Source organism: Camelus ferus, chromosome 7 (genome assembly GCF_009834535.1).
Source record: "Camelus ferus isolate YT-003-E chromosome 7, BCGSAC_Cfer_1.0, whole genome shotgun sequence".
Classification (NCBI taxonomy): domain Eukaryota; kingdom Metazoa; phylum Chordata; class Mammalia; order Artiodactyla; family Camelidae; genus Camelus; species Camelus ferus.
In genome coordinates, this window is record NC_045702.1 from 55,635,265 (window position 1) to 55,923,622 (window position 288,358).

At 34.9% G+C, this 288,358-nt stretch overlaps 2 protein-coding genes and 1 long non-coding RNA gene across 9 annotated transcripts; 2 read left to right on the forward strand and 1 right to left on the reverse strand.

Annotated features, from left to right (window-relative positions):
* The first annotated feature begins 1,840 nt into the window (after positions 1-1,840).
* On the forward strand, positions 1,841-106,194 carry LOC116664956. 4 transcript variants are annotated; one of them, XR_004321515.1, is made up of 5 exons: positions 1,841-2,189; positions 41,814-41,899; positions 49,079-49,136; positions 55,313-55,369; positions 105,948-106,194. It is a non-coding gene; the product is annotated as an uncharacterized LOC116664956 (long non-coding RNA). The 4 variants fall into 4 exon arrangements; XR_004321516.1 differs by lacking the exon at positions 105,948-106,194 and adding an exon at positions 85,087-86,874; XR_004321518.1 differs by lacking the exons at positions 55,313-55,369; positions 105,948-106,194 and adding an exon at positions 47,491-47,563 and having other exon boundaries at positions 49,079-49,546.
* PHF14 (PHD finger protein 14) lies at positions 42,702-182,051 on the reverse strand. 4 transcript variants are annotated; one of them, XM_032483935.1, is made up of 19 exons: positions 181,593-182,051; positions 180,978-181,088; positions 172,994-173,784; positions 166,472-166,616; positions 160,440-160,599; positions 155,558-155,669; positions 152,530-152,667; positions 150,740-150,886; positions 149,821-150,091; positions 149,406-149,512; positions 148,170-148,265; positions 146,208-146,311; positions 144,084-144,215; positions 137,080-137,248; positions 121,916-121,966; positions 121,667-121,788; positions 83,739-83,768; positions 82,893-83,010; positions 42,702-42,902 (listed from the first exon to the last, which is right to left on the reverse strand). In XM_032483935.1, coding segments are annotated over exons 1-19 (2,880 nt in total). In that variant the 5' UTR covers positions 181,594-182,051; the 3' UTR covers positions 42,702-42,827. The 4 variants fall into 4 exon arrangements, with proteins under 4 accessions (XP_032339826.1, XP_032339827.1, XP_032339828.1 ...); XM_032483937.1 differs by lacking the exon at positions 42,702-42,902 and adding an exon at positions 60,054-60,092; XM_032483936.1 differs by lacking the exon at positions 83,739-83,768 and having other exon boundaries at positions 181,593-182,048.
* A 16,897-nt stretch (positions 182,052-198,948) lies between these two features.
* Positions 198,949-205,663, forward strand: NDUFA4 (NDUFA4 mitochondrial complex associated). The gene is made up of 4 exons (XM_006187856.3): positions 198,949-199,116; positions 200,225-200,313; positions 201,014-201,074; positions 205,451-205,663. Exons 1-4 carry the CDS (start codon positions 199,075-199,077, stop codon positions 205,505-205,507), a joined length of 249 nt encoding a protein of 82 aa, XP_006187918.1. The 5' UTR covers positions 198,949-199,074; the 3' UTR covers positions 205,508-205,663.
* Positions 205,664-288,358: the final 82,695 nt, after the last annotated feature.

The window sequence follows — 288,358 nt, forward strand, 5'->3', positions numbered from 1 at the left end:
TGATGAGCCTTTTCATTTTATAATTTTCTTGTTTCTTGTGGCCTTTTCTTTTTCTGCTTAGAGAAGTTCCTGTACTATTTGCTGTAAAGCTGGTTTGGTGGTGCTGAATTTTCAGCTTTTGCTTGTCTGTAAAGCTTTGATCTCTCCATCAACTCTGAAGGAGAGCCTTGCTGGATAGAGTATTTTTGGCTGTAGGTTTTTCCCCATCATCAGTTTGAATATATAATGTCACTCCCTTCTGGCCTGCAGAATTTCTGCTTGAAAAATCAGCTGATAGCCTAATGGGAGTTTTCCTGTATGTCAACTGATGCTTTTCCTTTGCTGCTTTTTTTTTTTTTTATATAGTTTTATTTTTATTGAGTTATATTTCTTTGCTGCTTTTAATATTCTCTCTTTATCTTTAATTTTTGTCATTTTTAAAAATGGAGGTGCTGGGGATTGAACCCAGGACCTTATGTGTACTAAGCATGTGCTCTACCACTGAGCTATTAGCCCCACCCTAACTTTTGTCATTTTAATTGCAATGTGTCTTTGTGTGTTCCTCTTTGGGTTTGTCCTGTATGGGACTCTCTTCCCTTCCTGGACTGGGTGGCTGTTTCCTTTCCCAGGTTAAGGAATTTTTCAGCTATTATGTTTTCAAATATGTTCTCAGCCCCTTTCTCTCTTGTCCTTCTGGGACCCTATAATGTGAATGCTAGTGTGCCTGATGTTGTCCCAGAGGTCTCTTAAACTGTCTTAATTTCTTTTTATTACTTTTTTTTCTATTCAGCATCAGTGATTTAAACTCCTCTGTCTTCCAGCTCTCTGATTTGTTCCTCTGTATCATTTAGTCTACCATTGATTCCTTTCAATATATTTTCCTTCTCTGTTTGGTTGTTTTTTATATGTTCTACCTCTTTGTTGAAAACTTCTAACTTCTTGTTCTTGTGCATCCATTCTTCTCCTGAGTTATTCCATCATCTTTGCAATCTTTACTCCAAACTCTTTCTCTGGTAGATTGCCTATCTCCACTTCACTTAGTTCTTCTTTTGAGGTTTTATTTTGTTCCTTTGTCTGGAATATGTTACTTTGCAGCCTCATTTTGTCTAAATTGCTATTGGTATTTTTATGTATGTAGTAGGTTAGTTACCTTTCTCGACCTTGGAGAAGCGGCCCTCTGTAGGAGGTGTCCTGTGTGTCTCTGCCGAGCTCTCTCCTCTCGTCACCTAAGCTATATGCTCCAGGGATCCCCCCTAAGTGGGCTGTGTGGGTCCTTCTGCTGTGGAGGGTGAGCTCTGCAGGTGGTCCGGTGGGCTTGTTTGGCCCCGGGCTCAGTTGTTTGCCAGGCCCTGCCTTGTGCGAATGCTGCTGGCTGCTGGTTAGCAGGGCCTGGTCACAAGACAGTGGACTGCAGAACCCCAGGGGATCCCAGGACTAGTGCTGGCTGACTAGTAGGTGGAGTCAGGGTCCAGAAGACTCTGGGGCTGTTGACCTCCCCACTGGTGAGTGGAGCCAGGTCCTGGAGTTAATGCCCGACGGCTGGCAAGCAGAGCCCGGTCCTGGAGTCTGGCTGCAGGGCCCAGGGATCCCGGAGCTGACTCCTGACAGAGTTGGGTATGGGGTCCAGAGTCCCAAAGCTCATGTTGGCCTGCTAACAGTCAGGGCCAGGGCCCAGCTGGCCCCAGGTAAGGTCTGGCCTACTTAGCCTTTGGGACTGGGGTTTTCTTGCATCTGTTGTCTGTCCCCTGGTGTGAGGCTGGCCCAGAGGCTAGTGCAGGTTTCCTGGAGGGCAGGGCCGGTGCCTGCCCACTGGTGGACGTAGCTGGGTCTGGGGCCTCCGGTGGGCAGGGCCATATCTAGGGGCACGTCTAGAGGAGGCTGTGGGCGCAGAAAGACTTTAGGCAGCCTGCCTGCTGATGGGTGGGGCTGCGTCCTCACCTAGTTAGTCGTTTGGCCTGAGGCGTCCAGCACTGGTGCCACAGGCGGCTGGGTGGGGCCGGGTCTCGACGCTAATGAGCTCGAGGGCGGGTCCCACCTGGTGCCGCCGGCACAGCGTCCGGCTTTCAGCTTTTGGCTTCCGGCTTCTGGGTTCCGGCCTCTGGGTTCTGGCTTTCACAGTGAGTGAGCTCCCAAGTTTGCAGCTGCCAGTTTCTACGTCCCCAGGGTGAGCCGCAGCCCCGCCTCTCCGGGAGACTCTCCAAGACCAGCAGGTACGTCTGGCCCAGGCTCTTACCAAATCACTGCTTTTGCCCTGGGTCGAGGTGCATTTGAGGTTTTGCGTGCGCCTTTAAAAGTGGAGCCTCTATTTCCCCCAGTCCTGTGGGGCTCCTGCAGTTAAGCCCCACTGGCCTTCAAAGCCAAATGTTCTAGGGGTTCGTCTTCTCAGTGCAGGACCTCTGGGCTGGGGAGCCGGACGTGGGGCTTAGAACTCTCACTCCTGTGGGAGAACCTCTGCACGATAATTATTCAGTTTAATTATTCAGTTTGTGGGTCGCCCACCTGAGGATACGGAACTTGACTGTAGTGCGAGTTTGCCCCTCCTGACTGTCTTGTGGTTCCTCTTGCATGTCTTTAGTGGTCAAAGAGCTTTTCTGATAGGTTTCAGTTTTTCACGGATGGTTGTTCTGCAGATAGTTATGATTCTGGTGTACGCCGTGCTTAGCTGGCATGTTGTCAGTAAATAAAAGGAAATTCAGTGCTAGCATTTATGACAGAGCACGCAACATAATAAAGAGGAATTTGGACTGAAAAAAGGAGATAATCCTAAAATGCTTAAGACAATTTGCAACAGCACTTTAGGACTGAAGCAGACTTGCAGCATCTTTCTTTTCTAAGGACTGTTGGTTGTCAGCCCAATGAAATAAGAAACGAGCCCTACTGGTATTATTAAAAACTAAGTGAATGAAAGAAAAACAGGAAATCTCATTAAACGCTGCCAAAAGCTTCAGCTCATTATGAATATCCCCATGTAGCAGCCAATAATCCAATAACAATATTGTGTTTTAAATAATATACCTAAATATAGCTCATTACAAATAATTTTGGTTTGACACTCCATAAATGTGTTGCACAGTGATTTTTTTTAGTTCAACGATCTTCATTTTAGTAACATTTCATAAAATTTGACTATTAAGTAAGATAAACCTCAGTACTTTAAGAAATAGTACATGACAACATAAAATACCTAAAATGTTCATCTTTTCTTTCTTTAAATCTATAGACTGCCCTCCTATAGCTACTGTCAATGTTGATAAACTAAGCTTCACTTAATTGTCCTAACTCATCTGGATCTACTTTGCTATCTCTCAGAATTTTTTCATACAGATTTGTTTTCTTGGCCTCTTTCTTCTAAACACTTCAACATGCCAGTTTTTCAGTTTGGTGTTTTGCTTCTTAGGTCTGTTATAGCAAATAAACTTAGACTCTTGGGTCCCTTCTAATATTCCCCCACCATTCACTGCCCCAAATTTTTTTTTTCCATTTTTTTACTTCTTAATTTCTCAGAAGACTCCTCACAGGAAATTTTTAACTAAGTGAAAAATTTGTGAGAAGACTATGGTAAGTTCAGATGTTAGATTCATGTATAAAGAGATACAAATTTTAGAAAGATGCATTTAGGAAGAACATTTTAGAAAAAATTTAGGAAAGGATGGGCAGTACTATCAGGAAAATTTACCATATTAAAATGAGGGGCGTAGGGTCTAGTTCAGTGGTAGAGCATGTGCTTAGCATGCATAAAGTCCTGGGTTCAATCCCCAGGACCTTCATTAAAATAAATAAATAAGCCTAATTATCTCCCTCCCCCAGCAGAAAAATAAATAAATACAAATTTAAAAGATGAAATAAGGGAGAAATGTGGGATGAACAAATATACTGTAAGAGATTCTGCTCTGTGGTAAAACCAAAATAAATTAAATCAATAGAATTAGACAAATGTGATTCAGAAAGCAAAAGATGTTCCTAGACAGATGAATGAATAAAGAAAAGATGGAATATATATATATATATATATATATATACACACATATATATATATATATATATATATATATATACACGCACACATACATACATATAATGGAATATTATTCTGCCTTTAAAAAAATTTTGCAACATGCAACTACATGGATATACCTTGAGGACATTATGCCAAGTGAAATAAGCCAGTCACAGAAAGACAAACCCTGCATGATTCCACCTATATGAGGTATCTGTTCCTTTTCTTACTTGTGGGAAGGTGAATGTTGATTATTCTCTAAATGCCCTCTCGAAAGATTCCATTTGCTTGATGTTCTATTTGTGTTTTTATGTGTACCTGCAGGCTGAACCAATTTATGGCCTCCTTTTCATTCCAACAGAACATGTGAATTTTTAAAAATTTATTTTATACTCCCAGGAAAGAAAGAAATTGAATGCATCTTCTTTGCTTTGATTAGAAAAGTGTAAAAAGTCAGGGTAGGGTCCAGAGCTCAGTGAGAAGAAAATCTCCAAGCAGTTTCCACACAAACCAGGACATTTTGTCAGATAAGGTCTAAATCTGGAAGTTTTCTTTTTCTTTCTATCAGTCATGTTATTCATAGTTGCAGATATGGCCAAAGAAAAGTCACTAAAATCTGAGATGGAAGAGACAAGGCAGGAGTGGAAGGTTGCTCAGTAGCATACACTTCCCCACTGAAGGGCATATGACCAGGAGAGGATTTTACTGGTAGATTTGACACTTTAAAGTTAGTAGGATAGAGAAAGAGACATGTTAGCTGATGAAAGAGTGCAGTGTAACAGGTCAATGAACTCTTGGGCTGTTGTTCAAGAGATGTGAGCCTCCTCGGTTGAGAACATGCTGTCCTCTGCTCCTTTTCTTTCTTCCTTATAAAAGGATAACGTATTTATTGATTATGTTAACAGAAGGAAAGTGAAATGAACTAGGAATTAGATAAGTAAACCTGTGTCATCAGAGAGTCTGTAGGGAGATGAGAGGCCGCATGAAACATTTGGGAATGATTGGGTAGGAGGTGTTAGGAGAGGCAGAGAGAATGCAGCTGTGAAAGAATCAGACCAGTCGTTTAATCTCATGTAGTCATTCGGAAGATCAATTATATGTTTGAAAATGTAGATTTCAATTCAGTAAGTATATTTTTAGTGCCTAGCCTGCTCAGGCCATGTGTAATACTCGAGACATGTAAGAACCTTATAACTGCAATCAAAGTGCTTACAGCAATATTTTCCAAGTTTGTAATCAGTGTTGGTCAAAAGTTTTAAGATAAACATCACCTGTGGGTGTTGAAGCAGGCAAATGAGGCGCTGGTGTTAGGAGCTTTAATTGGCAAAATACTTCTGGAGACCAGATTGTTGCTATAAATCAAAAGCTTAAAATGTTGTGTATTGGATGCTCAACATCACTAATTATTAGGGAAATGCAAGTGCACGTCAACAACCACAATGAGATTGCTAGGGCTGCTGTAACAAGACTTCACAGATCCGGTGCTTACACAGCAGGCGTTTATATTCTCACAGTACTGGAGGCTGGAAATCCAAGATAGGGAGTTAGCAGGTTTAGTTTCCTCTTTGGCCTCTCTCTTCATTTGCAAATGGCCACTTTCTCACTGTGTCCTCACATGGTCTTCCCTCTGCATGCATGGAAAGAGAGACAGAGATCTCTGATATTTCTTCCTCTTCTTAAGCACACCAGTCCTACTGGATGAGGCACCCATCATCATGACCTGATTTAACTTGAATTCCATTCTTAAAGCCCCTGTTTTCAAATACAGTCCTACTGGGGGTTAGGACTTTCATATAGGAATTTGTTGCAGGGGGCGGGGAAGCATTTAATTTAATTCATAACAACCTCATTGTTTACAATAGGCAAAAATTAGAAATAATCCAAATACCCACCTATAGGAAATTAACTCAACACACGGCTGGACGTTCATACGATGGAATGCTATGCAGCCATTAAATAAGATGATTTACATGTATATTTATTAACATGTAAAGATGCCATGATATAGTGTGGTGAAAAAAGACATGTTTCAAAGCAGCATGTATAGTATGATCTCATTGTGTAAGTATAGAAAAATGCATACACAAATGCATTTTTGTATTTCTCTCTCTCTCACCTTCCCCTTTGTATATAGATAATTGTCTGAAAAGATATACATAATATAGTAAAGCTAGGAATAATTGTATTCATTGGTGGATTTTGGTTGATTTTTGCCTTCTATTTCAAAGTGATTTTAATGCCTGAATATTTGAATATATGCATATTTTATTCATATATTCCTCAATATAAAGTTGCTTTCATTTAAAAATTTATTACAATTGTGACTGTAACTTACAAAGAAATGAGAATCTTCAGGGCTTATAAGGTTATCTGAAATAAATAAACCAAGGAATCTATTGGTTATTTACCAATATCCCCCTAGGTTAGCACCAAAACCCAGAGGCTGCAAGTTTCACTCGAGTTCTGTGGACTGCATTTTCAACACATACTATATCTGTTTCCTGCACTTTTCCATTCGGGCAGTGTTCTTCAGAAAATCTCATTCTTAATGCTGAGAAATGATTACTCTTGTGCTCAGGGTCACATAGGAGTCATTATGGGAGCCCAGGTGAAACAGCCTCTCGTTTCTGTATCTCCCTGCCATGCTTGTATCTCTGTATAAACACCCATTGGATGCGTTTTTGTAAACTTTGTAACCGAAGATCTCTAAATAAGCATTTTTAATGGAAAATCCCACATAACTGTGTTGAGAATACTTTTTCATTGAGGAAGAGGGGAAAGAGCCCATTAAATATTGTTGTTATTTTGTATGTATAAATTAAGTATCTGCTGGTTATTAAAAGCCTTCTGTGATGTGTTCAGTTGAAATCAGTTCCCTTCCTTCTCCATGTTTCCCTTGAACTTTACCTGTTTTATCTCATTCAAGTTTGCATCATATAATGTTGAGAATAATGATGATAATAATGAACCCTTGGTGATTAGGAAATCAAAGTTTAGACAGATTAGCTGATTTGTTCAAGGTTGTGTTGCTTATAAATAAAGTACTAAGATTCAGTTTTGGGGAAAAAAAAAGCACAGCCATCTGAAAGTTCAAGGATTCCTTTATACCTAACTGGCAAGCATGGCATTTGGAGCTAATGGCAGAGCCACCATGTGGTGAGTGGAAAGTCAGAATTCCTCTTTGCCAGAGCAGCCGAAAATGGCCCTTGTGTTTCATTAGCATCTAGTGACCACTCAGTAATTTCCATGAGTGTAGGTCCATGTGTCCTTTCTATCCACAACTCCCTGTCACAAAACCTGTGTGCCAAATCATTTGTTGAATAAAAGACTAGTGCATAAAGGAAACATTTGAAATGACAGTTTTTAAGTGAATATCCATGCCAAATCTTCTATCAGCTCTAGAAGAGGAATTTCATATTGTATATGACTGATAAAATTCACTTTAAAAGATTCTCTTCTTGACTTTAAAAATTAATACCAGTAATTCACATCCTTAAAGAAAAATAAGAAATTACAGATAAGCAAAGTGAAAAAATTGAAACTACTCATAATCCCAATGCATAGAGGTAAGTTGTATCAGTGTCCAGGCATGCAGCTCCCTTGGCTGGAGGTAATGCTCAGCAGACTGGGGCTCCCTTTCGCAAAAAACCACTGGGCATGCAGGAGGATTTGAACCGGCACAGGGGTTACAGTCGTGGACCTGACACCCTGCACTGCAAGGGCTGATTTCAGAATCACCACAGGAGAGCGGCAGTGACAATAGCAGCTGGAAAATCTCTGTAAACGGGATGTTTCTTCCAGTTCTTTTCACCACGATGTTTTTAGAAGTTGTAAAAGCTCTTTTGAATTGACTGTGTATCTTGCACAATTCAGAAGAGGGACTCCCACCTCCTCACCATAGATTGACGCCACTTGTTGCCTGGCACGGAAGCGATCAAGTGAGACTGTATTTGAAAAATAAAAGCTCTGTTTTTATTTGTACTTCAGGTTGGACCCATTACATAAATTACGTGACAGTGACCAATCTAATACATAAATTTTTAACCTAGCAGGTTTAATTTATGTATTGATACGCCCCAGGTGTGTAGAAGTTCATAGCAAATGATTGAATTAATTCATTTTGGAAAAGTTTTTGAAAGGGGAGTCGCTGCCCCCAAAGGCCTATCTTTAATGCTTTTGATGCATATTGTCAGAATACCCACATTGAGACCTGCAGGTAATACTAAGGTCCTTACAGGCGAATGGCTCCAGGCTACCTCACTAATCCTCAGTTTTCCTTTTCTTTTTTTTTTTTCTTGCATTGGGTCCCTGATGTTCCATGTTCACCATTAACAGATAAACAACAATAAAGATACGTAGGAGATCTCCCAGCTAACTTTGTTTTCAAGGACGTCTATAGCTATTTCATTGTAATAGCTACTGTTTACTGTAACTCTGGGTCAAGTGCACCACACCCATTATCTATTCTGCCAATTGGCTGTTGTTAGTCTGCCTACCTTACAAACCAAGAACTGAGGCTCAGAGAAGGGAAATTACGTTCACATAGCTACTAAGGAGCAGAGGCTGGATTTAAGGGCTAGTGTACGTTATTTAAAAACCCATCCATTTAATCACTGCTTGTCACAGTTTACAAGGGATTAAGAAAACATGGACATCCTCAGGTGAAGGAAATAGGAATACAGATTTTTACTATGCTCTGATTTTTAGCAGGTATTAAATTGTGTCCCTTGATTACAGAGACTCTAAGAAGCAGAACTTGAAGCAGTAAATCTAAAGGGAAAAGGCTCCAGGGAAGATCTGCAGACAGAGCCAATCCCTTCTATCAGAGACGTGCAGGAGGTAGAGATGCTCTGAGAACTGTAGGCACCAAATCAGTTTCTGAGTTTAACATGGTGACTTTGGGAAAAATATGATTTTTCCTGCTAAAGTACCAAACTACTAAAATGATCGTAAACTCCAGCTTGAACCTTCGAGTGTCCATCTCCCAACCAGAGTGGGTAACTACACTTGTGAAACAAGAAGTTTCAAATACAGAGAAAATCAAGACTGGCTATCCTACCACTTTTTTGTGGAATGAATATTTTATTCAGTCATGTAATTGGTAATAACTAATATTCTGGCAGATTAAAAATACCATTCAATTTCAATGGTAGTTTTATCAACTGAGTAAAATGAAGTTACATTCTAGAATATGAACTAGATGCATTGTCTAAAAAGCAGCATAAGTAATTTAATTAATTAGTTAAGGCATAAATACTGGAAATATAGTATAAACGCCACACAATGGGGTTTTATATAAACCTTTAGTTCCTCACAGAAGTCAGCTTGCTTCTTCCTATGCTGTTCAGAGTTATGTTGCTCTCTCCTGGGAGACTCGGCTTTCTTGGGCTGGGTCAGCTGTAGTTTGGACTCTCTTGTTTGAGAATCCAGCTCTACGTATGAACTTGTTCGCCTTAAGGCTTTTTCCTTCCCTTCATGCTCTGCATGTCTGCCACTGACTTCATATTCCTCTAAACAGAAAAAAAATTATATTCTTGCAATAGTATGTGTTAGTTCCTTTTTTTAATTTAAGCCCTCAGTGGTATGATTTTCTATAAATTCTTCCTAGTTTAAGTAACTAGTTAGGTAAGTAATCAGTTACCACTATGGGGAATAGAGGCTTAGATCTTTTTGGTAGATTATTCCTTTTTATCAAAATGAACTATCCTGTTTTCTCCATTTAGTGCTTTTCATCTTGAATTTATTTTGTCTATTATTTTAATTATACACATTCTTTTTGTAACTGATCACTAATACTTCTTTAAATATCCCTTTATTCTGAAGCTTCTGGACATGGATTTTAAAACCTGGGAATCTGCTTTTGATGGTAGGCATCACACACTAATATTAATCGTGATTATCTGTATGTTTAGATTTATTCCTCCATTTCATTTTATACCTCCAGTTTTTCAAGATTTCTAGTCTTTTAAAAAAATTGTGTCTATCTTTTGCTAGGTTGAGCTAGTCTTTTAAATCTACCTATCTTTTGGGGGGTTAATTTAGTTTTCTTTGTGGTTTTTTTTTTTTCCCTTGTATTTATTTGGAAGTTATACATTTTGTTTTTAATCCTTGTGATTATCCTTACACTTTAACACACATATTGAAACATAATTTCAATAAAGTCTAAATTAATTAGTATTAAAATTTCCATCTAGACAAGATAAGAGCAAGAACTCCTTTCTACTGTCTTTCTATCCATGCACTCCTTTATATTTTGGTAAAATTTAAAATCTTATATCCCAATTTTTAAAAATTAATACACATTTAAAAACCACTTTAAACACTAATTTCTTAAATCACCACTTCTTGCAAACTTTTTTCATCTTGGATTCAAATTTTTCTTGGTCTAGAGTACATTCACTAGTAATTCTTTCAGAGATTGTTTGTTAATTATAAACTCTTTTGAGTCTTTGATTGTCAAACACTGTCATCTGTTTCACTCAACTCTCATTCAACCCTCTTCTGGCTTGCCTTCCTTTTCTTCAGAATCTGTCTTCCAGAAACTGTGGTTTCAATCCCTTAGAAACTGGATATGGCTTTGGGACCTCAGTCCTGCCAGGCAGGTGCACCCATATGAGGCTCAGAGGCAGCACTGTGCGCCTGCAAGTGAAGGCCACGTGCAGGGAGCTGATTTTGGGGGGAGCAGGATACCGAGGGCATTGGATTCCTCTGGGGTTGTAGCAGAGTTCCAAAGGGCCAGTTGTGAGCATCTCGGGTGCTGAGCGCAAAGCAGCCGCAGTTACCGACTCCATCTGGTGGTGTGGGTGAGTGCTCCTGCCTCCGGCTACCAGGCTCCTGTCAGTGAGGCCTGCTAGTCTCTGGTCCGCCCAGAGGTTCTGTGAGCTCCCGAAAAGCCTTTAATAATAAGTCCCTTCTGCTTAAACTTAATAGAGATGGTTCTGTGTCTGCCACGAAGAATCGTAACTGAATCAACTTTTATATTTGAAAATAAGTTGCTTTGCTTTGATCTTTGAATAAGAGATTCACTGGGTATGAAATGCTAGGTTCAAATATATTTCGCCTCAGAATTTTTGTATTATTTTCTTTTCTTCTTGCAACTGATACCTCTGCTTCTTGTTCCCTAGTGAATATGTTTCTTCTCCCTGGAAGTTTTAAGTTTATTCTAATTGTGTCCTCCATTAATCCAGGCATGAGTTTATGTTGTTGTTTTTTCCTTTATCCTATTTAGTCCTCAGTGGGCCCATTCTGCCTGACATTTAACACAGAGACATTCTTCTCTTTTACCCTTTGCACGTTGCCTTCCATCCATTCTCTTGGTCTCTTCTAGATCTGCCAAGTGACTGACTTCAGACTATATTTTGAAAGTTATTTTCATACCTGTCACACCTTTACTTAATAACTGCATATTATGTCCTGTCGCCGTGCTTCTCAAACTTGGACGTGCATACAGATCACCTGGGGATCTCAGTAAACATGGAGATTCTGATTCAGTATTGTGGGTGGCCCCTGAGATTCCATGTTGCTTACAAGTTCCCAGGAGATGCTGGGAATGCTGGTCTGCAGCCCGTACTTCATTTAGCAAGGTCTTAGGCACCATGTCCGGCATTGCAGGTACTGAAATGTGTACTGAAAGCACAGACTCCATGGTCAGCCAGAGCGGGACTCCTCCTCCTCCACTTACTAGCCATATGACCTTGGGAAAACTGACCCCATCTCTTTGAGAATCCCCTTTCTCCTCCACAAATAAAGATAATTGTCCCCATGTTTCAGATTTCCTGTAGTGGTTAAATGTGATTTTTAGCCTGCACATACCATAGGGGTCATGAAATGGGAAAAGAACAACCCTGGGCTTCTGCTGTTAGGGGCAGGCTTTAATGATGCTGGACAGAAAGTGCCCTGGTAGCCACATCCCTGCCCACTGGGGAGGGCTCTGTGCTCAGCTTGACCTCAGCCATGAAGTTGCTCTTTGAGTTGAAGGGATTGGAACAAATCACCCATTCCTGTTTCATCACCACGCAGATGCAACCTCCACCCATAGAATAGAAACAAGCATGTTCAATTTCAATAAAGAACAACCTACAGGGTCAGCCACACAAATAGAGAAAAAGTAAATCATTCCGTGATCAACAAAATATATTGAAAGAACAGACTTCTGTTAAAAACAAAGGCAAGAGTGGATATTGTGAAAAGTCATGAGCAGACAGTGGGGGTAAGAGACTGATGTTTGGGGGGAAATCTTGCCCTAATGCCATTTGACAGGTATGGTTGCTCTGAGCAGAGGGAATGAAAAAGGAAGGAAGGAAAGGCAGAGTAAATAAGGAAAGCAATCAACATTGATTGACTAGCTATTTCATCCCATGCATTTTGCAAATATTGTCATGTAGTGTGGGGTCCACCAAGGCTGAATTCAGCCCCCATCCCCACCAAGATTTTGTCCTGTGAAAAGAATAGGGTGAACCACAGAGAGGATAAGTAGCCTCAAGCAGCACAATGAGAAGAATTGGTCCAGGCAAATATTAAAAATATTTTTTATATTGGGAATTTAATTATAGGTATGTATTTGGTTATAATCTTGCATTTGCACATACAGGCCAACATTTGATTACAATTTTGCTGTTAGACCAACTTAATCAGCAGGCTACTTTAAAGATTTATTCTTAGTACTGACATTTTTAGAAACAGAAAAATGTGGGATAACCTTTGTTAGATCAAATACAAAAAGAAAAGAGCATAAGATCACTAGACTCTTGAAAGAATGGGTGATAGTTTTCCCAAGAACAAATTTTGGCTCCAGTTAATTCCCATAAAGTTTATCAGAAAATTGCTTAGTGTTTTATTAGCCATACTAATATCTTGCCAGATGGAAGTCATGAATTATACTGCATAAAAAGATTCTTTCCCAAATGTGGTTTGGGGAAATTTTTTCCTTGACTAAGGACTTTCATCAGTTTTCTTAGTGGAGAAAAACCTAGAAATTTAAAAGTGAATTCCACTCAATATAAGCTTGCTATAAAACAATTAAAAGACTTTCCCCAAGAATTGTAAGCATTTTCTCCCAGAGAGAAGGGTTGCAAGAGAGAGACCCTTATTTGACTATTTCAGCCGAGGCTCAACTTTTCAGAGTAGATTGTGATATTGTGATTTATAATAAGAAATACGTATTTGGTCTTCACCCACAGATGGTTTCAGATTTGAATTGAATTCTCAGATACCCTATTGGTATCTGAGAATTGCTTGGTATTATGTGGGAAGCCCCGCTGCAGCGCATGTTGGAACTGGGTCCAGGAACCCAAAAGAAAATGAGAGGGATATGTGGCACCTCATAACACATCTTTCAGGGAGGCGGTTTCTGTCCAGGTGGGCTACATGCTACGCCAGGAGCCATGTAACGTGTGTAGCACTCAGTGAGCTCACGTCTACATTTTGTTTTTTCTTTCCTTGAACCTACTGTCCACCCTTCCTCTCTTTCCCTCCTGCCCTTCAGAGCTAGACTGACTTAAGATAGTATTTCTTCCCTCCCTGAAGAGCCAGGGAGGGACCATTAAACCTGCATCCTTCACCAGTCTCATGTGTCCCAGGGGAAAGTGCCCTGAACGAGAGCTTGTCTGGTCATGGGTCAGGGGTGGGTAGGGGTGGACAGTTGCTGCTACTATTTCCACTTGGTCCCTTGCCACTTACCAAATTAGCCTCTATTCCTTTTTCACTTTTTTAAGTGCCTGGGAATGAGTGCTCAGTTCTGTTGTTACATCTGAGTGAGTTAGGGAAAAACCGTAATACACTTCCCAGCTAGCTCAAAGAAAGTATTCCTAACAATTACCTTAATGAAGGTGGAGTAAGTGTATTGTCAGCTGGTATAAATCCATGTTTTAAATCAGCTTTTCTGGTTGGTTATTTGTTTAAAGTCTCTCATTGCTTTCAAGTTAATTATCTTCTGACATCTTCCTTTAAATCTCTGCTCTGTATTCATTTCATCATAGATCTCTTTGAGAGAAACCTGCCAGGTATCTGAATAATTCTACATATTGTGGCAACAAGTCCTAAGTTGTCTGATGCATTAGCAGTTGGTTTTCTGTATTCCCACTGGTTACTTCTCAAGACTAGGGACTACAGCTTTCCCTCCTTTGATCATTCTGAAGCATTTTCTTGTTTAGTGGGGTTCTGCATCCAGTACCCAAACGAAAGGACCGAACTATCAAATGGGTTGTTCACGGCCATTCTTTTTTACACTCCAAACTATTCCAAATCCTACTGATTGTACTTCAGGAAAATGTCCTCTTTCCCTCTCTCATTGCCTCCACCCCAGGCTCTTTCGTACTTCCCTGACTTCACCTAACTCCCCTCATTAACTACAGTGGTATTGTCCTACTTCCTATGTCATTCACCTTCAGTGTTACGTTGTTGAAACACAGACACAGTTATGTTATTTCTTCATTTAAAAGCTTTTAATTTTTCCCATTTCTTCAACATGAAATAGAGGGTAGGGTACTTTGCATAATAGGCAAAGTTATTTATTACTTGGCTTTATCTTTCTGCCTTCATGCCCTTTTCTCTAGTCACCTGTAGTTACTCCCAGTTTCCAGAAACATAAGTTGCTTCTGTTCATTCTGTTCCTGAAATACCCTATGAGCACTCCAAGCACTCCCAGTCCCCAGCTGTGTATGCCGAGTTGATATGCACTCTTCCAGACCCTTTTGTAACATGATAGATGTTTCCCTAGGAAGCTTTCGCAGAAGTGCTTTGTGCTGTCTTTGTTCTGTGTTAGTATTTTGATACTAATTTTCAGTAAAACATATTCTAAATGTAAGAATGTTTTAATGCAACATAAAGTAGCTGTTCAGTCAAGTTTTGGATTCCCATTACTAGGTTAATGGCAATGACAATGGAGCCAAAGGATTTCTAAAGACCCCTTATGGACAAATATTTATTCAGTCAGTCTGTCATTTTATTGAGAATTTACATGTTTCATGCACTTCCATACTAGGCAGAAAATACTGAGATGAACAAGACAAAGTCTCTGTCCTCATGAGGTTTACATTCTCCAGAGGAGTACTGGGGTGGAGACAATTTAAAAAATAACCACATAACATAATATCAGGTATCAATGAGAGGAATTTTTTTAAAGGATAAAAGAGGGTGATAGAGTGATGGAGCATCCAGAGAAGGCCTCTTGTGTGGTAACATAGGAGCGAATAGCTAAATCAAGTGAAGATCCAGGGAAGTGCAAGTGCAAAAGCCCTGTGGCAGGAATGGACTCCAGTATTCAAGGGCAGATGGGCAGACCTGCACATGTACAGCAAAGAAAGTGAGGGGAGCGTGGTGAAAGAGGAGGCTAGAGATGCAGGCTGGAGGGGACATCTTGAAGGCCCACGTAAGGGGTGATGGGCAAACTGACTATATTAGGATTGTTCCTCACTTGTCTTCAGAAAGGAGAGCCCTGGAGACACTGAGCCAAGGTCCCACACAGCGGGCTGGATCGGTAGGGAACTAAATTCTGCTTCATGCCTGTACTTCTTGGCCTTTCCAAAGATGAGTTCCAGAGTATATATGGACTGCCAAGAGGAGCAGCTCCCAGTATTTTGTCTGCTTTCTGCTTCAGAGGTTCACAGATTGGGCAAACCCCTGACATGATCAGTGTTCACCTCTGGAGGGAGGGGTAGGGAAAGTAAAAGGAGGCTCTGCCATCTTCCCATGTGACCACAGCTGGCACTGGGTGAGCTTCCCTCTTTTGGAGCCTAAGTCTGTGCTCTAAAATGTCATAACACAGGGATCACCTGGGAAGCTTGTTAAAAATAGAGTTCCATGTTCCCCAGCATTCACAAATACAAAATATTTAAATAATGAAGGTCTACTTACATAATGAGTGGTGAAGAAAGGGACACGTTTCCATTTCCATCATCTGTTGGTACTAATGAAGAGCCCTCTAAGGTACCAGGACTGTATATTTAAAGTTGCCAGTGGCAGCTATTTTCCTAGTGATGATGAGATTTACTTGGTATACGTCTTTTGTTGTTACTCTCCTAAATAAGTCAGGGGCTCTTGCAATAATAAGTGTCTTTAGAGGTAGCCTCATTCAGGAGTTTTCACCCATAGTTATACATGCACGTATTTTCCATTTTCCTCAAGTCTCATGGGACTCAGTCTTTTCTGGATCAGCACGGCCCAGAGAGAAAGAGGTGCCTGGAAGTCTCCTGTAATGGGACCCAGCGCTGGGCTTAAATGAAAAGGGCAGTGACAGAGGTTTCCCCGAGTTGCAAGGCTCTCAGTTGTTACAGTTGCCTTCCTCTTGTCATCGGCATCTGTTAGAGCGGCCAACCCCAGTGACAGATGAGAAGTAAATGCAAGATGTATCAGAAGTGTTTTTGAGCAACAGATCTTGCATAACACGACAGCAGCAAGCTGTCAGTTCTGTACATCTCTCATCTCTAGACCTTTGCACCCTTCCCCGTGCTGCAAGCCAGCTGACCTTTTATCCTGCACATGAAAAAATAAAATGCTGGCTTACTCTCTGGCTCGGTGTTTTCCGTAAAACCCCACAGTTTGTAAGACAGGAACTCAGTGTTTCAAATGCCTTTCTTTTCCTACCTTGTTGAAATGGGGCTGGTTGGCTAGGTGGGGGCTATTACAGTTTATTAGGCTTAAAGTACAGTTGGAAACACAGGTCTAACACTCTGCCACAAGCACCATAATGTACACATAATGGCCAGAGGGTAGAGAAAGAAATGATGGGAAAATCTTTGCCACAAAAATAGTGGCTATATTTGTTTTCCAAGGGAATGCTCCAGTAATTTAAGAATCTAAAATACACCAAGTAGTTAACCCATGACCAATAAGATCTCCCATGTTCATCCAATGAGAAAATGTCCTTTGGGCATTTTCTATAGCTTTGCTTACTTGCTTTTGTTTATATGTAGTGATGAAATAGTCTTTGAATTCATCACACTCTATGATAGGTTTTCATAAGGTGTTTAGGCAATGATTTGATTTGAAAGTTAGTCTCATTATCTTAGAATAACAAAGAAATCATCCATCATGATTTCAAGTGATGATTTTTCCATAAACCTAATATCTTAAGTATTCATTATTTTATTAATTCCTTTTTTCTTGACCAAAACGTATCTCCCTCTTACAGAGTTCATTTGTCAGAATAAATCTAATGTAGACACCCTTATTTATAAGATATTTGATGGAATACACAAAAATAAAATAAGACTTTAGTAGATCAGCTTGTCCGACCACATTTTTGCCCCTTGCTTTAAGGCATAACCCCTCAAACTAGCATGGGACGGGGAGGATCAGGTCTTGGCCTTCACTCACTGTCCCTAAATCTCATGTTTGGCAAAGACCATATTTTATACACATCAGATTTGAAAAATAAATGGAATTTAACTGATATGTCCATCTTTCTGGGAGTGAAGATGAAAGATAAACATACTCACAGAGAAATGCTATAGACCAGAAGAGGGTACCCGGCCTTGATCAGGAGGAGCATTACATGAGAATCCGGATGTCTTTCCAGAGCCTTTCCCGGTGCACATGCAACCCTCACACCATCCAGCAGATGGCGCCAGGCTGACTGCAAAGTCTCCTGGAAAGCAAGCACGTTCTAGAGGGCCCCACATATCAAACTAGAGAACAAAGAAATGTTACACAACTCCTGGGGTCTTTATTTTTTATTCCATTATTTTAGTTGAACATAATCCTAGATGTACCTGTCGAATTCCTTTTGCTCTCCTTTTACACTACTGCTAAGGTAAATCTGGGCAGTGTTTGTTACAACAAAGAGCCAAACAAAAATGACTTAAGGTTATATACATGTTTATTCTGTTCAGTTTGATCTACTGGATCTATTTGTTTTTCAATACATAATTAGCATACACAGATCTATTGTCCTTCCATATGACTTATTCATGTGGTGTAATTAAAAGTATATGGAATTGACAAGTGTAAAAGACCATAGGATGGAAAGGAAAATTTTTTAACAGCTGTCGAGGATGTCAAGAGTTCTCTTGTTTATCCATTGATAGCTGCTCTGTTTTTCTTCAAAATTTCCTAATAAATTTTTGTGAGCAATCCACATCTAATTGTTTCTTGTAGAATATTTGGAAGGAAAATTTTTTCCTCAGTGAACAGATTTGGAAAACTCCTCAAGAGGACGTTGATTTTATTGTAGTGTTATCTGGAGAAAGAAGTAACCCCTCAGGAATGAAAACAGGTTGCCTTTCATAACTGAGCAATCACAAAATTCTATCATGGTTTATTTACTCCCAGGACCTTATCCCCACGATCAGTTTGTGATTTTACAACACTGCACAGTTTGTCCCAAGAAAAGCTTAGAATGATGTCTGTGTAGTAGATTCCTTCAGCCGAATTGAGAAGCTAAAGCAGGCATGTATTTCTCAGTTATCAGTGTGTGTGTGTGTGTTTCCTGGTGACTGTACCTTGAGCCTACTCACTTCATTGCAGTTAACATGCTATGTTGTAGTTCATGTGTCATGTGTTTTCTTCTCCAGCTAGATTATAAACTTCATAAGAATATGTGCTTTCATCCTTATATCCCCAGTGTCTAGCAGGGCTTGAGACATAGAAACTACTTACTGATGCCTGTGGTTAATTTAATAAAATGGTCATTTTATCAAAAAAGTTTGTTTAACCAGTGACGTATAGGCTTTGTGCACAGATTTTCTTTACAAGCAATACCAAACAGCAGGATGTGGTGGTCTCTTGGCTCAAATTCCTACCAACTGGAGATGCCTTCCCTCTGCAATAGGCTGGCTCCCCTCACCTGCAGCATTTACACAGGAAAAAAATTAAAGACTCCAATCCCAAGTCCTTGGGAATTTGATGTTGAAATAACCATGAGTTTGTTCAAAATAGCATCGTCAGGAGCCTCATACAGAAAGAGCCAGTCACAAAAGGCAGTGGGAAGCAGGTAGCACTTTCCTTTTGGTTGATGGCTGTCCACAGGGATTTTTTTCTACCATTTTTAGGTGTTTGCTCACAATTCCACACAACCACTTATATTCAGTTTAGCCCTCTTTCCTTGACATATTTTGCAGTTGCTAAAAATTATACTGAAAATGAGGAGGGACATGTAAACATTAAAATCACAAGACAGAAAATACCTACTTTTGTCATTTGGGCCCCCCCACCCATCTTGAGGCAACTGTGTTAAAAAAAATACTGAAATTATATTCCCTTTTGTTTTCCACTTTCAAGAGTGTTTAAAATTTACGTAAGATGCTAATAATATGGTATTTTTTGTACAACAGTGTCTAGCTTCTGCCTCTGCAAACACTCTTCAGTCACATTTTTCCAGAAGAATAATTGTTCAGAGTTCATTCCTTTCCAAAAATGTTCTAGGCATTTACAAGCATATACACATACTTTTCAAATGAAATCATATTCCACAAACTATTCTACAGCTGGCATTTTCATACATAATTCTCATCTTAGTGCTGGGTAATATTTCATCATGAGGTTGCATTGTGATTTGTTTACTCAAATCTCTTGCCAACATTTAGGTTGTTTCCTTTTTGGGGGGGGGGTAAAGGTAAATCTATTTAGAAATATATCAAAAGGCAAGAGAAAGGCCATGAGGTATGGGGGTTGGGTGCTCAGATTAGAGTAAAAGTAGGTACACACTCCATAGACAGAGTGCAGGCCGTTGGAAGGGGGGGCAGCCGTGAGGGGCAGTGTTGCCAGTTTTTTGGGGCTTTGTAGCTTCATATGCTAATTAAGTGGAAAGACCAGTCTAACTACCCTGGGCGAGGGGCTGGGATTCCAGGAATTTGGCCATTTCCCACTCTTTGACCTTTTGTGGCTAGCCTTGGGACTGTCGTGGCGCCTGTGGGCATGTTACTGACCATGCTAATATATTACAATAGGCATATAATGAAGCTCAAGGTCTACTAGAAGTCAAATCTACTGTCTTGAGCCTTAAGGCCTACCTGGGGTTGAATCCTTAGCCATTCTGATGTTAATTGTTGTGTTGTTCCTTGAATGGCTGTGCCCTGCCCCCTTCCTGTCTCATTCCCCCATCAGAGACTTTACTCCCATAGTTTTTTTTTTTTTTTTTTTACTTCTAAAGGGTGTTTCTCTGATCATCTTTCCATCTATCTTTGTACACTTGTGTATCTGTAGGGAAATTTTCTAGCAGTGAAACTGCAGGATCAAAGGAAATTCATATTCTAAATTCTGCTAGGTATTTAAACTGCCCCCTGAAACAGTGCACTAAGTGACTTTGCCACCGACGGTGGATGTGAACACACCCCACTCCCGTCTCATCAAGCTCCTTCCCTCTTTTTTTTAATTGAGGTATAACTGACATATAACATACTAGTTTCAGATACACAACATAATGATCTGATACTTGTATGTATTGCAAAATGATCACCAGAATAAGTCTACTTAACATCCATCACCACACAAAATTACACATTTTTTCTTTTTGTGATGAGAACTTCGAAGATTTACTCCGTTAGCAACTTTCAAACATATAATACAATATTGTTAACCACAGTCACCATGCTGTACCTTAGATGCCCAGGACTTACTCGCTTTATAACCGGAGGTTGGTACCTTTTGACCACCTTCACCTGTTTCACCCACCCACCCACCACACCCACCTCCTGCAACCACCTAGGAATTCCAGAGTTTGTTTGTTTGTTTGTTTGTTTGTTTGTTTGTTTTTAGATTCCACCTAGAAGTGAGGTAACACAGTACACATCTTTCTCCATCTCACTTACTGCACTTACCTTAATGCTCTCAAGTCCATCCAACTTGATACAGATGGCTCCCTCGCCCTCTTTTAATCCTCAAAAAAAGAAACCCAGGATGTATTTTATTATTTGCTCACAATTATTTTAAATGGTATAAATATTGGTAGATTATTTGTACAAATATAGGAATGGCAGAAGAGACAGATGATAAAGCTTAGTCATTATATGTGATGTAGTTTGTGTTATTGTTATTCCATTATTTTTGTAACAACAGAAGTCAAACATACTATTAACAAAATGTGGAAGGATAGGGACATAATCAGTGTATGTATAAATTCCAATTTGTTCTGTCTCTCAGCCTCCTGCTTGCTGAGATAAAGGAAGCAGTTTTTGGCTTCCATCAGAAAAAAAAAACCGAAAACCTATTACCCACGATTCCTTCCATCTTCTCTGCTCAATGATGCACCAGTGACAATACAATAAATCTGCTTGTTCACGAGAGCCCCACGTATCCTGGCTAGGAAGGTAGCACTCTGGCCTGTATCATCATACATCACCTGGATGTGCTGCTGCCTGTGCTCTGGAGAGTGACACGGCTCTGAGTTTCTCCTTTTTGTCACTGACTCCTCCAGACATCACTGTCTTGTCAAGTGTAGCTGATTCCTGGCCATATTTCCCCTCTTCCTGCCTCCTTTCATTACCTGTACTCAGATAAATCTCTTCACTTTGACAGAAGGGGTTGAATATACAGCCTCTTTCCCTTGCAGTGATCAATACTTGAACGAGATAAGCCAGCCAACAAAGGGTGGAAGGAGCAATAAGACGGCTCTTACCATGATTATGTCTCATGTTTGAGGTGCTTCTAACCTTCACAGTGTAATCTATAGTAATAATGCATTTTTTAGGAGGGCATGACCACAAGATGGACACTGTTACGATGGTGCCATAAACAGACCAGAGAGGCTCTTAGGTACAGGCTAAGGGCCCTCAATCATAACACCTAATCAGGTGTACGCCTGGTCTAGCATTATTTATTTGTAACCCAAATCTCCCAGGCCCCCACCCATATGTGGAAACAAATGGGACTCACAGTATCTCCCAATGACACTGACTCCATACACTTATGCAGTCCCCTGTAAAGTCTGATCTAATTTTTATGGGGAATTTCCACAGTCCTCACATACTAGGTTGTCAGTTCTGGACAGAGTTATGTTGCAGCATCTGCTCCAGCCTCCTCCTTTGTAGCTACTACCTGCAAAGGCACTTGGAGGTGCTGTCCTGCCAGCCATGTTTACTATGGGAACTTGAGTGTCTCTGCGAAGAGGGTAATTTCCTGATCTTCCCAGACTTCAAGGAGCTCGTGTGGTCCTGTGCTCCTGAGGAAATGGAGGAATGGTTTTCTCCCCAGCTGCATGCTGCCCTAGCACCTAGGTACCAAAGGAACTCTGCCCATGCCCCTTGCCTCACGATACCTCATGGAAACAGCTCTATCAGTCTTGGCCTTTAGTCCCTCTTTATGGTGCTCAGCGTAAGTTTCTAGAACTGGGCCACCAGAAGCAACAGACCTGGCCAGGACCCCTCCATTCCTCTTTCCCACTTCCCTAAAGTCTACTTCCTGTCATGCTGCTCGACTCTTGCAAACAGAGGCCTCAGGGGCCCATCAGTCCTCCTCCTAAGTTGCTTCTATTTCACATATGTAATGTCTAATGCAATTCCATGACCCAAAAGGAAGTTCCATGCATACGTGCATTTTGCAAATCAAGTAAAAGTTATGCTTATATCATTAGAGTCTTCATTAACTAAATTGTAATGACCCTCTGAAGTTGCCTTCTAGAAAAGTTTATTGGTCTTTTAAAAATCACAGCTTTGTATACTCCCAAATTCACAACTTTAAACATATTTGAGCACACTGTGTTCCTGCCAGGAAGGTTCCATGTAAAATCAGTAGTGAAAGCAGTACCCAGTCTAACAGTACCTAGGCCTCTCCCTTCTTCCAGCTCTGGCTTCACCCCTCTACACTCCCTCACCAGCCGTACTGAGTGACTTTCAGTTTCCCAAACACGTTTTCCTTTTTCATGCCTGTAACCCTTGCTCCCAGTGTAACAGCCTAAACTACATTCCTCCCCATCTAGTCATCTTTTAAAAATCCAAGTCAAGCACCACTGCTTTAACGAAGTCTTTCTCCATCTCCCTTTTCCCTCACTACCCTGAAAGAACTGATTATTTCCTCCTCTAACCCAACACTACTCTCTCTATAAAATTCCACCATAGCACCACAATATTTTGTTTTACAAAACTTGCTGAACTTAAGGGCAGGGCTATTTTATCAGCACCTCACTCAGTATCTTATGTTCAGTAGAAGTTTATTTGGTTGATTAATTTCTAAAAATAAAAGATATTAACACATCTTTTCATATGTAAATAAGAGAAAGCAAACCATTCTTTTCTGCAAAATGCTGAAGATTACTTTTTATTTATGGGAAATGCCCCTAAAGAATAACAAACTGAGTAATTCTGCATGGGGGGAAAATGAGGGAAAAAAGAGAAATCCATTTCCTGGTGCCCACATCACATCCCCTTGGCCCACCTCCAACCGCACCGCAGCTGGAGCGGACAGGTGCTAGGTGAGCCTCCCTGCGTTCTTGGCCAGCACCTTCTCTCGTGAGGTACCAGCTCCAGGCCTGAGCAAGCACAGCTGGAAGCAGAGGGGAGTCAGTGCCCTCCTTCCCAGGGGGAGCCGGCAGTCAAATAATTCTGACTCCTGTCTCTCAGGTGGACAGTTTCAGGAGCATCTTGGGTGCTTCTCAGCTGTCCTGGCAGAACCGGGCCTCCTTCCTTACAGTGTCCCCTCCCATGTTCATTTCCTCCTCCTTTTTGTCTTCTTGCTCCCTCACTTCTACTTTCTGAGGCCACGTTCAGAAACTGTTTGCACCTAAGTCTTTATTTCAGGCCCTGCTTTCAGGGAACCTAAACTAAGCCATGGAAAATTGACCTGAATAACTAGCCCACTCTCTCTAGCACATTAGTGCATAAAAAGATGTACCAGGCTAGACTGACCAAGACCTAGGAGACATAACAATTAAAGGCAATGTGTGGTTCTGGATTGGACCCTAGTTTGGGCAAACAGATAGAAAAGACCTTTTGAGATAATTATAAAAATATAAATATGGTCTTGTTCTTGATGAGATGAAAATATACTGGGAAAAATGCATGTTAACTAAGTATCAGATTATATACCTATATAATACAAAAAATTATATACATATATATTTCAAAAGACATAAAATTATCTGGAAAAATGTACACTAAGGTATTGGCTGTTCGATCTGTAGATATTTGCAGTATAATCCTTTATTTCCTTAGTTTTGCTTAACTGTATTCTCTAATATTTTATTATACACACGCAAACTGTTTCTGTATTTTATGAAAGCATTTTGAAAAAGCTAATGATATCTCCAACTTTCACCTGTTATTTTGTTATTCCAGGATAGTTTCTCTACAGTTCAGTGATGAATGAGTCTGAGAAACAAGGAAAAATGTAAACGGACTAAGGAGGGTCCCCTAATGCACTGCGGCAGGATAAGGCGATGCAGGCATGACCCCACTCCTGGGCAGACAGGGTCCCGTAAACATCAGCGTCCGAGTCTATGTGAGTTCCATTCGCTCCTCCCTGTAAACTCATTCACATGCACTCATTAAAACACTCAGAGAACACAGACACACTCCTCAGTCCAGATGGAAGAAGATGCTTGTTTTAACCAGCACTTCATAATTTATGATTGCAGGGATTAGGAGCCAGGCTTCCAGCTTCCTAACTGCACCTGATGTGACTTGGCAGGAAACTTGCGTCCCAACACACACATTCTCCGTAAGCTGGTGATCCTCCTATACACTTAATCTTTTCCCAACCAATCCCCCCAAAAGAAAATAAATATTTGTAGATTAAAGGAGAACTGCCTTCTCATACTTTACAGCTGCTAGTGTGCAAGCTGTTAAGCCCAGAGTACTTAATTAATGGAGAGATACCATTAGAGAGACAGCTGGACCTGCATTCAGATGAGGTTGGATTCAAGGTGCCTGGAGATAAAGATCTGAAAAGAGAAAAAAGCTGGACTGCGATTGGGTTCATTTATAAAAGAGGCTGTTAAAGGTCAACTGTGTTTTCTTGCTCTGGAGATAAAGAGGTGCTATTAAAAACAATTGGAAAGTTATTCATAAGGGAGCAGTAATTCACTCATGTTAAATTAATTTGTCTTTATGATAGCATGGCGCTCATGATGGGAAAGTAAATTTACTAAAATCAAGATCTTTCAAAGACAGTCATTGATCATGTCTTCCACGGACAGTCACTGGAACACGCTTCAGGCCAGGACCACTGATTCTGTCTGATCATAGCAGCCCCTTCCCAGTCTGAGAATTCACTGTTTTCCCCAAGGATAGTAAGTGCAGTGGCATTTCTGCGGACACGCTGCGATGCCCAAGCCTGCTCACATCTTCCTGTGCCCTTCGATGAACTGGCAGCCGAACGGCAGGATACCTGTTGTCACATGATCCCACTTTCCTGACATTCAGCAACATATTAGAACAAAGTAGCCCACAGCGCTCCACTTACAACCTCCCCTTCTCCCTGCCCTCACCCCCACACACCACCCATTCAAACATACGCAGACTGAGATGAAAATTGTTAATTTACCTGCAGAAGACACCTATAGTTGTGACTGGCAGTTTCTTTAACTCCACACAGACACACGATACGTTTTCTTTGTTCACCTCCCCCTCAGGTTGAGTCCCTTCATGCAGCTACTACAAACTTTCCTTCTCCCCAGTGTCTCCTGACACCTGCCAGGGGTGTGACAAAGGGCAATTGCTTTCGGTGCTCAGAACGGCCAGCCCACTGAGGCTCACCTTCATCTTCCCCTGGGCAAAGGGAGGTCACGTCTGTTTGCTGGCGGGCTTGGCGGTGAGAGGGGACAAATGCACTCCATCAGATTGTGATCCAGGGCAGGCAGCCTGGATCTGATTCCCTTCTCCCCTTCTTCTTGCCGGAGGGAAACGCTTGTTGCTCTTCTTTCTTTCTTGGGCTTGGGAATTATTTGGGACGTGTCTTTATGTCCTGAAGTCATAGGAATAATGAGCATTTCCCTTCAAAGGTCTGTTTGTGAACAACCTGCATGTCCAGGCATGTGCTAATTTCAGCCCAGCACAGCAAGCTGCTCACCTGTTCCTGGCATCAGTGAGGAGTGTAAGCCAAGGGGAGACATAGACAGTGAGAGGCAGTGAATATCACACACTTACCACTGCTGATCATTTGCAGGTTTTAAGAACAGCTTTGCAGTTCAGATTCTGCACTAGAAAGGGTTTCCAGATCAGGTATCATAAGGTTTCTTCTGAGTCCATCACTTCTGAAAAACTAGGGATGTGGACATGTTCATCATGAGCTGCACTAGAAAGAAGGCACCTTGCTCATGTCCAGACCTCATACATATGCTCTTAATAGGATGTGCTTTAGGCTGCAGTCAGTGGAGAGTGCCCCAGAAGGGAAGGCTCCCCTCCAGTCACGGGAGCTAAATGAAGCAGCACATCACGGAAGGAGCCAAAAGTAACAGCAGCCGCAACAGCTACTGCTTAAGGAATACCTGCTCTATGTCATGTATTCTGCCACGTGTTTTACATACATTATCTCATTTAGTTCTTAAAACCGTGCTGGGAGATGGGAATTTTTGTTTGCATTCTCCAATATTCAGAGAACTTATGTAAAGCTAAGTTAGTCATCCCTAAGCCACTCTCTTCTTACAGACCCTCAAGTCCTCTGTGCACAGTTGATTTGCCAGGATGGACACCTGTCTGAGCCAGCCAGTCCCTAGGACACCTCCCTGTCCCTGGCTACAACTGTTTGTGGATGGGCATGTGAAACAAACAATAATGCGAAATATATTAGTGGTTTTTATGTGCCAGGCATATTATACTTCAACTCATCTTATTCTTACAACAATTCTATCATATACACCTCGCCCGTGTGAGGGACATTGTGAACAAAGAATCACTGCCTTTCAGGTGTAGGACACTCAAAAATGGCTCCTGGACTTTGAGTCTGGGAGAAATAGGAAGAGTCTGAGTCAGCTTGCAGACCTCCAGGAGAACGTGCAGGAGGCAGAGCGGGAAGTGAGGATGGAGGCCAAGAGCTATGGGTTTTTTAATTGGAAAACAAAATTGATATCCTTTTAGTTCTTTGAGCGATGAGAAATAAACACTAAAAACTTGGCTTTGATTTGTAGATTAATCATGGCCCCCAGACTGGTGTTTCATGAAGAACCAGAGAGGGAGGCCCTATGAGGACAAATACAGCTCTTCCGCCCTGTAGACACAGGTGACGAGTGAAGGGCACTGAATGGGCTGTTGTGCCTTCCTGCCAGCTGGTGTGCGGAGGGCAGGTCTACTCAACGTCATCCTTGCTTCATTTTAGTTATCTGACTCTCCCTGGATGTGTTACATTGTTGTCTTAGAGAATAAAAGACAAACTTCTTCCAGATAACAGTCTTCCTAGAGAAAGTATGGCAGGACCTGTGGTCTGCAGTCAACTAGGACTGGCCTTTAATTCTAAACGGACACTGGTTTGTTCCAGTTATATTATCTGCCGTCAAGAAAATGGGCTGACAGGTGTCCATCAATAGATGCCTGGTTAATCGAGAGCAGCGGACCCAGTGAAATACTATGCAGCCATAAAGAGAGTGAGGCTCTTGCGTAGTTCAGTGGAAAGGTCATCAGGCTATTTTGTTGTCTGAAGGAAGCAAGGTGTAAGATGGTTTAAATAATACATGACCTTTGGGCTGGAGAGGGAAGAACATATTCACATATAATTATTTGTATGTGCTTTTTGTATTATATGTATAAAGAAACACTGAAAAGATATCCAAGAAATTATAAAGGAGTTTACCATAGGACAGAGGGACGGGGGCGTGGAACCGCAGGTACAGCAAAAAGGTGGGAGTGAGACCGACAGTTTGCACCCTTTACATCGTTTTGTTTGTTAAACAATGTGACTATATTGCCTATTTTCAAAATTTTAAATTCAAAAGAAATTTGGAATGTGTATTCAAGGTAATACTAGCTTACTAGCTGCTGCTGCAAATAAATCACAAAAGGCAAAGGCTTACTACAATATATGTTTATTGCTCACTCACACAAGGTCTAAAAGGTCATGGTCATTCAGGGGCCAAGGCTTGTTTCAAAACAGGTCTCCTTCCTCCTATGTATCTCAGGGACTTCTGTGTCTGGCTGATGGAGAGGAGCTATGGGCCTGGAAGGGGACAGTCATTGCCACCCTCATTGCTTCGGCCAAAATTCAGCCACACAGCTGCCCCCAACTGCAAAGGAAGCTGGAAACACGGTGTGGCCGTGCACCCTGGAGGAGGAGGTGATGCATTTGGCAAACAGAAGAGTGTCTTTTACCAGTGGAAAAACCTAGCGAAAGGAAACTTCTAATAAATTCGTTTTATTTGTTGAGTATTTAAAATTATAGTTATTACTAGAGCATTGTTTTGAAATTGTGGCATTACATAACTGTTCCTGCAAGACAGATTTGTTGACCCCATCTGCGGGTTCACTAATCTCACCCATTTATCGAGGCCTTAGCCTTCAGTTAAAAGGAGCCATGGAAAGATGTTATTAGGGCAGATCTTGAAGGTCCACACAACAGCAGGAGTCTGTTCAGGACCTTCTATTTTATTGACTTCCAGTAAGATTGAAGGCCGCTGTTCTGTTTATGAATACCAGGAAGTAAGATAAACAGCATCATATGCTTTCAAATGCCTGAAAGTTGGTCACCAGTAATCAAATGCCTGAAATCTGTACATCCTGGGGTGTCCAGGATGGAGGTCATATTCAGTTACCAGTGTAAGGAAATTCAGAATAGACAAATAAGATTGCTAGGTGTCTCCAATAGAAAACTGCATTGTTTAGAGGCACTTTTCCAGGGTTTATCTGATTCTAGCCTTGCATTGCCTTTAAGCTATTTCACAGTTGATGGCAGAGCAAATCATACCTCTCTGTGGACATGCAGATGAATTCTGTCTGGTGGAGGGATGCCCTCCTCTTCGTGGAAAAGCCACTTAGCATTCATTTGAAAATTCATTTCTGTATTCCTGATCTTTAAACATATCTGTTCTTTGGATTCTCCTTTGAATTGGTTGTAACATTATAATTTTATTCTCTTTTGAAATGTATCCTTTCACGCTAGAAATTGTTGTGAACTGAGGATTTGTGCTTCTGGCTCTTGTCAAGCTTTGTTTTTTTTTCTTCTTTCAAGGGGGCGGGGCTTATTTATTTGTTTTGTTTTCTCTTTATGTTAATGCCTATCATCTTTGCCAGGAAAGCTGTTATGTAGTGCAGCCTAAAAGTCAGGCAGTGCTGTAACTCAATGAAAAAATGTTTAACAAAAAAAAAAAAAATCTGGTAGTGAAACAATTTTACTATCTTCCTCTTGCACCCCCACCCCAACTGTTAGGACGTTATGCTGGCATAATATCATCAGAAAGCCTATTCTGCTGACATTTCAAGCTCCCAGAGAAAATGCTGTGAATCTTCTGAGAAAGCCTTATTTGCAAGATTTGTTCAACAAAGAGGTTGGATAAGCATCTTGGATTAAACCTTCAAAGCAGCAGGCCCTTGGTTACTTTTCCTGATTAACCTGGAAACACTTTGAAACTCTCTTTCTTATCATAATATATTTTTTGAAACCATCAGTTTTCATAATAAGAAACACTTTTGTAAACACCCGTCTTTATGCATCCTTTTAATTAGCAAAACCTTTATTTCCCACAAAGATTTCCATACTTAAACTTTATCTGCAAAGAATATTTAGTGTGAAGTATTAAAGAATTAGACGGCTAATGGAATATACATTTTTCCTACTGATAACATATTAAAATCTCTTAGTCTATTCATTAATTTCTAGCTCCAGGAAGCTCAACCCCAAATCTGTGACTCAACTTTCATAACTCAGTGGAAACTACCTGCCTGCATTCTACCTTCCTCCAGTCTTGACCTTAGTTCCTGATTTATATTTTACCTGTTCCTGATTTTACTTATTTATGTTTATTTTCGTATATTTTATTGCATACATTTTATACTTTTTTAGAGAATAGGCAAGATATAGAGAAAGAAATTGATACATGTAGATTACATGTGCCTCTGTGTTTCATCTTATAAGAGAAGTTCTCAGGAAAACTGATTTGCCTTGGCACTGTTTCCTGGTGTGTTTCATTCATAGACCGAGAAGTCCTAAGGAATTTCACTTAACCTGCTCATACGCTATGTAACTATGAAACACACTTCAGGAATGGATAAACAAAGTCAAACAAGACCAAATGGATATGTCTCAATTCCAGCAATGATTTACATCATGTCAGTGACATTGTATTTTCAGTTTCTAGAAGTATTTCTCAGCCACATCATTGTTTCTTAGAAACATACTGTCCGATCACCAGCATCTCAGTCTCTACAGACATTTCTTGAGATTGAAAGTGGCTGCCCTCATGCTTACGAGCTAAGAATGCAGCTTGAGTAGGTTTGTATCTCAGGGATTCGAGTTGGGTCTAAATCATGCCGAGGGACCCGGGTTCCACCAGATCCCTTTACAGAGGTGAAATCTCCATAAAGGAATTAAAGGGCTGCCTTAAAGGTGGAAAACAGAGGGGCCATTGGGCTGCCTTCCCTCTGTAATGAAGAAGGCCCACTTGACGGTGAGATATTAGAAGCACGCTGGACTTAAAGCCCCAATCCTGGGTTCAAGTCCCAGTTTTACAACTCACTGAAATGTGGTTTCCTGCACCTGGAAAATTGGGTAATAACTCCCCTTACCGTCCAGTGGTTGTGAGGACTCATTGTGAACAGGCTTCCTCCATCACCCGCTCCCTTCCTGCCTTGCACTAAGAATTGACTCATGCGTGTGTGAACCCAGGGCTTCTGAAGCCTCTTTCTTGCATGACTGGCTGCCAGTACTCAGGCAGACTCAGCAGAAGCTGCTCAGGGCTGTGGGTTACTTTGTCCCAGGAGATGCCCTAGTCCCATCCTTGGACATTGTTCATTTTTCTTTCATTGATGAATTTGTTGCCCCTTTGTGGCACACTGAGTTTTCCAAAGCTGGACATACAGTTTCTCCCATCTCATAAGCTCTCCTGCAGTGTGATACCCAAGCTTGTGGTCATTCACTCTCTCAACATGGACATCAGTGTTTCAAATTGTCCCTTTGTTTTTCATCTAGAGGTTTATGGGGATGATGGGAGGGATGTCTTTCTTTTGTAAAGTGAAGAAGGAAAACTTAAGACTTCTCCCCAGGAGTATTCTACAGCAGGTGAGTTTGAGAAAAAAATAAGAGGAAGCAAAAATCTGGACATTGATTCATTAATATTACCACATGCAGGTACCTGTTGCAGGTCTTAATGTCCCTCTGAGGAGATGTGTTCTCCGGCTTGTAGGCTGTTGCTCTTTGCAACGACTACTTTGTCGTGTGATAATTTGAAAACTAGTTTTATAAGATATTACTGAAGTTAAAAAATCAAAATGAGGCTGAGCACCGTAACAGAAAAAAAAAAATAATAAGGTAACTGATTTAACAAAGTTTCTTCATTGTATTCTTCAGAAGGCACTGTGACCTGTGAGGGGGTGGAGGATATAGAATGCAACATTCCCCAAGCTGATTTGTGTGTGAAACCTTTTTTCCCTTTTGTGGAGCCTTGATAATGAGAATAGTGTCTAGCTAAACATGCTTTTGAAAAAGCACTGACTATATTAACTCTCTCTTGGTTTGTAACAAATTACCACAAATTTACCTTTGAAAACACACACTTACCTTACAGTTTCTGTGGGTCAGGAGTCTGGGTGTACTTTGCTTCATTTTCTGCAAGGTGGCAATTAAGGTGTAATCCGGGGATGGGTCTCATCTGAATGTGTGACTGGGAAAGGGCTCATTCCAATCAGGTTGTAGCCAGAATTCATTTCCTTGTCCCTCTCAAGCCTGTACCTCCAGCCCAGCTCGTAAAAGGGTAAGCGTAACTCATGGATCATGATGCACTAAACCAGAAGGAAAAATACATTGAACAGGTGTTGAATGAGTACAGAGCAAGAGGGTTTTGTAGTGGTGGTGTTTTGTTTTTTAAGGTAAGCTTACAGCTTCTTCTACGTTTTATGATATGAACTATGGACACTAAGAGCTGAGATTTCCCTTTGACATTTTGTGTGTTTAGTGAACTGCAGAAAATGCAAACCTTTACAAGCCAGAGAACTCTGTCCTCCCTGAATGTGCTTAGAATATTTAAAGACCAATCTGTGTCTGATGTTTTTGTTCTCAAAGTTTTGGAAATAATGTTCCACTTGATTTTATTTAACTGTTTAAAAAAATTAACTGTTTCCAATTCTGTAAGACTATTTTAAATCAACTATGATTTCCGTAGTTTTGTGTTCTCTTTAGTACTCCAAACTGTGTCATTTCTGTCATCACAATACCATTATGCAGGATCCTTAAAAATGTGGTTCTTGGGAAAAGTAGTATTATTCCAAAGCTACAGTAGCTCTAAAATGAAATTAAATTCTATGCAGATTTTTGCTTTCTCTTTTATATTTCATCTTCCCCCTTCCGCCTGAGACTTAGACCTACTTTTCCTTCAAACTGTTTCTTCTTCTACAGAAAACTTCATTTATATTTTTAATCCATTCGTGATTCAGTTGTGGATTCTTCACATTAACTTTGTTCTGGCTGCTTTAGGAAGTTTCAGGTCTGGATCTGAGTGCTGGTCATCGAACTGTAGATTCTGGCCTAGGACCTTGCACCTCAACTGTCTTCTCATTCAGGGTGTCTAAAGTAGTTCTTCATGCTTTGAGTTTCCATCACCATGTGTAGCCTCTCTGAACCACCTGGATACTATAACAAGCTTTCATTTACTTTTCTTCCTATATGATAATACCTTTTAAGCTTATTCATGAGTAGAATATTTTAATGAAATTCTCAAGGATGAACTAGAGAATATATTCCTTAAATTTGGAACTATTTGAGAAAAAGGAGTTATTTAATATCTTTTATATCTAATACTTACTTGCCCTTCATGTAGTAGGTAAGTCTTAGTGAGCCTGGTCTAGGAGATTTGTCTCCTTCTACTGGCCCTGGTGCTCACTGTGTTTGCACCTTCCACTCCCTGCCCTCAGCTGATTGGATATAGGAAAACATGTGGCTTGAGAACCAGGTCAACAGGGATGAACTATTTTAAGTGAAGAAAGCTCCACTCAGAAAACTGCACATTGTATCATTTCATGTGTATGATATTATGAAAAAGGCAAAACGATAGGGACAGAAAACAGGAGAGAGGCTGCCAGAGGTTGGGTGTGGGAAGGCGACATGGGCGGTTGGCTATGAAGGGGCACAAGGGAATTTTGCAATGTGACAGAACTGTTCTCTGTCTTAATTGTGGTGGTGATTACATGACTGTATGATTTGTCACAACACTCAGGACTGTACATTAAAAGTGTGAATTTTTGTAGACACACATCATAACTTAAAAATGAGGGAAAAATGAAAGAGGTTTCTGGCTTGAGTGACAATCGGAGTGTGACATTGCTGAGGTTAATAGGAAAGATTGAGTCCCAGACAAGCCCCAAAGGAAATAAGGGCAGATTCTGCTTTGCAAACAGAGTTTGAGGCAGCATAAATGGAGTTAATATGGTCAAGATGGCAGAGGCTTTTTATCACTACTGGTATTCCACTGTATAAACCCACTAGAGCTTAGTTATCCATTTGCCAGTTGAGGGACATTTGAGTCGTTACCAGATTTGGGCTTGTATGAATAAAGTCCCTGTACGCATTCATGTTGTTGCTGAAAGATCTGAGCAGAAAAGACAGGAATCTGTGTTCCTCACATACAGATTTGACCATGTTATTCCCCTGATTAAAATTCTTCACTGGTTTCTCATTGCCTACAGCGGCCACGCTGCACCAGCCCTCGTTAGAATCACCTGGAGCGCTTTTCAAGCTTCTGGACGCTCGGCCCATCCTGAGAGAGTCTCATTTAATTGATCATTGGGTGGGGCTCAAGTGTCAGTTTTCTTAAAAGCTCTTTTATGATTTTATTATTTTTTAGGCTTAAATCTTTTAAAGAAATGGTATTATTGAGATGTAATGCACTTAGCATACAGTTGATCCATTTAAAGTGCACAATTCAATGGTTTTTGGTATATTCTATTCATTTTTTCAGTTGAAGTGAAAATATGCATATAACAGAAAATTTGCAATTTTAAAGAGTATAATTCAATGGCATTAGTTGCATTCACAATATTGTACAGCCATTACCACTAGTTCCTCATCCCCATTTGTTTTTAATAAATGCCCAGTTCTGCAGAACTAAATCCAAGTGCCTTAGCCAAGGCCCGGAGGCTTTCACAAGGAAACCTCATCCTATCTTCCCAGTCGTGGCTCCTCTCACTTCCTGCCCTGCGTTCTCCTGGATCCAGACACGCTGAGTTGTCTTTAACCTTTGAAAACGCTGTACCTCTGCATATCACTATTTCATCTCTGATATTCTTCCTCCTGAAACTGAAACTACTACTTCTGATAAAATCCTAGGTTTGCAAAGCCAGACTCAAGTATGATTTTTATGGAGTGCTTTTTCCGCCGCTGGGCCTATTTAGCTGTGATCTATGGCACCCTTTATCAGCCTCTATTAGAGCACTTAATCATGACAGTTTTCTGCGTCCCTTCTTGCCTCTCTGCCAGAACCAGAATCTCTCTCACCCCCTTTCCCTCTTGCTCATGGTGAACACTGAAATGGAGAATTTGCAAGTCCTTAGAAGAGAACCCACCTCATCCACATCCTACAATGATGTGATTTGTTAGTTGTTCTCTTGTGGTAAAACTAAATAGAGAATGTGGAACTCCATGAGAAAGAGATCCTGGATTTGAGGGGAGGCAGAAGGAGAGCTTGGATTTAGAGGAGTCTAGGAAAGATGCAGTTGTGAAGAAAGGGCCTCGAACACAAGTTGTTCCTCAGGGAAGACAGACCTGGGCTGGGGCAAAGGAAGAAGGAACTCACAAACTGAGTGTGTCTTAGGGCACAGGAGACAAACAAGTCTACTAGAATTTTTTGCATAAGATTATTCCTGTCTTCCAGAATTAGACATAATCCAATGTAAAACTTCAAATCCCAAATCAATACTTGCCAAAAAGATAGTCTAAAAAAAAAAAAAAAGTGAGAGAACCCTGAACCAATGTTCCATTGTTAATTTAATTTTTACTAACAAGATACATTTGTGAAGGCATTGCCGAATGCACCACTTTTGTCCCTTGTTAGTGTAATCAGAAAGGTGTCTTGGTTCAGCAGTGCTCTGGAGGTTGAAATGTGTTCTCCTTTATGGTTTGCAGCTCTGATTAGTTCTGTTTTTCTGCCTAAGGTGCAAAAATGCAAATGTGAACTGCGATGCTGTGTAATTTCTGCTTCTTACATCATCACCTGTATGAATTTTTAAAAATTCATACAAGTATCTTTTTATTAATTTCACTAAAATTGTGGCCTGAAATGCATGAGGCAAAATACACTATTGTCCAATCTCCCATTACCACATTAACTTTTTGTCTCTCATTGCTAAAAAACAAAACAAAATGTGTATCAGTTGCAGAAAAACATGTAAAAATTAAACATATCCAATCAGAAATGAACTGCTGAAAGGAGAGAGTTACATGCTAAAAAGCACTGCAGTCTGGGATCTGCTTTAAGACAATTTAGTGAGAGAAAGAGAAGAAAAAAGTGTATAGATAAAGCAGACGTGGCAAAATGTTAATAAATTGTTGAATCTCAGTTATGAGTATGTGGGGATCCATTGTCCTCTGCTCACCACTCTTACCTACATCTGAAACTGTTGATGATAAATGGTACGGGACATGTTAGCCATCTTGGTTGTGGTGGTTTCATGTGTGTGTACATCTATCATAATTCATCAAATTGTACATCTGAAATATGAGTAGTTTACTGTACAGGAACCATACCATAATAAAGGTTTTTTAAAAAGGAAGAAGAAAATGGTACAAGGATCATAAACTTACAGATAAAATACCTTCGAACATTTGCACAAATTTAAGGACACAGCCTGAAGCGTTAGGTTCCTTAATCACAGAATTTTGTGTAATGTCAAGAAATAATAATGATATTTTGCAAATAATAGGTTTTGATTCTTTCTTCAGAGCTGTTTCATATGTGTTATTTCATCACAGAACATAGAATGACAGATTTCTGCAGTGGTTATTACGTCTTTCTGACACTGTTGAATAAGTTGCCTTTCTCATTGGTTTGAAATCTGAATATCCTGAAAGAGTTCATCTCTCTTTAAAAGCAACAATAGTCTTGCATCACCTTTAGAATTAGACTCATTGCTGGAACTACATGCATCAGGGCAATCCACACTTTCTGTTCCTCTGTGTCAGCAAGGAGAAGGGTATCGTATTCAGACCCACGTACAACATCTGATTCAATTATCTATTGTTTTCTGGAAAACCCTATCTATCTATGGATAGTTTGTGGCTTGAAACATGGATATGAAAATAGTAATTTTTTTACTCCATTGACAGTATCAATAAAGGTAGAGTATACGTTAAATTCTAGAGTGAGATATTTAACATGCCACAGGTACAAAGGAAAGACATAAACTAAGAGACAAAAGTGAACCTTTCAGATGTTGATGTGATGCTGGCTGTGTTTATGAGCCTGATGATACCAAGTGCACACGAGAACACATAGGTGTCACGCTGGGAAACCAATGATCTAGCTCTCATCTTGACTGCAGGCAAAGAATATCTCATTAAAGCCATAAATTTCATGAGTCTGTTCCTAAATTTAAAACCCGTAAGGAAAATGGCTTTCATGGTTCAGCAGTTTTAAAGCGTTGCACTTACTTGGCTTTGTAACAAGGAAATTAATAGTTTATCTAAAACAAATCGGATTATGCCATAGTTGCATGTGTTTTCACGCTGTTGCTGTTAGCACTTAACTTCTTCTCTAGATAACAAAATCACGGACTGCACATTGAATTCACCATGGGGAGATGTTTATTACTTGCTATGATTGCTCAGGATAGTCGGGGATGGGGATGAAATGTGTTCATTCATGGCTATGTAAAAATTGTTTTCTTGAGGTAATGTGAAATAGAGTAGGTTTCTAATCAACCTTCACCATTCAGAGTAAATACTATTTAGCCTACTGTCAGGAGGGGTCAGTTGCTCCAGTCCCATGCAGTGCTAGCACCCAACCAACAGGAATGTGTGCAGGCCTCAGGGATCCAAGGCACTGGGAAAAAATTGTCAAAGCAATTAATTGAACTTATTTCTTCTTTCTCAATGGACTTTGGAAAAAATCTTACATAGTGTGAGACGCATTTGCAGGAAACATTTTCCTTTTTTCGTTTTGTACATATTCAACTTAAATAGCAACTCATTGTTGCATCTGGGAAAAACAAGACAAATTATAAGGATGTAGGAGGGTACTGATACTTCAGATGCCTCCAGACATTTAAGCTTAGAGACAGTCTCAGTGATTGTTTTACAGAAAGAATATACACATACAAAACGAGCAAAAAGAATATAATCATCGTTTCCCAAAAAATACTAGAGAAGCAAAAGTAGCTAGACTCACCTCATTTCATCTGGATGATCAAAAAGTTACAAACTATTATATCTTAGAAATAGCATGTCCTATTTGCTGTGTGGAAATAAAACTCAAAGCAGTTCATAGACACTTACAGTTGGAGCAACTGGTCATACATCTTGCTTTCCCCCTCACCCAAGCTTTCTAATCCCAAAGGAAGGGGATAGAATTTATCCAGAAGATAAGTAAGACTTAAGTTTTTAAAATTGTGCTTCAATGTATTTTCAAGTGCAAGGGCCATTCAAAAAGTCATTAAAACGGAATATGTAATCATTAAAAAGCTTTAACTACATTAGATATTTTCAAATAAGGCATCACGCTATTTTTTGAATGCTGATTTTTTCCAAATTTTTCTATGTTTAATTTCTTTTTAAACTTTCATTAGCATCTTTTCTAGGTAGAGGTTACTTCCAGCTTTTAAACTGTTATAAATACTAATGCAGAATACATCCAATTTCCTAGAAAGAAAATCAAGGATTAAACACTAATTTTGTGGACCATACTACACAGCTTAGAGTAACCAATGGTTTCTGAAAAGAATAACTATTATGAAGTACAACTTCTACTTACAAGAAAAAGAGTTGCCTCCAGTTTCTGCTATTATGAATGTCATGAATGAAATTGTTTGAAGTAGTCATGTACACATCTTTTGTGAACATATATGTTCATTTCTCTTGTGTAAAAATCTATAGTGGAGTAACTGGGTCATATACACTTCCTGTGAAACTTCCAAAGTGGTGTCCCATTTTACCCGGGGCCAGTTATCTGATGGAAAAGATGACAATCCCCTTTGCTGTCAGTCTGCCTCTTTCTATCATTGCTTTTTTAATAGGTTCATGAATAAAATGGTCATCCTACAGGGTTGAAGGCTGCATATAGAAAATAATGTTAGTGTTTACTCCTGAAGGCTGATTGCCTAACTTGCCAACAGCAGCAACCCATCCTCAACCTTTTATGTAGTATCTCCATTAGTTTTCTATTGCTGCATAAAAATTACCACAAAATTAGCAGCTTATAACAACACATTTATTATTTCAGAGTTTCTGTGGGCCATGAGGCTGGACATGGCTTAGCTTGGCTTAGCTGAGTCCTTTGTCTGAATTCCAGATGCTTCATAACCTCACCAACATTTCATTATTAGAGTTTAAATTATAGCCTAGGACTATCCAGTAGAATTACAATGGAAACCACATAAGTAATTTCAAATTTCCTAGGAACCACATTTAAAAAGTGAAAATAGTTGAAGTTTCTTTTAGTAATACATTTTATTTAATCAAATCTATCCAAATATTACCATTTAATCATGTAATAAAGTTTAAGATATATTACATTCTTTTTTCATAGTAAGTCATCAAAATCTGATTATGTATTTTTTTTTTTTACAGCACTTCTCAATTCAGACTAATCATATTTCAAGTGCTTAATAGCCACATGTGGCTAGTGGCTGCTGTAATGGGACCATACAGTACATACATTTCTGTGGGTACATAGTGGTAACTCATTTTGGTTTTGCTTTGCATTTTCCTGATACCTAAATGAGGCTGAGCATGTTTTCATGTACTTACTGGCCATTTGTAGATCTTCTTTTGTATAATGTCTGTTCAAATGTCCAGCAACAGGTAGTATATTTGCACAATGGTTACACAAATTAGAGTATATTCATACAAGGAAAAAATACTCAGTAATAAAAAGGAATAAACTCCTGACTCATGAAATAAACTGGATGAATCTCATAGTATTATGTTGAGTGAAGAAAGCCAGACCCAAAATAATACATATGAAGTGATTCCACTTGCATGAAACATTAGAACAGGGAAACTAATCAAGAAAAGAAAAAGCAAATCAACAGCTATAGTAGGGGTGTGTGAATGCTTGCAGGAGTGCACAAGGGAACTTTTTGGAGTGATGGAAATGCTTTGTATCATTAGAGTGGTGATTATGTAGATATGTACATTTATCAAACTTTATTGAACTGCAAATTTAAAATGGGTGCATGTTATTGTATGTAAATTATACTCAATAAAATTGATTTAAACAGTAAAAGCAATACATGTTAGTAGTACTTGCTATGTAATTTGCAGGCCAAGTGCAAAGTAAAATTGTGGGACCCTTTATTCAAAAAGTATTAAGAATTTCAAGGCAGTGGCAGCAAAGGGAGTTTGTCTGTTATGAATCCCCAATGACAGACAACACAGGTAAGTAAGAGTAAGTCCCAAAAAAGTTCTGTTGGATGAATTTAGGAACTTGGGTATCTTAGTGCCCAGCAACTTCCTTTTCTGCTGTTTGTTCCATACTCTTGAAGAAAGAGTAGAATTCTGAATACAAATATTTTTAAATGATGTTCATAAGTATGATAGAGACAAGTACTGATTAAAAGTTGTTTTATTTTTAAATTCTTTGCAAATGTGAAGAAATATAGCTCAATAACTAACATGAAGAAAATACAATTCAGTTGAGTGGGTGGAAATTATACAGGCATCATGAAGTATAAAGAACTTTTGTCCTTCAGGTATTGTATACTGTTAGTTACAGGCTGACTTAGAGTAGCAGTGTTACTCGCGGTATGCGTCAGGAAACAAGCGAACGAGGACGTAGAGATAAAACAAGTATATATAATTGTGCAATGGTTTATCTTCTTTAGAAATCAGTTTTTAGGTTATATTCCAACTATTAATATTTCTACAGACCCTAAATATATATAATCTATGTTGCCATGTACATTTCATTAGAACTTTGCTCAAGTGCTCCTTGACATACCTAGAAACAGAGGCATTTGGACTTATTCAAGTAATGTGTTATGGACTGAATGTGACCCCTCCTGCCCCTGCCGCCAATATTCATGTGTTGAAGCTTTTGCTCCCAAATACAGTATGGCTGTATTTGGAGGAAGGAAGTACTTACATTTTAATGAGGTCATAAAGTTGGGCGGTCCTGATCCGATAGGATTAGTGTTCTTATAAGAAGAGACCACAGAGTTCACCTGCCCTCTCCTGCGTGCACTCACCAAGGAAAGACCATCTGATGGTGAACGAGGCTGCCATCTGCAAGCCAAGAATAGAGCCCTTACCAGAAACCAAAACCCGCTGAACCCTGATCTGGGACTTGCAGTCTCCAGAACTGTGAAAAAACACATTTCTGTTGTTGAAGCCAACCAGCCTGAGATATTTTGTTATGGCAGGCTGACTTAACAGAATATGTGGGCAATCTTTTAGCATTATAACAATATTTATGTGTATATACTTGTGGCATAAGTGTATAAACCCTAAACATTTGATAAATTCACATGGCAAAATTTCCCTTAAGGAAATTTACAGTGATTTACTCTATTACTCCTTGTCCTAAACCAAGGGGTATGTAAATATTTGAAAATATTTTTAAAAAAGAAAACTGACATTTTAAATGGTTAAAGGTATCAGTTAAATATAAATATTTAAAATGCCTGTCAGGTGGCTGAGTGTCCCTGTGCTTCTCATACTCAACAACTTACTTTAGAAATGAAAGTATTAAGAGATGACAACACACTCATAACTGAATAAGCAGTCTACAGAAAAGTATGGCCAAAAAGTTACTAAAAAACTGTAGAGAAGCAGTAAGATGCTTTCATACTTGTTGTTCATACTCGTTGTTCCTTGTTCAGTGTGAAAAAGATAAAGCAGGATTTTCATGTTTTGGGGGAGGTGATTTGGTAGTTAATTCTTTCACTCTTATTTCACTTAAGCCAAAGTCTTCTAATTGAGTTAAGCCTGGCTAAGACGTCAGGGAAGAGAAACAACTAAAGGAGAGGTAGAGAGTGGTAAGTAAGGTGCTAGCAAGAAGGACCGTACAATTTAGGGGAAGATAGTGGACTGAGAAACGTATGACACTAACAGGTATTTCACCGCAATTAAATGCGATATTCTAGGGTGAGACTGCTTGGGTTTGGAGTCTTGCTCTTGCTCTGCCAATTACAAGCTACATAACCTTGGTTATTGCCCCTAAGCCTCAGACTGATACTGGTAAAGCGAAAAAAGTAATCATAATGGTCTTACCTGTTAACAGGGGTGATTAGTGGTATAACCCACATGGTACCTACAAGATCATAAATGTAATAGATGTTAGTGATGATATGAATTGTGTATTATTTCTCTTCAAAAGTGATTCTACTAATGTCATTCCAATCTAAATGAATATGGATATTCTGAAATAGACTAGTATCTACTCTAAAAAGAGAAAGAAATAGGAAAAAAGTCAAAATAATCTTTGTGTTTGCTTATTGCAAAGGCCCTCTTCAGACTCCGACATACCTTTTCAGGCTTTTCTTTGGCTCGAAGTTTGCTTCAGAATTCATCGAGGGAGTTCAGTCTGTGGGATATAGCTGTTCTCCTGATGTCCATGGTTACGTTATTGGAGGCTACACATCAACGGATTTTCTATCTTGCTTACTTGCAGTTTTTCTCATTTCAGCCCACTGTGTCGCAGCTGCCAGTCTGTCCCACTGTCACACCTTTATTGTGCTCGTCAAATGCTTGTGATAAAGCCGTGGCTCCAGGGTGAGTACACAGATTCTGTCCTCACAGGGAAGAAGTGTATGCTGGCATTCTCTCAGAAGCCTTCCAGCATTCTGCTTCTCACTGTAAGAAACTCTGCTTTAAATAATCAAACAAAGACATCTGCAAACAGCAAGTAGATTTGTTGCTCCTGCTAAAGTTGGCAAATGGTAGCTTAGGAATTAGAACCAGGGCAAGTAAAATGGCTGGTCACTGAGAACTCTGATAAAGATAGGGATGGAAGGAATTTTAGATAACTCCTAAGCCAAAGAAACACAGATGGGGAACTGTTCTTGAAATGTCCAGGAGAAGTGTGTAGAGCCCAGCACACACTACGTCCTTAGTAAATATGGTGAGTTCAGAGTCATGGTATTACTTCTGCCCCAGAGAATGTTAAATTATCATTCCTTTTTAGCCTTTACCTAAAGTCCTAGAGTATTATGTGGCGCATTAAGTTGAAGAAATCAGAAAACGGTGTTTCATCTTGTGGCACTGGTTGGTTTTTCAGTGTTTTCTCATGCACACATTCCCTGTTCATTTTTGAACTATGTTGGTTTTCCTTTATACGCATAATTGGAATTCTGTTAAGGTCCCTGAAGAAGGCAGCAGAGACTTGTAAGGGGGAAAAAGACTTTCAGAGTTTTTTTTACGTCATCCACCATGTGTTAACATTTGGCTTACAGATAAGAGAAAATTCTGTCTCTATTCTCAAATTTCAGTAAAGAATTAACAAAAATTTTAAAGGCCTAATTTTTGTATGAAAGTTTAATTTGCTCTAAAAACAAATTCCAAATGCAAGCTCCTATTTCATTTTCAACAACTTTATTGAGAACATTTTGCAAATTAGATTTTACAATTTAACACTTTACAATTAGAAATTGTATCTGCTATTATGAAGTTGCAAACTTTTCAAAACACTACAGAAAATCCTTTATTTCTTTGGATTTTTCTGTTCCATGCTGAGATCCTGAGATATGTTTTTTCTTTCTGCTTCATTTTCATCTTCCTGTGAAATAAAATTTAGAAAACATTAAAATATAAACCTTAGGGCATTTTATTATCTATACTAAATACATTTAAACTCCGTTTCTCTGAAGAATTAGCTATTGTGACTCTAGTAATCCTAGGGGAAAGGCTATAAAAACAAAATGGCAAAATTATGTAACATTTAAATATTTACAATGGGTGCTGTTTTATACTACCCGTAGACTAAAAACATAAAATGATATGTTTTTAAAAGCAAGTTACTTTATCAATGACCTAAAAATTACTTTTGTAAACACCTGCCACTAAAAAGTGTCATTTTTAGGAGGTCGATCAGATATTTTTACTTATTTGATTAAAAAACCCCCAGTAAATTTAACTTCTGGACACTATATGTGCTCCATCATGGCATTTTTGTCTCATACAGCATACTTTCTTGACAGGTCTGCCAATTTTCCAGTGACTTGTACTACCGTATGTTATCTGAAGATGAGTCAGCTCTAAAATAGGAAACTCTGAAATGGGCATGTCAGGTGATAGAATGCTTACATCTTTCTACAGTTTCGATTCTAAGTGGTGGCCTTATAATTCACAGCAGGTTCCTGTGTAATATGAGTAAATAAATTGACATCATAATGTCTGCTTCCATAGGAATGAAGTGCATCTCATATTCAATAGTAAACAGCAACCTTCAAAGTATTAAAAACGAGGGTCTGGAAGAATATTTCATCTTACATTTTGTAACCCATCTCATCATGTATGTTCCTTTAACAACACCGAAGTACAAAACTGTCTTGCTTTCCTAATATTTCTGATTTATCAAGTAAGACCTTTCATCTTTTTTTTAACTGAAGTAAAAAGCACTAACTCTTATTACTGAGTTAATGATAGTATGAGTAGCAATTTCTTAAGTATCTCTAGACAACAGTAAAATCAGTATCACCAAACACATCATTCTGTATCTCTGTATCTTATAAAAACAAATTCAATTCAATTAGATAATTGTTGAGCTTTGCTTAGTAAATTGACTTTATTAAGTAAATGCAAGTCAAGGTATATATATTTGTTTTCCATGAAGAGCCATACCCTTGCCCATAAACATTAAGATAGAGAAAGCTTCCTTTATATACATTGTCTCTCTCTCTCTCTAAATTTCACCAGCACCTGTGATTTAGACTTTCTCAACACCAGGAAAGTAGAGAAATTATCAATAATATCAACCAACCTGAATCATTACAGATAATGTGGGATACAAGGGATAGGGTTCTGAATATCAATTTTGGTGATGTAATTTTAGTATTTTTCTAAACATAATAGCTACTGCATGTTGCTTAATTTTTTCCAATGTGTCTCTACTAAATAGAGATATTATGTTCAATTGACTCTTGAAAATCTGTTAGTGAACAGGTAGTTTCCACATTAAGACAAGTTTCTTGAGATTATATTTTAATTACAACCTAATAAAAAGCAAATCCTACTCCATACTTTCCACTGTCTTCTTCAGGTGAAAAACTGACAGAGAATGTCAGCAGGTAAAGATGGGAAGAAGTTTTTGTTAGACAGCACTGAATTTGTCTGTATGTTCCTCAAGGCAGGGCTTTATCTTCTTTGTCTTATATTCCTACCATCTAAAAGGGCACATTTAGTATGTAGTTGGAGTTTAATAAATGTTTCTTGAACTATGTGTAATAGTGAAACAATCCTTCCTTATCCAGTAGTCACACTTCTGGCAATCTAAATTTACTAGTAGTGTACTGAAAACAGGAATAAACAAAAATGTTTAAGCAACATGAGCCAAAATTACCATTATCAAGCTCATATTCACTAATTTTTGGAAAAGAATGGAGTTTTTATTATGTGTACAGTCTACTGAGTTCCCATGGCAGTAAGACTTACTGGTTTAACAGGCTTGGCTATCTAGTTTTCCCTGATGACCTTGAGGACTAGAAAGTATCCATAGTATTTACTTTCATACTTAACATTCTTAATAGAATGCTAGTCTTTTTGTTGTTGAATTTTTCTTAGTAATAAAGTAGTTAATAAATACGTGTCTTTTCTAACACTGCCTCCAGTTCCGAACAGGTGCAAAAGTGTTCCATGCTTTTCTTTCTTTAAGAGAAAATGTCTTAAAATATCTTGCCTTTCTATGCCTTTAAACTATTTGTGTAAGTAAGAAGATACAATCTCTCTCTTCCTTTGTAAAAGAATAGCTGTGATCTGAATACAGAAAAGGATTATGGACGGGTGGAGAAAGGACTTAATCCCAATTGCTAGAGTCCACCGCATCATAATTGCTATTAATGTAATATCATCAAAATAATAAAAAAAAAAGTAATAGATTTTAATCACTGTAAATAAAAGCATTAGAATTAGATAATTAGATATAATAAAGCTCCAGAAAGGATTTTAGAGGTTGCTTTGTTTTTACTTTTCTTTTTTGTTGTTGTTTTTACTTTTGTTTTTGAAAGTGGTAATTTGTGTTTCTAGTATTACAGGTCAATTTTTATAAGAGCTATTTATAAGCAGTTCAAGATAAATACAATTAATTAAAATAGCCCAGGCAGCAAATCAAGTATCATTCACAAATGACTGCATAATGAATGAAACTGCAAAGAAAGGAAGCTTTTTTTACCGAAGTATTTCTTCACTACTGGATATTAAAGTCAGGCAAGTATTTCTTCTGATAGATAGCAGGTTTTTGTCACTCAGCTTTGCTGAGATAAGACATCTGTTTGTTTCCCAGTGAAAGAAGACCCTTGCTACATGGATCATTTTCTTACTGACAGCCCTGACAAGTTTGACATTTGTTTCATGAAGTGTTGTGAAGCAGCCAGTAAGAAAATGTGCCCTTTGGGGTTAGTGGAGAGTAGACAGGTTTACCTCTTAATGTTTAAGCTTGTTAATTCATACTCCAGAAAACACGAGGATTATAGCACCCTTGCACCTGCTAGTTACACAAGGAATTTCAAGAATACACACCCACATAACAGTAACACTGATAATGCCAAATAGCTGAAGGTGGTTCCTTGGCCTTCCTGCTCTTTTTACACTGATGGCATTGTTGTAGTGAGGAGAATGGTAATTTTGAGGCACACATGGACCATGTAATTATGGACTGATGCTCCAGGTGGCAACATGAGACTAAAAGAGTTATTCTAACAGAGAAATAAGTAAAAGCACTGCCATTTTAATCTAAACTAAATCCCTTTTACCACTAAATAAAGTCTGCAAGATTTTGTTTAAATGCTGTTCAGCTTGCAGTATCAATCTGGAAGAGAGGGCTATTTTCCCTTATTTACAAATTTGACTGACTTCTCATAATAGCTCAAAGAATTGATGTCAATTAATAAAACCTATGTATCTTGCTTTTCCTTTCTCTTGAGGAAACCAACTCCAAACAGAGACCAATTATTTTAACAGCAGGAATTTCTACTGCTCAGGTAATCTTTGGACTCAAATTACATGTAGTCTATGAGTACAGATGTCTCAGTATTTACCCTCTAGATTGCCAAGTTTTAAATGATTTCTTTTGAAGGCAGGATTATACAAAGGAACAAACTTTCCCCATTATTTCTTTGAATCTTTTAAGGTGAGTTTATGGATACCTTTATAGTGGAGAATTCTGTCAAACACTACTGTAACCAGTGATGAAGGTTAACATTACCAGTAATATATATTAGCATTAACCCTTTGATAAGGTGCACTAAAAAGGGCATATCAATTCTGGTCTGTGGCGTCCTTCCCAATAATGCATGGACCTCAATCTAATTATGAGAAAACATCAGATAAGCACTCTATAAAATAATTGAATAGTAGTCTTCAAAAGTGTCAAGATTGTGAAAGACAGGACAAAGCTTGGACCGTCACAGACTGGAGGAGACGAAGGGGACATGATGACTAAATGCAGTGTGCAATCCTGGACCACAAAAAGGACATTAGTGGGAAAACTTGCAAAATTTGAGTATTGTTTATGTAGTAGTTAGAAGTATTGTCTTGATGTTAATTTCCTGGTTTCAGTAATTTATTTTGATTATAGAAGATAACACCACTACAGGAAGCTGGATTAAGGGCAAATGGGAACTGTCTGTACTATTTTTACAATTTATCTGTCATTTTAAAATTATTTCAAAATAGAAAGATTGAGAAAACAAAATAGAAACAACTACTTAATGAAAGTTTTCTAAAATGACAGTGTGATGTATGCCCAAAGATTTTAAGTGGAAAAAAATGGAAGGTCGCTGTAGCCTCTATACTGGAAACACACATCTAAAATAAGTTATTCGCTTGCCATTGTTCTACTTTAAATTCTTTCTTAAGTACCTCAAGTGTTCATAAAGGTGATGTTATTTTTATTCTCTTTTCTGTGCTTCCATGTATTTTCCTGCATTTCTGTGAGCATGGATTCCTTTCACAATCAGAAAACATAAGCTTTATTTCCAGATAAGCAAGTATAATGGGACCTATGTTTTCTAAGAGAATGAGGTCAGTTGTTTTTACTTAGCTTGCTGTTCACAGCATACAAAGACACATGGTGGTGCAACAGTAAAATAAAGTGAAAAGGTACAGCTAAGCACAAACTTAAAATATTTCTATTATGATATTTTCTTTAGATTTTAAATATTCCTTTAGCTAGTCAGAGAAGGAAGAGTTAATGTGATTGGATTCACATCAGCAGTCAAAATGGTATGTATGCTTTAATAATAGTCCTTTTAACATGTAGTATATACATAGCTTCAGGTGAAAAATAAGAAGACACATTTAACCTGTTCTGTTAGTTACAGAACAAGTGTAGAAAAGCAACATAAAATATACTGTTTCAATGTGTGGTTAAAAATTACTCTTTTATTCATTTAAAACATATAATAGATACAACTCTCAACAGCATTTACGATTGTGCTTTCAATACTGAAAATATGCTAGTGTTGCACAATGAGGAAAAAATTTATCTTAATAACTGGAGAAATACTGACGATAATAAAAATGTTTTAGGCAAAATGAGCATGCTGCATGTGTCAGAATAAAATTAATTAGAGTTTTTAACGTTTTACAATTCCACTATAATTCTTTAAATGGTGCATTTACTTCATAGTAATAAACACTTGGATCATTAAGTAAAGTGCAAAATGTGTGTGATGTGCTACATTTAACAACCTTTGGCCCTTTCTTCTGTACTTCTGCATGCAGTTTTCCAATGCATTGAATAAGCAATTGAAGATCACAATTAAATTTCCTGACTTTGCATATTTGAAATTCTTATTTCATTTAATACAAAAAGCAATTAATATACCATTTTACAACTGAATTCCAACTTTAGTGGGCCATGATAGATACTGAAATGAATTTACAAGAAATGCTTAATTAAATTTACTGTAAAAAGCGTAAGAGGTTTTTTTCCTTATGACAGAAGTCGCATATTTAATTAGAAAGTCTAGGGCTATATTGTAAAGTTAAAGTAACGTAGGAGGTTCTTAGTAAACCTAACCCAAACGTATATGTCATTAAACAAAATGGAGTTATTTTATAAATTCCTACCTTTTTCTCTACTTAGTGATTCAAACAAAAGCTAGTGAATCAAAGTGATTCAAACAAAACCTCCCATTATTTAGTATTATAAAACTATGTCCTTTATTTTAATAGGAAGTAAGACAGATTTCTAATTTCATGTATGAGACTCTATGAATAACTCTGTTTCATTTATTGAGCAGTCATATTTATCTCTCTAGTTTGTGATTCTGGAGCAGATCAAGTGGAAAGTCTTTAATTCCTCCTGTTACTTTTTACTTCTTTGTGGTGGCTCTTGGCAGCACAGAAATGAGTCAGTTAACAATCATCCTGGATTTCCCATGTATGATTTGAGATCAAGAGGGAATCTCTCTGACCTGGAAAGAAAGGCCTTAAGGGTTGGTACCGCCATCTGCTAGGACATATTTATAGTAAAGGAAATAAAGATCAGTTAGTGGAAGGTGAGAATCGGGCAGAACAGGCAGGAAAAAAGAAAGAAAATGAATGATGGATGGTAAGTGTGAGTTAGGGTAAACTCTTAATCATAAACCTAATTCTATAAGCTTCTATCTTCCCACAAATATGAAAAAAGCACAACTTTTATAATGTACATTTTAGGTATTTAAAATATGTTTAAGACATGGTGCAAAACTGCTGGGGCTAAGAGTACCAACATACTCTTTTCCTCTCTGACAGATGAGTTCTTGTATGGTGCGTGTGTTTGATAACCCGTGCGGAGCTTATGTTCTTAAAGGTAAACAAAATTTCCTTCTCTAGTAGACTTCCAGTGTCTAGAAGACAAGACAAGCCTAGAAGTGTATGTTAGAAATTAACATTAGAGGCCCCTATCCTGATAACTTACCTTCATTTATAAAATTTTGGTTTAAAAGATATTATGTGCTTTCAATGAAATGGACAGTGTGGTGACCACAGTCAATAACTATGTATTATCTTTGTATGGTGACACATGCAACTAGGCTTACAATGGTGATTTGTTTGAAATATACAGAAATAGTGAAACACTGTGCTGTGTAACAGGAACTAACAATGTTGCAGGTCAATTATATTCCTAAAACAAACTCATAGAAAAAGATGAGATATGTGGTTACCAGAGGCAGGGAAGGGGTTGGGGAGGGAGTGAAGAGGGAATTGGATGAAGGCAGTCAAAAGGTACAAACTTCCAGCTATAAGATAAATAAATATTAGGGATGTAATGTACAACATGATGAAGGTAATTAGTACTGATTATATTATATATGAAAGTTATTGAGAATAAATCCTAAGAGTTCTCACCACAAGAAGAAAAATTTTTTCTATTTCTTTAATTTTTTGCCTATATGAGATGACAGATGTTCACTAAACCCATTCTGATAATCACTTCATGATGTATGTAAATCATATCATCATGCTATATACCTTAAATTTATACAGTGCTGTAAGTCACAATTATATCTCAATAAAATAAAGAAAAAAGATACTATCTGCTTTTGAAGTTAAGTGTATAGTCAGCACTGATCACAGAAAAAAACTAAAAAACCCTCAAATTCTATAATAGGCCAACATATTTTCAAATGAGAGAGAACAGCACATGTCCAATGTATATGAATTAAAAGTTTATACTGTTCTAAGATATAATATTTAAAGAGGCTTTTCAGAAAATAGTTTTGCATAAATCATCTACTATTCACTAAATGTAATGTTTCAAAAATCTCAAATGTGCTAATATTTATAGACAATATGTATAAACTACTTTTCCCACAGGTACTCAAGGAGAAGAGACATTTCTACATTTATTATTTTTGTGTGTGTGCTAAATATACACACACAGGTTTAAATTCCCAGGAGTTTAAAAAATTCTATCACATTAAAATGAAGCAAAAATGATGTCTAAAAATGTTTGAGATGTGTGAGCTTACCAGTCAAATTATAGTTCCACAGCCAAGAAATTGTGTTACATCAGAAGTTAACACAAGGAGAAGCTGGGAGTTTCATACTCTCCATACAACTTAACCAACTCTTTTAAAATCTGAAGTTATCTCAACCCAAAAAGTAAAAACAGACAAGCAAACAGACAAACCTCTTTGTTAGATGATGCAGAAATAAGTATACTCTGGTTTTAAACATTATAAAGTTTCCTGTCAACACAGTATGCAGAGGTAATTAGTTATAGCAAAGTTTTGACATTTCCGCGATGTGAACAGCTTATTACAGAGTCCATAGTATAAATTAGTATTTACTGCTTGGTAGTAAAATCATACAGTCATTCAGTAATACTGAGTTATGTTTCACACAAGAAATCTATTGTCATGTTTTGGGGATTCATAAAGTTTAAGAATCATTAGAACCAGATTCAACTGTTATGGTAAAATAGTCCCACTTTAGAAGAGTCTGAAATACATTTTGTCCCTTGACTCTTATTAAACGTTTTGTCTCATAAAGATAATCTTAACTCTTGAAGTAAATTCTATTCCCCAAATCCTTCCATTGTTCCTCCTGCAACAATTTATTGAACAACGATTGTATGTCAGACACTTGGGCAAAGTGTTGGAAATAACAAAGATGAATGAAATGTCTTGTGGCCTACAGGATCCCATGTTCCAATGTGCAGACAGGCAGGCATATAATTACAGTATGATGGAGAAAGTATAAAGTATATCAAGCATAAAAATGTGAAGAGAAGAAAACTAAACCATGACAATACATAAGTAGAATTGTTTTTTTAGTGATTAATATTCTAGAGTTGGGCTATGGTACCAAAACACCACACCCTCCTTCATGCTCAAAGATTAATACTGTGAATCTTTAAAATACATACTTTTCAACGTAACTTACATTGACAGCTCTTTTCTTAAGATAAACTCAGTATCAAAGGATTATATCTTTCAAAAATAAACTTATGTTTAGAAAATGAATTTTAAAAACCTTACTCCCAAGTGAACAGATGAAGTTGCTTCAAATATCTCTATTTCAAGTTGAATGCTGTTTTCCCCAGAGTGAACCCATTAATCTTAACAGTTTTATTGTAAATTAATAGCTCATTAGATGTCCAAGTTAACACATTTCCTACGGCATATTAATCTTTCATGGATGAAAGAAAAGTTGATTTTGCTTCAAGAAGAATTAAAAATTCTACTTTAGAAAATTTCACATAAAAATTTCTCTAATAGTGGTATTTCATTATAAGTGTCAAATATAATAGCCACATTTTTATATCTTTAATTACAGATTATCACTTATTTTGCTTTTTTAAGAATAAGATTCAGTATTTTAAATTGTTTGCTTTAAACTGTTACCACAATTAAAATCATGCATTGATATGGTCCTTCAATTATTCAAAAAGGTAAGCTGCTCTGCAAGTACCAAATCACTTACAAAGCTTGCCAGAAAATTTATTTAACCAACCTTTTCTGTGACCAATTAGTTATTCTATAAGTATAATGTATTTCCTAATAGTCCATGATCTAAGCTACTATGGAATATTAGAAAAAAATTTTCCTACAATGACATTTTAAAATATCCAATTTGGAAAAAACATTGAGAGAGCTATGCAAGCCACCTGTGTATCCCACCCTGGTTATCAACTGTGTGTCAGGTATTATAATAGGAACTGAAAAAGAGCTGTGATATATAACACAGACACAGTCCTAGCCGTACGGAACTTGTAATCTGTGACTAAAACAACTGATTACACAAGTATGTATCTGCAATTATGATACGGTTAATGAAAGAAAAGTATAGTGCTATGAAACTTTTAATAGAAGAATGAAGAAGTTTCATAGAAGCCCCCTCAACTTCTTGAAAATGACAAATACGCTGAGCCCTAAAGGATAAGAAGGGGCAGGTCAGGTAAGGAATGGAGGGATGGGCACTCCAGGCAGAGGGAACAGTGAGAAGGTTCAGTCAGTTGACACCCAATAAGAGCGGGGAAAAATAGGAGTGGGAAATGTCATGGAAAGGGAGACAGTACTGGGTCTAGCATTACATAATGCCTATGGATGGTTACTTTAGGTGTACTGAATATTTTCTTCTATGCAATTGTGTAGTGGAGGAAACTTGGGCTTTGTGGTGACTGACAAGCCTAGATTCAAATCCTAACTTTGATACACACACTACTCAAAGCTATGCAACCTTGAAAAAAAAAACACTTATCCTTTCTGGACCCCATTTTCTCCCTCTATAAAATGGTAGTAACTATTACTGATGGCTAAAGGTACTGAATGAAACAAAATGTGAGGAGCAGTACAGGTCCTGACCCATAGAGAGCCCTCAGAAAGCTTTATTCCAGGCTTCACTTTATGATAGATAACATATTTTGATGTAGTAGAAAAATAAAGGGAAAGAATACAGTGTGTGGGAGCACAGCTTTCGTCAGACAAAGTAGTCAGGGAAGTTCCTCTACTAAAAAGGTAACGTTCAGGCTGAGATGAATGATCATCTGTAGGAAGAAACTGTCCAGGCAGCAGGAACAAAGGCAAGGGCCCCACAGTACAGATGAGCTTGGCGGGATGAACACCAGCGTATCTGGCATGAGATGAAATGTTGCCTGTGTAGGCTGTACTGGTTACTCCGTTTGTAGTGAGAGGCCACTGGAGGGTTTACTATTAGTAATACGATTTGATTTTGAGCTTTAAGCTTATTATTACTGGCTGCACTAGAGAAAGAAGGGTAGAGGTTATAGGTAAGAATGAAAACAGGGAAATAAGGCAGAAGACAACTGCATGAGTATAAATGAGAAATGACGGTGGCCTGGAGGACTGTCATAGCAGTGGGGATGGAAAGAAGAACAATATGGTTCTGAGTCAGGATAGGCTGACAGGTACATAAGGGAAATAAACAAAAGACAGTAATTAGGAATGACTCCTGCTGGGCATTCAAAAATGGTAGAAGTGAGTTGGGAAAGACTAAGAGAACTAAGTTGTAATCGGGACGTACATAATATTTTACACTCTTTCACTTATTTTTTTATAAACAGTGCCAATTTTGGAGGAAAAAGGGAGTTCAATAAAATGTTGTTTTCATTAGGAAAAGGAAATATATCAAGTCAAAGTCAAGAATGTAAATCTGAATTCCCAAAGCATCTCAAGTATTTCCAACATAACTAAAACCTTCTAATTCCTAATTTTTAAGTAATACAGATCAAGGAATGTATAGATCATTCCTGTCCTAGACAAATATTTAACTACAAAAAATGTAACCAGTACTAAAGTACAGGGCTATGTGTATGAGCAGGAAAGAACAGTATAGAACAGAGCAGTATAGGATATGTGCCTAAAAACCTTACAGCTACTTTTTCCCTATCAAACATAACAGAATCTTCTTTAAGCTAGGTTTGTGATGATAGGTTAAACTTGTCATGCTATTTTTAATAAACAACTTTACTTTAATATATGGAAGATACATTTTCTTACTTTAATATATGGAAGATACATTTTCAAGAAGGAAAATGCCGTTGTTATCTTGGTTATAAGCTTGCTGCTGAAATGATTTAGATAGTTTCTCTTCCAGACAGTATCAATATCAGGCCTTCCTTTTCAAGCAATGAATTATAGTGGATACTTCAAACCTATTTTATCTATATCGCTTAGTTCAGAAAAATGAGAAAACATAAATATTTATTCTATATAAACAAAACAGACACAAGATGTAGATAAAAATGATCCATTATGGAGCAGTGAATAATTGCTATGCGTATCCCCATAGGAACAGAAAAGGGCATCTAGCATTTCTACTGGCTTTAAATTTGAGGATATGTAAGGTTACTGGAAAAATTTTAAAAACCTGTAATTCTATGTGTTTGGGAAAATATGTGTTTGAAGATCATTATTTTGCATTCATAATAAATTTAACATGTGGTCTGTAGCATACTTTGGAGAAAACTCAATAAAACTGCTTTAGTTGAGAAGCATCTGTAGTAACAAACCAACCTCCTCCCCACCACACACAGACACACAAAAAAAAGTTTAAGAAATCCTAATGTAAAAACAATAAAGTGAAGCTACTTGTTTAAGTAAATTGTTCCTTTACTTTGCCACTTCTTATTTCTAGATATTCAAAAGGCAGTCACCTGAAATTCTGCAGGCAGAGAATTCTTATAGTCTGATAATTTGAGGAAAATATGCTAGTATTTTTTTTTCTTTCATGAAAAAGTAGTTTTAAGTTTTGGGAGACTATGTGGTAAGGAGAAGGAAGTATCAAGTAGGAACAGTGATATCACTAATAAAGTGACATAAGTATAAAAGTTTATAGGTGCTAGAAACAATTTGAAACTAGTTTTAAAAAATGAAACACAGAAATACCTATAACCAGAGATTCACATGCTACACTGATGCAAAACGAAGCTGATAATTTCAAAGAATGAAATTTGTGTGTAGATTAAATTTCCTTGTGGGAACCATATATCCCATTATGCTCTTGATGAAATTCAGACTATTATATAACACAATGCAAGGAAGATTTTAAAGTAACTTATTTTATATCAAAATGACAAAGTATTTCTGTCTATATATGCCAAACAATAAGCCCAATTAGATAATCATGGAAATAATATTTGAGAATTATATAGGCCATGTAAGAGATTTAACTACACATGTACATAAATGAGCACTGGACATCAGTACTCCATAGGGGAAAGATCAATGGACTCGGAGACAAAGTCAAAGTCCTTATCTGGGCCCTACTATTTATCATGGGTCTTCCACAAATCATTCACAAATCTTCTGGAACTCCAGATTTCTTAACTAGAGATAACCCTGAGAAAAAAGAAGTCTAAAAGAATTTGACCAGTTGATCTATAACTTTATAAAGTCACTTCTAGATTTAAATTCTAAGAGTACACTATTTTAAATGAATGAGAAGTAAACCATTAGGAATAACACTCAAGGTAAAACTGGTATTTCTGTCAAATAACTGAGAAACCAATTCTCTCCTTAGGTAAATGCTTGATAATTCTAACAAACTGAATTTTTAAGGGAGACATAACTTGTTCAGGTAAGTCTGACCACATCTGCAGTATCTACTGACCTCTCATTAGCAATAATTTAATATCATATAAAATTCTATAATAAAAGCCTGAATTAAAAATTGAGATGCTTAGAATATACAGTATTCATATAATCCTCTGTTGAAAAAAGTGTGAAATAGTATTATTTCCATATATGATTCCATATTAACCTAGGAACCATAGGTTATAAGTCTATAATCAAATTTATACATGATCCTGTTTTTCTCAAGCAATCTTTTTCAACAATTATATAAAGAGCTTCTGTAAGTTTTTAGGCATCTTTTATCCCTTTGACTATGAAAAATCAAACATACATGTAACAAAATAGTTTGGTTTTGCTCACAAATCTAGATTAAAAATAACATGAGATATACTACTACTTCTACTACTACTTCTACTAATCCTGGTGGTGCGTGTTACCGTTTACAGAGAACTCAACAGGCCAGTCATTATGCTAGGCATTCTACATATGCTGTTCTCTGATATTCAGAATATGCCTTCACATAATTACCTTTACTTTATTGATGAGGAAATAGAAACCCAGAAGGGTTAAGGAATTCACACAGGGTGCCAAAGCTACCAAGTAGAGGAGTAGATGTTCAAATCCAGGTCTGTCTGACTGCAAACCTGATGCTCCTCAGACATATGTCACTTAATTTCAATTTTATAAAAACTGACATATTAAAGAAAGAGGTTAACACACAGATAGTAAACATAACAGAAAATAGTATTGGCTTCTTGACATTTATACAAGACTGAATGTATATCAAAGACGTTTCTCAGGAATTAAACTTTCTTCTTTGTCAGTAACCACATGGGAACAATTTCAGATAATGGCAAAATTTGCAACCATTTTACTGGCACAAAGCCCTTCATTTTATCATAAAGTATAGAAACATCAATCTTATTATATGAACCTCTTTCAAATTCTATTACTTAAAGCTCTTTGTTTGAATTTCTAGTTTCTTTAAATACTTTATGTAGAATTGTAGTTTGTCCATTGTATGGTTAAAAAATTTATAAATCTATAGCTCATCGCTGTTGAACAATGAACAATCACAAGAACTTGAAAAATCTCTACACAAAATTAAGAATGTAAGCAAAATATTACCTCCTCTTAGATTATTTATATTTGCTTCTGAATCTGTATTCATATGCTTAGACACCTAGCAAAAACATAGGCCTGTATATCAGTCAGGAGGTACTATAACAACATGCATGCTCTAGTCTAGATAGAATGTGGGTTCAGTGAGTTTAGCGAGTTGTTTTAGAAGTGAAATTTAATTGGAAAAAAAAGGTTACATCACACACAATAAGAATAAGAAAGTAAGTTTTGTTTTAGTGTTGAGTGTGTAGATATATGTATAGGCTGTGTGTATGGTGAGGTCTTGTAAAGGGCTATGTAGGGGGTGTGTGTAGAGCTGTGTGCAGGAACATCTGTAGAGATGTAAGTAGGGGTGTGTGGAGGAGTATGAGAAGGCTGGTGTACAAAAGTATGTGTTGAATCAAGTATATGCATGTGTATAGGGGCCTCAGAGGCCAGGTCATCCCCACATGCAGATAGGAATCTAGAAGTCAATGCCATTATTATATGGACTTGCTGATCACAATGATGAATTAGTACATTATTAGCAATAGTATGTTAAGTCATATCCTATGGAAATTTTTACTTTAATCAATTCTAGAAACATTTACTATACCTTTTGTACTTTAAAAGGTACCATGAGTTGTCATATTTTTCATTTTTTGTAATTTATTTTCCATTTCTTTTGGAAACAAAGCTAAATGCTTGTCTTTCTCAGACATTTGCCTTTTAACATTTAAAATTACCTATACTTTAGGGTTAGTTTAAAATAGATACATTCTTCATTTAAATATAATACAACTTCATAAAATCCTTTAAATTTGGTTTCAAACCAAAGGCTGATGATTTCTCTGTCTTTAATTTCTTCCCAAGACGAAGCTCATAAGAGTGTGACAATTAGTTACCTTAATTAGTAACCTCTTAGAAGAAAACACAGGCAAAACATTCTCTGACATAAATCTTAGCAATGTTCTCCTAGGGCAGTTTATCCAGGCAATAGAAATAAAAGCAAAAATAAGCAAATGGGACCTAATTAAACTTACAAGCTTCTGCATAGAAAGGGAATTATAAACAAAATAAAAAGACAACCTACAGAATGGGAGAAAATATTTGCAAATGATGCAGCTGACAAGGGCCTAATTTCCAGAATATACAAACAGCTCATATAATTCAATAACAAGAACAAAATAACAACCTAATCCAAATATAGGCAGAAGACCTAAACAAACATTTCTCCAATGAACACATACAAATGGCCAATAGGGACATGAAAAAATACTCAATATATGGAAGAGAATCTGAAAAAAAAATATATTTATGTATAACTGATTGCCTTGCAGAAACTAACATTGTAAATCAACTACACTTCAGTAAAAAATAAGAATTAAAAAAAAATTTTTTAAATGCTCAATATTGCTAATTATCAAAGAAATACAAATCAGAACTACAGTGAGGTGTCACCTTATACTGATCATAATGGCGAACATTAAAATGCCCACAAACGATAAATGCTGGAGAGAGTGTGGAGAAAAGGTGACCCTCTTACTCTGGTGGGAATGTAGTCTGGTGCAGCCATTATGAAAAACAGTATGGAGATTCCTTTAAAAAACTAAAAATAGACTTATCACATGATCCAGCAGTCCCTCTCTTGAGCATGTATCTGGAGGAAACTCTAATTCACAAAGATACATGCACCCCAATGTTCATAGCAACACTATTTACAATAGCTAACACATGGAAGCAACCTAAATATCCATCAACAGATGACTGCATAAAGAAGCTGTGGGGGTGTGTGTGTGTATAATGGAATACTACTCAGCCATAAAAAGAATAGAATAATGCCATTTGCAGCAATACGGATGGACCTGGAGAATGTCATCATAAGTGAAATAACTCAGAAAGAGAAAGAAAAATACCATATGATATCAGTTACACATGGAATCAAAAAATGACACAAAACAGAAACAGACTCAGACTTAGAAAACAAACATGGTTATGGGGCAGGGGGAAGGAGGGATAAACTGGGAGTTCAGGACTGCAGGTACTAACTACTATATATAAAATAGATAAACAACAAGATCCCACTGTACAGCACAGGGAACTATATTCAATATCTTATAATAGACTAAAATGAAAAAGAATATAAAAAACTTGAGATAACAATAGTAAAAATAAGATTTTATCAGAAAAGGTTAAGCTGTGGAGGGTCACAAACCAATCAATTTTGGTTTTTCATCCCTGCAAGAACCAGTATTTGCCCTCTTGGAGTGATATTGCCCCCAAATGAGAATGCACAGCATATGTCATATGGGAAGATTTTAAAAAATACACATAGAAAAATACAACAAAATGTTAGCAGTAGTTATTTCCTTGGTTTATTTTCATCTTTGTATATTATTCTACAATAAGCATATGTGCATATAACTTTCAAAAAAGTAATTAAAATTATGACCATTTACCATGAACATAATTAAACCACAATCTTTTCATCTTAATACCTAATCAGATATCTAGACAAATTTCACTGAAGAAACAACAGAATTTCTCAGTTTTATATATGTAACCTTATATTCATATATATTTATTGATTTTTTAGCTTAGACATCCAAAACATTTGCAGTGTACTAAGTGTGATACACATTGTTAAAAATGGTAAATGCACTTCTGAAAGTTTTCAAAACTTCCTAGGATCCTATAATAATAGAATATAGCAAAAGATATACCCATCCTCACTGCTTTTTTTCCCCTCAAGGAAAAAAGTAATAACCACACAAAAGATTCAAACATTAAAAAAGAAAATGTAATCCATTTTTTTACTTGTGAATGCTGACATGAAATTTCTGAAAATCTGGCTTCAGTAAAGTACAGAATACTTTACTATGGTAGTTGTTTTATATGTGGGTCAAAAATGAATAAATATGCTAGAATAAAGAGATTAAAAACAGCCCACAAAGGCAAAAAGCCTAATCCTGGTTTTTCACCCCAAATAAATATGAAGAGCTCTAACTCCATTCAGCCTGCACCTTGACAAAGATGATCTGTAATTAAAATGCCTACAGACAGCTATTTAGCAGCAGCACTGCACCCATGGCATACAATAGATCTGGCAACTGTGGAAGTCACAACAGCTGTTCACTGTACTCAGCCTCACACTGATCTTAATATGTGATGAGAAATGAAAATAGAACAGATTTTTACAAAGAAAGGACAAGAAACTAGGTTTGAAATAAGATGACAGGAAATTTAAACTGTAGTCAACAGTGTTACTTATGTGAAGCAAATGCTTACTGATTATTTCTTCTGCCGTTCCTCCCCAACCTGTTTTTTAATACCAGTTGACTGTAACAAGACAGGTCTGAATGTATCATAAGTTAATTCTTTATCAGTTTTCATATATCATCCTTTACCTTGGTCAGCCAGCTGAAAATTATGCAAGCTATAAATTAGCTTTAAACAAGCTCTGAATCAGGTTGGAACTGGTTTTCGAATTAAAGAGCCTTCAGTATATTACAAAGTGCTGTCATTTTATTACCTCAATCAATTCTGTGTGGCCTGAGGAGAAAGGAAATGAATGCTGTCTTCATTTGCAATGGGTTTATCTCTTACAGCAGGCTCTGGAAACGTAACTGCAGCAATGAATTGAAAGCTAAAGTTACATTTAACATTGCCAATGCAAGAAATTCTTGCTCCTTAAAAAAGTTGGAGTTTCAAAGGAAGAAAAGGCATTTCTATACTGTGAAAAATATACAAAAAATTAACACTTGATTAAACTTAAATTTTACAGAGTATTAAAGAAATATGGTTAAAGTCAATATTCTATTAAAATAATTTTAAGTGGTCCTCAAATAAAGAAAAAAAAACACAATGGATGTGTTATTTTCAGTGTTTCAGAAGTACTAGACATAATCATAAATTTCACCTTTAGTGAAAACCATTTCATTTCTTTTTCCTGTGCAACTAAATAGAAAAGTGAATTTCATACTAGTCAGGTGCACTGTCACTGTTACCAGACTCTAAACCACAGAAAAAAGAACAAAGAAAAAAAAGCCCTAAAAAGTAGGTATTATTTGTTACTCTCTCCATTTTAAAGTGAGGAAATGAGGCACAGAGACATTAAGTCACTTGCTCAAGTTTACACAGTTACCTAGACAATGTGATTCAACACCTATTCTTAAAGGAGAAAAGAGATTATTTGACTAAGAGTACAGGGGCACCGAGTATGGCTTAGAAGGGTATGTCAAGTGAAGGAAGAGTTCCAGTGACAATGAACAAATGAGCATGTTTATGTGCAAGTACTCACATAACACACATATAACACAAGAAAGCTTTCAGTCTTTTGACGAAGTTTGCTTACAAGACCGTGTTACTCGACCTAATCAATCACTGTGTACCCTTCTGCAGTTTGAATTTACTTGTGATTTTGCAAAATGATTTTAGACGTCTATATTTTAGCACTGAACTTGTTTTTAGTCACTGAGTAGATTTAATGATAATATAAAATGCTTTCTGAAGTGCTGAATGACAGATTAATAAATGACAGTAGAAAGAACACTAACTAGCACTAACCAGGTCATAGCTCTACCATTAACTAACTGTGGAACCCTGAGATTAACTGGAGGTTACTTTGAGTCTCACTTCCCCTTAACTGTGAAATAAAGCATCTTGACTAGATTATTTAAATTATTTAACCCTGTAAGTGATAGTGAAATCAATTTAGTGAAGACTGGTCAGCATTTTTTAATCTAAAAAGAACAATTACCAGCAAGCCTTTATTTCATGAAATCTTTTAGTTATATATAACAAACTATATAAAATAAATCTCTCAATAAAAAAGTTTGTGAATCACTGGTCTAAACGGTTTCTCCTCTTCTTCTGATCCCTAATGTCCTCCAAAGGGCACCAAATAGACCTTCAGTGGCTTCAAATTCAAGATATAATATGTACAACCCTTCATGATATGGTCTCAGTCTACCCTTATAACCATTTGGTTTGCATTAAAAACATATTAGCTGAAAAGAATACATTTTCTCCATTGAATTGCCTTTACTGCTTTGCCAACAATCAGTTGATTTATATATACGTGGGTCTATTTCTGGCCTGTCTATTCTGTTCCACTGATCTATGTCTAATATATTTTGCCAATACCACACTGTCTTGATTACTGTAGCTTTATAGAAAGTCTTGAAGCCAGATAGTTTCAGACCTCCAAATTTGTTCTTCTTCAACATTGTGTTAGCTATTCAGGGACTTATGTTTTTCCATGTAAACTTTAGATCAGTTTGTCAACATCAACAAAATAACTTGCTGGGATTTTGATTGGGATGGCAGTGAATTTATAGTTGATGTTGGAAAGAACTGTCATCTTGATGGTATTGAATCTTCCTATCTATGTACATGGAATATTTCTCCATTTGATTTTGATTTCTTTTACTATAATTCTGTAGTTTTCCTCATATGGATCTTGTACATATTTTGTTAGATTTATACATAAGCATTTGATTTTTTTTGTTTTTGGTGCTCGTGAAATTGGTATTGTGTTTTAAATTTCCAATTTCAATTTTCATGGCTGGTTGTAAGAAAGTAACTGACTTTTAAATATTAACAATGGCATTGGAACACTTAGACACCCATGTGAAAAAAAGAATCTATACACAGATCTTAAACTTTTCACAAAAATTAACTCAAAATTATTTAGAAACCTAAATGTGAAACGCAAAACTATAAAACTCCTAGAAGAAACAAGATCTAGATGACTATGGGTTTGACCATGACTTTTTAGATACAACACCAAAATCACTATCCGTAAGAGAAAATGATTAAGTTAAACTTCATTAAAATTAAAACTTCTGATATGCAAACAACTTAAGTGTCTAACAGTGGTTGAATGGATAAAGAAGATGTGGTATACACAATGGAGTACTACTTAACCATAAAAAAGAACAAAATCCTGCCATTTGTGACAACATTGATGGACGCTGAAAGTATTATGCTAAGTGAAATAAATCAGATGGAGAAAGACAAATGCTGTATGATTTCACTCACATGTGGAATCTTAAAAAAAAACAACAAATGAACAAACAAAATAAAAACAAACTGAAAGATACAGAAATCAGATTATTATCCGATCTGACAAAAGACAGGCATCCAAAATGTAAAAGAACTCTTAAAATTCAACAATAAGATGCAAACAACCAAATTAAGAAATAGGCAAAAGATCTGAAGAGAGAGCTCACCGAAGAAGATATATAGGTGGAAAACAAGCATATAAAAAGATGTTCAAGGGTGGAGGGTGGGAAGGGATAGACTGGGATTTAAAAATTGTAGAATAGATAAACAAGATTACACTGTATAGCACAAGGAAATATACACAAAATGTTATGATAACTCACAGAGAAAAAAATGTGACAATGAGTGTGTATATGTCCATGAATGACTGAAAAATTGTGCTGAACACTGGAATTTGACACAACATTGTAAAATAATTATAAATCAATAAAAAATGTAAAAAAAAATAAAGGCAGCTGACAAGGATATATTGTACAGCACAGGGAATATAGCCAATATTTTATAATAACTGTACATGGAGCATGGTCTTTAAAAATTGTGAATCACTATGTTGTACACTTGACACATGTAATATTGTATATCAACTATACCTCAATAAAAAAATAAAAAATAAAGGAGAAAAAAAAAAGATGTTCAACATCATATGCCATAAGGGAAAGGCAAATTAAAACAATAATGAGGTATTACTACACATCTATTAGAATTGCTAAAAGTCAAAACACCAACAACACTAAATGCTGGGAAGGATGTGGAGCAACAAAAACTCATTTATTACCAGTGGGAACGCAAAATGGTACAGTTAATTTTGGGAAGCAGTTTGGCAGCTTCTTACAAAACTAAACATATTTTTACCATATGATCCAGTAATCAAGTTCCTTGATTTTTCCCAAATGAGTTAAAATTCATTCATGTCCACATAGAAATTTGTACATGTATGTTTATAGCAGCTTTATTCATAGTTGCTGAAATTTGGAAAGATTGTTGTATACACAACAAACTAATTGTACACACACTTTCTCTCTCACCTTCAATAGATGAATGGATAAATCAACTGTACATCCAAACATACTGTATGATTCCAACTATATGACATTCTGAAAAAGGCAAAATTATGGAAACAGTGAAAGATCTGTGGTTGTCAGAGGTCTGGGGAAGGGAAGTGGGGGTAAACAAGTGGAATACATTGGCTTTTTAGGGCAATGAAACTATTCTGCATGATATTGTAATGATGGATGCAATTCACTGTATGTATGTCAAAACCCACAGAAAGACCACCACCAGAGTGAACCATAATGTAAACTACAGACTGGGGGTGATAGTGATGTGTCAGTGTAGGTTCATTGATGGTAGCAAATGTACCAGTTAGGTGAAGGATGTCCCAAGTTGGGGAGGTTGTGCATCTGTGGGGACAGAAGTTATATGGAAACTCTGTACTGTCTACTAAATTTTGCTGTGAACCTAAAATGTAAAAATAAATAAGTAAATTAAAAAGAAGAAAGAAATGAACTATCAGGCCATGAAAAAACATGGATAAAACATAAATGTATATTACTAAGTGAAAGAAGCCAATGTGAAGAGGCTATATACTATATAACTCCAACTGTATGACATTCTGGAAAAGGTAAAACTGGAGACAGCAAAAGGATCTGTGACTGCCAGGAATTCAGAGGCAGAGAGAGAGAGGGAGAGATAGGTGGAATACAGGGGATTTTTAGGGCAGTGAAACTATCCTATATGATACTGTAATGGTTATATGTCATCATTCATTTTTCAAAACCCATAGAACATACAACACACAAAAATGAATACTAGGGTAAACTATGGACTTTAGTTAGCAATAATGTATAAATATTGGCTCATTAATTATAACAAATTTACCACACTAATGCAAGATGTTAATAACAGAGGAAACTATATAGTTTTAAAGTTTTATATATTGTAAGAGTGGGGGTGAGAATGAGGAGGCATAAGGGAAACTGTCTACTTTCTACTCAATTTTTCTGTAAACCTAAAACTACTCTAAAAATAGTCTATTAAAAAAATCAAAAAGAAAAAAATAGCAACTATTATTAGTACAAATATTACTTTTCAAATTATTATGCAGTTTTCCTCCATACAAATTGTACACACACACTTTTCTCCATTTATGCTCTTCAAATATTAGAAAGGCCTTTGAAGTACAGTAGCACATGATAGCATTATACCTCCCTGACTTCTTCAAGTTAGGTTTTAACTGTGTAGTTTGTGGAATGTAAGCTGGAGTGAAATGTGTCCATGTCCAGATATGATTTTAAAAGCCATTCTGCAATTTGTCATATTTCCTGCTACAGTGCCTTGGGCCACATATGTTGAAGTAAGCCTGCCATCAGCTTGGGTTCCCATGTGACTATGATGAACACAGCTGCTCTTCCAATCTGTATTGACATGTTACTTATATGAGAAATCAACTTGTGCTAGTTCACTAAAAATTGGGGATTTTTTTTTTGTGTGTGTGTAGCATAACATAGTGTGTGTTAGCCTGTTCTAACTTACATTCCTGTCAAATCCAACTTAATTTTCCCAACTCCATTCAAATGACATTTTATCCACAATCTCTTTTTGACTCTTGGAGCTGAAAGCAATGTTTCTAGTCTTTCAGTTCCCAGTAGCTTATCTGCAACTTCCAATGGCACATAATACTTTAAATCTTATATTAACACTTTAAATCTTGTATTATAATTATATCCAGACATGTCTTATCTATCCTACTAGAATATACTTTTTTTTTAAGGGCCAGATTCGTATCTGATTATCTCAGTATATCTCAAGTACCTAAGCAGAGTATGAGGCATACCTTTTGAATACCATACAGATTTTTATTCAACAAAATGAAGTTCATAATGAAGATATATTGGTAGGTCCATCAAGACAAAGAAAATATCTGTATAAATAAAAGTTACTGATTCTTGTCAAATGTTATGTTTCTTACGAAATGTATACAAAAATACGAAATAGACATTTTCTTTCAGTTTAAACTCTTAGACAAACTCATTTGTTCTTCATTTTGGGGGAACCAGTTTATCTGTAATTTAAAACTGTATCTCTATTCCAAGGAAATTTACTATAATCAATAGGTACTTTTAAATGTTAACAGAAATGCTGAGTGAACTACACAGAAATAGAATCTATTCTAAGAAAGGGTATTATTTAAACTTGCTGAACAGGTATTTTCTTGTTTCTTACTCTTGGTCTTTTCTGCATATTTGGGTCATTGCTGGCAGAAATTTATGTTTCAGACATCCACTTGTTGTTCAACAAATAGCCTTGGGCATCAATGGCAAAAACTAGAATCTGTACCACTTCTGCTGCCATTCAGCAAAATAAGTTTAAAAAATAATTTCAGTAACAACAAATAGGAAACAGACTAGCAGTAAAGAAACCAGGAGCATTTAAATCTATCTTCAAAAAAATTATGTGTAACATTCAGGGTTCCTTGTCTTCAAGGAATTATGAAAAAATATTCTTGGCCATAATGGTTTGCAATTTAGCTGATAAAACGAGCCTGTACGTAAATAAATGAATAACCATACAGAGAAACATCTACGAATGTCAAATGAACAGTCCAGAAAAATGCAAAAGAAGTTTATCTTAGTCCTAAGGATTGTCAGGAAAACCAGGATTTAAGCTGAATATTTAATGAAACAAACAAGAATAGTATCTCACTGATATTTGTAAAAAAAGAGAGGGATGGAGAAGGAAGCAGGGAGAGGGAGACAGAGAGCTATCTGGAATATTGGCATGAGGCTAGATTATAGATGACCTTGAAAGTCAGGGATAAAACTGATGTTTGTCCTATGGTATGGACAATGGAGAGCTCATTCTTTGAGTTTTCTAACCTGGAAGGACATATGAAAAATGACATTTCAAAAAGACTGATTTGGAAAAAGTCTGAGGATGGCTTAATTAGAAGTAGAAACTTAAGATTCTGAAGAGAAAGACTTGCAATAAAGAACAAAAAGTAAGTGACTTTTTTTTCCTTCTGAGAAAGGAAATAAGAAATTGAGGTACTCTGAAAGCAACAAAGGCTGAAGCAGGAAAAGTAACAGACTATTTCTAAGGTTGAGAGGAGATAAGATAAGGATATGGCCCCTTTTTCCTCTGAAGTAAGAGACAGAGTGAATCATCTAGAAAAAAATGAGGGTGATGGAAATAAAACTGAGACTTGAGATATGTGGCAAATCTCTGAAACAACTGCTACAAGAAATCTGATAAGAAGCTCACAGAAGACAGCAATGAGGTTTGGTTTAACTTAGGCACGGATTTGTAGTGAACCTAAGTCCATAAATTATCCACTTATTTCTAGCCAGAACCCCCCCCCCCAAAACCAAAAACAAACAAACAAAAAACCCAAACCAGAAACAATTGAGATGAAACAATACAGTGGATGCAGAGAAAGCTAAGGAATATAATAGAGGGTCCTAATGTTTTTATAAATGTATATTAACATGCCAAATCACAGTTTAAAAGGGAGGAGGAGAATAAAATCAGAAAGAGGAAGATGCACTGGAGTTCTTGAGGAAGTTTGAGTCATGATGATAGGGCATTTGACATTCTTACATTAAAGGACTCTTGGGGTAGGTGGCATTTTATCTATCAGTCTCTCATAAACAGTCTAAAATTTCATTTTTAAAAGATATATACTGATAATACTTTCAGAAAAAACTTTCTTCAAAGTCTCACACCAAGATTAGTTTGGTAATTCATCAAAGGAGAAACCTGAAGAAAGAAAAAATGAGACTGGAGAGTAAGGATTTCTTTAAAAGAGGTACATTAAAAGGAAGTCCTTATGTAAGAGAATTTTTTTTTTTTTTTCCTGAAAAGTACTCAGGAGTCTGAGGGTCAGAGAGACTGGCTGGTGCTGCGTCTGTCTGGTTGTAACAGCAGAGCAGCAAAGATACAGGGCTGCCTGGGGAATGGCTGCTCATCTGAGCTTGCAGGGCAAGGGTTTGCATGTGCTTACCTGAGGACAAATGACGACCTGTGAAAGAAAGCAAGACTCTGGCTGTCTTTCTAGAAAGGGATCTAGCCAAAGAGAACAGCCTAGTGGAGTGGTGTGATGCCAATCAGAGAGGAGACAAAAGGGCCTTGAGTTCTGAAAAATGAATTATAAGTAACCCACAAGAGAACCCATCTGTCACTACAAGGGAACAGCAGGTAGGAAAGCCCTAGCAATGAGAAATCACTAAAAACCCATGAAAGGAAGGAGGGACAAGAGTCTAAAAGTCCTATACGGCCCCCTTCCAAACTAGATTTCCCAGTTTGAAGCAAGTCTGAGATGGGGAGAGGAAAAGCTCTGAATTGGTTGAGGAACTAAAGCCTTGACATTACATTGACTAGATTTTTGATATTAAAAAGACTATTAATACCTCAGGAGACTGGAAAAACCATGAGATATGCTGTAGAGTCGCTCAAAAAAAGAAAATGCAACAAAGCTAGTTTAAAGGCATTGGGATTAAAGAATTAAGTTGCTTTCTGTTTGCATCTTGTCTTGAATTCAGGAACAACATTTATTTAGATCAGAATAAAAATGGAAAATTAATCTTTTAAATAGAAATCTGGATAGTCTTTAAAGCACTTAATATAGAGAGCAGATAAGATCATTTCTGTTGTCTCATTTTATATGCTTTATTTAAAATTAATTTGAAGAGTTTTTATTTAAAGGTATCAGTTTAAGACTGAAGGACTCCCCTCCACTGCTAAATTGGTATGGTGAATGAAAAACAAAAAAACAGAAAACAAAAGGCCAACTAAGTATTTGACTCTTTAGGGAGGTTCTTATCTTAGGGAAGCATTTTACTGATGAAGAAACATAAATACACTTGATAAATATATAGCATATCGTGTTTCCAAATGCTGCTTTCATTGTCAGGGAAAACGAGGAGGGGTGAAAGTGTAGGAAAAAAGAAAATTTGGGGACTTGAGAACAACTAAATCATGAAGAAAGTTTATCTCACTGCAAAAGTTAGACTCATGAGTAGTAGTAGAACTCAAGAAGGAGCACTCAAAAAGAAATGAGGATAAGATGTAGTTAATACAGTATTTAGGCTGAAACAGGTTAAAGCTTCCACAGTCACTAAATATCACAGGGAAAGGGTAGAAAAATGTGTAAATTATATACCACTGTGCTTTTTTTTTTAAAAGAAAGAGAATATTTTCTAAAAACATCACTTCATTCACAATCCTAAGATGACCTGAAGTGGGGAAAAATTAATGATAATTAAACTAATGACTGGATACTGGAATGAAGTTTGAATGGAGTTATTAAGTAAAGATTTTTTTATTGGTGGTGTGTATGTTGAAACTGCTGCATTAAAATACGAAGATAATGCTGAAATAGCTTATGTTCAATGACTTACTTTAGGTTATCTGTGTATCTATGCTTTGGAAACTGATTCACAATTATCTGCTAATCTAAATTTAAAACTCTCTTTGGAAACAATTTACAGAATACTGTTTGTCTTTAGAAGCTGAGAAAATAGTCCAGTCCCTTAAAAGTGAACTGATAAAAATGCTTTGATGTGGCCTGAACTTTTCAAAGTGATTCTTAAAAATTTTAACCTCTATAAGCATACTTTAAAGAGTTTTCAAACCAGCGAAGCAGATAATCATTTGTAGCCATTATTGAAGGTACATTTAACAAAAAACCAACTTAACTTCAATACAACACTGTAACATAAACCTTTAAGAAACCTTCAGAGAAAACATTAAAATAGATTGCATCTTAGGTGACCAGAGTTTAAATTAGGAATATGAATTAGAATAGAGGAAAAAAGAGAACAATATATTAAAGCTAGATAAAATAACTTGTAGAAGTTAGAAGTCACAAAAGAACCTAGATGGCTGAGCTAGGGTCACAGGTGGAAATACAGTGGACTAAAAAGTTGCATATATGGATCTTTATCATCAAGGAAGAAGGAAACATTTTTTAACTTTTTATAGGTGAGGTAATAATTTCATATTCTTTGGTTAACAAACAGTTAACAAACGAATTAATCCAAATGAGTCTAGATTGCATTATAATTAGCATTTGATCCACAGACAAACAAGGTATTATTTTTGAATATGAGAATTTTTTACTGCAAAAGAATGCTAATATTGAAAAAAATACAAAATCTTCTAGTTTGTACACAGAGTGGGTGATACTGCACAAATCAGAATATCCTCAAACTATCTTTGCAATGAATATGGTTGTGCACTGAATGTGGTTGGTTTTAGTTTCTTTTTACAGTACAGGTTTTCAAACTCCACAACTCATGAGAAATATTAGGCAGTAATGTAAGAGTCAGCTAAAATACAGTGCTTAGTGCCTAATTAAAAAAAAAAAATTCACTTTTAGATCCCTTTCCCTTACCTCCCTCCAAGTACAACAGATTAGTTTCTGCTGGGTCTGCATAAATCATCTATGTTGTCAAGTGGCAGCTCCCTTAACACAGACACTCCTTTCACTGAATTTCATCAAGAAAGGGCCTTGAGGAGTCATAGCCTATCTGCAACACCTTCCAGTAGGAGCATCTTTATTAGTCGATTTGTTTTAAAAATTACCTCCAGGCTTTCTGCTCCAATTCATTAAAAAGATCAAAATAGATCCCACTGAACAAAGTACTTTTCCTTTTCCTACTACTAGTGGTGTTTGTTTATAACAGAAAAAATTATCTTGAGTTTCTACATTATGAAAATTTAAAATGGCTTCAGAACAAAATCTAATTTGAGAATCTCTTGCAACAAGGAAAAGAAAATACCTATTTCAATATATGATGACAAGTTTCTAAAATGCAGGCTGTAGAATCAGGCAGATCTGGGTTTGAATCACTCTTATACCACTTATTAACTGTGTGATCCTTACTTCTTTGAACTACATTTTTTTTTTTTAACCCACACTTAAGAGATGAAAAACATTACCTACCTTAAAGACTCTGTTGAGGATTAAACATGATTATACATTTTAAGTGCTTAGATAATGTTAGGCACATAGAGGTACTCAATAAATGTTCATTGCTATTATTATTGCTATTATAGTACTTTCTTATCTTTAAAATGCCCCATTTTTTGACCCAGCAATTATACTGAGAGTTATCTGAGCAAAGGAATATTGTACAGTACTTAAAAATCTAGTTAGAAGAGTATTTAACAATATGGAAAACTGTCATATATGCAGTTACATGAAAAATATATATAACATAATGTATAATATAACTGCAATTTTAGAAGAGTACGATATATTACTGAAACATGAGCAGAATGTAACAGCTTTGGTGCTATTATTACAGGTAATATTTAAATATTTTTCTTTATGCTTTTTGGATTTTTCAAATAGACTACAATAACCATGCTTTACATTTATAACAAATTAAAAAACACAGAGTGTATGCAATTTTTTTTTTTTTGCAATTTCTTTTTCTGACTTCAACTTTCTCCAGAAACACAGAGTCAGAGAAAATTAAAAAGTATGGGGGAAAAAAAAAGAGTAAGAAACACATATTTTTTAAAGCAAGATTTTTATATAAAGGATGCTAGTTTTATTATACTAGAAATTTGCCAATTTGAATTATTACTCTCCAGCTTTTAAGTTAACAAGTCAAATAAGAGTCTAACACTTCAATTGTAGCATATTTAATCATATCTCCAAAATAATATTTTACTTGGCGATCAAATGTATATGCATTCTCCTAGTTAAGCATAAACTATTTAAGCTTTATAGTAAAAGGAGGCTATTAGATAGTGAAAATGGCCAGCTAAAACTTATTGGTAAATTTGTCTTAATTATTTGACTAAAGGATAATATTTTAAAAGACAGAAAATCTCCTGATGAATATTAACTCAGAGAAAGTAGATGGATCATTAATTGCTAAATGCCAGGTTTTCCTGTAGCAAAATTGGTATGGTACTGAGCTCTGTGTATAGATGCTGTCACCTGCAGAGCGAGAACAGGAAGATTGAAAACAGGCCAAAGAAGCCTATCAAAAGACCCCCTCAAACCCCAAAAAAAGGTCTGCTAAGAAGGGGGAAAGCCAGGGGGGAACAGACTCACTGAAGGCAAGGAAGGAGTCTGTAAAAAGGAGGAAGTTACCAACTGCATCAACTGCCACAAAGAAGAAAAAAAAAAAAGATGAAGCTGAGTATTGAGGAAGATTGATGGGGACAAACTGAATCTACAGATCAGAGAAGATCCTTGCGATACTGCTGGACAACTTAACAACTCGGGAAGAAGAAAGGGAATATGGTATATTAGCAATCCAGAAATACTACTATACTGAACCTGAATCAGGTGTCAGCAATCTACCTTGAACCTGCCTGTGGGGTTGAAAGAAAGTCCTATTAGGGAAAAGTCTGAGAATGAGTGATATACCCTGTAGGTACTTTGGTTAGAGACAAAAACTTCATGTAAGGAAGCTAAGAGAGATTAGGGTCAATAGCAGTGGTTCTTAAACTTTAAAGAAGCATAATTATCACTTGTGGTGCTTATAATAATGCTGATTCCCAAGCACCGTTCCAGAGATAACTGATTTTGCAGGTCTTCATGGGCCCCCCAAGTTGTATGTTTAACAGTACTTCAGAAGATGCTAGTACAGGTGGTTTGTAGGAGAAATCACCAGAATTTGTGGTATATGGATTGACAAGTGATGAAAATCTCACAAATTATGATGTAAATCAGAAGATTAAAATTTTTTTTTTGAAAAATAAAGCACAAGAAGGAATAAAGTGGTGTTCACCTAACCTATTAAAGTTAAAGGTAATCCATAGGGCCCTGTCAAAATGAGAACTGAAGCAAATAATTTAATATGGAGCAGGACTGGACTATGCTGGCGCTATGGCACAGTGGGAGAATAGTGTCTTAAAATTTGTTTTACTTAAATTAACATTTTACCAATGGAAAAAAAATATTAAGAACAGCATATCTGATACTCTCAGAAAGAGAGATTAAATTTTTAAAGTAACATGAGGTTAAAAATAGAGAAATTTATATGCTTTGATTAAGGAAGTATATTACTTATGGTTTCTTTCACTAGGAATCAGGGGAGTAGTTGGCAGAGAGGGGGGCGGGTATGGGGTGTAAAGATAGGGCCATAAGTTACATGTACAAATCACTGCCCTTTGGCTCATACATACAAAGCACGTATTGAGATTCTACCTTCTTAAAAGAAAGGCATTAGTAGCATCTGAGAATGAGTACAAATATCCTTATTTACTTAAGAATGAGGCTTTCTCTTGGCACAAATGTTTGTGAGACATATTGAAGGCATGTGATCATTTCATGAAATTCTAAATGTACTTACATAGTATGTCCTAAAAGTTAGTTAACTAAATTTCCAAGGCTCTACAAGGAATGTAAAAGTGCTAGCCCAGAACTTCCCCCATTTCCATCCTTAAAAGTATTCAAATATTTATACAATAAAAGAATGTGTTGCTGATACATGCCCGTTCTCTAAAAGCCATTCATTAGGCTTGATGACTTTCATTGTCAAAAACTGCATACACCTTGACAAAGTGAATTCATAAGTTATCTTACAGCTGTCTTCGGTGGTTTGTTATTTTTAAATTTTATTTATTTTTTATTTTCATTTGAGTTTTAAGTTTGTAGTTTTCCTGACCTTGACATGGAAATAATACCTCTCCTGTCTATGGGAAATTTCTTTGATCTTTCTTCACCTATGAACAAAACATGTCTTCAGTTAAAAACAAGTTCCCCTGAAAGGATCACTTATGTCTTTTCCTAGTATTCAATACTTGGTAGAGCCAGTGGTTTAAATATAATAGTAAATCTTTACTTCCTAAATATCATGCTTTCTACTTATAAAATAAATACATTAGTATTTGATCTGTGCGATTCACAGAGTACCATAATTCTGTATTTAATGTGAAATAGTCATTGCCATCAATATAAAAATACTATTTGCTAATATTAAACAACAAATAGAAAAAAATACCTTATAAAATAGTATATAATCTTAAAAGTTTTAAGGGCTTACAAGAGCCTTAGTTTAAAAATAGATTAATTATAGCTTTCACTGTGTCTTTACTCTAGCAAGAAATTAAAACAGACACTTTTGTGAATGAAAAAGTCAGACATGGCCTTAATCTATTTACTGTGAAACTCTGAAAGAGACAAGAAAGATTTTTACTTGGTATGTGTGAAGATAAAAAAAATTAAACACAGAAAACTGCTCTTCAGAGATTACTTTTTAAAAACATTTCTTTCATTTGAAAATCAGAAAATTATCATGGATTTTGAACTTTTCTCTGTGTGGCTAAAATGCTTGCTTATTTTTAAGTATGAGAGGAGATGTCATTTACAGAGCACCTCTACTATTCTAAACATTGCCATTAAAACTTTCACAACTGAGCAGCAACCTGAAGCTCATTGAAGTGAAGCAACTTGCTGAAGGTCACAAGCATTGTAAATAGTTAATATCTAAACCCAGTTTGCTTCTTTCCAGAGCTCATAAAGCTTTTTCCTCTACATTATATTGTATACTTTGACTTTCTGTGTGTTTTAAATTACTCTATTTTCTCGCTCAACAATGGCTCATTTTATAAGAAACTCCATAAATTTAATGGCAAGTTTTTATAAAAAAAAATTATCACTTAAAGATATAAACTACTTATGGATACACATCCAAATTCCAAATTCAGAGATGTCAAAAAATGAGTGTGTTAAAATGTATGTAACATGGCATAACACATCTTCACTATGTTCCCCAACCCCTAATCTGTAGTTTCTTATCAATCTTGGTAAGTATTCTATCAGAAAGTTAAGATTAGAATGTTTAAATACATTTGATTTCAGAACTGAATTCCACTATCATGGTTCATACTTTGAATTTTCTTATCTTAGATTTGAAGAAGCCTGAGTTGTAGGCAAAAGAGTACTTAAATCACAATACGTAGGTTACAAAGGCAATTTTTTAACAGATAAGTAATTCTACAAAATGATGGAAAAGTTAAACTAAATGTTTAAATTAGAAGAAAGTAACAATCTAACTGTATCTACATCAGAATACACGAAATCTCTGTTTTTTGAAGCTAGGATTTAAGCCTTTCCTATTATTCAGGTGATACTTTCATAACTCTGAGAACGAGCTAGCTTAATTCATCTAGGACTATCTCTTTGCAATGAACAATGTCTCACAATTGCATTATACATAAATACTGGGATAATAAGTTTACATAATTAACATATTCTACATTCCTTCTGAATTTTCACATTGGTATGTTATATAATCCAATTTTAACATTTCAAATGCTGGGTTAATAATGTAAAAATATTCTTATTAACTTTTTAAAAGCTGTAATGAACTGTCCTTCAGCATCCTAGTTAATAACAGATTTATAGTAGGTGATTTTTTTCTCCAAAATAAAAATAAAAACGTAAAAAAATTTTAAACCAAAGGACAGCATGAAGTTGGTGAGCTCTGAAAGGCATTCCTGTGTATGGCATCCTATTGTACTTTGATGAATTATCTCAGTTATGCTTTAGTTTCTCATCACATACGGTGTTCCACAGCATGCTATGACCACATGCCATCTGAATTAGAAAATGACTTGTTTTCCCAGTTTGTAGGAAGTATAACTTAAAAGGTGACTCAGTTTTCAACTCTTGAAAATATTAACATAGAAAACATTTGTGTAATTTTAGAGGTTCCAATTATTTTCTCTCTGTAAATATGATGCTGAAATATATAAAAATGCATGTCATAAACACTGACAAATTTTGCCTGGAGGAAAGAAATTCTTTTTTTGAAAAGATTCTTAAGGAAAACCTGATCATGACTAATTGAAGTATACCTTAATGTGTATTACACAGTCCCCGTAAAAATTACCTTAGGTTACAGAACTAAGATCAATACAGATTCCAATTCTATTTTAAAGAATAACCATAAACAATCTTTCTTTTCCTGAAAATTGTTACTCGGTAAAAATATTACTTATGCATAGGTTTCAGAAACATGTCTAGGACAATCAAGTAAACAACTTTTTTGAGCAGGCAATAACGACAAATAAAGAGTTCAGTACTTAAATGTTCCATTTAAACAAATAACACACTCTACCTTTTTTTTTTAAAGCACAGTACCATCTATAATTATTAGAATTGTTATTGGCTATTACTTTTTTATTGAATTCACAAACCACTGTTACTAGTCTCAAAGTAAAGCACTCTGTTAGAAACTAAAGACTTAAAAGACATTTATACAAACAATTTTGCATGACAGGGAAAATGCTAGGGTAACCAGCAACATCCTGAACTTAGTCTAGGATAAGGTAGAAGATCACCTGGAAGTCTGTGGGCTTTATCCTGCATGCTAGCACAGAGAAAACCTAAAGTTTAAATATTTAACCATAGCCATCACCAACGATAACCACACCACAGTTTTAATTCTGAGGCTTTTAATAAGTCTACAGGATTCTAATTCAGAATATTGTATAAACAAATATTCTCCAGACTTTTACATAACTGTATCAGTAAAAAGCAAATCAAAACTTAGTAAAGCTTGGTAAAGCATATTGTTATAACCTCTACTGTCACACAAATCCTAGAAGAATACTGAAATAAGACTGTTAAGCAGTGTTAAGTTTTACCTGAAAATGACTTATCACTCAACCGTGCTAAATTTAGAAACTTAAAATGTAACCTAGTGCCAGATAAAATCCCAGAGGTCAAATGAATAGTTAAAATATTAAAAAGTCTTTTTTTTTATGGGTCGGTTATATGCTTCAAATTTAGAAGAACTTTAAAGGATAATTCATTTAAATTTTATATTTTTCATAAATCTTCATAATACATAAAACTCAGACATTCAATTTCCAACATCACCAGGTTCAATTAAATGTGCTTGTTTAATGTATTGTGGCAAGATACTCCTTGGAGAGATTGTTCTGTTCAGCTCTTAAAGAGGCAAAATTCTCAATGACTGTTTTATTTGAAAATAAATACTTATATATACATTTACATAAGCATATCAGTAATATAATTCTAGTAGCTCAATGCAGAAAATCTGGAAAGTAAAACAAAAAATTAAAAAAAAATTATACTTCCCTACTTAGGAATTTCTAACACAAATGATTATCAGAAAGTACCACTTGCCTGAGCTGGCATGTCATGCATTTATAGTTTCAGAAAATCTCCCATAGGGATTTAGATGAGATTCCTATGCATGTGAATTCAACTTATTACTACTCAAAAAGAGTAGTATACTAGAAAGATCAAATAAGAGTGAAACAGATGGAGGTCTCCAAGCTGATAGCTCATCTTACACTAGTCAGATAATGACCTGTCATGTACACTCTTTGGCTTTTCACAAAGCAGAGCTTATAAAGGATGAAAAGCTAGGATCATAACTGGCACAGTGACTGTAAAACATGATGTGTATCTAAATTCTCAGTGGCACTTGTGAATATGTATGACTTGGATGAAGCATCTTTAAAAGAAATATTTATACATGTTCATTTAACTATGTCAAAATAAGTTATCTTCATTTGAGGTGTTTAAGCACACAGAAGTTGTTGAGATTTATATCAAGTAAATCCTAGAAAAAAGACAATAATGACCTGTGCCCTATATTAAAAAAAAATACAATATTAAGTCTACCTTTTAACTTAATATGTAAGTATAGAACATAATTTTAAAGTGTCGGTTGAAGTTTGACTTTGGGTATATGCACTGTGTAGTTTAAAACTGTAAAAAAGTTAATTTTTAGTTTAAAAACCTTTTTTAGTAACTTAAGAATTTGTAAAATACATAAAACAATGGTTCTTATTCCTGACTGCTCATTAAAATAATTTTAGAAGCTTATACAAATTAAAAATGTCTGCCCTCTATCCCTCTCTCTCCCCTTCCTGAACCATTCAATCTAAAAGCCATCAGGTTATGGTAAGCAAAGTAGGTGTCAATGTAGATTGGGGTGGAAGATGACAGGAGATCAGTTTTATATCAGGGAATTAATCATATAATATATATCAAAGATAATGGGAGCGAGTTTTTGGTGAGGGAGTTACAAATATAAAAAAAGAGAAAACTAGAATGGTTTCCAATGCCTATAAAAAACATGTAAGTATAAATGTGAATGTCAATGAATGTAAATACATGTATCTGGTCCTTGGCTCTGTCTACTGAGAAGATCCAGGAGGAGCAACATCCCAGTAACATTGAGCATGTCTATACCAAGATCTTGGTTTCTAAATGCCATTCTCCACTAAAAAAGAACCAGAGCTCCTTGGAGAAATGGCTGATTCTAGGAGTAGGGGAAGGGAAAGCAAAATTTGAGCCTGGAAATCTTTTAGTAAGGAAGCACTCAAAGGTTGCTGGGTTCATATGAAAAGGACACAGGTGCCAGGTAGAAGTGGCAAAAGCCAGCCGTAAGTGGTTTCCATTAGCCAAATTTGGGACAATTTTAACATCAAGATAAATAATGCTAATAAACAATATAACCCACTGAAAACAGAAAGTAAAAGTTTGATGAGGAATAGGATATTTACATTCTCAAGATTCTTCCTCACAAGTTACTTATTAATTATTAAGAGGAAGAGAATGGAGAAGACTTGCAGACAACTCCTCAGTCAAGTGATTAAAGTTAACATCACATCTATGGTTCAAACTGAAATCATGTGTCACCTGACAGAATGCATACTGCATCACATCTGTGGTATTCTTATCAGAGATGCATAAAATGAATCTAACTGCAAGAAAAGATCAGAAAAATGCAAAGTGAAAGACATTCTATAAAATAACTGTTCTGTAATTTTAAAAAGTGGCATGGCAATGAAAGTCAGGGAAAGACTAAGGGACTGTCCAGATTAAAGACTAAAGAAACATGAAACTAAATGCAATGAATGATTCTGTACTGGATCCTTTTGCTATAAAGGACACTACTAGGACAAATAGCAAAACTCCAATGAAGTCTGAGGATTAGATGGTAATAATGTGTCAGTGTTAACTTCCTGATTTTGTTGGTTATATTCTGGATATGTAGGAGGATGAGAAAACACTGACAGATGTAAAGCAGAGGCATGTCAAATGTATTTTCAGGAAGATCACTCTAGTAAGAGTATAGGACTATGGTCTCCAAACTCTGCTACGGATGTACCCCAATACTAAAATATTTTAAATATGCACTTTACATATGTGTGAAGTTATGTATCTGTTCTATAGTATTAATGTTATTTACATTATAAAACACACTCAGACTTAAAATTAAAATAGAATGCTATTATACAGAATTAGATTACTTTAATTAGTCATTTTGTCTGTCTCCTGGGGTGCAAACACTTCATTCTGACTGATTCTAGTGAAGAGAATGGATAAAAGAAAAGATGAGTCTGGCAGACTTATTCATATAGCTTCTAAAATAGGAGGAACTGATAGAATGAGGAAAAAGTGAGGCACTGAATCAAGTAACAGTGAAGAAAAGGAGCAAAGAGCAGACTGGAGAAATATTTAAGGAAGAATACTTTAGAAGACTCAGCAAGTGATTTTCTATTTGGGACAGAATGATTAAGACTTAAAGATGGTTCCAGGTATTTGCCTTGGGAGAATGGATGTAAGTAGAGATGGAAGGAAAAATGAAAGATGGGTGAGATGCAGGAGGAAAATAAAATACACTGCTTTTCCAGGCATGTAGCATTCATTAGCAATAGTATCTTCACAACACAGTGAAGAACAAGGAGAAATACCTAACGCATGGTGATTGGTAGCAAGTGAACTAGCCCCAATGAATATGAACATAGCACACTGTCTAGATAGCTGCTGCCTTGGTCAGGTGTCTTTAAAGTACAGCCTATGGGAAAAGGTATGTTTTGTGCATGTGTGTTTGTATGTGTGTAGATTTGTATCTCCGTGTGTGAACATGTATACTGATATACCTGTGTCCATGTAGTTGGTCATTTTTGAAGAAACCTGAAGTGACCACCTAGGTTTTTGAAGGATTGATAAGGTATAGAAAGTCTTATCTTATCATACTTTGTGGGTCTGGGTAGAACAGAAGTCATTCTGTATACAAATACTGAATCATCATAATGTACATCTGAAACTAACATAATGTTGTAAATCAATTATACCTCAGTAAAAAATCATTTTACTGTTAAGTAAATTATTATTAAATCAATATTATTAATTTAATATACTTAGGTATATTTTATCTTTCATAGACTGAAGTTTAAAATTATGGATTGAGATATGATGAATCTTAAGACTTTTGTGGAAATCCTGTAATTCCATTTCTACAATTTCTATAATTATAAGCAATGGTCAGGATTAGTGACAGAATATTTTTGCCATCATAAAGCCCAGAGCAAAAAACTCATTACCTGAAAGACAAAGTCATCTATAAATATGTTATGCTGCTGACAGTATACATGGCATATTTTAGAGTTTCCCCTAGTATGCAAAATTTGGAGACAACATTAGCAGTTAAATAATGTTTAAAGTAAAATGCATTTTTGAGTACACTTTCAACTATATACCCTCACCTTGTATAATCTAAAATTCTAAGAAAAATAAATAATTTCTTGCTTAGGAGTCAAATTTTTATAATAAAAGTTAAGACTTCTTGGACTTAGTAATCCTGACTTCCATAGAGAAAGGAAGTTGGATATATAGTTTATGGCAATAACAACTTTATATTTACCTTCCCCTACCTAAATTTATTGGCAACTGATACACATCTTTTCTCTTGGCAATAACTAGTTCTACCTTAGCTTTTCATGTCATTAAAATATATGAGCATGGCAAATATACCCACTATTACCTAACAAATACCATTCCACCAAAACGGATAGAAGAAAATGAAGGATAAGCAAAATATATTAACTTTTATTCTGGGTTTCTTTTAGGCCCTAAAATGATACTAATTTTCTTGACTCAGATATTAATAATACAATACTTTCTTAATTTAAAAGCTTCTACAGCAATTTACTGATTTATAAAGCATGACATTATCTATCAATGTTTTCTTTTTTGGCACCCAATACTAGTAAACACCTTAAAAAGGAAAATGTAAATAAACAGAAATTTAATACCTGCTGGTTAGGAATAGAAATCTTCAAAGTGAGCAAAACAATTGATACAAAACAAGTATTCAAGGGAATGAATTAAGTTTCCTTAACTTTCAGTTTAACTATCACATTAAATTTAATTTTTCATTGGAAAAAAGTAGAAGTATGTAACATTCATGTTGGTATGATAAAAATACAAATCCATTTCACCACTGTAATCCTTATTATAAATTGCTGTGACATTCAGCAGTTAGATACAATATTTAGATGAAATTTTGAAAATGTTAGCTGTTTATATTCAGTATTCATTCAATCCCAGGTCAAAGAGAATACAGCAAATACAACGCAAGTTTTCTAACAACTGCCTTCCTAATGGATTTCCATTCAGAGTCCAAAGATCTTATTTTCTGGTAGAAAGGGAAAAACCAAGACAAGAACATCTTACCCTACTCAGTGATACTGGCACGTACTGCATTTACAAAATATTCATTTTGTATACTGCCAACATATGTGAAATATGCTCTCTTGCATTTTCAATATTCATTAATGAAATTACTATGTAACTTAACAAAGCCACTCTCTGTATTTAATACAATGCTACATATTTACAGTAGTACAGTCTTTTCAAAAGAATTTATACAAAAAGGCTTATTTATAAAATGCAGTAAATCCTTTTCAAAAGTTGCTTCCTTAATTGCTTTTTAAGGTTAGAAGAAAACCCCAAACAACAAACACAACTAGAAAAATTATATTATACCATAAAAAGTCCAATAAGACAACTATTTAAAAGCTATAGTATGCCACTAAGCTTTTTTCCTTTACATACAATTTCTGGAAAGCATTTTAAAATTATGCAGTAAGACTTTTTGATATTAAATATGCTCCCTCTTAAATCTGGGTCTTAATAAAATAACTGGAAAATAATTCTCGATACTGTATAGTTTAAAACCTTGGGGAAAAATCCTTGATTATTAAGTAAAATACATAGTATATCCTATTTTAATACTTATTATATAAACATGTAATATTTTAAATAAATTTGGTTATTTAAAAAAACTCTTCAAATAGTTTTTTTTTTACTATAGTCAAATGCTTTTCTGCCATTTTAAATAAACTTTTGCCGATGGCTTCTGTGGTAAGCCGGAATAAATCATTCTAACTGATATACTTTTGATTCCATGATCAGACAGGGCATACGTGAGATATGCTCCCTTGAATTTTCAATATTCTGTATCAATTTTAGTTCACTCTAAGAAAAACAAATGCACTTACAAGTGACATTTAGGAAAGATGGCTTGAGGTCCATATTACAATAGTTAATTACCATTGTCTTTTTAAGGAAGAACAATTCGATTAACCCAGAGCTGATCAGACTGTCTGAGTTCAAATATATTCAATATTTCTGTCAAATGAGTCAAAACAGCAGGAATCTAGCTACTTACTCACACATTAAAAAAAACAAACACAATAGGGACAGACTGGGAGTCTGAGATTTGTAGAAACTGACAGGTAAATGTAGAATAGATGAACAAGTTTATACTGTATAGCACAGGGAAATATATACAAGATCTGTTAGTAGCTCATGGTGAAAAAGAATATGAAAATGAAAATATGTATATTCATATATGACTGAAAAATTGTGCTGTACACCACAAATTGACACACTGTAAACTGACTATAACTCAATAAAAAAAAAACCCACAATAATCTTAAACTGTGGATCATCACAATTTAAGGTTATAATATTGATATTCAAAAGACATAATTTCAATAATTTATTTTTTGTGATAAACTATGAAAAAACCTATTAGAAATTTCAGCCTTTCCACTCATCTAAAATAAATACCAGAAAAAAAAATTTAGGTTATGAAAACTAGTCTTCTCCAAGAATAGACCTTATAAAACATTCACAATATACTTATTTTACCTTAAGATGAGTCATCTATAAAAATAAATTGGATTTTATTGGTTATTCTTTGGGTTAACTTTTTTTTTTATCAAAACAAATTTCCCTGGCATTCCCTAGGTGTGTTAAATTAACAGAGGGTGACTTTTTTTGGCTACTAGAGAACTATTTAATATACTACACAACATGAAGGGTACACAAAACAGCTAAAATATTTTAATGAGGAAATTTATATAACTTAGTAGAGCTCTTTACTCTTGAATTTAAGGGCAATAAAATCACATGGCAATATATTCTTAAAATGCATTAGATTAAAATATTGGTTTCTCATATTCCAATTTTCTTTACAGTTAGGAAGCTGATGGTGAGATACAGAAAAGCTATCAAAATAAAGAGAAGCAACACTTTTTCTTATTGGTTCCCCCCTTACCTTAGAAGATGAAGAATCACACTCCTGACATATCCATCCATAGCCTGTCTGTTTAGGAGACTTTTTCAAAGGAGGATCCAGACAACCAAAATGGTAGCATAGTCTGCATTCATCACACCTGCAGGGTGAACATATTTATGGTATATATTAATAATATTTTAAAAAATCTTTTTCAGAGAAAAAATAGCAAACTATTACATATTTCAACTATAACACTGTTAATTCTATCCTTAGCTGACAAGATTAGTTTATGACAATCTACACCTGAAATAAATGTTTTAGAAAAAAACCCAAAAACAATAAAATTGACAAACAAAACAAATATCATTCAGAGCACTTTGATAGTAGAAGTGTTAAGAGTATATGAATGTGTATAGCCATATATGTTCAAAACTAGCAAACATTAACAATTTCAATTCTGAACTTCAATAATAATCACTTGCCAATTAGTTTAAAAGTGTTTAATAAAATACATATAATTCAATATTATGAAGTATATCCAATACATTGTGATTATTTAAAAAATTTTAGAATAATGAATTCTACTAGGCTACTCTAAGCTTAATTTTATGTAAAATTCATGTACCTCATCACTCTCTAAGTTAAGATAGACTGTAAATAAACTTGCTAATGTTTATAGCATGCTAACACAAACTATAGCAAATGAAACCATTCTAAGAATTTGACATTATTTTCTAAAACATAAATTTTCTCAAAATTAACCTGTCACTGTAGGTGCATTTGGTTTTTCAGAGTACCTTCTAGTACATTCTAAAGCTTATTAACAAATGTTTTGATAGTATATCTGCCACCTATGATGTACAAAATCTAAGAAAACTATCATACCTATTCTTCGTTTCAGACAATCTCATCCTGCTGACAATGAAGAAAGATCTGTATTATTTCAGTGTTTTGTAAAAAGAAATTTGCGTCAGTTGGAATAGAAAGACCAAAATTTAACAACAAATAACAAAGATGTATACATCTTATAGAAAGGATTATACACCAGATTTTCTTTGTGCTTTAAAAAATACTTTCTCTAAACCTATCTATCAGATTCTCTTTATAAATACTTTCTCTTACTGATTTTAAACTTTAAAAGTTGAGAAAACCACAACTAAGGAATCAAGGAGGCAATTCTATAGGACACATATTACTTGAATAATGTACAAAGTTACTATTTAATAACCTTTATTAGAAAAAAAGGGGAAGGAGCTATTGTAAACAACACACAAAGAAAAACAATTGATTTTTTAAATACTATCACAATAAAGGAAACTATAAATCTACATTTATAGTAAAAATTTCATATCATGCTACAAAACCCAATCTCCCAAAGACTCATTTTGGGGATCAAAAATTTCAGAAAATTTAGCAACTTAGCTATAAGGTATAAAAAGTTTAAAACACAATTGCATGTCATAAATTTACCCACTTCTTCCTCTATAACTTTTTCCTTATGAACCAAATAAACTTATGTACTTTTCCAAAACTTTCGTTTAGACTCAACAGATGGATCTGAATAAAAGTGTTTACTATAAGAATTCTAGCTATAGTAAAAATCAAATCAAACAGGAGTAGCAGTACTTTATTTACTGTGCTGGTATTATAAATAAACTATGTAAAAGTGTTTTAAAAAACAGTTAAAATGTTCAAATACCTGTTCTGGCATTAAGAAAAAATGATAGAGTAGAATAGACTACACTGTATAGCACAGGGAAATATACACAAAATGTTATGATAACTCACAGAGAAAAAAATGTGACAATGAGTGTGTATATGTCCATGAATAACTAAAAAGTTGTGCTGAACACTGGAATTTGACACAACATTGTAAAATGATTATAAATCAATAAAAAATGTTAAAAAAAATGATAGATAACACCTAACATCAAATATAAAATAAGACTAAATGGCAAGCCCACACAATTTTATGTTTTTTCTTCTCAATTCAACTTACTTATCTTTCAGTAGTCAAAATTTCAATTAAATTAAACACATGGTTATAGGAACCTTCAGAGTATAAGCATTTATGAGTTATAAGAAGGCTGAGATTTCTAGATAGCTTAGGGCATAGTCTTTCGAGCATGGAAACTAGTATTTCAGTCATCTTTAATGCGAAATTTAAAAAGAATCACATTCTTCGTTTCATCAAGAAAATCAAATATAATTTACTCTATCTTTGTCATTTCAGGGTCACAAGTATGAGTAACAGATGCTGCTACGTCTAACAGTGTGCCAGCCTTTTGTGTCTGGAAATGAGTACCATCAGTCTACTGTTCTGTTTAAATTCTTGTATTCAACCTTTGGCTTGAAAAATATCAGCCACTACTTTCTGATATTGTCAGTGTATTTGTCTAAGCAGTACTTTCCCCAACAGTAATTTGTTGTGGATTCAGAAACCAAATCACTTAAGACAATGCAATTGACAGTCAAAATAAGCATGAAAATGAGAACTACTGAGTTAGGTACATGGACTCAATATTGGTTAACTATAGTCTTGTGCTTAACTTCAGGTTTTTAAGCAAGTTCAGATTGCCAATAATCTGGGCTTTTGATAGGTAGAGTTATGGTATTAATGTTTTCCTAGTTCATATCAAATTACAGCCTAGTTACTGCATGTTGACTTTGTAAGACTGTCCTGTAATAACTTGCAAATTATGATTTCTAGTGTATAACTAGAGTCAAACACCATGATGAATATAAAGGTGAATCATAATTCATTACTTTTCACCTTCATGTACTGAGGTAGTTCTTGCTCATATACATATATATTTCCAGCTAATAAATTAAGAACAAGTTTCCTACACTGGTATAATTTGAATTTGCAGCTGATTTCAGTTAACTGTAAACTCAAGTTATCTTTTAGCTCAAGAATAAATGCAAAAGGCAAAAAAAAGACAGTATATGCTAGATTTGTTAGAAGATAATGTTGATGTATATGCCATTTGGAAATGGCTTAATCCTCAGTGATTTCTTCATTAGTGATACCTTCTAAAATGATTAGTCTGCAGGTGGAACTCATCTATTTGTGACGGGTCCCAGAGGAAAGGCACAATTTGTTTGTTAGTATCAGGATGATATGGGAGTTCTCCCAAATTCACCTACTGGTAAATGAAATGGTAATTCCAAAGCTAAATAGCAAAAAAGGGGTAGTTAATTCCCTTAGGAACTGCCAAAATTCAGGAGAGGAAAAAATGAAAAGAAAAAGAAATAATGCAATCTTGAAATTAATAGCTCTGCTAATAAACAAATATACAAATATAAACCCTTTCTAAAAATGACTAAAATTATTTCCATGTGGAAAAATATGGTTGTTTCTACACTAGAATATTTAAGTGAAAAAAAAAAAAGCTATAGCTTTATTTGCTGGTAACAAAAATATGCTGAATGATACAAGTGAACTACAGCAGAATTTGTAAGAATTAATGTATCACAGACAAACGTAAGAGACATCATTAAGAATTCTAGAAATAAAGAACAATTTAGTTGGTAAAAATATTGGATTACTTATTTCATGCACACACACACCACTTTGTAAACTTTAGCAAAATTTTGTCACCCAACAAATTATGGCTAAGTTACAAATTTAGATCATTTTAAAAACTCAAAAATCAGAAACTCATAAGGATCTGCAGTCATTCTGCTACCTAAAAGCGGAAATAGAGTAGAAGTAATTATTGATCAAATTATTATTTCTGACCTTTACCTCTACTTTTTACATTTACTTGGAAACACATAATTGCAACACATAATATAGTACATATTTATCAAAATAGTGAATAAAATGTTTTAAAATCTTGTGCAAAAGCAGTCACTGACCCACAAAAGTATGGTGATATAACACAATATACTTTATTAAATAACACAAATGTCCATGTAGTAAAAACAGACTATCATAATATACCAATAATACATATATTATAGGAAGGCAATGTTTTAAAATATTAAATGATAATATAAAACTAACCTATAAAGAAACACTATGATTTTTTTATTAAAATGAAAACTGGATGCTTAAAGAAGTATCCTTTAAACATCTAATAAAATTGTATACATTAACATTTATGCATTCTAAAATTACAATTTTAACTGAGATAAAATAAACCCCATATATAAGAAAAGGAAACCTGATTGTTTAATTAGATTCATACAACTTCCTAGGCATCAGATTCATAATGGATACAGATGTAAGTAATAAAGCAGCTATATATATATATATATATATATATATATATATATATATATATATATGGTCTTTCACACACTGATTTAATAAAATGCAGGGACCAAGTAAATAGTTCTATTTGTATTTAAAATACTTACTTAGCATATGGTTAAGTATAGCACCCTAGACAAAGAACAGGAAGAAAATGATTTATGTTCATATGTCCTATGATCCACAGAAGCAATCAGTCATATTTACCTGATTACTCAGAATATGCATACAAGTAAAAAGAAACAACTGATTTATTTCTGTCTACGCCTAAGAGACAGACCAGTGTTCCAAAGGGTTTCTTAAACTCCCTTAATTTCCAATTGATAATTCTCCCTAGGAGAGCACATGAAATAACTACTTTTTTTAAACTAACAAAAAAAAAATTAAGTGTACCTCCTATAAAAATAATTTATATCCAGATGATAAGCTAAATTCCAGGAAGAAGAGAAGTCCATAAGATGGGACTGGAAAATGATGTACATATTATTTTATAATCAAGTTGATCCATAATCACAGCTATTTTTTTATGTCAATGAACATTTTACTTAGATCCCTTCCAAGTCTATATAGAGTGAAATAAAAGAACTGACTCTGAAAATGTATACTATTTCATCTGTTCACTTAAAAAACACACAACTAAATGTCAAGAGAAGTGATAGGTTGGATTTTCTTACTTTTTCATCATTTCTAAGTGAAAAGTCTATACAAGAAAGATCAAAAGAATTGGTCTTGGATCTTGACCTTACATAAAATCTTACTAGCACACGTACACAAATGTATTAACCAAGTAGTGACAGATTCTTACATTGAACAGTAGCCAATTATTTCAATTACTCATTTTAACAGATGGAGAAAATGCAGGATTGTGGCCCGTGAGTTAAATCACTTTTCAAAATAATACAAGCTTGCACAAAATTCTGCATTCTATCAATATTAGGATAACATTTAATACCAGTAACGGCAAAGTTTATTCCTTATATTTTACAATAATTTTAGTGCAAATCACCTACATGAGCATTCTCTAAACAAAATAATTAGAAAATGTCTTTTATATCATATTTCACAAATAAAGACTAATGTGGAGGTCTTGAACATATTTTCATTAATGCTACTATAGACTTTTATCACATGCAGTAATGAATGAATGAGTGGTAAGAAAGACAAAAATATCTTTTACATATAAAAGTGTATTAATTGGAAAAAATATGTGGATAATTATTGAAATCCAAATTCATCTTTAATGATCGCTTAAATAAAGGGATCAATTCAGTTAGCTACATCTATAGCGGCCAGGTCAGAAGCTTAAACGTGAAATGAAAAACTAAAACATGAAGCAAAAGAATTCATAGAAAAATACACAATGAGGCCAAGTACCTCTTCACAGCATGAGAGAACGATTAGACATTTCCATACCTGAAACACGTCTGCTCTGTTCTTTAATAAACTGATCTCCATCTGCTCATGCCCTTGGAAATTTTTCAGCAGTACAACCTGCTGTGCTCAAGCCCCACATAACTTTGTATTTCCCTGTTCATAATTAACTAATTATGCTCTAATCAATAGTGTAGATCTTGATTTACAATGTAAATCAGATAAATGAGTTAATGGCTGGGGGTCAGTCTCATTTTATTTACAAAGCCCGGCGTGAGCATCCAATTTCATTATTATCTTATGTACCTCTGAACAGCAGTGAATCTTATCAGCAGGACCGCAGAAAGTCTCAAGAGTACTGGGAGAAAAAGGCATAGGTTTTTATAAAGAAAGCATTTGCAAAGCATGTCCATCTCAAAAATATTTTTAATCACAATGCTTATTAGTATTATGTAAATTGACAAAGTGCTGTCTCAGACAGGTAGGAAAAAATTTCTGCCTTCATATGCCATGTAACTCTAAAGTTGAGTCTCTTAAATAGGTTTCAATTGCCAAAATTGATTTCAGAAAATTAAAAAAAAAATTTTAATGTTAATATTTCCATTCTGCTAGAGTCCTTCTGAATTCTGTGAATAGATTTTGGTGAAATAGTAATGAAATATTCCCATATTGTGAGTCAAGTAAAATAGTGGTAAGTTTTGTCAAATAAGAAATATTTGGTGTTTAAAAAGGGTGGTTTCATTAAGTAATAGGATGTAAAAACAGGGAAATGGGATGAATGTTAATATTCTTATTACTTATTGATTAGCAATCTATTTTAACATCATAAATGTAAAATCAGATACACATTCAAGAAAGACATGAATAACAATTATATATAAGTGATAAGTATCATTTACAAACTTGAAATGGATAATGGTTAAAGCTAAATTTTGTTTTCATGTTAAACATAACCCTCATCTCAAATTTTTTCTTAACAAAGGAATTAGTGAATTATGGACAAAGGCTACTATGTTCCTTGATTCATTTCTGTACCTAAAATAGTGCTGTCCCCATAACAGGTATAAAATAAACATTTGTTTCACTGAATTTATGTATAATGGAGAAGTTGTACTGTATGTGCTGTAGATGAAACTACTATAAACTTTTATCTAGAAACAAGTATTTTTGAAAATTTAAGGGCCCTTTGAAGGAGATGAAAGCCATATTCAACCAATGTCAACCACAACATAGTGATTCTTTTAAAAATATTATATATTAATAGTTCTCAAAGTGGTGTCCCTCGTCAGCAGCAGCAGCATCACTTGGGAACTTGTTAGAAATGCCAGTTTTCAGGCCTCATCCCAGACCCACTGAATGAGAAACTGCAGGGAGGAGGAGGAGGTAGTAAAACGGGCAGGACGAAAATAAGGAGCAGAAGAGGGCAGCAATCTACTTTTTAACAAATCCTTCCTGTGACTCTGATGCACTACAAAATTTGAGAACCACTACTATATACTGCATGTCATCCTTCCTGTATTTCAGGGTCATTTAATTTCCTTCCTGATATTTCAGTGTGTTTTTTCCTTTCCCTATTACATGACAAACATCATTGACCTGTTGGGCTGTTTTCTCTTACATGTGTCTGTGAAATATGAAATATTTATTGTGTATTTCCTTAAGTACACATTAATATCTCCTTTGAATAGCAACTGGACCAATTACAAAAAACAGCTAATTCATTTTACACTATGGAAATATGAGAGTTTAGAAGATTATCAGGAGAAAGTGTTTTATTCTACTCTCTTCGAAAGTTCTACTCCAGATACACATTTGCAGGACCAATGAATGATCTTATGAATTAAGAGGTTTATATTTGTGACATGTGACAAAAATTCTTAGGTCTAGCACCAAATATGGAACAGCATATCCACAACTGACGTTTAAGGTGGAGAATGATGATAATATGGCACTCTTAATAGAACCAAGTGGAAAGGATTCTGATTAATAGTGATACCAAAACCACAAGATTTAATGATTTCTCAGAAAATCTAAAATAAAATGACCATTAGTAATTTCTCACCATATATCAAAGGAGGGCCAGGTCCTAATGCACTAGTATATTCTTTTAAGAAAAAGGCAATCTGTCATTTTTCTTAAAATCAGTTGGAGTTAAGCAACAATAATAATTACCAACTTTTTCTTAAGCTTATGCAGTGACAAGTGAACTTATTCTTAAGAAAGAGCCTATTGGTTTGCTATAGCTCATTAATATTTTTCCTCCAATAAGAGTTTTCAATAAGTTAATAATCTCAGTTTATACATGTTTTATATAAATATTACTTTTATAAAACATTCAATAATATGGTACCTTACTATAACTATACACTAGTAGCATACAGCAACTTTATATTTACACTTGCTTTTGATTATCTGTAACATTTCCTACTCTATTCCTAATATTTAAACTATTTTTAAATTGCCAATGTACCTGAAAAGATATCCAAAACAACATTTATAAATCAGGGCATTCCAAGAGACATGTTGACAATTTACATGTATAATGTGCATTTCAATTTCTGCAAAGAGTCTCTTCTAAATCAGTTCAAGATGGAGTGATGAAATATTCAACATGTTTCTGTCGTTGACTTAAAACTGGATCATTAAAGCTTGAAGATCAAATTTTAATTCTGTAAACCTTTGGAAAGATACAGATGTTGATGAAGATCTTTCAGCTGGCAGGTTATATATAGTCAATAAGCTCTGTATCTCTCTCCTTATTTTGCAACCTCATTCAAGGTTGAGAAAAAAAAATCACACTAAACAGAGAAAGTTCGTATTAAATCAATAAAGACTGAATAAATTTAGGTATTACTAAGACTATCTAGAGATAAACACATATATTCTTATTTATGAGCTTAAAATCTGAAGATGTAAAAATTGCATGCTAACAATATTACTGCTTTCACACTAGGACTGATGAGTCAAAAGTAGAGTGCTATATGCTTTCACAAGTCTTTCACTTTTGCTGAATATTATAAATAGAAGTAACACTTAATATAGAGTCTATAGTTGTTTCCCAATGCAGAATTTCGTATATGAATATATGTATTAAGTTGGATGAGACAGAATAGCAGACTAATGGAATGCATTGTCTTTTTTGTTTGTTACTAGATTTGTTCAACAGTGAGTAGCACATAGCATGTAAGTCCCACAGGCTTCCATAACTCTTCAGTAAGTCCAAACACTGTATATCATTCACCAAAGAAGCAAGAGGGGAAGACATTACTTAATAGAACAATTCTGACAAGACATTATCTAGTATTTTTTTTTAACAATGCACATATCAAATGTTTCTGATTAGTGCAAAAGAAAAAAGAAAGAAGAAAAAAAGAAAAGAAAAGAGAAGAATCCAGGCAGGCAAATTTAACTGCCTTGTCAGTCCAAGGAACAAACCAATCAATTACAGTCTATCCAAACCTGACAAGCAAAGGCAACTTTTTGCAGTGAAAGGTTATGGGAAGGACAAGATAGCTGTTCTCCTTTACTGTATGTACTCTATTGAGGGTGTTATCCACATTTTTAAAATCACACTTATAAAAGAGGTTTCCAGGATTGCCTCCGAGGATGAGCTGTGGCAGAGTTGGGTCTCATGAAGGGTATCTACACAGTAAAGTGATAAGAAAAGAACATTAACATTTAAAGATCACAGCAGCTCTCCACTATGTCTTACGAAACATACTAATAGTACCACAGTAGATTCAAATAACATGTAATCTAGTCCAAAAAGAAAGATACCCTAAACCTAAATGCCATGATCTTGTAAAGGTTCTTAGTAGTTTAAGTGGAACTTTTTTACCATTTGAAACATTGAGTTGCCTCCTCTTGTATTATTTTTAGTTGTCAAAATAAATATCTTACTAAAACAAAAAAGAAAATATAAAAATGATGAAGGGTTTGTATTTACATTAGCAAACATGTAGTTCGATTTATAAATGATTTTAAAGATAGCAGTGTGCTACTTTTTTCATCAAACATGGCAATTTAACAATACCTAAGAAAGCATGCAGCTGTGCTGAAACAAGCACATCTAATCAGTAGGCTACAGGACTGGTTCCACTCAACTATGGAGTCTCAGGGAGAAAATTTTCAGGTGGGCTTATCCCCTGGACCTACACTGCCTTCCTTATTTAAAGACTATATTAGAAATGTTTGGTTACAGTTATGAAAAGTATACCCCTAATTTGCTATTTTAGTGATCTGTGCAATAAAAATGACAAAGAGTATACCTCACTGTAAAGGCCTGGTCATTCACTGATGACAAATACACTAATTCTGGCCAAACTTTCAAAACTCATTCACCTGCATTTATTTTTCCAAACTTTCTTTAGTGTTTCTTGTCTTTATTTTCCTATTGGCTCATATTTTCAGAGGAGAAATTTTAGGTGCCTAGTGATTAACTTTTTTTGACTGTGTTAAACATAAACATTATTTCCTTCAGAAATTTATTTCTGTGTAGATGAGGTGAAACTGCCACACATCATAGAAAAGTTTGTTTTAATACGTAACTATTAGATGTGTTCAATGCTTCTAAGTTTCACTGAGAAAAAGAAAGTGAAAAGTGGCATAATCACAGACAAATAAAGCACTGCTGAGAAGAGCTACCATGCCAAACTGAATAACCTCCAAAGAAAGGGAAAACAAAACTGTACAAGAAAAAAAAATAACGTGAAACATAGTTTTCAGAGAAATGTACATATTAACATATGAGAAATAAATACAATAGTTGAATTCCCTTGTTGAATAACAGGGAAATAGGAAGAACTGAATTCCCTTGTTGAATAGTCACGTGATAACTTTTCTCAGTGATTCAGTCTCTTAAGTGATCAGCTTTATGCACATTCTGAACCTAATATTCTGAGAAGCACTTTGCAGGTTAAGCACTACTAGGTAAGCATAATCCAAGAGGAAGCAACCACATTGTTGACCAAAGAAGTACATTTAACTGTAAATTACATGCACAAATGATAGAGACTAGCAAACAACCCAAAGATATATTTGTATTTAACTTTGATAGGAATTTGAATATAGATACATTAGATATCATAGATATCTGATTTAAACCCTAATTAAATCTAAATTTAACTTTGAAAAAAACTAAAAAGCTATCACTAATACTCCTCCACCCTAAAATTTCACTTAATATTCCGAATTTCCCTTTAAGCCAGAATAAACAATGTGACTTGTTTTGGCTGCTACCTTCCAGGGACAAAAGACTACATGGTCTTTCATATCAAAAATCAAGTCTTGGCTTTGCATTTATTCCATATGCTCCTAGTTACAATTAATGTAGAAAAAGGGAAATTAACTATTTTCAAAGGGCTTCCTTGATGTGAGTGAGCACCAGTGGTCTGTATCTTGTTTAGCTGGAACTCCCTGGCAAGAAGCAGCATCTATTTTTGCCCAAAGTGAAATATGCAAAAGCAGTGCAGTGTGGTAAGGCAGTATGACTAATGATTAGAGCATTTTAGCTACACAGTCAAGACTGCCTAGACTCAAAACCCTAATTCTACCACTTTCTAGTTGTGTGATCTTAGACAAGTAATACTTCTCTGTTTCCTTGCCCATAAAATAGGGCTAAAATCAGTATCTGGCTAGTTGGACTTCCCTTGAGGATTACATGAGATAAAATATGGAAAGCGCTAGCACATTGGCCCCTAGCAAGAACTCTATAAATCTCAGCAACTAATATGAAGAACAGAAAGTTTACCAAACACTACAGTAGTATTTTTTGGGAGGTTAAGAAAGTATATTCTAATACATAATTTATATAATACAATTTCAATATATAATTGGAATAATTTCTATTTCATGATGCTCACTGCCTCTGTACCTCAGTCTTCTAATCTCCAAAATGGAGATGTGCATACCTCACAGGACTGCTGCTAAAAACTGAAGGAGATAATACATTTAGAGAGCAGAGAACAGAGTCTGGGATAAGTATCTAACATTAGCATTATTTTAATTCCCAATTTATAAAGATTTTAATATTTCTCTGGGGTTTAATTAAAATGTTAAAAATATGAGATTTTTACACATTATGTAGATTCTTATACATTATTACCTAGATATCCAAATCTATCATCAACTGCAAAATTTTTATCCAATCTTATCTACAAATTAATTTCACCTCTAATTTCATTAATATGTCTATTTCATACATCCAAAACTATACAAAACCAATACAAATCAAAGTCTTATTATAGGAGGAACAAGATGTCTAAGCGAAAAAAGAAAGGAAAAAAACAGAAAAAAAAAGTTGGTTTCTAATATTAGAAATTGTTTTATATGATTCCAAGGATTGTAATTATGGAGAAGAGATATGTTAGCTCACTTGGAGAAGGAAACTGCCAATGGTCAGAGCTGCTTGGAGAGGGAATGGGCTGGCTATACATTTCCATCCCTGCCAGTAACTATTTCCTCTCTCTTAGTAGTGATACTGAGCAGATGATTCAAGTGTCAAATGGATGGTAGGATTACAGACTTTGAGATCCTTTTCAGGACTGTATTTGTTTTGAAATTGCTTGAGCTACGAAAGTTACAAAATTTGAGAAAAAATGAGGTTGATGCCTTCATTCTATAGATGAAAAAATGATTATAATGGTAATGTAATTCAAATTCATTAATCTAGCCAGTAGCAGAACTGTGGCTAGAGTCCCAGTCTTTCTAAATAACTGAATATATAATAGATAATTCCTTTTGTGTAAGTAAACATTAATACGCTATAATAGAAAATAAGTTTAAAATTATAAAAAATAAATTTTACTGAAAAACAAATGAGTGAAACAAGAAATATTTCATTGCTATATATGCTTAAAATCATAATGTTTACTATTCTAAAACTGTGTACTCCAGAAATACCACACTTCACTATGTAATTAATGGTTACTATGTTCAGGCTTCTGTTTTCGTTAAACACAATTTACTCGTCCATGATGCATTTATTTTAAAAAGAAAAAAAATTTTAATTCAAGCACTGATAAGAAAAATATGTATAAATTGTACTAAGTTACTTAAAGGTTTAGTGTTTTAATATATATTTGAAAGTCAAAGAATGTCATATTAAATACTAAATGTGTGAGGCAGGTTAGCCATTCCACAAGTCTAACAAAACCATCAAATCAACTTAATTATTAAGAAAAAAAATACTCAGTAAACATCTTCTTTTTAATCTCAATTTATCAGAATACCACCTTAATAAGAAAAATTCAGTGGCAGCTAGGCCTCTCTATATTTATAATCCAGTAACTTTAAATGCATTCTGAAAATTTCTAATTCAACACACTAAAAAGAAACCCCTAATTCCCTAGGATGCCATTCACCTATTGCATTATGTCTCCAAAAAATAAAAAAATAGCCACTAAACTTTCTGTTATTGGTATTATCATTCTTTCTAATTAGTTATCTTAAAGTCGGCTAGTTTGGTTTAACACTCTCCTTTCTCTCCTCCCCATTTCGGTTAATCATGTGCTGTAACCTCTAGCATGAATTTATGGTTCCTGGATCAGTCTAATCCTTTCCATTTATTTTACCATCAGTCTGAAAGTTCCAAGCCTCCAAACTGGTCTATCTCCAGCTGCCTATTTAGTCATCAAACAGGCCACCACAATATCAATCTCCTGAAGTACCATTCTGTCACTTCTCACCTTCAGTGAATCCCCATTAGGACTCTTAAATTCGTTAGTCTCAATCCAGGCTCCAAAATACCTTTAACCTACATCACACATGACTCCAACGATCCCACCCTATATCTCTGTTCGTATTTGTCGTTCATTCTCTTGCAAGGATCAGTACCTCCCATCTCAAACTTCTGAAACCTATTCATACTTCAAGATCCAACTTAGATGTCACCCTGGTTTATATGAAGATCCCTCCCTCATCCTTTTAGGAATATTCCCATCATCCTCTAAATTCTTATGTCTCATATATCCTCCATATACCAATTTGATGGATGAATAAATGAATGGATTTTAATATCCTTAATAAGTATTAAATAGGTTTGAAAATTAATTTGATGAGAATAAACAGGGGGATCTTATTTTTTTTAAAATAGAGAAAAATAGATTCCATAATTTCTTTACAAATGAAAGCTTTTTGAAAAGTACAAAGAAATCTTTGGACAGTCAGCTTTCCTTTTAAGAAGATCTGCATTTACAGGCCATGTCACAACAAGGTCCTTGATATAATCAGGTGATTTTTCAATTCTTTAATAATTGACACAAATGAGCAACCTGACAAAAGAAATGGATCTGGAAGATTTCAGTCACTTAAAAAGAAAGCTATTGACTGATGTAATTTCACTTGGATGTGACTGAATCCCATTGATTTAGTCTTTCCTAGGCCTATCTTCCTTGTGCAGCTGTCTGTATCCATCTGATTTACTGAGCAATTACAGGGAGTGCCTAACAATTTCATTCAAAGCACAACTCCTCCTCCACTTGCTATTATTTGGAGAGAACATACTTAAAGAGTTATTTTTATGTAGTTCAATCTATCAATTCTCACAGTGCTCAACTGGCTAAATCACACTTAGGGCCCTGGGCTTTATGTATTACTTTGCATCAGCAAAATCACACACACACACACCCACACACACACCCACACCCACACACACCCACACCCACACACGATGCAAGAGAATGCACAATTTTACACTAAAGCCATATCATACACTTTAATAGTATAGTCATGAGGTAATAATCAGTTACCTTAACACTTTTCTCAAACTTGCCTTAGTATTTTAGGAATACGGAAATACATTAAGCACCTCATTTAAAAATGTTCCCAGAGTTCTGAAGTTCAACTTTTTAGCAAACCATGGAGTGTTCAGATAGATTCAAAGGAAAGCCATAAAGAATTATACAACTGATAGAGTACCTATGAAAGAAAGGCTGCTGAAACTCGGTTAATCACTTTTTAATTTTTTCTAAATTTCTGTCACTTTCATTCACCAAAGAATTAAAGTAAGGGTATAATAAAACAAACTGGTTAAAAAACAACATACCCTTGCCTAGGATAGAATTAAATATCATAATAACCAATTTGACTAAATGAAAATAGGTACTATTTTGGAAAGAGAGAATAAATTCTGGAATTGATAGTTTAATTTTCAGATAATAACACATGCAAGGAAACAAAGATCACAAGAACCTTCTTTTCTTTCTTTTTAACATGCAGTTTTAAAGAGAAAAAAGTCCAGATTTAACAGTAAATAAGTCTTTTGAAACATCTGTTAACTTTTTTCTGTGTTCTAGCTTCTATTTCTACAAATAAAGTTAGTATAAATCAAAAATGTAGCTGATAAAAATAACTGTCAAGATGAAGACAATCTAATTCCAAATCTAATTCTTATCTTAGAGTACTACAGATTAAGCAATGAAGTATAAAGAGAGCAATGTTATATATATCTTACGAATATATGTTTATATATTATATATTCATATATAAAATAATAGTTTTCTTATTTATCAATACAAAAAAAGATGCTTAATAAGACTGAAAAACTTGCCCACAGATAACATGTCTGTTTGATATCAGTAAGTCACACATGGTTACCAAAAATTGTTTTCAGGGATTTAAGACAGCCAAACTTAAGAATAAGAAGGTTTAGGAAATTTAAAAAGTGAACAATTTTAGATATGGGATATAATATTTACCACTATAATGGGTACAAAATTTTAAAAGATGTGACTGTGAAGATTAAAGCTCAAGAAATGTATGAAGAATTAAATTGTGTATCAGTTACACTGAAGTGACCAGATTAAATGAATAAAAGGTCACAGAGTAAAAGTAGGTGTCACAGAGGGAAATATGGAAGCCCAACGACACACAGTGACATGACCCTGCAAACGGTTTAGTACTTCAAGTATTTAAACAATAAAAAGACTTCTAGAGTTAATCCGGAAGGAGCTATATTCTTCAAAACCGCAACTAAAATGATGAATGGTCCAGATGCTAGCATAAAAGCTTAAAAGTATTCACATTTCATTAAAAAACTACTGTCAATAGGGTATGTAAAGGCACAACTGTGCACTATAATAGGCTCTTTAAAAAGAGTAGGATTATTATAAGAACTTACTTACACAGAACTGGAAGAAACATGATAATGAACACTAATGTCAAGAGGTCTGGGTTCCAAGCCTAACTCACACTAACCAAGTGATCTTTCACAAACTATCCATCCAATAAATTACTGAAACATTACAGCATGCCAGGTTTTAACTTGGCTATTGAAATATAAAGATAAGTAAAACTCTTCTATCAAGTTCACAGTCTGATGGGGGTGGGTGGTCAGATAAACAAAAGTATAAGATTCTAAATAGGAGAGGTTCAATATAGAGTGACAAGTATTAGCACAGATGCCTACATAAACTGCCAATGAGGCATATCGGATAGACAGACTCTGGTCAGTAGAAGAGAGGGAGTAAGGGAACAATTAACAACAAAAAAACACTAACAGAGGATTAAAGCAAGTGTTAAAAGGTAAGCAGAAATTTATCAGGCAAAGAATATGAGAAATAAAATTTGAGGCAGAAGGAAAGTAGAGAGGAATTTTTAAAAAGAGTATGTCAGAAAATCCACATAGTTTGGTACAGCTGGAGTAAAAGACACTTGTGGATAAGTGACAGGGTTTGAGAGTTTCCTGGAGATCCTCTGAAAGGACTTAAGCAAACAGGGGAGTAATATGATACAGAAAGAGGGCTATGGATGCATTAAGTGGAGAAAACAGGGAGCTTACAAAGAGAGAGAAATTTGAGAACATTTTCTGCAAAAGCTCAAACAAGACAGTAGGAAGGGCAAAACTGAGGCAGGAGGAGTGAAGCAGCAGAGTGAAGGTACAGACTGCTGTAAAATGTAAGGAATTGATAATTTATATACTGAACCTGAGATGCCTGTGGAATCTCAATTGGAGATGTTTTGCTAGGCATCTGGCTATACCAGTCAGAAACTTAAATGGAGAGAGTCTGACTAGAATTAAAAATATGGAAGTACTTTGCATTAATGAGAAAACAGAAGACATGTCAAAGATGAGATCACCAAGGACTGTGTAGAATGAAAAAATGTCCTTGGACAGAATGTTAAGGAACAGTAACACGTGCAGTGAAGGCAGAGGTAGAGAAGTCTATAAAAGGACCGTCCAGAGAGATAGATGTCTAAGAGAACGCCATGTCTTGAAAGCCAAAGGAAAGGAATCAACTGAGAAGAAACTGAAGATCTCTATAGAAAAGTCAAGGAGGATGGGATCAAGGGCACTAGCAGAAATGTTAGCTTTAGGAGGAAAAGGGAACACCTTTCCTACAGCACTGTTAGGAAAAGAGGAGAGGGAAGGGTGGTGGAAGAGAGATGACCATGGGTATCAATACGTTTATGTATGTTACAGGTTCCACGCCAGGAAGGTTAGGCATTTCTGCCTGATGGTTCTGTTTTCTATATGAAGCAGGAGATGAGGTTATTTGTTAAAGATGAAGGAGGCAGAGAAGAGGTGGTGAGATAAAGAGCATGAGAAATATGGAAACAGGTGCTGTTGGAAATTAAAAGGTCAAACTGACTAGGAAAATATGGAAGGATTGCCAGACAACACTGAGGGCCTAACTGATAATAATTAGGTATGTTTAAAATATACATATACACCAATGAGTTATTTACACCTCAGTAGACATATCGTGTCACCCTGTTTAGTATTTCGTTGCTTAACTAAGTGAAGATGTGCACAAAAACTTATTTAGGTCACCTTTAGTGTCTTTTTTGAGGAGGAATTTTGGTGTTTATTTCAACAATATGTTCTTCCTAGGCAATGGTAGTTTCTGAGGAAAGGTTCATGTTAAGTTTTTGTAAGCTGTGGTCAAGTGATCATAGCCATGTTTTTAATAGTTACTTAGCGTGTGATCAAATAGGGCTCTATATATACATTAAATTCATATAATTAACTTACTTACAATTTTGTAAAAAAATTTTGTGTTTTACTCATAATCCTACCATACTAAAAAAATACTACGGTCATTTCTTGTTCCCTTACAATCTCTAGCTATACATATATAACAATTTAGTAGCATATACTTATCTTCTAAAATAGGTTTCTTCATTCCTATGTAATTATCTTATAATCGATAAAAGAAGGTAAGTGATATTCTTTGTGCTACTGATGTGCTATAGTTTATCATCCCTCTCCTGCACAACGTTTAAGCTGTTTTTATTCTGGGATTTGTGTGTTTTTGGTGTGGGTAATTTTCCTACTATGAATATGGTTTAAAATGTTCTTTAAATAGCTTTTTTTTCTTTATATATTTCTTTGTGATAAATTCCGAGGAAGATTATTACAATAAGAATATATATATAACCAACACAATGAAAACAGTAAGAAAATCTATTTTTTCCTTAAAATGAAAATGTGAACTTGTATGTAAAATATACAATATTTACAAATTTATAAATTAGATACTTTCAAATGCCTGAAAATCAAAAATATTATGTTATTTTCATTGTTAGTGTTTGAATCCATTTAGCAATTTATAAAATACTGATTTGTATACATGTGTGCAGGTATGTGTGTGACCAATACAAATTTCCTTCTGCAGTTAATAACAATCTTGCAAAGTTAAATTTTATACTGAATGAAACAAAGTAAGCAGTATTCTACCAGAAATTAAAACTTGTAAAATTACATCCTACAAATAATAATTACCCTTGGGTGACTTTATGTAAGTTTGAAGATGTATATTTTCTTTTTTCTTTTCTTTTTGCCTCCATTCAACTTTTGGAAATCATCAAATTTTCCTAAGCTATTCATAGCTGATTTTCTTATTACATATTTAGTTAGAATGCTTGGCCAGTATCAGTAAAGAGTACTAGAGTTAGAATCTTATAGGTGTGTCTATGCACGTCTCACACATACACACATACAGGCACACACAAATGAAGCTATGAACATGAATGAAATAACCTACAGATTAATTACCAAGTGGGACGGGTAATAAGAGTCAAACAGGTAGCTCGTAGACATAATTCATGTCAGCAAGAGGCACTTAAAAGATTAAATGCATGGATAAAAAAACACCTTAGACATCAATCACTGCAGTGAAGAAAAAGACTATGGCACTTTATCAAAATACCTGTATCAAAAAACACAGCAAACAAATGAACAAACAAAAAAATAGGTGAAGAAAGAAACCCAGTGTCTTTTATTGCCATGGAATTACCCCAGGAAGCCAAATTAGGATTTCTCAACCTGTAACAAATTTCTTTCAGATTAGAATGAAAAGGAGGCCCAGACTGTTGCACATTACAAAACAAAGTATAGCCTTATTTCCTCTATTCTGACAAAAATTAGGGCATCTAACTTAACTGACTTTGTATTACCGAAGTAGATAAAATTAACAAAAACTAACGGTAAACATACATATTTTCTGAGTAAAGTTGATCCAGATTTCAATGAATTAGGTACTATCCCTAGAAATACAAGAAAAATGTTATGGGTAATATCTCATTAAAAAATTTAAATGTATCTTAACTCATAGAATAATACATCCATGAAAAAAAGATGACTTTAATTACTATACAAATTATATTAAAATAAAGACAAAAACTACAACCCCAATCTAAACAAGGCTTCAATATTTTGTATATAAAAATAACATAACTAAGCTAACTTTCCACTAATGTCTGATGACTGTCACTCAATATATTAAACTGAGTCTGGGAATATTAAAATTAACTTTATTAATATATGATACTTACACACTAAAAATCATGGATTGACCAAAACATATAGACTAAATAAATGATTGAAAAGCTCTCATTCCACAGAAAAATAGAAGATCATTTTAGATAAGAGAGTATAACATAAAGACAAGGCAAGATGGTACAAAAGTAACAAGTTTTAGGAAGGAGAACTAGGTTATCTGAAGCTGTGAATAACTGATATGAAGATAAAAAGATAGACTGAGGTCTATCTTGGAGGGCCTTATAAGCCATGTTTTAAACTCTAGATTTACTTTGTAAGAAGTGAGAAGCATCTGGACAAATTTAAGTACAGTATGAATGAGTTCATTCAGACAACTAGATGGAGACTGGAGACTTTAAGCTAGTGAAGGTGCTGGTTACTGTAATAGAGTAAGAGAGAGTGGATAACAACATATAACTTCTACATATTTTTATTCATTTAATCCTCACAGCAATTCTATGAGGTGGGAACGATTATTATTCCCAGTTTATAAATGAGGAAACTAAGACACAGAGATTATATAATCACCTCAAAGTCAAAACCAGTAACTGTTGGCTGAGGATTTGAACCCAAATAATCTGGTCCCCAAATTCAAGTATTTTAATCACTGTTTTCCTACTGACAAGAACTAGAGGAAAACACTGAAACTATGAAAACCAAAAGCTTTAAAAAGAAATGATGATCACCAATGTTAAATGCTGAAACAAAACCAAATACGAAGAATACTTAGGAAATTGTAAAAGGCCACTGAATTCAGCAATTCAGAGTCCACCAGTGACTTTTTCAATGGAAACAATAATTTTTGCCTTCATAATCAATCACCAGACATGGATTCAACTTCCTCAAGGTCCAAAACACTATACGAAAGGTTACAACATTAACAAGTAGCTTCAACATGCTTTAAAATTTCCAGTCTCAATATTTAAAAATTAACAAAATAGAGTCTCTGAAAAACAAATTATGTTTTTAAGTCAACAAAAGAAGTATGACATATACTAGTAAAGCAAAATAACGTTTTTACATTAGACTAATGCACAAATTTAAAAATTATTTTTAAATGGCATAGTACCTCATCAGATCTTTAAAAGTATTGCAAGTAAAACTTGGCATAGATCATCTAAAGGGCAAAGAAAAGTAATATGCACTGCCTGCCTTGGTAATGCTTGAGATACCAGCTGGCTATTTCATAATAACACATCAGATTAGTTTTTTCAGATATAAATATCACAACATATAAAAATTAAAATCTTGATTTTGCAGAAAGTGCCATTAACAAGCAAAGCACACATACAAACACACATACGAGAACTTGAAGGAAAATATCTGCAGCTTGTACAAAGATATGTGATAAATTCATCATTTTTTAAAAAGGGAAAATACCTCAATAGGTAGAGGCACAGGATATGGAAAGATAGCACATCGGTGAGAAAATCCAGATGGGTAATCAAAATATGAATAAATGCTCAATCTCACAGGCAGTCACAAAATTCAGTCAAACCACCAATTTCTGCCCACCAGATTGTCAAAAATTTATGTAATATCCTCACATTCATATCTATTAGGAAATAAAGTAACAATATCTATTAAAATGTAAAATATGCAGATAATTTGGTCTAGTAAACTCACTTTGGGATAGAAATCAAGCAGAAAAAAAATGAATTCCAGCTATAGGGAAACACTACAATGTAATTATGGTACATCTACATTATGATATATTTTGTACCTATGTTCTGTATTTACTGAAAAAGTCCGTTATGTGTCCTCAAGTTAAAAAAAAAAAAACAAGTTTCATAGTAAAGCGTATAATAGCTATAGAAGGGAGAGAGGGAGGAGGCCAGCCAATGAGCCCTGAGTATTTTGTCTGCATTTAGAAGAAATCAGTATGGATGATAATACAGTAAACTATGATGTCTGTTACCTCAAACGGGCAGGATTTTGAGTAAGTCTGGAGAAAGTAACATTCCTCTATACACTTATTATCTAAGTGATTACAAACAAGATACATTGCTTTAGTACTTTAAAAAAGGCTATCTGTATATGCCACATTTGTTTTACTGATGTTTTATTTTTTCCAGAATATGTGTGTGTGTGTGTGTGTGTGTATTCTTCATGAACATGCTGAAGTTTAAGTTTTCTAATTGTTATTTTAAAATACACTTTTTAGCAAACAGTAATAGTTGTGAAAGCAGCATCTTATAAAGTATCTTTCTATATCTTACTTATATAATGTTACAGTGTCCCCCCAAAATAACCACAAATTGTGCTTTTTCAGGTCAAATAATTCTCCACAGACCTCTGCTTGAATCTGCCCACTGCCATAAATGGACTTATCATCCTGGCTATGCTCACAGAGCCTCTCTTCTCTTCTGGAATGCTTTGTTCCTTTCTTCCCTACTTGCCTAAACCTATCTATTCTTTAACAGTTCCACTGGTTTTACTGGCTACCACTGTTTTTTGTTTTTTAGTTTTAAATAATTATCTTACTGGGTAATCCTATGCTAACTAAGAGTTCCCATTATGTGAGAATTTTCAGAAAACAAATTATTTCTAAAACAATTACTTCTAACAAATTTCTCTTCCTTTCTGGTCCTAATGATGGAGAGGCAGAGAGAGGGGAGGGGAGAGGTAGAGGGAGAGTGGAGGGGAGGGAGGAAAGGAAGGAGAGGAAGAAAGGAAAAAAGGAAGGAAGAAAAAGAAAGGAAAGAAAAGAAAAAGAAAGGTACTTGCTCAGCAAGGCATACTTTAATTATATCACTACCAAAGCCCTTAAATCATTTTCAGTTGAAAATCTGGGGGTATATATCCACACGGGGTATATATATCCACACTGCGTATCGTCCTGATTAGTTCTTTTGATATAGATAATTGTTTGAAAATTTTAAAGAATTGCTTAACTCAGTATAAACCCTTCCATTCTGAGACATTTGGAAGAAGGAGCAGCAGAATTAAAGTCTGTCAGGAAACTAAATCTAATCTACACATAATAGAGTTCATAAAGAGTGACAGTCTCCTAGCGGAGAAGTTAGTCAACTAGGTGAAAAGGCACACTGACTGAGAAATTCCAAGTTAAATGTCCATTCCCTTAGTTGAAATTGCACCTTTTATGAATATTCATATAATCCTTGGAGGGAGGGACCAAAGTAGTGTTCAGTCAAATATTGATGCATTTTGATTTCAAAAATGAGATACTAAGAAATATGTATTTGCCAAACAAATTCTCAAGATTTTTGGTTTTGTTTTTTAAATAACTGTGACTCGGCCCATACCCAGGCACTCTGTATCAGCACTAAAACTGAAAGTCCAACACTGCAAAAGTATTACCAGTTATATTCTGACAAGCTACCTTCTCTTTCTCAGGATGTTTGCATAGGTGTAAATAAGCTCTATACTAGTTTTCAGTGGGACAACTTTATGACTTCATTCCTAGTAGAAATGTGCCCTCTCAAAGGTAACAGGCATTGATCTTTCAGACCAGTGAGTCTATTTGTACTTTGATTCCTTGTAAAATCAGCTCTTCTAATAATACATCCAAAGTGACAATAAAAAGTAGGACACTTAAAAAAAAAAAAAAGTAGGACACTTTCTGGGTTACATGCAGTAGGTTAGGCATATGTAATTACCAAACAAAGCTTTCCTAATTTATTGACATGCCATTTCTTTTTCTTGGGGGGAGAGTATTTAACTTTTGTTTTTCTTTTTAATGGAGGTACTGGGGACTGAATCCAGGACCTTGTGCATACTAAGGACCCACTCTACCACTGAGCTATACCCTTCCTCCACTGACAAGTCACTTCTGATCAAGAGTTACTAGGAAGAAAAAAGAAGAGGGGAGGACAATTGAGAAAAAAATTAAAGAACAAACAATGTTTTGAAGATATAAAAGAACTAAATGATTTGTATATCACAGTTAACATAAGATAAAAATATGGAAAAGTCATGTTCCTAAAAAAAAATTAACTTATTTATTTAGAAAACAGATGCCTATAATAGAATTCAGTGCTTGGTCACTATTCCCCTTATTCCTATCCTAACTTTGGTTTCTTTTCAATGAAAAAAGGAGCCAGCAAAACAAAATGCCACCATTAAATCACTTTGCAACACTTTGTGTCAAAAATGTAATGGGAAATGCACACATCAAGGGAAAGGTTACTGTTCTTCCAGAACATCTTTTCATTTGGTTCATGGCTCATCCTTCTACATAACTGTGCAGAAACTACTGATGGTTTTCTCTCTTGGTTTAATCTGGCATTTGAAGGATTATGGCATTTTCAGGAGACCACAGTGCAGTGATTTTAGTGGTTATCTGGCTGAAAGTGATACTGTGATTTAGAATAACTGCTCTGTTTATGTACAATGGTAAAAGTCAGCTACCAAGTCATCTCACAATATAAACCTAATTCTTAATTGTGTATTTTCTTAATAATGCATGAGGTCAGTCTAGAAAGTGAAATTAGAGAGAACGCCTTTTAAATGGGAGCCTACTGTATATAGATATACCATATTTAGCTTTAAATTCTATTGACTGCATTGTAATAGGAAGAGCTAATTCTGAAACTGATAATCTTCATTCCAGTTTAGAATATAATTGCTCTTTGAAACTGTTTCACAAAAGGAATTAAAGTTAAGAGTTAAAAGAAAAATTCTTAATAATTAAAATGAAACCATACATCATACACGTAAAACATTAGGAGCTATAAAGTGAGAGTAAATATGAAATATGCCATAAATACCCAGGTAAGTCATTTTTATCTGCAAATATATTTTAGTCGATTTAAAAGCTCAATCTGTTACATTTTCTTTTATAGCATTAAGACTAAAACAAAAACCTTTTTAGATTAAAAGAAAACATTTTCTACTATAAATCCTTCCTCATAAGCCTATAACTCAATTAGTAAACAATGAAAACTGGCTGCCTTACTTAACTGACATATTTTTGACCTATAAAATACACAACTGAAATTAAACTTAGAAAAATATTATGGGTTAATAATACAATCAAAACTAGTACTGCTGGTGGGAGGTTTATGTTAGAAATTATTTAGAATTCCTTACACCTGGATATTTTCATTTCTGAATTTTTCTTTTTCTGCATTCCTATGGTATAATAAAATCATAGAATGTGAAAATTAAAGGGGTTTTTTTCAAATCAAGCTAATACATCACTCATTTTATGAATGAGATAACTGGTTCCCAGAGAAATTATCTGCATCCTTATGGTGACAAAGCCTCCAACCTCTCAATTTTAGTCCTATATATCCTCTTCACAATTTTTCCTGGTTAGTTGCCTAATTAAGTTTTCAAGTGAGGTTCATTTTTTGAGCCTATTATAACTATTAAATGCACTATCATTGCCAAAAAGAGGGACAGAGAGACTGTCCCTTAATAAGCAAGAAAATTATCATCCTGGTTTTCCTAATTAACAACCTCTCCATATATGTAAATAATGTTAAGTAGACAATTAGAGTTATATTAATGATACATATCACACCTAGAGAATAAATGAATAGGATGAAATGAGGGAAAAATGAGGTTTGGTATTTTCTTTTTTCTACCCTTAATCATAAAATAGAGAAAGAAATACGAAAGCATTTCTGTTCAAATACGACATTAACTAAAATACACAGACACATGCATGCACATTTTAAAACCTGAACAAGATTACCCTAAGGCTATGTAATTCTGAGGCTACATATTTCTGAGTTTAAGACTTAGTTTTGTGTATGATGAAGAAAGAATCATCTTAATGATGCAAAACTTCTCAACTAAGGAACAAACTGACATTTATTTTATAATGATTCTGAAATGACAATGTTTTTATTTGCTGAGCTCACTAAATTTCAAAGAATTGAAATCCTTTGTCTATTATCCTGTATTGTACTACTCATTTAAATGATCTCTCTTATCAAAACAACAACAAACCCTCAGATCACAGGTAATCAAGAGGCTGACTAAATGTGAGGTGTATCTGTTCTCCAAATTTAATTTACCAAATGCACATATACTGTGCTTGTGATCTTGCTTTTTTTTTCTTTTTTGGAACAACTGGTGGTTAATACAAATACCTCTCAAATTCCACCTATACCTATATATTCAGATTTATTCAGTCTACAATTAGAACAATGACGTGTGTTGTTCTTCAAGACAAAACAGAGGGACTACAAAAGCACTTAGTAAACAAATGACCACAATTAAAATTACTAATGACTAAAAAAGTAAAAATATAGACAGTATCACAGATTTTCACAAACAGCAACTTCAATTAATATACATGGTATTATGTGTGTATCATGTGTGAATTAAGCATGTACACATATGCCATTTTAATGTGTATTTATACAACATAAATACAACAAAAACATATTATATTCATATACTCTTCAGATATTAACATATCTTAAATTTATTTGTAAAAGATGTAACTTGCCCCTAAAAAAGGACAGAGTGTATTTCCTTAAAAACAAATATCCCAGTGATAAACATCTATAAAGGTCAGATCTGAGTGCTGTAATCTTCATTTAACATAAAATATAAAGAATAACTTAATAACATAGCTAAAAAGGAAAGGCAGTATACTTTAATAAATCCTTTTCATATCAAAGAAAATCAAATAGCATGGTTAGAATAAATATTAGCATACTGAAGTCTCAAAGAACATCAAATACAATTTTGAAAACCATAAAATAAACAAAACATCAGATATGATCTTGAAAGAGACGTCAGCACTTAGTCTGCAAATCCATTTATCAAAGGCAAGTTTCCCAGCTGAAATGGGAATTTATGACACTGTATAGGGTCAAGAGCATAGGCTCTGGAGCCAGATGGCCTGAATTTGAGTATCAGTTTCACTAGCTTCTTTTGGGAATTTACTTAAGCTCTCTGTGCCTTAGTTTCCCCATGAATTCAATGGAGATTATAATCGTACTGCTTACCTTATAGGTATTTTAAGGATTACATGATTTAATATGTGTATCTGAGTTACCTGGTACATAGTAAGCATTATGTAAATGGTTTATTACAGTTGTTGTTTGCGTATATAGCCCATTTGCAATTCCCTAACTACTCTGCCAAGCCCTTTATTTGAATTTTTTTAAAGACAGTTTTTTTTTTTGGTGGCAGGAGGTAATCACGTTTATTTGTTTATTCTTAGAGGAGGTACTGGGGGTTGAACCCAGGACCTCATGCATGCCAAGCATGTGCTCTACCACTTGAGCTATACCCTCCCCTTGCCCTTTATTTGCATTTATCTCATTTAATCCTCCAGCAACATATGGATTAGGTACTACTGATTACAGTTCTTTTACAGATATGAAAAAGTCACTGGGAACATAAAGGCAAAATTCACATATAAAAGAAACAGGTTTCAAACCCAGCTTAGTGGCTAAAATCCTCACACTTACTCATTATATAATACTGTCTCCCCAAATGTAGAAAAACTAAAATTTAATAAAATTTAGGCTCTTCACATAAACTTAGCAAGCTTCTTTTTAAAACATCCAATGTAAAATATCAAATTGAAGAAAGAATAAAGTGGGATAATTTTTTTTCACGTATCAAGGCTCACTATAATTAGAAGTATTTCTTTAATTAGAAGTTCCTTTGAATAAAAAAAATTCAATGACAGTTGTTCAGGATAGTAAGGTGAGCTTTATTTAGCAGCATCATGGTAGATATAAGAACCACTGCAATGAAATTTTACAGTGGATTGGAGAGATTGGGCTCAACTCCAAACACAGACAGCATGGGCAAGTGGGAATGAGCACAGTGGAGATCAGTGGATAGAAAATTAATTAAGAAGGAAAGATCAGGGATAAGGGGGTTTTGGCTAAATTGACTAAAAAGATTTTTGCTTAAGACAGGCCAGGTGATCAGACATCACCTGGGGGCTGGGTGGAGGAGGATGAGGAGCCTGATCAGTTATCTGGGGTGATTAGATATCAAGGGTGGGAGGTTCTTAAAGCAATTTAGCAGAGTTTTTGCAAAAACTGGACTTTATATAAGAAAGTACACAAATGAGCCTATGAGAAAGTTCAGGAACCTGACTAAAGTTTTGCTCAGCAAAAAATCTTTGTTGCCTTTAGTGCACTAAAAATTTGGGGGGGGGGGGGAGGTTCTAATTGTACTTAACCAGAAACATGTACACTACTAATACTAAGATAAAAAGTGGGTCAAGAAAGGACTAGGCTGTGAGGAACCACTGACAAGAGAACGTTTGCAGTGGTTGTCTAGGGCTGAGGGTGGGAGCTAGATGAGGGTGGGAGCCAGGATTGACTGTAACAGACAAAACACTTTCTGAGGTGACAGGAATTCTCTACAACTGGACTGCAGTGATGGCTGGACAATTCTATAAATTTATTAAAAATCATTACATTCTACACTTACAATGGCTTAATTTTTATGGTATGAAAATTAGATCTCAATATAGTTATTTTTAAAAAGCAAATATTACTTATAAAGTAGTCATTTTGCACTGACTTATTTCCCACTCTTTAACTAAATGAGAGAAAGAACAAAAATGGCTTCCATTTTAAGAGACTTAATGAAGAAAAATAATTACATTCTACACAGTTACAGAGTACTCTAGAAAGAGATTCTGAAAGTATGTGTTTACAGGAGAGCCTGTGATGGTTGTTAACAAGTAGGTGGTATGGACTAGGGAACTTGGAAGTATCACATAACCTTTGAATATCAGAGCTAGTGTGTTAGACCTCAGAGATGATATTAGCCTAAGGTCCTCTCCATTAAAAGAAGAAAACTGAGATCCATAGAGGTTAAGTGACTTGACTAAAATTACAGAACTGTCAAGTGACAAGCTTGGACTGAGATCTCCTAACTCTCAGTGAAGCAATCATTAGTCAATCAGAAGCCATTATTTATCTACTCTTTTTGTTGTTGTTGTTTACAACATATATATATATATACTGTTTTAAAGTTTGTTTTTAATAATTAAAAATGAATAAAACCAATCAGGGACTATTTAAAGAAATGTCTCTGCCCTCAAAGAGATTATACACTATTTCAGTGTATAAAGCTGCAATACATACGGATTTAGCAATGCATCAGTAAATAATTTAACAAGCATTTATTCTCAATTAACTGCCTGTGCTATATTGTATTAGACTATGAGAGTCATCGCAAATAAATGAAAGTCCAAGATCCTGACCTTATCGAGTGAAAAAATTAAAAATTCATAGATAATTTCCAAGTAAGTGGATGACAGCATGACATGGATTTGTATGTGGCTTCCAAGGGCAATCAAAGTAAGAAAAAGATCACTATGGGATCATCTAAGTCAGGAAAGATACATGAAGGAAGTAAACAGTGACCTAGTCTTGGAAGAAGAAAACATGATTCAAAGTATTACAGGAAGCAGAAAAGTCTCAAGCAAATAGTTGTAATGCACATTCAAAAGATAAGCATGACAAAAGAAAACAAGCAAATGACAACTGAGAAAAAAATGAATAAATTGCCTGAAAAACACAGCTTACTAAAACTGACACAAAACAACTTTAATAATTTAATAATTTAACAATTTTAATAGCTCTATTATCTATTTTAAAAATTAAATTAATTACCAAAAATCTTCTAAAAAAGAAAACCCTGGTCCAGACAGTATCACTGGGGACTTCAATGAAAATTCAATGATGAAATACTATCAATTTTAAGTAAATGCTTAAAAAAAAAAAAAAGAACACCATTCTAACTTCTAGAAGGCCAGTATAACCCAATAACAAAACCTAATAAAGACTTAACAAGAAGAGAAATTAACAGAATATTTTCATGAATACACACATAAAACCCTTATCAAATTATCAGAGAATCAATCTAAAAACATATATATAAAAGAGGCAGTACTTCATGATTAGGAGGGGTTTATCCTAGGATTAGAAAGTTGGTGCCACATTTGAGACCACCTTATGTAGGTGAAGGAAAAGTTAGACTGAAACACTGCTCATACAACTCTGCCAAGATCTCCTTACTGAGGTGTCTTAAAGATACTCTTCTCCATTGACTCAGTATTTTTCTACTTCCTAGCCCTTCTCCCTTTCCTCCTCTCCACTCCCTTGGTCCATGAAACAGCAAGAGCCCTCTGTTCAGCACTGCCTCAGGAGAAACATTAATGCCCTACCCTCAACTCATGTCTGCCCTGATACATCGAACCCTGATCCAGTGCTATTTGGTGGGGGAAAAAAGAACATTTGGGGAACCAGCAACCTTTTCCTGTTTGGCCTCCTGCTTAATTACTGCAACAAATAAATAATTTTAATGGTAACTTTCATCTTGGCTTGTGGTCCTAATTGACCACCTCAGCACTTAACAGCTCTCAACACTTGCATAAACAGAAAAATCATATTTAAAAATTTCTTATACAACAGCATCAAAAACCATTAAATACTTAGGAATACGCTTAATAAGACGTGCAAGACGTCTACACTGAAAACTACCAAAACATCAATAAGAAAAAAAATGATACCTGAATTTGTGAATAAATATAGAGGTATACCAAGTTCATGGATCAGAAGACAATACTGTTAAGATGTTAATGCTCCCCAAATTTATCCATGAATTCAACACAAAGCTATTCAAAATCCCAGTAGGTTTTTCTTGGTCTTTTTTTAAATGATTAAATATACACAAGCTTTACCATTTTAACCATTTTTAAGTTCTAAAGCATTAAGTATATTCACACTGTTGTGCAACCATCACCAACATCTATCTCCAGAAGTTTTTCATTTAACCCAACTGAAACTCTGTACCATTGAACACTAACTCTCCAGTTACCTGTTCCTGATAACCACCATTCTGCTTTCTGTCCCTATCAATTTGACTACACTATATACTTCATATTAAGTGGAATCAGACAATATTTGTCCTTTTGTGACTGGCTTATTTCACTCAGCATAAGGTCTTCAAGGTTCATCCATGTTATAGCATATGTCAAAATCTTTTTATCGTTGAATAATATCCCACTGTATGTACATAGCACATCTTGTTTATCCATTCATCCACTGATGTACACTTGGGTTGCTTCCATCTTTTGGCTATTACCAATAATGCACCATGAATGTGAATCTCTTTGACTCCTTGCTTTCAATTTTTTGTATTTACTCAGAAGTGGGATTGCTGATCACATGGCAATTCCATTTTAAATTTTTTGAAGAACCACCATACTGTTTTCCACAGTGGATGCACCATCTTACATTCCCACGAACAGTACACAGGGGTTCCCTTTTCTCCACATCCTTGCCAACACTTGTTATTTTGTTTGCTTTTTGTTTTGTTTTGTTTTTTAATAATAGCCATTCTAATGTATTTGAAGCAGTTATCTCATCGTGGTTTTGATTTGAATTTCATGAATGATTAATGATTTTGAGCATGTTTTCCTGTGCTCATTAGTCATTTATATATCTTCTTTGAAGAAATGTCCGTTTAAGTCCTTTACTCATTTTTAATCAGGTTTCTTTTTGTTGTTGTGGATCATTTGTAGTTCTTTTTATCCTCAACATCAATCTCTAATCATATAAATAATTTGCAAATATTTTCTCTCATTTTGTGGGTTGCATTTTCACTCTGCTGATAGTTTCCTTTCATACAAAAACATTTTTAATTTTGAATGAAGTCCAATTTTGTAGTTGTTGTTGCTGCCTGTGCTTTTTTTGGTATCATATCCAGGTTTTCTTCTTTTCAATGAAAATGGAAAAAGTTCTTTCTGACACACATATGAAAATGCAAAGGATCCAGAAACAAAAAAGCTTACCATAAGGCCTCAATAATCAAGACAAATAGTATTGGCACAGAAATACATAGCTTGATGGAATAGAATATGAAGTCTAGAAATTGAATCCTCATTTAAAAAGTCAATCGATATTTAACACTGGCACCAAAGCAACTTAATGTGGAAAGATGAGCATTTTCAACAAATAGTGCTAGAAAATTGGAAATCCACATGGGATAATAAACAAACATTCCTTAACTCTGAGACTGTAAACAAAAATTAATTTTAGATGGATCATAGATCTCAATATGAAAGATAAATTCAAAAGCTTCAGAAAACAAAGGAGATAATCTTTGGGACCTGGACCTAGGCAAAGACTTCTTAAATAGGAAATAATAAGCAATAACCATAAAAGAAAAAGTTGCTAAACTGGAGTTAAGAAATTAGTAACTTCTGTTCTTTAAATAATATCATTAAGAAAATGAACAGTCAGGCCACAGATTAGGAAAGTATGTTTAAAAATCATGTATTTGTAAAAGGACTTAAATCCAGAATATATTAAAAACTCTTAATAGTTCAGTACTAACCATACAGCCCCCTTTTTTTTAATGAGCAAAATATCAGTTCACAATGGAAGACATACAAATAGCCAGTGAGCACACGAAAACATGCTCAACATCATTATACATCAGGGTAATGCAAATTAACACCACAGTGGGATTCCTGCACACATTCATTAAAATGGCTGACATCAAATAAAAACTAAACATGCCATTTATATGAAATTCAACAAAAGGTAACTTACAGGGAAAAAAGGTAGAAAAGTGTTTGCCTTTGAGAAGAGGGAATTATCAGGAAAGGGCATAGTTGTTTCAGAGTGATGAAAATGTTCTATATCTTGAGAGAAATGGGGGTTATATGAGTGCACGCTTTTATTAAAATTCACCAATTTATTTACTCAATATTTATGCATTTCATCATATGTAACTTTTAGCACACACACAAACACACACACAGACCCAAGCAACTACTGAACTTAGTAGATTCACTATTTGCAGTGGTTTGGGTTGGTAACCCATTCTGAAACTACTTATATACACTAAGATTGAGCAACTAGGTAAATATATTGCCCTGAAACCTAAAAGAGAATTACTGGACATGACAATTTATAAATAAACTTTTGACAAGTGGAAACAATATATCCATGAAAGTGTTTCAGCTTATTTCATCACTTTAGACTTTACAACTTTTGGGAAGTTGAATTGTTGTTTCTCTATGTAGGGTATACAGTTTGGATTTAAAAACACTGAAACAAAGCACGTAAGATTAAATTTTTTTTATAAGTACAGCCTTCTCGGGGAGGTGGGGTGGAAAGCTTAAAAACAACAGACATTTATTCCTCACAGTTCTGGAGGCTGGAAGTCCAAGGTCCGGCTGCAGAATGGCTGGGCTCTTATGAGAGCCCCACTGTGGATTGCTGACTTTTGTAGGTACAGCCATTTTTTTTAACTTGATTTTTAATTTTTTGTTGCCTACATACAAATTACTAAGATTGCTTTTCATCACAGTATCTATTTTAAAAAACATATCAGCAAAGATGATATATTATAAAACTTTAAATAGTTGTAGTATTTGTTCCTTTTTTTCCCCTACTTATCCTTGACAAAAAAAATATATTTTTATTAATTAATGCTCAGGCTGATTTATTTATATATTTTTTATACAGCATTTATATATCTTTATATATATAATTATATATAGCGTTATTCATATATTAAATATTAAGAACATTCACACAGAGATTTACATCTGGTATTAAGTTGATTCAATTAAGTATTTTTTTTTCCAGGTTTTCAAAAACAATAATAAATTAAACTTTCAAAACTAAAGTAGATCTCATAAGGTAATTTATGTTTTAAAAGATACCAAAAAGTTCAAAAATAAAGTGTCAAATAAAATGAAAATTTATAAGTATTTTATAGGGACATGATTACGTTAAACTGCCCAGAATGTGGCAGAAATAGGTGTTCCTAATTTTACTCAATTTTAATTTTACTTGAGTCTTAGATGATGTTATTGTTTGGTATTCCTATCAGAATTTCCTTGAAAAAGTATTTCTATAAACTATTTCTTAGGACAGTTATTTTAAAAACAAAGTAAATATAAAAATGTTTTAAACAGTTAAAAATCTAAGAAAATAAAGTTTCAGAAGTTGTAATTATATTGCTTTGTTTACACTTTCAAATAATTTCTAATGCTTCATCAATTTGTATTTAGGATGCCACGCTTATCTTCCTTTTTCATGTGAACCCCATTAAAAGAATTAGGTGGTATATTTCTTCAGGCTATACGTAAACAGGAAGTCCATACATCTTCTGAGACATTTTGATATGCTAATTTATCTTCATTTTTTATATTAGATCTATTTTTTAGATTAGATTTTTATTTTAAATGTATTTTATATTAAACATAAAAATTAGGAATATCTAATATCTGGCCAATGATTCCTTGATGTAACCTCCTATGAAGCGTTTAAGCCACTAACCACCATGGTGTGGGTGGGGGTGGGGGTGGGGGTAAGTGCTCTTTGCACAATGACTTGGAGCAAGAACATGGGAGTTACACAAGGATAAGTAAAACAAAGACCATGTCTTGAAGACAATAATACTTTCAAGAGAGAAAAGCCAAGTTAAACATAAACCAGAGCTAATAGCAGGGAAAGTTGAAGAAAGGTGTATCACACAGGATGTCATTCTACACATAACTGAAAGAAATATTAAAAATCCAAGCTTTGGAAACAATCCTTTAGAATACAGTAATTGTACTATACTAATCACTGACTCAGGGATACAAGACAAATCAAAACAAAAATCTAAACTCTATACTTGAAATCAGCTGGTAGAAGTAAAGAACAGAAACAGAAGATTATCCAGAAATGTCTTTGTGCAGGAAATGTTTTTAATAATTTGAAATTTATTAGAAGCCACAAATCATTTCAAAATTTCTATTTGTTTCTAAGTGTTGATCTGTAAGTATCTAAATAATATACCATCACCTTACAACCATGTGATTTTTCTATATGAATATGCAAATTTTATCATTAAGAGTGATTATTATGTGATAAACTGCATAAGAAACAGTAAACTAGAAGCATATAATCAAAATAAGTAACTCATTCTATTTGTTTCAAGCAATCTATCAAATGCATCTTTAACTGTTCTTAAAAGCAATAAAACTAGGTTTCATTTTTTTTTAAGTAATTTAAAATAATTCACTTAAAGTCATCTTATGTTCTGTGAATATAGTAACTAAAGTTACAACTAATTTTAGCTTTGCTCTTAGCCTAATCAAATCTCTAGGAGAAAACACCCCTTCAACTATGACCCATGCAATCTATAAGCCTCCATACTAGTTAGAACAGAAAAGGTAATTAAAAATTTAGAAATCTGATTTATCAGAGACTAATATTTGAAATAAAAATGTGATAAATGTGAATTCTTGCTGGTGCTCCTAATAACCTATATAATTTCCCATATGCTCAAATAAGGAGGAAAATTTAGCAAGCATTTAATGTTAGATTTGGCTGTAAAAATAAAATAGCTTCATAGATCATTTCCTACCCTCCATGCCTCTAAGTAATGGCCACAATACAAAATAAAATTAAAGATTCTATTTAAGAAGACCGATGGATTCTAAGGTTCTTAGTTTTAGGAAACCTTTTTTCTCTCTCCTATCTCCCATTAAGTAATAAAATGTGTCACACTAAATTTGCACAGTTAAGATAAAATTTGAGGCCTAAAAGTTTGGTCTTATTCCTAATTCAATAGTTTGATAAGACCTTATAGAGAAGAAAGACCCACCTATCTCTAAAATCTATCCTTTGAAAATCAAATATGTTCAAGGAGAAGAATCATTTCATTTCTACTTTCACATGGATGCATCAACTAACTAATCTGAAATCTGTGATTCCTATTTCTTTATCTAGTACACAGAAAATCTCATCCTCTATTCTTTAGTGATAGAAAAGTAATCCTTTATTAAGTTTTTAAACATCAAATATTTAACACTGAGTGACCAATTTGTTAAAGGAATATATTATAATAGTAAATGTTTTTTAAATTAATTCAGCAAAAAATAATCAGTAATTTCTTATGTGGCGTAGCCATTCATTTATCAAGCATTTACTGAGCATTAAATGTGCCAGGAGCTGCGGAAGCAAAACCAAGTAAGATACTACTAAGGGCTCAAAACTACCTCCAACAAGAACATCCATTACAAAGAGATAAAGGCTCAAAATGACCTCACAATTCCAAGACAGTTTCAATTTGGCCTTTAGCATTTTATTGCACTAAATAACATTAAAGAATATAGTTTAAATTGGAAACTTCCCAGATAAATTTTAATTAAATTTAGAAAGTAGATGACCCAAAAGCACTATTTAAAAAAAACAATCCAGAAGATACCGTAAACCATCTTTTCTTTCTCTTTAAGACCTTGATAATTTTCGTATTTCGCGTGTTTGATGGAAATAGTTTTGTCTAATCGTTCTAGAGAACATGTTTCAACAAATTTAAAATTTTGATCCCCCATATTTCAGGAATAATTATATATAAAAGCAGGACATGCACATTCTCTGAAAGATTAAAAATAAGCATTTACTATTACTGTAACATATCTACCAATTGGAACCCTTATTTCAAAGCCCACATTTACGTATCCGTTGAATTACTAAGTATTACCACTGCCCTACTGTTTTATACAGAAAAGAATATCCTATCACTCAGCAATTACTCACAAAGCCCCTCACAGAGCACAGTATGATTCTGATCATGTACAACAGAGGGAAAAACTAAAACACAAAAATGCTAAATTACTTGCCAAAGACCTGAGGAAAAACTGGGAAGCACAAGAGAAAATAACATTCCCGGAATCTACTGATGAAGTGAATGAAATTTCCCAGTGATATTAAAAAATTATACATGTAAATTAACATATACACATATACAAATAACTGGAAAGGCAAGGAAAATAATTAAGAAAGAATTCTTTATATAGCCTGAATTACATAGAGAAGTGTGGTTTCAAAATCAAAGCTGCTGAACAGTTGTTTCTAGTGAGTCATGTACATTAGTTCAAAGGAATTTGAGGAAGTAAATACAGTATATTCAACAAAAGATTATTAATTAAATTTTGACCCAACAAGTTTAATTTTATAAGAGAATCTAATAGACATACATAGTAAGTATAATGTATCTCTGACCAAGCACTGAAATATATCTTCCGGGAAAATAAAGTCTAATTTAAAATATATTAAAATTAAAGTTAAAAAAAATAGCATGTGTATATAACATTTAAAATGCAACTTAATCATAAAAGTGTGGACTTTGGGGGGGATTTGCAAACAATGATGGTGCCAATTACAAAATAAAAGAGATGTTAAGGAAAATGGCAAATATTAGCTCATAAGATTACCTTTTTAAACACATGGAATTCTACATAAAATAATATTATTCTTTAACCCAAGAGCAATGTGGTTAAACTAAACGTGTGTGTGTATATATATATAAGTATATATATATATATACTTTCTAAAGAACAATCACTTTATAACCATAAAGTATTTTATGGCTTATTATGCTTTATATCTAGCTTATTTTGTCCTCAAAAATGTTATTAATAAATAATATTTGTAAAACATTTAATTTCCTCTTTGTTACCTCTAAAATCTTTGCAGAAAAATCTGTAATGTTACCTTCTTAACAAGGCAAATCCAAGGAAGAAGACTTTGTATACCCATCATTTCTAGAGTAACAAAAGTATTTTCACCTTCCACAAGACTTCCACAAAAATTCTGGACACTGGCATGTTATAATAATGCAATTAAGGATGAAAATTTTATAACAGAAACCAATTAAATAAATGAAAGGACAGGCTAAAATTAATTAAAAGTCTTATCAAGAATTGTAGAAAGATGATACCTATTTTTTTAAGACAACTACAATACAATGTGTTGGAGATGCCCTTGTTACAAAGTAGTTTTTGAAATAAAAATTCTATTTATTTCCTAGGTTCCTTCTTTCCCATACATGACCAGATAAATTAAATAAATAAAAACCTGGCAAAAACGTATAGGGCTTATACAAAAAGGCCTGAATCAACATATTATCTTAAAAAATAAATTACAGGGTAGATATATACATAGATTCAAATAATTAAAAAGAAGACAACCCACTCTCTTAAGTTTTTAACTACTGTTTCAAAATGATTATGACCATAATGCTACACTCAGCTACAAGGGAACTTTCTTCTAGACTGAAATTTTGTTCACTAAATAAAATTGTTTTATGATTTTTTCTTTTGTTTATTTTTATTGTTTTGCTCTTTTATACACTCTACTATGTTATTTTATGCTTGGGATTTCTTTTTTTTACATTAATCAGAAAATTATACTGCAGTCAGAATTAATCATGCGTATCTTCTGATATTAGAACTATTTCACTCTAAACTCATTTGAGTTTAACCTCCAGGAGGGCCCTCACCACATTCTACATAAACTACTTCAAAATATATTGGCCTAACATCATAGACTTTCTTAACTTAGTTGAAGCACTCTGTATTTCTTCACCGGAATTTTTACCTTCTCATTATCTTCTTCAGTAATAGTATTAAAAATCTCATAAAATTTAATAATGTGTGCCTTTATTTGAGGCATTAAAACAAATTATATTTTTAATGACAAATAAATGATATCACTTTGGAAGCAAAGATTTAAAATCTTGTAACAGTACTAATACAGATTTTATCAACTTACTTTGTTTTGAAACATTTAATTTCTGTGCCCTCAGTTAATTTAATAGGACATTTTCAAAAGAATCTTTGAAGGAAATCAGAAAAGATTCCTGTAACATACTGAGAGATTCTTTGTGTCACTGTCCTTTGAAAGAATGATACCTCTTTTAAATGAGGTCTCCTTTTGTTCACCTACCCACTCCTCCATCTCACCCAGGACTCAGCAATTTTTCCATCTCAGCAAGAGAGACAAATGGCTAAAATTAGCAGTCTCTGGACCCTGAGGAATAGCCACTGTGCCAAATCAGCTGAAATTTCTGATTAGCATAAATGTCTGATTTTTTTTTAAGTGCCAAAACAAAACAAAGAAACAAAGAAAAAAACAAAACAAAAAACAAAAAAACCCACTATCTAGGCCATCTTTTCATCTTTCTTTATTTCATAAGAGAGAAGCATTTAACACATTGTTTTGAAAAACAGTAAGGAAATGCTAATGAAGCTCATGTCAATAAAAAGTATCTGTCTTATCATTATTGCTAATAAACGTCCACTTCTATAATATGCTAACAGAACTTAGTAATTTTATTATTTTATGAGATAAAACATAATAATCTTTGTATAAAGTGGATCAAATTATTTTTGTGGTCTCTATATACAGAGCACTGTCATCTTCTCTTGTCATGGGAAAATTCTCTTGTGTTCAAAATTCAGATTATCACTCTTAATTACATCTAAACCCAGAGAATAACCATGAATGGCAGGTTAATAAGTGGATGAAATCTGTTTCTGCAGTACTATTTCCACTAAATAAGATTTTAAGAAAGGTCCTATACTGTGATTTTTCCCCCATTATATCTGCGATGAGAAAATGATGAAGATGGAATCTTAATACCCTAAAGAGAAATTCTCAGCATCCAACTTACCTGACAAGATTTTCATTGTCTCCAGTTCCTTTGCAAGTTGCACATTCAGTTCGTAAATCTTCAGCCTTGGGCTTCTTTTGTAATACAGATTGCCTTTGTCTTCTCTCTCTAGGAACTCTTTCCTGCCATACAAGGGAGAACAAAATAAAACATAAAACAAAATCAGGATACAAGGAAAACAGAAATCATTTTAAGCAAGAAAGTTTCTCAAAGTTTAGATTGTGTAAAATATGCTTAACTTATTCCAACCTCATGTTTTTCTTCCTCAGGAATGAAGCTTCGTTTTCGTCCTCTGGTTCTCTAAAAAAAAGAAAAAGAAAAATCCACAAAAATATTTGATTAATGTTTAAGAATAAAAATAAATATTATATGTTAAATGTCACTGCTTAAGTTAGGCACTTGGAAAATTAGTATTTCTAATTAATGCTGTATTGCTCTATTGCACTCTGTTACAATTAATGTTGCAGGAAATAAAAACATGACGAATTAAATACACTCTACAGTGAGAGCACTCTTCTTTTACATAATACAAGTACCTAATAAGAAAAATAAGTTCTACAAAATCAGTTTGAAGATTTTTGAACACCTCATATACATCACACAATGATGATTTATGCAGAGCATTTAAATTTTCATAACTTATATATGACTTTTAGAGTTGAAATGCTAAACCTGGACTCATATTACATCTACTGTGTGCCCATGTGTGTGTGTGTGCGTGTGTGCACACAAGCGCGCACACGTTTGTGTAACATAGAGGGACCATCAATTTCTAACAGCCAGAAAAAAGTGGGAGGAAAAGATCTCAGGTATCTCCAAATCCTAGTTAAAACTAGCTAAAACATGGTATAAATGACTTAAACTTATTTAGTTAAAATTTACATCCTATATTTCAGAACACATTTTACTATTTAAAAATGCCATCCATGTGTTTACAAGTAATGTAAGTACAAGAGTATTTGCAGCTAATATGTTAAAAATGTCCACTCACAATAGCACAGCCTCTGGAGATTTAAAATCCCCATGTGAAGATCACAGCTCTTCAGACAGACTGGAAGAGGAAGGAGCCACCACTCCCCAAAACTACTCTCACTGTTGAAATCAAGGAATATTATTCCCAAGTCAGAGTAGGTACCAAAAAATTCTAAACAGAATTGCTGTCCAATATAAATGGATTGATGTTTCCCTAAATTACCCTCATTTCAATCCTCCACAATACTGAGTCTTGTTATATAATACCGTACCTAACTGCATACCGTTTCATTTGCCCCTAGATAACCAAGGGTTGACTAAATTAGTCATTCAAAATAAGTAAATTTATAGGCTACATATTCTTTTTCATTTGTATTGCCAAGCAGTAGGTTTTAATTATATTATGGGCAAAATTAGGAAGAAAAAGTAAGACTGTATCCAGGAAAAGGTTTTAAGTGCAGGCCCTATATATATTATTACCTCCCAAAAACTAGCACAAAGCCTTGCTCCTTAAAATATGAATCATGGCTCATAAGTACTGGCATCCCTTGGGAGTTTGTTAGAAATGTACAATCTCATGCCCACTATAACATACTACCTTAGAATCTGCCTTTCAACAATTCTCCAAGTAAGTCATACACACATTAAAGTTTGAGAACATCAGTGTAGATGAGTTCTTAACATTGACAACACTTATCCAAGTTCTATGTGAAACCTTAGAGGCTAGCTCTCTATTACTCATCTTTCCCTTCTGTGATAGTCCTTTCCCTTGTACTTCAATTACTGTTCCCCAACACAATTTATCCCCAAACTGGCAAGAATCATGTCATATTCATCTTTCTAGACCAAATTAAACTTAATACGATTACACAGAATCTCAATAAATTTGCTTTAATAAAATAAAAAGTGGTTAGATTGAAACTCATGAGTCTGAGATAATACAAATGATGAAACAACTAACAAAAAAGGGTAAATTATTGTTCCCTTTTCTACTAATCTATTTTTCACTGCATGAATGTACATAGGCATTTCAATAAGGTGATCACAATTAATAACTGATATCAAAGGGAAAATATTCAAGTTACTCGTTTTAGTTCTACAAACACCTAAGAATGTTCAAAAGGCCTTCACATATTTCCATATTTCTCTTCACTTAACCCATCTTTTAGGTGATGAAGTAGCAAATAAGTCATCAAGTTTTTGACTCATCTAATTATTAAATTAATTTTTGAAGTATATACGTAAATGTTCCAAGTTCACGTTTTCAATTCTTTTGAAGATGCATAATTACTTACCATTTCTGATTAACACTTTAAATCTTTGAACATCTGGTATGATTCCATCAACCAGAAGTTTTTCATACCAATACTGCAACTAGCATCATAAAGCATAATGCCACACAGTAATCCTGTCATACAGTGACATAGCTACATTTCTCTACAAGTTCTTTTTATATTTTATTAAAGTGCTATTTTTTAAAATGAGTAAATGTATTTATAATTATCTAAAAGAGTCATTTAAAATTAAGTGCATGTACTACCAAAAAGTAATCATTTATATATTCCTGTAGTAATTTTAAATAACTAAATATAAGCAACATAAATAATTTCCACCCACAAAAAGTCAGTTGTTACAAGCCATATGAAATTATAGCATCTTAGAGCTCTGAGAAAGCAGTCCAGTGAGCTGACTTGATGATCACACAACTGACAACTGACAGAGGTAAGCCTCAAACCCAGGTCTCTCAACTCTCAATGCAGTGATTTTTCTTGCATGACAAATCCAAGATTAATATTTTAATCCTAAATAGAGATAAGCAAAATTACCATAAGAAAGCAAATCTCTTATTTTCATTTGAATATTTAAAAAAACTGTAACATTGTGATACCGAAATGAAGAATTCTTACATTTTGAAATAATTAGACAATTATACCCAATGCAGAGGAGACTGCAAACCTCAAACTGATACTATATTCTACCCAGTTTGGTATCCTATATGTACAATGACTAATATGATCCATTACCAAAGTAAATGGTAACAAGCTTCTTTAGCATTTATCACACAATTTAGTATTTCCAAAAAATAAAATAAGAGAACTTAATCCAAACACAACTCTTCACAATATCAAGTCCCCCAACCAAGAAAATCTGAGAGCTGTGGGTTTTTTCCTAGTTTTAATGAAGTGGCAGCAACTGTAACCATTACAACTAATAACTACCTACAATCACAAGACAAAATGTCTTTAACATGGTATCCTTGAATGAATCAGAAAATGTAAGAGGAGTTAAAAAGAGGGAGAAATAATGCAAAAAAGCAAAAAGCAAAAAAGAAACAAACCCAAAACCAAAAACATGTTTGGGTCATTCAACAAATTTCAATGAACAAAGATCTTGTCCCATTTTAGATGTACAGAAGTATTCATAACCAGGTGGTCATTTCATGATATACACTGAGGCTGACACTCTTTTAGAAACAACATAAATAAAGGAGGGAGAAAATAGCATGTGGAAGAAAAAAAAATAATTTAACAAGTACATGCTTTAGAACTTAACACAGATACATTATTGAAAAATTCCAAATGATTGACTGAGGGTTTATTTCCAAATTATGTTTCCTTCCTTTTGCAACTATTAAACTATTAGAAGTAAATGAAAGTTTGAAAATCACTCCAAATGTTGACACATTTCTATTTTTTTCTGCTTTGTTATTTTTTAAGAACTGTATTTGCTTAGGGAACACTGACAATCTGAGATACTTAGATCACCTGACTCTTCATCTGTGTACGGTACATTTACTTGAGAATAGGAGGTGATAAAATCATCCACAAAGAGTGGCCTGATATTAGAGACAATGTATTTAAGTCAGGAAAAAATCAAATATTTTTAGCTAGAGGCATCATTTTAATAGCTTATTCATCTGAAACAAATAATTAATTGTTTCAATACACTCATTTGGATGAGAAAACATAACAAATTTTAATTAATTCTTTACAGCTGGGGTTATTTTAATTTATAATTAAGTCAGATGCATGATGATTTTCCCAAGGTTAAAATGATTCATTAGACAAAGGAACCAAATTTAAAACTAAAAGAGTGTCTCCACATCTTTGATATCACTAAGACGGATTTCACATACTCATTTGTGTAATGTTTTCTCTAAATCCAACACTTATCTTTTTGATGACAAATCAACATTTATACAAACGACAATAAATAAGCCATATGTGGTTAGGTCAAACATAAGGAACACCTTCTGATTTTGAAGGAGGATTAATAAAATGGTCATACTTAGGCTAACAGACCGCTTATTCTATGCTTGCCCTTAAAATGATCAACTGACCTGACTGGTTGCTACTCACAGCTCCAGGTCCGTAGTTAAAATAAAGCTATTAATTTTTTACTGTTTCTGCTTTATTCAAGCAATCGAAGGTAATAATCATACTTGGTTTCAGAGTTGTTCTCCAGGGCGAAGGTCACAGAATTGTAACCTTACAAAATAGCCTGAATTACCAAGAAGATCACACCTTGGGCGCATATAAGATAAAAAGATTGAAAGAGTGACAACCGCTAGCCTCTACAGACTTGGTCACCTGGAGACACCATGACGCCACTCAAAGTCTTATAAAAAAAAATAATTCTGTTGATTGTTATTGATGCTTTATTGTTTAAGCTATGGCTATATAATCAACCGTGCCCCATCCCCAAGATGGGCTCACAGTTTTGAAGGCACTAGCCTGCTGTAAGTCCCCTTTGCCCGGCAAAGCAATAAAGCTGCCTCTTTTCTTCTAAGCTCCAAGACCCTGTCTCTGAGTTATTTGGCTTGTCAGGGATGGAGGCCGAAATTTCATCAACACTGTTAATTCAAATATAAAAAGAGAAAATGCTTATTCATGAGCAAAATTCCAAATTCAATGTTAATTAGGACAATGAAGTCAAACCCTGAAAACCTCTGTCAAGTTAAAATATCTTCAGATTTATGCTGAGGAACAAATGTCAGGGCTCTCTGGCAGCTGTTCAAAATGCTTCAATATAAAATATATATATTTTCTTAAAAAATAAGTATTTGCTTTCTAATTATAAAACAAAATATTGAAAACAACCATATACTAAAGTTCATAAAATATTCAAAAGAAAAATGTTATATATATAAACAAAGTGTGAACAAAGTACCATCTGTTTCTGTTGGTTATCAGCATATAACAGATGGAACAGTGATCACCAAAAATGAGTGTCTTCCCTTTTTGTCGGCTGGCTATAGAGTTTATTTTTATGTAATCTAATTTAATTTACATTAACAGGGCTAGGAAAATAGGTGGAAGAATAAAAAAAAAATCATGACCAATTTGGCTTAATACTATAAATTAAAATAATCACAAGCCTAAAAATATGAAAGGTACATTTTATATAATAATCATTTCTATAAAATCCTCACAGATAAGAATAGGTGTATGATGATTTGAATAAGGCACATTCAAAATAAGTAAAATCCTGAAACTCTGCTTATCCCTTGTTCTCTTTATTTCATACTCCTGGAAAGAAATAAAAATGATGAATTTCCAAGACGCAAAAAGCACAGCAGGAACTTTTGGGTTCTGAATAAGATTATCTAAGATACAGACAACCACAGTGGGTCTCTTCCAAGTGAACTAAAGCGAATTAAGTAAGGTTCAGTTCACCACAAAAATTTTTCCAGGGTTTCTTTTAAAGACCTATGACAGATAGAGGCTATACAATTTGTTTAATACCTTAGAGGTCACTTTGTGTCTGATGATAAACTCAATGATAACTCCAATATCTAAAGTCCCCACACATAACCCTTTCTTCCCAGAACTGTAATAAAGTAATCAAAACAGTAATAAGGTAACAAGTAAATCAAGACGTGGGGACAATGAATGCCTGGTAACCTTTCGTCATTTCAATAAAGCTGAATCCAATGTTTCTATATTTCCACTAAACTAGCATCTAGAAAATTATATAAATGTAAAACATATTCCAGATTTTCAAACTCTCAAGACGTAAGTTCTAACTTTGTTAAATAGACACTACTTTGCATGTGTGTAAAACTAGTTTAAAAACAAATGCAATAAAAGCAGATGCTGGGAAATTTGCTTATCTCTCAAATGAAGACTGCCACTTGGAATAAGCTATTGATTTATAGTGTTAAGTAAAATGGAAAACAGACTAACAATGTGTTTATGTCTATTTCCAAACTAATGATCCAAAAAAGAAAAGGTGCATCCTGAAAACCAGTATGGTTTTAGTCAAAGCTGCTAAAAAGTACTCTGACTTTTTATTGCATTTCTTTCCAAAAAAGGAGATATATAAAACAATATAAAAATGTATGAGACACAAAGAAAGATCTGACAACTTCAAAGAGAGTAGAAAATGATGCACTGTGTGTAAAAGACTATGGAAAGATAGTCCAAACAAGTCCTTTGGCACTTCTTTAAAAGATGAAAAGTCACTAGATGACACAGAGTGTAAAGAAAACGAAAAGAAAATCTGAAAGCTTTCAAGTTACATTAAAGTTATTAGAAAATATGCCAAAAAGTACAAATATCAATTTTAAAGTAACTTCAAAAGGAACATGGGTAAGCTAATTTATATTTTCTTCAAAAGTAATTTCCTTGCCTAACAGCAAGTGAAAAGTTTCCACATAAAATATAACGCAGAGAAAATGTCTAAATAACAAGGTACTTAAACAGAAGAATCCTAGGTTCCCTTTATAGTAATTCTATAGTTTCACCAATGAAATATGATTAATGTACAAGGAGAAAGGGACTAATTCCCTGACAAACAATAAAGGGCTAAAAAAACCCAAAAAACCTCTTCTAAAGTACACTGGTTTCAGGTGCACAGCCATAGTGGAAAATGGAAAGAATGCCTTTGTGAAATACTCACTAAATACCTCCTGTGGTCGATAGCAGACACAGTGGTGAACAGGAAAGCTCCCCTCCAGTTGGAGTTCAGGCCCATGAGTCCATGAATATCAAATACCCCTGCCTACCCAAACTTAAAACAGTAATAGGGTAAAAAAGTATGCTATTGCTTAAAAGTTCATTTAATAAGAAAGCTTGTTTCTGTTACTATTAAACAACATTTTATCTTTGGGAAGTTACCATTATGAAGAAGTCAGTATGAAACTGGCTAAGTAAAACAATCAAATGTCACTTTGTAAACGAAGCAGAGAACTTTCAAAAAATAAAATCTTGAAAATAAGTCAATCTACAGTATGTATATTTGGTGGCTCACTTGTTGACAAGTGTCTCCTGGAATCACTCATACAATTTTTTTGGAAGAAGAATAATGATTATAATAAAGGTAATTGCCAGAAAGAGAAAAAGTAAAGATTACCAAAAAATGCGCTTTAAAAATAAAACAACAATAAAAACCCTAGAGTCTAACTACAAAGTATTACCATTTCCAGATTATTTGAATATCAGTGTGTATATTTTAACCCCCTCAGAAACAGTCTTAGGGATAAAAAATAAATACAACTGTGAAATCAAGAATGAGACTTTTACTTCTAAAAAAGATGGAAGATCATCTAATTTACTTTACAAATGAGGATACTGAGTGCAAACAAATTAAATTAAAGTACTTATTCAAGGCCACATAAAGGGTTATTGGCAAAATATGGACTAGAATTCAAATTTACCATGTGTTAGCCCCGGTACTTCCCACTACACTATGCTATCTTATAGGTTTTGATGCTACCTAAAACACTCAAGAATTTGATTTTGTACTATCTATCTTTTAAAGGGAATAATGCCACAAAGAAATTGTCCTAGAGAGGAAAATACCATTACATTTTAAATGGTTAGTTATTTTCTCAAGCATAATTTAAAAACATATCCATATACAAGATATTTCTAATTGAATAAATATAAGAAAGTTAGTTGTTAAAAAAATCTCTTAAATCCATCAATACACTAATGATCAGAATTTCCTTAACACAAGAATAATTTAAAGAGAAATGAGCTATCCTAAAAAATGTTCACTTATTTATGTGAAAAAATTAAATGGTTGAAATATTAAGTGACTTCTTGCTAAAGGTGCACTAACATTCATTAATCATCAATAACCTTAACTGATAAGTCAATCTATATTAACACTAAGTTATTAAGATTTGATCCAATTAACTTCTTTAAGATTTTACCAACTTATTAATGCAAGAGGCTGTTGCCATCAAGATACCTATCATAAAAATATGTTGTAAGGAAGACAGATCCAGGTGTTATACGATACCTAAGTGCGGTTCAAAATTTTTCCACTACATTTTATGTTAAAGGCTCCAATGTTTTTAGAAGTGTTCAGCTTGCTCTTACTTTCAAAATTTCAGCTTACATATACCAAGGCTTTGGGCAATGGAAAGTAAAGACCTCATCAGCCAGCAGAATACTTTCTTACTAGTATAAGCCAACTTGCAGTCTTCGTTGCTCATCTCAATCTTCCGTCTTTCTTTTTCTGTATCTACCTGCTATTTAATGTACCTCTCATATAGGTACTGTACCTTCTAGTTTATATTACATTATTTAAGGGCCAACTTTCTATCACCATAGTTCCTTGAGGGCTTAGACCATGTCTTGATTTTAGAGTTCTATTCAAAGCATCTATTGCCCAATGCCTTACATCATTAATTGCTCAATAGGTGTATATTGAAAAAAAGTAACCTGATCATGGTTCAAGAGTAGGACAAGGAGTCACAAAGACTAGAGAACATGGTAAGATCTGTATTCCCACGCAGCCAACTTATACTGCTTAACATAGAGAACTATTCACCTTAGGAATAAATATGACCAAAGCACTCATCCAAAAGATAATTACCTACAATTCTGATGACTAAAGATTCATGCTTCTATACATTATAAGCAAAAGTTTGTCTTAAAGTACTGCTTTCCCTTTATTGGACTCTGAAAGTTTATCCAAGAAGACCAAATAAATTAAAGATCAAACCACTGAGGCTGAGAGTTGTGTTGCATGAAACAGAAGTCAGGTCTAACTTCTAAGTGCTGTGAGATAAACTGGAAAATTAGCAAAATCAGAGGAGATGAAATAACTGAACTACTGGGATCTCTAAAGGTGTAAAAAACAAAACAATTAAGTCTTAAAACTAGAATACTATAAAATCATAAGAGTAGGTGATACTAGACAGTGAATGCACGATACAACAGTGAAACAGCAACCTACAAGGTCAACAGGATTACAAAGTCATTCTGGCTCAATGCCAGAGAAACAAACTGGAAAGGTAGAAGAAACAAGATACTATTTGAAACTAGTAGAAAGAAGAGTACTATAATAAAAATTCATAGTTGAAAGATTAGAGGCACATAATATTTTAAGAAGTTCAAGAAAAAAAATTTTAATCCAATATAGGAATCAAAGGAAAACACTATATATGAAGTACGGTGACTTTACATTTAAAGGTGGGCTAGATAAATACAGAGCTATAAAAAGGATTTCATGTAGAAGAAAAAAAGGCAATTTTCCCAGTACAAAAGAAGCTGAATTATATTATAATAAATGAGATTCTAGTCCCCAAAACTAAACCTTTTCATTCTTACAATAAATGAAAAAAATATTCCCACTTACTATTATTGGCTATCTATGCAAAAGTTAAAACTAGAGAAAACTGCTAGTTTTCTCCAGAATGTATAATTAGACAAATGAAAGTTATCATCTTATAAAATGGTATTATATACCATGTATACTGAATGTACAGATCCAATGCATAGGTCCAACCACTGAAACAAATTACATCAAGGTCAACCTTTGAAACATCTTGCAATGGATGGTATAAACTGTAGGAATTCTGAAGGAAAGAACTGCTTAATGGAATCAAAATAAAAGGGGCTCTCTTTGCCAAATTCTTTAATAAGAAAAGCCCTGTATTCATTTGTGTAGCTTCTATAAATAAGAGGAAGAGAGTCACCGAATTAACAAGGACATATCACCCATAAGAAGAACCTCTATTTTTTAAGGGGGGGGGGGGAAGGGAGGAAGGAAGAAGGCGAAAGAAATACGAGGGAGAGAAAAAACACCTGTGACCCACCCACAAATGAATGACACACATTGTGAGGGCTCAGCTGGATATTCAGCAAGCTAGAGAAGGAATTAGTTTCTCTCTTTTAAATACTGCTAAACCTATAAAAAGGCCAGGCTCACCCTCTACACTGAGGTTATGCTCTCGGTATTTTACAACTCTTCATGTCACCGTCTGTATTCACCCTGTCAGTGATTCACGTAACCATTTAATCAAGGATTTCGCGTGTGCCTTGCTCAATGCTCAGAGCCAGAAGAATATGGATGAAGAAGTCAGTCAGTCTTCAAAGAGGAAAGAGAAAGGGGAGGGGGGAAAGGAGTCTGGAATTGTCACTATTGAGGCACCCACCATGTGCCAAGTAAGCACTACATTAAGTACTTTTTAAACTACAGTTGGTTACTATGCTAGACTGTCTGTGGTCAATCTGGCACACACCTCCTCCACTATCACTACCAATGCCCTGCTTACTCTGCCTAGGGCTGGAAACCACATTTCCCATAGTTCCCTTCCCTGTATAGTTCCATGTTAGTAACCTCAGATTTGAAACAGGTAAGTAAAGCGAAGGCCATTTTTCTGAGGTCATGGGAGTCAGATGCTTGGCTCTTTCAGATACTGCAGCCTTGAATAACTTTCCATCAGCTCCCACTTCACAGCTTTGCCAACTTCCCCCAAAACTCTCATTTTCCACCCACTCAACAGTGCTGTTCAGCCTGAGATAGTCACCATCAAATTCTCTGATCTAATGTCAGCTTCCAACACTTGCTTGGTGCTTCAGGATAGATGTTTCACTGACAATTTCTCTTTATGTTCAGCAGAGCTCTTCCGACCTATGGCGACAGATTTCCTGACACCCATGCCCTCAGCTTTGCCAACAGTGGTATAAGGCCATAATCCTCCACTGAGTGACTTCTATTTTCTGACCAAACCCTTAGTCACTAAGCTGCTGGAAGCACAAAGAGCCTGTAATTCTAGCCCAAGAAGTGCCAGAAACAATTACTGGTAATCGTGTCTAGAATAAAGTAGTTACTGTATGAGCTCAGGAGCTAGCTAAATTTGATTCCTAGGTCTACCACTTAGAAGCTGTATGTCCTTAGATAGGTTACTTAAACTCTCTGCCTCAGTTTCTCATTTTATGGCAACGATATCGGTTAACTACTTCATAGAATAGCAATGACAACTGAATAAATATAAAATACCTAGTAAATAAATGGTAAAGGTTAAGTTAACATATGCTTTCCAACCGTTTTTCTTATTTAGACTTAGTGCTCCTATTTGTACCCAGTAAAAGAGAACAGTAGCTACTGATACACAGAAATACTGGAGATGGAACATTTGCAAGCCACTCTAAGACGATGATACCAAGTCTTATCTCTGGAGCAGGAAACAGTATGCGAAGAATTTTCTAAAACCAGATCATTCCTCTTTTATTTATTAATACTTGAATATCTCTATGTTTCTTGAACTATCTCCGTAATACCTTTCCTTTGACTCACTGATCATTTTTTCCTTATTTTTTGACAGATACAGCAATAAAAATGTCAGATAATCAGAGTCCAAAATATGCATCCTTATAATAAAGGTAGATTATAATGTCAATTGGGTTGGGGAAGGGGAATGTTGAGAGAAAAGCCAAAGCAGACTTTAATTATATTTTTGAATTTCTTACAACAAAAAGTATTCACATATGACTTTTATAGTTAAAACTTAGTTTAAAAATAATCCTAACATTCAGAATGATAAATTAAAAAAAAATGATGGTAACCTAACAATTAAATATGAGATAACATTAAAATATAAATCAGAGAGAATCTCCATGTTTGTATAGGAAAGGAATTTTCTGAAAACATAGTATTTTCATTCTTACACTTAGAAATAGCTCTTTTAAACTATTTTTTAAAAACTCTAAATCATTAGTGCTATAATTTTTTTTCAAGTAACTTTTCTGGCTAATGTTTTATCACTTTGGGGTAGAAAATAATCAGGAAAAAAAAGTAATACTGAGACTATTCATTTTGAAAAGAATCTATATCTTATTAAATCTACTGTCTCAAAATATGTTGTATTCCTTCAGATTTCTATAAATTCTTATTAAGGAAATCAGAGTAGAATGAAATAAAAAGTGATTGTCCTCGATATCCAAATAATAAAAATATAGTAAGGTCTGATGAAGTGTTCTATTCCCTATTGCACTCTTTGGCCATGATTAATGGAAACTGCCTGTCAGCAGGAAAAAGTGGATGCCATATTTCTAATAGCAGCTTTGTTTGGCACAAAGCAGGCACTGGAGCACAAAGATTGAGTCTTTGGGCTCATCTCTCTTAACACTGATCAAACCAAGTGAACAAATCAAAAAGATACTCGTTGCTTAATCAAAAAAGCTGAGGTGCTATAAGCCAAATGTTTTAGGTAGATTTGGAGTGACTAGTTAGGGAAGAAAGAAAAATAGGAAAGAAAATCACTATGTGCTTCTCTGTCTTCACTCTCAATACACAGCATACACTCTTTTTTCCCACAGCAGATTTCACAGTACTCAACTTGGAGGAAAAAAAGCAAACCAAAATTCAGAACAGCAAAATAAACACATACTGGTAGTTCACACATGTCCTTGCTATCAATGTACTTACTGATTTTCTGCTTCTAATGTTTTTCTTTCCTTTTTGTTTGATTTTTTTTAAAGGATCAATTTCCTAAATGTAAACTAACCTTCAAATATTTTATTAACTTCTACACTATTGCACTGTGATTGACAGAAGTGATGACAAGGCTCTTACACAGCTTGGAAAGAAAAACTGTTCACATTCAATTGAAAGTACAAAGAAAAGGAGTATTGAATGGAATATTTAATGTGAATGAACTGTTATGTGAGTTACTAAGTGACTCACTTTCCACAGGTAACACTATGTTGTGGAATTAAGTAGCCACTTAATTCAGGCTATCTGAGTTCAATTTCTACTCTTTTCACTATCTGTAAGATCACAGGTAAGTTAACCAAGCCTTCTATGCCTCAGTTTCATTTGAGTAATACAGGAGTTACAATAGTTAAATACTAACTTTTTTTTAAGGAGGAGTAGGGTAGAGGATTACTACAGTGTCTGGTATATAATCAATCCTCAGCAAATGTTAGATATTATTATTAAATCATCTTATATAAAAGAAAACTAATCCCCCACATCCTCTTCTAACTTAACTACCTTTGAAAAATGTAATGAAGTAAAATACACAAAGGTCAAGTAATAGGAAGAAATATAAAACAATAAAATGGCTAGATTCATCAGCAGTATAGATAAACAGAAGTTAAATTAACAGTAGCAACATACCAGGATTTACTCAAATATTCCAACATGTGAATCTCTTCCTTCCCCTTTTCATTCCCTTACTACCACTATGATGTTATTTTTTAAAATAAAGATATAAAGCATAAGAGTAACACCTAAGAAATCTGCTCGCCCAACCCCCTAATTCTAATTCATTTGCTTCTCTTCATTTTTTTTCTCATTCTCAAAAAGAGTGAGAAAGTAATAGAGGGTAAGGAAAACTTCAATAAAAATGGAACTTCAATCTAGAGTAGCCCTGATCATTTTATGTTTTTAATAGTTCTTGGAAAACTCCACAGAGACAGCCTTCAAAAAAAAAAAAAAAAAAAAAAAGAGAGAGAGAGAGAGAGAGAGATTAAAGTGCTATATACTTAATTATATAGTGAAGTCTGAATTTTTAAAAACAAAATTATTCTAATAGAACATCAATCCATATATTCCACAAAATGGATTGTTGAAACAAGAGGAAATCGTTCTAACTACCATGAAATAACTCAAAATTACTTTTCTAAAAATTGTGCTACCAATGTAATCCAAGGGAACATAACAAACTTAGCAGAAATGGAAAGTTATAGAACAAACGATCATTTTAACAGTCTTACTGAGTGATATATTATTCTGAAATGAGAAAGAGAAGTATTTCATGAATCCCCTATATCACAAAGATAAAATTTTCCTCAAAATTTTGAGCGAATAATATGACTATTGTGAAATGAAGTATAGTTTGATCAGTAGTGGCAAGAAAATAAAAACTTACAAAAGGAAAAATATTATTAGAAAGAATATAAGGATGGAATACCTCCAAATGTAATATATGTGCTAAAATAAAAAGTCTAAGTAGGAAGATACTAGGAACAACAATTAAAAAACTTGAAGGGAGAGAGAAATCAGTTATTTATTGTGAAAGGTTCTTGATTATGCAAACTAGTAGGCAGTATTAGGTTGGTAGAGCTCCCATGTAACTGGTAATAAATAGAAATGCTTTCTAGAAGAAATTCTTTAAACTCCTATCTCAAAGAATTTTCAATGAGAAACAGGCTAACTACCTGATAGAAAAGCTGAATAAGACTTGCATATACATTTCCTAGAAGAGGAAATACAACTGAGCAAAATATATAAGGAGACGCGATGCTCTAAGTCATCTACATACTGAGTGAAATGTGAAATAAAATGACTGTATACTATTTTACATGTATCACATTGAAAAGCATTAAAACTTTGGACAAAATAAGTGTGGGAACAAAAATAGCATTATTCACTGCTGGTATGTGTAAACTGGTATGAAAAACACTGGAATTACCTAGCAAAACTGAAAATGCAGATACCCTGTAACTAAGCAAATTCATCCCTTGCTATATACACTAACTCCTTGTTACAATGCTGCAGGAGACATTTAGAGAAACATTTTTTAAAGAGTTGCTTGTTAAAAAAAAAAAAAAGATGGAAACAAAACTGCCAAACTACAGAACAAAAGATAAATTAATAACTGTCTACTCTTTCAATAAAAAACTACACATTAGTGAAAATAAGTGAACTACATATACACACGTTAGTATGTATGAATCAAATCAGTATTATGTTGGTCAAAGTACTAAATAGCAGGGGAAAAAAGTCTGACTCCATTGATACAAAATTCAAAACCTGCAAAACTATGTATCATTTATGAATACATATATACATACATATATACATATAAAAAGAGGAAGAAAAGAGAATGAGAAATATAAAGTTGAGAAAGGAGGTGACCTCTGGGGTAGATGGATGGGGAAGTAAGTACTGAGGGATTCGCGGGGGACTTCAAAGGCTTTTGTTCTAATTTTGAAGTGGGTTTGTGGATACAATAGGTCTTCATTATTATTATGTTTAATGTTGACTATATAAAGTATAAATTCTCATGTATGACTTATATTTCATAATATAAAACAATAAAGTCTTAAGAATAACCAATAGCAATATACATGTTTCTTTCATTGGCTACTTGTACACGTTTACCCTTGTCCTTCTCACCTCTTCTTTTTTTTCTCCACCTCTTAAATTGTGGCCTCAGAATTTGCGATGGTTACAATAATTAGAGAATAAATTACCGTGTTTCTTATTGGAATCTTCTTGGGTTCTGGAGGCATATCCTGTGGAACAAATTTCACTGGTTCCTTAATCTGCCTCCTTGATCGTTTGGTCCCATCTGGTAAGGTTTCCATGGCCATGTCTGCTTCCATGTCACTGCTCCCTGCTTGGTCACATTCTGAACACTGCCTACATAAAGAAAAAAATGTAAGTCCATATGTTTATTTTTACCTTCTAGCATTAGCTATGGTTTTCATAAATTCAAAATTCAGGTATATATTTAGAACATACAAAAATATACACAGGCACAGCAAAAAAAAATGTGACAATGAATATATGCATGTTCATGTATAACTGAAAAATTGTGCTCTACGCCAGAATTTGACACAACATTGTAAAGTGACTATAACTCAATAAAAAAATGTTTAAAAAAAATATACACAGGTACATGTAACCATAAGGTATACAAAGACTGTATATAAAGAAAAGCACATACATTCTTGTAAGAATGACAATAAATAATGTATAAAGCAATTCCATGTATCCCTTATAAATATCATAAGAACACATGCAATAGTGCAACATGTTGAAATGAACCAACATAAGAGGTTCAGCACTGATTAAAAAAATAGCTTCCCTTTGGAAATCATGATTTTTCCTTAACTGACATACACCATGACACCAGAAAACCAAAGGCATTTATTGACCCTGACTCTACTCCTCGTCATAGCAGTATCTTTTACTCTTAGTCAATGGCAAGCTGTGCCGAATATACCAAGAACATTCTCTAGAAACAGACTCCAAGAAGTGTTGAAAAAAATAGACTCATTTTAGTTGGTGGCCCATACTACTTATAAAAGAAAAAAAAGGAAATTTATGAAAAGAATGTATTAAAGCAGCATTTTTTAAAACATGGGCTGGGTGGGGGGTGGGGCAGAACAGGAAGCAAAAGGAATCTGAGTCTCCACCTAGAAAACAATTGCACTAGCAGAATCTGCCTGACAGCTATTTTGGAACTCTGGAGTCTACTGAAGACTTACAACGTTCAGGGAAAGGCTTGCATACGTAAACTACAGTTTATTTTGGTCAATTACATCTTTTAGCATAGTAGCAATTACTTAAACCCCATCTTAAACCACATGGCAGGCAGCTTTGCACATCTTCCTGCAGCAGCTTGACACAGCTTTTAGGAGCCAGGGTCGGCAAAATGAACCCTGTCCTCCAAACAACAGGGTTCTGTGCTCTGATCACTGCTGCTTCTGATCACTGATGGCAAACAAAGAGGTGGGTGACACCTCTTATTATTACAAGCCCCTCCCCCTTGGTCTGAAGTGACTTCCAAGACTTAAAAGACTGGCACCTTTTATCCCCTCCCTTCATTTTTCTCTTTTTTCCCTTTTGGGAACCAGACATTAAAAACTAGGATACTCAAAATAAAGTACACACACTGGAAAAAAAAAATTAAATGACCACACTTGACCAGCCAAAGGCTCAGAAAAGACTTAAGAAGATCATTATGTTTATACTCTGGGTCGTTCCTTAACACAAAGACAGCCTACTATATAAAAACAAACAAACAAACAAAAAACCCGAAACACCACAAACCCTGAGGATGGAGGAGAATCTCATTTTCAGAGTTAACACATTATTAAATTCAAATGTACAGCTTTTGACCAAAAAAAAAAAAAAACCACAAGGCATACAATGACACAGGAAAGTACAGACCATTTAATGGAAAAAAATGGTTATAATACATAAAATTATATTTGACATTTAGTTTACATATGTGTTTATACCAGTACCCTTGAATGCAACTTATGATTCTCTCATAAAGTATTTTTGAAGACCGCTTATCATTTCAATTCATGCCCCATCAAAATTTATACCTTTTGCTCGTTAGTACAGCAAACTTAACATCAAACGAATATTTATGTTTTTAAAGTAACAGCTTTAAATTTTGAACTCCAGTAACAGAATTATATATATATGTCATGTGTTGCTAATACAAATACATTAATTGCTAACATGCAAATAAAATTTAAGGCATTAATTTTAATATCTTAAAATTCCCATTTATTTAAGCAAAAATATTAAGCAAAAATTTTAACACTAAAAACAATGACCAGTAAGAGAAAAACAAAGAACCTAATTATCACGTTATTTAAAAAATTTTACATATCTTTTGCTAAAACCAAGCACTTTATTCCTTGGATTCAAAATAAAAACATAAATAAAATGTAATACGGGCATCTTTTGTTTTACTGTGCTTCACAGATACTGCATTTTTTACAAATTGAAGATTTATGGTAAGCCTGCATCTAGCCAAGTCTACTGATGCTATTTTTCCAACAGCATTTGCTCACTTAGTATCTCAGTGTCACACTTTGGTAATTCTTGACATATTTCAAACTTTTTCAGCATTATTGTACTTTTTGTGGTGATCCGTGATCAGTGATCTTTGATGTTATTATTGTAATTGTTCTGGGGTGCCACGAACTGCACCCATATAAGATGGCAAACTTAATTAGTAAATGTGTGTATTCTGACTGCTCCACTGACTCTCCATTCCCATATCTCTCTCTCTCTCCTTGGGCCTCCTTATTCCCTGAGAAAAAAACAATGTTAAAATTAGGCCAATTAATTACCCTACAAAGGCCTGAAGTTCAAAGGTTTAAGTGAAAGGAAGAATCATACATCTCTCCCTTTAAATCAAAAGCTAGAAATGATTAAGCTTAGCGGAAGACAAATCCAGAGTCAAAACAGGCCAAAAGCTAGGCATTTTAGGCCAGTTAGCCAAGTTGTGAGTTCCTGAAGGAAATTAAAAGTGCTACTTCTGTGAACACAAAAATGATAAGGAAGTTATTGCCTTACTGCTGATATGGAGAACATTTTAGTGGTCTGGGTAGAAGATAAAACCACCCACAACATTCTTTTAAGCCAAAATTGAATCCAGAACAAAGCCCTAACTCTTCAATTCTGTGACAGCTGAGAGAGGTCAGGAAGTGACAGAAGCAAAGTCTGAAGCTAGCAGAGGTTGGTTCATGAGATTTGAAAAAAGAAGCATCTCCAAAACATCACAGTGCAAGGTAAAGCAGCAAGTGCTGATGCAGAAGCTACAGCAAGCTACACAAAGATCTAGCTAGAACAATTAATCTAAACAACAAATTTTCAACGTAGATCAAAGAAGATGCCACCTAGGACTTTCATAGCTAGAGAGGAGAAGTCAATGACTGGCTTCAGTGCTTCAAAGGATAGGCTGATTCTCTTGTTAGGAGCTAATGCAGTTGGTGATTTCAAGTTGAAGGCAATGCTCAATTACCATTTTGGAAATCCTAGGACTCTCAAGAATTATGCTAAATCTACTTTGCCCATACTTTATAAAGGTAACAACAAATCAGTGGATGACTACACATCTGTTTACAACATGAATATTTTAAGCCCATCACTGCTCAGAAAAAAGAGTCCACTACTCAGAAAAAAAGATTCCTTTCAAAATATTACTGCTTGTTGGCTATGCACCTGGTCACCCAAGAGCTCAGGTATATTAGAATGAGATTAATGTTATTTTCATGCCTGCTAACACAATGCAGCCCAGGATCAAGGAGTAATTTCTACTTTCAAGCCTGTTATTTAAGAAACACATTTCGTAAAGCTAGAGCTTCCATAGATAGTAATTTCTCTGATGAATCTGAGCAAAATAAATTTAAAACCTTCTGGAAAGTATTCACTATTCTAGATTCCATTAAGAAGACTCATGATTCATGGAAAGAAGTCAAAATATCAACTTTAACAGGAGTCTGGAAGAAGCTAATTCTAACACTTATGGATGACTTTAAGGGGCTCAAAACTTCAGTGAAGGAAGCAACTGCAGATGTAGTAGAAACAGCAAGAGAACAAGAATTAGAAGTGGAGCCTGAAGATGTAACTGAATTGCTGCAATCTCACAATACAACTTTAATGGATGAGTTACTTCTTATGGATAAGCACAGAGAATGGTTTCTTGAGATAGAATCTACTCCTGGTAAAGATGCTGTGAGGACTGCTGAAATGACAACAAAGGACTTAGAGTATTACATAAACTTAATTGATAAAGAAGTACAGGGTTTGAAAGGATTGACTCCAATTTTGAAAGAAGTTCTACTATTGTGAAAATGCTATTACACTACATTGTGTGGTACGGAGAAATCTTCGTGAAAGGAAGAGTCAATCATGTAGCCAATTTAACTGTTGTCTTATTTAATAGAAACTGCCAGAGCCACCTCAACCTTCAGTAACCACCATCCTGATGAGTCAGCAGCCATTAACATGAGGTAAGATCCTTAATTTTAGGGTACTTAATGTTTCCATCACCCATCTGATTAGAACATGTCTTGCATTTTCTAATTATTTAAAGAATATTGTGAAGAGTATTACTTGACAGAGAACTGAGTAATATTTATTATATCCTTATATTCTCTGAATGTACTTCCTGTTTTTTCTTTTAAGATGTAAAGAAAATAAGTAGCACAAATCCTTCTATGAAGAATTTACAGGTGTTTCTCTTTTTCCTCCTTTTTGTGTTGATAATTTGTCCTCTCCTTCTCCCATTTACCTTTTTTGTTAATTGAGATATAATTGGTATATAACATTGTATTCATTTTAGGTATACAACATAATGATTTGATATCTTTATATATCAATATATATCTTGATATATTGTGAAATAATTACCAGAGTAAGTTTAGTTGACACCCATCATCACACATAATTATAAATATTTTTAAAAACTTTTTGTTATGAGAACTTTTGTGATCTACTCTCTTAGCAACTTTTGAATATCTAATACAGTGTTGCTAACTAGAGTCCCCACACTGTACATTACATCTCAGGCTTGCATAGCATAAAGACAGCAAAAGCAAAAACAGGTAACATTCAGAAAAGCATACCAGTGGGCTCTGTAGAAATTTAAGCCAAAAACCAGGGCCCAGTCATGAGATAAGGGTCCAGTAACAGGATCTCCTTCCCTAAGAAAAAGACTGAGAACTAAGTAGAGAGTAAAGCAGAAATTAAGCAGTGGTGTGCTATCAAGTATCTGATACTTGGCTCTCTATGGGAAAAGATCTTAATTTGTAGTGTTTGCCAATTTCTATGGTATGAATACTCCTCATCATGGTCAATTTCAAGCTATTAACGTGGCATTAGAGAACTGTACAAAATGGGGAAAAGATGTAGTAGAACACCATTACACAGTTTTTCAACCCCAGATATACAACAGATGAAGAGCATAGACAATAGTAAAATACTTGTGATGTGGAATTTTTTTAGTATTTATTATCTTTAATATAACTTCAAAAATAAACTGAAAATGTTAAAAAGCAAAAAGTGAAACTGCCTCCCGCATGTGAGAGACACTAAAGAAAAAATATTCTCCAAAATTAATACATTCAATTAATTGCTTAGCAAAAGTAAGCTGATTTTAGAGATCAAAAGAAATCTGAAAACCAGAAAATAGAGGATACTGAAGACTTCACTTTACTATATTAGCTTCCTTTGCTTTAAAAAGTTGCAACCAATATACAGAAACAATAAGCAGTTTAGGTCCTCTGGAGAGGCTTTCACTAAAACATCCTTAGTTATGCGCCTTCACCTGAAGTTCTTCTGGAAAACCTTACACACTGGAAAGCAGAGCTCTGCAAGCAGTAGTATTAGACAAATTCATAACCTTATTTAAGAAGAGAATGACAGAATGCCGCGACCCTGGAGACCACCAAACTGACTCTGGATATAGAAACCCATGTAGGATGGGTTTATTAACACTGCCAGCATTCTATTAAGCAACAGCAGTTTCTCTTAAATTCTGATTTCAAAAGCACATAAACATCAAAAGAAATATATGCTACTATATTTGAAAACAGGAGACCAGTATGACTTTCTCAAGACAAACTAATAAAAAAAAAAAAAAAGAAAAGAAAAGAAAAGAAAAAGCAATCCTGTGAAAATGGTGAAAGAATGTAAGCTTCCCAATAAAATGAATGGAGGTAACTTTCCGAAACAAAATGATGAGGTTGGAAAACATGCTTTAATGTGTTTGAGGAACACACACAACTTTTTGTATAGATTACCATTTAAGAATCTGAGGTTCATTCTTTTCTGAAACTAGAATCTGTATAAAATTTGTATGAAAAGAACAGTCATATTCATTCCAAAGTTTTCTATGGCCTACATTCTTCCTATATAGAATCAGTCTACTAAAATCCGAACATCTGTCTCTCCTTTGGGCTAAAATTAAGGAAAGGATATAACTTAATAAATATCATAAGCTTTTATCAAACATCTGTAGTGATTCATATGCCTAAGTTAATAAAAAATACAATTCAGAAACATGTCAAATGATTTGCGAAGAATGGTTGGTTTAAATATATAACTAGCATGAATGACAACAAAACTAAAGGCTTCAGTGACACTAATTAAGAAATAAAATACCAAATTACAAATAAAAGCATGAATATACAGGCAAATTCTTGATAAATTCATTCCATTTCAAAACAAAAATAAAGCACATGGAAAAGTTTCATAATAAAGCAAAAGAAAATCATAATCATAACTAGACAGAAGTCCTGCCTTAAGAAGCCATTGCTAAGAGACCAAAATAGCCTCAATTAACTTAAAATCCATTTCTCAAAAAAAGGTACAGTTTTATTCATATAATACTATAATTATTTATGTCTGAAGTCTTCTCACCACACACAAAAGAAAATGGTAACTATATGAGGTGATGGATATGCTCATTAGATTGATTGTGGGGTTTATTTCATAATGCATAACTATGCATAATTAAATAACTCAAATCATTAAGTTGTAAACCTTAAGTATATACACAATATTTAATTGTCAATTGTATCTCAGTAAAGCCAGAAAAAATTTATAAAAATATCAATAAAAATGTGCTAAAAACTTCATTATGAAGCAATATAACACCATTTTTATACTGTTGAAACTAAGAGCAAACCAGTTCTAACATCTAAATCCTTTCCATTTTACTTACCAATAACTGTTTTTGGTCTTTCTTGGCATTCTTGTAAGAGGAGGGTCCAGACATCCAAGATGGTAATGGAGTTTACAGGTATCACACAATAAAAGAAGATGCTGATCATGGTTCTTCTTACAAATTCCACAACTTTGAATAAAGGCAGTAAATAGGATTAGAATAATAATTACCATAGAGAAAAAGCTAATTTATAGCATATTTTTTTAAACTTCAAAAATTTCACCTTGATTAACTTAATATTTCTTTTACTAAAATTTTTTCACATAGCATCTCTTTTTATAATGTTGATAACTATTAGTTATAAATACTTTTGAGAATATAGAAAATAGGTTGGATGGTTCTAGTATAAATTTAAATATTGCTAGAGTCAAACCTTTCAGAGAAAGGCATATGTAATACATGTATTCTAACATCATCTTTTCTTAATGTTAATTATCATTTAAAAGGCCATTTAACTTTAGACCACTTTTTCTCTAGAAACATAAATTACTAAACAAAAGAATTTTTCAATTTTCTACCTCTCTAGAACTACAAAAGAAGTTACTTTACAAACAAAATTCAGTTTATTTTCTACCATTAATTATAAACCTTTTAAAGAGCCTTTAACATGTAAATAAGCCACCTACATAAATATGTCTCTTTACAAAATCAGACTTTGAGTTTTAGAAATAGACAATTGATATTTATTGTAAAGAATGGGAAGTTTTACTACTGTTGTTACTATTATTTTGGATTTTTGTTTGTTTTTAAGGAATCTAACTTTTCTTCAGCAAAATGGCAACTCAGCTACTCCTGAGAGCACAAACACCATGACTTGAAAGTCTGGGATTTATTTATACTGGGAATGTGAAGAGTGAGGAGAAAGTTGTTCAGAACCTAAAAGAACCATCCATGTACTGAAACAGCAAAGATGTTCGAAGTTTTAAATAATCCTAGGAAAAAAGATCATACACATATATAACAACAATGACAATAATGACCAGTACTTGTCCTCAAAGTGGTTCCAAGTAAAAAATGAAAATCACTTAAACTGTATTCTGAAACAAAAACGAGCCATACTGATAAGAAGTCAGAAGCACCATGCTATGCCTGATGGTTCCAAATGAACCAATTTCATTTCGAAAAGCTGGACTGAGACCCTGCTATTTTTCACACAGTACACAAAGACACTAGTGAGCTCTTCCCACATTTCATGGAAGTTATTTGCTGTTACCTAAGGAGGGAGCCTCCAATCAAGAACAGAACGTAACTCTACAGACTGCTATTGTTGCTATTGCCCCTATTTCCGAGAAAGGAAGAGGTTGTGAGGGGAATATTTATGAATTTACACAAGCACATATTCGTGTGTATGTGAATAGATACATTTGCATGTGTATGCATATATACACACATGCACGTACACAAACATACTAGCATCTTCTAAACTTTTCTCACTTAATATCCTCGGTCACATAAAAAAAGTACGATTCAAACCTATTTACTTATGGAACACAGTCTTAATAACTATGTAAAATTATTAAAATAGTAAACATTGTCAAACACTGAGCCAAAAAAATAAAGAACAAAAATATCTGGGGAAATGAAATTATTACAACTGAGCATAAAGAGAAAAAAAATGTAGAGAGATTCAAATCCAGAACTTATCTTTATTATCTACCACGGTGCAAAGGCAGTAATTCAGACTGTATTATGATACCTACCACTACCTAAAAACACATATAAAACTAAAACTCCTTCAAGTAAAACAAAACATAAATGCCCATTCATATAATATTTTTTAAAATTATTTAAGAAAATAATTATCTACATTATGTAAAGTTACTTTTCAATTCTCCAAAGAGGACTGTTTATTTCCACAGAGCTTAGGCACATATATCCCCAGTTACTCAAAGGATACAAAAAGTGATTTATCTTATCATTAAAAGAGGAACAAAAATCTCTTCTATCATTCAATCTGGAAAGTATTTTTGATGAAGATACTAATAAAATGAACTTCACATGCATTTAACTTAAATTTCAGTATAAACATAATTCATTCTCAAATATCTGAAGCATCTTGTTACTAAAAAAGCATCAGTTTAAAAATATACAATAGTAATCTGTCATAATTTCATTACTTGCCTATAAAGCACTGCTGGAAGAGTAGATGTCTTTTGTGTGCCTCCTTCTTTTTTACTTGGTTTTCTCTCCTTGGGTGCTCGCAAAATTGCCGGTATGTTCAACTTCTATTGATTTGCACAAACGCAGTTGATTTTGTTTTAAAGAAAAAAAATATAAAGCAATGTTTTCCTCCATACGCCACTCAAGTCAACTAACATGCTAGGATTGTGAGGGAGAAATGTTTTACCAGCTTTTACACTGGCAAAAAGGATTAAAATGAGCTTTTGTCTCACAGTTACTATCATTACAAGCCTATAATTACATACTTTCATCAATTTTCAGTGGAACACTAAAACATTAAGAAAATTAAACTTCCACCTTAGTTTTAAAAATGAAAGACAAGGACAAGAATTTAGGAACTTAAAAAAAATAGTACACTTGACAAAAAGAATATTGAGGCCGTTTATTTTCCTCAATATTCCAGCTACACTGGTGCTCCATAGGTTAATTAGAAAAATTATCTTATTGGACCAAACTCTCCACAAAGCAAATTAGATTCTCTTTGGGTTTCTACTAATCTGTAGTACGCTGGCTTCTCAGACAGCAACCATCCATCAAAGTCATTTCTCAGTGGCCCAGTGGGCCAGCATCTGTTCAACCAACCGGAAAAAAAGTGTCCTGCAAGCAGTACAAATGAATTCTACTTCTGCTGTGCATTTTACATTTGCACGAGAAAATGTGTGGAGCTTCCGTTACAAGTCATTTAATAAATGAAAATGTCCTTTTATAGTAGATAATGTTTTATACTTAATAGGAGATTCTTATGAGACAAACTTGCAAATTAAGTCAACAGATAATGCTAGGTTGGCAAATAAACTAATAATAGGCTTGCATTCAATATTAACTTCTCTAAATATAAAATGTAAAACACCATAATCTTCCAAAAATTCATCAACAAACTATCAATAGAAACAAACGTCAATTCTCCATAGGTGACTACTCATTCTCACCTTTTATACTGTTATTCTTTAATATTATTCTTTATAAGCCACATACACCCTGTTCACAAAAAGAAGCACCTTCAAATCAAGCATGGCACAATACATATCACTATGTATCACTCCTGAAAATAATGTGTACACAAACTGTATGATGAATTTGACCCTATATAAACCTTTAAAGCAAGTACAATGAAAAACACCTATTCTTTAAAAAGCTTCCTTCACAAATAAAACTATTTTCATAGGAAAGGACTACAGTGAGTCTTCATCATCCTTAAAAAATATAACTGAAATTATTTAGATGAATGCTTAATTTATGCATTATATACACAGTAATAAAAAAAAGCATTCAAAGAATTTCATTTGGCATTGATTCTTCTTTTCAACACTAAGAGCTTTTAATAGCCTAAAAATGTTCAAGGATAAAGTAATTATTTTTCATAACTACAATAATAGCTACTGAAGGGAAAAAACTACACTTTAACATTAAAGTTTCAAATGCCATTTTTTATATAGCTAAAAACCTAATCAATATGAAAATGAATCTTTCCAGTCTGCCTTTTAAATTTTACACTCCCTACCCACCTCCGCCAAAATGAACTAAATACAGCACAAGAACAAGACCGAAGAAATGTGGCAAGGAATCTAAAACTGCTACATTAGAGGAAAGAAGAATATGGTAGGAGTAACTCATGCTTCAAATCTTAGCTTCACCACAAATGACAGGTCAATCAGAGCAAATCAAAAAATTTTGCAAACAAGATAGCTGTTAAAATAACCAAATTAAGCTACAGGTTCTAGGTAGGCAGCTTCTAAAGCTCTAGATACATTTCAGGTAAGAATTCATTATCCCAGAGGATTAGCTGGGCCTAACCAAATAGAATTCTTCAGTTAGGGGAGTGACAGTTGTATTAGAGATCTGATCTTTGAAATCATATAGAGAACAGGAAGAGAAGGAAAAAGCAATCGGAAAGACACTAACCTGCCCTGTGATTCTGCCTAGTAAGGCCCATATTCCTTGTCCTTCATTTCGAAGTTTTCCGTTCAGGTTTTGTAGTTCCTCTAAAGATTCACATAGCTACAATGTAAATAATTCAGGTAAGTAAACCATTAAAATATGTAGTAAAATATGTGAAAATGTAATTTATAAATAAATATTCAAGTTTATCTATATTTATAATCCATAAGTGTAACACATTCAAGTCACAATACACTGAAGGATGAGGCTCTCTAGTTATTTAAAAGCAGCACCAACAAAATGGAAGCATTTTGTTTTATGTTAGCATTTTTACTAATGATAATAATGACACCTACATTTATATATTCTGTTATAGTTTACTAAATAATTTCACACACATTTCTACTAATTAATCCTTATGAGTCTATCAGGACGCACCCCCATCATTTTCCCAATGAGAAAACTAAGCATCACAAGGTTTTCATGGCTTCGCCAAAATCATAAAACGAGCAAGAATCCCAAGTCCTCTGAATCATATACCAGTACTTTTTTCACTAAAGCATGGCTAATTACTGGAAATTTACTTCCTACTAATTTTTTATTACTTAAAATATTATCTAACAGTAAGTCAATCCTGGTTTTATAAGCTTATATTACTTATTACCTAATACTTAGTCACAACTTGCTTTTATATATTTCTTTTTTTTTAATCTTCCTTACCTTTAGAATGAAGAAGTAGAATTAAAATTTAAACTGGGAGGTTTTAATCAAAAGTAACACTATAAAACAATTCAAGAAAAAAACAGTAATTCCAGAACAAGTTTCTAAGTGTTCTACAACCGACAAAGAGAAGTTCCATAGTACAGTGCTTAGGAATAAGGAACAGAGTCAGACTGCTGGGCCTTAAACCTAACTTTTTGACTTGACTACCTATGCAAGCCTGGGCAATTTACTTCCCCTGTTTACAACTCAGCTTACTCTCCTGAAAATGGGAGCAATAATCATAAACCAAATTATATAGCTGAAGTGAGAATTAAATGATTTAATATAAGCAAAAATGCTCAAAACTGTGCCTGGTACATAGAAAGTACTCAGTGTGTTAGTGATGGTAATGAAAATTATGAGGTGCCGGAGTTGTAAGCAATTTGTAAAAATTTCAGAGGAATTTCAAAATGAGACAAATAGAAATGCTATAAAATCACAAAAGAAATTATCAATAAGATGTAACATATTACGTTGTTTGTTTCATAGCCAACATACCTTATTATATTCCACATGAAGCTTTTCTTGTTCATTCTCCAATTTATCCTTTATATTCTTTTGTTCAGCCATATTTTCCTGAATTTGAATCATGCGCATATTTCTCTCTATTTAAATGAAATATCCAATTTTACTTTGGTAGAAAATAAAAGCTTATATATAAAATACACAAAGAAGCTAGCCATAGAGATGATCACATGCTTATAAACCTACATTATTTAAAACACTTAACTCTATTCATAAATATATGAACTTAGCATTTTACAACCCACAACTTACTAGGAAAATAAACATAGTTTTTACTTGATTTACGCAGCATGGTAAGTAAATTTCTAAAAGTTGACAGCATATCAAATATTTTCATCAGCAGATCGTTCTCATTAAAAATATGCATATTATCAGTGTCTATACTGACCAAAATAATAATTCACAAAATCAGCAGTGAGGGCAGGTTGCTTATGCTTTCTCCTTCCATCCACACTAGAACTAGTATCTGAATTGTCCACTGGAAATATATCTGTACTGATCCCCATTAGCTCTGCTTTCCGCATCAGTTTACGAATGGCTGAAGCACTGCTAGTGAGTGGTCTGGGCAATTTTTCCCTTGGAACCCAGGCCTGGGGTCTGGTGGATCGAGCTAGTTCTGCTTTGGCACGATATTGTTGAAGTCGGGCATTGATCCTTGCCTATAAAAGAAATGTATACAAATTTTAAAAGATGTTAAAATAGAACATACTCCCTATGATTTTTACTTCCATACTTAGAAAAAGTAAAGATAACCAGAAATTCCTGTATCAAGGCAAATTACATCCACCCACTGTCCTTAAAGCATACTGTATAATCCTTGGGTTACAATAAACTAGGTCTATCCCTAGCAATGACTGTCCCAGTCTATGATCAGAGTTGTCAAAAATTAACATGATTAAGTGGAAGTTTCTCTTCTCAACTAGTCTGCACTAATATTCATAAATTTACTTAATTTACATTAAAATATATTTTAAATGATGGGCAAACTAATCAAATCACTTGCATAAATGAACATTAGAACAGATTGAAAAAAGATGAGGCCAACATATTGCACTGATAGAATAATTTCCTCTAAGTTACACTCTTCAATATGTTGGGAACATTTTACAAATGGCTGCTCTGTTGACTAGGTGGTGAATAATGTACTCAGCCACAAACTGTACTCACCATTTACCTTAAAGACAATGCACTTCCCGGGAAACTAACCAAATTTCATAATTATACTTCACATGCCATTGGCAAATACACGTGAGATCTGAAATCTATAACCTTGAAAGAAAACACGAGTTTTGGCATGAATCCCGTACCTGTGCTTCTGGTGATAGTTGCTTTTCTCTTTCTTGTAAAGACATTTTACAATAGGACTGTAGAGCCAAGTAGTTTTTCCTCTTCCACTTTCTGTCTAACCTATCCGCATGTTGCTTACAATAAGCAAAAAATGGATCTGCTATATCCTATATCAAAAAACGGGAGGGGGGGAAGTAAACATTTTTACTCCAAAAGGTTATAAAAAAAAATCTAACCATAAGAGATATTATTTCCTTTCTAAAAAATCTCCTATGGTGTTGGTTATTCCTAAAATAAATCACAAAAGTAATTTTTATACATAATGATTAAAAACTGCTGCTTTAGAAACTTAACACTGTATATGAACTTCAAATTAACAATTTTTTTCTTTAAAAGGCCTTGTGGATTTAAAAATACTGAAATCAAATCTTAGGTATAATATAGTTATACTTGTTACCTAAAGAAATAACCACTGTTTAAAACTTACAGGATTTTAACAATCTTAAGTAGAAATCATCATTAAATATTAAAGTTATTCATGTATACACAGATTAATATTACAAAACAACAATATATCCAGAAAATACAGAACCAGCCAACACAGGTAAGTGGGACATTTCTAACAGACTAGCAATGTACAGACAGATTCAACTCGGGACAAATTTTACCAGATTATCTTTTTTATTTGTTTCCTGTCTTTGAAATAAATGGAATAAGATAAAAGCAACATAATAAACATATTTTTACATGACACTGAAAGATACCCAATAAAAGAAAGAATATAATAAGAGAGGCTTAGATATTACCATAAACCAATCCCAAATATACAGTAAGAAATACGGAACACTCAATTACCTGGCTATATAAAGAGCTTAAAGAATCAACAAAACTTGGTCTCAGGACTCAACAGTACTAAAAAACTCAAGTTTCCAAAGATCTTATAAGTTATGTTTATAGATAAGTCACACCATACTGAAAGTTAAAAGAGAAATTTTTATATTCATTATTTTACAATAATAAGCTCACTCACTACATGTTAACAAAAAACATTTTTATGACAAATACTATAATTTACACACAAAAAAAGTAGTGAGAAAATGGCACTGTTTTACATTTCTTTCTGCAAATCTCTTTAATATCTAAATAGCTGACATAAAAGAAGATAGCTGGATTCTCAAAACTGTTTCCACATTCAAATGTATATTGTTATGTTATATAATCTCCAGAAATCTCCACTATTACTTGTGAGAAAATTAAGAGTAAAACAAGTATATACGATTTCACATTGTTATGAAGACAGTTTTAACATCACAGACTCCTTGAAAGAATATTAAGGAGTTCCCAAAACACACTTTGAAAACAACTGATTGCTTAATCTAAAGCCAATTAACCCATTAGGAAAATTACAGAATTTAAAATAATTGTAAAGAGATGGAAATGCAGATACTCAAGACAGGACAATGATTTTATTTAAAGAGTAACAGAGCAAGGTTATTACTCAAATATAATCTCAGATTCTCATTTTAATATGCTGACATAATAATGCTTTAAAACACCCTGAATTATGTTTAATTTTCTCTATCAGATTTCACTATAAAAAATTTAACATTTGCAAATGTCTGACTAGCTTTAAGACTGAAAAAACTCACATATACTGTTTATTCTTAAAGTTTTAGACCAGTGATCTAGACAAAGACTTTAAGAATAAACTTGTAAGTTTACTTTATGATGCATACCTGTTGCAGGATATAATGGAATCATGCTGAGTCTTAGGAACATACTCATCAACTATGGATTTGATAAAACCTACCTCTTCTGCTGCTGCCTCTGAAAGCAGACCTTCCTTCTGAGCACAGGTTACGTGGAAATAGGCTCTGCACATTCCTGCATCACAGCTAATGCAAACTCCAGTTCTAGCAAAACGAGGGTCTTCACAGAAGCTACACTCCTACAATGTAGTAATAAGAAGTCTCAGAGTAAAATATTTCCAGAATAAAAACTGCATTCTCATACAAAGCATCTATAAAATACAAACAGTAAACTACAGTACATCAAAAAAAAACGGTAACTGTAGGCAAACCAAGAGTTTTTATGAAAAAAGTAATTCTCTGTATAGTTCTAATAAACCAAAATTCCACTGATATAATAATAATGATGATGATAATTAATATTATTCAAGGGCTTACCATATGCTAGGCACTATTCTAAGCACTTTACATATATTAATATATGAAATCATTTGACACTCTATTCCACACTAATATGTATAAAAGGTACCATAATTATTCCCATTTTACACATAAGAAAACTGAAGTAAAGGCAAGTTAGGAAATCTGCTCAAAACAGCAAAAAATACCTGGAATGCAGTCTTCAAACCAGGACAATCTTACTTTAAAGTCCATGCTCTTAACCATTAAGCTATACTGATTCAAACAACATGATACTACTTGGAAAAATTAAAGAAAATAAGTAAGAAGCCAGAGAAAATTCACCAAAAGATCTAAGCATTGCAACGGAAGATATTATGCATTTTTAAAATACTTTTAAGTCAACAATTTGGTGAAATTGGTAGCAATACACATTATAGCCAATTAAATCTTCTCTATAAAAAGGGGAAAACTGTGAAACTAAAAGCATAAGCTGTTGAAATTACCCCAAATGCCAACCCCACCATTTAATTTTTTTTCCTTTTAACTAAACCTAAGAGAGGAAAAAAAAAAAAAACCCAGTCTCAAAATATATACTACTCTGGTAACAGGAATCTTCACAAAAGAAAAACTTGCTACATTGTGAAAGACTGCCAGGAGACAATTAAGGCAGAACTGTTTAGTAAATGTATTCTAAGTAAATTAAAGGTGAGAGAAACATATAAAAAGAAAAATTAAGAAGTTTCAATAGACATTAAAAATATCATTTTAATATTGTAACAGTGACTACCTACTTTGTAGATAGCACCAAACTGATATATCAGCAATGAACAAAAACAGCAAGAACAGGATTCTGGGTACAGATGTGAAAACATTCCCAAATCCTTATACTCTGCTGCTTAGGTAAGGGTCTTTTCCCACCAACAGCAGAATGTGTACAGTATAAAATACCAGCAAATAGTAATCTAAACATGAAACCAAAAAAAATTGAGAAAAAGAGAGAAAGAATGAGACAGAGAGGAGGAGAGAGGGAGGGAAGGAGAGAAAGAAATGGAGAAATTAAACTATTTAAAGGATGTCAATACCATGAACAGAACCAAACCTTTTAGGGTAGTTCCTTGAATGAGTAATTTAAGGTAATATGATGAAATTGGGCAAGGGATTTCAGAGTGAATACAAGGAAAAAATTTCTAACAATGAAGTCTTATAAGACTATAGAACAATCCAACAAAGAACAAAGAATCTTCCTCAATTGCCTGAATCATTCAAGATGCTAGGGAACTAATAAGCAACTGAGAACACAGGGTAGAAAGTAATCAGGATTAGGAAATGGATAGACAATGTGGTCTAGAGAGCTGTCCCAGATACAATTCACAGCACTGTGTTTGATTTTGCAGATGAGCTAGAGATAATGCAATTTTTTTACTCCATTTCCCAGTAATACTTCGAAACAAAAGCAGGTGATAATGAAAAAAATCCACTGACAATTATACATTTAATGATTCTTTGGTCCAGAGGTCACTGCTGGCCTCAGTTATATGAAGTAATATCTGGTTACTGATTTTTAAATTGCTTTTAGTAGATTTATATTTATGGTAATAATATGTGCCTACTGAAAATGATACAAGCAAGTCCGTTATAGGCTCAGTGCTTGTAAATTATGAAGCTGCTATCAAAAAGTAACTTCCACTTCCAACAGCAGTGGACTATGTAATCTGTATTGATCCTACTCAACTAGAAAATGTGATCAAATGATTATTTAACTATCGCTTAAAGGCATTAAAGAAGTAACATAAAAGTGTAGAATTACCTTAGGACCAGGAAAGCAAGCTCAATACTAGGGCATAAAGGCTTTAGCTAATTCTGGAGAGGGAAGCTATGACTAACTGAACTAAAGCACAAAAGTACTGGAGGGCAGAGGGTGAGCGATGGGGGTGGTGGTTAGAGTCCAAGGAGGATATTCTAGATAAAATAGCAGTAACTGTCAAATTTTAAAATTTGCAATATCAGAATTTTCCAACAATCTATAAGTTCCCCACCCCACCTTTAATATGTTACTGATGCCTTTCAAGGAAAGAGCGTGTATCAGTGCCTAGTTAGTTCTAGTATTTCAAAGATGTCTGCAATAATTACATATTTAAGTTTTAATTAATAAGTGGATAATTTTATCACTTATAATCCTAAACCTCAGTAATAGTTAAAAACAAATTTATAAACTATGGAGGCTGAGAATCATTTGCTAGGCAGGTTATGTAGTCATAAAGATAAAATGGGTCCTTGAAATCTGAGTAAAATAATGGATGGTTCCTATACTCTTTTCATAGTTTTGATAAATTCCACTTCAAAAGTAAAGTCAAAAATTAGGTTCACATTTGATCCAACTGGTTAAAGATTAGGATTTGGTCTGAGGACTCATGCAGTAGGCAGCGTGCTATATGCCAAGGAAATAGCAGTGGTATCAACTACCACTTTACCCCACGGATTACACTAAACTACAAACAGGAAGAATTTATACATTATTGGCTTTCTCGGAAAATTACTATCAATATTAAATGATTTAGTGCTAACTGCTCTCCAATAGCATAATTAGTAATAAGCATTTCTGAAGTCAACAATAATATTCGTAAAAAGTCATCTAAACTAACAAGTAAAAACTTTCCCTTTTAGTCAATCAAAAATACTTTGTCTCACCTTGGCACCATATTTGGAATAGTTCATTTCTGTTAGTGTTACCGGTCGTAACTTGTCAATATCTCCAAAGGCTACTCCAGGAACATACAGCGCACAAACAATGTGAACCCATCTATAAGGGGAAAAGATGATTTTGCTATCAAACCTTCTGATAAAATGCCCACATGGAAAATAAACATAAAATATGTGCCATCTCAACTACTGCAAGAATTTTATGGTGAGACCTCAAAATCTCAGACACACAACTAAAGAATATGGAACACTTATAGAGTATCATTAAGCTACACAAAAAGGGACTGTAATAAGCATGACTTTTCCAGCAGCTTAGCCAAAGCTCAGAACTAACAACTGTAATTGTCTACCACTTAAAATTCACTGCACTTTGCACTTATCTGTTATTCTTAAATATTTGCACAAAACCACTACTCAAATGAAACAAACATCACTTTTCATATGCATGGAAAGGTATTCACATTCGTTATTTTAAGCACTCTGACAATTAAGGATCCTAATTTAAGAACTGTGAAGTTTCTCTGCATAAGTAACATAAAACTACTCTTTCTTGTTTCTTTTTTTCTAAAAGTTGCTGGATAATTCTTAAGCACATTATTTTAAAACAATTTTTGGTGTGCATCTTAACTTTCTTCCCAGGTTAAAATTGATTGCTAGAAGACTGTACAGAACAGTTGTAATAATTTATAAAGTCATATTTCATTCAACTCATCTGTTCATCATACAACCTATGTACTAAAACATAGGTGCCCCAAATACAAATATTTTTTAAAGTCTGGATGATGCTACAACACTAAACAAAGAATGTTCAGAGTTTCAGTAAACTAAAAAGAAAAAATAAATGGGAGTTGATTCTAATTCCATCTTTTAAAAACTGCTCTGAACCTTTTTTAATACGTTAGGTATCCTTTCTGTTTGCTTACAACCAAAATATGGATCACTGGATTTTTAAATTTAAACAGATCTGTATCACTTCTGCAAGAAAGAGGGTAAAAATGAGATAGCAAATCTCTTTTAACCTTATAAATATATTAACAAATTCTGCTTCATCACAGCTTTAGAGGCTAGGATGGCTACACGGTTCTGTCTTATGATGGATGCACTATGAGTTTTAAAGAAATAAGACCAAGAACCTTTTTATACAGTTACTGGGGGAAATAGTTACAAATCTTTAAAAACTATCTCTTTTACTGGAAAGAAAATCCAAGGTTTTGAGATTTTCTTGATAAAATGTTTTAACCCAGTCTTTCAAATGCATCCTGTGGACTTCAATATAAAGATACACATCTTCAACAAGCAGCTGCTTTCTCAATTTAACTCTCGCAGCTTTTTCATGCTCCACTGGTGTATTAAATGCCACTGTACCCTATTGGAGTTTATCTTTGATAAACCCAACAGCTGGCTGCTTGCTTCATACTGACCTTAAAATGTTTTAGTACAAGTCACACAAGCACTACAGATTTAAACTGCCATTTCAGTGTGATTGGCACACAAGTGTATCATTTCCCCCAACCACTCATGTGAGGATGCCAACTTGAGTCTTCATTAAAATACATACTAACAGCTGAGACAATTTTGCTCCTTTTTAATACCTGCTGTATATAGTTTTTTATTCATTTGTTTAGCTGCACATACTTTAGAACCTTGTAATTAAGACAAATTGAGAAATCAAAAAGGAATAATCTTCCTTGTTACTTTACCATCCATTTTGCTTGAAGCTATGATGACAGATGTTGTTTAGGGAAAGGAGCAGAAAAACCACCAAAAAACAAAGAGTCAGAATGGTCATTCTAGCATTGACATTATTAATAGATTCTTTTAAATTCCCATATTTTAATAAAGCAAACAAAGTAGAAAGATACTTCTCAAAAAACTCATTTCAGAATGGAAACTATATTCATCAAATTTGATTTTTGAACGCTTTGTATATGTAATACCTTTAAGACATTAAAAATTTCACTTCCAAGATGTTATTTTCATTCCTTCATTTAATTAATTACTAAGCATCTACTAGGAACACAGCACCATAAAGAGAGTTTGGAAGTTATAATGATATATGTAAAATGCTTGCAGCATACAGTATGGCACACTATAATTACAGTATATCTAATATTTCCCATAATCATGTTTAAAAACCCACTAAGACACGATAAAATACTCTCCCTAAGAAATGAAATAAAAATGTAATGATAAGAATGTACTGACAGTCTTCTCACATTAAATCACATGATTTTCTATCATAGAACTTGTGGCTCCCAATCAGGAATAGGTGGTGAGGCGGATGGGTGGGTCTAATTAGTTCATATAATAGAAATCAATTTCAAAATCTTTTTTATTCTTTCCATACATTGTTCTTTCTTTTCTCCCTATTTTACATTTGAAGTTAGAATATTAAATAGCTTGTCAAAACTTCTTGGGGTTTTTTTGGGGTTTTTTTTTTTTGCCTTGATTCAAGCTAGTATTACATCCTTCAAACTGTATCAAGACCTGTAATTTCCATAGTAGCCTACAGGTGAGTATGGACATCAACACAATGTTCAAATAGTATAAAGAAATTTGCTAGGCTGTGCCATCAAGGGAGGTGTCTATATATATGTAAGATACACAGGAGTCAATACAAATATCTTTCAGTAAAACTAAATGGTTAAAGAGCCTCTTCCTTATTGATTCAGAAACAACTTTACAAATTATTTTGAGAATTACATATTAGTATGTATTATGCATTAATGTGATGAGACAGCTAGTATAGTAGTTTTTCAATAAAAATTGCAAATTATTGACAAAAAAAATTATTGACAAGAAATGCTCTTCCATAAAAGGAAGTTCTGTGTTTTCCAAAGCTGCCATACTTATTCATCACAATTTATCACCATAAATTGCAACTCTCAGGACTAGAGTTACCAGAAAAAACTTACGCAGCTGTTATTCTATGACTACCTTACAGTAAGTAAAATAATACTGGCAATAAAAAAGCGCTAGTAGTAGCAGTAGCAGCAGCAGGAGAACTAAGGAGACACTTATTAAACACTTACTATGTTCTAGAAACTACACTGTTTACAGAAATCATTTAATACTCTCAAAAGTGCTAAGTAACTAAGGCATAAAAAGGTTAAATCACTTGCAAAATCAGTCAGTAAGAAAAGACCAGAATCCAAATACAGGCAGTTCAACTTGAGAGCACACACTTTTAATCTTGTACTAAATTCCCTAATTCTAGGCCAAAGTCAGTCCAAACATAAAATAATGCCCATGTCTATGATACAGACCATATACTCATGTCACTACATCAAATCATTTATTATATATTTATTCTATTTTGGGGATGGGCAATGAGGAAGAAGAAGTAAGATCTTGTCATTTTTCTTAGACATCAGCTCATAGCGTTCTCCAAGATTCCATGGTAAACTCTATGCTTTCCCAGCAATCTTATATGGCAATACTTCTCAAAGGCCTATCCACAAAGTGAGGCAAAAATGAGAAAAACAAGAAAAATATTTTTTACTTTATTAAAGTAAAATTTACTAAATTTAAAAGATCATCCTTTATGTTGGAATAAAACATATCCTACCTTTTTCAAAATGTTAAAATATGAGAAACGATGTTGATAATTTGTTTAGGTTATTTTGTTGTTCTTACTAAAATATTAAATGTTTAATAAAAACACTGAAATATCCTTATGTGCCAAAATAAAAAATTGAGCACCCTCTCTTACGTGGGGGAGGAGGGCTAAGTAGTGATTCATAAAATAAAAAAGGTTAGGAACTACACTTACATATCATCATCATCCATTCCAGCTGGTAGTATCCTGAGAAAAAAATGTGAAAGATGCCAACACTATTATGATGACAACTGCTCAAAAGTGATAATAAAGATGAGCGTGAATGTCGTGAAAAGAACAGAGGTCTTTGTGTCAATTACCAATTTATTGCCTCTCAGTTACAAATCCATCCTTCAATATCTGCTTTGCAATAACGGACATAATCCCTTCAGCATTTCTCCTTTACAGTGAGCATTATACTAAGCTGTTTCAGTAGAGAGTGGTAGAAGCCGCTGTAAGAGGAAGGGGCTTCTCAGCAGGATGAGATGAGGACATCCACCACTGCTCTGCCCCAGCCATATACATCGTCCCTCAGTTACCATGCAGGCCCAGCAAGGAGATCAATTTTCTGTGGCCTCCTCAACACAGACACCACACACTCCAGGCTTTGAACCACTGCCTAGCCACCCACTTGCTAAGAACTGCAGACCAAGTTCTGGCCCAGGCAAACCAACTTCTCTGCCATCCAGTAGGCTGTAACTATACTTTCTCTAACAAGACCTGAACCCCAGCCTTGTGGAAGAGGTCTTCCTTCCAAGTTTGTCATTCCCTAGACAATGTCCCTCAGCCTTAGAGTAGCAGCCTTTAGAGTTCTTTTATTTCTTATGGGTACTGTTTAGCATAGTTTAGCAATTCTTTAAACATCCCCCTTTAAAACCACTGTATGGGTTCCATCTCCTGATATACTCTCAAAGTCAAACAGACATGAGTTCAAATTTAACCATTCACCAGCTTGTGGACATGATCAAATTAAAATTATGTAATGATCTGAGCTTCAGGTACTACCTATAAAATGGGAAATTTTACCATCTGTCTTATATGGTAATTACTAAGATTAAATGGGATTATTCGGTATAAAGGCAAATGCAGATAATCAATGGTCTTTTCTCCTCCTTGTCCTGATCTGTAGCCTACTGTTCATTTACTCTATGCCAAAAAGATACAAAGAAGAAATTAAATGACAGTGTGTAACTCAGAAAATCATAAACAGAAAAACAGAAGGAGATACATTATAAAGCAGGCATATTAACCCAACAGAATTATGACATCAACCTTCCAGCATCTGTCTCCTTGAAAATTCCATCCTGATTGGGACATAGTTCACAGCTAGGGGAAACACCACATTTACAGGCATCACAAAACCAAGGTTCAGTGGAGTTTTCAGAAGCTGAACTCATAATAGAGTCACTCTCTCCATCAACTCCATAGCAACCTAGGGGAATAAAAAAGTATGATTAAATAGTTTATTTTTAAATTCACATTTATAAAGTCACAAAAGAAAAATGGAAGGGAAGTGAAGTAGAGAAAAATTCTCAAAAATTAAGTTTACAAGAATGCTATTAAAGTCAAAACTCAATAGTGAAATCATTTTATAAAAATATTTTTTCACCTACAATAGTGTATGCAACGAAATAAATGGTTCTTTAAAATAGTTTCAGACCCACTGAAAAAGCATTACAAAAAGGGGAAAATTTATGGTTCTTTAAAAAATTTTTTTAATTAAAAAAATAGGTAAAAATACAAGTTTTCATTAAAAAGAAACTGGAACTACTGAGTTTAGGAACTACTGATTAGTAAATATTTCTGAGCTTCCTTTGTACTGAATACTTAAATATATACAGAAGACTACATTCATGCAAAGCATACAAACAGAAACCCTCTGATTCGATTTTGGAAGATGCAGATTAAAATACAAATTCACACAACCATAAATGCAAAGTCAAGTATTAGTAAAAGGAAAATAATACAGAAACATGCACACACATAAATTAAGTTTACAGAACATACCAAAATTAATTTACTAGATGTCGTTAATAGGTCAACAGTCATGTGTATTTTATTCACACCGCAATACCACTCAATATAGATTACAATTAAAATAGCCTAGTAGGCAGAAAACTAAAAAGTTGTTTGCAACTATGACTTACATAAGCTGCCTCAAGCAAATCCCTTAGTTATTGCCAATCTTACACTATTCAAAGGCTTTATAACAGTGAACCTTAACATAATCTGAAAGTCACGTGAGAGAATGCCAAAGAAAAGTTTCAAAGGAGCTAGACTACTGTGTACTAGAAAAGCAAAGGAATCAAAACATTAATTTCTTTAGTATCACTAAATTGTGGTTGGTAGTAATTATTATCTTCATCACTTCTGTTTAGATACACATTTTTAAAATGACAAATCATAAAATGAAAAGAAAATAAAATTTTCTTCTTGGGAGAAGTTATTATTCTCACCAACACTAGAAAAATGTTCAGTATAGGTAACAGTAAGCAAAATATTTTATTCAAAGAAAAATCATAAAACAACAAAAATAGTCAATTTTATTTCCCAAAGGGTTAGGCAATACTACAAGGAAAAAATCTATTACAAAATAATGTTCTCTTGAGGCAAATTCTTTCATCTGTAGTCACACAAGGTAGGCAATTACCAAAATAAAGCCCCCAAAGGGGTATCCATTTTTTTTTATCTCATTCACTCAAATCAAGGTAAATCACAGCAATTCACTCTTTTTAGAATAAAGCAAAATTTCCATTCTAATTTTTAAAGACTACACCACACACATGACAAACATCTGCCGAGATTAAACTACCTACAAACAACCTCAGAAATGATTTCTGAAGGCCTCTCATAGGAAAATCTTACTTATGATACCTAGAAGACTGGTATCATATGAGCTGAAAGAACAACCAGTAAGTGGGTAAGTATTTCTTCTTCACCTTCACTGCCCTTGAAGAATGATCCACATGGTATTATTACTTTTACAAAGTCCTTCACTTGCCACTTTCTCCTGCCACTGTTCCCATATTTCTTTGCTGCATCTGTTGGGTTTACTGAGCTATAGACCAAAGTTCTGGCATTTATATCCACTCTAAACCATTTTAATTAATGACTAAATACATTTTAAAATCTTTCTCTTGGGGGAAGAGTATAGCTCAAGTAGTAGGACACATGCTTTAGTATGCATGAGGTCCTGGGTTCAATCCCCAGTACCTCCTCTAAAATTAATAATTATAATAATATAAACCGAATTACCTTCCCCCTAGAAAAAAAAAGTAAAATAAAATCTTTTTCTTTCTACTATACAAAATACAACTTAAACTACCATAAAACAAGGTTTATTCTCTTCTACTTATCTAATTTTGAGAAAAAGATGCAATAAGTACATCTTTAATGTGACTATGGAAAAAAGACTTTTTTATGTGGGTAAACATACAAAATAAAAATTTATAGACATATAAAACCTATTTCATATAGGTTTTTCACGTTTTCAGAAAAAAACCCACGTAAACAGAAAAAAACCCATTTCAATGGCTAGCTAACTACTAAAACCTCTAAGTAACACATGCAACCTACATAAATCATATTTAATGAAAAATAATACAAAATGTGTTTGCAATTGTTTTGAATTATACAAGAGTGAGGGTAATCCAAATCAGTGGAAATTTTCCCCATTCAATTTGTCCTGGGGAACCAGAGACCTAGTCTTCCACCTTCTAGCTATATAACTGGACAAACCACAAACCAGGCTGAGTTACCTCATCTGCAATAAGCATTCAATAATATCTATTCTAATTATCTCTCAGTATAATAGAAAAGAAAAAAATAGTAACACAAAATTTGCCATTTGAAAATTTAAAATATTTTTTCTGTACTTAACATCCCACTCAATATAGATTATAATTAAAATGATAATCCTGCCAAAAGCACATATCCTGAATCTAATCATGAGAAAACATAAGAAAACCCCCAATACTGAGGGCTGGTATTCTTCAAAAATGGCAATGGCATGAAATACAAAAAAAAAAAAAAAAAAAAGATTTTAAATTGAGTAACATTGTCATTTATGAGAAAAAAAAATAATGTGCATGATACCTATCACAAATTATACCTAAAGATTAAAAAGCCAAAGTGCCTATTGACATATAAAGTCCAAATGAATATAACTTGAACATACTTCACTACCCAGTAAACATTCATAGGGACATATTTTAACATATGCTAAGAAGTAAAAATGCTCTAAAGCTAGGCTAATAGCAGACTGAAAAATAAACAAGGGGGGAACGTCTCGTAGTAGACCTCTAACAAATAGCAACTAAACCTAAGGGTAATTGCTGGCAAGTGCATTACCTAATGTTCTGTCATGTACTATGACATGTATCTGACATTTTTCTTCAGACACAGTGCAATCAATACATCAAGATAACCGACATCACAGTCAGGGGTACCCTACCATTACAAGTCAGTTACAAGATCTTGTCACAAAGCTGCTTATACTAAGTGACAAGTTGGAACCCAAAAGGAAAAGAGATTTATCTACATTTAGATGAAGTAAGTAGACAGTTATACATTTAATAAGCAACATTTAGAAAGCAATCTTTTAGCAAAATCTCAATTTAAAAACCTCTCTAAATTGTAATTACTTAAGCATAAGTATATATTTTTTAAAAAAGAAGATGAAAAAGAAAAGATAAAGGAAATATACCAAAACACTATTGGTTGTCTAGATACTGGGACTGTTAGAAATGTTTTCTATTCTCTCTATTCCATAGTTCCAACATTTTATTTAATATTCATGCAATATATTATGATAGATAGTTTTCTCTAAAATAAAACTTTTAAGAAATTCATGTTTAACCATGCAATGTTTAAGGAAAGTTGCATGGTCGAATTACAATATTGAAGTCTGTCACTTAGCTACCTGATTAAAAAACCAAAAAACAAAAACAAAACCTAGTAACTACAGCTTTACTATTATGCTTCCTATTATGCCTATTTCCCTTCTGGATTCATTAATTTTAGATAAAAATTCAGTTTGGAATTTGAAAAGTAGCAGAGAAACACCTACATATATGACTGTATAAAAAATGAACATTCTAAACAATGAAAAATACCACAAAGTTAAAAGGTACAGGACAGGGTGGAAAAAATACTTGCAAGGGTGGAAAGTATTTGTAACACACATAGCAGACAAAAGATTAATATTAAAAAAAATTCCATTAAAGTCAACAAGAAAAAGACAAGTAGAATGTATTAAGAAATAACACGAGAATGTACAGCAAGTAACAAAAAGAAGAAAGAAAATGATCAGATACCAAACCTCAAGATTAAGGTGAATACAATTTTAATTAAGAGACAATCTCCAAAACGCTAAAATAAAATTTACTAATATGCAGTGTTGCAGAGTTATCAAGTAGTTTGTACACTGTTGGTAAAAACATAAATAGAATCTTTTTGAAGGACAATCTAGCAAAGTTTGTTAAAAGTTTAAATGCACTTTTCTTTTGATTTAGCAATTCACTTCTAGGAATCTATCCCACAGAAATTATTACATGAATATATATGATACATATTCGTTAGCACTATAAGTGAAAAACTAGAAACAAAAAGAAAATACACTATAGTTGTACCATTTGATAGCTAACTACCTACCATTAAAAAAAAAATAACATATCCCATGTGTACTCACATAAAAAGAATCTCAAGATTAAGAGATGAGTGAAATAAAGTGAGTTATAGTGGAGAAAATTTTATGGAATTTATGTTATTTATTTATTAAGCGGTGGGGACTGCACAAGCTTGTATGTGGTGTATGTGTGTGTACGCGTGTGTAAACATGAGACAGCCTGAAGGGGCTCTCACTGGTCAAATTTGGGCAACTGAAGTATCAGAAAGAGTAATCAGGTTATAGATGATAAGGGATGAGACCACAGTAATACTGAAAAGGAAAAAATGGACAAAGTTCTTTAGAAAACAAACGCTGCCTAAAAACTGTAGAAGGAATGACAGAATTAGAAAAGTCCCCACCTGCAGCCACAAATACAATAATTGATTCCGGCAAGACTGCTAAAAGCATTAAGTAAAAGGGCGTTAGGGAAACCTAGAAAACACTCTTTCAAACAATTGATCAAAATAACATCACCAGTAACTGGACAAATACACATTAACTGCTTCCTAATATAACACATTGAGAACACAACATAACTTCTGTGGTACCCCTGCCAAAAAAGCACATATCCTGAATCTAATCATGAGAAAACATAAGAAAACTCCAATACTGAGGGCTGGTATTCTACAAAAATGGCAATGGCATGAAATACAAAGTCTCAGAATATGTTCTAGATTAAAAGTGACTCAACAGACATGATGAATGCAATTCATAATCCTGGATTTTATTTTGCTAGAAATGACATTATTGGAGTGACTGGCAAAATGTGAATATAGTCAGCAGGTAATAGTATTCTATCAGTGATTTCCTGACTTTAATAATTATGTGGTTATATGAGAAAATACCCTTGTTCTTCATTCTTAAGCAATACACCTTGAGATATTTAGAGGTCTGGACATTATGTCTACAGTTTACTCTCAGAGAGGCAAGGAAAAAATTATTATATGAGAGACGATAAAACATACACAGCAAAATGTCACCATTTGGGAAATCTGAGTGAAAGGTATATAGAAATTCTTTGTATTCTTATTCATAACTTTTCTGTAAGTCAGAAGTTACGTCAAAATAAAAGTTTCTAAATAAAACAAAAAATATTACATTAGAAAAGGTTCAAGAATCATAATCAGGAAAAATACTTTCAATACAGTACAGTCGCTCCTATTTCAGACTTTAAAAGATGATCTTTACAAATCCTCCTTCCAAGTTCAAAAACTTAAAATTATAACTATGAAAGAAGAAACTATAATATTGTCAGATTTAGGTGTAACTTTTTAAATAAGACATTCTGTTGGACCAACACACTGGACTTTTTCCTACATCTAAATTTCAGTTAAAAACTAGACATAAATAACGCCATGAAGAAAAGTATCATAACTTGGAATTTCAGAAAGATACTGATTTCCATATAGTGATACATATTTATTTTAATTATTTAAAAATATACTTTAAGTGAACACAATCTGAAAAATAACACCCATGATACTTTGAAAGGTCAGTATATCTTATTTCAATTGAAACATCATGAAATATTATAGAAAAACCTTAGAATGGTACATATATAAAATAACTGATTTTACTTAAATAAATGCAGTGTCAACCAGCCATTTATAAAGGAAACAAAACAAAGCAAAATTACCTTCATGGACTGTAATGCCACAATTATCACACTGAATTATTTCATCAGCATCCTCGCTATTATCTCCAAGACAAACACAGCAAATCAGAATATGGTCCATTTTTTGAGAACTCCAGTTTTGACTCTTCTCAAGAATCAGCGAGTCCTAAAATTAAAATATATCAGAAAATCACATATTTAAATTAAAACGGTAATTTTAATAAAGTCTCACTTTAAATCACTGTATGCTATTTCCAAAATTACACTGCATACTCCATTATTTTAATAATTTCAAAGTATGCTACATTTTAGAAGCATATCTCTTTGTCAAAGGACCCTCTAAGTACCCTCTAAGTTTTCACTTCTCTGCAAGCCCCACATTCTCTCTCCTCTAGGAAAGGTAAAAGCAAGCTTGTAACCAAAAATTCTTCATCTGCTTTGCCATTCTGGATATAGTCTGACCCCTGAAACTAGAAGAAACGAAAAATTATCCCACAAGTAATTACTTATCCTATGTATGGGTTTTAAAAGTGTAAGACATGGTTCCTACACTTAGGAAGCTTATGAGCCTACCTAGAGGAGACAAGACACACACATATTAAACAGTAAAAAAATCAATTCAAGATAACATAGAAGCAAATACGTATGTGACGGCATAGTTACAGATGTTATACTCCTTTAGTGCTGGAGAATCCAGAATTTCCAGGGTCATCAAACCACTGGATGCTAGATCCACGAGAGCCTCATAGAAAATCTGTATATACAGGTACAGAAAACCATCTAAAAAAGAATTCAGATTGACTAGTTGCTAGAGGAGTCAGAGGACTCTATTAGATTTATGTCAAGAAATATCCAGTGAAATCTGGTAATAAAGATACCTAGTTAATTGTAATATAAAATAAGAAGGAAGATGTATTAATAAATAAATATATTTTAAAAAGGTGGGGGAAGAGTGTGCTCCATTTAATTTAAACCTTCTGCATTATGGATTTAAACTTTAAATGATAAATTAACAAGATGATTCTTTTCATAATTAACAGATCGGGCTTAGCATTACTTATTTTATTATTAGCATCAGCATATAATAAAAGATGGCACTTAGGTCTATATATTTTCATTTAAGAACCTAACCATATTCAGAAACAAAATAAATTAGTTTCTTATCACATATTCATTAACTATACTGTTTCATATTAATATTTTTTATATTTTTATATTCTTTTAAACACCAATATCCAAAAGTAACATTTAGAGTCATCATTTCAATAGCAATTTGTAAATGAGATTTGAATGACACTTGACTATCACAATCAATAACATTCTTTCAACACATTTTCTCTGTAATAAATCTAAACTTGCAGCTGATCTGAAAAACAAATCAGAAAAGAATGCAAAAGCTAACAAGGAAGCAGTGTCATTTCTCTTGAGAATCCTAGTACTTTAAAATTTTGTATTTTGCTTCTTCTTGTTATAAAACCAACTACAATACCAAACAAAAGTAGTTTGGGGCTTTGGACCTGGTGAGCAAATAAAAGCAAAAATTTCCTATTTAAAAAAACTCATGTTTTATAACATTTTGGTACAGTGAACAAAACAAAAATCTGCCTGGCTTTTTATCCCATTAGACAAACTTCAAATGTAACAGCATTTGCCTAAAGGCCAAAAGATCTTGAGTTTCATTCTCAGCTCTCACTAACAGTTGAACCTCGAAGCTGCAGTTTTCTCATCTGTAGAATGGGATGATAAAAATACCTATTTCATCAGGTTGTTTTAAGAATTAACAAGATAATGGCAAGAATGTTCCCGAGACATACTAGGCACTCAATAAATGTTCATTTGCATTCTCCTTTCCTCTGAGCTTCTTTCTTATAGGTGATCTTAAAAAGAAACATGAGCTGACCATTTATTACACTGGGGGATCTTCCCTGGAACCCCAAAAGAAAAGTGATAAGCCTCAACAAGCACTGCTACTTTAACTAGTCTCCCATGGTAGGTCCAAAAAAGATTTTCTTAGAATACTACATCTAGGTTAAAAAAAAAAAAAAATCAGACCAGAAAAAGACCTAGCAAACAATCAGAGTTTGATGACTGAGACAACTCATGTTAATGGACTCTGCCAATATCTCTATGGTGGAATTACAACTAATCAGTCCTTGAAAAAAGGTTTATCCATGTGGCAAACAAGTAAATGTCCGTGAATCAGAAAAACTAGCATTAACAGGTAGCTCTAATTCCATTATTTTCCTACTTTTCCATCTTGCTCAGAAAAACAGTAAATAGCTACATTATATCTCTACCCCACTTTCTCTCTACACATACTACCATTTAGAGGCTGAGAGAGCAAAATCAACTGGTAATTCTGGCCCTCTAATCCCCATCATTTGAGACTTTTACTAGAAATTAAATACGAAGAGATGGAAATGGGGTTAACTAGAGCCCTACAGTACAACCAAACCAAATGGCTGATAATGTTTCAATGGAAAAACCAAACAACACACTCTCTTAAAAAGTTATGCTCTAAGTTGTCTTTAATAGGTCAAACATGGGTTTGAGCATACTTACGATGATCAGAATATAAAAGCCAATTTTGTATCAATTTTTATTAGAATATTTCTGAAGATATGTATCATTTCTCAAGTTTCTGAAGAAAATATTTAAGCTAAAGTTTTAACCACAAAATACATCATTTGAAAATATGATTTTTACATAAATATAGAAATTGGGAAAGTGGGCTCCGAATGGCACATCTAGAATATAACTATAATATTATGAAATAATTTAATGGTATCTAATGGTAATTATAAGAATAAATGGCACACTAGAGTAACAAATCAATGACCCTTTATAGTAAATTATTTCATTTTTTCCCCTTCGGGTTTAAAATTTACACCAAAAATGATACTGCCCAATATTTTCCATATTTCCACGAAAATATGTTTAGTGTTCATTTATATATGTATTCCACAAAGATGATTATAAGTAACATATATAAAAGGGTAAATTCTAACTTATATATACGCATTTAATAGAAGGAAATTCCAGCACCCTCCATATAAAATTAGAATTAAGAGAATCCAATTACTCTGAAAAAGAAAAAATTATATCAAAAAGTTTGACCAATAGTTCTTCCTTTAAGGTTTTAAAGAAGGTTTAATTCTCAAGAATCTCAAGTAAGTTTTATACAGTGCTGCAAACTGATTTTTTTTAGGCCTTAGAGCAATTTGTTTTATTTTGGAATGTATACAAAGTCAAAGGATTAATAAGTTAGAAGCCCCCAACAGAAGTGGTATTTACCAATTCTGGCAAAACGTTTACCCTTTAATTAGCAAAAATCAGATGACAATTGCCATTTCTTCACAATGCAAGGCATCTAGTCCGCTTAACAGAGACTTTTATGGGGGAAGAAAAAAAAACTTCCATCTGAAAATTCCTACTGATTTTCTGTCATGTTAATTCTCATCCAAAGCTTTAGTTTCAAAGTCCTGAAAATGGGAACCTTATCTGAAAATGCTACACAGCCCTCCCCCAAAAATTTACTTCAGAAAACTAAGACAAGATAACCTTAGTGAATCTCAAAAATTTCAACATAAACGTAAAAAAGACATGTAACCATACTCAAAGGGGATTGTTCAGATTGCACTAAATTAAAAAAATTCCATAATGTCACTGATAGAGGCATGTGCCAATATGCAAAAAATGCAGGTCATCAAATGCTCAATTCTAGAACAGTACTTCTCTCAAAGTGTGGTCTTGGGAACTCTCTTTTAGGGGATCCAAAAGGTAAATACTAAGGTTATTTGTGTTTTCACTCTCTCGTGGGTATACCGTGAAGATTTACAGAATCTACATGATACGGGACAGTATCATCGATCTAATAACTTGTGTGCTTTTATACATCTCGATATTTTGAAATTTCTGAATTTTAATTTGAAATGATAACTATCAAAAGATATAACTATATGACTAATGATTGGGGTCCTCAATTTTTAAGAGTATAAAGGTGTCCTGAATCAAAAAGTTTGAGAAGCACTGCTCTAGAGTATTTCAAGGACTACAGCACAGGCATGGTAAGCCCATTACGAGCCAATAGTTATAAAAGGCCTCCACTCAAAAAAATATCAAATTCCCCTAAGAAACTTCAAAATTATAAATTCTTGGGCATCATTTACAGGATACCCAACAGCATATCCCTACAAAAGCACTTGACCCAGCAGCCAAGAAAAAATGTGTCTGCTTATAAACTAAATATAATTCTATTATGTGTTCTAAACGCACGTTTTCAACCATCTATACTACAAAGCAGCATTTGAAAACTTAAAGTAAAAGCAGAGAAAAATAAAATTTCAAATACAACCTAATATATACATCTTAACTAATGAACAACTGGCAAGGTATCACTACCTAAAATAACCAGGAAGATTAAGATACAAACATTGGCCATAAGACAACAAGGATTAACTTTAGTCACCTTTTTACAAAATTAGAATTATATGAATAGCAAATTTAGAAATACAAGATAAAAATAATCTCAATTGATTAGTTTTTATTAAAATTTAATATCTAATCTGACATTTACACAGAACTAGAATCTCAAAAATTACTGAAGAGTCTGAAAAATAGTCTTGGGGGAAAAATCAGTTATCAAGCTTTCAGGTAAAATACTATTGAGTGAAAATTAATATTCTATAAATTCATCTACATTTCTGCATAGGACAGAGCAAAAGGAAAATTAACACAAAAGAAATTAATTTAGCTACTATAAGAACCTTCATGACAACTTTATCAATGCACTTTTTCAAGAAGTGCTCTGGAATCTCATTCATTTGGGACTGTTAACCTAAATAAAGTCCCATTATTTCCTAAAATCTTTTCTGGTAGGAAAAAACTAAATAGCATACGTGGCCTTCAAAAGTATCATAAAGGATAGTCTACAATCTCTGAAGCAATTTGTTATGTATTACAGATTAACAAATGGATAATTTATATACATTTTAAATGGCAAATCTCTACACATATGCAGGTGTTCCCCTACGTCTTGGCATAAATCTAATCCATACTGCCTCTATCACAAACCAGCCTACTTTTGTGAATGTCAGGCTAATAAAGAAAACCATACTGCCAAAGGAAACTAGCCAGTGGATACAGACTGAGTACTAAGTGCTACAAAATAAACTGGCTACATGCCTAAAACAAGTATGAACAATTGGATTTTCCATACTTCTGTTTCCCTAAATAGGCACTGGGAATAAGGAGCTGTCTATGCTACATTGTTATGAATACCATACTATATTCCAAATAACACTTCTCCTTTACCTGAAGATAAGAATTAGGATAGCACTGAAATCAGGCAATGGTCTTCTCATGAAAATGGGCAATCTAGAAGTTAATCAATGTTCATAATCTAAAATATAAACTGCTGTTTCATCTCTATTGACATAACCCCTCCTACAGATTATTCTGGTAACAAAACACCAAAATGTTAAACAAAACTTACTTAAAATAGAAAATCACTGCTATGCAAAACTTGTAAGCAGATGAAATATAAAAGAACAAATAAAGCATAGAAGGGAAATCTACCAGTTTAACCTATTTCAATAATATGAAAGAACAAAAAATAAGTGCTTGTTAAAGACATGAATTTTTATGACTAAACACAGTAATGGAATGACAGACTTCGTTATTATAGTTCTACATGTGATGTAACAGGTACATCTACATGTAAGACGACAACTCAGTGTTTCTTTTGAAGAGAAACATACATAAACACACAGACAGACACAAATGCGTTTGACTGAAGAGTCTTGAATGTTGCATCTTGGGCCCAATGGATAAACCTAACTTTCAGTAGCAGAACTTCAAGTGGAAGAACTGAGTCATTACTGTAGCTTTATGATAGAAATGTTTGTTTTAGGATAGAACTGTCTGTTTTCATTTCTTTGTAGAGAGAACTTATTCACTAAATATATGTAAATATACAGTTTGTATTAATTCCCATATATCTAAAGCAAAGATCTGGTGACTATTCAGATCATGGGTGCTAGAAAGGAAAAAGGAATTAAACTTTAAAATGAATCTCTAAAAGTCTAAGACAATCATTCAGTTGTCTGTTGCCATGCTCAAAAGTATTCTAAAAGTCTACGTTTTTACTTGTATATGCATATAGCTAAGTTGAAAGAGAGGTGACCTTTGTTTTCATAATCCACTCAGCACCATTCAGCGGTCCTATGAACAACGGAGTGGGAGAACAGAAAGGGGAAAGGAAAACTCTACTATTTCCCAAGGGTCTGGATATAAAAATATTTCTCTACGTATACAGACTATGAGCTCCTTGAGGACGGTGATTGTGAGCTCCTTGAGGACGGTGACAAATAGCAGATACTCAATAAAGATTGGTTGACCAAATGAATAAATGTTATAGTTAGGGTGCTCATTCACTCCAATAAACAGGATTTCAAGGAAGCCACTTAATATAATGGGTAGAACGGTTTAGAGAATTCCCTTTTCCCCAGACAGACAGATATCATAAAAATTGGGTTGATCTACCTCATTACTCTTGCTCTGAGATAGTGTCAGGCTATCATTGGTCAGTTCCTCATCATCAGCACTGTTTCTGCTAAGAACTTTACTCTTCTTCTTCTTGCAAACCCCTTCACTGGCAGGGCTGCTATGATCTTCATCATTGCCTTCATCATTCTCATCCTCATCACTGCCACTTCCCTCATCTTCATCATCCTCGTTGTCTCCATCACTTCCTTCTTTCTGAGATGCAGATCTTCCCTTTCTTTTTACCACAGTGGGTCGCCAATCATTGTCATCTTCACTGTCATAGTCATCCATGTCATTCAGCTCTTCCATGGATACAAAATCCAGAAGTGGTCGATTTCGACGAAGGTTCCACTTTTTTGGCTCACTGACTTGTTCCTCTGTAGTTGTCGTAGTGGGGGCTGAAGGAGATGTGTTAACAGCAGGAGGACTTGTGGCTGGTGTGGTGGAAGCAGCAGAAGCAGCCACATTATCAGATACTGTTGCTTTTTCTTTCTCCTTCTCTTTCTCTTTTTCTTTGTCCTTCTCTTTCTCCTTTTCTTTTTCCTTCTCTTTCTCCTTTTTCTTTCTAGGTCTTTCTCCATTCTCTTCTTCTTCCTTCTTTTCTACTTTAACTAACTGTTTTTCTGATGACAGTATTTCTTCCTCTGCAGAATTTTTAAGTTGTTCTTCTTTTACTTTAATGTCTTCATTCAGTTCTTCCTCTAAAATATTTTCTTCAGAATCACTACAGGAACCTTCTCCACTGTCCTTTGAAGGATCTTCACTTCCATTACCACTCCCTTCAGAATCTGTTGAAAATATGAGAAAAAAAAAACCACACATATGTATATACATACACACACACACACACAACGCTGACACAAATGAAACCACCAAAATTTGTGAATAACTTGCAAAACAATATAAACAAATTTAAGTCAAAGAATGGTAGACATTCCCAACCTGATTAAATAATAAATCAATGAAGTTGGTATAATGGTTTTAGTTAAATACAGCATTAATGAAGATGAATATATGTAACTCTAAATTAAAATATGCTTTAAAACAAGAAGTACTATTTTGTGTCATATAGCTCATGCTATATTTGGTAACCAAGAGGCATTTTTTTTTCTTAAAAGTAAATGTGCTTCTTTTTAAATTGAGCACTTGATTTTAACATTATGATACTATAATACAGACCAAATTCTTTTTTCTCTTACATCTTCCTTTCGTAAATTATATGGACTTACAAGCACTGAGTCACATTCAGAAGAAAAATCTGACCCAAACAACTGTTTCATTTATTTCATTCTTTATCCAGCAAAAATGAATATAGAAACTTATGGCAGTCAAGTTGTCTTAGGTATATCCCCAATATACCAATCAGTTTTAGGAGCACCAAGTAAACAAATGAAGAACAGACAATACCAACGGCACAGAAAATGGAAGTTGCAAGAGAAGTTATCAGTTATTCTGCTAATAGAATACTGTTCATATCAGTAAAAGAATCATCTAAACTTTCAAGAATTCTAGGCAGTAACTACTACTACAGCCCTTAGAATGAAAGAAATTAATGAATTTTTTAGAAAACTAATCCACCTTGGAAATGAGCAACCACAGCAGTCACTAAAAAGATAGACTGAGGACATTAAAGAGTTCATGCAGGACCATAAGCTTTCTAAGTCTTCCATTCCTGCCTCGAGTAGCCTGGGCCCTCTTCAACCAACACTACTCAGTAACATTCTAGTCCTCTTTACACATAATCAAATAAATAAAAATCTAAAATATCTGGGGAGAGGGTTAAAAAAGCAGGGAAGCAAGAGGAAGTGGGACTCAAACCAGTCACAGTCAGGTCATGGCCAACGTCAATAGTAAAATCTGTAGGATGATGAATATTTTGCACCTATAACCAAGAAAAGGGTAATAATAAAATAGTGGAAAAAGTTCATGTTTCCACACCATTTTAATTTCTGTTAACTCAACCAGCATTAGCCTCTATAATTATCTGGTCATTAAAAGCAAAGAAAGTTGGGGGGGACTGTATAGTTCAGTGATAGAGTGCATGTTTAACATGCACGAAGTCCTAAATGTAATCCCCAGTACCTCCATTAAACAAACAAACAAACCTAATGACCCCCACCAAAAAAAAGAGGAAAAAAAAAGTACAGAAAGTTATCTGTAATTAGTATCTGGTTTCTAAAATACCTCAGAAATTCTTTACAAATGGCTGATTTAAAAAATCCTGTAAATTAAATCACATTAAAAAAAAAGACTAACATTAGTGGATTTGAATCAACCTATAAAATCATTGTCAATCTCAAGATTATTATACAGGTACCCACATCTTATTCAGGACTGTTGTGAAAAAACACTCTTACCCTAAACAGTCTTGCAGAGGACACAAAAGCAGCGTCATGTAGGTCAACAATCCCTTATCTAAAACTTTTAGAGCCAGAAGTGGTTCAGAATTTAGACTCTTTTTTCAGATTTTAGAAAGGTAGCATGGTGTATGCACAAAATATTATACCAACACCTCCAGCGAGGTTTATGGCACTATCCTGTAATCAAATACAGTATCTCTGAAGTGAAAAGTATGAATATTTGCAAGTATGATAAGTAAACACTACAAATAAACTCCTATCCGTTTTAGCCAGCTTTTTCCATCAAATAAGTTAATGCCAAACACCTTTGGATTTGTGGGCTTCTTGGATTTCAAAGAGTGTGGACCCAACATCACTTACAAATAGGAGACTTATTTTTAGTCCAAGAGCTGTACAAATCATTAAGGAAAAAATGATTTTTTTATATCACTCACAACAATTAAATTCAACCTACCAAGAAAAAATACCTCTGGTAAAAAAAATAATAATTTCTAGCTATCTTTAGGTAAGGAATACAATAAACAATAAGCAAAGCTGACCAAACACTCTTAACACAAAGATAGATCTCCATGCACAGTAACAAAAGAAAACTGGAACATTCTGCAAGCAATGCTATAATTAAGAGAGATGGGAGATGGAGAAAAGGTACTCTTCTTTTGGATTAACCTTGTAGAATTTTTTCTTAAGTTACTAAAAAGTACTCTTAATAATTTTTACCAATAAAAACATAGCAGTAGATACAAAAGAAAGATCAACTGGAGCACAAACGTGGGCTCCTGAACAAAACAGAGACCAATCCAACTTTGCTACTACTTGGAAATTTTACAAAATGTCAAGAATTAATGCAATTTTGTTTTAGTTGTTATTGCCAATGCCAATCAATTAACTTTAAAAGTATAAGGAAAATGATACTCTTTGATTCTGATTTTGTTGTTATCATGCCTGAATAGAAATCACTTTTTAAAAGATTTAAATGCTTTATATCTGTTTACATTATTAGAAGCATGTCAAATTTTTCCACAAATCTAAATCCTAGTAGCTTACCCAACCCTTCATTCTCCAAATAACACATTATCCATTCTCCAATTGCGGGGATCATGAATGTATCAAATTTTATCTTTCTTTGATTTCTGAAAAATAACTTCTTTATCTGATTAGTCATCACTTCTTTTTGGTACACATGCACTTGACGGATGGAGATAAACAATATTTAGCTACAAGCATTACTTAGTAATACTGACCAATTGAGAAGAAAATCAGAGTCCTTAGCTGTTTACAACTGTATTTTTGCAGGCTAAAATGAAAATTTTCCTATTCCTACAAATTCAAATATTGTTCCAAATTTATCACTCTTACATCCTAAAAAAAAAGTAATAATAGTCTAGAGAAATAAACCAGATACTTTAAATACAGCTATCGTAGGTATAAGAACAGAGTTAGTTCCAAGTATACAAAAATTTTTTTTACTTTAGAAAAAAATCTTTAAAATTGAAATCCCCACTTCCTATTTGTTAAATAAAAGGTACTCTTTCTTAAACACAATATATTATAACCTCTCCAAGCAATAGTTATTTCCACTAACAATTAAACGTTTTACAGTTGTAGAAATTACAAATCAACCTTCAAGAATCCCTTCACAATATTCAGTGTTTAAGTTTCCCCCATGATAAATATTAAATAATCAAATCAGTGTGATTTAATTCAGAGTTTTATGTTAGCTTTGCAATATAAAGAATCATCTTTGTTCATCAACTTTAATTATTTACCTATTCTGTTCATTGATCTTGTGCAACAGTAATTAGTGTTATAAATACATACAACAGATAACAGACAGATCACCAATCTTCTAGTTATTCAGTTATCATCTTGGGAAAATTTTTAACTAATCCAGCATATCTCTTTTTAAAAAGCCAGTCAGTCAACATAACTCATCCTCTACTTCTGAGTCTAGTTCCAGCTGTGTCATTTCACATTTTCTTGGTAAATCTGGACCAGTGGTTCTCAAGTAGAGATAATTTTGTCCCAGAGAGGGCATCTGGCAGTGTCTAGAGACAGTGGTTGCCACAAAAGGGCAAGGGTAGGGGCAGGGGTTAGGTAGGGAAGATGCTATTGGAATTTTGTAAGTATAAGACAGGGATGCTGCTAAACAACCTACAACACAAAGGACAGGCCTCCACCACAAAGAATTAACCAACACAAAATACCAATATAGTGCTGAGATCGAGAAACCCTGATGTAGCATGTAATACCTCAATTTGACCTCCTACCTACCTTCCCAGGCTCATCTCTTCTATTATTCTTTAACTCCATCTTGATTCCCAAATATAAATTATGTTCTCCAGCCTCCACATTTTTAACACCTAATGCTTCCCCCCAACCTAGGCTGCTTCTCTTTCAATTCCTAGTCCAACTCTCATCTCCTCAATGAACAGTCTAAAGCAGTCTCGTCTCCTTTGAAAGACTTGAATTACACAAGTGATCATCATGCCTTATAACATCTATCCACTATTTTATTTATTTAATTATTCTAATATTATTACTATTTGTGAATTTACCATAACATTCAGCGAAGCGCTTTTAAAACAAAACTACAATTGATCAATGAGCATATCTTGATCCACTTAGCCAAAGTCAGTTTAAGCACAAAATACTATCAAAAGCAAAGCCTCAGCCTGACTCTTCCAACTAAATTGGTTTTTGGCAGTTTGGATGAACTAAATTAACTATGGCTCAAGACCTAAGGTTAAGCATTTTACTCTGGCTAAGGGGTTGGGGAGACACAGCATTGCTATTTTGTCTTGTTAAATAAAAGTAATACATGAACTCATCCCGAAAAACATTCCAATTATATAGCAGATTACTAAATGTAATTGATCCCATCCTAAATGTGTCCTATCCTATCCCCAATCCTAGGTCCAAGTCTCAAATATAGCCACTTTAGGCCAAACCATGAAATTGCTAAGAATTAACTGTCTTAGGTATAAAACTGACAATTTCAAATGGTGCCAGCCAACATTTCTATGGATAACTCTAATACACTTATGCCCTGTTTTAGGACTAATTTTAAAATTTATTTATTGACTGTCCTCAATCAAAAGTGAGAAATTTAGCTCTACATTCACATTAGAGATTTAAATAAATGATGATCTATTTTCAGTTCATAATTGTCTAAAGCGAGAAGCTAAAAATTATTAACTGTTGATTATCACTTGCCAATCCTACTGGCAGGTCATTTTTGAGCAATGTTTTTCTTTTTCTGTTTTATCATCTGAGAAGCACATAAATAAAATTATGTCTATCTGTAAAGGCAATAATCTTTCAAGAATGTCTATGTTTATTCTTAAAGCCAAACCAAAATATGAAGTTTTATAGTCAGAATTTCGGATTTCAAAATGAAAATCAGAAGAAACTGATGCATTGAAGCCAGCTAAAAATTGAGGCTAGCCAATTTAACCATTTTAACATTAAGTTTGAAGGAATCAGTAGTTCACTAAGTCATTTCTACATATTGCCTTGAAAGAAGCTATGATCAGAAAGATGTTTAGCTATTATCTCTCCACCTCCAGTTTAACCTATTACTAAGAAGAGTTGGGATTCCACAAATTCAACATGTTTGAAAAACAGTGATAAGTCTAATGTCTTATTTCCTATAAAAGTCCAACTATCTCACGCAAAGAGAAAGGATTCAAACAGGAAACACTGGTAATCTAGGGTAAACCAACATCTCAGTTATGTCAGACAACAATGCTCCTTAAACAAGAGTGGAAAATATGATTCCATTTTTACTATTAACTATTTCAAACAAAATCATTTTCTACTAGACTCTCAATTATAACATACCAAGAACTATTCAGATAAATATGTGACATTTGGGGCCAGGCAAATAAATTTGAAGTATATCAGATTAGGTAACATAAAGTATATATTTTTGAGTGCTTTTAGGAAATATAAAAAAAAAGCATCAACTTCACAAAACTCATTCTACTACTTTTCACAAATAACAGAAAATTCCCATCAACTATGATTAAAATTTAACAAGGCCAGGAACCTCTATTTGGCTTACTACCAAAAATTATTTTGAGAAAGTAATCTGTATCATTAGATTGTTTTAACCCTTGCAAAGAGAAGTGATACATCTCAATAAACATAAAGAGAAAAATTTTCTGCCAAGTCAAGATTCATTGTCACAAAAATAATTATGGAATACTTAAAGAAATTAAGCTTTGGAGGTTTCCCCATAATGGTATTCAAGTAAGTCATAACTTCTGAGACCCAACTATTTTGTCAGCTTACAATCTCAACGTGACAAACCAAAGCTACATTCTAGCCAAGATTATTATTTTCTTACAAGGCTTTCACAAATAGCACTAAAATAGGTTTGGATTTTACCTCCTTACCCTTCTTTCTTTTCCTTCTTTGGAAGTACCAAACAAAAGCAAACTAAATGGGAGATGTAAGAGCTGAGAAGTAAAGATTTTAAAAAGTTAATCAAGATAAACTTAACTTTGCTTGCTGGCAGTAATCTCAATAGTCACCTTGAAATAGTAAGTAAGTAGTTTCCATTTAAGATTACATCTATCTACTTTTAGGATCTAAGCAGTGAAAAGACTAAAAATGTTGGGAGTCAAAAGAGTTGGATTAGATCCATTTAGGCCTAAATGACCTCATACAAACTCTTTAAATTTAGAGACGCTGTCATCTGTAATATCTCCTCTACAGAGTTATCGTAAAAAGTAAATGAGATTATGGAAACAGAAAGTTCTCAGTAAATCACAATACAAATTCTCCTTGTTGATGCATTAAAAGTAAAATAGTAACACAACATAACCACGTTTCATCTCTTCCTATCACACCTAGTAGGAAAAGAAAAAGAAAAAGGAAAACCAGAGGAAAGGAGATATGACCAAGCATTGATAATTCTTTGGAAGAACATTTAAAAACTGTTAAAGGGCTTTAATTTCTTACTTTAAATATCCATCAAAAGGTGCAGAATTATAAGTAATTTTTATTATTCACATGTGTACTAGTATTTTTCACACAAAATATTTAGATGCCATTTGTATTTCTCTGATTGCTGCAATTAAAACTTTGTATATATATGTGTGTGTGAGTTACAATGAACAAAAGATAAGAGAAAAACCGTACTGTTTTTCACTTTCGTACAATGTGAATATGACTTTTTTTTAAGTTTGTTGTATTTAAAACTATAAAATACAATGAGCAAGGATGAATGCTTTGTACTTCAGATTTTTTAAAGGCCCAATCCACAAGTTCCAGCACCCACCAAAATACAACTTTTTACTTTGGTCAGTTTTGTGGGGGTTTTGTTTTTTATTGAGGAACAGTTGATTTACAATATCACTGCAAGTCTGGAATAAGTCCTTTTCTGCCTGATAATTATCTGAGTATGTATCAACAAAAACAGAAGCAGTGATAATATCTAGTGATAGGATTTTAGGGAATGTGGAAAATCAAATGGATAAAATAAAGTTTATGTGCTTTAACTTTATATGGGCATTTTTTTATATTGGCATTTTAATCAAAACTGATTCTTTTTAAAAGAGTGAAAATTAGCCCAACTCCAGAAAGCTGGGAAAGGGAAGCAAAAAGGAAACATTTACCTGAAGCATCTCCAACTTTAAAATCACTGTCATCTGAACTATCATAATCGAGAGCTTCTAGCAGAGAAGCTGCCAAAGGCTTCACCTGCCTCCTCTTGGAGCTGCGATCCACTGTTGAGAGAAAAATATTACATCATCACTCATAACCACACCCAGCACAGGGGAGCCCTGTGGTTCTGAGGGAAGGTACAGATGACCTCATGCAGGTAGTACAATATTTGTCTAATTCAGTTCTCGGCAAAAGGTGTCAGGGAACACTGGCTGGCGAGGGCCTGGCAGCTCCACGGGAAGCTTCAGCCCCAAGGTTTTGCAAACGCAAACGCGAACGCAGGCTGACCAAAAAAGAAACTGACCCACTTGCACATCTTGTTTCTGAGACTCGCTAGTAATCCCTCACTTGGACACCACTGACTGTTAAGTCAACAGTAAGAAAATGCAGAGCCCAAGGAATTTGACAAAAGCTATGTTCATTCCCAGGGGCCGTGGAGGGGGAGCGTCCACGAAGGGTCCAAGCTTCCTGAATGACCCTCCCACCCCCGCCCAGCTCCCGCCGGCCCTGACTTCTAGAAGGGCTGAAACGGGACAGTCTCCCCGTGGAGGCTCCGACACACTTACTAAGGAATCCGAGGTGGTCGTTTGGAGGACACCTAGGGAGAGGCTGTGGGAGCCCAGGCAGCGCGAAGGTCGAGGACTGAGACCGCGGAAACAAGTCCAAAAGATGCTACCGAAAATGGGCGGCGGCGCGAACCAGACCGAGGCGCCCCAGGTGCAGCCCTGCAGTTCCCCTCCCGCCCCCCGCCCCCTAGTCCTCGCAGAACCGGCCCCGGCCGCTCAAACGCCGCCTTTTTGGGCTCCCCGGCCTGAAGCGCCCTCCGGCCCAGCACCGCAGCCAACCTGGCAGCCCTGGGGAGTAAACTTCCCCCGTTAAAACACTTAGAAAAAAAATTTAAAAACTTTATTAGCCTGCAACAAAAGCCCCAGATTTTACACAGGCCGGTTGCCTGAGACAATAGAGAAAGCAACGACCCGGATACAGCTCTGAAGAGAAGGAAGTGAAAAACAGAAAGTAGAGAGCGGCCCTCAGGGCAGGAGGACCCGAGAGCGCGTGCGCTGAACTCGCCTCCACGCTCCCTCTGAGAGGAGGAGCCGAACGGAAACCGGGAGGGAGCCGAGCGGAGCTGAGTAGCGCCGAGGGAGAGCAGAGAGCTCTCCTCGGTTGCCCGCCCACGTATCTCTGAGGCTCCGCATTCAGTCCAGTTTCGTGGGAGGCCAGTTTTCGTTTCTGACAAGACTGAACTGGATGTGTGTCCCCTTGAATGTGGAGCTTCCTTGCATACATTTAGAGTATTTATTTTTTGAGATTAATTTTTAAATCCGTAAGAATATGAGGACAGTATACACAACCGGATTTGCCGGTCCTTCAAGTTTCAAACGCCACACTTACTCACATACGTTAATTAAATTTTAAAACATTAAAATGTTAATGTTAAATTTTAAAATTAAATTTTAAAATATTAAAGTGTTAGAATCTGAAGCAGTATTAATACCTTTTAAATGTTTATATATCAAGGATAGATAAAGATTTGGATGAAGCTGATACAATTCACTCATTTATTCTGTAAATAATCCATCTAGTGGTAATGTTTGTAACGTGGGGAAATATGAAAGACTAAATTAAACGCATGGAAATCGAATCATACAGTGCAGTAGTGGCGCTTACTCTTTAAAGAACCAACTGTTGAATTCGTTTGTAAACTGAAATTGAATTTTATAACATTAAATTCGAAAAAATCAGTAAATATTTAGGTAGGACAATTTATGGGATGATTACATTGAGGCTGAACCTTCAGCAAGAGGGTTATTATCTTTTCTCTGCCAGAGCTTAAGATACAATTGAGGATACAAACAAGTCAACAAACAATTGCTATCTGTTGTGAAAAGGACTTACAGAGAAAAATAAACATGCTAAGAGCAGTCTTCTTGGAGAAAGTTATGTTTAGATCCAGACATAAAGCGTCTGAACTGGGCTGGGGAAGGGAGAAAGAAACAGGGGTTCCAGATCAAGGAAAGGACATGTGCAAATGGTCAGGCCTAGAGAGCCTGACTAGTCAGATTCCCCAAAAGCTGGGCTACCTCTAATGCTTCAAGACATTCTACCGTAACAGTAGACACTGCAACCTCATCTTTCTATGTTCCTCATCACTGCTAAATATGCAATCTCTCTGAACCTCCAATCTGTCTGAAACTCTAGTCTGCTGACCCAAACTACCACTGCTATGTGCCCACTCAAACCTTTCGATTGTGCTTTAGGAACCTCCATGCTGGAATTTTAAAACTTACCCAGAAAATCCTGTTCCCTTTCAATGATCACTCTTGTACATCCTTCTATAAAATGGAAAGTTACCCTGCAACCCTCTCAAATGGAAGCCACTCATTTCCTCAACATCCAAAGGTGGTATCTGATTCTTAATGCTCTACACTGGCTTCCAGATCCATTATTTCTCCAATCAAAAGCCTAGGAACTTAAATATTTAACCAGCTCAACTCTGGGAACTTCACTGCCATTATGCTTCAAACATTAACCACACTTTAGATTGTCTAATCTCTGAAATTATAAACCTATAGATTCTACTCTCTCACAATTTCCTGCATTCATTGGGAGGAATTATTCTGAATTATTTAAAAGGAAAGTGAGATTCCAAAAGACGGCATTCAAGTTTCTATAACAGAAAATCCTACAAGTAGATTTTCTAAATGAAATACATAAAAACATTTAACTTTATAAATAGTACTTAATTGTTCTCTAAAAACCGGCTATACTAACATATACTACCACCAGGAGTGCATGAGAATTCTTTCCAATTTTCCAAACCCCTGGTCATTAACTATTAGCAATCATTTTTTTAACTTTTAATTTTGAGTAATTTTATATTTATTGAAGTGTGCAAAGAAAATACTGAGTTCCTGTATATTCTTCACCCAGCTTCCACTAATGTCAACATCTTGTATAACCCTGGAACACTGACCAAACTGAGAAATTAACATTAGTACAATATTATTAACAATATTATTAAGTAAAATTCAAATTTCACTAGTTTTTCCACTAATGTCCTTTTTATCTTCCAAGATCCAATCCAGGGAACTATATTGCATTTATTTATTTTTTAAATTAATTTTATTTTTATTATATATTGCATTTAGATTAGCAATCTTTTAAAACTTTTCAATCCATGTGTTAAAAGGGGGGGAAAAAGACAAAAAGGAAAAAAATGGAAGAGAGAAAGGTAAAATTTAATTGCTTTTTAAATTTGCATTTAATAAATGTGCAAGAGACTGACAGTTGTCTCCCAATACCTTTTATGCCATTCTTCAAAATTAAAAGCCCTAAATTTTAACTGGCACAGGCTTTCCAAGAATAAAGACTGCATTTCCTAACATGCAGTTATCTGTGGTTATGTAACTAAGTCCTGGCTAATGAAATGTTAGTAGAAAAGGTATGTGCAACTTCCAGGAATGACATTAAATAAACTTCCTCCTTTTTCTGGTTGCCTTTTTTTTCTTCCCTTACTGCCCTTGCTAGAACATCCAGTACACTATTGAATAAAAGTAGGGAGAGCTGACTTCCTTGTCTTGTTCTGATCTTAGGAGGAACGCTTACAGGCTTTTGAGAAAACATATAGATATAGATACACACATACGTATATTGTTACAGGTGTACAGCATTATAATTCTACACCTGTATACATTACAAAGTGATCGATACCACAAATCTAGTTATGGTCCATCACTATACACTTGATTCCTTCACCCATTTCACTCCCCAACCCCCTCTTCCCTCTGATAACTAATCTCTTCTCTGTATCTATGAGTTTGTTTTAGTTTTATTTTGTTTCTTCATTTGTTTTGTTTTTTTAGATTCTGCATATTAGTGAAATTATATGGTATTTGGCTTTCTCTGTCTGACTTATTTCACTTCATATAATACCTTCAACAACATCCATGTTGTCACAAATGGCACAATTTCATTCTTTTATACAGCTGAATAGTATTCCACTGTATATATTTAGTTGACCTCTGAACAACTCGGAGGTCGGGGCACTGACCCTCCCCACCCCACGTGCAGTCAAAAATCCTAGTACTGCTATCTCCGCCTCAAAATCAAAGAAGTAGAAAAATGACTCAGCCAAGGGCAGGAAGCTGAAACAGTTTGGGTAGAATCAGGACTCAAACTTTAGATCTTCTGATTCCACATATAGTGCTCTTTAAACTTTTCCTCCCATTTAGTTAATTTAAAGATCTAGAAAAAGAAAATATAGGTACTACATTTGTTGAAAAACAATCTGTATATAAGTGGACATGCACAGTGCAAGCCTGTGTTGCTCAAGGGTCAAACCACAATTTCTTTATTCACTTATCAATCAGTGGACACAGGTTGCTTCCATAACTTGGCTATTGTAAATAATGCTTCAATGAACACAGGGGTGCATGTATCTTTTTTGAATTAGTATTTTCATGTTCTTTGAAAAAATACCCAGAAATGGAATAATTGGTTCATATGATAGTTCCATTTCTAATTTTTTGAAGAATTGACATTCTGGTCCTTTCTCTCTCTACTTCTGAAACCCCTATAATGTGAATGCTTTTCTTCTTGATGTTGTCCAAAAGGTTCCTTAAAATATCTTCACCTTTTAAAATTCTTTTTTCATTTTGCTACTCTGTCTGGATGAGTTCCATTGCTTTGTCTCTTGTGATTCCTGGAAGTGATTCAGTGAGTGATTCACTCTTCTGCATCATGCAGTCTGCTGTTGAACTCCTCTTGCATATTTTTCAGTTCAATCATAACTTCTGTTTGGTACTTTCTTATATTTTCTCTTTGTTGAAGTCCTCGCTGTGTTCATCCATTCTTCTCATATGAGTTTGGTGAGCATCTTTATGCCCATTACTTTGAACTCCTTATCAGGTAGAGTGTTTATCTTCATTTTGTTGCGTTCTTTTTCTGAGGTTTTGTCTTATTTTTTCAACTGGAACATATTCCTCTGTCTCTTCATTTTGCCTAATTCATTGTGTTTATTTCTTTGTATTAAATTAAAGCAGCTACCTCTTTCATTCTTGAAGGAATGGCTCTACTGTAGGAGATGTCCTATTGAGCCCAGAAGCACAATCCCATCTGGCCACTAGAATCAGGTGCCCTAGGGATGTCCCCTATGTGGGCTGCATGCCCCCTTCTGTTGTGGTGAGGCCGTGACTGCTGTGAAGTACTAGTGAGTGAAGCTATTGCCCAGCTAGCTGTGAGGACTGGCCAAGGCACAGGGCTGGGCAGGGCTCTCAATGGGGATTACTAAGTGGGTTCCCTTCACCTATGATCCATACACTTTTTAATCTGATGTTTTTGTGTTGGTTTTTGGGTCAAGTGAGTGGCCCTGTAAGAGCAGGTTTTCCATTCCTTCCAGTTCTATAGTTTTCCTGGACATACTGCCAATAGGTTTTCAAAGATCGATGTTTTGGGGCTCATCTCTGCTGTGCAGGACCTAAGGGTTGGGATGCCTGATACAGAGCTCAAATCCCTTGATCCTCAGAGAAGAGATCTGTCCCTCTTGATCCCTCCTGGTTGTGGAGCACCATGACCCAGGTGTGTTTTTTTTTTTTCCTTGTTGAGACCATCTTTCTGCCTGTCCTACCAGTCTTGATCCTGTCCTTTTACCCTTTGTTTTGTAGGCTCTGTAAATCCAGTTAGTCATGGTGTACACATTACTGGATTCAGTTTTGCTAGTATTTTGTTGACTATTTTTGCATCTATATTCACAAGAGATATTGCATTACTACTATTTTATGTCATATAAAGAACTTTTATTGTTTATGAACTGCTATAATAATATCTTCTATAAATTTTTTGTACATCTTGAAGGCACACATGATAAATTACTATCCACATTCTTAACTCAGAAAATTTTGAATTTCACGATGATCTGCCACCTTCTTGTTAAAATACTTTATTATATAATCCATTGTTTCCTTTTTATTGTTCTACATTAAAAATTGAGGTATTCATGCATTACTACACAAATTGTAAGAACAATTATTTCCTAATAGCTGCAACCACAAACAGCCTTAATGGAGTATTTTGGCAAAGAATACTCTTCATATTCACAATTCTGTTCAACTAAGCAAGCTGAATATGTTTGTACAAGCATCATCAACAATAATTATAAAAGTAGATTGGTATTTAGAAACGGCCCTTCAAACTACTTCTACAAAAAGTAGTGAAGTGACCAGCAAATTGTTGTTGGACACTTGCTATAGGAAAAGGAAAGAAATAGATGAACAAAGGACAGCAAACAAAGAGTCTGGAGATCTGAATTTAAGTCAAAGCGTTGCCCCTGAATTTCTGTGCCTTTAAGAAGTCAGCCTAAATTCTCTGAGCTTCTGATTCTTCATTTAGAATCTGGAGATGATAATAATAACCTCTCTCATTAAATAAAAAGTTTTGAGAAGTAAATGACAAAGTAACCTATCTCCAATATTACGCCAGGAAAATGGGGGGGGGGGGAATCAAAGAAACAGGAGGTCATGCAATGCAAAAAAAAAACATGATGTAAAAAGAAAAGAAAAATAAAAGTTATAATTCAATGTAAATAATTATTGATAATGAAATCGTGGAATGTAATACAATTAATAAGCAAGGATAAGTAAACTAGAAAAGTCTTAATTCTAAATGACTGTAACCAAATTCAAGAATTTGTAGATAAAGAGGTGGGGTGCTTGGGGAAAGTGAAATAAGAGAAATGAAAACAAAATGAACTGTGTTATCTGGTTTGAGGGAGAAGCAGTAGATCCTAATTAGCTTTGAAAGTAGCCGGCAAAGTAGCAATCAATCTGTTATAAGCCTAAGGATAATAGGTCTGGTTCACATGTGAATTACCTTTCTTCTACCCTCCTCAGATTTCATGGAAATCACCGAAGAAATATAAAAATAGAAATAAAGCCATAAAACCATAATACTGCTATAAACCTTTGAGGAGTGTCACAAACAAACATCTGAGGGTTTTGAATGTTGATAGTTATGGAGGTAGGCTCAGATTGTCAACAAAACCACCTGACTAAAAAAGTGAATGATCTCATGCAGGTGAATGATCTCATGCAGGTGAACGAGTCACTGAAGTGAGTTTTCCCAGTGAAGTCTCCACATAACCCTCAGATGACAGATAATGAGGACTGTGGGAAGAGCTAAGACCTGGACAATAGGCTGGATAATTCATTAGGAGAAAAAAAGCCACACAGCCGTCCATTTTCAGAGAAACTGAACACAGTGTTTCTCCCCAGAATAAAAGTTCAAGTTGAGTATTATTAAGCTAGATGTCCCATTCCAGATATTACCAGAATGGGCACCAGGTTTATAGGAGAAAGAAGGATAATGAACCCAGTGACATGAACTGCCGCAAGGAATAAGAAGATCCAGCGTGTAAACTACTCACGAACCATAAATGAGACACTGACCTGCTTCCCACCCACCACAACCATCAGAGTAAGGGCAGCTATGAACAGAACTTGAAGTCATTATCTGCCAGGTGAACAGGACTTCTTATTCAGGACACGTATATAAGTTCTGGCTACCAAAACTACATGATCTATGTATACAGACATATAGGCAACTGAGAATCAACAAATACTGAAGTAAAACTACCACCATGAGAGGTTTTAAATTTTTAAAAACCTTTAAAACAATTGCATAATTCATATATAGCAGGCGTCTTATGTACATCATGAGATTTAGAAGATGAAAAGGAGGCAGATACCATCTTCTTTTAGCTGTAGCAGCAGCAAAACAAGTTCCATTATGTATGAAAATAAAATCTATGTCCTGGCATCTACTCACCAATTTCGAAGGTATAAGGTCATGGTGGAGAAGCAGTTCTGGAAAAGATTAGCGACAATAGCTGCACTTGTTTTCTGACTGCTAGATCACAGCTATAGGTGTATGATCTTGAAGCTAAAAGGCTCTTTGGATCTCTGACCTTCAATCCTTGAGCCTTTCAAGTGATTTTTGTATCTACCACTTTTCAGCATAAAATACTTAGAGTGTTTTCTGTTTCTTCTACTAAAATCTCATTTGATACAGTGCTTGGTACAGAAAGGTGTTCAGAAAATAAATAAATAAAACCTCTCAACAATGGGAATTAAAGATTTATTATTTGACTTGGTGTGGGTCAAAAGGCAATGATGACTTCATTACCAGTGGAAAATAAGATACTGGTAGTCCAAGGCTTGCAATGGTAAAACAGTTACTTATAGTATTACATGTGATCACGTGGAATAAAGTGATGAAGGCAAGACTTTGGTAACAGGTGTTTGCTATGATAGAACATTAGGATGAAAATAAGAAATACTGAGTTAGGCTGGAGCTAGCATCTAGCCAAATGGCTGTCATTTATAATCCCTTAAGGATATTCGTTGTAGGGAGTCCATGGCTCATTTTATCTTGCCATCATTAATGTTTTCAGAGATATTCAAGAGAAACAATGTTGATGAAGTACAAAACGATTGTGCTGAAATATCTGAGCTTCAAAAGAATCCTAAATGTTTCCATAAAGAAAAGACAGAATATCTACAAAGGAATAGAAGCCAGGTTTGAACCAGAATTCTCAACTGCAACTTTGGATGGCTGCGAACTTCTAAAATCGTTTCAGTGTCTTCTAATAAAGGATTCATTGATAGTCACACTTTACAAATTATGTAAAATATACTGACTGGAGAATTTTCTTCAAGGGATCAAGGATCTGCTCTAGTATTAACTGAGTAAAAACTTTCCACAAAAAAATGAATAATATTGAAAAAATTTAAGTTAATTAATTTTTTAGATAATATGTATGCACAGTACGAAAATTTTAAATGTACAGAAGATTATTACGAAAATAAAATTTCATTTTATCTTTGTGCCCTAGCCAGTCATCTCTCTAGACATAACAAGATTAACTTTGTTTTAAAAGGTGCTTAGCCCAGAGCTTAGTTTTTATAATAGCTTTATTGTGATACAGTTCACACATCATTAAATTCACCCTTCCATGGTGTAATATTCAGTGGTTTTTAGCATATTCAAAAGTTGTAGAATCATCACCACTATCTAATTCTAGAATATTTATAACATCACCACAGAAAGATAGTCCAAGCCCATTAGCAGTTACTCCTTGTTTCTCTATTCCTCGCCCATGGCAATCACTGAGCTACCTTCTGTCTCTAGGGATTTGCCTATTCTAAACTTTTCATACAAATGGAATAAAACACATGTGGTCTTATGTATATGGCTTCTTTTACCAAGCATGGTATTTTCATGGTTCATCCACACTGTAACACAGCTTGTTTTTAAACTAACATGATTCTGTGAAATGTTATTAGTATTTGTTGTACAGGGAGAAAAGACAAAAGTGAGGGGTGAGTACTTCAATAATAGCTGTGTATTAGACAGATCTCTTAGACAAGCTGAGGTATTTAATTATGTTTCAGTGCATATGAATGGCATTCTTATGGGCTAAGTTTTACAAGGGCCAAGTCCCAAGAAAGCAAAGCAGATGGGCAAAGACAGCATCAGTGGAGCAACATCATAAAATGTACAATATTGTACGTTCGACAGACAAATAAGGTTAGTTAGAGACAGGAGGTCTCATGTCATCAACTTGAAAGGTGGCGAAGCTTTTAAACAAACAAAAATGCATAAATGATACCTTCTGTTCTTTTTACTTCATCAGATCCTCAAAGTGACAGACCATAGGCAAACTCCCTCATACTGTTCTAAATCTGCAAGACTCAGTTAAAAAATTTTTTATTGGAAAATAGAGAAAGGTGAAAAATAAATGTACAGGTAAAGGGATTAAGAAAAAAAAAAAACACCTGTATATACACCATCACGCAAAGACCAAAGAAGCCTCTGGAACCCCCTCAATTAATACCCTCTGCTGCCTATAAATATAGTCATTATCTTGTGCCTAACACTATTTTTTCAAATTTTACATGGACTCATACAGTATATGTTGTTTTGTTTCTGGTTTGTTTGACTAATATGTATTGTGAGGAACATCGATGTTGTTGTGTGTAATTGTAGTTTATTTGCATTGTGGAAGTGTATGCTTGAATGTACCACAATTTATTTATTCATTTACCCTGGATAAACATTTTGGCTCTTTCCAGTTCAAGGCTACTATAAATAATGATTCTATATATATTCTTGTTCATGTCTTGGTGCACATAAGCACACATTTCTGTTGGGTTTAAATCTCAAAGTGAAATTACTGCATCATACATATATATGTATTTGAATATATATATACACATATATATATTCAACTTTAGTAGAAAAAGTCAAATAGATTTTCAAAGTGTAGTACCAATTTCTACTTTCATTAGCAATGTACTTAGATGTGGTTTTCTTTTTCTTCTATATGGTACATGAAGAGAGTTTTGAATCTTTAGTTTGATATATTATATCAGATTTGAAACAATCTTTGTTATTATATCTCCAAATATTTTTTTCTTCTGTAGTTTCCCAGTCTTCTCCAGGACTTTAAATTCATGTATTATTGGACACTATCTTGCACTATCTTCTTTTTTCTTAGTATTTCCTTCTTTAATTTCTCTCTTTCCTCTTGCATTTTACTATAAGTAGCAAGGAAATACAAGCCTGTACCTTCAACACTTTACTTGAAAATCTCTTCATCTAAATATTCAAGTTCATTACTTACAAGTTCTACTTTACACACAACAACAGAACAAAATTCAGCCAAATTGTCCACTACTTATAACAAAGATCACCTTTCCTTCAGTGTACAATAACAAGTTCCTCTCTTTCTGCAGCCTCATCAGAAACAGCTTTAACGTTCATATTTCTACCCATATTCTGTTTATGACCAACAGAATGGAAGTTCCTTAAAAAACTAAAAATAGAGTTACCATATGACCCAGCAATCCCACTTTTGGGCAAGCACGTGGAGAAAACTCTAATTCAAAAAGATACATGCACCCCAATGTTCATAGCAGCACTGTTTACAGTAGCCAGGACATGGAAGCAACCTGTGTGTGTGTGTGTGTGTGTGTGTGTGTGTGTGTGTGTGTGTGTGTGTGTGTAATGGAATATTACTCAGCCATAAAAAAGAATGAAATAATGCCATTTGAAGCAACATCAATGGACCTAGAGAGTATCATATTAAGAGAAGTAAGTAGGACAGAGAAAGGCAAATATCACATAATATCACTTATATGTGGAATCTAAAAAAATACAAATGAACTTATTTACAAAACAGAAACAGACTCACAGACATAGAAGACAAACTTATGGCTACTAAAGGGGAAAGAGACAGAGAAGGGATAAATTAGGAGTCTGAGATTAACAGATATACACTACTATATGTAAAATAGATAGAGAACAAGTTCCTATCATATAGCACAGGGAACTATATTCAATACATTGTAATAACCTATAATGGAAAAGAGTGTAAGAAAAGTATATATATATATCTATCTCAATCACTTTGCTGTATACCAGACATTGACACAACATTGTAAAACAGCTATACTTTAATAAAAAAATAATAACCTAGCAGATTTGTTGGTACTTGAAGTAAATTACCATGCTATTTGAGTTATCCATCATGAACTGTGTCTTGTCTGACCAACAAAGCCGTAAGACTGAGTATGCAGAGCAGCATTCTATCACCAAATGGAAACCTGATGGGCTTGAGCGGGTCCTGAAGGTATAAGTAAGTGGTGTGAGTAAGCGCTACAGATGCTCATGTTCCATACTCCGGCAATAATGCCTCCTCCCCTCTTAATCTTCACCTGTGGTGACATGGAGCACTCCCTATGATCGGTTAACTGAGGAAGAAATACATAAGCCTGGTTTACAGATGACTCTGTATGAAATGCTGTCAGTATCAAGTAGTCAGCTGAAGTGCTATAGTCCCACTTCGGATGGACTCTGAAGGACAGACAGTATTTGAAAGGCAATATGGGAGTGGCTCTTTTTACTATTTTCCCTAGTGATCCAGTAGTGAAATTCTGACCATCCCTGCAACTGCAGCTTTGTGGTCGAGGAGTCTTAGTTTCAAGAAAAGAATGCTTCTGTCAGGACATAGGACAATGATTTCATTAAACTGGAAGCTGAGACTGCCACCTGATCACCTGGGGCTCTTCATGCCAGTCAGTCAACAGCCACATGGGAGGTTACTTTATGAGCTTGGGTAACTGACTTTGGTTAGCAAGGGGAAATTGGGGTACTACAACTCAATGAGGGTAAGGAGGAGTAGGTGGTCCACAATGCAGGAGATCTCCTGGGACATCTCTGTGTACTATTCCTGTTCTTGCCAAATTTCTCCTTCGGTTTCTATATTCCTGAACTAGATTTATAACTAGATCTGTGGCAAAGGGCTCTAGTGTCTTCTGTAGGACACCCACATCATTGAAGTTTAGAGTTTGGAGGCCATGAGAGACCAATGAAGTCTCTCTGTCCTCATGGGTTTCACCCGTTTCCATAGGTACTAATGTGTCTTTGATTCTGCAGTTCCTGTCATCTTCCTTTCCTGACTACCTTTCCTGCTGACTTCAGGCTGCAATAAGAAATAATGCTCCCACAATTGCATAATATCAATTCCTTATAACAAAACCCTTATTATACATGCATATATCCTAGAAGCTCTGTTTCTCTGACTCAACCCTGATGGATATATCTTCCTACATTTCTGACTTGTTCTAACTTTTCTGTTTTGACTCTTCCTCCTTAGCCTGGTCCTCATTTGTTCATATTCTCTACAGTTTCAACACCGACTCTCTTCTCTCGTTTTACTCTCCCTGTTACACATTCTTTGTAGCCAAGCTCATCAGTTTCCGTAACTCTCACCTACATGCCCATTTCTTCTACATTGTACCTTCAGTTCAAACTTCTCTCTTGAGTTCAAGAGTGACAATTCTGCCAGCTTTCAAAGCACCTCTGATTTGATATTTCATACATATCCTGGACTCAACATTTCCAAAAATGAACTCATATTTCTGATTTTGGTAAGAACACTATACACTCTGTAACCTAAGCTATATAACAACGTCTATTGTACTCATCATAAAGCCTTGTAATAATTATATTCCCAGCCCCACTTGACTACAAAGTGTTGAAGAAGGAGCACTGTGTTATTCTTCTTATCCTATACACTTTGCATGACAAACAGTACATAGGAGGCACTTGATACATGTTTAATGAATGAATATATGAATGAACAAATGACTGAATGGATTTATAGAAAAGATGAAAATGCAGAGATATTCAATGGCAACACAGAAGAGGAACACAACATAGGTACTCTTCAAAAGCTATAATTTAAAGATCTTTGTGCATGGCATAATTTTCCAAAAATTGTAAATACACAGTTTTCCTATAATATTATTTAAACAGAAGGTTTCAGTGAAAAGAAGTACCGCAATTTTAAATTGCTATAGTTTCTTTACTTTTTAGTATTCATTGAATTTTGTATATAAAGTGCTTCAGGTATTTAATTTAAACTGATGACAGTACGTGAAGCTTTGAGATTAATAACAGTGGAAGTAAACTTTCACAGACCAAAATATGCTTTCATTTTTCTAATAGAAATTTTATAATTAAATACAGTTTATGCTAAGTAACCACAATACTAGTGAAAGAACATATTTATTTTTAGATTAAGGACAGCTGCAGAATCTTTCTTAATAAGTGAAGGTATAATTTGTATTTGTGTTATCAGAAAAACAACTCTGGTTGTCAATTTATTTGCTAGAAAAACAATTAAATGCCTAAATGCAAACAGAATAAAAAATATAAGATTCTGCTTTCAATTTGCATTAATATAGTCATACTCCATGGCTCACTTATCAAATTATTCCTCTGTAAAGAACCTATTTATTTACTGTCACGGATTAATAACAACACACAATCACTATACATTCCAGAATTTTCTGGGCTTGAATTTTCAGAGAAATCATGCAAGAGAAATAATTTCTGGAGGGTGCTATTGGTATACTGCCTAGATTTTTTAGAGTTATTCAGTGTACAACTTGCATTTAATTTGAACAACTAATATTTTGATATTTTAACATTGTTCACAAAATTAAATCAAAGGAAAAAGAAATCCAGAGGGCAAACATCTCAGAGTGAAATGGTAAAAAACAGCTCCAATTCATTAATTAAGCTACTATGCCCCACAGTTGTTTCCTTCTGTGTTTAGCTATCAAACTTCTTAAGAGTCTTCACTGCCTAAAGGATAAAGTTCTAAATTTAAATTCTCAAAAATCTGGGTTAGCCTTTTCCATTTCATTTCCTCCTTATGCAACCTAAGCTCCCATTACCCTGAACTCATCTCAATTCCTTCCACACATTATGCTTACACTGTGAATTTTCATTTCTTCTGCATTGTTCAGTCTGTATCATCTATATGGAAGCAAATATCCCTCCCCTTTTTTCCTCTAAAATTCTAGATGCACCGTTCTCTATCATGATAGCTTGCATACTGACCGATTATTTCCTGAGTCCTTCTTTTCATTGTAGTATTTTGTCAGCTGTTGCCAATAGTAACAGACATGTTGCTAACATACTCTTTGTCTGTCATGTCACTGAAAGCTATGAGTTCATCAGGGATGTTAACTGCCTCCCGATTAAATGAGAACTGTTTTAATGAGAACTGTTTTACCAAATGGTCTATCACTGCGTAACACAGACTGCCATCCTTCTCGCCTCTGGTAATAGTTACCTTGTCTTCTGTTGCTGGGTCCTGAATCCAATGTCACGTATTTTAGGATTTTTATCATGATAACATGCAACCACACTTTCAGTGCCAAATTCTGTATTTGTCAGAATAGGCTAGGTTATGTTTCAGGAACAAACTACTCTCAAATCTGGTGACTTGCAACAATAAAGGTTTGTTTCTTATTCTTAATACATGTCCACCATAGGCCAGCAACATCTCTGCTCAAAGTAATTTTCAGCCTGACACCAAAAGCTGTATCTGTAACATTGCTGATCTTGTGGCAGACAGAAAAGACAGAACATGGCACAGGTTGGCTCTTAAAGCTTCTGCTTTTGCATGACACATGCCACTTTTCACATCTCATTGGAATAAAGCAAGTCATCTTATCAAGCGTGACATTAATGAAGTAAGTGATGCCCCTTCCAGAGAAAGGCAGTAAGTATTTGTACACAATATAATCTACCAAACATACCAACCCTACATTCAAAGCTAAAATTTGTTTTTACAATATGTGTCTTCTACTATGGCTTCTTTTTCCCGACTGTCATTTTTAATCTTCCAGTTTCTGCTTAAAATATAGGTCATAGACTCTTTCTCCTAACTTTAATGTGCAATTTAAACTTTTACAATTTGACATTTTGGTTAATATTTACTGAAATAGTTATATTCTGTAACCTTTGTTAACATTTCCAAAGGCATCACTTGACTACCTATATTACTGTTACTTCTAGAAACTAGGTCAATGAGAAGAAAGGAAGCCACTGGATTTTACTTTCTTATAAACAGCAGCATTACCGTACACCTATTAACTTATTTTACTACCAACTGTTATCATTAAAAATTAAGTATTGCAAGGAGAGGCCTTCCCCCTCCCCATTTTTTAAATGAAAGCCTACCTACACTTACTGCTATTAGGTTTCTGTGTTCACTTCTAAGTATTTTCCGTGATCATTGTACTGACTTTTTTTTTTAACATAACCGTATTCCTTACCATAGTGTATAAGGTCAATGTCAGAGATACCTTCACTACCTCTCTGACCTCATTTTTGTTATGAATCAGCCACACTGGCCTCCTTTGAGCATTTTATGTACTTATTATTTTTTAAAATCTCAAAACCATTTCTCTTGACAATTGGAATGTTCCTTCCCCAGATTTTCACTAGGTTACCTCCTTTTGTAAAATCTAGGTTTCAGGTCAAATATTACCTCCTCAGAGGGACCTTCCATGTCTACTCGCACAAAGTAACCTTTCCTCCATTCCTCTATGTCCTTTTCTCTCTCATTATTCTATTTTATTGGTTTATTACAATCTGAAATTACCTTATTTAATTGTTTAAGATTTGTCTTCCCAATCAGCATAGAAATTTCATTAGGGAGGAACAATTTTTCATTCACTGCTATCTCCCTAGTTAGAACAGTGCCAGATGCAGAGTAGTGGCTTAATATTAAGATTTACTGAGTGAATGAGAAAGATACCAGTCTTTCTAAGTTTCATAACATCATCTTAATAATCACCATTTATTTTTTTCCTATCTTGTTGGCCATATCTCCCCTTACAAGCATTACATATTGGAATTCCTCAACTCCATGTCCTTTGTCTCTCTTGTCACTCTACGTTCTCTCTCTAAAGAATCTCATTCAGTTATATGGCTTCATTTCTTATTAATAAACTGAGTCCTAAAGGTATTCCTCTAGTTTAGATCTCTCTTCTCCCCTACATAAATGCACTTGGATTTGACATAAACACATATCTATCCTCTGTTGTTTCTTATCTCAATAATTGGCATCTACATCCACACAGCCAGTCAAAACTGAACCTCTGAAATTATCCTGGACTCTCCCTTCTCTTCACTGGCCTATATTTGACCGGTCATCAAGTCTTGTTGGTGTTACCTCTTAAATACCTCTGGAGTCTCTTTTTCACCATCACATTCCCTATACTAGTCCAAGCTACTATTATCTCTCACATGGACTACTGCAATGGCCCCTTAACCAGTCCCTCCCCTTTCATGCTTATCTCCTCTAATTCATTCTTCATAGACAGAGCAATAATTTAAAAACCACAGCATCTTGTTTTGCTTAACTCTGTAATGTTCTCAGCATAAAACCTATGATGTGTACGTAACCACTGGTCCAGCAGATCTGATCCCCTACCCCTTGCTCTCCCTCTTCAGTTCCAACCATACAAGACCTCCCTCAGACTTTTTTCCTCAAAAAGTCTCTTTAGTTTCAGACTGTCGCATCTATTACCTCGGTATGTACACCTGCATCCGTTTTCACTTGGTTAATGTGTACTCCTCCTTGAGGTCTAACATTACTTTTTCGGAGAAGAATTTTCCTACTCTTTCAGACCCAATTATTTGTGTGATCAATTTGATTAACGCTTTAAGCTATGTATGAGGTTGGAGGGGGTTCAGATTGTCCCCAGCGTCCCCTTAAAGCCTGTTCCAGGGAAGACTTTTGGGAAACAACCACCACACCACACCACAACCCAGTTAAATGAAAATTGTATTGGGGTACTGGAAAAGATTATGTATAGCGACACAACCAATGAAAATATATTTTTAGAATGCAACTTCGGGCCAGGGATAGTGGCAATGTCGCAAAGGTCGTTGCGGTGTTGGAACATTCAAGCGAGTACCGGGAACCGAGGGTTTAGAGATCACACTGAGAGGACTACTGCTATCTTTAAGTCATTAGACTAGTTTCTAACTTCTGCCCTTAAACGACAGTTAAGGACAGGAAGCAGCTGCAGTACTTGCAAACCGCAGTCGCTGACCTTAGCGGCAAGAGACACGACCTGCCCTCCAGGCGCCCGGCGCTCGGCAGCCAAAGGCGCCGCGCAGCTCCCTCTGCGGCGGTCAGGGCGGCCGGCGCGCGGCCAGCACGCGCGCCCCCAGCGCCTCTGCGCGCGGACACGGCTCGCAGGCGCCTATCAAAAGGACCCCGGTCGCGGAGCGCGCGGCCAGCCCGCCCCCATTTCTCAATACGGGTCCTCCCGAGAAAGTGCCTGTCTAGTCAATCGAAGAGTTTAAGTTTTGACACAAAAAAATTACTCATAAGAAGTATGTATAGCATAGGAATGAGAATGTTTCGCTTTGTAGTGGAATGCTGTTGGTTTGGCAAGGTTAGAGCGGATGCGTGAGGCGCTAGATCAAAGCAGGCACCGTTAAGGACAACTGCATCCGGGCCCTCCTGCCCAAGCTGCCCTCCGAGCCAGGGGTCCTTCAGGTGGGAGGTCCTGGGTGACTTTGGACGTCCGCTCCCCCTCACTGTGGAGGCTGTTTAGTCTCGGGCCTTGCAGGTTTATTTTCCTCTCCTTTTGGACTCGAGGCTTCTGTTTCACCATGTTCCGCCAGATCGTTGGTCAGGCCAAGAAGCATCCTAGCGTAAGTTCGTAAACCTTTTCCCAGTGTCTTCACTTGTCCGTCCTGTGTCGTCATGCGGTTGCCTCAGTCCCCTGGGAGCTTCCTCCTTCACAGTCACCGCTCCTCAGGGCTGGACCCTGCCTCACTTTGTCCTTTTCTCCTGGTTGTTTCTGGACCTTGAGCTCTGACTTTCTACGCTATTCACTGTGGGATTTGGGCAGGCAGGTGGAAGGTGAGAGATATCCTTGAGGAAAATAAAGTAGTGAACGTTGCAACTGCGGTGACCGCGCGCCCTTTTGCAGGTTGGTCGGACCATGACGGATAGTTGTGCGCTGTGTGGGTTAGCGACCAGCAAAGGTTAGGTACCCTATTTGTTGTGGTGTCAAGGATCTTTACTGCATTGCACCACCAGGCCTTGAAGCAAATATGAGGGTCTCTGATCTTGCAATCCTCTGTCTTGACATTTTGGGGGATTTTGGTAGCGCAGAGTTTAATCATAGTTGAGCTCTTTTCTATCTCTCATTTTCCCCCAGCACAGCAACGTGCTGTGGTCCTAAAACTTGAGTCACGCAGTCTTTAATCTTTGTCTTAATCCCGGTTGCGTAACCTCGCATTAAGCATTGGTAGGAATATGTTTTCAGGTGTTATGCATCAAACCGGTATCTATAATAGGTGTGTTTCCCTTTGCTCATTGACTCTTTATTTCGCAGAATTTATGTCTTTCATAACATCTGTATAGAAGCAAGCTTAAGTAATTTGCCTCGACCTTGTCTTTCAAACCTTGAGATCAAAGAAGCTGGGAATTTAATGAGAGTGATGTATAAATATTAGGTAAAGAAGACGTTATATTTTCTTGAGAAATTTAAAATTTGAATGTAATTTTTAACACATTAAGCCAGAATCATCTTCACATCTTTTGGAAATTCTATTTGTTTCTTTTGAACACAGTTATAGGAAACCTTACCTCCATATGAGGTCTATATTCAAATTTTAAGACAGGGATCAAAAAATAGCAGTTTGAGACCTGGGAATTACATAAAAACGATTGCAGTCTTTGTTTATTTTTATCAGTGTGTAGCTATTTGACAATATGTATTAAAATCCTTGTTTATTTTGTTTTTCGTTCCAGTTGATCCCCCTCTTCTTGTTTATTGGAGGAGGAGGTACTGGAGCAGTGCTGTATGTCTTGCGGCTGGCATTGTTCAATCCAGATGTCAGGTAAATGAAAACATTTAGAACTTTGTTGGTTTTTCAAACTAGTATAGAAGCCACAGTCTTTCTAGGGAGGTACCATCATCATCAAGTAGTAGAAAGAACCAGAGTTTTTTAGTTATACAGTAAGTTCAGATCCCGGTTCTGCTGTCATCATTTACCTTTCCTGGTTCATGCAGTTATCTAAATTTCAAAGCCCCATTTTCTAATCAGTTGAGTAGAACTGCTAATACGTATCTTGCAATGTTGTGAGGATTGAGATAAAAATAACTGCTTTTATAAAATACTTAGTCAGGTTTGCTGATACCTTTAAATGTTTTTTGCCTGTTTTTCCACAATAGGGAATGTTTCTTTTTGAGGTTGGAAAAGAACAGGCATAGAAAAGATCTGGTCATTGTTATTCTGTACACATTTCTGTGTACCACTTCACTGGTGAAATAGAAAACGTTAGCAAAAGCCAAGCATAAAGTTTCTTGTTACTGGGTAGGGACAGAGACAGCTCTCTCAGGAGGCTGTTCTGCCTTTTTTCTGATTGATTACGTGGGATTGCTTAATATGGATCCTATATTACAACTCCATAATGAACACCATACTTCACCTAGTAGGAAATGGAATTGATCTATTCAAAATATTAGCTTTTTGAGTACAAAACTATTTTAAATAACATTTTATTACTGTAACAATTATAATGTTTTATTTATTTTAGTTGGGACAGAAAGAATAACCCAGAACCCTGGAACAAACTGGGTCCCAATGAACAATACAAGGTAAACTACAAAATTGTTTTGGAATTGCTGGAAAGTGTATTTTAATAAATTGTGTCACAGAGTAGTTTTTTTTAAATTGGATATGTAAGTAAAATTCCGTTATAATGACTTAAAAGAGTTGCTAGGTTGTTTTGTGAAATTACAATAGCATATTCTTTTTTTCTTTTTATGTTATTGGAACTATATTTAGAGCTTGCTTTTTTTAAATTAAAGTCTAGTTTGTAATGTTTTCTTAATTTCTATAATGGCATATTTTTCTAATAAATATTTGTTAAAGGTTTTTATTCAAAGACTTGACTCTGGATGTGAAATTTAAGATGTCTCAATTCTACTGATTTTACTAAGAAAAAAAGAGATAGTAGAGCTCTCATTTAACATTTTCTTTTATCTTAGTATAGTGCAGTCATTCTCAAACTTCAGTGAACAAAGGCATCAACTGGAGAGACTGTCAAAAAACAGGAGATTCTTCAGTTCCACTCACAGAGATTCTGATTCAATTGATCTGTTGTGACTGAGACTTTGCATTTCTAATAAGATATTAATACTGTTGATCATAGACCATACTTTGAGTAGCACTAGTATAGTGGCTAGTTTGGTTGGCTATTCTTTCTTGTTGTTATGGTTGAACTGTTTCAGGTGAGAACTAGTAGGAAGAAATGAAGTCAGTTGAAACTTAAATTTTACCACAAACCTTCTAGATAAACTTTTTAATACCTTTATGGAAAAGTGGTTTGTGAAATAGCTCTTCCAAGAAATGATTTCATGGACTGAAGCCATTTACTTTTATTTATTTTATTGAGATATAATTGACATATAGTATTGTGTAAGTGTACAACTTACTGGTTTGATGCATTTGTATGTTAGAGTGTGATTACTACAGTAGTGTTATCTAACACCTTTATCACGTCACATTATGACTTTTGTGTTGGGAACAATTAAGAGCTAGTCTCTTAGCAACTTTGAAGTTTATAATAAAATACTGTTGAACTATAATCACTATATTGTGCAATAAATCTCCAGAACTTACTGATATACTAGTTGCAAATTTGTACCCTTAAACATCTCCCTAGTTCCCCATCCCCAAGTGTATGGTAACTACCATTCTACTGTCTGTTTTTACAAGTTCAGCTTTTTCAGATTCCACTTAAGTGATATCGTATAGTATTTGTCTTTCTCTGTGTCACTTACCTCACTTAGCATAATGTCCTTAAGGTCCATTCATGTTGTCACAAATCTGAGACCAGTAATTGATTCCCCAAACATAGCTTTACTTATGTGTAAAAATTTTGTGTACAAAGATAAACTCTTGCAATATTAGAGGTGGGGTGGCAGCTTTATTAGGGTATGATCTACATACCAGACAACTTACCCATTTAAGTGCATTTTTCTGCCATACCAGGCTGCTTCATCAAAAGAAAGAAATAGCAGTTTCCTTGAGCACTCTCAAGAAGAGGTGTCCTGACCAAGGAGTGTCCAGGACCCCAGCAGATATACCTCCATCATGGAGATGGATGCTATCATTACTGATAACAGTAACTTTTAAGATAATTATCACCTTTGCTGATGCCAAGCTTTCCACTCAACTGTATGATTATAATTTGGTTTCCAAATCTTTAATTTGGTTTCCAGATCTTGCTACAAGAAACACATATAAATACAATGGTGAAGCTGAAGTGAGCCATCTAATCTGTGTCACATTTTGCCTCAAAAAACAATACACAGGCATCCTGATTTATTTTTTCTCTCCTGTAAATTCAAGTCCATTCTAGAGAAGATTCCATATCCAATAAACTTAAAAACAAAACAAAACAAACAAAGAAAAAACCAGGCCTTGGTCCTACCAAAAAGCACATTGGAGGTTTTGGGTATGTAGTTCAGAAAGCTCCCCAGTTGATTATGATAATGAAGCCAGTTACTAGTGTTCCAGAACATGAACGCATTCCAGTACAAGGCCATGTGAACTGGAAATGGAATGCTGCTGCAACAAAAATCTAATGTGTGTGGCATAGGTTGGGCTGTGAATAGCTATGACACTGATATTAGAGACTGGAAAGATGAATCATTTTATATACTGGCAAAATACTTGATAAACTATCACCTGCTATAACTTGGAAAATAGACCATGTGCTTGAAGAGTTCGTTATAGAAAAGGATTTTGGAAGACAGGATGTTAGTGGACTATTGCTGGCTGAATTTGCCAAGAGATGAGCTTGTAGAAGAATTGAGAATTTGCAAGCAGAAATGAAAGGGAACCAAGTCCAGAAACTTGTGAGCCTGGAGTGGATGATGTCTGCTGCTGCTTCTAAAGCCAAACAGTGAGATAGACTAGATTATTCTCCGTCTATCACTCACTTCCCTATGCCTAAGAGAAGTCTTTTTTGTGTGATCACTGACTTACAGGTTTGGCCATGTGACTTGCTCTGGCAAATCAAGTGAGGAGAAGTGATATCTGCCACTTCTGAGGAAATGTGTGGTTGCCCCATTGTTCTTTTCCATGTGTCATGAGACCAGATTGACAGTTAAGGGCTGCTCATTCAGCCCAGGATTAGAATGAAGAGAACATAGAGCAGTCAGAACATCAAAGGCCTAGCAGTACCTCTCAACTGAATAAAATGCCCCAAAGCCAAGATCACAGAATATGTTGTGCCTTCGCAACTCTTGTTCCAGAGACCTTTGAGGTAGCCATCATTAAACTGAGAAAAAGAATGGGGACATGGAAGCTGAAAAATAAACCAAATTTGAAAATTACTTCCACAGAGAATTTTGATACTGGTACATGGAACTGAATAAAAGCAAATACGTCGTCAGAAGCCTGCTTAATTTTGAGAAAATTAGCAAAGATACTGTGACCTTTCCACTGTGCTTGGGTGTAGGGGCTAGATCCTGCTTCTTACTCAGTGTTTGGCAAATCATATAACTTGATCTTCAAGTGGCCTCTTTTATAAAGTAAGAATGAGTAAGGTGATAATTAAGATAAATGTAAAGCATTCTGCCCACAGTGCCTGGGATCTATTAGAAGAGCCCAACACATTTTTTTCCCTTAAAATATAACTTGCAGTTCCTTTTAGAAGTATTCCCTCTAATATTTAGTTAATATGTTAGAGATGATATAGTTAGTTTAAGTCTCATGGTCTAGGTTCAATTGCTTTATTCAAGAACACTGTCTGAAAAAATACTGCTTTATGACTCCAACATACTTTTCTGTTTATAAAAGCCTGTATATGTATCTCAAAGATAAGCTTTACAACCTGGGAATTTTTCTTTTAAAGTCAAGTAAAATAAGAAATTTTTCAATTAGAGATAAAGAAGTTAGGATATGTTTGGAGAAATAAAAAGAATTTGAAGAAATAATGGACACACATTTATGAGCTTCTTGCTTAAAAACTCTGAAGAAAATGTTAATAATTCTGCAATTTTGGTTCTTTTGGAGTTAAATAATGTAGTCTTCAACTAATTATAGCACAACCTCTTCAGTGTTCTTTGGCACAAGAACGAGTAAACTCAAGATTATAGTCTTATTTGGGCTTATGCACAAATCCTAATGTTTCTTCAGTAGAAATTCTGGAGCAGTTTGAAGTATAAATCATTAAAAAAAATTACTGAGAGGTAGAGGCAATATTTTAAGCAATCGTAGTAAGATAATTTCTAAAATTAATTTAAATTGAATATAAGGAAATTGATGGAAATTTAAAATTTTCCAAATATACAGTATTTAAAAGCAAAAGTACAGTGTCATTTAAAAGCTTTTGTACCAAACGTGGTCAAGCATGAGTTTGATTTTTGATGCATTCTGGGTTAGGAAATTAAGAAAACTTCTAAAGTTAGGAAATTAAGAAAACTTGTAAGTGAGAGACAGAAAATAGAAAAGCCGTCAAAGCAAGCCAGTTTGTGTCTAAAAAGTTACGTAAATCACACAACAAAGTATTTATATTACTAGCCTATCTCGGTTGCTAGAAATCTTTTCCATCTAAATTATAGCACTTTGGTAACCAAATGGGGATGATAATTCCTGGTATTCCTCTATTCTGTTGGATCACCCATGTACTTAGTGAAGATGGAAGTAAAAACATAAGTGGAAGTATATATCAGAAGGAATTACTATTCACCTTGAAATAGAAGAATTTTTTTATAGGTTCTGACTAACAGATTATACTAATACTGCTCTTCAGAGGTAGATTGAATATTTTTACAAAACCATTATTAAAGGACTGCAATTTTACTGTCTTTGTTTGAATGACTTTTGTATTGTAAAATATTCCTAATAAAAAATTCATGGCTGTAATTGTTACTATAGAAAACTGAATAAAAATAATTCTAAAACTTCTGTACCATCTTTGTGTATTTGATTATCTAAAATATCTTTCTTCTTTTCCAAGTTCTACTCAGTGAACGTAGATTACAGCAAACTGAAGAAAGAAGGTCCAGACTTCTAAATGAATTGTTTCACTCTAAAGCTGCTTATAAATGAAGGTCTTCCAGAAGCCATCCGCACAATTTTCCACTTAACCAGGAGATATTTCCCCTCTAAATGCATGCAATCATGTTGATGTGTTGGGGTTTATACTGAATAATAAATATGTGAAACTTGATAATGTGTCACTATTTAATGCTGAAAATCTACTCTGAACTTTATAACTTATGGTATAGGAAATAAGCTATTAGAATTTGAGGAATTTCTTGAATTTCTGTAGTTTGTGTTATTTTGAAAATAGCACTTTAAGCTGCTTTAATAAGACACTTTCATTTTGTGTATAGGCCATTGATAACTAGGGCATATTTAACAACTGGAACTAGAACTCATTCAAAGTTAGACTGGGAAGAATATTCAGGCCTCTTTGGCATAGGCAGAATAGAAACCTGAATTTCTGTTACTGGAGGATGTTGAAGTACGTGCAGTATTGCTGATGATGGATTTTATCGTGACATTTTCTTTGCTGAAGATTTTCAAGGTTGTCAGTCACTGTCTGGCTGGGAATTGTAGCTGGATCTGAGTCTGTCACTACTAACCATGAAACTAGTGGGCAAGAAGAGATCTTGAGAACTACTGCTGAGTCGTGGCAGGTTTTCAAAGGCTAGGAATTATGTTATTAGCAATTTAGAGATGAGAGAGTTATCTTTTTAGAAATGGGCTATGGAATGAGAATTTGGAGAAAATGTTTGTGTATTGATGTGACCCATTATGTGGCTCTGACCTTTTAGCTGGGTCTCAAATGAGCCATTGAGTAGAACATTTCAGTGGTTCAGTGGTGACTAAGAATTAACCATCTGTTAGGTTTTCACATAGGTGTATGTAAATCATGCCATCAGAGAAACTTTTGAGGAATTTAGGCAGTTTTGGATTTTAATATATAGGTGTATAATATAAATATTTTGTTGTTTAACACATATTTACATGTCAGGAACTGAACTAAATGTTTGAATTATGTGGATTATCTCAAATATTAAAAACAATTTTTTTAAATAGTAAGGAAACTAAGACTTGGATTAAATTGTTCAAGTTCATTCTGTAAGTCAAATGTGGATGTAGTCGCCCATCAGTATCTGGAGGGGATTTGTTCTAGGACCCCTCACAGATACCAAAATCTGCAGATGCTCAAGTTCCTTATATAAAACAGCATAGTGCAGTCAGACTTCTTTGTCCATGAATGCAGAACCTGTGAATATGGAGGGCCAGCTGTATTTGAACCCAAGTAGTCTTGAAACAAGTGCAGAGTACATTTCACTTACTTGACTGTTCATTCTTTAATTTCCTGTGTCTCTTGAATAATTTCAGTCTTTAGAGCAGGATTTCTTAGCCTTGCCATTATTGACTTTCTGAGTCAGATAGTTTATTGTAGTGGCTTGTCCTGTGCATTTTAGCATATTTAGCAGCATACTGCCACTATATGCCAGTAGCACTGCTCCCCTCCCCAGGCTGTGAAAACCATAAATGCATCCAGACCTTGCCAGATATTTCCTAGGGGGCAAAAACTGCCCCATTCCCACCCATGTTGGGAACCACTCTAGAAGCTTTGGTACAAATCACCTCAAAGTTTAAAACTGTGTAAACCAATACAGGGCCTTAGTTACAAATAGCTTAAGTAATTGAAATACTTTAAAAAAAAATTTAAGTAGTTCCAAGTAAATGCTGCATTAAGAAATTAGAAGGAGCATTTTCTAGTATTGAAGACAGTTGTGTGGCTCTTTAAAGATTCTTTAAATAGTATTCTCTTAGTGCTCAGTATTCCCACATAAAAATGAATGTAAATTTTGGCATGAGATACAGTATGTCTTGAAGAAACTGCATCCTGTTACTGCTGTTGAAGAAGCTACAATGGCAATGGAAATAGATTGTCACTTAGGACTGCATCGGATGTCAGTGCTGCCAGGAAAGATAACACGCTCTTTTTTTTTTTTCCTTAAATGAATTTGTTTAGAATTACGCTTTTACTGTGCTGCTTATTTAAGGCTACAACAGACTATTTTGTCAATTCCTCATCCTAATGAGATCACCAGGCAAAGCTGCATTTAAATGCAGATGTTGTCTTGTAGCATTTATGTATACTTGAAAAAGTGCAGTTTTTCAGAATTGACACAAACTTCCCACTAGGTACTTGAATAAAGAGCCAAAGTAAAACTATATTAAATTTTGCTTTTTTCAAGTTTATTAACCCACCCTTATCAGGTTTTACCCATAACACGCCACTAAAAATATTTCTGTTTAGGTCATTGATGACCGTCACATTTCTAAATTCAAAAGGTTATTATCAGTACTTACTCTGGCCTAATAGTAACAGTTGAGCCAGTTCCTCCTTGAAACGTTTTCTTCCCTCAGTCTCTAAAACTACATACTATCTTTTTTTTCCTTTTACATCATTGGCTTTTCTCTCAGTCTTTTGGTGGTACACCTTCATCTACATGAGCTTTTAATGTTGGAGTGCCCCAAAGGAAAAAAACTTCGGCCCTTTTCACTGTCTGTACTCTTCATCCAGTCTCATATTTTCAAATACCGTGCTTTGGATGTCCATGGTAATTTTTCAGATGAGGACTTTTAATGTGTGTGTGTATGTATCTCTGTTCACTTGACCTCTCAATATGGATGTCTAATAGGCATCTTAAATTTGATACATCCAGTTTGAACTTGTGAACATCTCAATTCCCACATCCATAATCCTCAGTCCCACTGTCTTCAGTCATGTCAGTTTATAGAACATCCTTGTGGCAGTAGTTCAGGCCAAAATCCTCACAGTCATCATTAGTCTTTTAAGTCTTTAACACTTCACATCCAATATACCTATCATGTTTACTCTACCTTCAAAATAATACCCAGAATTTAACTTTTCAATACACAATTGACCCACTGTCACCTTGGTCCTAAACCATCATCCTCTAACCTGGATTATTAAAATAACCTCTCAGCTGGTCTCTGTATCTACAATCTGTTCTCAATACAACAGCCAAAGTGATTTTTAATATAAAATTTATAATATGACATTCCTTTGCTCAAAACTCACTAACATTTCCCTATTTTACTCAATTAAAGCTACATATTTAAAAAAAAAAAAAAAAAAACAACCAAACTTTCTGACCCTGCTTTTTACTGTTCTCCATTTTGCTCCCATACCACCAAGTGGATTTCCTAGATCCTCCACAAACAGAAATATATCCCTGCCTCAGGGCTTTGCATTTTCCCTTTCCTGGCTTGGGATTCTCTTCCCTGAATATTGGCATGGCTTGCTCTCTGTTTTTTCTGATCTTTGCTCCAGTGCCACTTTTTCAATGAGGCTTTCCCTGTCCAAAATTTCATACCTTATTTCAATCTCACTTTTTATCTCCTTTCCTTTCTTTTACCTCGGTACTTATTACCATTTAATATGTAATTAGCTTATTTTGTTATAAATTCCTTCACTAAAATATAAGTTTATTTTGGCAGAATAAGCATTATTTAAATATTAGCTATTATAATTATAAACCCTGGAATTCATTTCTTTTCTTCCATCAGAAACTTTAATGGGAAACTTCTGAAAGTCATGTTATATAAAACTTAAAGGAAAGAAAAGGACTTCAGTAAAAGCTCACCTAACTAGCAACAGTCTGAACAAATAATCCTTTATTGCAAATATCATTGATTTCAACATGTTGACAAGGTGACCCCCTTTTACACCAGAGCTATAAGGCTAAGAAGTGTGATTTATGTTTCTCCCTAGGTTTGCTAAAGCAATCCTTGCCCACATAGCATGTCATAATAATGTTCCACTGTCTCTGGTTTACATTATGACTCAGTGAATTAAAATTTTGATATGTAGGTCATCTCTCCTTGGTTGAAAATGATACTGAATTAATCCATGCCTGATATTGAAAGATTTTTTTTTTTTTGATGCTGTTTGAATGATAAATAGCATCTGGAAGAATTTATCTCAGGTCTCTTTCCCTGCTATTGTTTTTTAATCCTTACAGGCACCAGTTTATATATTCTATAATAACTTGTTCTGTATGTTTCTCATCCAGTCTTTTCTAAGAAAAGAGTTAATGCTACACAGAATTTTCAGACTCCATATTAATCCATCCTAAATGAAGATACTTTGTAATCTTAATTTGTTTTTGACTGGTCAAAGAGTAATTTATCCTTCCTTGTTATATAGTATATTTAAACATCTTAAGTTACAAAGCAACTTTGTTAGAAGAATCCTGTTAAATTGCCTTAATCCTATAATTCTTATACGGGTTTTGTTTGATGTTCCCTTATGATCACTAGTTGCAGTGGTGTGCAGGTAAATGTTTTAACAACTGGCTCTCCAGGGAAAGTCCTGACTTGTAGCTTTGCCAGTTTCTGTGATTGGCAGATTAATTCCTTCCTCTAAAGTAATCCACTTCCTAATTCCTGGAGCATGAGAATATATTAGGTTATATGGCAAAGGAGAAGTAAGGTTTCACATGAAATTAATGTTGCTAACCAACTGACCTTAAAAAGGGGACATTTTCCTGGATTATTCAGAGCCCAGAGCAATCAGAGGAGTCCTTAAAAGTGAGAGGGAGGCTAAAGAAGAAAGTCAGAGGGAAGTGTGACTATAAAAGAATGGTCAAAGAAATGTAATGTTGGCTTTAAAGATGGAGAGAGGAGGCCATGGGCTAAAGAATGTGGGAGGCCTCTGGAAGCTGGAGAATCTATAGAAATGGATTCTCTTAGAGCTTCCAGAAAGGAGTTCAGCCCAATGAGACCTATGACAGACTTCCAACCTGTATAACTGTAAGATAATGAATTTGTTTTGTTTTAAGCCACTAAATTTGTGGTAATTTGTTACAGCAGCAATAGAAAACTAATACATCCACTATGGCAGAGTTTAAGGTCCCATCTTTGACTGACTGATCAAAGGTTGGAAAAAGATGAGAAGAATCAGCTCCTAAGAGGTGATGTCCAACTGACTCCAGCACATCACTGAGTGGACTCAAATAAGAAAAGTTTTGTTCGTTTTCTCCCTATATTTCATAGTAGAATAATAAAGTCAATAAAAAGTGACTACTTGAAAACCTCATCCTGTCATTAATCTGTTTCCTAGTATATTTTCCCCCCTTAAAACTTAACTTAGCTGGAAGGTAGGAAGTGAGCAAGTAGGGAGGGGAAAGAAAATGGACAGAGTACTCATGCTGAACAATTTCTGAGGGGTTACTACAGTGCAAATGATGTTCCATTTAGTTGAAAAAAATTAAATCCCCAACATAGTTTAAAATTTTTACACTAATATGAAAACTACTGCTCTTTTATAAAGTGTTTTTTTAAATTTCTCACTGAAACTAATGTAAAAGTCAGGATCACATAGGCCAAAGAGAATAGAGTTTGAATTACATAGAACTTGGTTTTAATCCCTGTCCAGACAAAACCAAAAAGAAATTAAAAAACACCATAATAGAAAGGAAGAACGCCTTTGATGGGCTCTATGTAGCCTGGACACAGCTGAGGAAACATCTCTGACCTAGAGGATTTCTCAGTAGAATCCTTGGAAACTCAAAAGCAAAGAGAACAAAGACTAACATAAACAAAAAACCCCAACAATAACAAAAAACCAAGAGAAAAACCAAGGACTGGGGCAACCACAAAAGGTGAAACATACACATAATAGAAATAGAAGAAAGAGAAGAAAGAGGGAAAGGAGCAGAAGAAATATTTAAATAATGACTGAGAATTTGCCAAAATTAATGCCAAAATCAACCCACAGATCCAGGAAGCTCAAGGACACCAAGCAGATAAATGCCAAAAAACTACTCGTAGGCATATAATTTTTCAAACTACAGAAAGTCAAAGATAAAAAAAACCCTGAAAGAAGCCAGAGAGAAAAACAATTACAGCGATAATTACACTTGGCTTTCCCTCAGAAACCATGCAAGCAAGAAGAGTGGAGTGAAATATTTAAAGTGTTTTGAGAAAAAAACTCACCACCCTAGAATTCTGTGCCCTGCGATCTTATCATTCAAAAGTGAAGAAGGAAAAAAAAAAAAGTGAAGGAGAAATAATGACTTTCTTAAACAAAGTTGATGTAATTTTTTGCCAGTAAATCTGCCCCGCAACAAATGTTAAAAAGAAGTTCTTTAAGAGAAGTAATGTAGGTCAGAAACTCAAATCTACATAAAGAAAAGAAGAGCATTGAAGAAGGAATAAGCGAAGGTAAAATAAAAATTTTAATTTTTCTTTATAATTTATCTAACAGATAACAGTTTGTTCAAAATAATAGTACTAACAATATATTTCATTATGTGCTATAGCTTCAATGCCGTCGCAATCAAAATCTTGGTAAGTTATTTTGTAGATATTGGCAAACCGATTCTAAAGTTTTTATGGAGAGGCAAAAGAGTCAGAATAGCCAACATAATACTGAAGGAGAACAAAGTTGGAAGGCTGACAGTACCCAACTTCAAGACTTACCATAAAGCTACAATAATCAAGACAGTATGGCACTGGAAAAGAATAGACAAATAGATTAATGAAACAGAATAGAGAATCCAGAAAACATGGTACAGCCACTTTGGAAAACAGCGTGGTGTGTTTTTTATGTAACCAAACGTACTTTTATTATAGGAGCCAGCAATTTCTCTCATTGATATTTGCCCCAAAGAGTGGTAAACTTGTGCCCATAGAAAAACTAGTCTGTACATAGGTATTTATAGTAGCTTTATTCATAATTGTCAAAACTTGGAAGCAACCAAGATGTCCTTCATTAGCTGAGTAGATAAAATATGGTACATCCAGACCATTGAATATTGTTTAGCACTAAAAAGATATGAACTATCTAGTCATGAAAAGATATGGAGGAACCTTAAATACATATTACTAAGTGAAAGAAGCCTGAAAAGTCTCCATACTGTATGAGTCCAACTACATGACATTCTGGAAAAGGCAGAACTATGGAGACAGTATAAAGTTCAGTGGTTGCCAAGGATTGGGGTAAGGGGTGGGGAAGGGATAAATACTTGGAATACAGAGGATTTTTAAGTCACTGAAAATACTCTATTTGATACCTTAATGGTGGATACATATCATTATACACTTGTCCAATCCCACAGAATGAACACCAAGTGTGAACCATACTGTAAAATGGTTGTGATGTGGGTATATGGGAAATCTCTGTACCTTCCCTTCAATTTTTCTATGAACCTAAATCTGTTCTAAAAAAAAAAAATCTTTATAAAAAAGAGAAGAAAAGAAAAAAAGATTTAAAAAAAATCCAGAATGTGAGTTTCAGCCAATCTGCAATTCTTTTTCCCCTTGCACCTCTCATAAGACATGGCCATGGACTTTATATTTATGATGACTACAAAAACTTTACGTGTATATCTACTTCCCCATTTCACACATCTTGAATGCTGCACTGAGGTTTTCTGTGTATCCATGAGAAGAGGGTCTTTGTCTATTTTGCTTACATTGTATCTCCAGGGCCTACATTGTCTACACTTAATAGACCTGCAAGTATTCATTGATTGAATATATAGAACATAATGTGATTGCAGAGGTTTTGATTTATAGACATTTTCTGAGTGATAGTATAACTTAATTTGTAGATGGTAGCTGAATTTTGAATGAATGTTTAGAAATGAAAATTCAAGTGCTTATAGGTTATTAAAATAAAAATAAAATGCAATAAAATATTTTTATAAGCACGTAAGGAATTCATATATAAAACAGCAATAAAATAGCTATTGAAAAACCTTAATTACTGACAATTTGCCAGGTAGACACCTTATATGATGTTTCTAGATGGAAGCTATTAATTTGAATTACTCTAGAAAAATAATGTATATGGGCGTTTAAAATTTATCATTATAATATGGTGATACACCCCATCGTTTTTACTAGAATCCCACAGTGCCTAACAGTCATGAATAAATTTATAGACTTGTTTTTCATACTGAAGCAAAATGACTGTGAGCATGAAATGTTCTCTTCTTTTAGGTTCCTTACTGCAGGCAAGTAAAATAAAGGACCTAATGGATAATGAGAATAAATTACTCCATGGAAAAATAAGAACTGTTTTTAATTTTTAGCTCTATAAACCAGGAAACAAAATAGATCACATTGCTGGTCAGTATTGGTACAAAACTGTATTTTTAATTCTAGTTTAACTTGATTTTCAAATAGGTGTAATTTTTGAGTTGCAACTAAATGTTGCCAGGAGAAGAAAATGAGTTTGGTATTTACTGGGTTATCAATATGTAGACAGGATCACAAATCATAAACACTTGCAAGAAATACAGTGCTATTTATTTTTTAGAATGCAGTGAGAATTAGTTCACTGGAAAGAAAACAGAAAGAAATTTTAGCTAATTTATATTCTTAAAAGCACAAACCTAATAAAATACAACGTTAGAAAAGAAATGCTTAGAAAGCAAAGAACACGGAAAAAGATTGAATAATCAGACTGCTTGGGACAAAAAGTAAAGCTTAAGGAATTAAGAGGATTAATTTTGTTCTTGCTTCTGTAATGGATAGGGAGGGGAAAAAAGAGAGCTCTTGTTTAAACGTGCAAGGCTATTGACAGGGGTTATCTCACTTTTTATCTTCACATCAGACCGAGTGGGCTGCCATTATTTTACTCATTTCCATATCAAAAAAAATTAAAGTTCAGGAAGGCTGATTGAATAAATGATTCAAAGTCATACTACCAGCTTATAAGAGCAAGAATTTGAATATAGATCTACATAGCCCCAAAGTTCATTCTCTTTCCCCCATACTATGCCTCTTCTCTAGCAAGATTCTATTTGCAGCTATGCTTGTCAGGGGTTGCCAGTAATTGCGAATCCTTACACCATCGACAAAATGATCTGGCATTGCAAATCTACAACCTGATGGGAGGGGCTTAAACTTGCCTTAACTGTAGCTTACTCTTCTCATTGCCTTTGGGTATTTTAATTCCTTTTTAACAGATGAAGAAACTGGAGTATTGAAGTTAAGTAAATTATGGTTACATAGAACACAAATTGCTGAAATGGGATTTGTAACCAGGAATGGTAACTCCAGAGCACTCACACTTAACCACTGTGCTAAAGTGCCAGGCCTCACAGAAGAGGAAATAAAATCCCTTTTCCCCACTGCAGATTTCATTATCTCCTGGTGATTTATGCTGCTTGTGGAAAGGTGGCTGCGGATGAGGGGGTGAAGTGTGGAGGGGAGTTAGAGGAAACATAACTGAAATTCAGTTTTTAAATTAATTACTCTGGTGTTTGTTTCATGGCTCATACCAGCTTTTGATATATATTGTGAGAGGAAGGAAAACAAAAGGTATACTTGGATAGTGATAAATAGGGATATAAGTTATAAGTTTCATAGCATAAAGTATGCAAGCTGGTAGTCAGAGATAAGACTGAAATGTGTGTTGAGGACAGATCAAGAAAGGAAGAAAAGATAAGATTTGATTTTACATGGTAGTTGAAGAGGAACATTTATGATGGAAACAATCAGAGATTTGCTTTTAGGAGACTAATCTGGCGGAGTTGTACAGGGTGAATTAGGAAGGGGAGATATTGGAATCAAAAAGTCTAACTGAAAAACTATTAAAAATAATTTACACTACATGTATTTATTAGGGAAATATTAATTGTTAAAACAGAACAATCCCCCATCTTAGTCATCTTGTGCTGCCATAACAAAATGCCATAGACTGGGTGGCTTAAACAACAGAAATTTATTTTCTCACTGTTGTGGAGGCTGGACATCTGTGATTAAGGTGCTTGCATGGGTTGGTTTCTGGTGAGAACGTGTCTTAGTGTGTAGTCTTCTCTCTATGTTATCATGTGGCAAAGGGAGGGAAAGCAAATTCTCTGATGTCTCCTTAAGAGGTCACTAATGCCGTCATGAGGGCCCCACCCTCATGACCTTATCTAATTACCTCCCAAAGGCCCCATCTTAAGTACTATCATATTGGATTTTCGGGCTTCAACATATAAATTTTGGGGGAACACAAAAATTCAGTCCACAGTATCCTAAATTTTCATGGCCTAACACAGTAGGATTTAGTGAAGTTTAGCACATGTGTTCCTTGGCAGGAAGTTCTCAACATGGGTCATATTCAGGGACCCTTCTGTGTTGTGAGTCTACCCTCTTATAGGACCTTGGCATTTATTTGGCAAATGGGTAAAAAGAATGAAGACTCATACCTGGGAGGTTTTATAGGACATGCCTGCAAATGGTTCACATCACTTATGTCATACTCCTTATACAATAACTCATCCATGTGTCCACAGCTAACTGCAAGGGAGACAGACTGGAAAATGTACCATGGCTATATCAGTCAAGATAGGTTAGTTTATGCTGTTGTAAAAAGCAACACCAAAAATTTCATTAATTTCCTACCGAAAATTTGTTTCTCACTCATAGACTATTTCCAAAACAGGTCAGTAAGTAAGCTCTGCTTATCATAGTCACTCTGAACCCCAAGCTAATGAAGACCTTATTTCCTAGGGCACCATTCTGGTCACCATAAATCTGACTTATTCCCTTTCTCTTAAGCAAAGTGATCACTGCCTAATTTACACCTAGATATGGAATTAACCCCAAAATTGAGATTGATCCCTGCATGATACATAATAGTTTCTACATCAGGGAGTGATATGTAGTCGTTTCTAAGTTTAGTTTGGACATAGCTCCTTTTGATCCAAAACTTAAGAATTATAAGACAAACTATGTGCATCCCACATACTCAACATATAATATATAATTGCATAGCATACAGGATAACCCCAATTAACATACCCATTCAGAAGGAGGAAGAATGGGAACACCCACCAGTCTCTGGCTCATTAAAGTACTGAAATCTCTCCATCTTATAAAGATCCCCTACCCTAGGGATGGGGAGTGTCCCTTGATTGGGTCATTCTACTTTCTGGGAGGTGCTGGTCATTCCATTGTTCTCTGTGGCTCTCAGGTATTCTCTTGTGAACGTTCTTTCCTTCCAATATTCCTCTTGGTCTCATCTAAAATAAACAGTGGACAATATGCCCTCCCTGGAGGCTGAATAGATTTTTTGTTTTCTGTCTGAGAGTGGTTGGAGGTCAGGATTGTTCTAAGACTCAAAAAGTCACAGATATTTCTAGTCTAAGCTCATGATTTATTTGACAGAAAAATGCTCTTATAAACTTAATAGGCATTTAATCTGATTCCAGTTACTTTTATATGCCTATGACATACCTGTAGTTCTTTTTTTAGACATACTTAGGTTTACTATATATATTTTCTTTCTTATCACCTTCTGCTTCCTCTCTCTGTCTATTGCTCTCACTCACACTCTCACTACTGATCTCTTAGTGTTTCACCTTAATTGGAGTACCTTGGACTTACCAGACTTCAGTGGCAAAAGCATACCCTTAATTTATTTGCCTTGGGTCATTTTGACCAACTGAAAGCATATACTGGGCGCCAACTCAATTTATTCACAAACCTTACTATTGATCTTTGCCAGAAGGCTCAGTTTTAATCAGTCTTTCCTGCTCAAAGCTCTTTTCTGTTTTATCTTTCATTATTTGGGTTTGAGAAAAATTACCTCTTTCAGCCCTACAAATCACTATATTTGTGCATTCTCTCTAAACCTGCATATTACCCATAGTATCAGCCAGTTCTTTTCATGAGTGTCTCATTTTCTCATTTTCCTGTGATACTTCACTTACTGTAGGCAACACCAACCAAAACATGTTAAACTTCTCAATCTTTACCTTTAGGGCCACAAGTTCATTAGGTATACAATTTTCCATCTAAGCTATTTTTGGTGGCAGGCCTGTAGAATGTTTTCCATGGCATAGTATTGGATAACTGTATTTTCAACCTCTGAAAGGAGTTTCCTCATCACCTGTTGCCTGAATCCAATGTCACATTTGTTAGGTTTTACTGTTATGGCAGCACCTGGCTGGTAAGTACTAATTTCTACGTTTTCCAGGATAGGCCAGATTATGACGTAGAATAAAAACTCCCAAATCTTAGTGGCTTACCAAACCAAAATTTATTTTTCTTTCATGCTACATGTATAGTGTGGGTTGGGCGAGAGGTTCTGTTCATAACAGTCACTAAGGAATCAAGGCTAGTGGAGATTTCACATAAACACTTTCTTCCAAAATCATAGGGTGACCATGCAATTCTGGTTTGTCTGGATCTTTCCTAGCCTTAGCACTGAAAACCCTGCTTCCCATGAACCCCCATTAATCCCAGTCAAACAAGAGCAGTTTGTCTGAGACTGTTCTGATCTTCAGTCTGGATGTTCTGTGTTCTAGGAACCCCTCAGTTCTAGGAAAATTGGAGTAGTTGGTCCCCTCACACAATCACCGTAGTAGTGGGAAGGAAATGTTACTCTTAAGGCATCAGCCCAACAATGACACTTACCACTTCTCATTCCTTTCATTGGTCAGTGGAAATTGGATGGCATTGCCTAAAATCAAAATCGGCAGAGAGGAGCGGCTGACCATGTGTCTGTAGAGCAGAGTCAGAAATATTTAGTGAACAGCACAAAGAACTTCCACTAGTTCTGTTCCGAGGAAGATGACAAAATGGTTTGATAAGCAGTTGGTCAGATCATAGCATATAAAAGAATTTGTGGCAGTTTAAGAGATTGAAACATATGAAAAGTTACACAAGTAAGTATAAAAATGATAAAAGCAGAGTTTTAAAGGGAAATCCAGAAAATAATTCAGATCCAAAGGGTAACAGATCTACTTTTGAACTGTAAATTTAGCAACAAATTCCTTCTTGGTTCTAGTTAGTATATATACATGTGCAAGTGATGGTGGAAATAATACATACAGAATTTTAAGATCAGTTATTCTCTGAGAGAGAAATTTTGGAGAATATACAGGCAATGAATGCAAATCAGCCACTTGTAGAAATTGCTCTTTCTGAGCTCAGCAAATGTGACAATGGAACTAAGGATTTCCAAGTCTCAGTTACTAGAGTATAGGTTTCACATGGTATTCCATCATTTATTAATCTACCAATTTATTCAACAAGTATTTATTGAATGACAAAAACTATCGTAGAGACTAAGGATGTAGACATAAAATGCCCCTGTTCCTATTGGAGGAGATAGATGAACAGGTAGATTATGCTAGTTACAGATTGTCATAAGTACTGTGAGGGGAATAAACAAGATGACAAAGAGAGGACAAAGAGAGAGGGCAAAGAGGTAGGAAGAATTTTGAATCAGAGCATACGGGAATTTCTCTGTGAGGAAGTCCTATAGCTGAAATCTGAAGGGTAGAAATGAGCTGCCAAGGGCAAAGCTAGAATAGCTTTACAGCCACGAGTATTTGCAAGTACAAAGACACTGAGGCTTCAAAGAGTGGGCTTCAAATAAAGCCATGAGAAAATTGGTACAGGAGCTGGGCCAAGGTAAAGAGTTTGGACTTTATTCTGATAATAGAAAGATTTTTATTCAGCAAGTGATATGATCTGCTTTTTGCTTTACAAAGAACAATCGGATTGCTGTTTGGAGAATGGATGGAAGAGGGCAAGAACAAAGGCAAGTTAGGAGCCACTTTTAACAATCGTGATGAGACATAGTGGACTTTGGATTAGGGTGGTGGCAATGGGGATAGAGAGAAGAGGGTGGATTTTAGAACTAGCAGTGATAGGACTTGATGATGGATGTAAGGGGGGAAAGAAAAAGAAGGATCAAGGATGATTCTTTAGTTTTTGGCTTAAACAACCTATTGTGTAGATATACCCTTTCTGACCTATGAAAAATTTGGAAAGAAATAAGATTTGTGGGAAAATCAAGAATTCTGCCTAGACAGGTAGTTTGATTTGCTTGTTGGAAATCAAATGGGTATATGGAGAAGCACATGGTTATGTAGTTCTGGAGTCTTAGAGAGATATACATTTGTGAGACAACAGCAGGGTATTTAAAGGTAAGGTAGTGGTTAAGAACATTTAGGGAGACCTGTGCACATACAGAAGAAAAGAATCCTCTGAGCAGTTCTGGAAGCACTCCAGCATTTAGAGATTTTGTAGAGAAGGAGGACCAGGAGAAGAGACTGAGAGATGCAACTCAGAGAGACAGAGTGCGATGTAATGGACACCAAGGGAGGAGACTGTTTTAAGAAGGGGTGGTGGTAGTGGTTAACTGCTTTACTGGTGCTGAAAAGTTCAATAAGAAAAGGATGGAAAATAGCCACCAAAGTTGGCAACATGCAGATTGCAGGAAGAGCAGTCCCTGTGGAATAGTTTGAGGGATTAGTGTAAAATGAGGAAATGGAGACTGAGTGTAGATAAAAATCTCCAGACATAGACTAATCATATCAAATATAAACAGCTGTAACATGATTAAATTGCAACTTAATATACTACAGTAAATGGAAAATTTACCAGTTCATAATTATATTACTTATCTCTAAATGGAAATTAATTAACAAAAGGTGATAGTAAGCATAGAACCTAGAAAAGGGAAGCCCAAGTCCAGGAATTTAGCAGTTAGTCCAACAGGCTCAGGGAGAGTGACAGTGAACCTAGAGAGAACTGTTTTCATCCACAGAGCTGGCTTTGGTGAAGAGCAAAGAGAAATCTTCATATTTCACTATTGTCTGAATGAAATTTTCCTCAAGTCTATTTATCTCTCTTCATTTTGATTTCTTGCCTCCCAAACAACCTTCTCACTAATCATTCTGTGTCCTGCAGTAACTGATACCAGAGAGAAAAGAGAGAGAAACAGAGCAAGGTTTTGATGGAAGGCTGTACGGATGGAAGGATTCATTTTGGAGATAAGAGGTTTTTGTTTTTTCCTCGGAAGCAAGTAAAGAAGATAGGGTGAAATCAGACACAGCAGAATATGTAGTAACAGACCAAGTGTGGAGCTTGTGTTGCCATAACAGGGTATAGACTGGATGACTTAAACAACAGAAATTATTTTCTCACATTTCTGGAGGTTAGAAATCCAAGATTAAGGTGCTAGCAAATTCAGTTTCTGATGATACCTCTTTTCCTGGCTTGCAGACTGCCTTCTCCCTGTGTCCTCACGTGACCTCTCTTCTATGTGAGTGTGTGTGTGAGTGTGTGTGTGTGTGTGTGCGCGCATGCAGAGAGAGAGAGAGAGAGAGAGATCTCTGATGTCTTTTATTTTTCTTGTAAGAGTACCAGTCTGTCAGATAAGGGCCCCACACTTATGACTTCATTTAACATTCATTACCTAAAATGCAGTCACTTTGGGGCTTGGATTTCAACATATGAATTTGAGGAGAACATTATTCAGTTCATAACAGTTGGTTTTCAGTCTCTTCAGCAAGTGGTGTTGGGAAAACTGGATGACAGCATGTAAAACAATGAAGTTAGAACACTCCCTCAGTCCATATACAAAAATAAACTCAAAATGGCTTAAAGACTTAAATATAAGGCAAGACACAATAAATCTTCTAGAAGAAAACACAAGCAAAACATTCTCTGACATAAATCTTAGCAATGTTTTCCTAGGGCAGTCTACCCAGGCAACAGAAATAAGAGCAGAAATAAACAAATGGAACCTAATTAAATTTAAAAGCTTTTGCACAGCAAAGGAAACCATAAGCAAAACAAAATGACAACCTATGGAATAGGAGAAAATATTTGCAAATGATGAGAATGACGAGGGCTTAATTTCCAGAATATATAAACAGCTCATACAACTTAATAAGAAAAAAACAAACAACCCAATCCAAAAATGGGCAGAGGACCTAATAAAGCAATTCTCCAATGAAGACATATAAATGACCAATAGGCACATGAAAAAGTGCTCAATATAACTAATTATCAGAGAAATGCAAATCAAAACTGCAATGAGATATCACCTCACAGCAGTCAAAATGGTCATCATTCAAAATTCCATGAACGATAAATGCTGGAGAGGGTTGAAGAAAAGGGAACACTCCTATGCTGCTGGTAGGAATGTAGTTTGGTGTAGCCTTTTTGGAAAACAGTATGGAGATTCCTCTAAAAACTAAAAATAGACTTACCATATGATCCAGCAATACCATTTCTGGGCATATATCCAAAAGGAACTCTAATTCGAAAAGACACATGCACCTCAATGTTCAAAGCAGCAATATTTACCATAGCCAAGACATGGAAACAACCTGAATGTCCACTGACTTAGAGATGATCATATGAAGTGAAGTAAATCAGATAAAGACAAATATATGATGTCACTTATGTATGGAATCTAAAAAAAAGATATGAATTTTATTTACAAATCAGAAATAGACTCAGACATATGAGATATCACCTCACATCAGTCAGAATGGCCATCATTCAAAAATCCACAAATGACAAATGCTGGAGAGTCTGTGGAGAAAAGGGAACCCTCCTACACTGCTGGTGGGAATGTAGTTTGGTACAGTATGGAGATTCCTCAAAAGACTAGGAATAGACTTATCATATGAACCAGGAATCCCACTTCTGGGCATATATCCAGAAGGAACCCTACTTCAAAATGACACCTGCACCCCAATGTTCATAGCAGCACTATTTACAATAGCCAAGACATGGTAACAGCCTAAATGTCCATCAACAGATGACTGGATAAAGAAGATGTGGTGTATTTATACAATGGAATACTTTTCAGCCATAAAAACCAACAACATAACGCCGTTTGCAGCAACATGGATGCTCCTGGAGAATGTCATTCTAAGTGAAGTAAGCCAGAAAGAGAAAGAAAAATACCATATGAGATCGCTCGTATGTGCAATCTAAAAAAAAAAAAAAAAAAGCATAAATACAAAACAGAAACAGACTCACAGACATAGAATACAAACTTGTGGTTGCCAAGGGGGTGGGGGGTGAGAAGGGATAGACTGGGATTTCAAAATGTAGAATAGATAAACCAGATTATACTGTATAGCACAGGGAAATATATACAAGATCTTATGGTAGCTCACAGAGAAAAAAACGTGACAATGAATATATATATGTTCATGTATAACTGAAAAATTGTGCTCTACACTGGAACTTGACACAGCATTGTAAAATGATTATAAATCAATAAAAAAGTTAAAAAAATAAAAACAATCAAAGATTAAAAAAAAGATGCCCCTTGCAAAAAAAAAAAAAAAAAAAGAAATAGACTCAGACATAGAAGATAAATTGAAGTTACCAGGGGAGAGAGGGGTGGGGGAGGGATGGATTAGGAGTTTGGGGTTAATAGATACACATTACTATATACAAAATAGATAAACAACAAGGACCTACTGTATAGGACAGGGAACTATATTCAAATTCTTGTAATGAGCCATAATGGAAAAGAAACTGAAAAAAAATATGTATGTATGTATATATATAACTGAATTGCTTTGCTGTACACCTGAAACTAACATTATAAATTAACTACACCTCAATAAAAAAAAGAACAAAAAAACCCCAAATTCTATAAAAGGGCAAAATTTTATAGGAACTGAAACCAGTTTCAAAAAATGTTTTTGAAAAAGCTTTTTCTTTTTTTCTTCACTGACAAATGTAATTTTGGACTTTCTTGAGACAGTGAAAAGAAATTTCAAGTCCAATTAAACTTTTCTAGACCAAGCATTTAAATGCGTATGCATTGTTAGAAGAATCTTTCTGTGGCTAGCTTGGTGGCTGCTGAAAGGACAAGTTAACCATGACTTATTTGTGATGACAGATTTGGGGATGCAGTCTCCAGCTGTGCCTGCCCAGTGTTCCGCCTGACCTCCTCAACCCAACATTCTGGGGCAGAGGCTGCATTACTTGGTTGTCTGGAACACAGACTCCTTCAGCAGCTTCCTGGTTCACTTGTGGGAAATGTGCAGTGACTGAGTACTGAAGCAGATTCTGAGGATGTCCCAGTGACAGAACACATTCTTGTCCACGCTGATCATCATATGACAGAACAGAGGCACCAAGGGTTACTCGTCATTTTTTGTGGGCCACACTTGGGTTGGCCCCTGAGGAGCCCCAGGGGAGGCTACTTTCTGTCAGAGGTTACGAAGTGGGGCTGTGGTAGACCCAGGCCCCACTGTGCTTCCCCAAGTTTAAAGAGAGCATCATTTCCGGGAGCTCTGCTTCAGATTGTAAGGAGGCAAGTAAAATCAGGAGAGGGATGATGGTTTCAAGGAACTAGGAGAAGCTGTATAAGGGAAAAGAGCAGGTTCATTTACTTGGAGCTTAAATTTTGAAAACGATCCATTTTCTTTTTTTTTTCCTTTTCATCTACCATGTAAAAAACACAAAATGTCACGTAGATCATCCAGCTCTATCCTTGTTGTATATTGACCAAGAAATATTTTGTAGGAAAACAAAATTCTCTTCAAACAAGGAATAAAACCAAATTTGCTAACTTCTTTTTTTTAACACTATGTTATAGATAAATCATCTATGCATTTGTGTCAATGTTCTTGAATACACTGCAATACCCTTCCAGTAGTCGTTAACATATATTTTTAAACAGCTTCACTGAGATATGACTCACATGCCATTTATAACTCACCCCTTTAAAGTATACAATTTAATGATTTTTTCATATGCTCACAGTTGTGTGCAAGTATCATTACATTCAATTTCAGAACATTTTCATCACCTCAAAAAGAAATTCTGTAAATTTTGGCTATTACCTTCCTACTCCCCCTTAACTTCCTTAGCCCTAGGTATCTATTAATCTACCATCTGCCTCTATAGATTGCCTATTCTGATCTTTCACATAAATAGAATCATATAATACGGGGACTTTTGTGACTGACTTCTTTCATTTAGCAGAATGTTTTTTAAGATTCATCTAAACTGTACAATATATCAGTATTTTATTTCTTTTTATGGCAAAATAATATTTTATTGTATGAATATATCAAGTTTTGTTTCTCCATTTGTCCACTAATTGACATTTGGGTTTTTTCCCACATTTTGGCTATTATGAATCATGCTTCTATTATAAATATTCTTGTGCAAATTTTTGTGTGGGTGTATATTTCATTTCTTGGTGTACATCTAGAAGTAGAACCGCTGGGTCATATGGTTACTCTGTGTTTAATCACTTGAGGAACTACCAGACTGTTTTCCAAAGTGGCTGCATCATTTTATATTCTCATCAACAGTGTTTGAGTGTTCTGATTTCTCCACATCCTTATCAGCACCTGTTATTGTCTGACCTATTAATTCTAGCCATTATAGTAATAGGTGGAAAGTGGTATCTCATTGTGGTTTTGACTTGCACCTCCCTGTTGACTAATGATATTTAATATCTTTCTCATGTGCTTACTGGCTATTGGTATACCTTCCTTGGAGAAATACCCTTTTTAAAAATTCTTGGCCCATATAAAAAATTGAGTTATTTGTCTTTTTATTATTGAGTTGTAAGAATTATTTACATAGTCTAGATATAAGCTCCTTATCAGATACATGATTTACACATATTTTGTCCCATTGTGTGGGTTGTCTTTTTACTTTTTTAATGGTGTCTTTTGAAGCAGAGAAGTTTTTAATGAAATCAAAATCAAATTTATCTTATTTTTCCCTTTTGATCATGATTTTACTGTCATATCTGAGGATTCTTTGCCAAATCCCATTTTTTTATGAATCTTATAGTTTTAGCTCTTATGTTTAGGTCTTTGATCAATGTTAAGTTTGGTATCTGTTGTGAGGTAAGAATGTTTTGAACACCTTCTATTTACCCAGTTGGTGAGAGGGTTATCCCTTACCATAAATATTATGAGATGACTGATCACAGATGAGATGATATCCAATACTGGACAGATGAAATCAAATAAAAGTTTATTAATCAGTCTTACTTGCAGCCTCAGGGAAGGACACAGCACATCTTGCAGGGCCACACAGGGGTTGCACTTGAGAATATTAAGAATAAGCAGAGGCTGTTGGAGTCAGACTTTGTGGTAACCAGAGGATGTGGTGATCCTTGGTTTATACTGGATGTCATTGGCCTGTTTATGACTGGCTTGTTTGAATTTCATGGACTGGCAGGGAGATAAAACCCATTAGACTGAGGACTGAATGGTTGTAGCTAGTGCAGTTGACAGAGGAACTTGTCAGATGGGGAGTCTTCCCTGCTGGGTGGGGAGCATATCTGGCAGGAGCAATAGAAGCTTAGGACTTTGGGGCATTATGAGGCTCAAAGATGTCAACCTATCACAGGAAATGTTAGCCCTTAAATTACAAAGAAAACAACTTCATTCTTTTGCATGTGGCCATCTAGTTGTCCCAGCACCATTTGTTGAAAATACTATTCCTTCCCCATTGAATGATCTTGGCACCCTTGTTGAAAATCAGTTGACCCATAGATGCATATGTTTATTTCTCAATTCTCTATTCTATTCCATTGATCTGTATGTCTATTTTTTTTTTCTAGTACCACACTGTCTTGATTGCCATTGCCTTGTAGTAAGTTTGGAAATTGGGAAATGTGATTCTTTCTAGTTTTTCCTTCTTTTCCAAGATTGTTTTGGCTAAGTAGTCAATATGTTTTGGAGATTATATTGGAATTGTCAAAGTGGATTGAGATCTATATAGAAGAAGAACATAGCTATTATAGACTAAGGAAGGGTTTGCTTCTATCTATAAATGTTCCTCTTCAAGAGAGTGACAGCTTTAAAAACTAGTACATAGGATGAAAGTGGAAAATCCTTCCATTAGACAGAATTAGTCCTGGGTGTTGGTACTTGTGAAGTGGGAGATGTCCAAACAGTATAGCTCTCACATCCTTATAAATTGAACACATTTTAATAGTTAAGGGAGTGATTAGTTTTATTCACTAAATATTTTCATATACAGGTAGGGTTGCACTTTCTTGTACCTTCATGTGACTTGCATTGGATAATGAAATATGAACAGAGTGTTACAGACCACTTCTAGATAGAAGCTGGTGAGAGTCAGTACACAATTTACCATTTTCTCTTCCACCTACCCTGGAACATGGAAACGTGCAGATGGACTTCCTTTCGCTTAGGGTTCTTAAGTTAGGATGAGATTAGAGCAGAGCCCACCCCAACCTCCCCTACTCCAACTTTTTCATAATGGACATGTATCATGAGTGAGAAATAGACCACAACTGTTCTAAGACACTAGGAATTTGTTACCACAGCATATTCAAGCCTATCCTATAGCAAATCTGTACCAAAAATAGGGGCTGGCATTACCCAAAAATCTAAAATATGTGGCACTGGCTTAGGCATTTGGGGACAATCTTTAAAAAATGATTGCTGGAGACTGAAGGATAGAAAACCACATATTGCTGTGGGAAAACTCTTGGGATAAATTCTGTACGAAATGACTTAGAAGGAAAATCATGAACCAAATGAATTTTTGATTCTCGAGGAAGAAGTTTTAAGGAAAGTATTATAAATGTAAGCCAGCTTCTCTTGATTGCATTTGACAAGGTATTACAAGATAGAAACAAGCTCAGAAGAGAATTAAAGGGAATATAGAGTGAGTCCAGAAATTCAGAAACTTGCAGGACTGGGCAAAGTGACCGCTTCACAAGCCCAATTAATACAACTAATAAAATTTTAAAGCCATTAAAATTCAGCTATATATTAAAGATCAAACCTTAATATTTGCTAATTATACTCATTGCTAAAACTTGTGAATGGCTTAAGGGAGCATTCAATGAATTCTCTAAATTGAGCAAAATAGCTCAGCAAAAACAGATTAAAGTGGTTATCCTGTAGTCTTGATAGGCTCTTAGAATACATAATTATATTGGACTTGGGTCTGACATGGTAGCAAGGAAGCAAAACAAACAAAACAAATAGCAAACTAAAGAAGTATGTCTGGAAATTAATTATGGCTATGGCTATTGGCATGTGGAAATGATTGGAATCAAATAGATAAAAAGTTTGTTGTGCTTGTAAGAAAATAATACTGATAAACCATTATCGTGGAGTACAGAAAGTTTGTGACTGAGGCTTAGCATATTCCGTCTACGAGCAGAAGTCTGCTTAGACTCCAAGGAGGGTGTATATCTTGATGTCTACCTTATATGTGGTCAAAGAAGCTATGCGGAAGGAAGACTACACCAGAGGGTAAGCCAAGGACCATGAAAAAAAGTAGGAAGAGTGTTATTTTCAGGAAGTGAAATCAGGGCCTAATCAAACATTATAACTCACCCCGTGTAAAGGAATTCTCACAATTCTACCCTACAGATTTCAGAATTGCTAAAGACTGGTGTGTTTCCCATATTTTACTTACTGAAGGAGAATTGTTTTTGGTTATCCCACTCTGCTTCACTGTTGTATATTGGATTTGTGGGACAGATAACTTGCCTTTCAAGAGAAGCCACATTCCAGGACTTTATATTAACCCTTGATGTAGAGATTTTTGCACATTACCTGAAGATCCTGAACTCTGAACTTGATGCCGTGGGGGACGTGGTGAGAATATTTTGTCTATGGGAGAACAGTGAACAGGATATTTGGCAAGATGTAGTGTTGCCGAGTCCATACTCATTCTGCTCGCTGCATGACATGCCAATAAATCAGGAGACCGAGGTGCTGGGGGCAAGGAATAGTGACTTTATTTGGAAAGCCAACAGATGGCCAATGTCTTGGAGAACCATCCTGCTCTAGTCAGAATGCAGGCTCCTTTTATAGAAAAAATAAGAGAGGAGGTGGAAAAATAAGGGAAGGGGTGTGGTTGATTATTGTAATCTTCTTGTGGCAGGCATTCTTTGTTCTTGCAGCCCTCCCCGAGGGCTAAGTCATGGTGTCTCTGTAAACCTCCAATAAAACAAAGATTATTCTCTACTACAGTAGGGCATATTATGGTAGTCAATATTGCTGTTCACCATTTTTCCCCCAGTTTTCTTCTTTTTGGGGGTATATGGTAGGATTGCTTTTCTTGTACCTTTGAAGTTAGAGGGGACAATATGTCTTGCTTTGGCCAATGAAATGTGAACAATCACATGTCCTTCCTGGTAAAATCTTAAGAGCTAGTGTATAACTTGCCACTTTTCCTTCTTCCTGGCTTGGAACAAAGAGAAGGAACCTCTTTCTGCCTGTGCCCCTGTGTAGGGACAATCCTAGCTGACATCCTTGCCCCTGCCCCTTCCCCACCAGCTGACCTCCAATGGATTATATGAGAGTATTTTTGTTATTGCAGGACAACTTATCCTATCCTGACTGTACAAAAGTCATTGGTTTTGCAGTTCATGGAAACTGTTCATGAAAATCTAAATATATAAAGTAAGTTGATCTAATCATCACTCCAAGCTTAATTGCCTCTCTAAAAAGGATCAACATCTAGTCAATAATTAAGATACAGCTGAAATAATATCACACTGAACCTGTGGGCGGTAGCTGCTGAGATATTTCCCACCCTCACATCATCGATCTGTGTAAGCTTTCTTGACATCAGCTGAGTTTGGCATAAACCAGGAGACTTGAAACTCAAGACTAGGGCTGAGGATTGGAAATATTTTGCTTCCTAACTTTAGAGTTAAGTGAATTAGGAGCAACTGAGACTGGCTTTACAAAACCAGATTTAATATGAGACTAGTTAACCAACCATGTTAACTGAAAAAGAGAAAAGAGCAGTCCATGTAACACTTGCCTTGTTTTTTATTATTTTAACATTTTAATGAGATTTCAATACAGACATATACAGATCACTTAATAAAGTTACATTGTTAACTTCCTTAGCATTTTATTGAAATAATGTTTATATCTAATATTTTATATAGAATAAAAATTCCACTATACTTACTGTGCAAATTAGCCCCAAAACAATTTGGTTGTTACCTTTAGCTATAAACAGGTATGACAAATTCAAGCTGATTTGGGAAATTATTTAATCAGTTAGAGACAAAATATGTGCAAATGAAAATGAAATGTCATATTGTACAAATCAATTTCAAGCTGAAATAATATAATTTCTACATACAATTTGAGCGTCCCATAAATATTAACAATGCAAAGTCAAAGCTCTGTCTTTACCTTTGTATCATATTATGATATTTTTCAAGGATATGTTAATGTGAGTTACAGGAAAAGAGACTCCATGTGTAAAACTTTACCATAATGAAACTTAGGAGAAAAAACCATGTTTGTGTATTTTCCTTCAATTCAACTTATTGCATATTTATATTTTATATATGGATTTTACATTTAAATTACATTTACAAAAAATAAAAGTTAACATTTACATGTTCCTCGCCATATGCTGGCCTTGGGCTAAGTGCTTTATGTGTTTTTTTACCTTTACAATTATCTATAAGGTAGACACTATCATTATTATGCCAGTTTTGTAATAAGGAAACAGGCACTTAGAAAGGTTAAATAACCTGCCCAAGATTATACTGCTAATAATCTGTGAAGCTGGAATGAATCCCTGTCTTTCTGACTATAAGACTCATATTCTTATAAGACTTATGCTGTAATAACTCCTGTTGCCTCACATAATAGTTTCATATTAATTTAACAAATTCTGGAGAACTGTATGAGTAGTAAGGAAAATACAAATAAAATAAAAATTTTTTACTTCAGACTAATTCTGTTCTTTCAAATGGAAATTTTAAATATAATTTTTTCCTAGTATACATTTAAAAATCTCAATAGAGGATTAAACAAGACCTCTTGACTTAAATTTACCCTAAGAAAGTTGAAAACTTTTATAAGATAAGTAGAAGTTAAAACAATTATCCATTCAAGCCCAGGAGCTTTTTTTTTTTTAAACCTGGCTTGAAAAAGAGGCTTGATTTGACCTGGAAGCAGACTATTTCTGTTTTTAAATTAATTAATTATTTATTTTATTAAACTATAGTTGATTTACAATCTTAAATTAATTATATTAGTTTTAGGTATACAACACAGTGAGTCAACATTTTTGTAGCTTATACTCCATTTAAAGTTATTATAAAATATTGGCTATATTCCCTATGCTGTATAATATATCCTTGAAGCTTATTTTTATACGTAGTGGTTTGTACCTCTTAATCCCCTACCCCTATCTTGCCCCGCCCCCTTCCTTCTTCCCACTGGTATCCACTAGTTTAATCTCTATATCTGTTAGTCAGAAGCAGGCTGTTTCTCTGTTCTGGAAAAACTGCTGTGGGCCATTTTGTTACACAAAACTACCAAGGAAATTGGAGGAGTTTGGAATCTGTGGCTCTAAGGGGCTAAAGTGTCCTTTATGGTGAATCAGTATTTGTCTTGGAGTAGGCATATCTGCTTTTCTGCAGAAAGTGTTTCCTTTGGAGAAGAGATTCTTTTTCTATATATGTCGTTAAGAAGAGCTATGCCTGCTAACTGGCTTGCTGAGATTGTGTATTTGCTTTAGCAGCAGCTCACAGGCAATCTGCACCTGAGGACAGGAAAAGTCAATTCATTGGACAAATAACCTATAGGGCATCATATATGGATCAGACACTGTGGAAAGTGCTGGAATACAGCAGAAAAATAATATAAAAATTCATATAGTGTATACTCTAGTAGAGGAAGGCAAGCAAAAACAGCAAGTAAGTAAAATATATATCAGATGTTGATAAGTACTCTGGAGAAAACTAAAATGGAGAGGGGAATGGAGAATGTGTTGGATGGATTTACAATATTGTTTATACATTTATTTAGAAATTACTTTAAACTTACAAAAAATGGTAGAAGAAACTACACTTTTGACGAACCATTTTAGAGTAAATTGCTATCACTCCTGACTATTTTACTACAAACAAGGACTTTCTCCTACGCAACAATAATATTGCCATCAAATTCAGAATATTAGTTTTGATCCTTTACTGCCATTTCATCCCATTTCATCAGCTGTCCCAGTATGTTCTTTATACAAAAGGACCCTATCCAGAACAATGTGTTACATTCAGTTGTCATGTCTTTTTAGTGTCTCTCAATCAAATACAGTTTTTCATCAGTGGGGGAATCCTTTTACTGTATATGTGATCAAATCATCACATTGTACACTTTGAATATCTTATAATTTTGTTAATTATACCTCAGTACAGCTGGGAAAAAACCCCCCAGTTTTTCAGTATTTCTTTGACTTTCAGTCTTGACATTTATAAAGATTACTGGCCAAATGTTTTGTAGAATGTCCCTGTATATGTGTTTATCTGATGATTCTTCGTGGTTAGATGCCAACTATACATTTTTGATAGGAATGCCACATAGTAAACGTGTGTTCTTACTGCATCTTATCAAGTGATAGGTGATTTCATTAAGGAAGAACCAAAATTTGAGTAGGATTTACTTAAAAAACTAAAATAAGAGCAAATGTGATGATTATTCTTATTATGAAAGATTCTCCCTTTTTTTTGAACTAGAGAAAGCAGATTTATAGAAAGTATGCTGGAAAATGTACACAACCTGTAGGCTATCTCATTTATCCAACACCCATAGTGTAAATTGGTACAAACTTTGTAAAGGATATGACAATGTATGTTAATATATATATAGGAAACCTTAAACATATTTGTGACAGTTGATACCATTATTCCCACTCCCTTAGTGTTGTTTATGCACATAAATTGACCTATTTCACCAGCCTGGCTACACAAAAGGTCACATTTAGTTTAAAAAATTCACAAAATTCACATAAATTTCTTAAGACTTTGCATGCTCAAAGCAGTAGAGCATCTGGCCACTCACTTTTGATAGTCTCTCACATATAAATTGTTGAAAATTTTAGTGGACTTAATTTGCAAAAAGGGATTGTCTTACCCAGGGATTCTCTTGGCAGAAAGGCAACAAAAAATGTGACTAACCCTCTAGTTTGTCTTGCCATTGAAACAGTCTGTTCCACCCACACTAATTACTATCCATATCCTTGGCTGTGATAATGGCCTTATCATCACTATGATGACCGGCACAGGTCACAATAGTTCTGTTTGGAGATCTTGCTCTCTTAGTCTTACATCAGGCATGAGTGACTCACAGTTTAGTACCCATGGATACAGCTTTTATGATTATAAAATGTTATGCTTGCTATGGATGATACAAAAACTACCCACCAACTAACATTGGACCATTTCTTTTCTTTCTCTATTATTGTGATCTTTACAGTAATTCTTTTTTTTAATGTTTAGCTATTGCACTTAATATATTATTTCTTCATACTTTTGGAATTTTTTAAACATAATTTTTAACAGTCGCAAAATATACCATTGTAAGAGTTACCAAAATTTACTTAAGTCATCCCTGATTGTTGGACATGTAGGTTATCTTTGTCACTTCTTCGTTTTGATGTGTTCCTATGGTGGGATTTCAGTTGAGAAGGTGAGGAGATTAAAGAACTGGACTCTTGAAAGGAACCATTGATGTGCATCAGAGTTGGGCAAATACATTGAGATGTAAAAGAATCTATTGCATGGATAAGCATTATCATTAGCTCCGTTATAGCCCTAACTTTAAAACCATGTTTTGACTTGGGCCATGAGGTGGAGAAATCACAGAACAGTAACACCAATTACATGTCACAATTTTTAATTTTAGGTAGTATTTACATGGTGCTGAAACAATCCACTGACTAATTAAATTCAGTATGAATATGACTTTCTTGTTTCAAATCCTGCCATGCTACTAATGGCTGCTAGAGGGCAGCAGAAGCCAGGAACTGGCAGGAAAAGCAATAACTTGAATAGGCTGAAGAGGCTGTGCCCAGGCCTGGGGAACCATCTGCTCAGGGTTGAGACAGAAGATCGGGTTCAAGGAGTCTGCAGTAAAGACCTCTTCAGTAGCTTGAGAAGCCAGCAAACTAAAGGAATAACAAGAGTGCTAAAAGGGTTAGGTGCTTAACAGGCACTTCCTGTAAACCTTCTGGAGAAATGAAACCAACAAATGGAGGCTAGGAAGAATCACCAAGTTTAAGCCAAAAGCCATGCGTTACAAGGTTATTCATTAGAAGGAGAGGACAGAGTTAAAGCTGTGGTAAAGTCTGAAGTGCACATATCAGGGAGGCAAGATGTCTGTATGAGAACTGGGGATGTCAGAGGGCTGTGGCAACATAACATCATCTGAGCAGACCCTCCATTGACAAGGCCACATGGCAGGGCAGCAAGTGAGCAAATGTGAAGGCATGAGACCCTGGAAGATTTGGAAGCTATAGGATGAGGTAACATTTTAGTAAAACAGTTTCTAACCTCTAGAATAGTGGTAGTGGGAAGAATATTGGGCAGGAGTCCTGAGAGCTGCATTTAAGTCACTGTGAACAAGTGACGTACATTTCTTGGGCTTCTGGTTTCTCATGGACAAATTAGGGGCTTGGGCTTGATGTAGTCTAAGATACTTAAGATACCTGAAATTCTAGGACAGAATTGATTGGTGATTACTTATCAAAACCATCACCCACTTGCACTGTGTAGGTAGAGTGAGATAACAGTCCATCATCAATCTGTCCTTAGTTTCTACAAATTGTCCAGAGGTAGCTAGCCTGAGTGTTACTATCCCACCATTTCTTATTTGTACTTATGTGAAGAATGTTTCATACTGTGTGCTTATGTAAAAGGAAGAAGGAACAAGATTTCTTAGGATTCAGTGATCCTTTTTAAAATACACTGGTGTGTGTCTTTGTGAAATCATTTTAAAAAATTGTGGAAGAATGCACAAAAACTTGTTATCGCAGTTCAAGCTCTTTACCTGTTGACAGAGTTAGGAAGAATTTAAATGATCTTCGGGATATTTAGAATTTTCTAATCCGAGCTTATATTTTTGAATTCTAAAGTCCTAGATAATAATAATCACATTGTCAAAATGTTCGTTTCCTTTCTCCTGTCACTGTAGGATTGCAAACAATGTTTTTATTTTCAAATTTCTTTTAAATTTATTTGCAACCTTATTTTAAAATGAGAGTTATTGCTGTTTGAACTTTATACCTTTATGGAAGAATTTAGTAAGTAGATAAATCTAAGGAGAATGTTTTATACTTATTAGACTGCAAGCATTTTTTGAAAATTTCCTCTTATGAGTAGACATGGAAGAATGTATGTAAAATGTAGACATTAAAACATTTCAAACAACTTTAAATCTTTTTAAAATAAGATCTGATCTGCTTTTTCATCTAATTTTATATAAAAAATTCAAAAATATTAAAAATGATGCATAGTTATGTTGATTTTTAAAGCAGAAAGATATCATAGACATTGTCTGGTACGAAGTGGTTCTTGACCTTTTCACTGCTAAAGGCTCTTTTTAATTAATTTTTCTCCAGTGATTCAACATTTTGAAATATTTTGTCTGTTTTTTTCTCACCAAAAGCCCTCCTTAAATGATAATTAGGTTTTTCATTTTAAATCAGTCTGAACACTTGCAACTGCTGATCTCCTTATCATAAGTTCAGCAATGGCACCATCCTGAGATGATGAATTTCATCATGATAAAAAAATTCTAGTGTTTAGTGCAGATTCACTTTGAGAAAACACATGAATTCTGTTACAGGTTTGAAATTTTGAAAATAGCTCCAGGACTCCAGTGGACCCTGGGAGTTACTTCTTTTCCCTACCTCCCTCTATTTGCAGATAAGTAATGCAATCAGTTGTTCAGAGTCACGCTGATGCAAGTCCGGTGCTCTGTCTACAAAACTTGGTGTTCCTTCCTCTTTAGGATTAATCATTATAGCTTATGGTAATGAATGGAGTTAAATTCATACTTCTTGCAAAAGAGTAAATCTATAAATTTGGGTTGGTTGGTTTTTTTTTTTTTTTCTTAGATGACCCTTAAACTAAACAAATTTAAGTTTAGGAGAGATCTCAGGTAGCAGATTCAAGAGACTAAATTCTGGATATTTCCTGGAATATAAATTCTAAGATTCTGTCCCTTACTGTTGTTTCCTTTTTGGAATCCTTCAAGAATAAGAGTTGAGAGATGATTTTGTTTCAGCAGCATGTTGATGTGACTGTCATTTCATTACTTAAAATTTATTAAATACCACCTTAGTTGCAATATAGAAACCTTTAATTTCTGAGTCCATAGAAGCCAAATAGTGCCATTGTACATGTGTGTTTGTGTGTGTGTGTATGTTTGTGTTCATTGATCACATGAGTAGTCCTCCCCTCCTGCCCACAGACATGTAACACATAGATAGTTTTGTAGAAGTGAGAAGGAAGACTATTTTGAGTACTCCTGAAATACCAAAGTATAGGTTACCTACTCCTTCTACTTACAGAACTAGCTTTGGCTCTTCCTCTCTCTCTCCATGTACACACCCAGCACTATCTCCTACCTTTCCCTACCATGATGCCTAGAAGTTATGTATCAACCTAAAATAAAAATATGCAAATATGTTACTGTGGAGGGTTAAAACCATGATTTATTATCAGCATAGTCAAGTCAACATGAACTATTTTGTTAGCTAACAGGGAATGGGGATGAGAAATAGGAAAAATCAAATTTGGGAAGAGTGGTGAGATGAAGGACAATGGAACTTAGAATGTTCAAGCGACAGGCAAAGACAGCCAGAGTTACTATGAAGACATCAATATCGTGGAGTTGGATTCAAAGAATTCATGTTTTGAGAAAAACCAAGCCTTTAAGAACATTTTTTTAAATGCCATAATTTTGTACCTGTTTCTGATACTAATCTAGAATTGCAACTCTCACTGCTAGACCTTGCTTTTAAAATTGTAGTCAAAAATGAAACTTAATTGTATACATATATTTTTAAAGATAAAGAACTAGAAATAATCTTATACATGAAAAACTCATTATATTTGTATTTTAAATTTGCATCCAGAGAATATTTAGAGAAGGGCGTCTTTAGAAACAGAATTAAATAATTTGACTAAAAACACTTAGAAATCTTAAGCGGCAACTATTAAAAAAAAAAAACATTTAGAACTCCTTGGGAACAGACCATTGTAGAGTTTCATAGAATCCTGTAGGTCATACTTGCATGATTTTTCAGTCACAAAATCTGGCCTAGAGTCAAGTTTCCTCCTTCTCTTGAGATGTTCAATTCACAAAGCAGGCCCTCCGAGGAACTGACAATAAAGCTAAATTTAAAATGTTTTAGTTCTCAGTTTAACAATAATAGGTACCACTTTTTCATCAAAGTCTTGTCATGAGGCAGGTGTTTACATGTATCAACTGCAGTCTTTACAGCCATCCTGAAGGTGGTAACAGCTACCGCTGAGCAATGGAGTAGCACAGAGGTTAGGAGCACTGGTTTTGGGTCACATAGAATAGTGCCTGGTACCTATCAGGGTTCAAATTCCACACTTGTCACTTAGTGGCTGAGTGACCTCCGTTTCTTCATCTTTATCATCTTAGATAAGTAGTACCTATCTTATAGTGTTACTGCAAGTGAGAAAGAAGAAAGCAGCACGCATGAGCCTGAAGCTGGCCCAGCTCTAAAAGCTAAGACGTGGTGTTGCTAAAGCTGACTTGACACCGGCAGCTAGGTTGTGGCATTGGCCTGCTGAACATAAACAAGTTCATAGAAGTCAATGGCGGACAAGGCCACTCTGTGATTGTGATGAATCAGAGATAAACAGCACTAGTCTATAATCATCTCTGAACACAGACAAAAATAAGAACATTGCCCAAACCACGCATCCCCCATCCTAGCTAAAATGAATGACTGTAACCATACCAATTTCAAATCTAGCTTTAGTCTTCCTGCCTTCTAAATAAGAATTATTAAGATACCAATTATAGAATAACCTTCACTTTCTGACAGTGTCAAATACAAAGCAATGTTGCACTTCTTTGAGCTCTCCCTAAATTACCTAACACAAGCCTGAATTCCAGACCTTTCTAACATCCACTCGCTGAGGTGCCCCACAGTTCTCCATGACATATGGTCTCCCTCATTGTAACAAGTCAATAAACTCAATCTCGTTTGACTGGAGGTGCATTCCTGGTGGTTCTCAGCTAGAGGGCACTGATGTGAGGAATGGATGAGTTAATCCATGTAAAGCCCTTAGAATAGTGCCTGGTACCAAGTAAGTGCTTCAATGAATATTATCTATATAGTGTTTCTATTTATAATTTTGTAGACAGTGATATAGAAACTCAGAAAGAGCCCGTAGCTGGGAAGTCATGGTGCTGAAGTTCCAGTTCAGGTTTATTATGCTCCAGAGCCCATGTTTTCACTCCACCACACTATTACTTTGATTTATTGCCATGGCTCCCCCATCCTTCCTGTCAGGAGGTGCCTTTATTGGCCCCTGGGATTCTGATTTTGTCTTGATCTATGTTTAAATAAAAATTCTTTTCCTTTAAACAGCATTAAAAATCAACCGTTAATCCTTTTCATTTATGTAGAGGCTTGTTAGATGAAAGACCTTCAGATTTTCTTTCGTTTACTACAACTTTAGTCTTTTGATCATGGTAAAATTCTCTTTTATCCTTTGAAGTCTCATTGACTGAAAAGGCTGTGGTAAAGAATGTTAACTCAGATCTTTTGCAAAATAAGGTAGCTGGAAGACAAGAATGACCACAGTCTCAAGCTAGCCCCTGGGTAGAGAAATCTGAAGATGGGAGCCCAAGTATCAGACCTCAGTGAAACCATACAGCCAACTGCTAAAGTGGTAAGGGAATAATATCAAGGAACCTCAAGGAAAAACAACAGTGACAGCCAAACTATGCATGACCTTTAGAGCCTAAGCTGAAACAAAGATTAATAATAAGTTGGACCATGGATGTAAGTGCCTTTTGCAGCCACTCACTTCTAATTTATTAATCGTGGGAATTTCTGTGTTTTCTGGGGTAGATGGAGTGAGGACTTCTGTCAATATTTACTTTAAGCAAATACAAAAACTTCTAGTTGAATTCCTTCCAAACTGTGTTTCTGTAAGTGCTAGTATTCTAGGAGATATTAATATATGTTCTGTGAAAGATGGTCTAAGGGTCAATTTTTGGAATTGTTCCAACTGTGTCTACTTCGTGTAGATTTATAGATGCATATTAAAAGCTCTTAAAATGCAGTAACATATCTGTTTAATTTTGTAAGTTAGGCATTTCCCAAATTCATTTAAATTTAAGACTTTTTTCATAGAATGTAATATAACCATCACCATCACCATCACCATCACCACCACCATCATCATCATCATCATCACCACCACCATCATAGCTAACACTTAAGGAGAGCTTACCATACATTAGACACTGTTCTAAGTACTTTTTATATATTAAATCATTGCCTCAACAATTTTATTATTGCTACGGAGACTGAGGCATAGAGCAGTGAAGTAGATTATTTGAAGTGCCACAGCTAATAAATCAGTACAGAATATTCCTTTAATGCTTATGTCCTAGGAGAAAAAGTGGAAAGTGCTCTTTTAAGGAGGTAACAAAGAGAAAGGTACTAGATTTTTCAAGTATTCATCAACATTTGTTGAGAAACTAGTACAAACAAATGCTATTCAAAGTACTGAAGATACAGCATTGAGTAAAATAGACAAGATCCCAATTCTTACGGAGCTTACGCTGTAGTGGAGATAAATAGGTAATAACATAATAAATGAGCACATAAATAAACAAACAAAAAAAACAGGTAGTGATAAATGCTATGATGAAAACAAAACAGAGTGGTCTGACAGAGTATGGATTAAGAGTAGCTTAATTGTTCTTGAAAATTGATTGCAATGGTTTATCATGTAACTGCAACTAAAACAGAATAATCAGTTTAATCACAGCCTTTTAATAACAGTCTTACTGATTCATTGATAAGGTGTGTTTTCCCCATTGGAAAGGTCATCAGTTTGGCTTTTATATTCTTAGAGCAGTGTTTCCCAAAATGGATCAATAAAGTACTAGTTCCTGGGAATTGTAATAGTTGTGTCTGTGTGAAAATATTTTTGTGGTCAAAGAAGTTAAAACTAGTTTCCTTACTACATCAGTGACCCAGCACCTCCAATATACCAATATTTTTTTTTCTTCTGTGATAAATACAGTGTATAATATTTTAGACTTATTTGACCATGGAGCCCTTTCTTGTGGATTCTCATGAGAGTAGAACTCTGTGGAATCCACCTTGGAATGCATTTTTTTAGAGCTATCTCTCATTCTTTTTTTTTTTTCTGCACAGCACATTTGTGGTTCTATGGCATTACCATAATTATTAATTCACTTAAAAGAAGTTTTGATCTTTCACATTGATTTAGAATAATTCCTTAAATACTCCTTTGTTGTTAGAATTCTGAAAAGCTAGGTTTCAGATCTAAGAGAAATAATATCTCATAGGAAAGTAGTCTTCTTTCATTATCGGAAGTCTTGTTAATTCTGATTGCTGGCATTGGGGTTAGTAGAACTAGATAATCTGATTTTCCCTCCATGGTTGCTTGCTGTGTTACTGTAGTTAAATCTTTCCTGATAAACTTGTGCAACTCTTGGGATCTAGTGCGCACTGTGTTACGTGCTCTTTCTCTATCAATAAGTAAAAGAACCTGTCCACCTTTCTATCTCTGTCATCTTACGTGAACAGAACCTAAAGTGAAATAAAATTTTGCCTAAATGTACAGTGAAAAATAATGTCACCAATATTCTTGGTTCTCAAAGACAAAAATTATTACCGGTTCCTCGTATATTCTTCTAGGATATTATATATAGTATATGTCACATTTGTATGTAATACACCCACATACACATATAAAACTTCCCCTTTTGAATATATATATATATATATATATATATATATATATTCTATATATGTATGTATAACAAATGTAATAGCACACTGTTCTACCCACCCCCACTTGATTTAATTTACAATTTATGTTGGAAATGTTTCTATATCAGTTTGTAGAGATCTGCATCACTAACAAAAGGGAAAAAGAAACAAAGTCTATGGCAAGTATTCCATTGTATACATTGTGTGGATTGCTATAATTTATTGAACTAGTCTCCATTTCATAGACATTTGGGTGGTTTTTTAAATCATTGTCTAAAACAAAATAACTCCTTAAATATTAGTCTTGTAACTGGGTAACTTTTATCCTGATATTATTGTTATAATAATTTTGTGGTTTCTAAATTAACTTTTTTCAATGCAGAAAGGTTTTTCACTTTTTACTTCGTTTGGTATAAAAAAGTTTGCAGGTTTCCAGAACACTGTAGTTTTAAAACTTGTAAAATAGTAGGCTTATAAAAATCTAACTGGTTTCCTGTATTAAAATTCTTTCTAATTTTTATCCTTGCTGATATTGTAAGCTTTCATATTCATTACATTATAATATTAACTACATATTTCCACCCTAAAATTATATTTTAAAAACTTTTAAGTTCTTCATTTAAAAATTTTAGACTCCGGACCCTTCTGCCTGGATTATTGTTGTAAGGTACAGTACTGCTGCATATTTGGTTGGTTTCTTTCTGTATAAGCAAGTCACGAATAATATAAATGAGCTTAGATTGTATCAGATACAATGAGGGTCGAAGAATGATGGTTGATGCAAACAAGAGGGGTGATTAGTATTGTTCTTGCTGCATGATGAATTACACCATTTTACACATTGAAGCAATGGATTGTCCTTCAGGATATCAAAGGCTTTTTAGCAAGCAACATGATGGGAAATATACAGTCCTTTTTCATTTCAAAGAAAGTGAGGCTTACAGTAACAATTTTGAGAATTCTTTTCAAGTCTCAAAGAACATCATAGTGCCAGCACTGATGAGACTACACACCTTGTCCTTGGTAATGGGCAAGCACTGTGTATGTATTGTTCTTTTACTCTGTAGTACTGTTCTGTGATGACGTGGAAGCTGTTTTGATCTCTGGGTACTTTAGCTTAAAGTAGATCAGGAACTCTTCTACCTTGAGGGTGTTAGTAGGATTCTAATGATTCTGTTTTATCTACCTTGTTAAATACAAATGAAATAAATCAGGAGAAATACACATAGTGAGTATATCAAAGAGTTATTTCTACTTCTGGGCATAAGGCAGTTGCTAAGCAACCTGTGTCAGACTTCATGGTCATCTGTTAGGAAGGACACAAAGTCAATGCTCACTCAAGACACATTAGATTGTAAATGAAAAAAACTATTTTGTTGGATTCAAGAAAAATCTGCTTGGATGAACGTATAATGGCTTCAGGATATGAAGCATCTATTTGCAGATGTGTTTAGGGAACAATGAAATTTGTAAAAAAATAAAAAAATAAAAATCTACATTCAATCCAAGTAGGTGGGGAGGACAAAGAACATGAATTAAATTTTATATAAATTGTTCCCACTTCCCAGGATCTGCCTTCAGAACACTGTGGCTGTCTGTGGGATGTATTAGCCCTAATAGGCCATGCTGTGAACCTTCCAACAGCAGGGGAGTCCACAGCGCACCTTTGGAATTTGAAGTTTTATTGATATTAATAAAATCACTTACAATCTTCTTTCACATCTTTCTTTAATACGACATTTTAAGATATGAAGCTTGTAACTTAGAAAAGGCTTTTTTCAAAGAAGAGAGGTATGGGATAGGTTTCGGGCTGAGTTTCACAAAGCTATCTAAGGCACAAAGTGTGGAAGAATTATTATTTTGCTTTGCTTTGCATAACCTATATATTCAGTATCTAAAAATAACTGATGATTTTTCTTCCTTAGTTTTTCTGGATAAATATTTTTCTTCTGATATTAGATTATTGCTTGGCTGATCAAAACATTTCTTTGTGCCCTACTCTCCAGAGTCATGCCTAACTGCAAGGCCTCTGCAGTACCATTTACTGGCACCTTGGTCTTAGGCAAAAAATTTTTTAACTTATTTGAGCATTCAGTTTCTTAAATGTAAAACAGGGCTATAAATAGTCATCTCATGGAATTGTGAGAATCTTATGAAATAATATTTATATAAAATGCTTAGTTATGTTTTCATTTTGTGAAATGCCCCGCCCCAGGGATTCTCTCTGAGGTAGTGGAACATTTGTTAATTTATTCAGTAACAATTTTTTGCCTGCCTACTATATATGCTAAGCACTATGTTAGAGATGCTGGGAATATAGTGGTGAACAAATTCAAAGCGAACTCTGCCCTCCTGGAGCAGTAGGGAAAACAGGAAAGTACTATGTGCCTTGAAGGAAATGAACAGGGTGTAGAGTTAAACAATTGTCTGCTGGGTTGGGTGAATGAGATGCAACTCCATGGGTGAGGGTGGCCAGGAAAGATCTCTGAGCAGTTGTCATTGAGAGTGAAACCATTCAGAACAAAGTTGACCCCTTGGACCTCAGCATTCAGCGTGGGTGGCTCTGCGGCTGATATCAGTGACCTTTCTTTGTCTCCAGGACTCCTGAGTCTGAATAGCACAGCACGGTTTTCCATCTCCTTTTCCTTTGTGAAGGTGTTCAGCTTTCATCTCTGTTTTCTGAGACAGCTGTTTCATTTTGCTGATAGATGCTATGTCATCCTTTAGCAAGCCAGTGCTTCTTTCATTTTATGAGGATTGTTTTCTTCTACACATTTTCATTTCATCCTATGTCTTTTCATATAAATTATGAGTTCTTTAAAAATAAACTTAAGTAATCTGTTGGTACAGATCGAGGAGGAGCTGTCATCACACATGAGAGTGGGGTTGTTCCATTTTGCAGGTTTGTTTTTCTGTATCTCGATTACCAGTTTCTCATAAACAATTGAACATGGCCTAAAAAGGGATTTAGAAGGTCACTTATGTATTACTAATTACTGCATTTTCATAGAATCTTACCTCTTTCAAATTATGGTGTTATATATATTTAGAGACAAGACTCTAGTTTCACAGCAATAATAAAAGGATCCTTGCATTGGCGGGAGTGGTGTTTTCAATTTGGTTAGCTTTCAAAACACCCATGAGTTGTAACAGTAGGAGCTGTATTAATCTACACAATTTAAACGTTAATAGACTAGCATTCATGTTTATGCATTTATATGATTAAAGCCTAACGTGCACAATTTTTATTTTAATACAAATCACTGTCTACATGTCTGGATGACTGGAAGCTTTTGAAATTTATAATTAGCACCTAACAACTGCCAGAAAGGTATTATGAGAAAAGAAGGCAAACAGTATGAAACATTAAACAGAATGCCACATTATAATAACATCTGTAACCCATGTTTTATCTTCATTGTGTTAAATGCACTATAGGTGAATGGCTTCTAAAACTTACCTAAGAGGGATACAAATCTGAATCAATCATGTACGTAAAAGAACTGGTTAGAATTTACTTTTTCCTAAGGATTTTTATTGCATATCTTTAAATAAACAATAGTGGAAAACTAAGCTGTTTTACAGTAAATTTTTCTATTTGTAAAGATTAAAAATAAACATAATTATAAAACATAAAGCAAGGAATTCAGTTATAATAAAGAATGAGAAAGTTATTTTTTGGTTCAGACTATATATACATTTTTATAAATAATTTTTCAGACTATATACAGTTTTTCTAAATCATACATATATGTTATCTTTATAAACCATACTGCTACATCATTTTTTAAACTCTAACTCCATATATATACCATACCCATAAATACATTGACACAGTCATTTGGGAACAAATATGAAAAGAATTTCATTTAATTTGCAGAATGATGTTTTGAGTGTTTTTTTTTTTTTTTTTTAACACTTTAGGAGCATTTTTTGTGGTTCAACTGACATTTTGGCTATGGTTATTAAGACTTGGACTTACAGCAGTAATTTAATTACATTTGATTAAAATGCTGTGTTTATCTTTGACTGACTAATAAGGTCACGAAATACTGATGTGTTCAGCTTGACCTTCTTAGTGATCCACATCAGTTATTCCAGCTTTATTTCTTTGTAATCATTTCATTAATGGCCTTGCTGAGTTACCCCCATTCTCTGAGAAGAGACCCAGCTTTACTGAAATGACTCACTATGCCTCTGTTTAATGAATTCATTAAAAAAAAAATCCTGCTTTCTTTTAAAGAATATTCAGACGGCGGACAAAGCTGCTCTTACTGTGGCTTGGCCCTCATTCCTTTGCAAGGGCAGATCGATTCTGTTAAAAGTAATGCATGGAGTGAGTACATGGGAGAAGATCTGGCCTAGGTAACAGCTCTCTTTTCTTCTGGGTCTGAACTTTGGAGCCCTGGTTTATAAAAAGAGGCTCTAAGTCCAAAGTGGAGGAAAAATAAAGAATATTTGCTTTCCCTTCCATTCTTCCCAGTTTCAAACTAATAAAAATACCAGAATACTATGATACATGTTTCTGCTACCCTCCTCCTTGAAATCCAACCAGACATCATTACTCAACCATTTTATTTAAAGATTTATTTCATAGCATGCATTTCTATCTCACCTCTCTCAACTCAAAGAGGAAGTATTTATATGTATACTTTGCTTATAAATAATTTTCTATCCTTCCTCTCATATGCATCTTCACCTTAGGGCAGTTGTCAGCAGCTATAGTCCAGACACCTTGAGTTGAGTAAGACTTAGAAAGTTCCTGAGTAAATGAGAATTTAATCACTTTTCACTCCCTTTTTACTATCAAGGGAACCAGCAGGGTTAGGAGGAATGGTAGGGGTTCACTTAGAAAGTTCCTGAGTAAATGAGAATTTAATCACTGTTCACTCCCTTTTTACTATCAAGGGAACCAGCAGGGTTAGGAGGAATGGTAGGGGTTCTCGCATTACTGCAATTGACACTCAGATTCATGGAAGTTTGAGTAATAACTATTACTGAAAAAAACCGCTTTGGCCACTTTAGATATATTTTTTTTAAATCTCAGCAAACAGAGTAAGGAGTGATAATGGAAGGATGTTGAATTAACAAAATTTCAGGTAATGTATTAATAACACTGCTATTCTGTTTTCTTCCGGAGGTTCTTTATAAATGTACAAGCAAATATAAACATGTTTTTATTGTCTTCCTTCAAAGAAATTATGCTACAGCATTATTCTGTATGTTATGTTTTAAAAGTTTTACGTGTATTTTTAAAAAACAGCATGCATATATTTGAATACTAGATTAATTTTTGATTGCTAACAAAATAATTCCCTATGGTTCAAAATGCAAAAAAAAAAAAAAAGACTGAAATTTCTTTTTTGTTTATAAACATGTAATTTTAAAGTGTTCAGTGATTTGGTAGGCATGTTAACAGCTATAAGCCTTCATTCTTCTCCCCAAGAAAATTATGATCTAATTTTGGGAATGAGGTACTTGTGCTTTTGAAAAGCTGTAATACTTATGACAATATGTGTAACTTTCAAATATATGCAGAAGACACTGTTATGTCTGTGGAACTCATTCATGTCTTTTGTCACCAAACCTTTTTCATAGAAACATTACTTTATTATTTTTGGAATAAAGGATTTAAGCAACACAAAAAATTGCAGAAAAGAAAGTAATAAAAGTATCTCCAATATCACTACACCAAACAACCATCATATTAAGTGAACATAATCCTGTTCTATATATGTATATATGTATGCAAATAGAGGCTAGAAAGAAAGCTTTAAAATATTTTTCATGAAACAGGATCGTATTGTGATATTTTAAGAATAAAATGTATTAAATTTAGTTTTATTTGAATTTAGAGGTAGCAAATGAATATAAGTTGAAGTGAAAGGAATTGCTGAAAGTCAAATGTTTTGAATCTTAATTTCTTAAAAGATCCTTTTAAGGTTAAATAAAAGGATTATGGAAATCATTAAGAATTTGGAGCCTTTTTAAAACAACATCTTCAATTTAAGAGGGTGTTGATTGACTTTTTGATGATGGGGAATTAGTGCTCTCATGTTTCCTTTTATTTCTTTTCTTTAATCTTCTGGTATTTGTTAGTAGCATTATTATTTTCATACTGTTAAGGTTTGGGGCATTTACGTTCTATTCTATAAAGATAATCTCTACACTTTTCTTTGTACTCTTCTTAAGTGGAGACACTACTCATCACTTGTCATTTTTACATTGTTTCACCATTTCCGAGTTCTTTACTTTCATTCATTGTATAGACGTAGTTTTACATTTTGATATATTTTTAAGAGCATTCTTTGAAGAAAGGCTCATAGGTTTTGCGGTCCCCAAATTCTTTCCTGTTTTAGGATGATTGCCTATTGGCTTTATACTTGACTAATATCATGGCTGCATGCTGTGATAGAATTCTGTACACATTGTTCTTATGCTTATGGCATAAAAATGTTTTGTGTAGAAACCTGAGGCCAGCCTGATTGATGTTCAATAACTTAACTAGGCTATGTCTTAATATTTACCATTTTGCGTCAGGTTTTTCTGGAATCTGATATGCTTTTTGGATCTGAAGATTAATTACTTTTTTTCCCAAGGAAATGTGTTTATCAAGTTTTCTACTTAAGGGCATCAGTTAACTTTATTTTGGATCATCATTCTTTCTCCCTCCTATTATTTGCTTTGCTTTTAATTTTTTCAATATATTTGCATTTTAAAAATCTGTCACCATCATGATTTTCTTAAGCTTTTTCTCTAGGTTAGTAATTTGAGTGTTAGGTATATATATTCTGTTTCTTATAGTTTCTAATTTAGCTATTTTCTTTATTAGGTTGCTTTGATCTTCAATTTACTTCCTTAATATTTGTAACCTCTGTCTCTTTTCCTCCCTTTCTCCCTCCCTCTCAATCTTTCTCTCTCTCAGCTGATTTTATGTGTCAACTTAGCCAGACTATGGTATCCAGTTGTTTGGTCAGATGTTGCTGTGAAGGTGTTTTTAAAGATGTAACTAACACTTAAATAAGTAGACTTTGTGTAAAGTACATTACTCTCCATAACATGAATAGGACTTATCCAACGAGTTGAAGTCTTTAAGAGAAAAAAGCAAGGTCACGAGAAGAAGGAATTTTACATCCAGGCTGCCAGTAGACTGAAACTCAAGACTGTCCTTGACTCCTACTGGAATTTCAAGTCTGTCAGCCTGCCCTGCAAATTTCAGACTTGTCAACCTCCACAATCATGTGAGCTGATTCCTTAGAATAAATCTCTGTCTCTCCGTGTATATATTCCATATATAATATATATCATTGTATTAGTTTTGTTTCTCTGGAGAACCTTGATTAGTACACTTTTTCTCTCACCTTCTGGTCTTGTCTTATACAATCTTGGAACATTTGTTTTCTAGAACTGATGGTTATTAAGTTGATCTGTACATTGTTTAGAATTTTCTTCTGTAGTTTATCCATTCTTACTCAGCAATGTTCTTTGACAATTTTTTCATTTAGTATTTTCTTCCCTTTTGCCTCTTTCTTCCTCTATGCCTCCCTCCCCACATTCTTTCTTTCATTCCTGTGTAGTATGTGTATGTGTGCATGTGTGTGTGTGCATACGTGTGCATGGTGTGTTTTCTTTTTTTCAACTTGCTCCATGTGAGCTCTATTTGTGTGGTGACTCTCTTTTTTGAAAAAGTTATTTTATTTTGATAAGAACACTTAACATGAGATCTTGCCTCTTAACATAATTTTAAGTTTACAATACAGTATTGTTAACTATATAGGTATAATGTTGTATAGCAGATCTCTACAGCTTATTCATTTGACTTAACTGAAAATTTATGTTAAATGGTTAGCAACTCCCCATTTCTTCCTTCCTCCAGCCCCTGGAAACCACCATTCCACTCTTGATTCTTTAAATTTGACTATTTTAGATACCTCATATAAGTAGAAATATGCAGGATTTGTCCTTCCATGACTGTCTTATTTCACTTAGCATAATGTTCTCATAGTTCATCCATATTGTTACATATCGCAGAATTTTCTTCTTTTTCCATTGTATGTAGATAGCACCTTTTATTTGTTGATTCATCTATTGATAAACATTTAGTTTGTTTCAATATTCTGGCTAATGTAAGTAGTGCAGTGAACATGACAGTGCAGGTATCTCCTTGAGGTCCTGATTTCAATTCTGTTTGATAAATACTCAGAAGTGGTACTGCTGGATCATATGGTAGTTCCATTTTCAGTTTTTAAAATTGAATCTCCATACTGCTTTTTATAGTGGCTATACAATTTTACATTCCCACCAACAATGTGCAAAGATTACAATTTATTCCACATCCTTGGCAATACTTCATGTCCTTTTTTTAAATATATAATAGCCATCCTGACACATGTAAAGTGATGTCTCATTTTGGTTTTGATTTGCATGTAACATTGAGCATTTTTTCACATATCTGTTGGCCATTTTAGAAGTCAATAGCAGAAGGAAAACTGGAAAATTCACAAATATGTGGAAGTTAAACAACACACTCTTGAACAACCAATGTGTCAAAGAAGAAATAAAAAGGGAAAAAAATTCTTGACACAAATGAAAATGGAAATATAACATATCAAAACTTATGGGATGCAGCAAATGCATTACTGAAGGAAGTATACAGCAATAAACCCTATATTAAGAAAGATCTCAAATAAACAATTTAACTTTACAACTCAAGGAACTAGAAAAAGAAGAATCAACTAAGCCCAAAGTTAGAAGAAGAGCAGAAATAAACAAAGTAGAGAATTCTATTTTTCTATTTCATAAAGCAATTGAAAAAATCAACAAAACCAGGAGTTGGTTTTTTGAAAAGATAAACAAAACTGAAAAACCTTTAGCCAGATTTACTAAGAAAAAAAGAAAGAAGAGTCAAATAAATAAAACCAGAGGTGACTCACTTTTGATTCTATGAGAGGTGGTGATTTTCTTCAACAAATGACAATTAATGGCTGTGTATTTCTTGTGTCTCCCATAGTGAAAGACGGTGAGGAGAGGAGTTGGGAAGAGAGTTGAGCCAAATTCTATTCACACTTCTGAGGTTTTGTTAAGCATCCCACACGAGGGTTCCCTGAAACTAATTGGCATACGTGTCCTATTCTTACTGAGGGAACAGGGGCCTGGATCTGCCTCTTCCAAATCACACGTGTAGCCTGGAGCCTTTTGCTTCTATTAGAGGTACTCAGCTTCTTAGTGTCATTGCTCATTTCCCAAGCTTTACCTGTTTCTTCCCTGTAGCGCTGTCCACTTCTCCCCATCAGAACCTCACTCAGTTCATTTTCCCCAGATTTGGGAGTATTCTGAGAGATCTCACTCTTTGGCTTCTGAGGGATGGGACTGAGTGAGGGACTAGGTGCTTCACTATAAAATACCTGCTACTCTGCTCCAGATTCTTATCATTTTTTCCCCCTTTTGGCTGCCACTTTTTGAGCTTCATGGCATCGAATTGCCTAGTTGCTGCTGCTAAATTTTTCCTGGGTTTTGCTACTTTTATTTCACTAAGTCGAATGTTGGGAAAGGAAATTCTGCATCAGTTTCATTACACAATCTTAGCTCAGAAGTCCCCAAAGCCTGTTATTAACCAGAAAAATATTTCTATTCATTGTGCAGATATGGAAATTTCCAAATAGCAGATTAGGTGCGACACATTATCATGTGAACAAGTACTTAATTACACTAGAGATGCAAATGTTTTTTGAGATTATACTTTTGTAAACAATATGATCCTGTTATAATGGAGGATTTGTGATAACTGCAATGTAAAGGAGCCTCAGAGGAAAAATTAGGAAAAGTGAGTATGCAAACTATTTATTGCCCCTGTTAGGAGTATGCATAAAATCCAATGAATACCAAAAACTGAGTGCAAAAACCACAGCACAGTGTGTTCTATAACATGGTCTCATTCTCTTCTTTTAAATGTCTAGATTACTTTTCATTTCTTGTAAGTGAACTGAAGAAATGTTGTCTCAGCCTGACACACTTCTGAATGTTTTAAATCTCTGACAAGCAAAAGCACACTTGGCAGAGAACTAATTTCACACCTCAGGCATTAAAACCCAGAGTCTGTATTCATTGTTTATTTTACATAATGTAAAACAGCATGAAGCATGATATATTATACATGGGCGAATGGGCATTCTAGAAAATAGGGCATCATTTTACATTTACACCTGGGAGATGACATCTTATATATTAAAAGTTGTCATGATATATTAACCATAATGATTTTTTTCAGTCAACAGAATTTTTTTGTTACTAGCATACATTAAAGAATAGAAGATTTTTATTATTGTTTTATTATATTTTTCTGGAATATAATGGTAATTTTTTAAGAGTTATTGTGATATTGATGTTGATACCTAGACCAGGCTTTGTTTTAAATATGGGGTATATAAAAGTTAGAGACCATCATAAAATCTATATTAATAAAATTATAATATGTTATCAGTAATTAGCTGGGCCAATTAAAAATAAATCTTCAGGAGTATAATGATTCATTTCTTATTGTAAAACTTTTGAATCATTAGTAAGTATATTAATAATTTGTGTTTAATTGCTGGAGCCAAATAGCTGCGTATTGGCGTAATTTCTGTCCTTTAGAAGTGTTTGAGTTATTTTGGGTACAATTGTTGGTAAATTAGTGCTCAGTGAAATGAATAGTTTTGAAGTATGCCATTTTCTTGTCCATTGGGAACAAAGCTACCATATTGTTATGGTAAAGGCTAAACTATACAGTATAGAATCATAATTATCCACTAACAGTGGGTGATACATTGTTTTCTTCTAGGAATTCTGGGATGGAGTTCATTGGAATTGACCTAGAGCTGCTATTTCAGGGACATGCTATGCTTTGCTAGAGCGACTCAGATAGTTGGAAGTCAGCTCAGCATTGACTGACTGTGGCTTCTGCTCAATATTTGAATTCTTAACTTACATTCCTCCAAATAACAAGCTGTTATAAAGAAATTAAATATGAATAGATAGGAGAGAATGGACGCTGAATAGTCGAAGGGGTGCATTGGGCTGTCTTTTGGTTGCTCTTAGGTCCATCCTGCCCTCCCATGCCTTACTCTGTATACCAAGTAGCTTGACCCTTGCAAAAAAGAAGCTTGACCCTTGCAAATTTCAACGTCCAGACTATTTTGCCAAGTAACTTCCAGTTAAATTTGACTAATGGGAAGCACCTGTGAGACTGCAGATGGGAATAGAGGCGTGGCTTCTGCTTCTGATGGCATTTCCAACAGGTGAATACAGCTATAAGGTCCAGTGTCCTTTGGCAGTTTCATTGGTGGTCAGAGTGGCTCCTGTAGTTTCGAAGGTATCAGAACTGAGGCCAGGGGTGACTACTCTTCACCCTTTTTGGTGGCTCATGCAGAGGTATCAGCAGTTTCAGTGGCAGCAGTAGTCTCTAGCAGTTTTTATTAGCAGTCGTTGCTCTGGGTTCTGGTAATCTCTTCTCTCTTGTTATTTCAGCCCAAGGGGTGGTAGCAGCTTTCATAGTTCTTATTTTCTGGTTTTCCTCACTTCACCTAAATCTTTTTGATCCTTCAGTCTTTTGATCTTTTTTTAAGGGTCCCTTGTAGTAAATACTCTCTAATTGAACTATTTAGCACAATTTCTGTTTTCCTAATGAGACTTTACTGATTCTGTGCTGTCAGGATCTTTCTGGCATCACCCCAGACTGTTCCAAACTGGGCCTTCTTTAGTCCGGACTGAGCACTCTCATTCCATTTGTGTGACTGTGGATTTTCTTGGACTCCAGTAACAAGGGTCAGGGGTACTCTGTGGTTTTGTGCATGAGTATGATTTGGTGGTGAATATTATTTCTCGAATGGTTTGGCAATACAGCTCATTCTTAAAAGAAAAACAGACTGCACATACAAATTTATTATGGATGGAACAGCATTTTCCATTTGATTTAAGCTCCACGAGGAAAAGCGTCAGGTCTGTCTTGTTTACTGTAATGTTACTAGTGCCCAGACAGTACTAAGGAGTTAGTGGCTTCTCATCAGATATTTGAATGACTAAATGAACAGCTTGCTCTGTGAGTACGTGCATGTGTGTGCATGCATGGTGTGTGTGTGTGTAGTATTTTGGGGAGGTGAGGAGGTGTGCTGTAGGCTTTAGGTCTTTGGACTGCTCCCACTATCATACATTACTGCTCAATTTCTCTTGTTATTCTGTCAGTTTATACTTTTTGCTGAATATATATATATATATGTTGTGTTTATTATTATAGTATAGTCAATTTCCACTGTTGTGTTAGTTTCTGATGTACAGCATAGTGATTCAGTTATACATATATATATTCCTTTTCATATTCTTTTTCATTATAGGTTATTACAAGATATTGAATATAGTTCCCTATTTTTACTGAGTATTTGAACTAGTTTCTACCATCTTACTTTGTATTTTCTGTTTACCTAACTCAATTTTTTTCTCGTTTCCTTCTTTTCATAAAAACGAGAAGTTTAATTTTATTCCTTTCAGCTTTTTTTCTTTTTAACCCTTGGGGTGTTTTGGTAACTAGATTGCATTTCCAGTCTTTCCATATTTATTGCTTAGAATACTTAGCGTTCTACCATTTTTGGCACAAGATTTATACAGTTATATTCAACTTGCTAAGATTTTATTGAGGAATTCTAGATTTTAAATGTCTAGAAATATAATTTTTTACATAATACTTTAAAAGGCTTTTTATAATGAAAATTTCAAACATACACGTTTTTGATACCAGTATAGTGAATTCTCTTATGCCTTAGAGTGTACTTTAATAATGATTGCAATTATTTAAAAATATGGTCAACCTTGTTTCACCTATTAATATTCCTCACTCTGTATCTTTTTTAATGTAACAATTTTGGTATTTGTTTCTAACTGGTAAAGACTTTTAAAAATATAATCATAATGCCATGATCACTCCTATAAATTTACTTAATGTCATTAAATATCCAGTCAGTGTTAAATATTCCTGATGGTCTCATAATTTTTTTTTTCAAATAGTTATCCAAAGAGGGTTTGCAATGGTAAGCAACTGAAAAAAGACTCACTGAAATCTATTTTAATTTGTTTCCCCCTTCTTTCTCTTTTTTATTTTTCCATTGCAATTTATTCTACAAATTTTCCTATGGTATGGATTTTGTCAATTGTATCTCTTTGGTTTTCTTTAACAGGTTTCTCTCCCCCCCCCCCCCTTTTTTTTTTTAATAAATTAGTAGATTTAAAGCCTTGACTAGATTCAGTTTGATTTTCTTTTTTTTCTTGTGCAAGAAAATTCCGTGAGGCTATCCATAGAAGGCACAGGATATCTGGCTGTTTCTCTTTTGTCGATGTTAGCAATTAATTGATGTTCACTGCTTGGATATGTTATTTTCTTAGGAGTTATGAAATGGTGATGTTTTAAGTCTCCTTTTAAAATTTATTACCTGGAGTATTTCTATAAACAGAAACTTTCTTTAATCAACTGTTTGATTACTCTCAAATATTCTGAATTCACATGAGAAAGTCAGGATGTATCAGTTTTCAAAATAATGACTTGGTTCTCTAGTATTTTCCTCAAGTGTGCAATGATTTTTTAAATGTATCATTATATATTCATGAATTTTGACATTTTTGATTTTTCAATCAATTGTAGTTATTATTCTTGTTGATTCTTAAGTTATCCCGTTTTGGCTAGAAAAAACTTCTTCAGATTCTCTTGAATCCTTACTATTTGTTCTCATTAATCTTTGATAGATTGTTTTGGTATCTCATTTGAAAAAATGTTCTAGAATCATCTTGTACATTTCCTGCCCCATTTTGGAACCCTCTATTTGTCCAAAGAGTCCTAGTTCTTTTAGTGGAAAAATTATATTTAGAAAGCACCAGCTATGTATTAAACATGCTACTGCCTTTTCAGTGAATAGAGCTAAGAAATGTGTATGTGTTAAAAATAAAGATAAAATATGTCATGATTTCATATTGATAATTTCAACTCAAATTCAAGAATATAGTGATTTTACTTAATGTGTTTAATTTTACAGTTGCTTGTCTTTGCATTCTGCCAAAAATTCTGGTTCTCACCAAGACTGGTATAATTATTCATTTGCTTTTTTTTTCACCACAATACACTCAGAATAGGAATAGCACCACTACCTCCAATGGTATGATTACTGAAAACAATGTAAGAATTTTTTTGCAGCTCTTTTTGTATATTTACAGCTTAGTGTATATTCCACTACACATGTAGGACCAAATTACTGTATTTTAAAAACACTTGAAATAATGACACATATGGTTATGCTACTAACTTGTTACACTGTTTGGTTTATTAATTTTTTTTTGCCTTTGCTTTTTTAGGGATTGTTTTTTAAACAATTTTATTTTATAGTATGTGAAACATTTATATGTTCCCAACATCAAATACACAAAGCAAGATAGATTCTGAAAAGTCTAGCTTCATCCTTGTTCTCTTTTGCTTGTTCCTCCCCTTCTCCTATAGGTACCTCTATCACTCAGGTTTCTTTAGAGAAACAGAGCCAGTATGTCATATATATAATGTATTATGAGGAATTGGCTCATGTGATAACATAGGCTGAGAAGTACCACGATCTGCAGTCTGCAAGCTGGTGACCCAGGAGAGCTGGTGGTGTAATTCAGTCTGAATCTGAGGGCCTGAGAAGCAGGGGAGCTGAGGGTGTAAGTGCTACTTCGAGTGCAGGAGAAGATGAGATGAGATGTCCACCCTTCCAATGCAGTCCTTCTTGGTCTTTGTTGCCTGTGGGGTGCTTCTGCGTCCCCCCAGGTTCTGGGAAGACTAGTTATTAGTTACTCTTCCCATAAAGAGGAATGAAGTCAGGAATGCCCTATGTCTCCATCCTGAGTACCCTCCTTGAATATTTGCTATAAATTTACATCAAAGTCACTTAAAATATACTTATATCAAAGAGCAAACTTATCTCCCTGTTGTTGAAATTGTTAGTTGACTTTTCTTAGTGTTGTTTTTCTTCTGTGCTTTTGAGCTCATTCCGAAAGGTAATTAATATTTTTTTCTCTCTGTATTTACCTCACATTTTCCCAGCTGTTTTTGCATAGTTTCCTGAAGCCAGAACAAGATTTTATTTTATTTTTTTCAGTTTGGTAACATTTTCCTTTGCTAATAGCAGTGTTATCACAGTCACTGAGACAGTAGTGGTGTTTTTTACACTGTATTTTTAAAAAAATTTTAATGTCCTGTATGTTAAGCTAATATTTAGTACTGAGGGACTGGCATATCTTATTGGTGGAATATTGTTATTTCATGCATTGATCAGCAGCTTTGTTTGTACTTATTGGCTGTTTCTCCCATTCCTTCACTTTCCCTTTCTTGCCTCCTATTTCTTATCCTAACGCCATTACCAAAAACCTCCCTCAGCCTCTCTTTACAACTCAGCTCTTGCATCTCCCCTTCTCTATCCCACTGGCCATCAATAAAACAATCAAACAAACCAAACACTGAACATTAGCTAGGCAGGACACAATTTAAGTCACAGACAAGCTATCCTTTCTTATTTGGCTGGAGCTACATCAGAACTTAGTGTGCTGTCCAGAAAATAGGAGCTGTCCAGAGGCGGCAGTACCAAAGCTTCTCTCAGGGTAGCTACAATTGGAAGGGATGTCTTGAAGTTCTGACTACACCTACACTATCAGGGATGGCAGCTCTCACTATTGTTTGGGTTGAAGTAGACTCCATCCAAAAAGACAACACAACTAGTAGCTGCCAGAGGCATGAGTTATCTTGTGAACCTATTATTTTAGTATTTTAAAATAATATACAGTTTGATTCATTTGTATTTTTCTAATGTGCTTCCCATCTTATTTTATTTACAGCTTTGTTGAGATGTAATTGACATATAACACATATTTTGATGTCACAGTTAATGACACAGATGCTCAATTCACGGTGGAGAAGACAAGCTTGTTAAACAACCCCTTCCTTTTTTTTTTTTTTAAACCCAAACTGATATACACAGTAGCAAAAATGTAAATTAAACAAAGGTACATTCTTTTGGAAAACTTTTTATTTTTTTTTTAACTTTCACAATCCTTAGGATGCAAATGACAGTTTGACAAAGCAAAGCTTTCTTTGCCAGGCTAATTCTTACTCAGTTTAAAGTTTTCCACATAAATGGGATATGAATATGAGAGCATTGAATTTTGTATCCGTGTCTCAGTCCTGGGTTCTCCATCTATACGTTTTGAAACTAAAGATGATGACACAAAATGTGAAATGCTTTCTATGAATCAAAAACTGTAGCTCACTGTGAAACACAGCACAGTCCTTGCAAAAAAACCAAGAGCTGTTCAAATTGAGCAATCCAAACTTATTAATATTTTTGTCAACTTGTAAAAAGGTAAAATTCTTTAAACATAAAGGAATCAGAGGAAAATATTTGAAAATAGTTTATAATCATCTCTTTAACATTTTTCTGGCCAGGGCTGAGTCAGAGAGAGCTTTTATAGCATCTGGAAAAACTTCTATAAAAATATATGTATGACTAACTGCCATTGTGGACATACTTTGTTTTTGAAACAAAATAATATTATTTTCCCCCAGTTGTATATAATTAAACTTTATGTGTTTTATGAGTGAAGTTATGACATACTTCATTTTTTTATCTTATTAATATAAAGGGGACTGTCAACCAGCATTCATGTTGGAACTATGCTAGTTTGTCAGTTGCAGTTATAGGTTGGCTTTGGATATGAGAGTTCAGCAAAAATCAACAGAAGCATTCTGTGAAAATCAATGGGCTATATGGAATTTGTGATAGAGAATTTTGTACATTTTATTTTTTTAATTGTAAAAATTATTAAAATCATTGTAATAAAAATACTTAAAATAATTTAATTAAAATTAAAGTTGTAAGATGCACATCTCTCCCCCGAAAGCTGTTTTTTAAACATTTATCGCTACATCACTGGCAGTAGATCTAGGCAATCACAGGATTAAAAAAAAATTTTAACAGCTTTATTGAAATATAATTGATATACAAAAAACTGCACATATTTAATATATACAATTTGATGAAGTTGAACATATATATACACCCATGAACCATCACCACAATCAAGGTAATAAACATCCTTCACATCCAAAAGTTTTCTCCTGCCCTCCATTTTTTTGTAGTAAGAACACTTAGCTTGAGATCTTCTAACAGTTTTTTCAGTGTACAATACAGTATTGCTTACTATAGGCACTATGTTGTGAATTGCAAAACTGTGGTAACTGCTATAAATACAGTGGGGGAAGATATAGCTCAGTGGTAGAATGCCTGCCTGGCATGCACAAGGTCCTGGGTTCAATCCCCAGTACCTCTATTAAAAATAAATAAATAAATCTAATTACTCCCCAAAGAACAAACAAACAAAATTTAGGGGGAGGGTATAGCTCAGTGGTAGAGCATGTACTTAGCATGCACAAGGTCCTTGGTTCAATCCCCAGTACCTGCATTAAAAAAGTAAATAAGTAAACTTAATTACCTCCCCCCACTGGAAAAAAATATGTTAAAAAAAATAGGGAGTTTTGATGGCTTCTAACGAGAAGACTGGATATAATCCTGCATTCCATTGAAGGCCTCCCTGAGATTCTAATATTTGAAACTAAAATTTGAAGGATGAGTAGGGATTAATGATATAAAACAAGGGGAAGTTGTGGGAGCAATGAGAACAGGAAAGAAGGTTAGCATGTTTGTGATGGAAACAACTAGGGTCAGAATGTGGCCAGAAATGAGAGTGTGAAGACATACAGGGGCTGGCATATGCAGAGCCTTGAGAAATTATTGAAATGTTTGAATAATTGAATCATATGATTTGATATAAAAGTAGTTAGGAAGGAATCCAAAATATGTATCATCAGTTGGAAGGCTGTTAATGTAACAGTCCAATGAGAGATCATGAAAGCTTAGTGTCTGGGGATGGTTATGATACTCTGGAGAAATGGATGATTAGAGAGATATTTAGGAAGCAAGATTGATAGGACTTAATGATGGATTGGATATTTGGAACAAGGAAGAGGGTAGTTTCAAGAAGTTTTAATATTTTTTTTCGTTTTTTCCCCATGAACAAACGGAAGAGTAGTACCAATCACTGACTTAGAGAAAAGTGACAAAGGGCCCAGTTTGAGTTTAAACATACATTCTAAATTTGAAGTGGCTTTAAGCCTTGCAGTGGAGATGTTGATTATTAATCAGATATACCATGCTATGCCTTTTATATGTTGTTATCATTTGGTATCTTTTTTGAGACTGCAAACTCTTTGAGACTAGGAAACATATCACTCAAAGTTCTTATTTTCAGGCAGCAGACACTGATTTCAATTAAGTAGAAAAGAGTTTATTGAAAAGATATTGTGTACCTGCCAGGTCTAATGGAAGGCTGGAACACTAGACATGGAAAAATTTTTCTAGGAACAAAGCTCGAAATCCCATATCAGAACTGGTTTGATGAGGAAATCGTGGTAGAACACTAGTCTACACATTTAACCTCTTTGGCACCAACACCTCAACTTGACCACAGTTGCTACCACATGACATTTCTGTGTGAAAATAGTATGGATGAGTCAGAGTCAGATAGGGTTGCATTTGATTGCCATAGCCTGTGTCACGAGGTTATTCTCTATTTGCAAGAATGATTAGGAATGTGAGTGGCTAACATTTTTAGCTCCTGTAAGGGAAGAAGCTTTTGCTCTTCCACCAAGATAATAAAGTGAAGAACCTGCACACAAAGTAGACAGAGGTTCAGATTTTAACACAGATAGCAGATTTCCCCTTATATATATCTTATTCATCTTTGTACGCTTAACAACTCATGTAGCAGCAGCACATATGAAATAATACATAACTGATTTTGAATTGAAAAATTTTAATGAATTAGAGTAATTTAGATAAAAATTTTCTTCATTTTGATCATTTAGACAATCCTTCTATTACTAGATTATTATGTATCATTTTATTTGTTTTTGTGAACTAGCCTCATTGTGACATTCCATACTTACCATTATAATTTGTTCTTTAGAAAAATACGTATTTTTTTTCAAACACTGGCCCTACACTTCTTATTTGAGGGACGTAGGGCACATTTCAGTGCCCAAAATGTTTTAGACACTTTATTTAAGGAAAACATATTTTTTTCAATTTCCCTTTTCCTACCTGTGCCTTCTAATGCTAAACAAATAAATAATATTTGACATTTCCTATTGTTCCATGGCATATTTTTGCCCTAGAACTTATTTCACATTCCATCGGTCCCATTCAGATTGATGGAATGCAATCATTTAGCTCTTCTCTTGCCTTCTTCCTTTTTATGTTTTGGGCCTTCTAAGTTTTATTTTTTACTTCAAAAATTTGAAAAAATATTGAGAAATCCTGCATTGTCTTCATAAGATATAATAGATGAGCAACAAAGATTCTAGTTGAATCTTGTTTAATAGTGGTAGTGATTAATGAGGAAACAATTTCTCATTAACTTGAGAAAGTAATCTTACTAGATCGTTTCTCTCCCAGACATGCAAATCAGACAATTTTACTTGCTTATTCCCATGTACTTCTCATGTTTTGGTGTGAAAAGAAGCCCTTTGCTTTTTTCTCCCATCAGTGTTGCAGTTTTCCTTGATACTAGCATCCTGAGTTTTTTCTTTCTATGATAGCAAGAACTGTTGTTAGAAAAGACATGCTCTGTTATAATGCTGATTACCTGTCCATTTGATCCAAACTCTTGTAGTGGTTTGTACTGTGTCACTTATGCTAGAACCATATGTGTTAGAATGCTCCTCCCTGTGTGGTTTTAAGTTAGCATTGGCCAAAAGAAGACTTTATGCAAAATTTGGAAGTCAGAAGTGAAGAAATAACCATTTCCCTAGAAGTCCGACATGGTAAGATTTAGTGACCGACAGATGCAGAGGTGCCAGTGGGTCCTGGCAGATTCCAGCTGGCTTTTGGGCTGCATTCAGCTTTTCTTTCTGATTGCTGACACTGTCAACCCACAGTGGCTCCAGGCCCACTCCCAACTCTCTGTCATGGACTCAGAGAAGTGGTAGCTGCACAGAAGCCCACTTCCTATAGGCCATCCTTTCAAGTCCCATTTCAGTGGATTCATGTGCTTGGCTTTTCAGATTTCCTGCCAGGTCACTCTCACTCTGATCCTCCAGCTTCCTTCTGGAACCTCAACTCGCTCAGCTTTTTTCCTAATTATGTGAGATCTATTTTCTGTAATAAATCTCTTAGCCTGTAACTCATTGTTTCCTTGTTGAACCCTGACTGTTTCAGTTCTTCACACTGAAACTTGTTCTGATACCTTTGTTGCTTGTCTTTTGTAATGAATTATTATTATTATTATTATTATTATTATTATTATTATTTTGCAAATTTAAAACTTGTCTCTTGACATAAATAAATTTGATTTCCATTATTGGCAAGAAGTCTAAATTTATTTTTCTAGAGTTATTCAGTGTTCTCATTCTGGTGCATTCTGAGCATAATTAAAACTATAGTCATACCTTAACTGCTATTTTTTGAGCTGATTGTGCTAAAGGCCTTGTACAAGGTCATGTGAGGATGTAGTACCAGAGTAGGTAGTAATCAGAATATGTGGGTTAAGTATTCTGCTTTATACTTTTTTAGACAGTGGTTGATGGTTTTGAGGTGTGGCTTTGCTTCATTTTAATTATTAGTGGAGGGTGAAGTATTTATTGTCTATTTGAAAGTGTGGAAATATGGATGATATGTTGAATTAAAGTTTTTATTAATTAAATATATGGAAAGCTTAAGCCAACAGGTAAAAAACTAATGCAGACATTAATTATGTGCTTAAAAAACTAAATTTTCTCATTTAATTCTTAAAAAAAAAACGCTATGCTAGATTTAATGTTTTTATCATCATCAGAGTTTAAGAGATTAGAAAACTGAGGCATGGAGGGATAAGTAATACATACAAGATCACAGAGGAAGTAAGTGGCAGAAGTGGGTTCTGAGCCAAGGCTATCGGACTTGAGTGCTTACACTCGTAACAACTACACAGTATGGCCTCTTGGCTCCCGCCCAGCACAATCTGGTGAGAAGAGGGAGGCCTTTGAATGTGGAAAAGCATGGGGTAAAATATCAGCCCCATGGCTTACTAACTGTCTGTACTTTAGTAAGGCAATTAAACTCATTTGTTCTACAATTTATTAATTTGAAAAAATAGGATAATTACACAGCCAAGGGTAGTTGTGAGAATGTTAATAAATTGTAAAACATGTTATAATTGGTAGTCATTAACTTATCCTCTAGATATATGTGAACTTTCTCTATACTGTCCTCAGTAATAGAAGATACACCCACACAAAAAAAGACTTTTTTGTCATTGGGAAGTTGGGTGTATTATCCCACCATTTCTAGATGGAAGCCATATTGTTAATTTAGAAATAAAGAAGTTAATCAAAAATAAGTGAAACATATATAAACAGTGATGTGAAATAATGACATTTATAAGAGTAAAAACTGGGCTCCTTCTAAATATCTGATATGGATAAATGTTAAATCAACTTTGTTAACAAATTTTGAGTGGAGTGTTCTGTAGCCAATAAAATGTTTATGAAGACTTTATAATAACCTGGGAAATGTTTAAATATTAGTGGAAAAGTAGGAAACAGAATACTACATATGAAAATAACTGGAAGGAAATACTTTAAAATATCAATAGTAGCGGACCCACAAGGAGATGTTTTCTTTGTTTTATTTTCCTGTGGTTTCTAAATTTTCTCTGTTACCATTAAAATAAAGTATAAGCTTTATTTGAGAAGTTGTGAACTGCTGTTGAGAATGGTACTTTACTGTTTATTCATGGGTGTGAATCCCACAATAAAATGATAGAGAAGCTAATAAACTGCTTTTTATTTCATTGACAAAGCTAAAGAGGCATGTGAGCAAACCTTCTTTTATTAAATAGCTGGCGTACATTTTCTTCCTTCTTTATTTCTCCCCACAATTATTGCTATAGGTATAAAGGTGTTGGCACCCGTACAGCATTTCATTTTCTGCAGAGGAGTGCATGCAATATTTATATATTATATATCATTACTTTGAAATCAGTTTATGATGAAGGGAGCCAGAACTCTTCCACGGGGCTGCTTCTTTCTGTTCAAAGAGGCATCTTTCCATTGGAGTGTAGTAATGGCCATAGTACTTTAGCAAATAGCTATAAAACATGAAAACGTCCTCCTTTCTTGTATTAATCCATCAGGAAGCTTTCAGGGATTCTTCTTGTCTGAAATATTCATAGGCAGCAAAATGTCCTGAATGCCCTACAGAATTTGTGCAGAGCCAGGGAGATGATTGATAGTGAAGTTCTGTTCTGAGTCACTCACAGTATGTAATTCTATTTGTCTTGCCAAATACAGGAGAGCAGGCAACTCATAAAAGGTAAAGGTAACAGACACTGTATTTTCTTACATTTAAAGAAGAGCTTGATATCTTTGCTTCAGTGTACTCCACTGAATATCAGAAATTTTTATTAAATAAAATAAAAGGCAGGTGAGCCATTCTTTGTAGAGTGGTATAAAGTTTTATTAAACTAATGTCATTTATTGTATTGCATATTTCTCTTTGGTATGTGTTTGCCTGCATGGGTTTATCTTAAGTAAGTTGTGTTCAAATGTTGTCTAATTAAAGAAAAACTAGTCGGGGTGCCTATAAAAGCAGGGTATACAGTAGACATTCAATACATCCCTTAATGAATAAAAGTTACTATCCATCTTCCCGTTTTTTTGACATTAATGTTTTTGAGGTATTATTCAGTTTTCCATTAAATTGACATTAAAACTAAAATTTTGTTCAGATTAATCTTATGAATTCAGGTAGTGCAACAGATAAGCAACATATGACATTGCAACTACTAGCTGGCTTTAGCATTTTGAACCACTCATTTCCTGAGGGCACAAGTCTGTTTGCACTTGTACATAAGTCCCTGAGTTTTGACTGAGTCAGGACCTTGGAATCAGATCTGGAGGACTTGCTTTTAGTTTTCATGCTTCAATATGTAACCTGTCATTGTTTATGTCAGATATTGTACTGCATTATATCTAAAATGAATTGCAATGTATAGGAAAGATAGAATAAACTAATTACAGTATTCATATTTTATTTTTCTTTAGTGAAAAGATACTGGAAATACAGAAATATAGCATCACTGTGAAGAAATTGTGGATATATACGACCATTGAAGTCGGTTGGCACCTCCTACCTATGAGGAAGAGGTATTTGAGCCCAGAGTTGGTTATAAGTGTGCATAATTTGCTAGACTATAATCAGTTAAAGACCAGGGGCCATGTTTCAACGTTATTCAATTATCAGTCACATGTATCACTTTGCACGTAGGAAATCAATGAATTTTGCATTAAGCAGAAACCCAGAAGAGTCTTAGATTGCAGGCAATGATCATTTAGGCAGAAATTGCCAACTGGTGGTTTTTCCACAGGAGACTCATTAGACCTTGAAATTTGGGTATTAACTTTGACTGGTTTGCTTTACCTTTTTCACTGAGCTCTCTTCCAATAACATCTCATGCTTTAGCATACTCTTTGTCTTTATTCTTGGTATACACAATATGGTTAACTTCCAATCTTTGAGACACACAATAAATTTGCCCAGAAATTTGTCCACTAGGCAAAGAAAAGAATTTGCTGATGTATGTAACCAGAGATGTATACACATGTCTAACCTACCTGAAAATCTTCTTTTGATTGTAATTTGTTGAGAACTTTTGCCCTCTTTCCATGAAGGTGATGAAAAGTTCCTTTTTAAGTGCTATGAAAACTAAGTGGAATTTGTGGTTCTCTAAGTTCATTAGTTTTTTTTTTTTTTTTAACCAAACACACCAACAAAACAGCACACAGAGGAGCAAGGATTGAATAGGCTACTTAAAAAAAATGTTTCACCCTTATTTATAAGTTAAAATAAACATAAGATGGGCATAATCTGATTTAAATTTTATAGAAGTCATACTATTACATCCTATTTCAGGGATTTGTGGGGAATATAAATGGAAAGAAGATAAATTAGGAGGCTATTGTAGTAATCCAGGAGGGAGATGGCAGTAGCTGAGAATAAAGTGATGGCAGTGGAGTTGGACTGATTCAGGAGTTTTTTGGAGGTAAAACTGATAGGTCTTGATAGTAGGTTTTGGAGAGTGAAGGGAAATGTAATATAAAAAATGCAGTAAAATTGTGGAATATTGAAATATGCACTGACTTGTCTAGATTTAATTTGAAAATATGAAAGAAGATTGCAAAGAGTTTGCCTCTCAACGTTTGACCTTCTACTTTTAAGTAGACAGGAACTTAGTTGGCAAATTGTATTTGATCAGACAAATTAAAAGAAGGCAGTAAATTTAGTGGTTATAAGAACAGGTTTAGAAACCAGACTACAAGGGTTGAACCCCAGTTCAACCATGAGCCAGTTATGTGACCTTGGGAAAATTACTTTCTTTTTTCTATCTCCCAATTTCCTCATTTGCAATTGTACCTACCCAGAAAATCGTGACTAAAAGATGAGGCAGTTTACCTAAAGTACTTGGTTCACTGTGGCATGAGGTAAACACTCAATTGCAGCTATTCCTTTTTCATAAAATGGGCAGTTCAAAAAACAGTCTAGGGAGCTGAGAAACAAGGAAGTGTAATCTCAGATATTTGAATATTTGAGGTGTAATGGGGGTGAATTACCTGAATTTTCTCCTCTTCTACTCAACTTCAAAACTTTTAGGCTATTCGTATCTTTTGCAGAAGTGAGTATCCTTTTAAAATATCTCGCTCACATGGAAAATTGAAAACTATATAGAAATATTTTAAGCAGTTAAATTTACCACTGAAATTTTTATTTTTCTTAAGCCTTGAGAGAAATATTTTACAGGTCACTAGTATTTCCTAATAATACACACTGGTCATCTACTGCAAAAGCCACCTTAGAGTAACTGTTGGTTTGGCTACTCTCTAGTTCTTTTATTAGCTGGTATTTCCCTGGAGAATCTGATTCCCTAAACATGGTATGAGCTGACAACATGGATTTAAAGGCAGAGGATCAGTGCTGCTCTGATTATTGATGTTGCCACATGGGAGGTTCTGGCAAAAGAATGGGTCGTTTCTGCCTGTCTCTGTGGCAGCCCCTCTGAGGGGCACTTAAGAGTGGGAGCCATATCGATGGGAGGCAGCCTCATTAGTGCTGCAGCCACCATCAGTTAAAACTCGTCCTTGGCAAGGATAGTTCCTCTTCCCTCTACTCTGCTTATAGTGCGAGTGTCTGTTTTTAAATAGTATCTTGATTTGGCTTTCTTTTCTTATAGTTGACAAACGAATTATTTCTATTTAGAATTAATATTTCCAACAACAACAATAACAGCAGTAATGCTTATTGGGGACAACTGCTTTTTAACAGCTTTATATATTCATCTTTTATGACTCTTGAAAAGGAGAGGAAAAATTGCTTATGTAGGCAAGTAAGTAGCATGCTCCTGCCCTATTTCATTCACCTGTCCAGCTTTTATTTCTCCTTATTCCGCACCTAAGAACTCAGTGAGGATTCTGAATGCAGCTGAGGAATCCTGATTGAATTTTAGATTGAGATAAGGAGTGGTTGGAAGAAGAATGGATGGATTGGGACAGGAAGGATTATGTGGACAGGAGGCTCAGTTGCCTGTAAGCAGTCTCAGTGTGTTTGTGTAATGGAATCAAATAACTTTGACTTCAGTGTCCCAACTTGGATTTCTGCTTTGGAGCTGGTTTAAAGCTGAACAGCCAAGCAGAACCGGGACTGTATGTCGCTTGGGAGTACTCTGTGTTATCAAGAATCCAAGTGTGACATTCTTTTTCTAAATTAAGGATTCTTGACCATGGATACATTTACCCAGTTAAATGATATGCTGAAAAGACTGCATGAGCCATTAGTTCAGTGACCAGGACTCAAATGAGAAGAAATGTGACGCGCATATAGATAGATATGATGTAGATATATAGATACAGATATATAATTGAAGTTTTTTGGGAGGAATGAAAATATCACTTAACTTGGGGTTTGGCTAGCCACTGAGGCTTTATTTAGTGGGGCTATTTGGAATGCTATTGGACTTCTGTTTTGCTGAGTAGAGTATATCAGCTAGGGGATTTTGAATTTATTAGATGGAGTGGAGAGAAGAAATAGCAGGGACTGATGGGGCTGTGAAGATTTTTCTTCTCTGTGACTATAATATAACTTCTCTTGTGTCTTCTGATGAAAATTTGATTGAAATCTTCATTTGACTTTGAATTTGTGTTTTATTTGGGTGTATTATGCACTAACATGGGTTCAAGAAGCACTCAGGGTGAGAGCCAAAATTGTGAAGCTGTCTGTATGTACACAGTTTGCACAGAAAAGAAAAATGAGACCTGTGATGTACTTACCCCCACCCCCCACTGAGTACCACAAAGACAAGGGGCCCAGAAAACATTTACCAATGAACTCTAATGCCTTTTCCAATGCTTGCCATATGATAGATACTTAAGAAATATTTGTTGAACAAATTTTTACATTTTAGAATGAGTGAAGAGAAGGTGGCTGGAAAGTAGACATGCTGAGAGTCTGCTTCATGAAATCCTCAGTGTTTGGGAATAGATATGTGCCCATGTATACTCTGAGCAAGTGAAGTACTTGAAAGATATGTCTATGCACTTATGCATATGTATGTGTGTTTTAAGGATCAAATAGATGCAGGAACTCTGTAAGTGTGTGTTTTAAGGGTTAAAAATATGCAAGAACTCTGGAACAAATTCCTTGTGTATGTGTATGGTTTCAGAATAAAACCAGCAAGCCAATACATTCATACTACTTGAACCTGGAATATTAACAATTGCTATTTGATTTCTTAAAACCACTCTCTCTTTTTTGTTGGAGGGGCGTTTTACTGTGGATGCGATGGTGAGTTATGACACGGTATCTTTGGTTAGTAAGGGGCAAGGTAATAATCCATGTAGACTGTTCCTTGATTATTAGTAGATTGCTTTCCTTTGAAGATTATGAAATTAATTGTGACTCTAAACCATTTTTTTGAAAGGCAAGCTAAGTTTCTTCCAAGAGTCTTCTTTACAACTGAAAACAAACAAACAGGAATAAAACAAAGGCTATTATTTTTCTCTTTTAAATTTTTTTCATTTTTACTCCTTTTGGCTATATTGATGAAATAAATAGGTTGGAAGCTAGTTGATTTATTAATTTAACATGATCAATGTGGATTGCTGTAGGACTAGTTAAGTTAATGAGGGACTGACCAAAATAAATGGATTTTAAATAGCAAAATCCACATCATTCACCTTAACAGACTTATCTTTGTTTTAAATAATCAATTTGGCAGCGAAGCAGGTAATCTTAAAGGGCAAAGTCCTTTTTCTTATTCTTTTAGACATTGCTACTTTAATTCTAATTGTCTTTTTATGTCCAAAACAAGATGGATTGCTATTTGAAACATTTGATTTCCTGAAATACAGCTAGAAATATTGGGCCTGATATAAATGTAAGTGAAGTCCAACAAAGCTTTAGCAGACAATAGCTCTTGAAAATTTTAAGGCTTATTTTCATTGTCCCTTATAGAAAGTTACGTGACAGAGAAAGAAGAAAATGTATGATGGAGAATGAAATAAGAATAATTGTGTACGTATTCTGATCACCAGTGTTATGTTTTTAAGGGAGAAATTGTGTGTGTGTGTGTGTGCACATGTATGTGTATATATGCACATATACAGAGCAATATAAAAACAAGAGTGATTTGAAACTAGTAATGTGGCTAAGAAGAGTTTCTCATTTGATGTCTATAATAGAATAAAATTCACTGCCTTGAAATTGTAGCAAACAGAAATGAAATTTTATCTATTCATCTTCCGTGGATATCTTCTAGTCTGGAGACAGTGTCTGACAGCATTCTATTCTGATAACTTCTCTTTGTTGTTTTTTCTTCTTCCCCAAACGGTTTGTTACAATTGGGTATGGCTCATAATATGAATTTAGAGTTGAATTTTCACCTTCTACCCAGAGAGTATTGTTACCTTTTAGCAACTCTTTGGCTGGAAACAGCAAAAGGCAACTTGTCATTTTTCTTCTGAGGTGAATCCATTTACAACAGCCTACTAGTGATTTGTAGCTGAAAAGAGTCAAATCGAAAAAACACATTTATAAAAGAATTTCTCCTTCCCCAAGAGAAGGAATCCCACACACTTACAGTGTATAACTCCCTCTCGGATTATAATATAATATTGTTTGTAGAGACAAATGTGAGCATTCTGTTTCTCTTATTAACTAACTCTATGTCTATTTTTTTTTTTCTGTGAAAGTGGAAAAGGACTGATACAGTGAATTGGAATAATCTTGATATGCCAATTGGAATATTCCTGTTGGTTCCAGACTATTAGGAGCTCTAGAAAGATCTTAAAGAACTATTTATATTAGTTGTCCCACAAAATTACCAGGTAGAAAACAGGTCTGACAATGTGGGGAAAGGTTAGGAATTAATCAAGGGGTTCCCCAGAGGACTACTGATGCCTGAGACCTGATTCCCAGTCCACTGTAAGATTTAGTACTAATTCAAGTAAGACGAGCAACAAGACATGGTAGCTTTTGATCAGGGCTTAATGGACAGGGACATGAAAGGGAGGGGGGAACTGAAGGAAATACAGCAGCTCTGTAGTTGAGATAAACCAGACTCTTGCTATTGCTTGTAACAAACTTAAAAAAAAAGTCAAATACAAGATCTAAAAAGGCAATTTTGTTAGGTTTAAAGAATACAGCCTAAGTGTGTACACTTTGGTAGTCTAATCTCACCGCCCTCCCACCCCCCCAAAAAAGAATAGAATTAGACTATATAGAGGAAGGCTTCACTACTGAAATCTGCCAAATACTGTAACAGCTGCATCAGGCCCTGTATCCCTGTTTGTATCAGTTACCAGGGCCCAGAGCCCACTTAGACTATGCATTACTCATTCCTGTATGGCTCTTTGCATTTCCTAAAATGGATCCTGTTTCCCCTTTTCCTCCATTTCTTAAAATTCTTCAGCCCTCTAGAATACATTTGTCTTAAACAAAAATACCTCAACTTTAAAGCTCAGCATCTTCTCTGTCCTTTTCACTTTTTTTTTATTTTGCCATAACTGAAGTCAAATACTAAAGATAATATTTTGCCTCTGTGCTTCCAGGTGGATGACTGCCTCCTTTCTCATACTCTTTGAACCAATGGTCTGGGAAATGGTATAGCCCTACTGCTTGCTCCTTGTTGTTGTTCTCAAAATTTTCACCCTTCCTGCCCCTAAAGAGGCACAGCTTTAAAATTCATATTATCAGATTATACTATCCACTGCCCCCTTGCACAGTCACCTGCTTCTCTTAACTCTTTGAAGATTTCAGTATCTAAATTACTGTCAATCTCTCCAAATTACCCCATTCATGATTTTGACAGGTTCGATAACCCAAACAAAAGATTTCTTTAATACCTTTGTCTTGTTGATTCTTCCTTCTCCTACTGTCTTGTCTCCTTCCTACTTCAGCTGTTTATCCTTATGTTCACACTCTTGACTTTGTTACTATCATTGACTACTTTCCTTTTAAAATCTTCATTTCAGGGCCTCTGCCTCCTATATAATCCAGCTTGCTCCCTCTAATATATGATCCCCAAAAATACTTGGTACCCCATTAAGACTTATAGTCTTTCAATCGTATAACTTTATAAATGTCTCTTAATGAGGTGGCCATGAGAATGCATCTTGCAGACTTCCTGCTACAGGGACTGAATTGACAGAGGACACCAGTGGTTGCATTTGCCACTTGAAATCCACTGCTGCATTTGCACTGAGGCCAGCGACTGAGTTGGTAGGCATTTTAAGGCAGGCTCATTTTGGGGAGACATGGGACTCCTTTGCCAGCTTTGGCTCAAGGACTCTGATGGCTTGCTGAACTTTCCCTAGATTGCATGACAATCTAGGATACCTACACCCAACCTTCTATCCCACTTGTCAGAAAGCTTGCATCATGGTCTGGCAGTTCTCCTAGCCCTCTCTGCCTCCATTACTATTTCCTTTCACAGAGGCATTCTCCCTAATAAAAGTTTTGCACTTTTAATCCCATTTGCATCTGCTCTTTGGAAGAATGGGATTAAATTCTCACTCTGTTCGTATCCTTACTTCCATCCTTGCCCATATTAGACATCACAGTTCACTCACTTTTGTACTCCTTCAACTCTGCTACCCCTTTTTTATTTTGTCATACTTGCCTGGCAAACCCCAAATCCTGCTTTTATCCAGTGGTTTGCCTACTCCTTGCCTGCATCTCTATAGCTGAATATGCTGAACACAAAACTGTTCTGAACCATCTCATTTAAAATTCAAGAGCAGCAATTTTAAGGGTGATCCTACTGCTCTTCCCTATTTCATATAGGGCCTTGTGGACTGTTGAAGAACTTTGGGAGATGTGATTGAGAATTAATGCTTTAAAGGGATTCCTCTGGCTGATGGATGGGTAAATGTCTCTAGTGGGTTATGGCAGAGGTTATTTACTTGCCCCCCCCCCAATATCTATTCTGTCTCTCTTCCATTAATATTGATCCAGTTACCTCGCTACCTAGAATAAAGACTGCACTTTCCAGTCTCCCTTGCAGCTATGTGTGGCATTGAAACCAAATTCAGCCCTAGGAGGTGGAAATTGGAAATGTTAAGTGCAACTTTCAGAAATTGACTTTTAAAAAAAGGAGACTTTCTTCTTCCACCTTCCTGCCTACATGCTGAATCAGATATGGACAGATGACTGAAGCTTGAGTGAACATCTTAGTCTGTGAGGAGAATCTTCTTCATGATGGAGCAATAAGCTAGAAGCCTGGGTCACTGACCCCATAGAACACTACATCAGCCCTGAACTCCCTCTCTCTGGAATAGTTCACATGTGAGAAAAATAAGCTCCTGTCTTGTAGAAGGTCCTATTATTTGGGGCGTTCTGTCATGTATACCAACACCTAATCTTACTGATACAGGAGGAAGTGAGGACATAAGGAGACCTATTTTGAAGTCGTTTTAATAACCCAAGTGAGAGAGGAAAGTGGCTTGGACTAGGTGGCAGCAGTGGAGGTGGTAAAAATATTCAGATTCTGAGTGTTTGAGGCAGTAGAATGTTTGCTTATGATGAGTAAAGGATTAAAAAGAAAGCCAAAATGATCCAAAACCCAAAGGTGTGACCCTGGGTAACTGGTAGGACAGTAAACAAATAAACAAACAAAAAATGAGACCAAAAGGGGAGAAATGGGTTTGGAAGGGAAAGGATGAACTCACTTTAGACACTATTTCTAGCACATTCAGATGTAGATCTGTGGATCATTCACCTTGAGCTGACAGGTGGTCATAAAAGCATGCAGGCTAAGAGAAAGGAGGGGTGAAGACACAGTTCTCTATGTGTGGGGTATCCACAGTTAGAAAGCTTTATGTGGTATTGAAGTACACCATGGAAAGATGCACTAGCCTTCCTGTCACTGAAATTTTAAAATTAAACACTGGCTGCTTTCTGTTTGGCATGGTTTCCCTATTTAAAAGAACATGTTCTTTCTGTATTTATGAAGGGCCTGAGTCCAAATTCCTTTCAATGAAATTATTTTGGTAACTTTGGCTGAGTATTATTCAGTATAGAGGTTATATCACAAACTTACCACACTTTTGGCACAACTGTTCAGGAAAGCCTTTTATGTGAAAGGCCAAAATTAGCATGGGAAGCAATGAAGAATCTAGTGTAACTTCTTTTTGTACCCAAAGAGCAATCTTTCTGTGTTGATATGTTGGCAAAGTGATGCTGACATCTAGGCCTACTTTGAAAATTAAAGCAGAAAGCTTCCCTTTTGGGATTAAAAAGTACAGCTTAACATAATTTTTTCAAGATGTTTTCTTGCGTTGAGTATAAATGATCCTCCTATGTATTGTTTTACCGACAATGTGGTCTAACACACAGTATAGTGATAAAGGAAGCCTTGTACGTATCAGAATTCTTTTCTGATGTTTTGCTATTAGATTTATAAATTTGGAAACAAGTTTACAGTTAAGAGGTAGCTAATAATTTGGGGGCATTTGTGATTTTCTTTTACCTTGTTCAGTAAAGGCAGCATGTGAGGCAGAAAGAGCATGGGCTTGAGTATCAAGCAGACAGGGCTCTGAATGCTGCTCTGCCACTTATACCAGTGTGACCACCTGGTTTATCTAAATAAAGAGAATCACTCCTATGTTATAAGGTTGTGAGGATAAATGAGGTGATGCATATGAAGTATATTTTATATGGAGCATTATGGTCATAGCATAGTGTTTTATAGTAACTGTTGTTGCTACTGTAATTATTAATAATAATTTCCATCCATAACAGACACTGGCTTAGCATTCTTTTGGAGGTGAAAAGAAAAAGAGAAATACTTGGTTTGAGTTCTAAAATAGCAATTGTCTCTTTGGTGCTACTGTAGTGCTTCTGATAACCTTTACATAGGTGACATACTCCCATGGGCATATGAAATATCCATGAGTTATAAATAACTCCTGGCAAACTGGTTATTTTGTGACGCTTTCTCTACTACTCAGGAAAGTGTATTGGGATACAAATGGGATTCACTGGTCTAACAACTCTTTCTTGAAAGCCTACTATGTCTGGGGTACTTTTCAGATGAATGAAAAGGGATGTACCGTACCCACCTGGAGCATAAAACCTAGTGCGTGTGAGAGTAGTGTTGTTATATGAATAACCTTAAATGTGATTTAATTTTTAAAACCAATCATTTCCCAGACCTTGAAACTCTGGTATGTAATGAATTATTGTGACATCCTTCACAACCAACTGCCATACTTTAGTACATTGCAACTTTGGAGTTGAAATCTAATCTAAAGCACCATGATCGATGCTAAATTTATCTCCAAGGGGTAGTAAGAAAACTATAACAGGAGATAATAGCTAGCGTATATAACATCTAATTCATAGGTCGTCGCAGCAGAGGTACTGTGTGTTGAGCATTAGACAAATACTTCAGGATAGCTCTGCTCCTTTCACATTCTGGCCTGAGAATTTAATCAAGAGAAATCCAACTTGAAGCTAATGTGCATCTTTTTGGCTACTTTGACTTGTGCTCCTTTCAACCCACTGCTTCCCTTAGAGGACCTCTGATGATTCCACCAGGACATTGCTGTACAGTTGTACCTAATGGCAGTCTTCCTGTGGGAAGCACTTTCCCTTGGTAATAGGGTTGTCTCTGACCATGTATTCACACATATCATTGTGGCTTTGACAGCAACGTGGGAGGCCATGCTCGTGACTCTGGTACAGAGATCAGGACAAGAGATTCTGGAAATGCATCCTGGCAGCAAAATGGGTGGTACCAGAGAAACTGATGAATTCAAGAGAAACTGCTTAAAACTATATAGAGTCAGAAAACATATTTTAGCTAAAACATGTAGTAATAGTAGCTTGTGGGTTATTTTTCTTTCCTGTGGATATAAGTAGGAAAATTTTAATAATACAAGTTAATTTGTAACTAAGGACACACAGTTTAAGAATGCAAATAAATTATACTCTTTTTCAGTTCTCAAAGTTCATCACTTTTTTCATTCTGAAAGATGGAACTTATAAGACAATTTTCTGACTCCTAGAGCCCCTTTATTGCTTAATTTGGCTCCACCATGAAACAGCTTTGATTCCATGGGCAAAAGGTAAGAGCACAGGTGGTTGCACAGATATTTCCAGTGCAACATAAGGGATGAGAAAATACCACAAACTGCCACTGTCCTAGCTGCCTTAGGATTTGGGAGACATCTGTTGGTTTTGTTATTGGGAATAAAAATCTGCTTTTTTATGACAATGGAAACACAAAGAGCCACTGGAGCATTAAGGAAGGCAGTGTCCCTGAGAGATAGGTAATAGGTCATTTAATCAACCAGGTTTGAGAGCTGCCTTTTCAGAGGGCATTGCTCCCAGCTCTAGGGCCAAGTAGAGGCAGGTTTACAGTAGCATGAATGGGTGGTTTCCCTTAGTAAGTTCTAATTTCATGATTTGAAAGGTGGGTCTAATTAGAATAATGTTTAATTTGTTCACATCTAGTCATTATTGTAATAAAAATTTACCTAAATAAGCATGACTTAAAAAGTAAGCCAAAAATATCTTGAGTTATGAGAACTTCCTGCCCAGTATGACTTTATAAATACTAGATCCCCTCTGTCTACAGCATCCTCAGAAATTTTTTGATATTCCATTTCCAAGGAGTTTGATAAATACTCCTTGGAAATAGCTAGCCTAGTAGCTTTTTTATGTGTCTAAATTCTAAGAATCTTGAGGAAAGATGATTCAAGAGGAATGAGGGAAGGAAGGTTAGAAAGCAATATTCCAACAGCACAGTTACATTTTATCCCAATAAGGTTCAAACGGGGGGAGGGGGGCATTTAAATAAGCCAATGTGGCCACAAAATCTAGGTTTTAAAAGAACATACACAAAAGATGGAAAGAGGATAACCATGGGAGAATATGAAACTAGCAGATATCTGTAAGATGTATTAAGAAGAACAAATTATGTCTTATGTTATTCATATTTAAAATGGATTTGATACAATAAAAAAGAACAAACTACTGATACATGCAAAAGCTTAGATGAATTTCAAAGACATCAGACTGAGTGAGAGAAGCCAGTCTCAAAAGGTTACTTACTGTATGATTCTATTTATATGACATTCTTGAGAAGACAAGACTGCAGTGACAGAGAACAGATCAGTGATTAGCAGAGGTTAGGAATGAAAGTTTTGTGTAAGTGACTGTAAAGTGGTAGCACTAGGGAGGTTTTTGAGGTGATGGAACTGTTCTGTGTGTGACTGTGGGGGTGGTTACATGAATCTAACGCAGAACTGTACACCTGGGGGGGAAAAGTATTTGTACTGTATGACACATAGAAAATAACATTAAAAAAATAATTACCAGTCTTACCAGTCTTATGGAACTGTTGGGGAGATTAACTTAGATCGTGTGATTGTATGTGGCATGTAAAACACTTAGCACATCCATCGTTGGTGCTCAAAGCATGTAGTTGTCTCTGTACTTCTGCTTTTAGGAGAGTCATCAGTCCCCTCTAAGCCTCAGGTTCCTTATTCTTTTTTAAAAGTTTGAAAAAGTAAATCTCATGGTTTTAGACATGCAGCAGATTGTGTGTGTGTGTGTGAGAGAGAGAGAAAGTTAGAAAATTCATCAGAGCATGTTTTAGATTTTTGTGGATACGTTTGATGTACAGCAGGGATTTTTCTGAGCCAATAGAATATTGCCTTCTCAGAAATGTCATATGGTTGTTTTGAGGATTAAATGAGGCAGTGTATGTAAAGATAGAGTATACAGTAAGCATTCAATACATGACAGTCAATTTGCATTTGAGGCTAATTCCAGTATTAGCCATATTCACCTCACAGCATGTGGGAAATATATGTCAGTACTTTGTAAACTGTAATGTATTATCTAAATATGATACCATCTTTGTAGCTTATTTTCCTTTAAATTATGCAATACATACAAAATGTGAACATATCCAGTGTGTCATCTATTTAGATTCCTCACAGTGGTTTGTCTTTAAATATTTTTCTTAAAGCATCAATTTTTGTTGAAAATAAAGATCTCAAAAATATACTAGATTAAGATGCTATGTGTGCCTTTGAGACAAACAATTATGTTGTGCTAAAATAAATAATAAACAATTATTCTAAGGAAAAGCATCTTTTTAGGGGAGTGTTTGCCTTCCTCACAAGTATTTCATTTAAAAAGCACTAAGAGATTTTAGTTTGTGAGATTGTGACATGTTTCTCTTTTGACCATTTCTTGATTTGTTTTTCACTCTTCTATGAAATAAATTGGTCCTAACCCAAAAGACAGGGAATCTGTCCTCTTCTGGAACTATAGCAATGTCTGTTTGAAAGCCAAGGTTGAAAAATATTCTTCTAGACTACCACCTTTAGTTAAAGAAAAAAAAAAGTAAACAAAAGCAAGGATCTTTAAAAATATATAGTCTGTATTTCTTCACTACAACAGAAAAAAAAATCAAGCTGTATTACCTAAGAGCTTTCTGTGAGAGTTGGCAAATGCATCAAGGCATTGTTTGTAGATATTATTTTTGATAGGTTTGATATACAGCATAGTGTTCCGAGCCAATGGAATATTGTCTTCTTACAAATCTCATCAGGCCAGCAGTGCTGCTGCTATGGGGCTGGCTTATCAGCTCCAGCCAGAGTCTGCCACACTTGCACGCACCTTCATAGCCTGAGAGGAAAATAAATTGTACCCAAGCAGTTAATAAGAAAGAATTATTGTGAGTGAGGTGCATGACATTATGAGCGAGGATCATGTTTTACAGACTAAATGTTGATTTGCCAAAGGAAAAAAAAACCCTCTCTATACATGAAATGAAAAAATTATTTCAAAATTGTCATTTTAAGTATATTTGCTGGTTTCCTAGTTCAAGAACTGAATATTATCTATTTTTGATTTGTCTTGGGGATAGTACTGAAGTGGTATTTCCCACGTTCTGTGGTTTGCTAATGGATATTTTTATTCATTCCAAGTATTCAGTGAAATGTCTGTGTTTGTTTATTGAAGCAGATATATAATACCTATAGGTACAAAGAATGTATGGTTTAAAGCACCAAAAATAGGAACATAATCTCTAATAGCACGACTGAATTGCTTATGAGGAGTCTAAGGTCCTCATTCCTTTCTTCAATTGTTTGGGTTACCATTTCTAATGTTAAAAGATTGGTGTGTGAAGAGCATGATTAGCTGAATTTAATAGGTATTAACTGTTAATTAAGTATGATCTTTGCTGAAAAGGAAGATGAAGTCTTAGTCCTTCCATCTAATTCTTCTGGTCCCAGACATCTGAATACTTGATCACAAAAAGGTGACACAACTTTTGTAAGGTTATAGAACTATTTCTTGAAGAAAGTGGACTTCAAACTGAGAGCTGTCCGAGTCTACTCAAAAAATGCATATTTTGAATTAATTTTGTTTACTGTATATTTAGAAATAGGAAATAACCCCAGATATCTGGTTAGATAACACTGTTTGCTATAGCAAATTAATGTCAAATTTTTAGTAGTTTGACCCAACAAGAATACATTTACTGCTCATTCAGAATCCACTCTGGACCTTCCTGGTCTGTGAACAGCTTTCTGCCACGTAAGGGTTTAGGGGTGAAGGGACTTAGGACCCTTTTATTTGCGGCTCCACCATCCATTAGGGCCTCAAAGTCATCTGGGAGGTTGGGAGAGAAGGAATACCTGATTCTAAAAGTCCTGGCCTAGAAGGGACACACACCATTTCTGCTGCTGTGCTATTGGTGAGAACGAGTCAGCACACCAGAATACAAGGGAGTCTCAGTATGGTAGACAGAAGTTTTGGATGAAAGAGGTCTCACCCTAATCCACAGAACCTGTGACTATGATATATCACCTTCATGATTATGTTATGCTGAATGTCACAGTTGACCTTAAGGTAGAGATGATCTGGGTGGGTTTGACCTGATAGGAGCCCTTAAGAGCCAAGTGTTTTCTCTGGCTGATAACAAAAGAGGAAATCAGAGAGATTCTAAGCACAGGGATGGATTTGACAGCTGTTGCTGGCTTGAATATAAAGGGGGTCATCTGAGAAGGGATAACCGTAGCTTCTAGAAGCAAAAGCAAAATGGAACTTTAGCAAAGTGGAATAGACAGCAAAATGGAACTTCCTTCCTACAACTGTAGGAACTGGATTCTGTCAACAGCCTAAATGAGCTTGGAAGGGGATTCCTCAACAGAGCTTCCCAGTCTTGCTGAAATCTTGAGCGAACATAGCAGAGAACCTAGTTGAGCTTCTGATCTACAGAACTGTGAACTAATAAATAGGTGTTAGTTTAAGCCACTAGGTTTGTCGTAATTTCTTATTCAGCAATAGAAAACTGATCTACTTTGAGTTGTTGACCTGATTAGGCAGCTGCCTCCCAGTCACAGATTCACCCTAGAAAAGAGATGCACAAATACTGACACACTGGTCATCTCTGGGGATGGAGAATATAACAGTGACAGCAAAGAATTCACTCAATAAAAAAATATGTGAAACTCCTGAGACTAAAAATTTGGAAAAATTAACCAGAAAATATGGAAGAATATATAACTGGTAGATTTATTCCCACTACCAAATCAGGTTGTCCCCAAAGTCAAGGTCTGGCTCTATCAGCTTGCCCAAAACTATTGAGGGGTAGATGGTGTTACCATAACTAAAAGAAGACTTGCTAACCAGAAAAAAAGTGTTTCAAGTGTCTTCTGCAATATTCTGTGCAGGAAATGGCCTGGGCCAAGGTGACAACCAGTCTCATCTCCCAGCAGGGAGATGGTTTCATCAGACCATCATAGCCTGATCAAATTAAATAATGGAGTTAAACAACTAAATTTCTTGGCTTTGATTCTACACTTGCAGGACAATCATTTGATTATTATTTGGATTTCTGTAAAGAACTGAAAGTATTTTCTGGAAACACTGACATGACTTATAATACAGATCACAATTTTCTGGGAAAAATAGGAAGTCCATAAATAAAAAGAAAACACTTCATATTTGAAAGTTAAAAATTAACATACTGACAAAATTTAGTCTTTTTTTGGCAAGGAAAACTACTTATCAATTAAATTAATAACTCTGCTACAACTAGAGGATGTTTTTTCTGTCAAAAATATTTTAATATCTATTTTTGATTCATGAAAGCATAAATTAATATAAATTTTCTGGAAATTTCTTGGAAATATGTTTGAAAAAGCTGTAAAAATTAACAATCAATTAATAAATTCTTCCTTTAGAAATATAATGAAATTTAAGGTGTACACAAAGATGTTCATCAGAGGGTTATTTGCATAACTGCAAAATATTGAAAAAACCTAAATATATTCTATTTTTCAGAAAGATTGGTTGAATAAATTATGATTCATCCTGTTTTGAATATCTTGCAGATTTTAAAATCATATTTTAAGAAAAATTTATTGATGTGATTGAAAGGTCTATAAAGTTTATGTCTGATGAAAATAAATAAGACCAAAACAGTATGTACATTCTTATTTGAGTAAAAAAAAATTAGATACAAGAATAGTAACAAAAAAAGTCAAAATATTAACATTGTTTATCCTTTGATTTTTGGATTATAGAGTCTTGATTCTGTATATAGTTGCATTTCTTTTTCCTAAGTTTTCTACACTGAACCTGTATTAACTTTGTATTGGAAAAATGCCATTAAATTTAAAAAATATAGATAATATCGACATTGGCATTTCATCCATATATTTAACCAGCATCTATTAAGCATGTTTGAGTTTGATTAGGTGCTGGAGAGACAAACATGGATAAAACAGGCTTAACTTGCCTTCAAGGAGCACCAAAAGTGGAGGTGATTTTACTGAGTTCACTTAACAATGATGTGAAGTCAAATATTCATATGCTTTTTCATTTTGGCTTAGGGACCTGTCTAGATAAATGAAGGAGAACACTTGGCTTCTTCTTCTGATGAATAATTCATTGTCAATTAGTTAGTCTGTGAGAATAATTGTGTTTGAACTCAAACAGGCTTTCGCTTACTTGAAGTTGCTTGTTGAAAAATATGTAGCCTGTGGAAATTTTTTTGTTTTGTTTTAATAAAATGTCTTTTCTGATATGTCCCAGTCAGTATGTTTAAAAATATGATGACTTTGACAGTCTGTTGCTCTGTTCAGTCATAAGATTTCCCTGGGTTTCTCAGTAGAGCATTTTGGTGAGAAAAAAAAAATGCAGGCCCCATCCTGGACATCCATATAAAGGGGACACTCATGTTTTAAGGAATGGGCTCTTAGACCAAGGCTGAATCCCTTTCCCTGCTGGTCCTTAAGAAGTGGTGTTCCTTCTTTTTATGATGGACTGTATGACAGACTTAGAATTCTAAATGATTTACACCAGGTAAAAGGGGTGTTCAAAAAGTCTTTGTATGTTCTATGGCCAATAGGCACATAAAAAATGCTCAATATCACTAATTAGTAGAGAAATGCAAATCAAAACTACAATAAGGTATCACCTCACACCAGTCAGAATGCCATCATTCAAAAGTCCACAAATGAGAAATGCTGGAGAGGCTGTGGAGAAAAGGGAACCCTCCTACACTGTTGGTGGGAATGTAGTTTGGTGCAGTCATTATGGAAACCAATATGGAGATTCCTCAAAAAACTAAAAATAGACTTACCATATGATTCAGCAATCCTGCTCCTGGGCATATATCCAGAGGGAGCTCTAATTAAAAAAGATACATGCACCTCAGTGTTCATAGCAGCACTATATACAATAGCCAAGACTAGAAGCAACCTAAATATCCACCAACAGATGACTAGATAAAAAAGTTGTATATTTATACAATGGAATACTACTCAGCCATAAAAAAGAATAAAATAATGCCATTTGCAGCAACATGGACCTAGAGATCATCATTCTAAGAAAAGTAAGCCAGAAGGAGAAAGAAAAATACCGTATGATATTACTCATATGTGGACTCTAAAAGAAGAAAAAAAGGAGGGCACTAATGAACTCATCTACAAAACAGAAACAAACTCACAGTCATGGTAAACAATTTTATGTTTACCAGGGGAAAAGGGGTGGAAAGGGATAAATTTGGGAGTTTGATTTACAATTGTTAGCCACTATATATAAAAATAGATCAAAAAACCACAAATTTATTCTATATAGCACAAGGAACTGTATTCAATGTCTTATAACAACGTTTAATGAAAAGGAATATGAAAACGAATATATGTATGTATATGCATGACTGGGACATTGTGCTGTATACCAGAAACTGGCACATTGTTACTGACTGTACTTCAATTTAATAAATGAATGAATGAATGAATGAATGAATGAATGAATGAATGAATGAATGTAAATAAAATGCCAAAAAAAAAAAGTCTTTGTATGTTCTAATCAAGAAAACATTAAGGAGATTTCTGATCAAGATGGCGGAGTGGTAGGACCACAAGCTCACCTCTCCTTGTGACTACAATGAAACCACAACTGAATGCTAAATAGCCATCGAAATAAACACTGGAACCTAGCAAAAAATATCTGCAACTGGAAACATAAAGAGGGAACCACAGCAGGATGGGAGAAGGGGTGAGCTTGCAATATAATCAAGCCCCATACCACCCCCCGAGGTGGGCAACCCACTAGTTGAAGAATACTTAAGTCACAGAGGCCCTCCCACAGGAGTGAGAGCTCTAAGCCCCACGTCAGTTTCCCCAACCCAGGTTCCAGCACTGGGAGGAGAAGGAGACCCCAGGACATCTGGTTTTGAAGGCCAGTGGGGCTTGGCTCCGGGAGCCCCACAGGTCTGTGGGAAACAGAGACTCCATTCACTTTGGAAGCATACACAGAAACTCATATGTACCAGGTCTAAGGGCAGAGGCAGTGATTTCATAGGAACCTGGGCCAGACCTGCCTGCTGGATTTGAAAGGTCTCCTAGGGATGAGGGGGACAGCTGCAGCTCATCCAGGGGACATAAAAGCTGGTGGGAGACATTCTGGGAGTGTTCATCTACATGAGCTTTCCTGGAGGCTGAGATCTTGATTGTATCATTAGCAACAAGACCTAGCCCCACCCAACAGCGTGTAGGGAAGCCTCAGGCCAAACAACCTACAGGGTGGGAACACAGCCCCACCCATCAGCAGACTTTCCAAGTCACAACAGCCTCTAGACAAGGTCCTACCCACCAGAGGTCCAGGACCAAGTTTTACCCAGCAGTGAGCAGGCACCAGCTCCTCCTGCCAGAAAACCTGCATAAGCCTCTAGTCCAGCTTCATCCACCAGGGGCAGATACTAGAAATAAGAAAACAACAGTCCCAAAGCCTGTGGAAGGAATCCACAAACACAAAGAAAGATAGACTGTATGAGGCAGCAAAGGAATATCTCCCAGGCCAAGGCACAGAATAAAATCCCAGAAGAAGTAAGTAATGAGGAGATTGGCAGTTATCTGAGAAAGAGTTTAAAGCAATGATGGCAAAGATGTTCAAAGAACTCAAGAGGAGTATAGATGCACAGAGTGAAGTTTTTAGCAAAGAGTTGGAAAATATAAAGAGTGCCCAGAGCTGAAGAGTAAAATCACTGAAATGAGTAACACACTAGAAGGAACTGAGAATAGACTAAATGAGGCAGAAGAACGCATCAGTGAGCTAGAAGACAGATTAGTGGAAATCACTACTGCAGAACAGGAAAAAGAAAAAAGAGTGAAAAGAAATGAGGATAGTTTAAGAGAACTCTGGGACAACATGAAGTGCACTAATATTCCCATTATAGGGGTCCCAGAAAGAGAAGAGAGAGAATAAGGACCTGAGAAAATTTTTGGAGAGATAATCAGTGAAAACTTCCCCAACTTGGGGAAGGAAGCAGTCACCCAAGTCTAGGAAGTGCAGAGAGTACCACATAGGATCAACCCAAAGAGGAACACACCAAGGCACACAGTCATTAAATTGACAACAATTAAGGATAAGGAGAAAATATTAAAATTAGCAAGAGAAAAGCAACAAATAACGTACAAGGGAACTCCCATAAGGTTATCAGCTGATTTTTCAGCAGAAACTCTGCAGGCCAGCAGGGAGTGGCACGATATATTTAAAGTGATGAAAGGGGAAAACTTACAACCAAGAAAACTCTATCCAGCAAGGCTCTCATTCAGACTTGATAGAGAAATCAAAAGCTTCACAGATAAACAAAAGCTAAAAGATTTCAGCACCATCAGACCAGCTTTACAACAAATGTTAAAGGACCTTCTCTAGTCATCAAACCATAAGAAAAGAGAACAAAAAGAAGAAAGAGAGAGAGAGAGAAAAAAAAAGACCTACAAAAGATTGCTTTGGCTGTTCAGGGTCTTTGTGGTTCCTTATAAATTTTGGAATTATTTGTTCTAGTTCTGTGAGGAATGTCACAGATGGGGATGGGGATTGCGTTGACTCTGTGGATTGCTTTGGGTAGTGTGGCCATTTTGATAGTGTTGATGCTTCCAAACCAAGAGCACAAGAAATCTTTCCTTTTTTGTGTGTCATTTCGGTTTTCAGAGTATAGGTAACCTCCTTGGTTAAGTTTATTTCTAGGTATTTTGATGTTTTTAATATAATGGAAATGTTTATGCCAGTTATAAAATTTTGGTTTTTTAAGTGAAAAAAAAAGTGAATGAAGGGCTGCAAGTGGCAAAATATACTTCTTTCTTATGAGTGAATTGTATTCCATTGCATATATATGTGCCGCATCTTCATCATCTATTCAACTATTTATGTACACTTAGGATCCTTCCATATCTTGGCAATTATAAATAATGTTGATGCTAATAGCAGGGTATATATATCTTTTTGAATTAATTCTTATTTTGTGGTTGGCTTTATTCCTTTGATAACTATGTAAGTTTAAAAAGCTGAAGCTCTAAACATTCTTAGAAACAATGAACAGTACATATATGTAAATTAAAAAATATATGTGCAGTAAAAAAAAAAAGAAATGAGCTATCAAGCCATGAAAGACATGAAAGAAACTTAAAAGACATATTACTAAATGAAAGAAGCCAGTCTGAAAAGATTACAAACTGTATGATTCCAACTAAATGACATTCTGGAAAAGGCACAGCTACAGAAACAATAAAAAGATCCTGGTTCTAGGGGTTTGAGGAGAGGGAAGGAGGGAGGAATGAATAGATGGAGCACAAGGGACTTTTAGGGCAATGAAATTATTCTGTGTAATACTATAGTGGTGACTACATGTCATTATGCATTTGTCAAAACCCATAGAATGTACAATATCAAGAGTGAGCCCTAATGTAAACTATGGACTTTGGTTGATAATAATGTGTCCATGTTGGTTCATCAATTGTACCAAATATGCCACACTGATAAGGGATGTTGAGGATAGGGGAATGTATATATGTGTGGGTGGGGAGGGCTGTGTGCAAACTCTCTATACTTTCTGCTCAATTCTGCTGTGAACCTGAAACTGCTCTAAAAATATTAAGTCTATTTAAAAAAAAAAAGAAGCATATATGGCATTATCCCATCCACATGTATATGAGGAATGCTTCCAGAATCTATCTGGAATGCATTCACTGAAAGTTATAAGTAATCTGCATTTTCTTCTTTATTGTCTTTTTTTTTTTTTCCTAAGTACAATGGACACGTGGTACTCTACAAAATCAGGGGAAAATAGACTTATTTTAAAAACAACTCTTCTGTCATAAATTTACAATTTTATGTGACTTTCTCAACAACAAGAAAAAAAACATTAAGAATGGAATATTTTCTTTACTATTTTTTCAGTTCTCTTCGGGTATATTTTTGTCTTGTTGTGACAGCACAATCGGCTGATAAGGTAACAACTGTCTCTTCATGGCTCCCGCAGTTCTCTCAGCAGGGTGGGCAAGGAGGGGTTTGTCCACATTCAGGCTCTATGGGCAACACTGCTCCCTGACTCCCTCATTTATAACTGCTAGTGATGACACCAGCTACAGCTGTCTAATTTGGGAAACTGAGCAACAGTATACAATGTGTTGTAAGTTGTATGTCTTATCTTAAGGGAGGAAATTGTCAAGGTCTTGCAATCACAAGGTCGAGCTCACTGATGACCATCTATAAGGCTATTTCCTCACAGATGAAGGAAAAATTATCACATGGCAAATGGCCAGGGGTCTCGACTTACAGGTACAGAGTTTTCCAAGGGTTTCTTGCAAGCCTGTCAAAACCTTAGAGTCATGGGAGAACATGTTGAAGAGATTTTTTCTTAACTTTTATTCAAAATATGAAGAGGAAATTTTATATTAATAAAGATATAAACTGTGGAGTGGAGAAAAATAGACAAGGGATGTATGATTCTCATACTTTAATAGGACTAAGACTTAATTAGGGGTGCTTATTAGAAAAGAAGATTCCTGGATCCCACCCCACAGAGAGTCTGATTCAGTTTAGAAATCTGCGTTTGTTAATAAACAAACAAAATAGCACCCCCAAAGCCCCAAAAACATGCTGAGTGATTCTGCTTGAAGATAATACGAGGCTCACACCTGGAGAAGAAAAAAAATCTCTAAGGCAGTGGTTTTCAAAAATACATATATTATATATGTATTTTTTGATGTGTCTGTAGGCTGTGATTCAAAGGGAGACCTTATTCACAGTAATGTTTTGGGGGAGGGTGGCTTCTAGAGTGTCTGGATAGGAGCCCAGGAATCTATACTTCTCAAGTGATTCTGGGCACCTCATATTGAGACACCACTTTCCTAAGGCTTATAGTATCCTCCCTCAGTGAGATCACGCCATGGCAGATCCAAATTCCAAAATTTAGAATGGCGTGCTGCTAGAGTAATCTGAGAAGGTGCCGCCTGAATATTTTTCCCGTCTTTTCATGTCCAATCCTAGAGCAAGCATGGCTTTTCTTAATTTGTGTAGATAATAAGGAATGTGATTTTGGTTTGTGAAAAGCTGATTTTTCCCCCCTCTGAACCTTCCTAAAAGCATTAACGCTCACCATGTAATGAAATATGCTTTTATTTGGAGACAGAAAATGAAAGAAAGAAACAAACAATAATTAAATCCCCTAAATAATGTGAGCTTTGTGGTTAAATCTCCATGCAACTCCTTGAAAATTTAATAAGGGAATAAAGGCTGTTTTCCATTTGTGTAATACAGTGCCGCATTTCTCTCCTCCATGAAATTGTCTCTGGCTAAAGAGTGCCTCACGATTTAGATTGCTGAGTATCTAGCTTGAGAGAATTTTATGCGTCTATTTTTTAACTCAAGTCGCTCATGTACAACCATATTATCTTACATCAAAGTGGGATATAAAACCAGGAGGCTAGGTGAGGGGAAAAAAGTCAGGGATGAATGTCATATTATATGATCCAATTACACACAGTCCCTGACTTGCATATGCCTGACTTATGAATGTCCTTGCGTTTATAAATGGGTTCCTGAGACCGGGTCAGAGGAATTCTCTTTTTCTCTCACCCTATCACCCTCTTCCCTTGCTGCCTTATTCATAGGTCGAGCACTTTCAGAACTTGGCAAAGACATTGGCATCTTACTGCTGTCCCCTGTCTTCATACTTTACAATTTCTGAGTATTAACGTTAGATGTAGTAATATATAGGAAAAGAAAGCAGAAACTTTAGGGAAAAAACAGTGCAGATTTCATTCTAACTTTCTTACTGCCTTGTCTTCTTCTTTAAGCCTCATAGTGCTTTTTTTAAATAAAAAACTGTAAAATACATATTCACCTTGGCCGACTGCCTGCTTCTCATGTCCATGCCTCACCTCAGAGCCTCTCTCTCAGGCAATGGGCACTAGATTCCTTATGGTCCAGGGTTGAAGTGCCTCACTACTGAACAGATTACACTGACAGAGGAAGGAGATGGGAGTTCTTGCTTCTACTAGGGGAAAATGTGCTGTTAACAGCCCACTTTGGGACTTCAGATATATTTTTCTATAGAAACAATGATTTGGATGATGGTTATCATTCATCCTATTTTGGGTGCAGTTAATACATATTTTGATTTTAGTAATATTTCTTTGGAGCCCAATTGTAATGTATAAACTACCTCATGATGCAGTTAGAAAATGAATGTAAAGTTCCTATCACTGTGCTTTACTCATAGTAGACAACTGATTTTTTGTTTGTTTGTTTTAAAAATTGTTTCTCCTTCTTGTGATCTTTTTTTCTATAAGAAAAACTTGCACAAATTCCAAATGACTGACTCACAAGTAGGCTTTTGAGATGTAAAAGATCCTTCCCTACCCATAGTGCTCGCTGAGTGGGTGTGGTCCTCATGGAATCAGGACTGATCTGTCAGTCCTCAATCATCCACAGGCTGACCAGGGGTTATGACTCATCGTAGTACAAAAGGCTTTTATTTCTTTCTTTATTTGAGGTACTGGCGATAGAATCCAGGACCTCCTGTATGTGAAGCACATGCTCTACTATTGAGCTATTATCTCCCCCACCTCCCCTGGCCTCCACAAGGCCTTTATTAAGCCAGGTGGGATAGCCAACCAGAATGCTTTTTTCCATAAAAATTTGAACTGAGAAACCACTCTTAATCAGTGCAGTTTCCTGGAATTGAGGGCCACGATAAGGAGTTGGTGCCTGCTGCATCTTGGGCCCTGCAGAAGGTGACTGGCTGAGGGGACTTGCTGGCGGAGAAGCGGAGGTGCAGGCACAGTCCCACAGAGGAGCGCGGGCTGAAGACCAAGGCTGCCGAGGGGTGGGTTGAATTGCCTTGGTTCCACACTTTCCAATTCCCAGCTCCTCTTTGCCTGAGATGTGACTGCATTTTGATTCTATTCTTGGACCAGGAGTTCGTGGTTTCTTCCTGTTCTGTGTGGCTGTTCTCTCTCAGCCCTGTTCTTTGTGACTGACTCAAGCAGTACCTGCTCTGTATGTTGTTGAAATCTGTCTCCCCCGTTTTCTGGAGTTTCTTGATATAACTTTGATTCGTGTGGAAAGAGAGGGTAGTTTGTGAATGCATGTTACTTATGTGGTTGACACAGTACCCAATATTAAAGCTGGACTTTAATAGAGGGAATACAAATCTTCCTTTAGAATTTTTATCCTAATTGTCCCCATTCACTTAAGAAGTATCCTTTTTCCAGAGCTCACATTGATTTTACAGCTCTTGGAGAAGTGTGTTTATTTATGGTCCGGAGTTGAAGTGCCTCACTACTGAACACCTCATGCCTCACTATGCACAGCTATTGAGTTATTAAACTGTTGTAGAAAATCTTTTAGGTAGCTTACGAAATTAGGAAAATCAGGACCAAAGCTGATAAAACAAAGAAAGCATCTCAAACTTACATATGAATGAAAATTATCTTTTATTTTAACTTTACTTCATATCCCTTTCCATTTCCTTCCTAGGTTTGTTTTATCTTGAATGAACTGTTGAATCTCTAGGCATTAAATCGATTTTAAAGCAACAACTCCTCCTGGACCCTCAGTTGTGTGGTGCTCTGGAATTAGCCAGGGATATGAACTTGAGTTGACCACTTTCTAGTTGTGTCAGGGAAGGTCAATTCATTTAGTTTCTTAACAGCGATGAGCTTTTATTTCTGCATATTTGAAATGCACAGTTCCTTTTTGTATTGGTTTTGTAAAAGTTACAAAACTGATAATACTTGTTATAACCTGTCCAAAACAATTGAGGTGAATGAAAATTTATTATTCTAACTCCTCCCTTC

What these genes read in the sequence shown, in the direction of transcription:
- PHF14 (XM_032483935.1), bottom strand. An exon ending in CAGAGGCAGCAGCAGAAGAG is followed by an intron (nt 150,887 to 152,529) that starts GTAGGTTTTATC and finishes TTTTTGATATAG; the next exon opens with GATATAGCAGATCCATTTTT. An exon ending in AACTATCACCAGAAGCACAG is followed by an intron (nt 150,092 to 150,739) that starts GTACGGGATTCA and finishes TTTCTTTTATAG; the next exon opens with GCAAGGATCAATGCCCGACT.
- NDUFA4 (XM_006187856.3), top strand. Translation starts at nt 199,075, where the DNA reads ATGTTCCGCCAGATCGTTGGTCAGGCCAAGAAGCATCCTAGC. An exon ending in AGGCCAAGAAGCATCCTAGC is followed by an intron (nt 199,117 to 200,224) that starts GTAAGTTCGTAA and finishes TTTTCGTTCCAG; the next exon opens with TTGATCCCCCTCTTCTTGTT. An exon ending in GTCCCAATGAACAATACAAG is followed by an intron (nt 201,075 to 205,450) that starts GTAAACTACAAA and finishes TTCTTTTCCAAG; the next exon opens with TTCTACTCAGTGAACGTAGA.